Source organism: Vanellus vanellus, assembly GCF_965231255.1.
Source record: "Vanellus vanellus genome assembly, chromosome: 11".
NCBI lineage: Eukaryota > Metazoa > Chordata > Aves > Charadriiformes > Charadriidae > Vanellus > Vanellus vanellus.
The window spans coordinates 24,317,002-24,585,438 of NC_138916.1; the positions used below are offsets into that span (position 1 = coordinate 24,317,002).

At 52.2% G+C, this 268,437-nt stretch overlaps 4 protein-coding genes across 11 annotated transcripts; 1 reads left to right on the top strand and 3 right to left on the bottom strand.

Annotated features, from left to right (window-relative positions):
- Window positions 1–105,300: 105,300 nt before the first annotated feature.
- On the bottom strand, window positions 105,301–139,350 carry UACA (uveal autoantigen with coiled-coil domains and ankyrin repeats). The gene is made up of 19 exons (XM_082488709.1): window positions 139,284–139,350; window positions 123,678–123,811; window positions 123,089–123,177; window positions 122,825–122,889; window positions 121,818–121,875; window positions 121,238–121,308; window positions 121,025–121,131; window positions 119,889–120,070; window positions 119,393–119,430; window positions 118,063–118,149; window positions 116,795–116,902; window positions 115,705–115,737; window positions 115,113–115,211; window positions 114,874–114,910; window positions 113,897–113,949; window positions 109,730–112,420; window positions 108,952–109,104; window positions 107,925–107,990; window positions 105,301–107,196 (listed from the first exon to the last, which is right to left on the bottom strand). Exons 1-19 carry the CDS (start codon window positions 139,338–139,340, stop codon window positions 107,125–107,127), a joined length of 4,200 nt encoding a protein of 1,399 aa, XP_082344835.1. The 5' UTR covers window positions 139,341–139,350; the 3' UTR covers window positions 105,301–107,124.
- Window positions 139,351–160,937: 21,587 nt separating this feature from the next.
- Window positions 160,938–188,594, bottom strand: MORF4L1 (mortality factor 4 like 1). Of its 7 annotated transcripts, XM_082488526.1 has the most exons (14): window positions 188,474–188,594; window positions 183,538–183,584; window positions 180,271–180,338; window positions 178,391–178,456; window positions 177,883–177,969; window positions 177,074–177,154; window positions 174,363–174,425; window positions 169,037–169,062; window positions 168,336–168,424; window positions 167,932–168,033; window positions 166,181–166,269; window positions 164,730–164,902; window positions 164,302–164,386; window positions 160,938–161,757 (listed from the first exon to the last, which is right to left on the bottom strand). In XM_082488526.1, exons 1-14 carry the CDS (start codon window positions 188,511–188,513, stop codon window positions 161,673–161,675), a joined length of 1,101 nt encoding a protein of 366 aa, XP_082344652.1. In that variant the 5' UTR covers window positions 188,514–188,594; the 3' UTR covers window positions 160,938–161,672. The 7 variants fall into 7 exon arrangements, with proteins under 7 accessions (XP_082344652.1, XP_082344653.1, XP_082344656.1 ...); XM_082488527.1 differs by lacking the exon at window positions 174,363–174,425; XM_082488530.1 differs by lacking the exon at window positions 164,302–164,386.
- Window positions 188,595–189,476: 882 nt separating this feature from the next.
- ADAMTS7 (ADAM metallopeptidase with thrombospondin type 1 motif 7) lies at window positions 189,477–242,603 on the top strand (the record flags this gene model as incomplete). The annotated part of the gene is made up of 25 exons (XM_082488970.1): window positions 189,477–189,507; window positions 190,251–190,466; window positions 191,141–191,493; window positions 196,185–196,356; window positions 198,704–198,900; window positions 200,139–200,222; window positions 200,870–200,994; window positions 202,025–202,174; window positions 202,880–203,023; window positions 207,035–207,179; window positions 207,357–207,449; window positions 208,383–208,528; window positions 210,924–211,093; window positions 211,330–211,463; window positions 213,725–213,845; window positions 214,777–215,021; window positions 218,484–218,625; window positions 221,192–221,318; window positions 222,141–222,354; window positions 225,598–227,412; window positions 229,025–229,177; window positions 229,848–230,021; window positions 231,042–231,188; window positions 231,420–231,579; window positions 241,806–242,603. The coding sequence occupies 25 exons, from the start codon at window positions 189,477–189,479 to the stop codon at window positions 241,976–241,978; spliced, it is 5,631 nt and encodes a 1,876-aa protein (XP_082345096.1). The 3' UTR covers window positions 241,979–242,603.
- Window positions 242,604–259,471: 16,868 nt separating this feature from the next.
- On the bottom strand, window positions 259,472–268,333 carry CIAO2A (cytosolic iron-sulfur assembly component 2A). 2 transcript variants are annotated; one of them, XM_082488533.1, is made up of 5 exons: window positions 268,161–268,333; window positions 264,384–264,548; window positions 262,571–262,620; window positions 260,755–260,800; window positions 259,472–259,945 (listed from the first exon to the last, which is right to left on the bottom strand). In XM_082488533.1, exons 1-5 carry the CDS (start codon window positions 268,285–268,287, stop codon window positions 259,848–259,850), a joined length of 486 nt encoding a protein of 161 aa, XP_082344659.1. In that variant the 5' UTR covers window positions 268,288–268,333; the 3' UTR covers window positions 259,472–259,847. The 2 variants fall into 2 exon arrangements, with proteins under 2 accessions (XP_082344659.1, XP_082344660.1); XM_082488534.1 differs by lacking the exon at window positions 262,571–262,620 and having other exon boundaries at window positions 259,818–259,945.
- Window positions 268,334–268,437: the final 104 nt, after the last annotated feature.

Sequence of the window (268,437 nt, forward strand, 5' to 3'; positions counted from 1 at the left end):
CTTCTGCTTCTGCGGGGCCGCCCCTGCCTCGCCAGCACGAAGCACTGCACGCCAGCGCTGCTGGACCCGCGATCGTCTCTCAGGCGACTTGCCCGGTGGCCTCGGGTGCCATCCTGTCTGCAGAACGGTGCTGGAAAACCAAGGCAGGTTAATGACTCTGGCAGTCAGGGAGGACCTAAGGAAGCGTGTGCCGGTCCTCGCTGTTAATGATAATTATTTATGGAGTACCCTGAATTCACCCCGTGTTTTGGAACAGCAGCACGGTGGCCAAATCCAGCCCCTGGTGAGGACTGCGGGAAGCAGAGAGCCATTTCCACCGGCTTTGATGGGAGCTGGACCGCATCCTGCGGCTCTGATGACATCCCCATGAATTTACAGCAAATGTTGCCATTAGAAAAATGATAGCTTCCCAACTTGAAATTACTTACAGACGCATCGGGGGGAAAATTCCCTCTATTTATTCCTTGGTCAGGCAAAAGTGGGGAAAAAAAACCCAAACAACTCTTCCAGCTGAAATCCCCAGCCCACCCGTGGGACCTGCCGCCCCCCACCCGTGGCACCGCAGCTGCGTGGGTGCTCTGTTATTTGCCACCGGGGCACACAGCTGGGCTCGGGGCTGAGCACGCGGCCCGCGAGGCTGGAGGTCAGCGCGGGCTGGTGGCCCTGCTTCGGTCCTGGCACTCTCCGAAGCATCAGGGCTGAGCACGGGGGCAACGGGGTGACATGGGTGCTGGCCGTCCATCTGTCCCTCCCAGGGCTGCAACCGGCTCAAATTCTACAACCAGGAGAAGACCTTTAATAGCAATTATTCCATCGGAGCAATTAATTACTCGGCCTCTTGAGCAGCCAGGCACACCTCACTCCCCTCTCCCCATCTCCCGGCCGGGGCGAGCCGGGCATCCCTCCCGGCATCCCCCTTTTTTGCAGGGAGAAGCCGCAGGGAATCACAGACTGGCCGTGGCGCTGGATGGCGAGAAGGCGGTTTGCCGCCGGTGAAGGCCGGGGACGCGGTTTGCCGGTTCTGCCTGAATTTGCCAGTTCTGCCTGAATTTGCCAGTTCTGCCTGAATTCGCAGCTCTGCGGCCCCTCCTCGGGCCCAGCCGCACCGTCCCCGCTGCATCCTTTAAAATGACGAGTGTGGCTTCACAGGGCAATTTCTCTGGATCTGATGCAAGAGAATTCCCCCCGTCTGAGGCGGCTCTGCAATTTGGGGTATACAAACTGCTCCCCGCGCCGCGGTGCTCTGGAACCATGTGTGGCTCATGCTTCTTTTTTTTTGTTTGTTTGTTTGGGGGTTTTTTGCCTGCCCGTTTAAACAGAGCGGAGACCCGGAGCCATCAATTCCTCCTCCGGGAGCCCGCGGGGAAGGCTCACCGCCCCGGCAGGTGATTTACTTACGAGGATGATTATCACGGGCAGGCACGGATGGGCCGTTTATCCTCAGCCGTGGCTGTGCAGATCGGCTGCTCAGCTCAGCTCGGCTCAGCTCAGTTCGTCTCACTGCCTCAGAGCCTTCAAGGTGCGGCGGAGATCCCCCCGGCCCAGCTAAATCTTGATGACAAACCCTCCCGCGTCCCTGGAGATGCAGCCCCGCAGCGGTGCGGTCCCCCCGCCGCTCCCGGCGAAGCCCCCGGCTCCGGCGGCGGGCAGGGGACCCCGCTCAGCCTCTCCCCTCTGACCTCCCCTGTCTGGAAAAAATAACATGCAGTATTCGAGGAGAGCGAAGGGGAGTAACGCTTTAATCCCCCCCGTGCTGCTCACACGCGGCGTGACAGCGCGTCGGACCGTCTGCACTCCAGAAAGGGTCGTTTTGGTTTTCCCGGAGGTTTTCTCCAGCTGGTGGAAGTTGTGAGAGATGGTGTTGGAAGCATCTCTCAAAAGCCACGGAGGCTGCTTTGGTTTGTGTTTCTTCAGGGAAAGCTGGAGAAGGGTGTTTGTTTTCCCACCGGGCGGCAGAAGCCTTTGCCTCTGCTTGCTCTCCGCTCCCGGAGCTTTCCCAGGATGGCCAAGCCCGCGCTGACTCTGCTGGGAAGACTCCGAGCCCGGCCAGCGGACTCGCTCACGCCTCCTCCGAAGGGAAAGCTCATTATATTGTTGATCCAGGTATCCTTTATCCAGAATCTCGCATTCTTATTAGAGGTGTCAATTAATAAAAAAACAGCAGATCAAAGCACTCCGAAGCATCTCATTTTGGATGGTGCCTCCTCCTCTCCCCGGCCCGGCTTTTGTTCTCGTCCCTTTGAGGTCATCAGCGTCATTATTGCACCAGCACCATCCCGGGGCAAGACGGGCACCAGGAGCGTCCCAGCCTCTCTCTCCACCTGAAGGAGCCCGACACCAGGGCAGGAGGGTGACCTGTTCCCACACACGCTCTGGGAAAAGCAATTCCTTCCTCCAGGCCGGTGAATTTTCCCCTGGGGCAGCCCGGACCGAGCCACCTCTTCCCCCCCCCCCTCGAGGTGCTCGTGCGGAGCGGTGCTGTTAGAACTCCTCTGCGCAGCTCAGAGCGCGGCGAAGCGCCTCGTCCCGCATGGCCGGCTTAACAGCCGCTCCGATAGACTCCGTGTTCGCCCTTGACCGGCAATTAGCCAGCGCTTGGTGTGATGGGCATCTCCTCTGAACTCCTCTGCAGGCTCTTCCAGCTGCTGCTTATTACCGTTTGCGAGCGCAGCTAAAGCAGAGGGCAGCCTGACCCGGGGAAATCGGCAAGCTTTTATTAGCGCTGCAGATAATTACATTTAATAAGGACACTAGCTTTTCCCACACCAGATAGCTGAACCATCAATCTTCCCTTTAATAATAAAACCCTCTCCAACTCATTTACATTCATTGTTCCTTTTGCAACACAACATTACGCACGTTTTATCGCCCCGGGATCTCACGCAGCCGTCTCACGCCGCGTGTCGCAGGCGCTGTTTGCACGGCAGCGTGGCCACGGCCCTCGTGCCGCCATGGGGCTGGCGTCCCCGGCCGAGCACATCCCCGGTCCCCTGCCAGGGGGGGCTCACAGCCCTTTGCCCGGGCACCCACAACCACCGGAGCACACGCGTCTTTCGAAACTTCACGGTAACTTTGTGGACTCCAGAGCAATTACCCACCCGGCGTGAACCCGCACCACGAGGACTGCGGCTTCGTAGATGGGTCTTTACGCGCGGGTGGGGAGGAAGGCTTATGAGCACGTACCAGCCAGAACCGATATGATTTTTAGAACCAGAAGTAAATGCATTTTGTGTGTGCGTGTTGGGAAGCACAGTGTCTCTCAGGAGATAGGAAAAATAATGTATAAATGAATAACAGTGCAGCAAACATTCATCTTCAAAGCTGGAATTGGAGAGTAAAGCTGAGGGTATTATAAATCCTGTTTTGCTGCTACTCTACTGTTATTTGGTTTTGCCAGCTCGCACCAGGACAGATATTTCAGTGCAGTTTTTTCCCTCCCCGGCGCTCCGTGGTGTGCCGGTGCTTCCCGCGCCTGCCACCGAGGGTGGGCAGCGGGTGGGCCGTGGGCCGTGGTGGTGGCAGAGGACACTGCCCTCGCTGGCCTTGAAATGTCTGGAAAACACCCGTCTTCTGGGCGCAGGGGGGGGTGCTGGGCAGGCAGGGGGGCGTCTCCCACCCTTCCCACAGGATGACGAAGAGGGACTCGCACCACGCCGAGGCTCCTAGGGTCTGCTGCAGAGCTTGGTGGGGACTTCGGGTGGCCGTTGCCGCCCCCGTGCAGCTCGAACACAGGAGGACCTGTCGAGATGCCGATTTGTAGCAGAAAAGGGCAATAAAAGGGACTTGAAAGCCGCACCTTTCCTCCCACCCTGCGATCCCATCTGGCCATCCCCGCGTGCCCAGACCATCCTCTCTCTGTCCCCGGGCCAGCAGCCGCGGCCAAGCGGCCGGTGCCAAAGCCAGCACGGGAATGACATCCTTCCTGACGGGATGGCAACGCCAGGCAGCGCCCAGTAGGAGAGGAGCCCAGTACGCTGGTGAGTGACGCTGCTCAGGACCACCCGCGCTGGCCAAGCAGATCCCCCGGCAAGCGCTGCCCGGCTGTGCCCGTCACCTCCCTGCGCCGGCGTGTGCCGCCGTGCCGCTGCGCCCGGGCAGAGCGGGCAGTGGTCCCCGCGGCAGGGCGGCCAGCCCGCCCTGCCTGATCTCTGCCAGGAAGGGGCCCGCAGCCCCCCGCCGCGTTTAGTCTGGGCTCGGGGCTTGTTATCAGCTCAGCCCCATCCCCGGCGGCTCGGCACGCCGCTCCCCACGCACCGCCTCTAATCTTCTTTTATTTGACATCCCTGGGATGAAGCAAGAGGCCATCCATCAGGCACCGGTGTTTAGAGGGAGAGGGGGTCTGCGGGGCCCCGGGTTTAATTAGGAGCCTGAAGCCTGGGCTGGCGGTGGGCAGCTCCTACTCTCTGCACGCACAGAGGAGCCATAGTCCGGCGTTATCAGCTTCCTGTGCCTCGGCATTTAAAAAATTCCCCGTGCTGTAGGTTTATTGCCTGGTTATACTGAAGGGAAGTAGTCAATCCCCTACTTAAGCACCTCGGCTGCGTTGGCAACCAGAACACCCAGCCCTCGCTCCCCAGCCCGCCCCGCAGCTCTCGCGCATCCCACCCTTCTCCCCGCGGGATGAGCGGGAGGGAGAGCCATGGAGGGGGCTGCAGACTTCACGCGTCCGAGGTGCGAAAGCTCGCAGCCGCCTGGCGCTTCCCCCCCGGGCACATCAGGAGGGTTTCCAGCTCGGCTGCGCAGCCCCGCAGCCCCTCGGGCATGGCAGGCGCCAAGCAAAGCCTTTAGCACATTGGGGGGTTGTTTTTGTTGGGGGTTTTTGTGGGTTTGTTTTTTTTTTTTTTCCCCAAAACACTTCTTCCCTAATTTAAACCACCATCTTTCATCTCGGATTTTTTTTTTTTTTCCAGCAGTGCCTGAAAGCTGGGAGCAGAGAGGTCTCTTAATTCTTGGCACATCTGGAAAAGAAGCAGGACCCCCCTCCCGTGCTGCAACTGCCGCTCTGATAGACAGAAAAAAATGCCAACGCCTCTGAGCGCCGCTCAGAAACCAGCAGGACCCGCCGTCGGCCAAAAAATACAGCAAAACAAGACAAGAATATTCGTTTCCAGCCAGCGCAGGGGAGGCTGCAGAGTTGGGAGAGGGTCAGAGCCGGACACCTACATCCCCTCCAGTGGTCCCAGCCTGACGCTGGGCTGGAACCGCGCACCCCACCGAGCTGCTTTTGCTGACTGTGCTGCCCAACTGCCCACCTCCTACACCCAACCCTTCCATCTTGCAACCCAAAGCCACGGATCTCTTCTGTTTTCACGGCAGCGGGGACGCCCCTTTCCTCCCGCCCCGAACATCCCTCCCAAATCACTCGGCGTGGCTGCTCCTGAACCGGCTTTAGCTCTGAGCACCGGCCCTGAGCGCAGGATGAGTTTTAACGCAGCTCAAGCTGCAAAGAGGCGGCCGTCGGGGTGACCGCGTCCCCCCTGCGCCGCGCCGGGCTGCTCAGCGCCGTGTGAGAAAGCGGTGGCGGTGTGAAAACGAAGCGATGAAGAGGTGAGAGCCGGGCTGGCAGCGTGTGCCGTGCCGACCTTGCATAACCGTTATTTATTTCACAAGTCCGAAGATCAGCCCAGGAACCCCCATGGAAGCGGGGCAGAGCGATGCTCGGCTGCTCCAGCTCGGCGGGGAGGAGGGCCGGGGCCGCGGGGGTGGCTGGAGACGCGGGGCCCCGCTCCCGGCACAGCGCAGGGCACGCGTCACACGCCTGCGCCACGGGGGAAAGCATGGATTTTCTGTTGGGAAATGGTTTTTCAGCCTCGTTAGCAAACCGAAGCATCAAAATTAATTCAGATCGAAACTACGCTGAAATTACAGAGGGGGAAAAGAAAAAAAAAAAGTATTCTTTGCTTTCTTGGTTGCATTTCATTGCACGTCCTCGTGCCCAGCCTGGCCGGTCCGTGCTGCGCCCTGCGAGTCCCCTGGCAGGGTCTGATGCTCCCTGGGCCGGGACAAAACCGTCTGCGGCGGGTTGGTAAAATTGCCGAAGCCCCGGCCAGCCAGCCCTGCCCTACCACGGCACCGGTCGGGGGGACACCCCCCTTTCACCAAAACCTCTGCATTAAAGGCCAAATTGCTGCGGGCACCACTGCTGGAAGCCTGGCTGGGGGTGCAGGATCCGAGAGATGGATGCAAGAGCTGAGGACGGGTGCAGATGGATGCAGAAACCCACCACTGGGTGCAGACGGGTGCAGAATCTGAGAGATGGATACAGGAGCTGAGAGATGGGTGCAGGATCCAAGAGATGGATACAGAAGCTGAGAGATAGGTGCAGGAGCCGAGATGGGTGCAGGAGCTGAGTGTGGGTGCAGATGGGTGCAGAAGCCCACCACTGGGTGCAGATGGGTGCAGGAGGCAAGAGATGGGTGCAGGAGCCAAGAGGTGGGTACAGGAGCCAAGAGGTGGGTGCAGGAGCTGAGAGGTGGGTGCAGGAGCTGAGATGGGTACAGGAGCCAAGGGATGGGTGCAGGAGCTGAGTGTGGGTGCAGATGGGTGCAGAAGCCCACCACTGGGTGCAGATGGATGCAGGAGCCGAGAGATGGGTGCAGGAGCCAAGAGACGGGTGCAGGAGCCAAGTGTGGGTGCAGATGGATGCCGAAGCCCACCACGGGGTGCAGACGGGTGCACTTGTCCCCTTGCAAATTGCCCCGCGCCCGAGCCCGCCCCGCTGCATCCACATCTGGCCGCAGGCTGCAGACCCCGGGAAGCGGTGGATCTTTCCACGCAGCACAGCAAATGTCATCGGAGGCGTAAGTATTTCCAGATTGGAAGCTACAGCAGGCGGAATCAGCCTTCCCCTTGTCATGTTTGCAGTCAGGTTTTACATATGGGTATCCACAGCTCTTCTTTTTTTTTTTTTTTCCTCCTCCTAAGACGACGTCCAAAGTAAGTGATTTGCACCATATGTTTCTAACGCTCCTATCGAATACTGTCCTTCAATGAAAATAAGTGCGAGGGAGAGGAGTCATCCGCCCGCTAGCTCGCAGGATGGGGGGGGGGGAAAAGCAGAAATCATCTTGCAATAGCTACTCGGTAAAAAGCCGTCAGAAATCCACGTGCTGGAATTTACTTATTTCTTTGTATCTGCTGTGAGGAATGATAAAATAAAACTTGGCAGAAGCCACCTTTGACACGTGTTATCTCTATAATATCTCGATCCGATAATCCCCACCTAAGCTTTGTGCTTTACACCACTCAGGGACTCGGCTGCGGAAGAGCTCTTTGCCAGCCCGGTTCGTTTCCACCCACCGCACGTGGGCGGTAGGGTTCCTCCTCTACCCCGTAGCCCTTTAGCCACCAGTCCAGAAGTGTTTGTTTAAGAGCCTCTCCCCCCCCCGAGCTCTGCTGACGTTACATTTTCTGCAGTGTAGCAGGCGGCTTTTTTCAAACTTTTTAATTCCGTTCATTAATCATTTAGAGAAATGTGCAATTACTCGAGTCCAATTACAGAAAATGTGCAACTACTTGAGTCCCATTATACGCCTGTACGAAATGCCAAGAACTTGATTAGAGTAAAACCACCGCCAGCCCCATATACTTTAAAAGAAAATATTGTGTGTTATCCTAGCGGGCGAAAAGAAATCACAATTTATTTACGCACAAATGCGTCTAACCCTCGCTGACAATATGGGAAATCTTTCCTACCGGCCGTAACGTGATTTCAGTGTTCCCTTAAGGAAGAGATGTCTCTCCCTTAATTAAAACAATGCCTGAACTCGCTGTAACCTCCTGATTTCGTAGCGGGGATCTGCTCTGATTTTTCCAGAGGGTTTGTAATTACCCCACAAGCCGATGCCTGGCCCGGCGCTGGGCCGCTTGTTTTCCATCAGTGCCTCGAGCCGCCGGTCGGGGCAGGCGGTGAGCGGGGAGGACTCGCGCTTCCCGCTTCCCGCTTCCCAGCCCGGGCGTTCTGCCCTGGAGATGCAACCGGGACCGAGAAACGCCGCGCGGTTCTGCGACGGCTCCTGCGGGAGGCGGCCTCTCTAATCTTGGCAACCAATTGGCTTTATTCGGTAAGCCGTAATTACACGAACTGTCTCCTATGCAAATCATAAACGTCTCAATCGATCAGCGGGAGCAGCCGTCGATGGGGAGGCTGCGCGCGGGGAGCGAGCTGGCGGGAGGATTTCTGCCACATGTGGCTTCTAAACTCCTGTTATTTAGGTCAGCATCTTCTGTGGGCTGTCTGGGGAGCGATAGGCATTACTGCTTATTAGGGATTAAGCCGAGATTTACGGGTCTTTCTTAGCGTGTAGCTGTGTGGACGTGGACGCTCGTACGAGCCCGGCTACCAAAGTCTGAGATTTCCAAGGAGAATCTTGAGCTAAGGGGCTTAGGGAGGTGAATTAATTTCCTGGGACTCCGCAGCTCGTCCAGAATAAAAATCTCTTACAAAAGTCTAATTTTCTTCTTGTTATTCATGATTACAAAATAATAAGATTGTTTAAAAATCCAATAGAATGGATGTCAATATTGGCAGGAGATGTAATTGCGAAGCGCGTGCCAGCCTTCCGTGGCTTTTCTTAATTTTAATTAGGATAAAATTTACTAATCTTACAGGGTTTGCAGAAGTAGGTTTGCCAAGAGGCCATCAATTGATCTGGATGATACCGGCTTCCTTTTAAGAGCCCCTCGCTAACTGCTCTGCAAAGCCCGGGCTTTCAGCTCCTTTCTCAGATCATCTCCGCAGTTTTTTTGGCATGTCAAAAGGCCAGATGTTTTTTATTTGAGAGCAAATTGACACGTTAAATTACATTGTGCAAACAGTAAAGCCAGCCATGAGTAAACAGGCGACGAGGATTCATTGAATTTTATGGGTCGCAATAATGTTTATGTAATTTAACAAATTTATGCTTCGTGTCAGCTTTACCGCAAGAGTTATTCATTCCAAAAGGAAAAACAACTTACATTACAGCCCCCATGTTATTCTGCCTCGGAGCCAATCAAAAGCAAAACAAGCTTTAACATGACAATTGCATAGGGGCATGCGTACGCCTGCACACCATAACACACATCACGCAAGCTAAACATCGTCTGCGGATATCGCTCGATTTGTGGGGTTTTTTTAATTCTAATTTGATTACTTTTCTATCATCCAGCCAGAATGCAAACAATGGGGGAGAATTCTGCCGCGCCAAGTATGGCTCCAGCCTTAGCAATACGCGTCCAGGCTCCGCGCGGTGCTTTCAGAAGGTCATGTTGATTTTTACCATAATGCATTTTCCAGGTCCCTGGGAACCTACAGCAGATTTAGCAGGAATCCTCTATGAATCAGGCTGTCTTCACTCTCCAGTGAAGTGTATACCTAGCCCGAATTGCGCTGGCAATGAACCGTGCATTAATATTACAAACTCTTCTGGCTATTTAAATGCAAAATCACATCAGACTTCGGGGCGAGCGAGCGGAGTGGAGCGGGCTTGCTCTGCGCTGGCAGGGTTTATCACATCACTCTCATTAATGCAGTTTAACACCTTGTGTGCTCCGGGACGCGCAGGGTGGCTCGGCGAAAGGTCGCAGGGCGGCGGAGCAGCCGGCCACGCTCCTGTGGGAGAGAGCCGCCGCGCCGCCGGGGCCGGGACGGCGTGCCACGCTGCCGGCCCGGCGCGGGTTAAAGGAGGGAACTTCTCTTTTTTTAGAGCGATGAGGCATGCTAAGCTAATAAGATCTCTAAACTGGCATCGATAACAAATGGCTTCCCACCAACACACAGCAATTATCGATAGCGGCCGCCGCTGGAGGGGCTGGATGCGGCCAGTCCCTCGCTCAGACGGGAGAGCGCGCGGCGATGTTTGCTGCCGGCTCCACGAGAAGCCCCGGAGAGCAAAGGCGTCTTCCCACACTCGGGGGGTCCAGCCGTGGCCTCGCTGGAGCTCTCCCGGCGGTGATGGCCACCAGGGATGGTCTGCAGCCCCCCGCCTGCCCGCCTGCGGCGCGGCGAGCCGGGGGCTCCGCTGCCCGGGGGCTCCTCTGCGATGGAGCTCCCCCGGGGACGGGGAGTGCTGGGACCAGCCAGGAGGTCCGGGGCCCCAAGCCCGGTCGATGGAGAGACCTCCAGCTCACCCGGCTTGTAACGCCGCCTCGAACACAGCGTGCATAGAGCGAGCCAGCTCTGGGCTGGGAGCAGACCCCACCAGGCAAGGCGGAAAAACCTCCCCAGGGGACTTTTTACCCGACAAAGCATTGACACACTTTTGAACAGAGGCAGGGAAAAGCCCCCTCCAGCTGCCCCCGCACACTCGGGTTTCCCCCATAGCAAGGTGGCGCCTTCGGGCTGCCCCAAAACCCCAAGAGGGGATGCTCCAACCAACCGATTTTGTTGGCTTAAGAAAAAGAAGCACCAACCCCCAAATCGATGTTGTTCGTGATGCGAATTTCTGGTCTGTCTCCGCTGCGTTCAGGGCAGTGGGGACGGTCCCAGCAGCCACCAGCACCGCCTGCGGGACAGGCCCTCGTCGGCAGGGAACGGGGCTGCAACGAATTCCTGTGTCTAAATGGCATTTAACACAGTCTTGAAGGAGATCTGTACACAGGACGTGAAGAGGGAACTAAGGGTTATTGCTGTCAATATAATTAATTTCAAGCTAATTTGAGCATCTGATTAAGTTTAGCATTACCATAAAAACTAAACTGCTATTTAAAACCAGAGAGGCGTTTATTAAATAAGTGCTGGAATGCAACAGAAAGCAAAATGAAGGTAATAAAGTCACTTAAAGTAATAAAATTAAGTGAATGATAGAGATATCCTTTCCTTTACCCTTCCCCGGGATGGAGATCTTCCTTCCTCAGCTGAATTTTCCATACAGACTTCTGAAATTCTTATGGGTCTTTCTAAATCTTCATAGAAACAAAATACATGGGGAAAAAAAAAAAAAAAAAAGGCCAAGAGAGTAATTTTTCTTTGGAAGAGGAGGAGAAAACTCCAAGGAGGAGGGGTAGCTGTTAGCCAAGCACATCACCTTGCTGGAGCTGTGCGCCTGCACAAGGTCACGGGCAGCTCAGCCGGTGGGGAATGTTGCCTGGGGCAGGAGCGGGTTTGGGGAAGGGAAAGCGGGATCCCCCCCCGCAGGCTGCTGGTCTGGGGGGCTTCCTCCATCGCCTCCCTGCATGTAATAAAATATTACTCCTGTTAGACAACTGGTGGTGAAAACCCTACGGGGTTTCTACGGCTGTGCCACAGCCGGCCAAGACAACTTACCCTTCTCCTCTGGGTTCATGTGTCATCCAGAGAAAACACTTATTTACTCTGAAGGCCACAGGAGCCTTAAAATACAAAGCCCGAGATAACACTGATAGGATCACACAGACATCCAAATTAATTTATACCGCTGTCCTAAGCAGAAGTGACTCATTGATAGCAGAGAAGCACTGTCCCTCGGTTAAACGAGGACCTCGGCAGGGACGCCGCGGCGATGGCAGAGGATGAGCCGGTGCCCACTGTCCCCTCTCCATCCCCTGCTCCCGGAGCCCTGGGTACTGCCTTGGAATAGGGATGGCGAAGGAGAACGAAGGAGGCGGTCGGCTGAAATTTCCAAATCTCCTTTATTTCTGGCCAAGGCGGTCCCAAGGGAATGGGGACGTTCTGAGCCAGAGCTCGGGGAGGACGGTGTGAGCAGCCCTGGAAACACAGGGAGGAGAGTGGCCTAGGTGGCTTTGCACCTCTCCAGAGCACGGCCCGGAGTCCGGAGAGCAGGGCAAGGGGACCGGGGGTTTCCTTCTTCACCTGGAGAGGGCCCTGAATGGCAGATGGCAGCTCAATAGCTCAGCAGAGGCGGCTCCTGCGCACCCCGCTTCAACCACAGCACGTGGTTTAGCAGTAACTCGGCACCGTTGGGTTAACGGTTGGACTCGATGATCTTAGAGGTCTCTTCCAACCATAAGGATTCTCTGAGTCTGTGATTCTGATTCGAACCACGTCAAACCCGCAAGAACGTCGGTACACAGGGCAAATCGTGACACCGTGCAAACAGCGGGGCTGAGAGCATCTAGGAACGGCCTCGCGTGCAACGCACCCCCCCGTTCGCATCAAGACATCTTGTACGAGACTTCATCCAAAGCCCGCTAAGTCCATTAAGGCTTTCCCCATTGCTCACAGCAGGTGGTGGGACCCCACTGCCCCTCAGGAGGTTGCCCAGGCTCAAGCTGGTGACCAGACCCAGGGGAGACACACGCCGACACTCACCGTGATTTTATGCAGTTTCAGCAAATATTGAAGCTGAGCCCCAGCTCCTCCCCCCCCCCAAACATCTCCCTTCGGCACCAGGGTTTGCGGGTAACTTCTGTTGCGAGGCTCAGCACAATTCAGTTTATAAAATATAACCGCGGGCTGTTTCCTTAATTGATTTCTTTTGTTTCGTTCTATTCCTCAAAGATTTGTCAACACTAATTTTTATATGCTTAACACTTTGCAAATTCTGGCCAACTTTTTAAAATTAATGAGTTGAGATGGAGATTGAATACCTTCCCTCCCCTACAACTGCAGTGGGGAACTAACACAAGATGATGGTAAGGCATGTTATCAGCATTTAATTTGTAAAATTGGAGTTATTAAAGAGTGAATCTGCCAGCAGCCATTGGCAGATGGATTAACGCTGCTGAATGTTTCTCTTGCTATTATTCTAGATGAGGTCGTCCTGTTTGCATTTCACTAACCAAAAAGCGCCACGTTTCCCGCAATAATGTGATTTCAGCTGAATTCAGAAGATTTGTGGGTTTCCCGGGGTTCAAGACAACAAATCAGCCACAACATTCATAATAAATTCCTGGGAAAAAGTAATTTTTTTTAATACGGCGAACTCCTAAAGGCCGTGCCCTTTAACGACGCGCGGCGTGTCAGCCCGTGATAAAGCATCGGCAGCTAAACCCAACAGAACCGGTGCCAGATCCTCCTAAGAGCCTCCTCCCAGAGAGTACAGCGGTTTGCTGTTAGGAGCATATCATGTGTTTATAAGACTCACTCCGAAAATACATTTTTGAGATAGCTTATATTAAAGTGCAATTACAGGTTAAGTAACAAATTGGCTTGCTGCCTAATATAGGGAAACACACTGTGACAATCAGATAATGCTGGAATTAAACAAGATGGCAACAGCTACTGCAAAAGGAGTTGGAGCGTGGAGCCCGCGGCTGCGAGCGACGCCTTCAGCCCGGGGAAGGCGGACGGGGCTGGTGGGGCTCTGCCGTCACCCGGCCCCTCAGTCTCAAAACAATGAGGACCTTTGAAGCCCTGCGCCGAATAACGCAGTATAATATCCAGAAAAAAGGCTCCTCTCCACCCGTCAAGCCCAAGCTCTTGTGCAGCGGAGAGATCCCGGCTGTCACCAAGGAAACCGGAGATTGCTGGAGCGATCTCCAGCCCCGGCTGCCTGCCGTTCCCTCCAGGGACGGGTGTTTCAGCAGTCGAGTGGCACTCCACCGGCCTCCGATGCCTGCTCCTTCAGACAGGGGCGCCACTCCATCCCCAGCACGCGCGGTAGGACACTTGCGAGAGGCCCCCCTGCAGCAGCTTTCCACCTTCTCGCTGGGAGCCCACTGCCAATTAGTCCCAACACTTCACCCTCTGACTTTGCACACACGGCGATGGGTTTGAAGGAGCTCTTACTGCTCGGGAAGGAGCTCCGAGGGCCATGACGGGGACTTCTGCGCAGAGATGTCTGCCCAGTGCTGCACACAGAGTGCTGGAGAGGGACAGGTGAACATCTCGGTGCCGTGAGGTGGACCTGAGGTTGCTCACACCTTGAGCTCTGCGTCTGCTCTGGTCCCCCCGCACCGAAGGGAACTGGAGAACGTGCAAGGGAAAGGTGGCAACCGTGCACAGCAGCTGCCTTGCCCGGCTTGCACCTGGGCGCAGGCAGGGACGGCAAAGCCATCGGGGTGGTAGAGAGAGCCAACGGGATGGGACAGGACTTCCCCGCCTGGAAAAGAGATGAGGGGAGGGTCACGAAGGAGGTCTCCAAAGCTCTGGATGCATGGAGATGGCAGAGACGAGCAATTAACCCATGGTGGCAAACAGGGACATCTCTCCACCTCATCCTGAAAGATTTAACTCTACTTCTTCGCCCTCATGGTGGAAACTCATAATGGCTGGTGCAGCACAGCCACTGTTCTCCTCCACGGTGCCTCACCTCCTCTTCCTGGAGAAAGACCAGCAAGGCCACCCACCCAAAAATACAGACTCTTACGGGTCCTGCAGTGGCTTTAGCATTACTGAGGACCACCGGGACCACCTAGTTCAGCTCCCGCATTGCACAGGACCTTTACCCAAGGTTCACCCTCGCGGCATGGAAACTCTCCCGTTCCTCGCTGCAAAGGGTGGTTTGAAAAGCTTCCGAGGGGAACGGCTTGAGGAGCCTGCGCAGGCTTGGCTCAGGAGGTTGTCACAGTGCTTCCGTCCCCATCTCCATCAACCTGGCCGCAAAACCACTCCTACGAGGGCGAGTAGGGGCCGGGGGGCTCCGCTCGCTCCTGCCACTGCCAGCAACTCCCCCAAAACTGTGCCGCTCTCGCCTGCGCCATAATTGCATCTCTCCGTTCCCGTTTGGGAAACAACAGGGAAGTTAGCAAAAGCAGAATACTTAAGCACAGCGAGTTCTCAGCGATATAATTCTCTTTAATCTTTTAAGCATTTGACAGTATTTGCTTGAAAGAAGGAGCAACAAGTACATAATTATTGCACTAATTAAGCTGCCAAAACACAAGCATGCTGCAAGAGCACCTTTGAAACAGTGAGCTCTCGATTCATTAGCATCTGCTGTAAGCTTATTAATCACCTAACAGGCAATTAGCAAGCTGTTACTGTTTGAGACTAGTATGTAAATAAATTCTTGGGTTAATTTCTTCCTCTGATAATAAAGAAAACATTATGAAAATTAGCTAAGCGACAATGTAAATGATCTTGACTGTTAATTATATGATGGTGTTACATATGCGGCCGCCGTACACCAGATAAGGGATGCACCTCTCACTTTGCGCACTGTTTTAAAAATAAAATTGTTGACATAGGTAATAGGGAAGCTTTCCGCATTCGAGTCACAGATGTTTGCCTTCAGCTAACCAAAACGCACCGCCGAACCACTGACGCTGCAAAATTAGTCAACGGGCTCTATTTGCAGCACTCGCCAGCGCGGCCGTGCCTTGCGCGGAGCCCTGGCTGCAGCTCTCCGGCGCTGCTGGGGGGCTCGAGCCCTCTGCCCTCCGCCGGCCACGGACCCCCCAAACCATCCCCGGGGGCCCTGCCCCCCGAGCGGCCCTGCCCGGCTGCGCCTGAACTGGTGGCTGCGCGCGGCCATGCGGCAGAGGTGCGGGCAGGCAGAGGTGCGGGCAGAGGTGTGGGCAGGCAGGGGTGCGGGCAGAGGTGCGGGCAGAGGTGAGGGCAGGCAGAGATATGGGCAGGCAGAGGTGCGAGCAGGCAGAGGTGCAGGCAGGCAGATGCGCAGGCAGAGGTGCAGGCAGGCAGAAGTGCAGGAAGGCAGCGGTGTGGGCAGGCAGAGGTGCAGGCAGGCAGATGCGCAGGCAGAGGTGCAGGCAGGCAGAAGTGCAGGCAAGCAGATCTGCAGGCAGTCAGAGGCGCAGGCAGGCAGGGGCACAGGCAGGCAGGCGCGCCGCCGGTGCAGGGATGCAGGATGCAGGATGCCAATGCCCCAGAGCCGTCCCCTCGCCCCGTGCCACCACACAGACCGAACCCCCACGGCCGCAGCGTGCTGTGGGGGTCGGGAAGGACATTTCCCCGCCCATCACCTTCCATCGACAAAACCCTGTTCTGCCATGAGCTTGGCTTTACAGCTTTCTCTCCCCAAAAAAACCTCCCAGCTCCTTTAAGCATGCTCCAGCGAAGCAGAAAACTAATTACAGTGAACTGCGCGCCTGTTCGAGTGAGGAATTACCAGCAGCAGAGGTTACTTAATAATCTTATTAATTTAAACTATTTTATCACCATCTTTTGCCCCATAATTATGCGTACAAAACGCACACAGAATATTTCACAGTTAAAAGCTTGAAACAAAAGATGAAGATTAAGGGCGAGATGAGGCGCTTTCAGGCAGCTCCGGCATCTCTGGGAAGAGGAGTGCCGCAGCCCGTGGGCAGCCCCGGCGCTGGGGCAGTGCCACCCTGGCAGGGCCACCGAGCCTTGGTGGTGGCACGCGTTAAGTCACCGCCGCCGCCCCGCCAGCAGCGCTTTGCCGTTAGCACTTGCCGACGGGGCGATGCCACACGGCCGCTGTGTCCCAGCGCGGCGCGGCGGTGAAGGGCACAGGCGTGCAAACCTGCCGGGGAGGAGGAACGGGGAGAGGAGAGGGCGCAGACAGCCCCAGGGCCGGAGCTCAGCGGTGGGCACCGGCTCGGCGTCTCACCCCACTGCCCCCGCCGCTCTGGCTCTGCTGCACCTATTACTTTTTAGCAAAGTATTTCTTACTCCCTGTGGTTATTTTTTCCTCTGGGAGTTTTGGAGGCAGGCAGGGATTCCTTCCGCCGGGCTGAGCCCCCGCTTGGGGCAGTGCCCACGTTCCCCTGCCAGGTTTGGTCCCACAAACGTCCCAGAGCATTGTCCCCCATCTGCTACCACCGGCCACGAGTGTCCCCTTGGGCAGCCCGCCGGCGTTCCTCCTGCTGTTGGATCCCGGAGGAGAAAAAAATACAATCCAACTGTATTGATTTCTGAGCTTCCTTTAACTTGAAAACAAAAGCCATAAGCAGCCTGGATCCAAATATCATTTTCCATTTCCAGAAGCAAGCACTGGAGCTTTACAACAACCGCATGAAAGCAAGAAGACAAGGAGGGAACGGCTTGTAAATGGCTTTTTAGTACAAACTGTGTTTCAGTTTTATGGGTGATGGCTGGAGATCCCTTTAGAGCGATGTGCTAAGAGGTTATTTTGGATCCAGCTTAGAGACTGCAGCAGTTTGGCCCATTAAAAAGTAAATTTTTCATGTCAAGAAACAATCTCTTGCAGATGGAGCGCTCGTCTGTGAAAAGGGAAAAAAAAAAAATATAACTAGGTCAGGAAAGCGGCGTGTGGCTGAGCGCGCCGGCAGCGCGGCGCTCCGCGGGAGGCTGTCCAGGCGGTGCCGGGACCCTTCCCCGGGCCCCGGCTGCGGAGGGAAGGCGGTTCGGAGTCGCCTTTGGCTGAGACGGGGACTGGCGCGGCCGCCGGACCCCGCTGGCAGCCGCCTCGGCCACGGGGCCCAACCCGCCGCAAGTGCAAACCATTTGTGGTTGTTCAGCCGGAGTCGCATCGAGGTCTCGGTCTCCCCCCAGCAATTTGGCTGGCCGGGCACCGTGGCGGCGTTAGACACCAGATGTTTGTGGAAGGGCCCAGGGACAGATGTGCCTTCAGCCGCCACCGAAACCAAGGAAAGTTGCCGTTTCCCTCCATAAATCTCAGCTTGCCTTGGTTTGATTTGAGCCCAGACAGCGCCTCTCCGGCCGTCTGCTGGTTTTGCTCGGTTTTCCCTTCTGTTCAAACACAGATAGTGGCACGGCTGCTCCCAGCGCGGGCGAGCAGGATGCCGCTGGCATCCCCGCACATCAGCGCATCACCTGCGTTAAAGAGATACAGCCTGTGGCAGCAAATGCTGTTTGCTTTGAATTCACCTTAACTGAAATAACACATTTAAATAAAAAAAAAGCCCTCGTAAACCTGGCATTGTTTCTTACAACCATCGCTACTGAAATGCTAATTCCGGACAAGACCATTGAAGAGCTGTGGCAGTTCTAATCAAAAGCAATTGACAGTTTGAATTAAAAGCAAAACTCAACGCCTGAAACTGTCCACTGAAAATGTGCTAATTACTTTACACTTTTTTTAATGAAAATTCTAGACCTTTTTTTTTTTCCCCAAAAGCCAAAGCTTTCCTTTTGGAAAACCCCTCTCTCTCTCTGTCTCCAGATGAGCCACTGCAGACCCAGCACCTACCAGCTTGCCCCGTCACCTGCAAACAAACCCCTCCGTTGCACTCCCGTTGCCTGCACACTCTTTAATACCACGGCCAAAGGCACCCGGAAAAATCAGAGGGCACCGCAGGGCTGAGCGTGGTGCCGGGGCGCCCGAGCCAGCCCAGCCGAGGATGGGCAGCCCCGGCAGGGCCGCGAGCTCCCGGCCCGACCCGCCGCTGCTGCAAACCAGCATTTTTTTAATTAGACTTGTATTTCTGCAGAGGCGGGAGTCCTGGCCAGGAGAGGTCAGAGCCGCAGGTTCAAGGCGAAACACCGGGCTACAAACCAGGAGGGACTAACGGTGTCGGCATGCTCGTCCCTGCTCATCCCCGAAGGCGGGCTGCCCCTCCAGCCGGATCCCCCCCTTCGGCGTTTGGGAGGAAAAGCAGGGAACCATCTGCCATGAGGTTTCACCAAAACCGCGGTGCGGAGGAGGACCCCGGGGGTCAGTGCTGGGGTTGGCCGCATGCTTGGGTTCCAGCACGGCATCCTTCCTGTCCATGGATGCTCTCCGGGCAGGGATGCAATGAGCTGACCCGCCGCTCCCCAGGGTCCCGTGCACCCCTGTGCTAACAAAACGTCCCCATCTCCCCGGGGATTTTAGTTTTTGAAATAAAATCCTGTTGGTAGCACACTCCAAAAGAAGACCAAAGCCACCAAACAGCCCAGTGGAACACCTCATGTTCCTAATGAAGCCCGGAGTAAAGCTCAGCTGAACGGAGCCACCACCGTCCCGCCTTATATATCAGTCGCACAGGGGAACGTTCCCCATCCAATACAATTTAAAGTTCCTCACGTGCCGAACTTGGATTTCAGAAGCTTTGGGGTTCAGCCAATATAAACCCTGGGCTGAGATGTGGCATTTTGGAAGCCCACACCAATGCTGACCGGCTCCTGCGCTTTTTATACAGGAATTTTTTTGCTATCCACTGTGGTCTTAATTTCAAGCAAGTTTACATGGCACAGCCTCACCACAGCCTGTCCAAGGACTAACGTGACCCCTCCACTCCCCGTGCGCTTGGGTGCCAGCAGGACACTGGGGCCATGGGTGCTGTGGCAGGTCCTGGGAGAGGGAAGAGCCCGCAGGTGGGCACAGGGAGCTCCAGCTCCCGCAGCCCCATCCTGCTCCTTTGGGGCCCCTCCAAAGCTAAAATAAGACTTTGCAGATCTCACTTCATTCCAAAATTGTTCCAGAAATGAACAGAAAATTTCCAACATCATATAAAAAGTTGGAGTTTAATCTTCTGAGGTATTGTCATTACCTATTATTACTATTATCTCGTCTAAGTATAGCTAAATGTGAAGTCAAACTTGCAGTGAAATGTTTTCATTAACCCAAAACGAATTTGAGGGCATTTTCCATTGCAGAAAGCGCCAACATTTGGAGTTGTGTTTTACGGCGCTTTGAACGAGGTTGCTCCATTGCGACGCAACCCTTCGCCTCCCGTCCTGCTCTGACGGGGATTGCTGATGCACAGCTCCTTAACGAGGTTTCCTATGTCCGGAGCGCTCTGCCGGGAAAACGCTGAGGCACCGCATCCCTTTTCACCTTTTTCTTCAGGAGGTAGTCTTGTCTTGGAAATCTCCTTGAGGAAAGTAGATTTTATACGCTCTGAAGTCTCTAAACAACCTATCGTAACCGGTGCAAGAGGGTATCAGAATTACACAATTCACCCCAAATTAAATAGCTGGGTCCCGATGGCCCTGTTAGCACACAGCCTCGTTGACAGCGCTGCGAAGGGTTTAGCCACGGGGCTATTGATCCATTAAATATTTTGCTGCTGAGTCGCAGGAGGGCAGCCAAGCCAAACTGTTTGCCCACTTTGAGGAAGGGATTAGTTTGGAACACATCAACAGGTGAGGAAAATTCCTTTGCTGGCAGCGATAAAACTCGTATCGACTCAGCGTTTGGAGGCCGCGTGTCCCTAACGTCATTTCTGCTGGTGACACCCTCTGCGAGAGGGACGGCGATGCGCAGACGGTGCAAAAGGGAGCCGCGCCGGGGATCGATGGCGGGAAACGGGCCCGGTTACTATTAAAGCTGACCTTGTCCGGAGTCTCTTCCACAGATACAAAGGTCACACCAAAGCAAACAGCTCCCCGATGACTGGAGGTACTCACAGCGCAACCGGGACAGGACGCAAATATCCCCAGGGAACAAATAAACGCCCGCTGACACGGCGGCTGCTGCGGGGTGCGGGGGACCCCCCCGGGGCAGCAGAAGGCAGCCGAGCCCCCAGCCCCCCGCGGCCGGCAGGGATGGAGCGGGGAGCGGGCTGGAGGAGGAGGAAGGGATGGGGGCAGGCTGGAGGCGTTAACCGCGTCAGGGGCCGGAGCGGAGGGATGCTGCACCCTGCGGGGGGGGCGGGGGGGTGGGCTCCTGCGGCGGAGCTCCGGGGAGACGGGGGGGAGAGGGGAGGGGGGCTCGGCCGGTTCGGGCAGCCCCGACCCGCCGCTCTCCGCCGAGGGACTCTCCTACCACCGTGTGGCTGTGACCGGCCGTGCACCCGCTCCGGCGCCCACCCGCGACCCGCCCGCGGGGGACACGGGGGGACAGCGCGCCCCGCTCCGCCCCGCAGGTATCGCCGCCCGGGGGGGCCCCCAAACCCCCACCGAGCGCACAGGCACCGCTCTCCCACCGCTAATCCTCGTCCCACCCACCGCGGAGGAAGGGGCTGCCGTGGGTGGGAAGTTTTCCCGTGGGGTAAAGCGCAGATTCCGGTCGCATCCCGAACCGGCAGCGCCTTCTCTACATGTCTCCGCTCTCGCTGTTACAAACTGCCGCTCCGCTCACGCTTGGCCGCTCCGTGGGACAGAGCCACTCGGGGTGACAAGGGGGTGGCAGCCTGTGCCGTGTCACCTCCGTCGCCTTGCTTCACCGCCTTCCTTCTTTCTGCAAAGCCAGGAGGCAGCAAGCGGAGGGGAATCCTGCCCCAGGCTCCCTGCAGACCCTTATCTCACGGGGCCCTGGGGATGGGGGCCAGACTCCTGTCATTTCGCCAAGCCTCCTCGCAAGACTTCCCTCCCAAAAGAGAAGCACAATGCAGGTCGTGGCCGCAGCCGGTCCCCGCTGAGGTTCCCCACCCGGTCCATGTGATGACAGTTGCATTTTTCCTCTGCGTTGGCCTGATGCTGCCGGAGCCGGCGTCACCCCTCCCCAGCAGCATCCTACGTGCCACCCGGAGAAGGGCCGACCCAGCTCCCGCTCTGCGGGGGTGGATGGGGAGCACTCGGCATTTTTCTCCCAACCTCAACCTCAACCAAAGGACTGCCCAAAATTTTACAGTGTGTCTGATCTGGCTCAACAGCATGATCCAGCCGAGTCCAGAACAAGCCTTTGGGGATGTTTTTCCCTGCAGGACTGACGGGCTTTCTTCCAGCTCTGGGAAAATTTCAGCAATTTCAGGTTAGCTGGATGTTACGTGCCGTTACACATACACGAGCTCACCTTGTCGGCTTTAGAAACCCATCAGTCTTCGGCGAGATAACGAGGACCAGTCTCTGACATCTCTTCCAAGATCTAGCGATATTCCAAGCTGCTCTAAGCTCCAGGTTTGATTTTGCAGGCAGGCAGCTGATGACTTCAAAGGCACCAGTCCTCATCTGTTAGACAATTTCCCCGACTGCCTGAAAGCATCTGCCCTCGCGGGGGAGCGCTGCCCACCCGCCCGGGCTCGGCAGGTTCTTCCCGTCACGGCTGAGCATCGCCCGGGCAGAGACACGGCACAGATCTGGGGCTTTCAAGGAGCTGCCTTTGGGATGAGAGGTCAAGTCAAGGTTTTAGCCACCTTCCCAGGGCTGTTACTCTTACCAGCGGAGGAGGAGGGTTTGCTTTCATTTCCCCGTCCCTGCGGATTTGTGCAGAGGAGAGTCATGCACAAACATTTCGGGGATGAAACTGTCTCTGACTGCTGTGGAAATAAACATTTTTTTCCCAAACCAGAGTGTTTCAACAGGACAACCGGAGCTATTCTGAAGCCCACCCTGGGGCCGGGGAGGGGAGCACGAGGTCCCGCGTGGTCGCGGCTCCCCGGGCAGAGCCCGCAGCAGGTCTCCCCGTGCCACCCCCGATCTCCGTGTGCGCCTTAGCGCAACGCAGAGAAGGAAGAAATACTCTGTCACGGTGACTCCGTGGGGATTTTACCTCGGACGCCCCAAACGGAGCCCAGTTTGCTGACTGAAGCGCGGCACGGAGATGGAGTGCGGGAACACAGATGATGGTACATAACCGGAGAGGGACTGAACGTTTTCAGCAAATTACCTCTGTTATGAGCCCGGCCATAAAAATCACCTCGCAAGTGAATTTCGCTTTTCTCCTCTCCATGCCCAATCAATTAGCACATGAGTAATACCAGGCCCATTAGGGCAAACTGATGCCGGGGGAGTTATGTCATCTGCTATAGAAATGATTGCTTAATATACCACTTGGCTCAAAGGAACTCTAACCCATCGCACCACCCCCTCAAATCGATAGCAACAGTCAAACTATATTGTTTCAAACAAGAATACTGCTGGGTAGCTAAGTAAGCTCAATATCAGCGTTCGTGATCTCAGACACTTACTGGGCTATAAATAATACAGAGGAACAACAAGAACGGAGGGCATTTCTAAGCAGGAGAAAGGGGTGGTTCGAGCCATTACAGGAGGGCAACAAGTGCCGTGCAGCGGGAGCGGGAGGGGAAGAGCTCCGAGCAGGGCTTCCCACGCAACGCCGCGTCCGCCGCCGCTACGTCTCGGCGCCACGAGCCCGGCTGCCGTCCCGGGCTCTGCTCGGGCTGGCAGAGGACGCGGCCAGCGCTCACCCCGCGGAGGAGGGGCAGGATGGGGCGCCGCACGGTTAGCAGACACGCGTGCACACATGTGTCCGGGCGTGCAAGTGCCGGCGTGTGCCGCAAGGAGCGGGCAGAGCAACCTCCCCAGACTCCCGTCGTCCCGGGGGCTGCGGGAAAGTAACCTCTGCTGCGCCGAGAGCCTACCTGATTCCACCCCTCGCGCTGGAAGAGAAGGACACCATTTCCATCGCTTTAAAGTATACTTAATAAACTAGAAAGCAGCAAATAGCAATTAGTAAATCTGGACTCGAGGACGCGGTGTCGTTCTTGGCACTCTCTAGGCAGGCTCTAGCAAAACGCCGCCCCAACTCCTCTTTCCATTACCTCTTCCCATTTCCAGTACGGGTCTTCACCCTCTCGTTGGACGCAGGGGGAAGGACGGGAAGCCCAGAGGAAGCGCTGGGAGCTGGTAGAGGTCGGACCTAAAGCCGGAGCCCACCTGGTGAGCTGCACGCACTGGGGGTCCACCACCAACCGTCCCAGGGCAGCAGGAGACATCGACTGCACCAGAGAGGCATTTCGCTGCGTGTAGAGGAATATCTAAAAGTAGAGGAGGAAAAAGCTCCTCTGCCTCACCCTGGGGATGGGGCTTCACGTTATAAGTGCAGGACAAAGCACTCTTGATATTAGGTCTGCCAGAGGATTTGAATAGGATTGGCCTGGGCTAACAAACTGTGATCAAAGCTAATCTCTGATTAGCTATACTGAGGAGATTTAATTTAGTTTAAAGCCTTACCTGAAATGCAGAACTGGGTATTATTGCATATCTGACTGAGACTGCTGTTGTAAAGCTGAAGTATTTATAGTAGAATTAAAACCTCTCTGAAAGCAATCATCCAAGGAAGCAGCAAAATTGATCGCAGCGCTACTGGTTCCAAACATTCAAAAATCATGAGTCAGTCCCCAAAATGTCACAAGATTTTAAAATGTAATATATTTTGTCTTATTTTTATTTAGTGTGAGGGACTAGTGTTCATTTTTTAAAGCCCTGAAGTTTGAAATCTGACTCTCTTCTAAGGAAATGGAGATTTTCACCTAACATGATTCCAGGAGCTGGAGGTTTAACCAAAGCTCCCGCGAGAGGGGCCGGGGCGGCGGTGGCCCCCCACAGCCCTGGAACCCCACAGGAAAACCCCAGCGGAGGCTGATGCCCTGTGGCACTGCAGAGCGCTGCGCGCAGCTCTGGATTTGATGCCTGCAGTGCGCTTCCAGGTGGTTCTGGGGATCTTCCCGGAGAACCCCAACTCAGGAGAGCGTTTTCCCACATCTCGGAACGCCTTCCCCGGCACAGAGGGCTGGTGCAGAGCTGAGGGCAGCCCCCTGCTCCAGACCAGGCACTTATCCTGCCCCAGCTCCTGCTGGCAGCATCTCATCCCAGGGGGCTCTTCTCCGGGACTCAGCCCATCCCCGAGCTCCCGTCTCGCTCCCGTCCCTCCCTCCGTGCCAGGGCCGAGATGCTGCAGGGATGCACGTGGCAGTATGGCAAGCGGGTCCGGATCTGGCCGCCTTCCCATGCACAGGCTGGGCTGCAGCCAGGGCCGGGGCGGGCTGCTTCCCCCCGCCAGGGTCCCCCTGGTATCCCCAGCTCCTCGCAGGCACTCCGTTCCTCCGCCTCCCTGCCCGCTCCGGCTCCTGAACCGACAGACCTCACCCGTGTCTCCCTCTCTCTTCCCGGCCCTGACATGTTTGTCCGTAGGGCATGAAGAAACGATGCTGACACAGTGGCGAGGAATCCCAGCGGGGAGCGTGCCATCCGATCCGACTGCTGGAGCCCTCGCCTTGACCTTGGCAGGGAGACGGCAGCGCTGACGGCTTCCCGGGCCGGCGCCCCCCCCCGAGACGCGGCTTCCCGAAGAGGACAAGGGTGGGCGACCAGGTTGATCGCCGCGTCGGCTCCCAGACTCCTTTTGCTGCCTGCATCAGATGGAGAGCTGGAGAGGTGCATCAGCAGGCGCCTGCCAGGGCACGGAGGCACCGCAGGCGGTGATGCTACCTGCCCGCCGAGCAGCGCCACGCACAGCGCCGCGGGACACGGTCCTGCTAACCCGTGCCAGCACAAAACCCGTGTAGAGCCGCGTCGGCGCGCACGTCGCTCAGCGGCATCAGCAGCTGCAGCTTTGCCTCGGCTTGTCAATGCGGCTCTCCCCGACAGGGCTGACGGTGCGGCCGCTCTGCCCCGCGCTGCGAGCTCCTGCCTCGCCAGCCGCCAGCCAAAGAGGTTCCTGCCGGGCAGCGTGCTCTCGTAACCAAGCAGGAGTCGCTCCAGTCCGGCACGTGCCCGATTGCCGGCAGCGGCGCCGGAACGGCTTTCCCGCAGCCGGCAGCCTTTGGGGTCAGCCGAAGCACGGCGCCCGCGCACCACGCTGCGTTTGCGGGGAGAGCCGGGGCTCCGCGGGGCGCCCTGCGGCCGCAGCGGCTCCTTCATGCCGCCCGGGGCAGCACGTGGGGCGGGATCCCCGTGCCAGCCATAGCAGAAATTTGGTCTGCAGTAGGCCAGTAGCCCACGGTTTGCTCCCCTGCTGCGTATTTCAGACAGCGAGGGGTTTTCTGGGCCAGCCCGGGCGGGCTGCGGGGGCATCCCGGGGCGCTGGGACGCGGGGAGGGGTGGCACACCCCCGCAAGCATCGTTTCCCTGGGAAATCAGAGTAAAGGGAAAAAATAACCCTAAGCTAACTAATTCCTATTAGAAATGAGCTTCTCTCGCTCTCCTCGTCTCCTGCGAGCGCTCTTGATTAGCTAATAAATGATTAATCGTGCCAAGAAAAGCTGGCTCCTTCGTTTCCTGCTTTCATCCACCGGCTGCCTCCGGGGGATTTCAAATGTCGGGGGCAGATGAAACGGCCTCCCCGGGCCCCCACGCGTCCCTCCCCAGCCGAATGGCCCCGGCGGAGAGGCTGGAGCCCGGCCCTGGTCCAGCCGCGTGCCGCCCGGCCCTCCCTCTGCACCTCCATCGTCTGCCGCGACGCCCGCGGGTGCATCCTCCGCCTCCTCTAAACGCTCTGTAATTTACCCGAGAGGGAACCACCTGCATGGATGGCACAGAAAGCAGCAGGCACGTCTCTGGAATCCGTCGCTCCTGACAAGTACTCTATTTTAATGCTCCTAACAGCAATTTTTATTCTAACGGTATGTGAAGGCACTTAGATTTCTATGCAGTTTTTACTTTTTAATCTCATATACTTCTTGCTGGTGTCAAAGTGTCACCATTTAATAGTCTTACTGGAAAAAAGAGTGTTTCAGATCTTGTTCTGTAGTCCACATTGTGAATACATTAGAGAACCACTGAATGATTTAAGAGGAATTTTTATGCCTCTGAACATGGAGGGAAGGCTAACGTGGGAGCGCACGAGGGGCCCAGCCTCATCACTACCTGCTAAAAAGCTGGGCAGTATTTTCTGCTCCAGGCTCCCCTAAGGCAGCGGGGTTTCGGGAGGGGAAAAGCGCTGCTGGCGCCTTCTCCTCCCCCGAGAAACGCCCAGAGATGCCGCCGCGCGTGGGGCACACCAATTTAACTCTCCCAAGCAATTTTTCCCCCGACGAGTATTTCATTTCACGGGCACTTAACACCGGGAAAGCTGATACCCGGTGCCGGAGGGTACGGTGCAGCGAGGAAAGCACGCTCTGCCAGCGGAGCGAGGCCAGCTACTGCCGGAGTTTCCCCAGGTAGAAGGCAGAGCGCTTCCCGGCGGATAACGGGACGCCCCCGCCAGCGGCGGGCAGGCGCAGGCACGGGATGCCAAGTGTCACCCGTTTGTGGCTGGTGTTGGTGGCACCGCTGCCGGAGCGGGGTCCGGCGATGCCGCTTTTGGTCCCCGCGCCGTTTCGCCCCGCAGCATCCCTGCCCCCGCCGCAGCCTTCACCTCCCGGGTCCCAGGACGGGGGAGGGGGGGCATCTCGGGGTGCTTTAGAAGAGGCTCCCAGGGCACCTCTGGTAATGAGAACAGGAGACGGCAACACGGTTTCTGCGAGATCAAAGCGCTCCCTCCCCAGCCGCACATGCCCTCAGCAATATAATCATCCTGACAACCCCATCAATATGTATTCCAGCTCCACCAATTCCACCCAATTAGTTCACTAATCTCTCCCCGCCCAGGCACCCTGCAACGGCTGGGCGAAGACGCGCACCGCAGCCTGCGCCCCCCCCCCCAGAGCCGGCGGCAGCGCCCGCGCCGGGACCGTGCTCCCACCGCTGCGGGGACAGGGCTGGGGCTGCAGGCAAGCCAGGCACCATCATTACCATTGTTACTGTTGTTATTATTACTATTATTACTACTACCGTTAATATTGCTACTACTATCACTACCAGTAGTAGTACTACTTATTGTTGTTACTGCTATTATTGTTATTTTGGGCATCAGCGACGCTCACTCGCAGCCTGTTTATTCACCTCAGCAGGATTCTGCATGAGACTCGCTGAGGGCTGACTCTGCCTTCGGGGGATTTTCGTATCCGTTCAGGCCTTCCCCGGCGTCTTTCATCCTCTCCCTCCGGACACACCAATAGGGTCCGCAGTCGTTGCCCACTGGCACGGGCCAGACCCGGGCAGCACCAACGGCCGCCCCAGACCAGCGCAGCACCCAGCCGGGGGGTCCCAGAAACCAGTTCCCACGGTGTCCACCGGGGATGTGGGGCTGAACCCCGTGTGCAGGGCAGAGCGTGGGGAGCGGGGACCCCCCGATACCTGCCCGATGGCTGAGCGAGGCTGCCAGCGCCTCACCCGGCGCTTTCCTACCACCGAGGGCTGCGCTTGGGGGAAACGCAGCCCAGACACCGCATCCCACCGCCGGCACCCCGTGGCAGTGGCAGGGGACGGTGTCCCCATCCATCTCCCCTCCAGCATCCCAGGGGACCCCGCGCCGCGCTCGCTCCCCCGCCAAGGCAGCAGCAACTCCCCGTGCTTGTGCGGGGCTCCGTCCTCCTGCTGCTGCCGCCGCCGAGCGAGGGCTGTCGCCCTGGTGTCCGGAGCACTAATTGTGAGAAGAAAAGGGGGGCAGAATAAAGCCCGTCGCTTCGGCCAGGGGATTTACAAGGCGTCGTTTGCTACAGGTTAGCTTTGGCTGCCGTAATGATGCAGCTCCTGAGATTACCTGTCAAGCCTCTGTGAATTTTAAATAAAAGGTAAAAGGGTTTAACTCGAACACGACACCTCTGTGCATACAGAAATAGCTCGGCTCCTGCTTTCCCACCGAGGCAGGTACGCTCCAGACCCGGGATCGACACCGAGCAAAGCTACAAATCAAGGGCCAGACATGATTGCAAACATATTCTGCGCTTTTTCCTTTCTTCTGCTACAAAGGAGACTGGAGGCACACATGGGCTTTGCTTACATCTCATTTCAAACCAAATACACGCGCATAAATAACGCCGCCTGACAGCTCGCAGCCTTTCTGACGGCGCCGCGGAGGAAGACGCCTGATTAGCAGCACTTCTGCAGCGCCTGCCCCCCCGGAGCTGCACGGGGGCGACGGTCCCCCCGGCCGGGCGGGGGGCGGCAGGGGCGAGGGGGCAGCCCGGGCAGGGGGACGGTGCTCCCCGGGGCCTCCCGAGGGCTCTGCTGCCATCGCCCCGGCCCCAAACCAGCCCCGGCCCCCGCGGTGCCTGGCCGCCCTTGCGAAAGGAGGGTGAGGAGCAGCGCGGGCGCCCGGGCGCTTCGGGTCTGGGGAGAGGGATCGCCCCTTTCACTGACACGATGCCGCCTCCGGCAGCTTCCTCCATCCCAAACCCCACTGGGAAATGCTGGCTCTGTGATTTTGACATGCGACACGCAGAAACCTGTACCAATGGGAATCTGCGCCCAAGGACGTGCGCGAGTTTAAAGAAAAGCAAAATACCTTCTAGATCCAGTGAGGGGTGCACAGTTTGCTGCCTGTACCCTTTTCCATCGCCAGAACTTGGCAGTTTCATTGAAAACCAGTGGCATTTTCAAAAAAAGAAAGACCAGGCTGAATATCCTAGTCAAGCGGCACCACGACTAAAGCAGCCCGGCAAACATTTGACAGTGTTATTACATAAAAAAAAAAAAAAAACCAACTGTGATATAAAAACTTCTCAAATCCCCAAGTGAAGTTTGCAGCGCGGAGGAGAAGCGAGCGCAGATCGCAAAGCTGTCGTGGATCACACGGCCGGACCCGCCTTCCGAGGGCAGCTGTCTTTGGGTACGATTTCACCCTTTCCTAAAAGCTGTGGTAACCCCCCCCCCCCCCCATCAAAGTGGTCATCGCCAACAGGCACACAGGGAACACAACGTCCAGTTTGTAGTGTCCTCGATTATTTTTAGAATTTATCTCTTCTTAGCTAGAATGAGTTTAACTTTTTAACAGCAGTGTTTAGAGCCCGCTGAGGTCCTGCCCGCCTAAAGGGGCACCAGCGGCGCCAACACACCGGGGCGGCCGCAGCAGGAGACATTCAGGACCACGGGAACCTCCCGCCACCGGAGCTGCTGCCCTGTAGGGAGGGTTTTCCATACGGAAATTATCCGGAGGTCAGACGTGGCCGCTTCCCAGCGGAGCCAGCACCGCACATCCCTTACAGGGGACAACTTTGGGGTCTGGAGCCGCTCTCTGGAGCAATCGCAAACCACTGCCGGCAGTGCGCCGAGGCAGAGCGAAAGGTTTTTTCCCTCTAAACACACTGCAGGAAACGGATATATTATTTCAGCTGGAGCTGCCCCAAAACTCAGATAACGGCAGCCCGAGGCAAATGCTCAGCCCGCACCCTCCGACTTCGGCAGAAGAGTAATAAAGGCAAAGCAGAGTCCGGCGGTGAATCGCGCCGGCGGCCGCAGCCCGGCTCACACCGACCGGGAGCCTTTGGCAGCCCCGGTCCTCGGGGCAGCGGCTACCGGGTACCGGGGGCTTGGCGTAAGAGCGACTGAGGGGCAACACTCGGCGTCCGCACTGGGAGCTCCGGCAAAGCGGGGGACGGAGCGCGATGGAGCCGGGGGAAGGAGCTGCCAGCCCGGTGCTGCTCTGCGCAGCGATGCTCAGCCCAGGGCGGAGAGGCACATTTGCATTTCCCTGTATTAATGCGGGCATCCAACTGGAAGATGTAGATGTCTTTTTAATGCACCTACGTTTGAAGCCTGAATACATAATCTCTCTGTTACACGTATACTTTACACATATATGGGCATAGAGAAATAGTGATTTATGCAGCGGTATTATATATGCGGAGGCTTGGGATCCCGTTGCACAGTGGGCAACGATTTTGGTCTTCCATAGCTATTTATTTGCGTAGCAGCGACTGCAGATGATTAATAGAGAGCGCTGCGGTCAGGGCGAGCCCACCGCTGAAATACAGCCCCGCTTCCAGAAGCCGCCGCGGCATTAATTATTAACTCCGTACAGGAGATTTGCCACTCTTCCAGCACCAGACGCTAAAATAGTTTCCTACATAAAAGAGCATTAAGCGAAAGCTTGGGTAAAGCCGATCGCTCGGCAAAGCGACGTCCCGCTTTCAAGACCTATTGCTCGGCAGGAAAATTTACAATCCTTTAATTCCATTTACAAGGCGGCAACACAAAAGGGAGTTGGAGACGGAGGCTGGAAGCTGAGAGACCAAAGGGGAAGAATAAAATAAACAGGAGTCCAAGGGAGCCGGGATCAGGCCCCCCCCTCTGAAATTCAGCCGCTCATTAAATTCCAGCCGGGATTAGAGGCAGGAAAGCGCCGGGTAAAGATTTCACTCTGGTACAATGAGAGGTATATTAAGTTATATAGGTTCCATCTTGTCCCTATTCACGACGAACTGTGTTGTATATATCCGAGCAGCTAAGCGTAATTTGCTTATAAATAATTGACTTCTTGGCGATTAAAATCTCTTGAGGGACTCTGGGTTTATTCACAACAAGCCGCCTCGGCCTGCCGTGCAAATTAGGCCTTTCAAACCTGTCTCATCTCCAACAGAAATGTTATGAAGAGTGATTTTTTTATCCCCTGTAATAACCTTCAACTAACCTTTAAACTGAAGTGAATAATTTAAATCTTATTTTCATATCAATGGGGGAGTCAAGCCAAGCAATTATCTTTTATCTGTATACTCTGTCGTCAGAGCAAGGCATAATAAAGTTTTCCCAAGTGGGCAGAGCGAAGCAGCGAGAGGAGGAGAGAGCGGGAGCGCGATGGGATCTGAAGACATTAATGCAACGATGAATTATTCAGTAATGAGTACAAGATCTGCCATAAAAGATCCGCCAGCGCCCGGTGCATGCCACAAATTGCCGGATGGTCGGTGCAATTAGTGCCGGCGCGGGCGCAGCCCTGCCCGGTGGGTGGCCGGCACCTCCCTGCCCGGGGGAGGCTGGACCGAGCACCCCCTCCGGGACGCTGCGGGAAAAAAAAATTAAAAAAAAAGAGGGGAAAAAGGAAAAAAAAACACCAAAACATAAAATCCCCCCCCCAGCAAAGCTGCTGGGGCTGAAATTCCCCACCATGCTCATTAAAATTCTGCCGCGCGCCTTTCTCCCCGACTCCCGTCGGACCGTCTATGATCTTTTTTTTATTAATTCATAAAATATCGCACCCGTGATTGAGGCTGCTGATTACAGGAGCAGACAAACACGAGAGCGGGTGAAATATTGCACGGTTCCTACCCAGCCTCTGCGAGCGAAAACACGGCCGTCATATGAAATATTAATCCCTTCCCGCGGCCAGGGGCGGAGAGGAGCGGGACGGGCGGCCGGCGGCGGCGGAGAGGGGCTGGCGAGCGGTCGGAGAGTGGGGAGAAGCCAGGGAAAGAAGAAAATCATTATTAAACTACTGCACTGAGCGTCCGTGCTAAATTGCCTAAAGACATGCTCCACTTTTCAGGCTTAAAGGTGGCTTTATCCCGCAGGTGCTGCTGCAGCCGTGATTACCCATTTCTGCCCCCCAAGCTCAAGGTTTCCGAATTACCCTGATGTTGTCTGTAAAAGTGATGCCGGCGCCCATCTCCAACCGCACCTCTGCTTCCCGGAGGGATCGACCTCACGTCACAAAACCCGGTGGCAGAAACGTGGAGGGGGACCCTCCCCCCCAGCACCCGCCCCGCCTGCCTGAGCCCCATCCGGCACATCGTCCCCAGCACCCGGCCAACCTCTGCGCTCCAGCGGGGAGGAGGGCTGAGAGGGTTTTCTTCTTTGGTTCTGCCACCCACCGCTGGCGGAGGGCTGGGAAATGACGGGCGACTTGGGAAACCCCCGGCGGGTGAGGGCCCAGGTGCTTGCTGCTCAAAAGAGGGACCGCGGGCAATAAAAAGCGATGTAAGAGAGCGCTGCATTGGACGTCAGGGCAGCTCCGGCACTGAGCGTTAAATATCTTCATGTAATCTTTCCACTTAAACCAATGATTAAACAGATTTAGCAGATGATTAAACAAATAAAGATTAATGAAACGAGCAAAGTAATCAAATCTTGATGGGGGAATAAATGCACGATTCAAAACAATATTAGGACAAATTGTCTAAAACTAATAGTGAATGTGTTGCTTTTGTCTAAACAGCATTTGTTATGTTCTCACTTAGTTGCAATCAAAATATTTGCTCAAGCCAGGATGGATCTGAAAATCTAAAACACTGTGGAGGATTAAAAAAAAAAAAGAATAGCGACTGTTTTGCGGGTTCCCCTCTCCCCCTGGGCCCCCCCTGCCCACCCCGCGGCTGCCCGAGGGGCAGAGCCGGGTACAGCGGGAGCACCTCGGGGTGGCCCCAGGGGACAGCCAGGGATGGGACAGCAGGGCCACGGCCGAGGGGACCCTGCCACGGGCTCCAGCCCAGCAGCCGCTCGTGCCTGTCCCCCTCTGATTAGTTTTATGGGGGCTCGAGGGTTTGCTTTCCTATATGAGCAGCAGCGGTGGATTTTAGAGCTGTAAGTCTTTTTCTTTCATCAATTTTGCATACAGAAAGATGGTGTTTGCTCTAAATACTTTTGTTTTTAAAGCCTCTTAAATTTTTGAAATGAAAATAACAAGGCGGGAGGGGGGGGGGGAGACTTTTCCAGTCAAACTGTCAGAAGGCTGCAGCCGCCAAACAAACATAAACAGAGCTCCACCACCACAGCAGTTAATTAAGAGGGGAAGGAAATGAGGTGCCTAACGTGGGGATAATTGCACATGTTCCTCGGGCTGCGGTACACGCGTACCTGCAGGCGTGGACACGTCTGCACCATGCACACGTATGCACCATGCACACGTCTGCACCATGCACACGTATACACCATGCACACGTATGCACCATGCACACGTATATGCACAATGCACACGTATATGCACAATGCACACGTGGCTGCAGGTTCTCACCGGCACTGGTGCCTGCCGCGACGCTGCCCGGACGCTGTGCTGTGGGCACGGGCATCCCTGCATGGACGTCTGCATTGCCCGGCGTTTGCCATGTCATTCGGATGGTGCTCTTAGAAAAAAAACCACCCCGTTCAGCATTATGGCATAGAGTGGAATGGTTTAACTTACACTCCTAAACACTGCAGACATTGGGGGAAAATGCAAGTCCCTGTTTCCAAAATCAGTGTGATGATGCACTGGGGAGGGCCATGGGGAGTTCATCACGTTCTGGCGTGAGATCAGACCCCTCCCCCCGGGCCAGACCCGCAGCTAAGTGCAGAAGCAGCTTCACGTCGCATCCCTTTGGCCTCGTGCGATGGCGGTGTGCGTCCCCGCTTCTGGGTCCCCCCAGGCTGCCGTCCCCACTGCCCTGCCCTGAGCACGATGGCAAAGGGCTGAAGTGGAAGAAATCCCCTAAACCCGCCGCCCCAGCCTCCTGCGGGGATGCTCGGATCCCCCGGGAGCTGTGGTGCTGCCACTGCTCATCTGCCGCCGCGGGGCCGCTTCTGTCCTTTCGTGGGCTCCTGGTTCTTTGCCGTGGTTTGTATGTCTGTGGATAGGGATCACAAACTCCTTCGGCAGGGGTTTCCCAGGTTTCCGGTCCCGGCTGAGCCTGTGCCTCCACCACCACCGCCACGAAGCCTGCGACACGCCGGGGTGGCAGCCGGGGAGCCGAGACCGCAGCAGCGGCAGCAGTGCGGCAGCCTCCGCTCCTGCCAGGGCTGGCCCATGCAGCGCGCCCGGCTCCTGCGAGCTCGTTAGTGCCGCTGCCGTTAGTGCCAGTGCCCCGCCGGGACGGCATTTGCTGCTGCAAAAAGCCTGAGACTGTCACAGCCATCACACGCGCTCCTGGGACGGCGCTGGAAATGCTGCTGCAATAACGGAGTTTATTATTGCTGTTAACTCGGAAAATAAACATCTCGCGCTACTCCCGACGTTTCCCTTCTCACACCTGACATCAATGGCAACAGCAAAACCACCCGCCACCGACTCAGCCCCCGGTACGAGGGCGCAGGACCCGGCGATGGGACCCGTCCTCTCTGCAGCATCCGAAGGGATGCAGCCGGGCAGCGCCCAGAAGGGACCCGGCTCTCCCAGGCTCCAGCCAAGCCGGCCCCCCACCGTGTGGCGGAATCGTGCTGTCGGGCCAACAGCTCCCAGGGGCTCTCAGCTGCCCCTGTGGCCCCCAAATGAGCCCACGGGTGCGAGCCGCGCTCCAGCCGCTGCCACATGCCGCTCCCTGCCCACCGCCATCGCTGGCCGCCTCCTGAAACACCGCTGGCATCACCATCGTGCTCTGCAGGAACGGCCACCAACGAGCCCAGGTATCTCTTTTCTCCTGTCTTCAGCCGAAAACGAAGTCAAGAGGAGTCAAACGGAGCAGAGAGCTCTTGTTCCACAACCGGACACCTCCGGATCACGCCATACCCTGCCACGAGGTTTCTGTGGCTGAGCCACGAGCTCCTTCGGCAGCGAGCCAGCAAGGCAGATGCCAGAAAACCTCTCAGCGTGGATGGTGGCCGTGATGTTCAGCTTCTACACGTGGAGCAAAGCCCCTTGTCAGTCAGCTGCAAATCTACACTTGACCTACAAACCCCCCTGCAGGGCCCTCTGGCAGAAGGCGCCGGCGCAGGCGGCTGCACGTCGAGCGGGTGGCTGCTGCGCCGTGCCTCGGACGCTGACGGCAGCCCCGACCTTGCCGTGCCGGGAACGAAGAGCTGAAGCCGAAGGGCTGGAGGGGAGGCGGCGGCGGCGGTGGCAGCAGCACGGCTTGCTCCAGCGCAATGCACTGCCCAGCACGTGCCGTGCATGGCATGGCCCAGCCTGCGCGTCCTCCTCCCCCGCAACGCCGCCTACGGCGTGCGGTGAGTCCGCCGCCAGCCAGACCTGCGCCAGCCGCCGCGCCACCGGGGCTTCTCGCTCCCCACGCTGTCCCAAAGTCCTCCTGTCCCTCTGTCCCCCCTTAGCCGGGATGGAGAAACCCCAGGGCAGTCTGCTGGGGGGCACAAGCCGCGGCTCCCGTGGGACATGCCTGCCCCGACCCCTCGCCATCCCCTGCGGCAGGGCGAGGGCAGGACCGGGTGCCGGACGGCATCATTGCAGAGGGGCAGATAACGAGTTTGGCATCCGCGCTGCTCCCTGCAGCCCCCGGCGGAGCCCCCATCCCCGTCCCCCGTGGGCCGGGGGGTCCCCGCAGCCCCCGGTGTGCTCGGCGTGGGTTCAAACCCACATTGACCTTTCCGTTCCGCTGCCGCCGCTGCTCCGCTTCGGCACAAAGCGGAGATTTACATTCAGCAGCTGCAGCGAGAGAATCCAGCGAGTCCATGACATGAATTACAAGTCTCCCTCCCCCAAGGAAAGGCTGGAGCCAGCTCAGCATCCCTCCTCTCTCCCCCAACACCCCCCCCCCCCCCTTTTTTTTTTGGAGACTCATTACTATATTGTGGATATTCTCCACTAAAGGGCATCTCTTTGAATGCATTTGCTTTTTTATTAATGTGTGCTAAGACAAGTCAAGCCTGATTATCATGAAGACAATTGCTGAATTCCCTCCTGGAGAAATCTCATCTAGACTGTGTAGGCGTTTTAATTTCAGAGACCCATTAATTGGCACAATTGCTTAAGCAGCTGCTTTCCGTGTCATTTTAGGACCACTTTATGAAAAACAGAGCTAAAAAAAAAAAAAAAAGAAGAGAGAGAGAGAGAAAAAAAAAGTGTATGACAGGCCAGAGCTTTCTACATGGTAACATAATTAATGCAAGGAGCTTCCTTTGAGCAGCAAAGCAACAAAAAAGCCATCCTGCTACCAAAATACGGGCGCCCTGCTCCGGCTGCACGCGGGGAGCACTCGGCGTCGGCCTGTCCCCGCTGAGCACCCGCGGCCCTTTGGGAACCGCGCTGGGCAAGGTGCTCAGCACCTTGCTGGGACCGTCACGGGCCCCTCGTTATCCCAGCATTTTCTGGGAAAATAAAAGAATAAGCAAAAAAGAGAAGGGAAAGGCATCTGGCAGGAACCAGCCCAACGCGGGTCCCGCCGTGGGCTGCAAACCCGGGGGCTCCGGGCAGCCGCTCGCCGACCCTGCGGATGCCCAGGGAGGCGGAGGGGGCTCGGGGGTCCCTCGCTGCGGCGGTGGCTTCGCCGGCAGCTCGGGGGGTGATGGGGAGGGGTTACGCGGTGGGGAAGAGCACCCACGGCAAGCAGGTTGGCCGATCCGAGGGGCCCCCGAGGGCTCCAAGGGGCTCAGAGGGCTCCGGAAGGCTCCGATGGCCCAGACCCGACTCCATGAGCAAACTCGAAGCTCACCATGAAGCTCTCATCGCATCGGCCCTCCCTGGCAAATCCATCTGCCTGCGGATTTGAGACCCAAATCGAGGTCTCTCCCAGCCCCGAGGGGCCGGGGTGGCACGGGGGCTGCTGGCCAGGCGGGGGGAGGGGCGGGGGGGTCTGGAGAGGGGGTAGAGCTCGGGCACAGCGCTGAGCCCTGGGGGGAACTCAGCCTCCCCCGAGGTCCCTGTCCCCCGGTGCTGTCCGGCACACGCCCTGCGCGGCGCGAAACGCAGCATTGCCGGTGCTGCAGCCGGCACACGCGTGCTTTCCACGGCAGAGCTGAGTTCCCAGAATTAGGTTAATTATTGAATTAATAAAGAACAAATCCTTCACTCCGGGAGAAGTGGCCAGACAGAGTTCTCTGCTAGTCTTTGCTACAGGCAAAAATATACGTTCCCATTTATTAATAAATAAAGCCATATCAATGCCCTAAATTATCAGCGGAATATATTTGCTAACCCAAAGCAATAGTAGGAACAATTACTTATTAATAAAGCAATAGCTAAATCTAATTACATCCCCATCAGATCCTGCAAGTAATAAAACCACAGTTGCCTTCCAGAGCCGAGGGACCTCCTGACCTCAAATCAAAGTTTAAACCATCCATCAGCTTCCAATACATTCACAGCACATCCAGCAATTACCATCACCTCCGCTCCGCTCCCCGGCAGGGGCAGGGGTCACCCCATGCACTGCATGGCTGTAAGCTAGAACAGAGCCTTAGAAATCTCATTATCCTGTTAACCATACATTTATCTGACAAGATAAAAGAGACTAGGTGACCAAGCTATCATTAAAGATTAATAGAAAGTATAAAAAATTCAGCTGCAACCAGCATTACTGTTTAGTGCCTGTGATAGGCCTGACAGGATTATTAATCAGGCAGCCAAAAAGATTTAGGTCTTTGCTCTTGGTTTTTCGTTTTAAGTCCTTAGTTCCCCCCCTCCCCCGCCACAGAAAGCCCAGGTCAGGGAGGACGATGGCTAATTGGTTCTGCGGGGTTTGGACGGTAACGACTCAGACCAATTATAAAATCGCCGGGCGTCGAGGTGACAGCAGCGCGAGGAACCCGCTGCAGCCGGGATGGCCGCGCCGGGGCTGCGGCTGTTTATCGCCGCGGCTCCTCTCTGCACCGGGCTATTAATAAATTGTACAGATCAATGCCGGGATTAATTTTAATAGAGGGCTACAAGGATCGCGCCGGTCCCAGGGTGATTTTCCCCTCATTCTTAATTCCATTTAAGTTTAACATGAAAGATTCCCAGGTAACACCTACACAGGAAGAAACGAGATTTCCCTGTTTTTAAGTCTTAAGTATTCTTTTTATTCTGCTTTGCTTTTTCCCTTTTGATCATAAATCAATGTCCTTCCGCCGCTTTCCCGGGAAGCCGGGCTCGCCGGCAGGCTCTGCAGCGCTGCCCTCCATCTCTCCGCCTGTGAGGAAGAAAAACCAATAAATTAGGAGAGGCGCTTTCTAAAATCCTGTGCGGAGAGGGGGAGCCCAGGCGGCTCGGGGGGGTCCGGGGCACCCCCGCGGCCCCGCTGCCGCTGGCTCGGCGGGCTCCCCGCATCCCGCTCCTGCAGGCGCCCACAGCCCGCTTTGGCTTTGCCTCCAAATGCACGTTTTAAAATAAGGATCATAGAATCATAGAACCATAGTTTAGGCTGGAAAGGACCTCGAAGATCATCGAGTTCCGACCCCCCTGCCCCGGGCAGGGACACCTCCCGCCGGACCCCGTTGCTGCAAACGTCATCGGCCTTTGTCGGAGCACCTCCAGAAACCGTTCGCGTCCTTTTAAAAGCAACTTTTATTTTCTCGCAAGAAAATATTCCAGCGCGAGCTCGGGGTGGTTCAAACCAGCACACGCGCGTCCATCATTTTCCACAAAACCAGAACAAACCAGAGAAATATACTGCGAACAGCAGCTTCCCTGGAGAACCTTTTCCCTTAAAAACCACCGCAAAAAAATAACTTTTCCTCGGAAAAAAAGTGCACACCAAGGCGCGGAGGCCCTGGCTGGGGCGCCGGGCGGTCCTCTCGGTGCGTGGCGTCTCAGCCCTGCTCCCCCGAGCAAAGCCCCGGCCGGCCCCACGCCGCTGCCCCCCCGCCGGCCGCGCTCCCCCCGCTGCTCTGCACCCCGGGAAAGGATCCAAGCAGGAGGCAAACGCCGCAGGTAGACCGGGAGGTGTGGGAGACACAGCCCAGAGACGGCTGGGAAAGCTATCTGCATAACCACCGTGTTTTACATCCCCAGCATCACGTGTAATCCTTTACGAGGAGCATTATCTGCTGCAAAATCACATTTAAAAGCATTTCTCCCCCCCCCTCTTCCCCCCCCCCCCCCCCCGTGAATTACCACGCTCTCAATCAATTCGGTCCACTGTTTGAGATCCTGCAGTTGGGCAATTAATCATCAAACATAATTGAAATTATGCGAAGAACAAACCGGTCCCACGGAGATGCTCAGGGAGGTGGAGGTTTGCTGACAAGGAATGGGGGTGACAGCGACCGGGGTGTACCGGGGGGGGGGGACCTGCCCACCCGCATGGCACGGCGGCGGCCGGCACGCGATGCACGCCAGCTCCGTCAGCTGGGGACCCCCTCGCGTGGACCCGCTGCAGACCAGAGCAAGGTCCTGCGTTTCCAGTGACACAGAAACTCTGCACATCTTCTTCTGCGCCTGTACCAGCCCAGGGAGGGGCTGTACCAGGGAGGGAGGCTCCAGCTCCTGCTGACCCGCCGTCGCTGCGGAGCTGCTGGCCATGCTGCCCAGCCAATTCTGCCCTAGCAAAAAACCCTCCCGCGCTCCCGCAGCCTCCGGAAAAAGGGAAGGAAATCCCTGTGCAGGGGAAAGCCAAATTTTGCCCCAGCGAGAAGCCCACAAAGGTCCCCCGCCAGCTCCATCCCACCTCCCAGGGTACGTGCCCATCGGAGGCTCTCCCGGGTCAGAGATGCGGCGGAGGACAGTGCAGAGAAGAGAAGCCGGGACACGTAGCAGGAGCCGTACCGTGTACCTTACACCCGTTCTCGCTATCAGAGGAAGCGCTGTGGTTGAACAGACTTTTGGCCTGAGCCGTACCGCCGGGTACCCCACTCAAAGTTGCACACAAGGCCGAAAATAATCCAGGGGGATGCCAAGCAGCGCGTCCTGCAGCGCTGCAGTAACGCGAACCGCCACCTGCCTCGGTTTGCGTGGTTCAAAACAAATTTAATAGATGCCTCAACACTTCGCTGCCGCTATTCTGGGGATGGCGTTTGGAGTCGATACTCCGTCTGCTAATTGACAGCTCAGCCTTGTGGTCCCAGACACACGCGCGTTGTCATCTCGCGAAGCTGTGGCTTTCTCTTGCTTATCCGCGGCGGGACAACTGTCACGCTGCCATTGCGCACGTTCCCAGCATCCCCCCGCCTCCCCCCAGCACCCCTGCCCTCTGTGCTGGCCACGTTCCCAGCTCCCCGGGACGGACGCTGGGGGTGTTTCTCACCCAGGCGAGACCGATCTTCTCTGGGAGGGAGCCGGCTCGACGCCGGTGAGACCACTTGCGTGAGGCAGACAACCTTCATCTCCTGCCAGAGACCTCCCCTGACCGCCGGCTCCCACCGCCGGCGCTGGAAGAGCGGCTCCGCCGCGGAGCCTTGGTCGCACGCCCGGGCCGGAGCACACCGGGACCGGCACGGGGAGATTTTCAGGAGTTTTCTGACAGAACGGCTCCTGCAGACTTCACACCGCTTCCTGCCTGCGAGAACAGGCCGGGCAGGCAGACGGGGAAGAGGGCTTCGATTTGCATAAGCTTTTGCAATCAAAAGCCCGAGAAGGTGGCGTCGCCCTTGGAGCCAGGATGCTAAAAAGCCTCTGAGAAGCCCGGTTTTGCATCTGTCCGGGAACTGCCGCGTAGTCGCTGCTGAAACCCAAATTAATCAATCCCAGTCCTGCAGGACGAGTAGGGGAAGCCCGAGCTGGTTAATCCCCACCTGCAGGAAGGTAGCGCTTGGCTTCACGGCATCTTTGAAGCCCGCAAGAGCGAGATAAAAGAGAAATGCTAAAGCTTTGCAAAAGGAGCAGAAGGGGGACGGCAGAGAAGCCGACCACGCGGCCGAGCCGGTGCTTTGCCGGCGTCGCGGTTCGGCAGAGCTCGCATCTTCTGCGCCTTTTTCATGGAAGTGAAACCTCCAGCACGGTGCACGTCCCCCGTGCTACAGCGAGCAAAGACCAAGAGCTGCTCCTAACTCAGAGGCTGCGCATCGACGCGATCGGGTTTGCTCGACCGTTTTGGGCAGAAAGCGGCGAGTCTTTGAAATACCGCTTCAGATTTGTAACGTGGCACGCAGGCGGGCAAAACGCACAGGGGTGTGAAGGGTTCGGCAGAGGGACTTCATCTCACAGAAGAAGAAAAGCAAATCCAGACTGACAGAAAGTTCAATGCATCTCAGAGGGGTCCAAACCACAAGGAAACAGATCGAAATGTCAAACGTTCCCAGGGTTTTGTGGTATCCCTACCCCGAGGGCCGGGTGGACCCTTTGCACAGATGAAAACCAGGTGCAAAAAAGCTGTCGTGAGGTGGGCTTGGGCTACAGGCTCAAAGCTGGTGGGTTTTCAGATGGAGGGTTTTGTCTCGGGGGCATCTAATTCTAAGTAAATTCATGTGACTCTCGCTTAAAATATTCCACCGCATCCCACGCAGCCGGCTTCGCCGTTCATCCCGAGCTGGATGGCAGTACAACGTTGTGGCTGCCATTAACACATCGACATTTACCATACGAGCTCCCCCGGCCCCGCCGTGGGGTTTTGTAGGCGCTGCCGCTCTCCTTGGAGGCGCGATGCATCTGGCAGAAGCTCTTCCTGTGGCGGGCTGGAAATCCATCCCTTTTCTGGGGAGGAAATATCCAAAGTGGAGAGAAGATAAGGTTGAGTTAATTATTTACCAACATTAGCTCATGGAAAGCTTCCCCGGGAGCCCACCGAGACCAGCGCGCTCCCATCTTTTATCTGTTTAGCAGGCTAAGATGGAAGAAAAGGGGGGGGGGGGGGAGAAAAAAAGAGCTTAATGACGGTGTCTGTTGATCATCAACGCGAGAAAAATGAATTGCTTCCCTGAACCTGAAAAATATCAAACTGCATAAATAAATCCATTTAAATTATTAATAAACAAATTTACATTTGGAGCCTGAGCACGAGAATTAATTCCATTTCTTATGCTAAACTGGCCGGTGCGGCTGATGACTCAAGAATTAAATGACACAGAAATGTGGGAAAAATGAAGGTAGGGCGGTTTTGAAAGGAAAAACATACAAAGCGCAAATTCTTGGCCCTAAACAAATCCGGCTTCCAGCAGCTGTAAAGTAAAAGCAACAGGAACACGAAGGGTCTTTGTGTTGGGAGGCGTTTCAGGAACGATGGTCCCTCTCCATCTCGGATGCCAGTGCGTGCCCGGCACATCTGCCGGTGTCTCCGACGGCAGCAGCTCCTCGGAGGACACCTGGGCCAGGACGGTTAGCGCCAGCTAAGGCGCGCTCACAATTATTAAAAATCAAATCTAAGCGAAACCCCAGATTGAAACGTCCTTCCCAGAAAGCGCTGGCTGTCCCCTCCACCCGCTGCCACCCCCCCGCGCCGAAGGGCCCCCGGCCACATCCCCCATGCCTGCCTGTCAAAGGCACTCGTGTGTAACGCCAGCACATCAGCTGCCTGCTCCCAGGGAAATTAATTAGAAAACGCTAGTTTTAGGTAAAATATTCAACTACAGTGGAGGCCGGGCTGAAATCCTCACTGGTTTTTGCCCTTTGTGAGTACTTACACCAGAAACGATGTCATGAAGCGGGCAGTGCCTCGGTGGCTGCCAGGGATGGGAAAGTTTGGGCAGAAATGCCGGGGTTTTGGTGCACTTCCCCATCGCTCGTCAGACTGATGGGGTTTGGACGGTGGCGGCTTTGCGGCTTTGCAGCGCCGAGGCCAGGGCTTGGCTGCACAGCTCCCGGCATCCCAGGCCACGGCAACCCTGTCAGCCCCTTCCTCCCTATCGCAGCCCCCGTGCAGCCAAAGGGCCTGAAAACGTCCCATTCCCCGACCCGCCGTCTCCTTTCCAGACTAAACAACCTCATTTCTTTCCATCTTCCCTCATCGGTCGTGTTGCCCAGACCCCGCTTGCTCTCCCGCTCCCCTGGACCAGCTCCGAGCCGTTCAGCATCCCCGCCGGGATGCGGGACCTGGAGCCGCAGCGGTACCCGAGCGCCGCGCGCGCCCCCAGCCCCTCTGCCGCCCAGCCTCCCCCAGGCTGGCAGGGGACACGGGGACCCGGGGACCCGGGCAGCGTGCCCATGGCTGTGGGCTCCGCTCCCTTCCAGCAGCACCACTGCAAACACACATCCCAGATAGCGCAGCCCTTTTTTTTTTTTTTTTTTTTTCTTGTTTATCCCGCTCTGCTGGGAACTGGCATTTGTGATAGATTGCATATAAAAACCTACTTATAAAACAATCTTTCCCTCAGCTGCCCTTTCGCTGGAGCCTGTCTGCAGTCTCTTCGCCGGGATGCATTGTTACTTCATGTGATGAGACATTCCAGAAAACGAAATAAAATAAAAATAGACATTTGGAGGGGCTTTTGTTTTGCTTTTTCACAGCTCCCCCCCAGTTCGACTCCTGTGAACACACTTGTCGAGTTGATTTGCTCACGCTGCCTCCTAAGCATGTCCTTGCACCCGAGACACTGCTCTTTTACATTCAGCTTCTCAGAATTAGAAGAAAAACTTGGCAAAGCAACAATAGGGGAAAAAAAAAATATGAATAATCTCAGAACAGAAGTTGCATTATGTGATGTGGTTGCCATGTGGTTAAGTCTGAGAGAGGATCATGCGAGCGCATTGTGGGAAAAATGATAACAGGCGAAACAATCCAGAGAAACGCTGAGGGTTTTGTAATAGGAGGTTATAATGCAAACCCAGCGATACCGTGCCGCGGCCCCGTGCCAAGTGATCTGTGAGAATCCGCAGTGGGTGGGAGGGTGAGCCGGGACGGGGAGGACGGGGGTTGTTGTTTGCCCTGCGTTGGGCAGACGGAATTTGGGTACCTTTGGCCACGCGGCTACGGGATGCGGGGGTTTAGGGTGGGGGATGCCCCGCTGCTGGCAGTGCATTTGCTTTGGGTACCAGTTCCAAACCTTCACCGGGGGGAAAACCATCGCACAAAGTCACGGCTTAAAGTACGAGGCAGACCCACAGCAAAACCTTGAGCCATGGGCGGCATCGATGGCTCCGGCACCTCCGGGGCGGCAGCTGGCAGAGCCTCCGGGGCTCCCGGCACAGCTCGTTCACGCTGACTGCAGCAGTCCTTTCCCCGAAAAGCCTGAACACACCCCAAAATCTCACTTTACGTCATCAAACAGATTTCCCTTCCATGGGTCACCCGCCGGAGCCACGGCTGCGTCAGACGTTTCGAGCGCACATCGAAACGGCAGCGACCAGCGAGGGCCGGTGACGGCCATCCCCTGCCCCCGCCACGCTCCCGCCGCGCCGGCCCCGGCCCCTTCCCGGCGTTTGCTCCGTACGAGAAGAGTCACCACCTTCACCGCCATCACAAAGGCATTGGCCACCACAAGTTCCTGACCGAGCTGCAGGAGTTGTCTCCCAGACATCACCTCCAGGGGAAGGGCTGTAGAGAAAAGCCGGATTTCAATTAAATTGGGATTCAGATGGTTTGGGGGAAGCACTTAGGAACTATAAAAAAGCCATATTTTGTTCCCCAGGCTGTATAAGCTGCGCTGGGGAACTGTTATCGGGGCAAAACCAACCCGTCCTCCGCTCACTTTGCATTGTCCTGGTACGAATGTGTGAGCGGGAGGAAAGTCAGCCCGGCCAGCTGCGCTGCGGGAAATGCAGAAAGCACGGGGAAATACGTGCATGAAATAAAGGTAAATCCTGTGAAATTGTATCAGCAATGTGAATTCTGCTCTCTTATTGCAACAGGATTCCGCGGCTGGCTTTTAGCCCGGCCGGTGTAACACTGGTCGGTGCAGCAATACGCGGGATGCGCCCTTTGGGGTGGCAAATCACCGGAGCTGCGATTCGCACGGCTCTCACCCGGCTGTGGTCCTGCCCGCCACAACCTCCTGCCGTGGGCAGGAGGGTGCTGCCGTCCCCCCCCCGGCACCTTGCCAGCCCAGGGCTGAGCAGCATCCTCCTAAATCTCGAAGGCAAGGACTCTGCGGTAAATTAAACATGCCATGAAGAACTGGCAAAGCAGACCGCGCGCTGGCGCCTTGCTTTGTCTCGGAGTAATTTAGCAGGCTTTAATGAGAATTCATTCACATTATGTTGTGAATAGCTGCTTTTATGGGAGACAAGAGGTGATGAACTAGTCGGAGCGGAGATGACTGGCACAGATGCCACTATGCATCACCGCTCCCCGCTCCCCCCGTGCCAGGGCTGCCGCAGCAGCACCCGAGGAAGACTGGTGATGAGCAGAGACGGAGCAGAAGGGAGGGAAAGAGCGGGGACACCTTCTACGGGGACAAACCCAACCTCTGAACCCCCTCAGGCTCGGAGGAAAGGCAACAGGGTTGTTGGGACGTAGCTACAGGGCCAGCCATCCCACCGGGGACCCCGGCACTGCCACGATGCTCCGGGGGCGCGGAGGTGGGCAGGGTCCCCGTGGACCAGCCCCGTATCCCCCCCCGTGGCAGGGATGCCCCCGGCTGCGGCCACGGCCGGGCTCATAGCAGGGAGAAGGCTCCAAAGCACCTCTGCTGCCGCAGCCGCGGGGTGCCGGTGCGGGGGCCGCCGGTGGCACCGTGCCCGCTGCTCTCCACGGGGGGAGGACAGAGCCCCGGGACAGCGCTGCTTCAAGAGTGACTGAATTCATACAATTAGAGACTGATGCGAGGCGGCGGGATCCGAAACCCTAATTTGGCCTGATTAAAGCTTAATGATTCCAGCTTAATGATTAAAGAAATGCCCCAATTTCCCCGTTCCAAACAGCCCTTGCTGCCAAAACTCAGGTGGAGCGGACACGCATGGGGCTGCAGCTTGTAGAGACAACACGGGGAAAAAAAATCAGGATTTCGATGGCTTGGGCCCAGCGAGGAGGATTCATGCAAACAGATGAGCCAGTTAGCTAACGAAAGGGAGAAATTAAAGTGTTTTAATGAGGATTTCAGGATGAATAACAACCTGGCGGACTCCCAAGCAGAAGAGGATTGCTGGGCGCAGTAATTCGAAGGGCAGCAGAGTGCAGGGCTGGCGAGGGCGGGCTGCAGCCCCCGCTCCCCCCGGCCCCCCCGCCGCCCCCAGCCTCCCGCCAGCGCCGCCGCCTGAGCCGCGACGCGGGAAAACGCTCCGGCTCTTTCCAAAAAGCACTTCAGCATCGCGCAAAGGCAGCCTCCCCGGAGAAGCACAGGCAGCAAATAAAACTACCCATCTGCGCTCCGGCTCTGGACCCCATTAAATCGGCGGTCGGCGGGGGGAGAGGGGGCAGCCTCAATCCACACAAGGTGCTCTCTTCATGAAAGCATCTTTTGATTATGTTATTGCAGCTATCAAAATATTGCAGAGTTCAGAGCATTCCTCAGGGATCCCCGAGCTCTTCAAAGACCGGAGGACCACGGCTGGGGAAAAAGAAGCCTTTAATTATGTCGGCTTCCATGCTTGTTTCTGCGGTGGAGTTCCTTAAAAAAAAAAAAAAAAAGAAAGAAAAGAATGGGTTTAATGAGAAGAAACACATATGGCTTCATTGTTCAGACACGGAAAAATAAAGCCGATTTTTTTTTTTTCTTTTTTTGATAGATGTGGAAGTTCCTTTTGGGCCCTCCGGTACCATGCGGGGCGGCGTTCCGAGGCGCTCTGCGGCGCAGCAACTGCGCGCTGTGTGCACCACCTCCAGTCCGGGCAGAGGCTTCTCCTGGAAATCCCAGCCCCGGCCGGCGCTCCCGCCGGTCCCCATCGCTTTCACGTACTTCAGCAGCGTTTTCCTCCTTCCCAGCTACTTCAAACTGTGCAAACCCCCCCGGCAGGACGGTGGGATTTCAGCGGGGTAATCTGCCACAAACCCAGTCATTTGCCTCAGATGTTCATTTGAATTTAAATGTAAAGGCGCATTTTTATCCCCAAACGTAAATAGCAAATAGCAGAGCTGTGTATTGCACGACAGAACGCGTGGGCCATCCCCACGTTTTAAAGAACATATTGAGCATATTCTTCCAATAAATTATCCTATCTAGCAAATTTAATTAATGGGCTAGCGTGCGGTGCAGCCTGCTGAATAAAGTATCTCTATCAGATCTGAAATGCTTTTGGAAGCTTTGAGGACTAATAAAGAGTGTTTTGTTCAAGAACTCACAGGGAACAATTACAAATAATTGCCCAGAAGGGTGTGTGCCTCGTTTAAGTGACTACATATTAAAAATGATGAAGCAGAGTTTAAAAAAAAAAAAAAAAAAAGAAAGTTGTAATTATTTAAGCACGGCGAGAGTGTCTCACTTTGACACTGCCATTCCTGCCCTTCCCCACCTCCCGGTGCTCTGCAGGGCGGGCGGCCTGGATTCTCCTGGGGCTGCTGAAGGAGCGAGGACGTCTCTGCAAGAGCCCAAAGCTGTGCGATAAATCACAGCCACAGCCTGGGGTATAAATTCGGACGTCCTGACGTCCGTCCCGCTGTCCGTCCCGTGCCCGCCCCCCCCGGCCCACGCACCAGCGAAACAGCAAATCTGTGAAGTCCCACCGCAGCTCTGCAAAAGGCAGGAGCGGGCGACGCCAGCCCTCGCTGCAACGGCGCTGACGAGAGAATCGGCTCCGTAGCGCACCGGCCCTACTGCTCTGTGCGCCGGCCGGGCAGCGCTGCAGGGCAAGAGGAGCAGGCTGGTCCCGTTGTTTTCCAGCCCGGCAGTTTCCAACGCGCCGGCTCGCGGCGTGGCCGGGCATCCCGGAGAGAGGGCTGCGCAGCACCTCCGGGGGGGCGCAGGGGCTGCCGCGCTGGGCCACCCCACAGCAGAAACTACTGTGGCTGTGGGGAACTGCTGGAGAGGGCCCAGCAAAGGGCTGCGGAGATGAGGAGGGCACTGGAGCGTCTCTCTGCTGAGGAGGGGCTGAGGGCCGTGGGGCTGTTCAGTCTGGAGAGGAGAAGACTGAGGGGGGTCTCACCAGCGCTTATCAGCCCTCCAAGGGGGGGTGCCGGGGGTGGGAACGGTCTGTTTCCAGCGGTGCCCAGTGACGGGACAGGAGGGAACGGGCACAAAGGTGACCATGGGCAGTCCCATCCCAACCTGAGGAGGGACTTCTCTCCTGTGGGGGCGGCAGAGCACTGGCACAGCTGCCCAGAGAGGGGGGAGTCTCCCCCTCTGGAGCCATTCCAAACCCGCCTGGAGGTGTCCTGTGCCACTGCTGGAGGTGCCCCTGCTCTGGCGGGGGGTGGCACTGGGGGGGCTCCAGAGGGCCCTGCTGGCCCCCACCAGTCTGGGATGCTGGGATGCTGTGAGTGGTGGGAGCAGCCGGAGGCACGTGCCATAGGGAAAAGTAGCTACAGGATTATACACACCAGATCTCACCACGTCAAACCTTTGCCCAATGCTTAACGGAAAAGACAGCAGTACATTAGAGGAGTAACTTTGACTTAAGGTGCATCCTCCCAGTTCATGCCCCGCTCCACCCCAAGTGTTCCTCAGTCACGCTGGAGAGGTTGGAGTTGCGTATGCGCCCCATCCCCTCGCCGTGCGGGGCGGGAGCGCCGAGCATCCCCGGCGCCGGCAGGACAGCCACAGAAGCCGCCTCCTGATCCTCAGCCCCCTCCCCGGGGCTTTGCCCGCCCGATCCCTCACAGATCCCACTGGGATCTACTTTTCCAACCCATAAGACAGCAACAGGCAGGAAAAAGTATTCATGATGGAAAAAACAAAACCACAAACTGAAACAAACCAAGGAAACTCCAGGAAAAGTCACTCACCGGAAATAAAAGAGCTTCTGGAAATGTTTCCCCATCCTTCCTCCCCTGAAGCTATGGAGCGGGACTTTTTCACCCTTTTCCTGAGAATCACGATCTCCAGGCGGTTTGAGCTTCACAGGGGATCACGTTCACTACCAACATACTCCACCTGTGCAAAGACTCACTCTTAAAAAAAAAGAAGAATCCCAAAAAGCATTAAAATCTACCCGAACACGCTGAGTTTTAGACTTTCCCTATTCCACATCATCAAAAAAACCACCCCAAACCCCAGTGCTTTCCGGGCTAAATGCGATCATGCAGTTTTTCAGCTGGAGCTGTGAGCAGAGCGAAAACGGGCAGGGGGTGGTGGATTTCTTTTGCAACACTCCGTATTAATATATACCTTTAAGTAACCCGCCAGCGCCTGTCTTGGTCCTTTCAAACTGTAAGTACGACATCAAGTCAAGTAAAAGAAAAACCTCCTTTAAAATGACTTCTCGTGGTAGAAGGACTTACAAAGAGCAACTTTTTGAAAGGTTATAGCTGCAGCATTGGCATTTTAGCTGCCAATTTCTTTGCCCTCCTTGCTTTACATGACAATAGGACAAAAAATCTTAAACGTACAGCAGTTCCCTTCCCCAGTCAGCAGGACACTGGCACTATAACGCACAAATTAAAGCTCTGGCAATAACGAGCAGCAGAGACGTAGCCACTGATGCCAAAAAAAAAAAAAAAAAGGCACATTTAAAACCACCATAAAGACATAATTTTGCTGTGTTTTCACATGCAAATAATAAGGCAGGAGAGCAGCATCTCTGGCTCAGAGAGCAAAGCAGGGCTCAAAGCGGGCTGAGCCGAGGGCACGGTTGATAAAGTATAGTTAGAGAGAAGCTCAGACTTAGCGCGTGCGCCATCGCCCCGCGGGTCTGGGGCACAGCCCTCGCTGCCCCGGGCTGCCCATGAGCCGCCGCTCCAGCTGCGCTCCCCGGGGAAAGGCTGCATCCCCCCCGGGACAGCCCCGGCGCTGCCGGCACGGCACACGGCGACTGGGCCACGAGGGTGGGTGGCTTTGGTGGGGATGGCGGCATCCCCCCCGTGTTGGGCTGGGGCGGGCTCTCGGACGCGGGCTGACACCCCGACCCGTGCCCACCCCCAGGGCAGCGAGCACCTCTCCGCCGGCTCCCCCCGCACCGCGGCCCCCGGGTCACCCGGGGCTGGGGACAGAGGGGTTTGTCCCCCCTCCGAGCCAGAGAGCGCACCTCTTGCTAAAGCCCGGAGCTGTGACAGCTCGCGGGCCAGGAGATGTTTCCAGGTGGGCTTTTCCCTATCCGTCCACCCCTCCGGAGCACGCTTTCCCCGGCAGCAGGGCAGAGCCGACACGTGCAATGATTCAGGGGCTGCTGAGTCCAAAACACAAGGCCGGTTATAAATCCAGCTGACCTACCAACCAAGGGCAGGGCGGACCAGGGGCCACAGAGAGATGCACTTCCATGGCAGCTCGCATGGATGCGGGAGCGGTCTGCATGGATGCGGGAGCAGCCCGCATGGATGCAGGAGCAGCTCACACGGATGCAGGAGCAGTCCACAAGGATGCAGGAGCAATCTGCATGGATGCAGGAACAGCCCGCATGGATGCAGGAGCATCTCACATGGGTGCAGGAGCAGTCTGCATGGATGCAGGAGCAGCTCACATGGATGCGGGAGCAGTGCACATGGATGCAGGAGCAGCTCACATGGATGCGGGAGCAGTGCACATGGATGCAGGAGCAGCCCGCATGGATGCAGGAGCATCCCACGTGGGTGCAGGAGCAGCCTGCATGGATGCAGGAGCAGTGCACATGGATGCAGGAGCAGTGCACATGGATGCAGGAGCATCCCACGTGGGTGCAGGAGCAGCTCACACGGATGCAGGAGCAGCCCACATGGATGCGGGAGCAGCCCGCACGTTCTCGCCGCAGGGCTCTTTCTTTATAGGAAAGAGCCACTTCAAACCTGCCGGAGCTTTGGGTTACGTACTGCAAAATGCTTAACAACTCCTGCACAAAACAAAAAAGCTCACGTTAATGTTGTGGTAAGAGCCAACGCGGCATCAGGGCCCCCCGCCCTCGATGCTCCTGGCAGGCGCAGGGATGCAGCCGCGGGTCCTGCGTGGCCGGGAGGGGGATTTGCAGGAGTGTGCTGTAGTACCCCGGGACCGAAAACAAACTCCGGCAAGAGGCACGCGGTGCCATGTCCCGTTACTGCCGCTGCAATACGCACGCGGCGTTTCGGCTGCAAACAGCTCGTTTTGATTTCATCGGGCAGGAATGTTGTGAACTTCGGTTTAAAGAACAATTTATGTCTTGCAATTTCTTCTCCTGGTAGAAGCGGCTCAGTTTTCCAAGACTCATTTTTTTCCAAAATAAAATAAGAAGTTAACCGTTGAAAGGAAGTAGCCCGCTGCCGCGTTTGTTTCCCTATTGCGGCGTTTCAGAACTCGGATTAGAAATGGAAAGGGGCACCTTTAAAACTTTAATACCATTTAAATGTTCCAGTCTCACTACTGCACCAGATCGTTCAGTAAAGTAGCTAATTAAAAAATGGCTGCTGTGATGACAGACTAGATTAATAGTTTTTGAAGAGCAGCCAGTGCACCAACTGCTCCTGTAGCCATGATGAAAGCTAATAATGTAGAAAATTCTGCCAATTCTTTTAATTCATGAATATTTAAGCCTGTGAAAAATCTGTCAGATTATAGCACTTTTCTGGTGATTTTCTGCTTAAGTACATTTATGGGCAAATGCCAGTTGCTCAAGAAACTTCAGTGGAATGCGGAGACTTTTTATTGTTTGCATCACCAGAGCCCTTTTCTCTCTCCTTCGGCTGTTTAACCCCCGCCAAGGCTGCAGGAGCCGGGAGAGCCGCCTGCTCCAGGCGGAGGGGCATCCAGCCGGCCACGGTCCCGGCCGCCCCGGGGGGGACGCGGTGCCCCAGCCACCCCCTCGCCCGCACGGCCCCCGGAGTGAGGGAACGGGGTGAAGCGTTGGGGTCCTGCACCAGGATGGGCAGAAACCCACAGATGATTCTCTTTTAGGGATGTCTTCGCTGCAAGAAGAAAATAAATTGCATTTCTTTCTATCGCAGCACAATTCCCCTGGTGTCTCCCGGCCGGGCTCTCCCCAGAGGGCAGGGGCCGGGGGAGCCACAGCCTTTTGTGCTCTCCCCATTAGCCCCGCGTAATTAGACAAAACAGGAGCTGGCAGCGGGACCCGCGAGCGCGGCCGCGGCGGGTCCCGGCAAAGGGGTCGGTGCTGGCACCCGGCCGCGGGCTCGCCTCCCAGCTGGCTCCAGCGAGCCCCAAAACAAGAGACCGTCTGAAGCCACGAGTGGTTTTTTGGCAGCAGATTCCCTGGCAGTTCCGCGGCGCTCTCCTCGCTGGTGGGCTGCGTTCTGCCGCGGTGCCAGGTGACTCATTTTACAGCTATTTAAAAAATAAAAATAAATACGCCTGGTGGAAACATAACCAGCTTCTCCGCTCCTCGAAGGGCTGGAGGCTGACGCTTCCCGCGAGCACGTGGCGCGGGGTTATCCTCGAGACCGCCGCAGAAGGGATGCTCTTTTCCATCGTTTCCAGCGTTTTTCCCACCAAACCTGCCCAGGCTGAACCACAGACCTTGTTCTGCCAGCGGGAACTGGAGCAGAATAAAGCCAGGCAGCCCATTCTCCTCTTTTCCTTCCCCATCCAGAAAGTTCACCTGGGATGCGATGGGGTGTGAGCAGAGCCCTGAGCATCGCAGTGTGCCAGTGAGATGCAGCCACCTGCGGTCCTCCGCTCTCCGTCCCGGATGGTCCCACGGGAGGGGCCGGCAGGGCACGGGCAGCGGGAAGGAGGGCAAGCTGGGGAGGGGGGCAGCTAAAAGGGGGAAAAAAAAAATAATAAAATAAGATATAAATAAAAATAAAATAAGAGATGCTCAGCTGCCCTTAAGTGCTGGATGACATCGTTTCAGAATATTTCAGACTGTGAAACGCAGAGCGACTTTGAAACAAAAATGAGGAAGCTCCACCAAAATTCGGAACGCGTTACCGAAAGCTGAAAACACAGTTTATCACCCCAAGCTGGCTGGCAAACAGAAAGCTCGCCACGGCGCGGCACGCTGGGAAGGCTCACGCTTCCAAACCCCGGCTCCGCATCTCCTCCGTGCTGCCAGATTACATGAGCCCTTTAAAACGTTCCATAAACATCGCTGTGTAATTAAGTGCTTACAGGATTTGCAGGCTCTTTGTTTCACGGTGGGGAATGGCTCCTGTGAAGCTCGCAGAGTTTAGCGGGTCAGACCTTGCGTCCAGGAACAGACGGCCGACCTGGGCCGCGCAAGTTCACCGGCACTCGGGCACCTCGTGCCCCGGCAGGCGAAGCTGCTCCCGGCTCCCTGTCCCGCAGCAGCCGGTAACGCTGCGTTTGCCGCAGCACTCACGGGGCGCTCCGTCCGGGCACCACCCTGAAAATGAGCTTTATGGGCTCAGGGGGGACTTTCGACCTTCAGCGAGGGCCGGGGTTCCGGCCCGGCTGCCGCGGGGATGCACGCAACCGCAGCGGGACGGAGGCGAACCCGGAGCACGGCGGCAAAGCCGACACCCCCCTTCCTCTGCTCGTCACAGACCTTCAGCCACTTACAATGTCACTTCAGCTGAGTAATAAGCAATTATGATTTAATTACTCCAATGCTCTTCAGCAGAATTTTCTGAATAATAATAGTCACTTTTATGGCACCTCATTTATCCTTCCTCCTCTTCGTCGGGATTCATCCTGCACCGCCGCGTGTCTCGGCACCGCCAGACCCGCCGGAGCCGGTCACCTTGCCTCCCACTCCCACCGCTCCTCCATGCCTTCGCTCTTCCCACGTTTGCCGTGGCACGGTGGCGACGGCGGCTTTGCAGCCACACGCGCGCCCGTCCTGGAAACTCGCGGCTCAGAGAGAACGCGACAAGTGCCGCTAATTCATAAATATTTAACACCCAAATCTGCTGCCTCCTGATAGCTTTTTCCAGAGTTTCTATTCTAATACATATTCCACCCCCTTCCCCTCCCCACCGGCCCTCCTCGGGTTTTTTTTTTTTTCCCTTCCTCTTTGCCGGGCACTAATCCAAGTGCTGAGATGACTGTTTCACTTCCCTGCTGTCATCAGTTGTTTTTATCTTATCTGGACCGTGGATGCCAGTCAGCAACCCGCTGCGGTCTTTCCAGTTGAGTCCTGACCTCCGCAATCAGCCTCAAGATGTCCTGTAACAAGCAGATACGGTTACTCAACTTGTCCATCAGCACTTCTGGAAGGGGGAAGAAAAAAAAAAAAAACCCCGAATAAAAAAAAAAAAAAAAAGAAAGAAAAAAAAGAAAATCCCCGCGGAAGACGGAGTTGACAGCTCGGGCTGGGGAGCTGCCGGGAGCACGGCGGCTCCGCACTGGGCAGGCTGCTCGGGGAAGCCGGGCTGGGAATTTCATGTCGAATGGGGTTGGTGGTGGTGCTGGTGCTGCACAAGCCCGGAGGCAGGCGGGGGTTGCCAAGGGGGGGATGCTGGCCCTGCTCCGGGACCCCTGGTCGGTAGGGCACAGCACGGCCCCCGAACCGGGGCGAGGGACACCGCAGGACAAACGTTAGCGTCTCGGGGGGACCGGGAGCAGCCGGAGGATGCTCCGCCGGGGCTGCAGGCTGGCGGGGGGGTCCCGGATGCTCCCCAGCCTGCTCAGGCTGCCCCAGCATGTCTGCTCTGCGGTGGCCACGCTCGCCCAGCTCACCCTGGCCAGACCTCAGCCTGCTGCCCCCGGCTTGCCTGGGCACGGGGGTTACCATCCCCTCCAGCATGGCCCACTGTCAATCAGGTTCCCCCTTTTTCCTCCCAAACTGCTGTTTCATCCCTCCTTTGCTCCGGCTGCCAGGGCAGGGGAGGAAAATTCATCTAGGAGAACAGAAGGACACGGCTGTTTCCCAACCTGGAAGATGCCGGCACCACCTGGACCACGGGGGCCGGGCCGGGCAGACCCCAGCGAGCACAGCAGCAGCGCGGGACGTCCAGCCTGAGCTCCGGCCGGGGGCTCGGGAGGAGTCAGAGAGCAGCTCACGCTCTGCTGCTCTCAACCAGCGAAGGAGCAACGTGCAAAGAGCCACATGGAGCAATGAGCACCACCACCAGTACACCTCCCCGCTCTCCTGCGCCTGTCCTTCTCACCGCACCAGGAATGGGCACCTTGTGCTCCTATGAGGACAGGCTGGGAGAGGTGGGGGGGTCAGCCTGGGGGAGAGAAGGCTCCAGGGAGACCTCAGAGCCCCTTCCATTGCCTAAAGGGGCTCCAGGAGAGCCGGGGAGGGACTTCTTCCAAGGGCACGGAGTGATGGGACGAGGGGGAACGGCTTCAGACTGGAAGAGGGCAGATTGAGATGAGATGTGAGGGAGAAATGTGTCCCCGTGCGGGCGGTGAGCCCCTGGCGCAGGGTGCCCCGAGGAGCTGTGGCTGCCCCATCCCTGGAGGGGTTCAAGGCCGGGTTGGACGGGGCTGGGAGCAGCCTGGGCTGGGGGGAGGGGGCCCTGCCCGGGTCAGGGGGGGGACTGGATGGCCTTCAAGGTCCCTTCCGACCCAAACCATTCTGTGATTCTATGATTTGTTGGACATTTCAATCACTCAGAAAAGGGTTGGGGTTTTGTCCTCCAGACTTGGGACTAAAAAATTTGTTTTCTGGAGCGATCCTGTCTGGACTCCCGGGCAAACTCAACGCCTGTCCTTCTCCCTCGCCCAGACCCCCGGGGCCGAGGCCACTCTTCGCAGGAGGAGCCCCACAGGGCGAGCCAGCCCTGTCCCCGTGCCTCACTCTGCTGAGAGCAGCAGCAATGAGCTCATCGCTCTGACCTAGAGAAGGGCTCCTGCAGGCAGCACGTCCCCAACTGTTTCGGGACACCTTCTTTTTCGGGTTGGACCGGTGCAAGTTGGGCGCCAAAGCTGGGTGTGCCCAAGGGACGCGCACAGCACCACAGAACGGGGACGCTCGCTGGTCATACGCTGAAGACAACCACAGCAGGGGTGGGTGGGAGCAGGGGCTCCTTTCTGCCGTCCCCCGCGGCAGCCGGCAGCGGAGCGAGCACGAGGAGCGGGGGGAGCGCTGGAGGATGCTGCCTCGCTCCCTGCCTCGCCCCGGAGCCAGCGGCTGCATCCAGCCCATCGCCCTGCCCGACTGCCTCCTCCCCTTCCCGACTCACCTCCGGCATCTCGTAGCACCGATTCCCACAGTTAATTTATCAGTTTAATAACGGCGTCATCAAGAAGGGCGAAGCACTGAGGCTAGCACTGAGCCGGCTCAACTTTATATACATATCACCCAGAGTAAAAATGTCATGTAAGATTTACTCAACATGCGTTTTATCAAAGTGCTCAAGCGCTGAAGTAAAAGGGCTTTTAGTTACAGCAGATTGAAGGGGGTGGCATGTGGGGAAGGAGGAGAGAACGGATGGATTTTAGCTCTGCCAGAAGCTCTTGTTGCCTTTGCATCAACATCTTTATTTTCTAAGAGAGGATTTAAGACCTTGTTGTGTATAAACAACCGAGACTAGAGTAACTCGAACGATGAGGAACTGTAAAAGGTTATACTGAAAAATGCTATTAGTCTGCATGAAATAAGATTCTTCCTGGAAACACGACACTGAACATTTAAGGGAGGGGGAGGAATAGCTGTAAAATGGCCATAGAAAAGGGGTTACAAATTAAATATAATAAAAAGAATCCTTTTGAATGAGATCTTAATTTAACCTCAACATCATGACCGTATATTGCAGGAAATTAATCCCTCGGCCCCCAATAAATCCAAAGTATAACACAACCACTTATGGCTCAGCAATGAGCCATTAGTACGGGCTACAGATCCTGCAAAGCCACCAGACCCATTATTTGGGAATGCGCTGAATTACCCACGTCTCATGCAGCTCGTCAGCGCTCCAGGCTGCCCCGTAGCCCGGGCCACGTCGAATACCTGCGCCCCGGCCCCAGGGCTCTGCTGGCTTTGGTGTCCCCCCCCTCCTCTGCCCCATCCCACCCCTGCCGGCACTGGGTTCCCGAGCAAACCCCGTGCTCCTTGCGCGCAGGAACAGCGTGGGAGAGGTCTCGGGGAGGGGGCTCAGCCGGGGTCGGTGCCGGCCCGCGGAGGAAAGCCCCGCGGGGTGGCGGACGCCCCCCGGGCTGGGTTGGCGCTGCTTTCCAAACCAAAGAATGGAGGCTAGAAGTGCAAGAGCAAACTTCCTCCGGAGCCTTGCCCAGCCCCCTCCGCTCCGCCGCACGCGTCGCCAGCTTGGCACCGGGTTCTTCTGCATATGCCCCAAAATGAGGAAAGTAACTTCTAATGAGTCAAGAGTGTAACCTTGCTCTGAGAGCGAACATATGCCACCGCAGCTCCCTTGGCAAAGGCGCTTGGAGCCGGTTGCTGGCGCTTCAGCAAGAGCTCTTCCCATCCAGGCTGCCGACACTTTGGGGCTCTCGATAAGGAACACGTAGACCAGGTGAAGAGCGCTGAAGCTTTGCAAGCTTCAAAGGAGCTGCTGGCAGAGCCTGCGGCGTCCCTGCTTCGTGTCAGAAGCAGCCGGAGGCGCGAGCAGCCAGACTCCTCCTAGAGCAACGTCCCCGCAACGCCTCGGGGATATCGTGGAGCGAGTGGCGATTTGGGTGGTAAAAGGCACCATTACGAACACCAGCCACCCCGCGCGGTTAGACGGGGTGACAGAACCAAGAGCGCACGTGGACGCAGAGAGGGGCAAAGCCCCCAGCGCGGCGGTGGATCTTGAGAGCCCCCACCCTCTGCCCGGCTTTCCTCCCCAGGCAGGAGAAAGCAGCAGCAGCGGGAAGGTGTCCCTCCCGGCGGGCAGCCAGCCACCCCGGGCTTCTTCAGGCTGGAAAATGCCTTTTTGAAAGCTTTTTTGTCAACAGCGTAAGTTTAGGGCGAAAAGCCAACAATACATCTAAAAGCATCCCAGGAAGCGTTGTCGCAGCAAAAAAAAAAAAAAAAAAACAAGGCAAAAGTGCAATTTTTGAAGGGGAATCACAAACTGATGGGCAGGATCCTCCGCCATGGGCTCTCTGCACCCCAGCAAACCCCTTTCACACGGTCGGTGCCACCCACCGCCGGGCTGGCTGACCCGCCGCCGGGCTGGCAGCAGACGGGTGACCACCACGCCGACCACCCTCACGCAGAAAGTTTCCTACATTTACGGTGGGATCTCCTCCTCGTGGCCACACGAGGGGTTTCCCACCTGCAAAAGCTGCCTGCGGTTGGAGCAGGCGCAAGGTGGGAACGAGGGGTGCTCTGCTTTCTCATCGGCCACCGAAGTTCTCATTTATTGCACAGCCGCGCTCCCAAATCGCTCGCGTGGTTCTCGCTGAAGCGGATGCTGTGGGTTTCTTGTCTGAAATAAATTGCGCAACAAACCCAGCCCGGCGTTGAGAAGCATTAGCTAAAGCAAAGCAGCTCTAATAGCGCTGGTCCTGTACCTCCCGCTGGGAGACTTTCAATTGATGGAGTTACAAGAGATGAAATATTCAGTAGGATTAAGAATTTGGAGGAGGTGGAAATCAAAGTGAAAAAGAAAACAAGTAAAAACAGCTTAATCTAGCCTTCTAGCACTAATTGTCATTGGGATTCCGGCTAAAACAAACACAACGAAACGAGCTGCCAATTTGAAAGGGGAAGGAAGAGGGTGAAGACGATTCCCATCGCATCGAAAGCAACCTTTTTATCTCCGCACGGCCGCAGACGGCAGCAGGCAGGGGCCAGGGGGCAGCGGGCGGGCAGGGACCGCCCCGTCCATCCCTCCTGCCCTCGCCGCGGTCCATGCGGGCAGGGTCCGTCCTTCCCACGCGGGTAGCGATGCCTTTAGCAAAGATGCCACCATCAACGCCCCTTCCCCACCAGGGCAGGACGGCGGGGGCGGCGCCCGGGCTCCGCAGCCCCCTGGCACCGCTGGCAGCCCTTGCGCGGGAGGAGCGGAGCCCAACGCGTTGCCCGCCCGCCGGCGGGGCTGCGTCGCAGGAGAGGCAGATTATCGCGGAGCCGAAGCTGAGTTATCCAACACTGCAATTTAAGTTGACAATTACATGGTAACCGCCTTGCACACAAAGAGAGGCTCTGGAAGTATTCCCAGAATACAGAAGTCTGACAGTATCCACCCAATTTGTTGCAACAACAAAGAATACTGGAATATGTCCTTTCATTTGGCAGAGGAGTGTTTTATTTTTTTAGGCTAGGTGGAGAAATTTAGCCTGCTATTTAAGGAGCATGTTGTGCCTTGAGAGTGACAAGCCAAGAGTGTCTCTAGAAAGCCAAACTCAAACACAAATTGCATCCTGCCACCCAAGAAACCAAATTGCACCGAGGAAAGAAATTAGCGGGGCCACATGCGTTGGTAGTGCCTGCGTTTTGAGGCTTGGGAGGATATAACTGGGGGCCTTTTCGAGCTCCCTTATACATTCCCCTCCTCTGCACTAGCTCCAGGAAAAACAGCATCTCAGCAACCATCTTCCTTTTTTTAAACGCTCTCTTCGCGGCAGAGCGGGATCATTTGCAGGTGTCTGCGCCGCTGGAACAGACCCAATGGAGCGGCCGAGGGAACCAGCCTGTTTGACCCTCCCGAGGCGCTCGGCACCCCCCCAGGGCCCCCAGCAGAGGGGTTTCCAGGGTCCCGCTGGGGACCTGGGAGACCCACGACGTGGCCATTCGCTCTGCAAGTGTCAGGAAACCACAGTGTCCAGCTCGTGCCGGGAGACGCGGAGCCAGGGCCGACCGCACAGCAGCGCCCGCGGGAATGCAGATGGAACCACTCATTAACTTTCTCACTTTAGCCTGGTACTTTCATATCAGAATCTCCTACGAAAAAGAAAAGGAAAAAGAAAAAAGAAAAAAGGGAAAAGGGAGAAGGGAGAAGGGAGAAGGGAGAAGGGAAAGGGAAAGGGAAAGGGAAAGGGAAAGGGAAAGGGAAAGGGAAAGGGAAAGGGAAAGGGAAAGAAAAAGAGAAAGAAAAAGAGAAAGAGAAAGAAAAAGAGAAAGAAAAAGAGAAAGAAAAAGAAAAAGAGAAAGAAAAAGAAAAAGAGAAAGAAAAAGAAAAAGAGAAAGAAAAAGAAAAAGAGAAAGAAAAAGAAAAAGAAAAAGAAAAAGAAAAAGAAAAAGAAAAAGAAAAAGAAAAAGAAAAAGAAAAAGAAAAAGAAAAAGAAAAAGAAAAAGAAAAAGAAAAAGAAAAAGAAAAAGAAAAAGAAAAAGAAAAAGAAAAAGAAAAAGAAAAAGAGAAAAAAACAACGCCCAAAACTCTAATGGGAGATATTGTGTGCTAGAAAGTAGGCAGGCTACAAAATAAAGCATTTCAGGAAATGAACCCTGAAAAGTAAAACCAGTGGTCTTTGCCCCCAGGGGACGGCGGCTTTGGGTGTCCCCAGGCCCAGCTCTGCGGGACGGGAGCGATTCCGGGGTCGCCGTGGTTTCCCAGCCCCGTGCCAGCAGCCGAGGGACAGGAGCAGGGCCGCGGGCAGCGTGTGCGGGCCGGGGAAGGAGCACCCGAGCGCCCCGGGTTGCCCTGGTACGAGACAAACGAGGAGGAATACAGAGTGTATACCCCCAGCACGGAGAGCCCTAAGGAGAGCCCCGGCGCTGGCTGCGTGGCACAAAGCAGCGGCGCTCAGCCCCGCGCGCTCCCCGAGCCCCTCGGGCTCTTTCACAGCGCTCTGTCTCAAGGTCAGGGGCACAGGCGTTCCTTGGGATGGGTTGTTGGCTTTTTTTTTGTTGTTTTTTGTCTCGTGGCCTTGCTGCCGGTGGAAATTAGGCAGCTTTCCAGAGCAGAAACCTCACGCCGTCGCCACATTTCTGAACCGGCTCATGGCTGCCACCGTTCCCCAAACCGCTTCCTTCCAGGTTACCGGCAGCCGGTCCCCGGCGGGCGACGCAAGGGCAGGAGCTGTGTGTCCCCGAGCCCGTGCTTCGCTGCCCGCCGGCAGCCCGGGCAAAGGGGGGAGGTTGTGCGCGGTGGGGGACCCGGAGCAGAGCGTGCGAGAGGAGGCGCGAGGTTACGGCTCCACGGGGCACTGCGGGCAGACGTGGAGAAGCCCCAACCCAAACCCACAGCACTCGGCTCAGCGGGAACTTGGTCACATCGGCCCCGGTCCAGCACTGGGGTAACCACAGATCCCACAGCGGCCCCGTTTGCAGCCCGGGCAGAACCAGCCTGGGCGGGCAGCACAGCCCCACGTGGAGGAAGCATCTTTTTGGGGGGGAAACGGGCTTTTACGGCCCTGCAGATCCACCTGGGAAGGTCGGAGGAGCTCGGGGACAGCTGAGCCACCGCAGGTGTCTGACGGCAGCCCTGCCACCTTCCCCTCCAGCTCACGGCGCTGGAGATGCTGATGCCCAGCACAGGGACAGGCGGTGGCCTCGGGGTAGGCAGAGTGTGGCACCGACCTCCTGCACCGCGCCGGCACACTGTGGAGCAGTTTCGGCAGCGAGCTCCGAGCTCGTGAACCCTGCACCGCCATGCTCACGCTCCTCACTTTTCCCTGCGGAGACAAACCCTCAGCTCACACAAACAGGATTTTGGGTGCAGGAGGTGGGTGAGTCCACGGGGCGGCACGGCGCCGGCAGAGGAGCCACAAGCCACGGCCGCCCCAGCCCCAGCCAGCTAGAGACTTGCACTCAAAATTAGTTTCACAAGAGCTCACAGTAGACGGGAAAGCGCAGCACCCTGCCGCATCTGACAGCAAACTGGCAGGTTAGCAAACTGCAGCCCCTCTCTTCCCCTTCCTCCCTGCCCCCCTCCTGCCCCCCTCCTGCCCCGCTCCTGCCCCGCTCCCCGGCTCCAAAAAAGTCCCACCCGGCAGAGACGAAGCCCAAACCCCAACCGCTCCGCCACGGGCACTTTGCGAAGGCTGGAGTTGGAAAATCTGGAGCAGAGAAAGAAAAAAGGGGAAGAACTTGAGGGATGCTCGGAGGAAACAGAGAGCACAGGGGCAGAAGCCCGTGGGTTTGTCTGGGTCGCCGCTGTAGAAACGGCAGTGGGATGAGGGCGTGAACTGCCCGCGATGAGCACATCGCCGGAACCGAGGTGAAAGTCCAGGAAGGGGGACGCAGCACTGCAACGATGGCAAAACCCTCCTCTGAGCGTCACACGTGCCGGGGGAGGCAGGCGAGGGTGCGGCTTTCCCGGGCTGATGCGATGCTGCAGCAAAAGCCGGCGCAGGGCGGGAGTGAAATGAGAAACTTTCACCCTGTTAAACCCCCACCTTTCCCCGTCAGCCCCGCGTTGCCCCGGCACCGCAAGGACACGGGCAGAGCCTGCAGCCACCCGCTGTCCCCGAGTGGCATCGCCGGTGGCTGCTGGCCAGGAGCCAGCCCTGCAGGGGACACGCAGGGCAGGACTTACCCATGTCACCCAGCAGAGGCAGGACCGGGGACCCAGCGGGACATGGGGCTGATTCAGCACCCAAACAAGTTCCTCCAATTACTCAACAGAAACCATTTTTTTTCCGGCGAGCCCTGGAGCACCGGCAGACCAGATCGCCTCCCACGCTGCGGTCCCTGGGGGAGCAGAGCACCCTGTCCCCGTCCCTGCATCCCCCCGAGCTCAGCATCCAGGGGCTGGGAGCAGAGGGGACATCCCCCTGGATGCAGTCCTGAGTGATGTGCTCCAGGCAATCCTGCTTTTAGCTTGGGAGTTGGACTAGATGATCTCTAGAGGTCCCTTCCAACTCTGAAAATTCCGTGATTCCGTAATTGGGACCTGCTGCTCCCGCAGGAGCGACATCGACATGGACCACCTGCACCCCACCGGCAGCCAGGGAGCGGCGGCAGCGAGAGCATCGCTGCCAGCTGCCCGACCACAGAGATTTGTTTTCTTTAGGGAGGATCTCAGCTTGAAGGAGGAAGGGGGGGGGGGGGGGGGGGGAGACATCCCGCCCCCCCCCCCCCCCCCAAAAAAAAAAAAACAGAAAAGAAAAAGAAACCACAGCCACATCCTGCCTTAAACTGTCGCTCGTGATGTGTTGTTTGCTGACGAGGACGCGCGGGGAGCAGCGCTGGGGGCGGGAGCTCTCCTCCACTTGCCAAGTAACACTTCAGCTATGAGTCAATCGGCTGAAGCCGCAAATCCATTTGCTTATGAGCACGAAACCACAGCGACCCATGCTGCTTCTCAGGACCACGCGTGCCACCACCTGCTGCGGAGATGCTCCCTGCCCGGCGGGACACACTGCAGCAACCCCTGAGACCTGACCCTGATGCTCTCCTGGACTGGGATGCTGTGCCCTGTCCGGGGATGGCTGCGAGTGGGGCTGAGCCCTCCCAGCACCATGCTGCATTGCCACAAGCACGCTGAGAGAGGGATGTGGTGCTGGCTGCCATCCGCCCCTTTCCCGCCTTATTTGCCCCACGGCATCCCCGCTGTGCAGCCGGGGCTCCCCGGTCCATCACCCAGCCGCACCGTGGAGCGATGTCGGGAGCACCGGCCGTGGCGGTGGCTCGGGGATCGCACCCACGCTGTGGAGTGGGGCCAGCCCGCGCCCCCGCAGCCCCCACCCGCGCCCCCCGGCAGGGCGCTGCTGCCACCCTCGCAGGGCAGAGCTGGACCCGTCACCCATCGGCGTGGGGCTGGGTGGGGTGGAGGCAGGGACCGGGTAAGTCTGCTGGTATGCAGTGTTTTGAAAGCCCGGTGCTTTTCCCCTGTGGGTTAATAAACCCTCGACGTGGGTGGCTGGTGACTCAGGAGCCCCGTTGCAGAGCGATGCAGGTGCTGCTAGCATGGAGAAATCCAGCAATTAAGCACCGGGAGAGGGAAAGAAAATCCCGAGCAATTAGAGGCTGCAACCCTGAGCCCTCCTGGACCCCGCGGGAGGTGCGGAGTGCCGTGGGAAGGGCACCGGGGGTTCCCCCTCGCTTCCCGCGTGAAACGCTCCTGTGATGGCGAACGGCCACGGCACCGCGTGCCCACCCTGGGCCACCCCTCCTCACCCCTCGGGTGATGCCGCGGGGGGTGAGCGGTGTGGAGGGCTGCGGGGGCATCACGAAATGACTTCCCCAGGAGGGCTGATCGCGGGGGAACCGAACCACTTCACTGCCACGTCCAAACCACGCCTGCTGCAACCAGCTCTCCGCTGCAGGCGGGTTCGGTGGCTTTGCCCCCAGCTCTCGCTCCCAGGAGATCTCCCCGCAGGCAGACGGAGCAGGGCAGCCCTGGAGAGGGTCTGGGTGGCTTTGGGCGGCACACACACCCCGGGTCCAAGCACCAGCACAGCAAAGCATCCCCTAACGAACGCACAGGGAGCTGTGGGAAAGGCCCCGAGACCACACGTGCACCATGCACCCTCCCTCCAGGCTGTGCGAGAAGGGAAAATAAACCCGGGCGCTGCTCGGTGACAGAGCGCCAAGTGCCCCCGCGCACCCCCGGGCACGCACCCGCTCCCTGCCGGCAGCCGGAACGGCACCACCTCCCCGAAACCGGGCCCCGGGTTCACACGGCGCAGCACCTCCTCCCCGCGAGCCGGGGTTACGCTCTGCCGGGCAATTAGGAGGAGAAAAACAATTACGTGGTAGAAAAACATGCGAGAGAAACAGCGAAGCGTGTTTCTGGGGGGAGATGTTATCTGTGAAGCAAAACTGTACTCTCAGGAGCTTTGACAGGTTTTGAATGTCTGACCCTGGCACTGCAGCGCCAGGAGAAACCCCCCCCTGCCGGGCAAAGCCGCATCCCTGCGGGCAGCGATGCCCCCGCCCCCCACCGCCCACTGCAAAACCCCACACTCACCCCCTGCCCCATCTCCTGGGATAAAACCCGGCTGAGCAGCGGCAGGTTCCTGCTGGGGAGGGATGATTTAGAGCCTCGCAGCAGGAACGAACGGCTGGAGAAGCCCCAGAGCCTGCCAGCGTCATGCTCAAAATTCACCCCGATGAAACGGGTCTGAAGCTGTTTACCCGGCCGGGGCTGGTCCCTGCCTGCTCCGGGTCACTACGTCCCTGCCCGCTCCAGCACAGGCAAGGGAAGGACTTGGCTCAGCCCGGTTTATTCCCCACCGGGGCTGTTGCCCTCAGGAGCGCTTGTGAGCGCCAGCGGTGCCCGAGCAGCGCCCAGCAGGACCCGGCAGCCAGCAGGGACCGGGGCAGCACGGGAGCTCCCCGTGCCCCAGCATCCCCCCAAGCCGGGCTGGGAGCGGCGCTGCCCGGGCTCCTCATCCCTGCGGTCAGCCGGGACGGAGCTGCAGGATGAGATGCCAAGAGCAGGAGCGGCCCCGCTCGCCGGGGGCCGGGGCGCTCGCTAACCACCCATGTCTTAAACCAAGGCTGGCAGTGCCCGGGGCGGGCTCCCGCCCCTGTGCAACGCGTGGGTGCGGTGCAGGAGCCCACCCCCAGCCCGGCGGGATGCTGACACTCGGCCTTTCCACCCAAACCCCAGCGACAGCCGAGATCTCTCCACGTAGACCATCAGCAAATGAACCCGTTTCAAACAGGCCACCAACACCTCCAGGGCAGGAATACTCACCGCCCTTTTTTCTTTTTTTTTTTTTTCTTTTTTTATTATTAAAGCAGCCCTGCGCGGAGGTTCTGGGAACAGCCACGTGCGCGTTATCCCTGCGAAGGCTTTCGCTCTTGGCTGCGGGTAATAACCTGTGCCCCGAGTTGGCTCAGCGGGAGCAGCGCCCGCTTCAAAACCGCGGCTGCGCTGGCATCCATCAACCGCCCCGCTGCCCCGAGGAGCGACCCAGCAGCAGCCTCTCCCCTCCCTTCCACCTCCCTTTCTCTGTGTTAACCTTTTTGGCTCCTTTATTAAAGCAACCGAACAGTTTAGAGGGTTGTTTTTTTTTTTTCCTTCCCCCTTCTCCTGTGTGGTTCTGGCTGTAATCTGCCTTGAATATTTGATGTGGAATCCCTTGTGAGAGCGAGAAGTGTTTTTATGGGCGCTGGAGGAAAACTCTTGCAAAGAAGAAGTGGTAATGAGTACCCCTGAGTACCCTCTCGGTTTCACAACTGCCTGTGTTTAAAAATGAGCAGAAATTGGGCAAGTGGTTCTCATCTGGGAGCGGAGCAGCCTCTCGCTCCCAGCAATGCTCTGCCTTCCAGTAGCTCGGTACAGTCGAGCAACACTTGTTTATTCCAATTGAAGCTGACACCAGCAGCAGTCCAGACCAACCAGATGAGCTCATGTGTGTCCTGTTTTATTTCCAACTCAGATTAACAGCATCTCTTTAATTTCTAATGGCCCATTCTGGGATTTGCAGGCAGTGTTCAAACAACGTTAGGGGCTGCGCCTCGGCAAGCCCCTCCGCTCGCGTGTCCCCTCTGCGACCAGCGCTGTGATTTTGCACAGCGCAAGAGCTCTCATCCCAATTACATGGGATGAACTCGCAGGAAGCTTTTCATCACACGCACACACAGGGTTTGGGTTTTTTTCATATCCAGGTCTCTGAATTTAACACGGCAGACACGCTCCCTCTCCTTTTCAAAGGCAAAATATTCCCTTTCATTTCCAGACCCCCGTACATCATAACCCAGGGCAAACCCCACGCAGAGAGCTGCGCAGCGGCGCCGCGGTTCGGCCTCAGAATAAATAGCTTTGAGAAGTCCTGGAGGTACCTCTGCTCGTCTCGAAAGGAGTTTGCCCCCAAAGCAGGCACCTGCGGGGCCCCCGGCCGGGCCGGCCGCGGGACGGGGAGCCGCTGGAGAGCGGGGCTTCGGAGGAGGCTCGGGGCAGGCGAAGCGCTGCGGGTGCTCGTGCCTCCCCGTGCCTCCCGCGCCCCACCGCAGCCCGGCAGGACCGCCTGCCACGCAGCGGGCTCCGTGGTTAAGGGGATCAAACAGAAAACAGGCTCTCGCGTCCTTCCAGAGCCGCGGGCTCCCGCTTCGCCAGGAAACCCGATGAAATCGGCCGGGCAGCGGGTGCTTTCCAAAGCCCCGGCTCATTCGCAAGGGACAACTGCAAACCAGCCGCAAAGTGGGAGTTGAGGCCAACCCGTGGGACGATCGAGGCCTCGCTGGTGTCTGGCCAAAGCCCTCTCCCTGCCCGCGCCGCCTGCGGGAAGAGCTGGAGCCGGGGTGCGGAGCGCGCGGGGCCGAGGCTTCGCACGCACGGCTGGCCCCGGCTCGGCACGAGCGGGGGTCCGTTTCACAGGTCTGATTGGTTTAGCGAGGCTTAACGAGCTGATGGGCAGGGCTGGAGGGGACCCCCGCCGCTGCTCGGGCTTTGCCTCTGGCTCCCCCAGGGAACTTCTCCTCCCTGTGCCACGGGGGGGACCGTACGCAGCCCCTCGCCCACGCAGGACCAACAACCCCGAGGCGGCGGCGGGATTACGTGCCTGTTCCGGACGAAGCACGGCTGCCGCGGGGCAGAGGATGTCTGCAGGCGACCGGCTGGCGGGGAGGAAGCGCCCGCAGCGCCGCGGGGGCTCACCGGGGTGCCCGCAGCTCCCCAGCCCCTGCGCCAGGGCTGCCGCAGCACCGCAGCTCCTGCGAGAGACGCCGCGGGGCGCGGGGTCAGGATTCGGCCCCGGGAGGCTGTAACAAGGCTTTTTTTGTGCAAGAGGTCCTGAGGCACATCCCATGTGAGCACCCCGAGGACAGCCCGGGCTCCCCCATGAACCGGGACGCTGTAGCAACGTGGGAAACGGATTTGGTTTCCCCGTGAGCTTGCTCCATCCCCACACCGCTGCGCTGCGGCAGGATCAGAGAACGCTATTAAAATGGTGTCATGTTACCTATCAATAATAAATGACCAGAATAAATTCACCGCTCTCTGCTTAATAACCCTACCGGATTTCCATTTAAATATCTGCAAAGAAATGGGCCCTTGTTCAATGAGCCTTCCAGACGAACGCGAGTGCCGCATTTGCAGAAAGCCAGCCCGGGAGGACCTAGCCCAACTTTTAATGGGAAAGTGCTTTTCCCCCGCCGCAGGACCAAGCTGCAGCTGAGGGAGGCAGGGAAGCCTGGGACAGGTGAAATAAATTCAGTATCAGTGAGGAGCTCCTGTTCAGGTGCAGCCTGAGCATCTCCACCCTCAACTCCCCATCGGGTATGCGCAGCTGATAACTGCTGCGGATGCTGGTCCCTGGCTCCCGGGGCCAGCACCACCAGCAGGGTTTCGTGCCCAGGGCTACGGCCAACGGAGACGCAACAGAACAACAGCGGAGCTGGTGCTGAGGTGCTCCCTGCTCCCACCGGGCCGTAGCAGAGCTCCCAGGCCAAGGGGTGAAATTAAGCCGCCAAACCCCATTAGACCTGCCCAGCGCAGGGAGCAGCGGCGCTGGGAGAGCACGGCCCACCCTGCTGCACACCAGCGCCCTGGCAACCTCCCTGAGCCCCGCGGCACGCTGCCCTTGGGGACGCTCTGCTCTTTCCCAGGCACGTTCGAGCTCAAATGGCTCTTGGCCGTTGTACTAAAGACGCTACACGTGGCTGTGTGTTTCAGGTGGTGGCTCCTGGAGGGGGACGGAGCACGGCACCCCGATGAGAGGTACGCCTCAGCTGCAGGAGCCGGCCTCGCAGCCTAACAACCCCCTTTTCCACCGCGGCAAAGTGGAATAAAACACGCGGGCCCGCAGCAAACAGCCCTCCTGCAAGCAGCAGCGGGTCTTCGCCCTCCGCCGGTGGCACAACCCACCCTCTCCCCGCCGTCCCCTGCAGAGGGGGTGGCGGGGCAGGACCAGCACAGTCCGCGTACCCCTGTGCAGACGGGGCTGTGGCACATCGCTCCCAGAGACGCACAGAAACGCCTTCGCACCAGAGCCACCGGCCTGAGCAGAGAGCGGCACTGGGCGGGCTGGAGCATCCCCTGGGACATGCCTCGGAGACGCAGCCCCCGGAGACGGTGCAAAGGCCTTCACTTCGGTCCTCCCTGCAGGGGAGGCACGTGCACAGGTCAGCGGAGTTCCTTTTGTTTCAGCACGCACGTAAAGCGAATTCAAAAGGCAGAACAAAAGGCAGAGGGGATCCGGGGCTACGCGGAGCTCACCCAAGGAGAGGAGGAAACGGCGCCGGTGCTTTGAACATCGGCATCACCCACACAGCCGACCTCGTGCACGCCCGAACTGGCGGCTCCGAGGCGCAAGGGGTGCGGCACGTGAGCGCGCCAGGAGGCTCCCTGCCCCCTGCCCTCCCCTGCCGGCCCCGGCTGCCTGCGGCAAACCCAGCGAGAGGCTTCCCGCGGGCATTCCCCGGGTGACCCAACACCCGCGGGAAACGGCGCACTTCAGGCCGAGATTAACCCCAAACAATCAGCCGGGTCGGTGATTTGCAGCGCTCGCTTCTGTCTGACGGAAACCCAGAGCTGGGAGCAACTCTCTGTGCTTGCTACGTGCCTGAGCAACACAAGAGTATTACACTTTCCTCTAGGAGCCTTGTGGTAAGGATGGAGGAGGAGTTGGACTCCCCGGGCGCTCCTCCTGCCATCCCATCTCCTGCTCTTCTGCAGCCCTCTGCCTCCCGCGGGCTTTGCTCTCGTCTTCCCTTCCGCGCACCCACGCAGGGGGCACGGAGGGGCGGCGCTGGACGGGATGGATGCACCGGGGCACGTGCCCTCAGCGAGGGCAGCGAAGGGGCACGTCCCAGCCGCGAGGGGACCGAGCCCGGCGGGCCAGAGGGCCGAGCTTTCCCCTGCCCACCCAGCCCCAGCCCAGAGCTGGCCCCGGCTGGGCGCCGGGCGCCCGCCTCGCTGCACCCTCCGTGCAGACGAGCATGTCAGCGGTGCTGTTGCGTGCATTTTATTTTGCTTTTTAAACATGTCAAAGCAGACTGTTTCCCTCCCGTTGCTCTCAGATGTGGTTGAATTGTTTTCGCCAAAACTTCCCAAATACAAAGTTTCAACCTAAAGCAGACATTGCCCACAGAAAGCTTTCCCCCCAGGCTAACTGCAAAGTTATAAGCAAATAAAACTGGATTTAATAATGGGAAATATTCATCATTCTTGTGCTTAGGCCTCTGAAGTAAAACCACCCTCGTAGAAGACATTCTTCTCCAGTAAAGCAGAGTTTGTGCTGGATGCTCACTGCTTTTTGGACCAAAGCACGTGGAGGACTGGCTTTATTTTCCCTTCATGTGGGCACCATCTCACGGCAGCATTCAAATCTCCTTTCTTTAGTCTTAAAAATCATGGAGGAGCTGCTTTGTCGCAGTCTCTTTTTCAAGAGGTCACCAAGCCAGCCTCCCCCAAAAGCTTCCCAGCACAGCCAGGTCCTCGGGTCTTCCAGCATTTAAAATCCCACCCACCAGTTCTTGGGCACAGAAGGATCCTATTCTATTTTCCAGTCAAAACCAGCAATGGGATGTATAAGGGCGCCTTGGAGCAGCTGCAGGAGGGCGGCGGGAGAGCAGTGGTCTGGGGCAGCAGGGCCGCTGGGCGCCCTCAGCATGGCACACGCGCGAGGGACAGCCCTGGACCCCGCGAACGCACATTGCCTCTACGCAGCAGCATCCTCCGCCTGCTCTCAGCGGCACCACGACACGAGACGTAGTGGGGAAATATCAAAGGCGGCGCAGGCAGAGAGCATCCCTGGCACGTCCAATTTGCCATCTCCCCATCATCGTTTTAATTTGATGTTGGTCCTCAACACCTCAGAGCTCTTTGTTCGTCAGATCCAGAAACTAATTAAACCTGACCGAGGAAGGTTTTCAGATGCTGCGTCTTTTTTATTTTTTTATTGGAAATCATGAGAGAAATACCGTTGAGCGCAAAAATACAATACAGTCTCAGCAGCACTGTAAACGTTGCAAGGAAAGCTTCTCACGACATAGAGTCGTCAGACCTTTACTTAGTGCCCATAATGAAATGGCTCTGAATTACACGGCCTCCTGCATGCACAGCTCCCACGAGAGCGGGGCGCAGCGCCGGAGCCCCGGCGGGCAGGATCAGGCAGCAACATGTGTTTGGAACGGGAGACTCCTGGGTTGGCGTTTTGGATCTGCAGCAATTTGTTACGGGACATTGCGCAAGCTACATCAGGCGTGTGGGTTTGGTTTTTTTTTGGTTTTTTTTTTGTTTTTGTTTTTGTTTTTCCAGAGGGGACAGAAAGCAGCCCCCATCGCCGGCGTGCGGGGAAGGGCAGCCCGAGGCGCGTACATCCCCGCGGAGCCGGCTGGGCTCAGCGCGGCAGAGGTGCTTTCGGGCTGCACCAGCAGCCACCCATCCCCGCGCCCCTCCGCGCCACCCAGGCACAGAGGCGGGGGGTTATTTGGGGTCTCAGGGCTGGAGATCTTCGCCGGCACGTGAGGCTTACTGAGGGGGTTGGAAAGAGGAAGAATAAGCAGGAGGACAGAAGTCCACTTCAATCGAGTGCAGTGTAGATAGCTCTCTCCCGGGGTGTAAGAAGGGGGAGGTTTAGATTGGAAATTAGGAAAAATTTCTGCACTGAAAGGGCTGTCAAGCACTGGCACAGGCGGCCCAGGGCAGTGGCGGAGTCGCCATCCCTGGAGGTGTTCAAAAGCCGGGCAGAGGTGGCGCTGAGGGACGTGGGTTAGTGACAGTTCGGCAGTGCTGGGGTAACGGTTGGACTTGATGATCTTAAGGGTCCCTTCCAACCATAACGATTCTATGATTCTACGGTTCTAAGGGAGGAAAACCAACAACGCTCCAGGTTATTTCTCTCTCCCGGGGATCCGGAGCAACAGACAGGACCACAGCAAGCTGAAACAGCGCTGCCCACACCATGTTCATTCCAAGTTTGGGACTGAAACAGCACTTTGCCTCATCCACATCCAACCCCCACCTCTTCGCCCTGCGCCCCCGGGCCACGCAGCGGTGAGACCAGGGGAGCGACTGCCTGATCCGCTGGAGGTGACACTGGGTGCCCCCCTTACAGACCCGGCTGGGGAGGGGACATGGAAGGTGCAAGGTTCAGCCGTGATGGCACATCCCCGCCAACTGTGCCAAATAGCCAGCGCTTGCCAAGAGCCCTCTGAAGACACCCAGAGAAGTGACACCCCTGGGCTCCTTTCAGCCCAAAACCAACACACGGGGCGAGAAGACCTCAGCCTGACACGGGGACAATCTCCTACTGCTTCATCTGAGAGCTCGGCCATGCCCACCTGTGGGCAAAAGGAGGAGCAGGTCTCTGGCTGAGAAAGGACAGAGAACACCCGCCGTTCCGGCTGGCAGACACAGTTTGTCTCAGTCTTTCCCAACCGCATCCGCCAGGCGCTCGTGCTCTGCCGTTGGTGCCTGGGGGAAGGTCGTGCTCTGTAACCTGCCATCAAGGTACCTCCCCAAGCCGGGGAATTTATTATTCTCACTGATAAGCCACGATCCCTTAAAGGCACTTCCCTGTATCCTTCCATCTTACGCAGCTCTCCCCCGCCAGCCTGGGAGGTGCTGTTAGATGCTGCCTCTGGTTTAAATGGAGGATCACACAGCGCGGGTGAAAACGCAGCTATTTGGAAGTGGCAAATCTCCCGTTTCCCCAGGAGCATCTGCAAAGCGCGAGCCTCCAAGCAAAGCTCCTCTTCCCAGCAAAGGAAGAGAAGGAAGAGAGCAATGCTTCAAAAAATCAGAGCTTCCTTTACAGGGATTAAAAAGGAAAAAGATACAAAACATCCCGTGAATCCCCATCTCTCCACGGCAGAGCCACAGAGGCGAGAGCGCGCAGTCGCCTGACACGGGCGACACGGTACGGCACAGTCCTCCATGACCGAAACACCTTCTCCCCGGAGATTTGAGGCCAATTCATTTCCATACTGGAGACAGAGATCATTTGTCAGCTTTAAGAGGGACAACGCCGTCTCCCCGCTGTCAAGCCGCGGCAAAGGCCGACAGCTTCATCTGCACAGCGAGCATCGCTTTGCCTTTGCTGGAAGCGCTCGCCGCGTCCTCACGCCGGCGGGCAGCGACGGAGGTGTCGACCCCGCGGGGCCTGGGGGGGACCGGCAGCTTTCCCCAGCGTGCCGCAAGGAAGGGGCTGTGGGGCTGGAGGTGGGGGAAGGGGCTGAGGGAGGGGGACGAGCTGGCGAGGGGGGGCTGGAGCACACCCAGCACCCAGCCTGGCCCTATGTAAGGGATAACGCACGTGACAGCGAGGTCCTGTGGGTGCTGGGGACCCCGGTGCCTCGTTATGTCCAGGGCAACTGCAGGGACGGGTAAGGCAGAGAGGAGTCATCCGCCTGGCACCGCCAGAAACTACCGCCGCCACGGTTCCGATGCTCGGGGGGGGCGGGGGGAGTTAGGAGGGAGGATCGCAGACTCCCCTCTGCTCCTTACCGATGTCGCACGCTAGGCGACCCGCCGCAACACAACACCCAGGCCCCGAACCCCAGAGCCCGTGAGAACCGGCTCCCCCCTATCAGAGTTATTCAGCTGAAGGACTGGGCAAACGCACACAAAGAAAGAAAATATTTGTAGAAATCAAGAAATCAGGCCTGTGAATAATGTATCAATCAATAATCTTTTCTTTCCGACTCAACAAGTACCATTCAAAGTGCTCAGAAAAAAGTGATTCATCTCTGATGTTATCGTTAAAATCCACACCGATTTGTTTTTAATAGACACCAAGCGCTCTGATGAAGCTCATCAGGAATAAAGTCTTTAAAAAACTAATATTTCTCTCTAAAGAGTAAGCTCATCTATTATACTTTAAGCCTAGAAAAAAAAAAAAAAATTAAAAAAATCAGAAAGCTTTCTGCATCTCTGCCAAAGCAGCTCCCGGAGCGGCTCGGAGCAGGGCTCCCCCGCGCCAGGACGCCGCGCTCCACTCGCAGCGCCTCTGCTGCCAACGACGGAGCTCTATGGGGACGGAGTCAGGCGCAGGGCCCGGGGGACCACGCAGGTATCCGCCGGGTGAAAGCACAGTGGAGGCAGTAGGCATGAAGAACTCAATTAACCGCCCATATGTACCCTGCGCATCCGTGGCTGGTGTTTAATTTAATCGCAGAGAGAGCAATAAACCTTCCTGGCCTCAAAACACATTCGTTCGGTGCTCGTCACAGTCAGCCTCGCCAGCCTGACCGCTGTCCGGGTGAAAAACAGGAGGGGAAACCAGCAAAACCCAGAGATGAATATGAGGAACGCCGCTCCCTGGCAGACACCTCTTGTGCGTCACCAGCTGGCAGCTGCCCCCGTGCCCGCCCAGCCCGGGCAGCCTCCGGCTCCCAGTCTGCGCCTTGTGGGACCTCCCCAGCTCTGGGCACCCGGCGGTGTCAGGGCTGAGAGGGAGAAAGGTGCCCCTTTGTGGTGGCCAAGAGCCCTCAGTCGCACTCACCCGCTCCGCTGGTGGCCGGGGTCTCCACCGCACACTGCAGATGTCTTCTCTGCACCGCTCACAACACCGCCCATCAGCACCCAGGGGCTCGCGGGCGCTGAGATGCACCAAGCAAATGAGCAAATCAGCAGCAGCAAATGATGATGATTCAGGCTGAGAGAGTTGGGGGGTTTCATCCTGGAGAAGAAAAGGCTCTGCAGAGACCTCAGAGCCCCTTCCAGTCCCCAAAGGGGCTCCAGGAGAGCCGGGGAGGGACTTTTTCCAAGGGCACGGAGTGACAGGAGGAGGGGGAATGGCTTCAGACTGGAAGAGGGCAGACTGAGATGAGATGTGAGGAAGAAATGTGTCCCCGTGCGGGCGGTGAGCCCCTGGCGCAGGGTGCCCCGAGGAGCTGTGGCTGCCCCATCCCTGGAGGGGTTCAAGGCCGGGTTGGACGGGGCTGGGAGCAGCCTGGGCTGGGGGGAGGGGGCCCTGCCCGGGGCAGGGGGGGGACTGGGTGGTCTTCAAGGTCCCTTCCAACCTAAACCATTCCATGATTCTATGAGAGTGGGAAATCACTACGTCATTGTCTGGGCACTATGTCCGGGTTGAAGACTGCTCATCAACATCAGACGAGTTTGTAATTAAAAAGCAAAATGATTTGGGAAGAACTGAGGTTAAGGTGATGCTAAGGTGACTTGCAGAAAGGATACCAATGCCTCTATTAAAGGTCTACAACATACCTAGAACAAACACATCCACCCCTGGAGAACGGGGTGGGATGCCGCGATACTCAGCACCGGGACCAGTTTGCCGTGAACAGGATCCTCCACCATCCCGATGACAGGAGCAGAAATGCACCGAGTGTCAGGGGAACAGCAAAGAAAGGTCCCCGAGCACCAAAACAGAAGTTGCTGCCGCTTGTTTCCCAACACCACGTGCAGGACTAGGAGATAAGTAGAGATATTACTCACTCATGAGCAAGGCTGAGACAGCTGAAGGGCTTCCCACGTCCTGCTCCACAACTTTGCCTGGGAAAAGAAGGCAGGGGAGAAGCCAGCACCCTTTGTCACACCGCTCACCTCCAGGTCACTAACTGGGAAACACAAAAACACTCACACCCGATGAACGTGCTCCGGCGCTTCCCCCGCTTTGCGCACCCCTGCCAGGTCCTCCGCGGCGCAGCCTGCGGCTCTGCAACGGGCAGAGGGGGCCCCGCCGCGCTGCCCACCCCGGGTCCCCTGCCCAAACCTCCGCCAACCCCAGCCCGCCCAGAGACAGCCAGCCCAGAGGGCTCTGGGCCACCAGAGGAGGAGAGCACTGTGCCACCCATCCTGCTCCCCTGCAGAAACCCACGGGAGGCTTAACCAAGCATCTCCTGGCAGTGTCTGGGGGGCAGGCGGTGACAGACGGCTTTGTGCCCGTGCCCGGGAGACCTTGCCTGGCCCAGCTCCCATCTGGGGGCTGCCACACGGCGAGGGGGCTTCTGCGAGCTCTGCGGGCTGCACGCCAGCGCCGCTGGCCCGGCTGGCGCGGCGGCAGCGGAGCATTGCTCCTGCAAGTGCATCTCATGGAAGCGCGCACAGTGCTGAGCACCGGCGCAGGTCGGCACAGCTTGACACGGCATGGCACGGCACGGCACGACCAAGAAGGGCCAGAGTCTGGGAGCCAGGCCCTCGAGAAGGCGGCGTTGCAGAAAGCCCTTCTTTAACCTCGTCTGGGATCCCGGCGGCATCTGCCAGCAGAGCAGCTCGCCTGTGTGTGCGCACAAGGAGGGGACGTGGGGGCAGCAGCCGCATTTTCGGGCGGCAATCTGGATGGTTGCGCTCTTCCCTTCCCCCCCCCCACACCGCACCGGCAGCACCAAATGCTAATGCACATGCCAAAACCCTGTAAAATGCACGCTGAATTCTGGGGAATTAGTAAATTTCCATTTCAATTCAAATACAAATTAAACTCAAAGTTGTCATCAAAGAAAAGGAGAAGATGAGGATCAAAGTGATGCAACACTCTGGGAAAGGAAAAGATTAAAGAAAGTAAATTGAACAAGATTTTAAAGAGATATTAAAAGGTGTTAATGCAAGCTAATGCAGCTAATGAAGAGAAAGGGAGGCTATTCAATTAACATTTGCAGCAAGGAGAGGAGAGCTTTCTACACCTCCGCTATAACATCAAAGGGTGGATGCTACCTCTTATTAAAAGGGAACATAGAATATTTAAAAGGCAGAATAGATTAAAATAGATTTCAGATAATTATGTCTACCTCCATAATGGCAACAGTTTATCATTATATTCCAAAAACAAATCTAATAATATGTGCCACATACTGCGGTTAGAAACATTCTTTGAAGTGTTTCAGAAAAGCAGCAATTAAACTAAAGTACAGACGGGTCTGTGGTTTCTCTGGGCAATGGGAAACTTGAAATGTCCAGCCGGAGCTGGGAACTTCGCCCTTGGCCCCAGCTCGCCCTCCTGGCCTCCCCCAGCCGAAACGCCGGGCTGCGGCCGGGCGCAGGCGAGGATGCTCCGCACGAGAGGCGCGAGCTGCCGTGTCCCCCGCGGAGCGGAGGCTGGGCGAGCCCCGCTGCGTTCTTAATACGAGCTGACGGTGGCATGCTGGCAGCCGGCGCGAGCGCGCGCTCGCAGGGACCATCAAGTGAAATTAAGAGACGTGTGCTATAGCCAAAAGGACCGACTGCTCAGCTTCAACCTTTGATCAGCGCCCCCCGCGCCCCTCCCGGGGCCGAGCGCTCGCCCTGACGCTGTCACAGCAACGCCGCCTCCGTCCTCCGAGCTTGGGGAAGGAGGGGGGAGAAAACCCCGCTGAAAATGCAAACAGGCAGGCGAAGCAGCCTGACAACCCACAAGAGCAAAACGACGAGCCAAAAGCCTCCTTCTAATGGCCCCTCAAGGGTTTCGGTCCCGCTGGCAGCGAGGATGCGCCGCACGCCGGCACACCGTCGCGCCTGCCAGCCGGCTCCGCCGCAGAGCCCGGCGCTCCCACACGGTGGGGTTCTGTGTGCACGGGAGATGTTGTTTGTTCGGTTTTGAGCAATAATTAAAAACAATTTTAGTATTTGCAAACACCTCAAAACCAAACAACAAAGACCAAGTGCGATGCTATCTCCCCGGCTGGCAGTGGATGCTCTGCGGACGGATGTGCCTTTACCAGCAGGGACTGCTCGCAGAGCTCGGCGCCGCCACAGGGATTTTATTGCCACAAAACAAAAACAGGAAAAGATGCAGAAAACCTGTGTCTTGGGAAGAGCAGAGGGCTGCGATGCTCCCACCGCATCGGGCAGCACCGAAGCGCCCAGAGCCCAGCACAAGCGCAGCCAGGGCAGGGCTGGAAAGCACCCGTGGGAAACGGGGCTTTTCTGCACGGGCAGCGTTTGTTAGCTCCAAACTGGGATCTCATTGAGAGGCTACAAGCGTGTTTCTGTACAGAAGATGGGCCCTGAATGGCCAAAGTCCCTTGTCCCCATGCCATTTCTCAGGGCCAGATCCGTTCTTGCTTTGCCCCGGCAGCCCCGCACTGCCGCAGAGCCGCCCGTCCCTCCAGCACGCTCCCGCAGCGGAGATGCTACCAAGGCAGAAGCAAACACCAAATTATTTTTCTTTCTGGTTAAGGGGGAAAAACCAGACACTGCGTTAACCCCGAGGCAAGATGTCTGAGAATGAGCATCGATGTATTTTTAATTCCCTCCCGAGAGGCGCAGCACCGTCCCTGGCTCCTGGGAGCCGGCGGGCTGCCTGCTTACATATCCCCGGGTGCAGAGAAGCCAAAACCACCCGAACCGGCCAGATGCGCGGTGATACTGGGCAGCAGTCTGTCTGCTGGCGCTGGGGGAGCAGCCCCCCGCCAGCACTACGGCTGCAGAAGAGCATCGCCCGCACAAAGGCATTAAACATAAGGGAGTGAGATCTGACACCGCTGCGACGAACCAGCTCGTGCTGGTCGACATTAGCACGGCCCGTCCTTCCCTGTACCCGGAGCAGCCCGGTCCCGACCCTGCCAGAGGTACACGCAGCTCCCAGTGCTGCAGGAGACCCCCTGCCCCTAGAGCACCTCTTCCCTCTCCTGTCCTTGAACATTTCCAGTTCGTCAGTCTCGCCGCCGAGATGATCTGCTTTGTCAAAATCTCTTTTAGCCCTCTTGGGTAACGCTCCTGTCCTGCAGTTCCTGCCTGACTTTGAGCTGCCTCCATCCAACAGGGAGGAGGAAGAGGCAGAGTTGTGGTCCAGACTCGGTCGGGACACCGTGGACCACCAGGGCACGGACCACCACGCTGTCCCCACGCCAGGCAGCGCTTCGGGCTGCTCCTGCGTCTGCCTCTCCTCTCCCTCCCCTGCAAGGGGCAGCCTGGGGAGGCGGCCAAAGGGAAGGACCTTCCCCAGCCCTCCCCATCCTCATGGTGCTGCTCCGAGCCCCGGCAGTGAGGGATCGCTCCCGCCCTGCCATGGGCTCCATCCTGCCTGCCAGCACCGCTCCGCTCGCAGGAGGTGTCACTCCCCATCTCATCCCTCTCCCTCGCCCTTCCCGGGACCTGCTCCCACATGTCACAGCCGCTCAGCTACGGACATGTCCCCGGAGCAAGAGCAAATTGTGCCCTTGTGCCACGGGAGCGTGACGGGATTCGGAAACCTCACCACTAACAGGGCTCAGGTGATGTAGGCGGGAAACCCTCTTCAGTGTGTTTTATTTTCTGTTCCTTTTTCCCTGGGAATGGCCACAAAGCCCGTCCGAAGCCCTGCGGGAGGGGTGTCTCATGGCTGCACAAGCGGGTGCTCCCGCAGATGGGGCTCTGCAGCAAAGCCAGCGTTTACTTTGCAGTAATTGAGCGTTTCCTTGAAACAGAATTAGTGAAACCCACAGGTTTCGGGATGGACGGCTCAGCCGGATGAGCAGGGGAAAGGCAGGATCTCTCCATCTAAGCGAGGGCATATAAAACACACTGAATTAGCAGAGCTCATTATTTCAAGTGCCAGAGGATTTCGTTGAGATGCAGCAGCTTAATAGCACGGCATTAGCCTGGTGACCCGCTCACCTCCGCCGAAGGAGTGCTCAATCCACTCCTTCTCCGCCATTAGGAGCCGCCGGAGCGGGTCTGGTTAATGCCACACCTGAGGACGCCCCTGCCCGCCCCTCGCTAACCAGCACAGCCTCTTCAAACCCCCAGCACGGAACAACCTCTCGCCCCTGTTTGGAGAAAAACCCCGGTTTGGGGGATTCTTTCACTGGCAAATGTCAGCTCTGATGAAACATTTAAATTTTCCCATGGGAGATGTCTAAACAAAACATTAACATTTTGACTTAAAATGTCATTTCACTCTGGCTCCTCAATTAAAAACAAAATGACATTTCAAGTCAAAACGTCGATTCGAAACGGATTTTTTTTTTTTTGTTTTACTTTAGAAACCAAAATTGTATTTCAAGTAAGAGAGACAAGAGGCTGGTTCAGGAGCACCGCAGTCTCCCAGGTTAGCTGAGCAAACTCCCCAGGAAACTCGAATCCTGTGAACAACCAGGTTTAAGAAGGGTTTTTTCACTTTAAAAATTTCTGCCAGGAAGATGCTGGTTCCCGAGCTAACTCGCATCATGCCGTGAAGATGACGGAAAGCCCACCGGGCCACGTTGGGGGGGGGGCAGGAGCATCCCCATGTGCACCAGGCGAAGCTCTCCGCCCCACTGGAGGCGCGGGCCGTCCCGCAGGGAGGCAGGCAGCGCGTGCCCAAAGGGTGCTGCGCGCCGCAGTCCCCCGCGCTGCCCACCCAGCACACGGCTCTGCCCGTTTTCACCCCTGAGCTGCTGCAGACCACGGGCATCCTTGGCTCGCGGTCCAGGCCTTTGCTTGGCACTTAACACCGTGATCACGGGCAGATTTTTCCTCCGGTAGAAAGAGAGTCGAACAAAAATTCCCTGAGCAATTTACTGGAGGAATTTGACATCCTTCCCTTGCCCGTTTTGTTCTATATATATAAAATATTATTTTACTCACTACAAAAATACTTTGAAACCGATTTATCCTACAAAAATACTTTGAAACCGATTTATCCTGAAGCGTTAACAAGGCCTTTTTCTTCCAGCTGCAAAAACATCTCAGAGCAGGTTCAGCTCTTCCCCCCCCAAGGGCCGTGGCATTGCTGCGCGGTACCTCGTGGCAAATATATAAAGCAAGAGGAAGATTGCGGGCTGCGTTACAGCGTCAGAGGGAGTATCCTTTGCTGTAATTTAAATACCGAATAAGCAGTTGCCAGAACAAGTAACTATACGTTAGAACCTGGTGAAATGTTCACAATAAACTTAAAACCACAGAAAATCCTCCTGGTTTTGGCCCTCAGTCCAGACTCCGCTCTCAGGTTATATCCACCGTGGGGTGCGCAGGGGACGGGTTGCGAGGGAACTCAGCCGGCTGGTTTCGCCGTCGGGTGAAAACGGTGAGAAATTCCACTTCGTGGAGCTTTCACGCGACGTGCAGTCACTGCAGCCACGTTTGCCGGGGGCTTCGGGCTTGCCGGAAAGAGGCAGAGCCGCGGCCGTGATCCCGCTCCCACGCAGCGGCGCTGCCGCTTTCCCCGGCGCAGCGAGGACCGGCCCCAAGGCACGGCCCGGGGCAGCCGTAGGGAATGAGAGGGGTGGGTGGAAGGATGGGCTTTGGGAGCACCTCTGGCTCTTGCTGGGCCCCAATTTTGGCCTATCTAGAGCTTTTGGATGAAAGAACGCATCGACACATAAAAACATGAAGTTGTAGCACACACAACCTGTGGATGGTAAGAAGGTACCTACCGCCTTCTGCTCTCCCAGAAGCTGACCCAGATGGCTGCTCTGGCCCTCATGGTCTTACTGGACTGAGGTCCCTGGATATGACAACTGAGGAACACTTGGCCTGTGCATCCCAAGACGGAGGAGACATGAGCTATTCAACACACGGAAGACTCAGATGTGGTGGGAATATCAGGTAACGGACATCTTGGTGCCCAGGGACGCTGCTGGCAGAAACACACGTGCCAACCAGACTTTATGGTCCTCCAGGGTTAGATCACACATGAACGAGGGAATGTAATTTCAGATGTGGATGCTCGCAGGAATAGTAAAGCAGCATTTAGGTGCCAAGGTCATTTTGAGATGGAGCGTACGTGGCTCCAAACAAGATCAGAGCTCTACTGTGGATACACACAGACATGCTTTTGCTCCAAGAAGATTACTTATAAGGCGAGGCTGGCACAAGAGCAGAAAGAGTGGCCTAGGGTTGTGGAGAAATTTGCTCAAGGCCACACCAAACCAGTGCCAGAGCGGAGAACGGCGTCCAGGTCTCCAGCTCCCACCCCAGGCCCTCGACAAGCAAACCACATCCAAGGGCTTCCCGAAGACACAGCCAAACCAAACCACAGACTTGGGCAGCGCTCGCGTCTCGGTTCGTCTGAAGCAAACAAAAAGATGGTGGAAGTAAAACCCATCCTTTCCCTTCGGTCCTTCCTAAACCTTTCTGCCAAGGAGATACACCAGCAAAGCCGAGCCCAGAAGAAGGGAGCACGGGCTCAAGCACTCTGCCATGCACCAGTCGCTGCCTCTGACACCTCTGGAGGCTGACGGCACCCAATGTCCTGCTTCCCCATCATATCTTCTGCACTGATCCAACCCAGCTCCAGCCCACGGTCCCGCATCCCCAGGGCAGCCTGCCTGCTCGCAACGGCAGCTCTTGGAGCCTGGAGTTCCCGTCCCTCCAGACAAGGCAGCCCACGGACAGCACAGGCTGCCGGCTTCACCCAGCATCTCCTCCACCGCTCCTCTCCACCACCACGGGCGCTGGCAGCGAGCAGCGTCGCAGATTTCCTGCCATTACACCGTGTTCCTTCCCCGCGCAGCGAAGGAACTGTCGCTTTGCTCTAATTAGCCAATTAGGTCCCTAATTAGCTGATGTAATTACTCCGAGGAAGTGATTTCATTTAAGAAAAACCTCACTCCCGAAAGCAGACGGAGCCAGCCCGTCATCAGCAGGAACGGCCGGTGGCGGCGGGCAGCAGCGCGGGGAGGGTGCGCGGGCTGCACCGGCTGCCTGCCGTGGCCGGCGGAAGCGGCTCAGCGGCGCGCGGGGAACAAACAAAGCGTCATCCCCGCAGCCGGAGCGGAGTCAGTGCCGGGCGCGCTTCGAACCCACAAAGATCGCTTTCCCATCAACAATTTGTTCTGCAGAAAGAGATCAGATAATCCAATCAGCACAGCTCCATCTGTCGAAAGGATGGGGGGGGGTGGCAAAAAAAATAATACTTATTTACATTTTTTCCCTCTCTTGATGTAACTTCTAGATCTAATCAGCACCAAGCTGTGCTTTAATTGGGAATATATAGCAGACGTGCATTTCTCTACAGCTCATTTGTTTCTTGAGCACAAAAAATCATCAGCCAAGTGGGCAAGGTGGCACCCAGCATCCTCCTACCTGGCCTGGGACGCGTCCTCCCGCTCCTGATGGGAGCTGGGGACAACCCAGGGACAGCCGAGTCCCTGCACGGCTCCTTCCCGCGCCTCTCAGAAGCCAGAAGATGGGGGTGAGATGCTGGAAGGGACTGGGTGGGATGAATGCCTAGGGGGCTCGCGGCGAGCTGCGCAGCAGCAGCTCAGGAGGAGATGGCGTTGCCGTGACTTTGAAGCTCAGATGAGCCCCACGTTTCGACTCGGCCTCTGCGCACCCCATGGCAGGCGAAGGAGCCCCAGAGCGAAGCATTCTCCCCGGAACAAGAAAAGCTATTTCTGTGTGACGACGGGAATAGCTGCTCTCCGCCAAATGCGAGTCGACAAGCGCAGTATCTCCGCCAGCCCTCCAGCAGCTTTAGCTGTAAAAGTCTATGCAGATATCGTGACCTTTTAAGAAGGCACAGATCTGAGAGGTTTAAATAGCGCGGCCACAAAGACTCCCAGGCAGAGCCTCTGCCAGACAACTCAGATACAACGCACTGGCAGAAACAATTTCCAGGTCAGCAGAGATGAAGGAAGAAGAGTGACCCTCCAGCGGGAGGTGGATGGAGCGCGGCTGAGCCAAGAGCCCCCCAACCTCGGGCAGATGGCACTGGAGGTGCCGCCGCCGGGAAGCAGCGTGTGGAGTAGTGCCAGTCCAGGTTGTCAGTGTGGCACAAACCGGCACAAGATAATTTGCTACCGACAGTTTTGAGCTGCAAATTAGCAGCCAAAAGCTGTTAAGTGCTTGCATTCATCCCCAGTAATCAGAAAGGGATTTCGGAGAAGGGGCTGAGACACCCAGTCTGCTCCCCAAAGCTTCACATTGAGCCCAGACGATCATGCATGTATGCAAGTCAGGTCATTAGAGGACATCGATGCTTGCGCTCCTCCTTTCCCACAGCCCTGCTGGTGGCTAAGCTTGAAAAATCCCCAAGATGGGCAAACGCTAACACACTAAACTGCGGTTTATGTCACCTAGAGCATTTTGCAAAGTCCCAGTGATCTGCAAATAATTAAAAGAGAAAGCAATCAATCTTGTTGTTCAAAACAGTGATTAGCCTGGGAGAACCCCGCATTGTAATTCTGTGAGCACCCAGGGGGAAGATGCTGCATGCATAATGAGAGCTGCTAGTCCTCACAAGTTCAAGGACCACAGGGTGTTCTCCGGTTGTGATGGGAATTTCCTATTCCTCTCCCAGGCTGTGTCATCCTGTGTCTCACAAGCACTTTGCCAAAGGAACAGAGAAACAGCTTTGCTGCTGTCAGGCACAGCCGGGCCCCCGCTGCCATGAGTACCAGTGCACTTGTACGTGGCCTTTTCCAAGGGCATGACCCGCCTGCGATGCAGAGCCTGAGACGCAGGAGGTGCGATGGCCAGAGCGCCTCCAGGCAGGCGACTGCTAAAAGCTGTCCACGGTGCAGCGAGGGGCAGAGGCCGGGAGAAGGTTCCACCCGGACGGGGGTGACTGGCAATGGAAGTCCTTCCTGCCCCGTTTCAGAGGGGCATGCAGAGACGGAGTGCCTTGTTCGCACCCGGGCTGAGAGGAGCACGCGTCCCCTGCATCCCACCTGCTGGAGCGCTCTCCCGCAGGGCTTGCAGGATATTCGGGGACTGCAGATTAAAGCTGTGTCCTGCCTTCACCCCGCCGCACGTGACCGAAATGAAGCGTGCAGAGCAGCACAGACAGAGTTGAGGGCAGAGACCAACCACCAGCGCCCACTCCATCTCTTCGAGGGCCTGGGTCCAAGAGCCTTCCTCCAGCCACAGCCGCTGCTCGCGCAGCCCAGCAGATCCACGCACAAACGCAACTCCACTTCTCCCCGATTACTCTGGGCGAAGAAGAGAAAGAAAAACCCCTCCGCAACCAGGAGAGATCAGCATACGCACATATGTAGGTCTGCGTAGCACTTCCTACCCACCTTCTGTTGTGCATTTGGATGTCAGACTCCGCATCTGTGGCTAAAGCAACCCACAGTGATTTAGAAGTGATTGCGCAGCATTCTGTACGGGGTTAGGTGGAGATTTCTGTTTTGTGTATCATTACGGCGAGCAGCAGCGGTTTCCCAGGCTCGGATGTAGCCTTACCACAAGGCGAAGAGGAAATTGCAATTATTTGTTGATGGTTTTTCAAAGCCCTCATCCAAGCACAACACAGGCAGCTCCCCTGAACCCATCACCAGGCAGCCTATAGACTTCCCAAACGCTACCGACAGTACCTCCTTGTCTCTGCTCCACCACGGACCTGCTTCTCTCTAGCACAAGGGAACACCCCCGCCAGGCCAGTGCGCAGTGCGGCTATGGGAAGACTTGGCTCGGAGAAAAAAAAAAAAAGTAATATTTCAAAACCAAACATAAAACCAAATAAAAAGGGAAAAAAGCAGAAAAGTTTTCCCTCGGGCCCCCCCTCCCCTCTCCAGCCCAGCGGCACTGTGACAGTCAGGAGGCACCAGCCTGCGGAAAGGACTTCCCAGAGGGCATGAAGTTTTCTGTGCCCAGAGCCGAACGCCACAGAAGTCATAGGGAATTCCCACGAGCTTTCCTAGAGCAGCACCAGGCCTCTCCTCTGTCCCCAGCGCCCCACTGTGCTGCCCCCGGCACAGGGCACCGGACACTATAGGAGCACAACAATAATTGCATTGAACTTGGAACCGGGTCTCAACGCTTCCATGTCCCCGCAGGACTTTCCTCACACACCGAAGCATTTGCTGCTGCCAGAGTGTCCCTGTTCGGGCAGGAAAGACGGAGCAAGCAGGCAGCACGGCACAGGCAGGGCTATCTTGGGCACGACAGAGAGTCTCCCCACAATAGGTTCTTTTTCTGTCTGCTCCACAAGAGGACAATGAGCTACAAGAGATCTTTACCCAGAAGAAATTTTACCTCCTGAATGTCAAGGTACCACACCTGGAGCAGATAAGGGGTTTGGTGTGCTGATGTTCAACACAGCCCACATGGCCTCTAGAAGGACCTGCTGATTGTTCAGCCCGGAGAAGAGAAGGCTCTGGGGAGACCTCAGAGCCCCTTCCAGTGCCTAAAGGGGCTCCAGGAGAGCCGGGGAGGGACTTTTTCCAAGGGCCGAGGGGGAATGGCTTCAGACTGGAAGAGGGCAGATTGAGATGAGATGTGAGGAAGAAATGTGTCCCCGTGCGGGCGGTGAGCCCCCGGCGCAGGGTGCCCCGAGGAGCTGTGGCTGCCCCATCCCTGGAGGGGTTCAAGGCCGGGTTGGACGGGGCTGGGAGCAGCCTGGGCTGGGGGGAGGGGGCCCTGCCCGGGGCAGGGGGGGGCACTGGGTGGTCTTCAAGGTCCCTTCCAACCCAAACCATTCTGTGATTCCATGATCGTTTACAGCCAGCCCTGAAGGTAACACAAAGAGAAGACTGTTGAAGCTGACCATTTAACACAGGCAAACCAAGAACACGCGAGTTTTCACTGGAAAAATCAGTGAAACCCAGCAGCCCACCACGTGCACGGGGCTGTTAACGCGGGCCCACGCAGCACCAGACCCAGCAGGCGACGCAGGAGGCAGCTCTACGGCGGCAGAGTTCCCAATTAGTGGAGATGTTGAGTCAGGTCCAGCTCCACCAGGGAGCTGTGGCCCAAGCACAGGGCTCCTCGGCCTCCTTCGCCCTGACAGGCCCTGTGGCAGCCCCGAAGCTGGGCTGCGGACGTAGGGTGCAGGCACTGGTTATCGCACGCAGCTGCCTTCAGGGAGCATCACTAACATCTCCCAAAAGCCAGGCCCCGCTGCGGCGGCACCGCGCAAACGCTCCCGGCCAGGGCGGGCGCCCGCTGCCTTGCATGAAATGCACGGAGGGATTTGCATGTGCGGCTGAAACTTGTGGGAGCGGCGCTGGTATTTCGCACCAGGCGATGAGAGGGGCCGTCCAAGCAAGGAGGGCTCAGTCGCAATTAGGAAGACAATTTTCTGTAATGTTTTTATTGGGAGGGTTTCACATGCCAATGGTCTCCAGAGGCAGAATTCATGCCTGAGAGGTTTTGCTTCTCAGCCCATCCTTTTGTGTGATACTTCGCTTAAGCTGTATCTGAAAGAATCAGCCTCTCTTATTATCAAAGCCACAAACCATCTGGTTCCACTTTCCTGGGGAAAGGGAATGAGTGGAAATCTGGTTTCACTTGGGTTTTCCTTCCCTGGGTTATGGTTTGCTCTATGTTTAATGTTGTTACTGCAATATGATATTTGGGCAGTGGGTGGCCTGTTTCCCCCATTTGAAACTAATTTACAGCTTTGTCTGGCAAAATTGTTGCTTCCAATCAATTAGCACTGACACAGAAATTAAACCATCCTGGGGTCTCGACACATAAGGAAGCAGGTCCTCATTTGTTGGAAGAAATTCTCTATTCAGTGGGGAATCTGGTGGCTCACCCTTCCTCCGTGCCAGGCTGGATTTTTTATTTTTAAAGATCCAGGCTGCATTTTTAAAAGAGGTTTCGTAGGCAAGATTGCGATCCATCACGGATGCTATTCTTGTTTTACAGCCACGACCTTGTTAAGGAGATGGACAAACAAGCCAGAAATGGAACATTAATAAATAAAGCCTGAATCCATCAAAACATCCACCGCTGCCTCAATCATTTCTTCTCCGAAAACACAACAGAGAGTTCCCCAGCACTGTCCTCTCCCCCCTTTCCTACCAGCCTGCTCAAAGGACCCGCTCCCTTCCCGTCAGGCACCACGCACGCTTCGGTTCCTTTCTGATGCCTTCAGCTTGGAGTGACCTGCCGATGGTGCAATGGGATTCACCACCCAGAACTCCCCTGGGACCGCCATCTTCCTCCCCTTCTTCTGACACATTTTAGAAACAAATCCCCAGAAACGCAGGTGACACGAGGGGCGGAGAACACTTCATGTCACAAGTGCTGAGCCAGAGCCCAAGCTCGTCTGAAGAGCACCCGCGGAAAGCTTAGCTTGCTTCAAAGGCAGCAATCTCTGCCACAGAGAGTTTTGGCTCTAGAAACTGAGAACGGAGAGTCCCTGGAGAACAAACACTGCCCTGGGACAGAGGCAAGGCTGCACGGCACACCTGGCAGCGATGGGATTTGGGCTCACAGCTGGGAAGCAACACGACTCACTTAGTGCGGCAATGCCCTCCTACCAACAGCATCTGGTCTAACCTGCAGTCAGAAACCCAGCGCTCGCTTTTGATGTACCCTACGGGATCCACCAGCACTGGATATCAACAATGAGCTTCAACCCAAAGCCAGACTCCAAAGCTCCATGCAGGGGTTCAGCCACAGACGCAGGAGCCGAGCAGGAAGGCCGAGCGCCTGCAAGCCTGGGAAATCCATGGGTTTGCTCTTCGCTCCCCGGGCAGGGGGTACAGCCCGAGGTCCTGGCTTACACACGGTACAGAACCGGGCTGAGGTTAGCCTTGGCAGAGGACAGGGGACCCTGGGCACACTCGCTTTCTCACATCACCTCTACAAGTACTATGACCCTCTCCGCTTTGCCTCCCCTCCTGCATGTGGTCAGACCGCTCCTTGAACAGCCCCATCCCAATCTGAGGCAGAGAGCTACAGAGAGCTGATATTTAGAGCCAGGTCAGGAGCTCACGTCCTGGTCAGGCACATCTCTGGTCAAAGCCAAAGCCATCTAAGCAAAGGAGAGCCCCCCAGGTGTGCTGCTCAGCCCAGCCAGTGCTGCTGGGACATGGACAGCGTGCCGGCAGCCTCCGTGCAGGGGGCAGCACAACATGCAGGGAGCTCTGGGAGACCCCCCTGCAGTGCTGCCTCCAGCTCTGGAGCCCCCAACAGAGGGGAGACATGGAGCTGTTGGAGCGGGGCCAGAGGAGGCCCCGGAGATGCTGGGAGGGCTGGAGCCCCTCTGCTGGGAGGACAGGCTGGGAGAGGTGGGGGGGTCAGCCCGGAGAAGAGAAGGCTCCAGAGACCTCAGAGCCCCTTCCAGTGCCTAAAGGGGCTCCAGGAGAGCCGGGGGGGGGAGGGGGGGGAACTCTGGATCAGGGAGGGGAGCCATGGGATGAGGGGGAAAGGTTTTACACTGGAAGAGGGCAGATTGAGATGAGATGTGAGGAAGAAATGTGTCCCCGTGCGGGCGGTGAGCCCCTGGCGCAGGGTGCCCCGAGGAGCTGTGGCTGCCCCATCCCTGGAGGGGTTCAAGGCCGGGTTGGACGGGGCCGGGAGCAGCCTGGGCTGGGGGGAGGGGACCCTGCCCGGGGCAGGGGTGGCACTAGATGGTCTTCAAGGTCCCTTCCAACCCAAACCATTCTGTGATTCCATGATCACCCTGCCTTCACCATGGAACGGGCCAGACCTGCTGCAGACCACGCGGCCAGGGCTACCTTTCTGCTGCAGCTGGGAGAGGGCACCAGCCACCATTTGCTGCAGCCCTCCCCAGCGGCAGTGCACACTGTCAGGGCATTGGGTGGTGGAGGAAAACTTGGCCCCAAGTGCTTGGCTGAACAGCAGCCGTGACTTGAGCCGTTTGCTCCTCCGAGCCCTCAGCCTTCCCTGCGTGCAGGCCGGCACATGAGCCTGTGGAGCGCCGCTTTGAGATGCTGCCATATGGCACGAGCACTGCACAGACAACTCCTGCAAGAGCTCAGCAGCAGCATCTCCTTCCCCAGCCCCAGCAGCTGCCCAGAACTGGAGTTTCTAACCCCTCCTCGAGCATTTGGACCCTCAGCAGCGCTGCAGGAGCGGGGATTGTTTAGAACAAGCAAACAAAACAAAACAAAAAAATCCTAACCTCTCTCCCAACAGGAAGAAAAATATTTTTTAAAGTATCAAAGTTTTTACAGCTGGTGAGAGGCAGCGATGGGGAAGGCTGGAGGGCGGCCCTGGCCAGCAAACTCTAGCCAAAGTAAGAGCATGGGAGAGTACCGAACCAGAGAGGAAGAAAGGAGATGAAGAAGCTGCGATAAAAATGAGATAGCTGAGAGTCTGGTGCCCATGGAGAAGGGCACCGGAGCCTCGTAGCTGAAGATGCACCAGCTATAGCTGGGAAAATTCCCTGGCTTTGAAGACCAGGTCTTCCTGGAGACAAACAGCTCTAATCCACACTCCTGAGTAATTCTCTCTTTGGCAACACATCATACCAGCATTGATTCAAACCTCAGGGCAGCTGTACTGGCTTTAATCTAGGTTTTATTTTTGTAAACTACAGTTTCAAGGAGAATGCTCGCAAAGTGGATCTGGGGATGGGTGGCAGGGAGCAGAGCCAGAATCACTAATGTCTGCAGTGGAAACACTTGAGCTTCTTCAAGTACAGGGACCAAATGTGAAAAGCTTTGATCCTAAAAAAGCTAACAGCCCTGTCAGAGAGAAAAGGGGTCAACCTCTTCCACTTCTGCTAGGGCAGCTCCCTCTGCTGTCTTTGCTCACCAGCTGTTACCCAAAGGCACAGGTCAGTTCCAGATGGGCTCACAGCAGTATTTCATCAACATGTGGTCATTAGTCTCCTCTGTAAAGTTATCACCTATGAAGAAACTAGTCTCCACAGAAACCAAACTTGAAAAGGCAAATGCCAGCCATGCTACCCCATTCGGCAACCAGCTGGATTGTCCTCAGAAAATAAATTATGTCCACAGGCAGAGCCAGACAAGAGTCAGTCCCTGTCTCTCACCAACATCCCCTTCACACGGGGCCTGCTCACAGCAAGCCTTCCGCAGAGGAACCGGCATGGCGGACACATGGGGCACGGCAGGAGCACTGCCAACAAACGTGTTTTGACTAAGAAAGCCAAGTCCACAGAGGCTGGTGAGGCACTACCCATGACCAGTTCACCCAGTGCCGCATACAGCGGCCATTTGGTCGCAGCTTCCTCCAAGGACGCTGCTCCTGGACACCAGCAGGAAGAGGCCCCAGTCTTGAGGGACACGGCAGGACCTCTCACCTCCCTTCACAAGAGGAAGACGCATCCCAACTCCACACAGTCAATGCTTCCCTGAGAAATTGTGCCTGGCTGAGCAGGTCCAGTCGGTTCCAGTGTGAACAGAGCTCTTACGCCAGGCTTGTGCCAGAAGCAGACAGCCCCTGCAGCAAGAGGGACCAGGGATTTCTTGTATTAGAACCTGTAGTTGACCCCCAATTCTTACCAACTACAAGTGCTTTTAACAGGGAAACAAACAGTCAATCTGACATCTTTGGAAATTAAGAGATCAAGTATTTCAGCCTTGTGATAGCTGTGAACCATGGCAGATATACTGCTGCTCTCCAGACAGCCTTGTTTTCTCAATGAAAGAATAATTCAATAGCCTGCCCGACTAGCCTTAGCTTTTTTTTTTTTTTTTTTAAAAACTGTGTTAAATGCTCTCAGATTGAGTAGTGAATGAAAACGTCTTCAAGGATATTCAGAACCAGGGGAGATGCTCATGGAACAGCGGAAACAGCAGAGCGGATGGATCAGGGAGCTGGCGTGCAACCCCTGGCACACGAGGCTAGTGGGGGATGAGCACCTCCTTTAGATATTCTCCTCCATGGGGCTGGTGGGGAGCAAGCCTTGCTGCTCCCTTTGCATCCACCCCCTTCCACCGCACAGACAGGGGCCGGGACCCAACTGCTGCTAGAACAGATACAATGCAGAAAAATTATGAAGCCATAAAGAATTTTTTTTTATACAAAGTTGGGGACCTTTTTGACATCTTAAGTCTTGTTTTCGATGCTTCACCTGCTTCAGGGGGATGTTCTCGACCACCTAAAGCAGCAGGGCATAGAACAGCTTTCCCTGAACTTGGCAACGCTCTTGGTGCAGATTTTTTTTCCTCAGTTTCCCCATCCACCCCGGCATCACCCATCCACCCCGGCATCACCCATCCACCCCGGCATCACCCATCCACCCCGGCATCACCCATCCACCCCGGCATCACCCATCCACCCCGGCAGCGGCCCCGGGGCCGCCGCAGCCCCGTCGGCTCTCGGCCGCGGCTCTGGCACCACCTGGAGGCCGCAGCGCCGCCAAAACAAGGGCGGAGCGGAGGGGGACTGTGGGGCACAGGGACGCTCCAAACGGGGCCTTTCGCCAGAGCACAGCCCGCGGGTGCCAACCCGCAGCCCCCGGGAGCGCGGCCGTCCGCGGGGGAAGAGCCTCTGCCATTAACGTGAGAACGGCTCCATTGAGATCATTCCGGGAAGTGAAAGAAGACGAGTGAGAGTATCTCTGGGAAGGGCACTGTGGTGCTTAGAGAAGTCAGCGGAGAGCTCCCGCCGCATTAGCCAGCCCCGATTTCCATTACATCCAATGTTTCACAAACGCCGAGTGTTCACCCTCCCCGGCCCCTGGGAGACAGCGATGCTTTTACCGTCTGCACACAGATGGAAAGCTGAAGCTGAGAGATTTGGGGACACAACCAGCAAGTCCAAATATTCTCTCCGCTTACCACGCAAAAGTCCTTTGCGACAGGAGAACCAGGGCTGCCCACGCAGATCTTGCCGATTGGGCAAGTCAACATTTTCAAAGCTTACACGCCTGCGGTGACTTCTCAGAGCCCGATGGGACGGTGGATGTGATCCCACATGCTCCTGGGCGCACACCCAGCTCTCACCAGGGTTCAGTGGAAGTGCTCACAGGCCAAAGCGAGCCCATGACAGCATTAATAAGTCAGGGCTGAAAGACGCCCCAACGAGGTTCAATCAGCACCTGGAGGAAAGACCGTACCAATGTACAAAGCCTGAATTCCCCAAATCAAGTCCACCCCTTGATACTGCTCTCTATTCTCCCATCAAAACTGCAAGTGAAGTGACTGAGTGTTCACACGCACAGGAAGAAAGCGTTTTGGGGAGTGCACGGCCACTATAACCCTCCCTTTGATCTGTCTGCCAGCTGCACGCCCCCCGGGCAGCTCCTGGACCCGAGCGTGGCACCGCGGCCCAGGCAGCCCCAGGCTCCCCTTGGCCCCACAGCTTCACCTGCTCCACGGCCGGCACAGGCTTCAGCCCCTCAAACGAGGAGGGGACGAGCTTTCCAGTGCTGGGTGGAAGCACGTGTCCCTCCCGGCACGAGCCCCCGTTTCACTTGCGCTGTCGCCTGTTGCAGCCCCTGCCGACAAACCACTTCCCAGCAGTGACGGGGTTTTGGCTGGAGCCAGGGGAGTTTATTTCTCATTCTTTGGAGAAGGAAACAGCTGTGATGGTTATAGGGAAGGAATCACGGTGAAAAGCAACCACTGGCACGGGGGATGAAGAATTCAGGAGGTCAGAAGTGCTCGAAACCCCCGGATTGCTGAGACGGGCGCAGCAAGGCCGGTCTGACCCAGGGCACCGCACTCCTCGCCCACCTTGCACCAGCACTGGAATGGCCTCAGGATTTCCCCCTCTACTGGAGAGCCCGGCTCCGCCGGCACCCAGCCAAACCCGCCATGGCAGGCAGGTTTTCCACAGCAGCTGGAGCGGGCGTCAGTCCACGCTCCCACAGCGGCGCTTGGGTGGGAGGGAGCGAGGGGAATTCTTCACCCCGCTCGTGGGCACGGCGGGGGCTCGTGCGACGGCTCGCTGCCAGCCCAACCGCACCTCCCAGGAGGTGAAAAACAAACAAGCTGACGTGTTCCCGAAGAGCTTTTGGCTCTGCTTTTATCGTGGAATTTGCTGAAGATTTAACATTTCTAGTTCTGCTTTTCTGAACGCCTGTAAGTGTTTCCTCAAGTATCTACTCAGCATAGCTCAGCACTGAGGAAACGCCGCGTTTCAGAGCCGCCCCGGCCCGGCCCGCTCAGCCCTCCCAGGTCCCCGTCACACCCATTAGCTTCAGCAGCATTTAAGTCATTATTCTGATACTGGATACCAACCTTAGAAGAGGCACAGCCCAAGCACGGAAACAGAAAAAGCCTTCATTCCACTGACTTTATCATCGAAGAGATTTCCAACGTAACATTCCCAGCACGATGAGAAATGCCACAGGATGGCATATTTCCTCCCTGAAGATTTTGCAAAATACACTATCTTTTTTTTTTTTTTTTTCCCCCTGTAGCAAAATCAAAGCCAGACTCAGCATCAAATGATTAAAGGTTAACTAAGACTTCAAACAAGTATCATACGATGGGTCATTCTCCTAAGAATTATGGAACATAAACTAGGCTTCAGTTTTAATATCTGCATTTAATTATGGCCGTGTCTGAAGGCGATGAGCAGAAAAACACAAGCTTTGTTACAGATGTGCAATTCGCTCTGGAAAATCTTCGGAAAGAAAAATATTGCTGCACCTGTTAGGTGCAAAATGCTAATCATTTCTCAGCACTACAGGGAAAGCATCCCGAGTTTAGGCTGAAATGAAATGAGAATTGTTTTAAAATAAGCAGAAGATTCCACTAAAATACACTGCCTTCTTATTCTGTGGGAAACAAGGGCCGCTGGCTTAGGGTGTGAGAATGCAAACACGAAACAGGCTGGAAGGAAACGCTGCAAAGCGTCCTGCGCTGCACTCGGGTTTCTCCTCGAGAAACTTGGCCTCTAGAAAACCCGAGGAACTAACAGAGCGGAGAGCAACACACCCCGCACTGGAAACCAGCATCTGCTTCCAGGCACATCTTTTCACGCTCCTCTCCATCCCTCGCTGAAGTCTAATCACAGCAGCCTTTTAATTAAAAGAGGTGGCTCAACTCACCTTTTTCCTATTGATCTGGAGTCAACAAGAAACCATAAACCAAGAAATTAAAATAATAATTTATAGCCTTTGGCCTGGCTGCCTGCGAGCTCTGTTTGCCATATTGTACACAATGGTTTCCTGCCTCTGCCAGTATATAAACTCCATACAAGAGCTCCAAAAAGGGGGAAAAAAGAAAAAAAGAAACCCCCCACACACAACCCTATAAGGCTTCCTCTAGAAACCAGCTCTGAGGATGGTTTTCAGCTCCCCCTTTGTCTGATCTGGGGCCAATCCTTGGTTCCAATCATAACAGCAAACAGAAAAGATGAAAGGCCAAACTCGGTTTCTTCCCCGCCTGAGCCAGGTGTACAGCTGGCACCCGCCGCCCGCGGGAACGTGTTCCAGTGAAGACATGTTAAAGCAATAAAAGGAAAATGAGTAACATGTGGCTAAAAACATCTATTCATTTCACTTATTTTCTATAAATGAATTTTCCCAGGGCAGTGTTTTGGGGTTTCTTTTTAACAGCGTTCAGTTCCAGAGGCATGACGGGGGTTCCAAGAGAGCGTGCTCCCTCCGAGAGGGCTGAAACGCCGGCGAGCATGGCTCTTAGAAACTAATAGCCTATTATTTACAATCGTGAGTGGCTCAAATAGCTGATTTAAAACCTTCGAATGACAAAAATTCCTCTGAGGCAAGATGCCAAAGTTGAGCAAACAATTTGTACGGTATGTTAAGTGTAGGGGGAAGCCATAGCGCTTGTAATGAAGCCACGTCTTGTGTTTCCAATCAGGGGCGGGCAGGATGAATGCGTTATGGCAAGCTACCGAGCGCAACAACAAACCGCGGGGGGGTGGGCGGAAAGAAGGGGGAAGCAAGGTTGGATTAAAATATTCTTTTCTGTGGCTTGTTGAACAACATGACGTAGTTATTCCTCGGTATGGAGAGGATGGGTGCTCGCACAGAGCACGGAGCCATCTGCTGCTCATCAGATTCCAAAGCAGATTACAGAATGCGGGTGTTTTGGTTATTTAAAGACATAAAAACTAAAAAAAAATCACTTACATTTCTATTGCCCAGCCTATACAGCAAAACCCACAAGTGACAGCATGAGAAGTACTGAGGTCAGGGCAGCTCCCACGTGACACTTCAGAGCAAGTTTCAAAGAGCAGTTGATGTGATGGAGACAAATGGGAAAGTGGAACAGGACCAGGCTGAGCATCCCCCCTCCCCACCAGCGCTGCGAGGTTGCCCCGGGAACAATGGGTTCTGGTCTGCTGATCCTACAAAGGACAGTGGCGAGTCTCGGCTGCACTTCCAGAAGGCACCTGATGCTATACGCCATGGAACTACTTCCCTTTGATGGAAAGGGCAGCGTGAAGAACCCAAAGAGGGGAGAGCAGGGAGCAGGCATGAAAGTGGCTGTATCACACTGCTCCCAGCACACACTGGAGTCCTTCACAGACCAGTCTGAGGATCAACAGGAGTTAGCAGGTTGTTTAGTGCATGCTCAAGGCACTGAGATGACGTTGAGTCACTGCCAGTGCCCAGGGAGAACAAAGTTTCACGTGTCCGGCAGAGCCTCGCCACCCAAAGAGCATTGGAGGACTGTTCAGAGGAACAGAGACAGAGAGGCAGTAAGCACTGGGAACGCAGAACAGCGTCTGTGCTGAAGGACAACATCGGTGCGAGACCAAAACAGGTACAGAGCTGGCCATGAACCACCTCAGGCCACAAGCAACGAGCACCAGAGCCACGCAAGCAGCGAAGGCTTAGTGGAACAAGCTCTTCCCGAGAGCAGTGGCCAAAGGCATCTGACCTGCTCCTGCCCAAATGAGATGACATTGCCAGGCGTGCTGGAATCCAACCCCAGCAGGAGCCTGCACAACACACTTGCACTGGCGAAGGCGCTCGGAACTGCTCGTGCAAAGTGCCTCTCTCATAAGCTCTCCCTGCACAGGCAGAGTTACCCGCGTGAAACATTCAAATGAAAACAGCACACGGAACCGGGCCCGGGAGGCTTAATCAGAGCTTTATGGAGTCTATTGAACAGAACTGGAGCCTTCAGCATCAAGATCCTCCCAGCAGCATTTGCAGGGTCAGTGGGAGTCCAAACCCCAGTGTCAGGGAATGTGTCACAGCACACACAGCTCGGCTGTTACGTACGTCCAAATGTTAAAAACCACGAGTAATCCCAAAGCAGCAGGTTTCTCATAGGGCCGAGCAGCTCTGCTTCTGCCGAGTCAGTGTACAACTACCCCTTATTTTTCAATGAAATCCAATCATATCAGGACAGGACAAACTACCTTTAAATTAGAATTAATTGCAATGTCTTCCCCTAAGCAGAAGTATTCAGAAGTGCTTCTTTCCCTAAATTACTTAGTTATGGAAATTCTCATTTTAAGGTAAGTTTTAGAATTAGTTATTTCTTTTAAAATAATGCATCTCCCGCTTACGTTCCACCTCTTTCTCTTCATGCCACCCAACACTTCCACAGTGAACATGGGAAGCTTTGAAGAAGTGCCCCCACAGATACTCAGAGAAGAAATGTCTCTTCACAATACCTTTTGACCAGCCGTACAGAACATGCCACATAGCAGGCGTTTTTCTTCCTGCATAAATGCTTCTGCCTGACAGCATTCACTTCCTGTTCATTCATCCTGGATGCTGGTAAGAGTCAGGATAGCTGCCACCTCGTTATTCGTCTGATACTCATATTAGGCGATGCTTATAGCACTTGAAAACACCCGGCTCTTTTCAGAAGCTTCTAAGCTGGGAAACCACCCGCACAGCCAGACCTGTGCTAGTCTGAGCTTTCCCTGGCCTCCAATTAACAACAGAAATATTTTTCCTTCCCACTTCTGCAGACAGTATTAACATACACTTTCCAGGTTTGTTTCGATGGCACAGTAGTTTGGGCTACCATATTAGATTAGGGGCTCAGCAGCAGCCCAGGCTGCAGAAATCCACCAGTTTGAGCATTAACCTGTTCCATGCCCAGGCTGGCACAGGGAGAGCCGCCGGGCAGGGTGCTGTGCAGTTCGATACCCATCAATCCGCTGGTATCGAGCCTCGGGGGATTCCACACACTGCCACAAGACTACATGCCACACATTGGCCCACCCAAGAATTTAAAGCTCGCTCTCTTACTGTCCAGCTCTGGACTATTTGTGGAGTTCCTTTTTTTTCCTCCTATGCCCCTAAAGCACGCTCCCAGGATTTCAGGATGATTAAGATGGTCACATATGTATTTTGTCCTGACAAGGCAAGCCAGCTGACATAGGTAACGGTATACCTTCTCGTAGCCCAAGGAAAGTCCATCCACAGCATTTTTAACCTCACCTGCGCATCTCTATTTCAACAGAAATAGAAAAGCGTCTCATACCTGCGATGGGAATACACCAGATAAGCACATTCCTGGGTAAGTGCTTTGTGCCAAGGTAGGGCCAGAATCCTCTCGCCAGTTTTCCCTCCCCCATAACACTTGTTATACATTTTATGACTTGCCATATCAGTGCAGAGTGAACACTGTCAATTAGGAAAGTCAGCTGGCACAAAACAACTCAGAGCCACAGGGCAGAGCATCATCTCTGCCAGAGCCTACAGGCAGCAGCTCTGTAAGTACACTGCAATTAAATGCATTTGAAACTACCAGGGGAAAGTATGCATCTTTTGGAGACAAATCTGATAGGAACCTTGACATGACAAGCAAGATGCCTTCTCTCCCCTAACAGCTCAGCAGTCACTTGCCAAAATAGCAGTTTTGCCAGTCTACAGCCCCTTCTGGTTCTGTATCTCATCTAGCAGACTGTCCAGCCTCCCCCCCCCCCCCCCCATCCCCAGTCCCAAAGGGATGCTGAGAAAGCTGCCATTAGCAACAGAAAGTCTAATCTGAATAACCATGTGGCGAAACCCAGGCCTCCATCCGAGAAAATGTCATCTCCAAATCTCACCCGGCTTCAACAAGAGAATAGGAATAAAACCAGCTTGCAACACAACAGCCAGGGATGAACCGTACTAGAGACCCTCTTCTAAGTGTTTTAATCACTTTTCAGCTCTGAGGGGTCTGATACAGGACGAAAACATGCTGTAAGCACGTAGCCCAGAAGTGCTGATCCAGTATAAACTCCCTGAGCCAGTTCAAACACATTCCTGAAGTGTTGGCACGTCAACTTTGTCCCGGCAGGCTCTGCGCCAGATCAGGTAACCTCTGTCCTCAGCCCAGCTTGATCTGATTGCAGAGACGAGGTTATGCCAGAGCAGGTACCATCTGTTATCCCACAGCTGGCACAGAAACCACAGAGCCAGCACGAGCTCGGGACTGCCTGTTCCAGCTCGTCTGACAAATATGATGACAGGATCATGCTTGAGGTAGACAAATTTGTACTGCCAGGTGATCTGATGGCACACAGGCACATTGTTAATGATCACTAACCCAGTCGGAAACACTTGGAGCACAGCCCACGGTGCAAAGCTATTGCTGCGAGTTCTGCCCCATCCCAAGAGACATCAATAACAAGCTTGAACATCACCAAATGGTGGACCTCTCCGCTACAGACCAAGGAGGCTAAGAGCATGCTTAGATTTAAAAGGTAGGAAGACAAAGAAAAGCAGATCAGGTTGCCCTGACCAGAACGATGCTTCCTTCCCTCCCAGGCTAGCAAAGGGACAACTGCCAAGAGCGGCTCTGAAGAGACTTTTCCTTGCTTGCTCTTGGCCAAGCGTGTGACCACGCACCCTGCACGCCGCAGCAGCCAGCGCTACCTGCCACCAGAACTCAGGTCCTGGGGTGCAGCAAAGCCTTTTGCAAGGGAGTAATTGCAGTGTCCTTACTACTGTGGCTGCCTGAGCAAGCTGGCATAGATTAAAAACAAACACCTCCTAAGCAGACACCCACATCACTGGGGTGGGGTTTTTTTATTCAGTTTTGCCTTTTTTTTTTTATAAGGTCAACTCAATTAGAATGAATAAAAATACCCTTAAAAAACCCAGCAGACAGCCAGTGTCAGTGTTTTCAAAGGCACAAGAGCACTTTAGAAGCAGATTGGTTTATTTGTTCCATGTAATTTACTTTAAAATGGGTCCCTGGATTCCCCATCAATTGCATTTGAGATACTGCAAAGGTGACCCTGGGAAGTTTTTAAATCACGTGCTCTATCAGATGCCACACGCAAGCCCTCAGCCAGCCAGGGTTTGGTGTGGGATCAGGGGCACGGGGGCTGTGCTGCCGTGTGTGGTGGGGACATTTAAATAAACTCACTTTGGCTTTCCAAGGTCGCATTTCGGGCAAGGACAACAGGAAACGTCTGCAGAGAGCCTTGACTGTTTAAGATTCAGAGGAAGCAGCTATGAAGTGGAACAAGACAGACACGTGCAATCTGATGCTGGTGATCTGTTGAAGCACCAATAATTTTAAAGCTCTACATCCCCCCTTCCTTTATCACCAAAGTTCTTAGCTCTACAACAGCTCATGAGAATAAGTAGATTAAATACTCTCCTAACATTTGCAGAGAATTTAACACTCAACTGAAGATCTCCCATGCAACGTCCCATCCCTGTCCTCTCCCATACCCCTCCAGCCTGGAGCACTGTAACATCCCCTCAACAGGGGCACGTGAGCAGCGCACGGCACTCCTGTCAGGACTGAGCCATGGCATGGAGCACCTCCTCTGTCACGTGGAAAAGTGGTCACTGATGTCCCAATGCAGCCCTCTCAGGATGGCAAGCTTTGGTCAACTACAGCTGAAGTCTTTTCCCAACAGCACCTTCCATAGCAAAATTTAAAACTCGGACACAAAGAAACAAGGAGGTGAAAGCTCTTTTGTCCTGCTGCAGATAGAAAGCTCTCTCAGCCATCGAGGCCCTTCTGGAGGTTGCGGCAGCTCCCGCAGTCACCCTGCCCCTGCCTCTCAGAGGCGGGCAGGCGATCTGCTCCCACGCCAGAGAACCAGGAGCACCACAGGGAAATGCGGTAGGTCCGAGCAGCAAGTCCTCATCCTTTCAATTGGCACAAATCTTTAAACAGAGTGCAGCAAAGTATTCCTCCTTCCTTAAGGACCCTCTTGGAGGGGAGAGCAGTTGTCTGCTCTTCCCATCAGCAAGAAGTGGGTACACAGTGGGAAACACTGGGGGAACAACTGGGGAAAGAAGTGGGAACAACCAGGGAATTGAGAGCCCCCTCCTATGCCCAGGGGACCTGTACCATCCTCCCTCAGCTCTTTTAACAACCTCATTCAGAAGAGAGAAAAATAGAGGACTGCCAGGATTCTTCAAAGCTGCCCAAATTAATGTATTTTTGTACTTCCCTCACTCTCCCCAGGTAAACCTGAAGCCCTGGGAGAACCCTGTTACCCTTTTTTCAGACCCTGCTCTCCCTCCACCCTGACCTCCTGCAAGTTTTTGCTTTTTACCAAATAATTCCCTTTTATCACCGTGTGTCACTACTTAAATGCCCACTGATTTTCTTTACCTTTTAGCAACAGTAGGATGTGAGAGACTTAACTGCCCGAGGCTGGGAGGAGATTGCTGGAAGAGGGTTACCATGTTTCTGCCTCAGATTTCTTGTATAAAAATATGCATGAACACCAGAGGTCCCATGTTTTCCGAGTGCATCACTCCCACTCCTTGTATGTGTGGAAGGTATCAACACAGCACCTCCAGAAAAACCTCCAACAGCTTGAGAGTGTCAGACTTAAGAGCTGAGATGCGTACACAGAGTTGTATTTTATTCAGATTTATAGGAATTTGACAACTCTGTCGAGCTTCAGACCAGAGCAAGCTGCCAACAGTCCAGGATTTCTAAAAGGAGACAAAGTCATTTTCTCCTAGGCAGAATACAACATGAATCTCACCATCTGAAAATCCAGGCCCTGCTGCAGTCGATGCTGGAATTCTTAGCTCCTGTAAGATCAGCATTTAAAGGTCTTGCACCTATCACCTACGCTTTAAATTTGCACTTCCCCTTGCAAGCCACTGCAAAAAGCTTCAAATCTCCTGTCCCTCCAGCAGCAAGTAATCATAATTCTAGATATATGGTTTCTGTAGGGGCACAGAAGACCAGAAAGCAGCTCCCTCTTTATCAGTACACTTTCTCCCTGCTCTATTTCAAACTGTAATCTGCTCTTCAAATTTCTCACCCATTAGAAGGCACGATAAATGCACACCCTGCTGCAGGAAGCGTTGTAGGCATGGGGCAGTTTGCGCACTGCAGAACTGTCGTTGTTGGAGAGGGGAGCTCTGTGCCTCGTCAGGCAGCACAGCCAGGCAAGAACACAGCTCCAAGTAATTAAGCTTGCCAGCTTTGTGCCTCCACCAAGCACACAGCATGACGCAGACCCATTTTCTAGAGCTGTTTTCAATACGTGTCATACAAGCATTAGAAAGTACTCATGCATATATCATTTCAGCATCCTCCTCTGAGCAGGAGCAGATATTCTGGAGTAATTCTCACTTCAGATTTGAAATATAAAAGGCCAAAGTGCATGTACTTCCCTGTATTACCAAAAGAAATTGAAGACTTATTTCTTCATGTGTTACCAGGTGAAACTCAGCTGAGAACTCCATGTTTTTCCAGCTTTACCACACTAGTAGCAATGTTGCATTTTCTCACTAGACAAGCCCACACCGCGTCCTGCTCCAGGAGATGCAGGCTGCCAACTTCTTAAGCACAACTTGACGGGTCTCTTGCTATCTCCTAACGCTACCACTATGAACAGAAATCAGCATTTTCACAGGTTCGTCTCAGCTGCGATTGCACAGAAGCAGTCAAGAGCAGGAAAGGCCCACTGCCTTTTAATTCATTCCTGAGCTAAAATTAAAACTTTTCAAAACGCGATGTAATTTGCAAGAGTCTACCCACAGACAGCTCTCTCCTTGCTCTCCTTTTCAAGCCTAGAGGGCAATGTTCTCTCTGATTTTAGGCCATGCACTGGTAGCTTTAATATCATACCTCACCACCCATTCTGCTGTTTCCAGTGTATTCCTGTCATAGCTCACCAGCTGGAACATATTCCAGTTTCATAATTTCAAGTCAGGCCCATAAATACTTAATGGGCATTTCTCAATCCATTTCTTTTAAAAACCTGTGCATTATTCTTGCTTTCAGCAAGTATTCCTTTTAAGTCCTTGGCCTCCTACAGACACAAGATGACCCGCGCCAGCTTGGGCCGTTTCCCTGAAGCTTGAGCCATTTTCATATTCTGGCAGGGGTTTTATTCTGGTATCCCACAACCGGCACTTCCCCCTCCCCGGTTTCTATACCTGCTTTTTCCTAGGGAATTTCTCATTGACAGAAACATCTCCCTCACCTCTCCCATCCTTGCTTCCCTCAAAAAATCCTTCACTACTTCTTTCAGAGGAATTTGCAAGCTAGACTGTACCTGCATGGTCACAAGATCACTCTTTTTCATAGCTGTGATGTTTACAGACAACTTTTTTAGGCTAAAGGCACAAGTATTCCCACCCATCAAGCCCCAGAGCTGCTTGAAGACAGTGAGCGACTTGTCCAAGTCTGTTGTGACCAGATCACATTACAACTTGATCTATCCTCATCATCTGTAGGTTTGTCCATTAGTCAGTATCTCCCAAGACCTGAGCTCCAGCAAGTAGTATGGCAAGATGACACCAACTAGAAGAGTCTTTGCATCCAGAATAACTCTTATGCTACACCTGACCCTCAAGATGAGAGGAACCCTTAAAAAGATCCCATCTTCTCTGAAATACCCCCACATTAGATTATAAAACTCTAACTTGATGCCCTGCTAAGAACTTTAAAAGTCTTCTCCGTTGTATTCTAAGAGTATATAAGCAAAACCCCCAACATTTAATGAAGTGTAAAACTAATTATTATGAAATAAAACTAGCTGTTCACAAAGTGGAAAAACATCACATTTTCATGTCCTATTTTCCTTTAAAATGTATTCCCTTCCATCCTCTAGCATACTTTGCAAATGTAAAAATAAATATTCTTCACAGCGGAGTGCTGGCTTGAAGGCTACGAGTCCAACAATAAAAAGCTTCACAATTTAATGGCCCTTAAATACTCAACATCTTTTTCACTTAATGTAAAATCCATCTGATCTAATAGCTGTGACTGAATTACATGTATGTTTTTTTCTATTAGAAGTTAATTTTCTGAGTTGGCAGAGCAATACAAGCATTAGATTAAAAAAGCAGTAATCTCTATAAACTTTACAGGATTCAGAGATATTTCCAAGTCATCTACCCAAAACAACAAAAGAAGTCACCTATTCACTTTAAAAAGTGCTATTACATAATAGGGACATCGTGCCACCAATCAGTTGTAAACTGCATTAGCTTATTAATGTTGCTTTACCGTTTCATGGAACAGATCACAAAATACCTCTTGTGAAGCACCCCTCAAACCTCTTAGAAGCACTTCATTTATATTTGACATTTTTGTGACCTCCCATTTCTTCCTTTCATTTGTCAGTGATGTTTGTCCATGAACACAAATACTGAAAGCTTCCTTCACTAGGCAGGCAATACCTCATGGTTGATTTTACCAAACACACAGATTATCACTGCCACAGGAACTTCACCCATATGCAGACACAGCCCAGATTTAACCTTCACGAGTCAACTGAGCCAAAAACAACCCAAACTTGTATACAGCATTGCCAAGGGACTTGTTCATTCAGTTTGAGCCCAGAGACATCCCTATTTGTACAGCATTTAAACAATCCACACCTATTAAAACTCAAAACTTTAAGCTTACTTTCTTGCATGCTATGATTTTATAGTATCACCAATACCAAGGTAACAAAAGAATCTGAGCTACCACGTATCACATGAAACACTGAATTACAGTGTTTCCAAGGAAATTCAGACTTAGTTTCTCATTTCCATGGCATTCTTTATCTTGCATTTATTTCTAAAGTAGGACTTTCTTCCCAGGTAATTACTTGGAAGTCCTACCTGGACTTTCCTCCCAAGAACAATCCAGCTGTTAAGAACAGTGTTATGCAAAAGGCAAAGCAACCACAATTAAAACTCCACAACAGGCTACAGCCACCAAGCTGGCAAAAGCTCTGTGGTACTGCACCTCCAAAGAGAAGCTACTTTCTGATGCACAACTGAAATGTTACTGCAGAAAACGCACAATAGGGCTTGGTGGGTTTCCCTCCACCTTCCCCCAGCAATTAGCAGCTTCTCAATCATCTCCTTTCTAGTATCGTATTAACGGGAGATACAGAGGAGTATTAAGGAAACATTTTATAAAACAACAAAACCCATAACACCCATACAACTTCCTAATCGCAGCTACCAATTCACATTTCATTGAAAAATGGTAATTTTACTTATTCCTTAAAAAAAAGTATTGCAATGGATGAAGCCAGTAATTATATTCATGCTTCAAGTAACATGACATTGGGTTGAAATTGCAAAAGTGATCTTGAAGTCATTTAATGCAATGAGAAACTTCAGATCTATGCCACTTTAATTCAGCTGCTGGACCAGCAGTTACAACAATCAAGTCTCAACACAATAAGAAACTAAGAAACCTAAAAAGTGTACAACCTCAGCATTTCCAGGTATCTATTCTAGTATGGAGTAAGCAGTGGAATAACAGCAAATATTTTCACCTAGCAGCTCGCTTTTGAAGATGTTTCAAGCTGGTGTTTAAGTGGCATGTTAATCTTCCCCTCCCCTTTAAAACAAAGATGGCAAAAGTAAAATAGCAGAAGAAATTACTTTGTCTACTAAAAAACAAATGAGGATGGAAATATAACTGAAAAAGCTTTTAAATAATTAGCCTCACTCTGCAGAAAAAAAAACATGGCTGGAGATCAAGATACCCTTATACTATACCTGAGAAATATATAAAGCTATCAGAAAGTTATCGGTGAAAAGCACTTTACAACACCCTGACTCAGTAAAGTTGACAGAACAAACCTGCTGGCAGAGGGAAGGTTTAGACATATCAAATCTTGAAACAGTTCTACCTAAGTTCCAGTTCTTCAGGAAAAAAAAAAAAAAAAACCAAACACTCCAATGTATACATAATCTTTTTTTTTCCCCAAGGTCAAACTAGAGATTTACAAGATCCCCAAAGAGAGCTCCTGCTTACTAACTCAGAATACAAGCAACTCTTTCAGAGAGCCAAGGGAGAAACCATTGTTCCAGTCATTGTTTAAATACAGTGAAGTTTCACTTACACTGTTCATACCCTAACAACGTAACAACCTTACTCATTTTCATGTCCCACTGGCTGGACGAGATATCCAAATAACCAAAAATTAAATTAAGCTAATAGTGAAATTGGAGAGACCTTCACTTTCAAGTCACACCAAATGAACAGACTTTGGCAGTGCCGAGAAATTATTCTGCAAGGATTGCTTAGCATGAATCAGGTAGCAGTGTAAGCTATTAAGTGAACATGCTTTCATTAAAAGCAGTAGTAAGACTTCACTGGTTCACCTCCAAGCCTCACAACTGACATAATCGACAGTTTGCCCTGCTTGGTATAGAAGTGGCCAGAGCCAATTTACTCTGAAGAACTAACTGGTAGAAGCTTTGAGTCTCAATCAAGGTCACCAATATTTTACCAACCATAAACTCTGGAAATAGATAGAACCACCCAATAATCCCAGCAGACATCTGAAAAACAAACATGTTACCTGGTATTCAAGAGCATTCAGGCGACTTCAGTATCCTTCACTACCCACTATTTCACCAAACTATTTACATTTCTTTACCTTTTACAGAATTAACCACAACAATAAAAAGAAGAAAACAGTTTATTGATAATGTAATATGGAAGAAATCTAGAAAAACACACATAGAACTCCCTCAATAAGAAAACATACAATATCAAAATATGCCAGAGTTAGTATATCAAAACACATTCGCTCTAATAAGAGTTTCAAGTAATGCAATCATAAAAGAATTTGGCTAAAAAGTAATGTATATATACTGAGATGTTTTCTGTAATAGTCCTCTAAGAAATTAAAGGAAAGCAGCAGTAGATCTGTTTTAACTACAGACATATATTTAGTAAATATATTAAGTGTATTTATATAATAAAAACTGCCCTGCACATTCATCACTATGTCTGTATCCTCCCCTATGTGGCAGTTGTCTCTTCAATGCTACAAGATGACTCTGCCCAAAAAGGAACAAAAAAAAAAAAAAAACAACCAAACATAATACTACTAAAAAGAAAAAAAAAAGACCGAAGCCTGCGAGGTACAGCTTGTTAGGAAGCCCAGTTAACACACAGCAGCTCTGACTTAAGTCATTTTTCAGCAACATGGAAGAGTTTGTCTTTTCTGCATCAGGATGCCAGACCCCTACTTGCTAGTTAGAAGCAAACGCTTTCAATGAAGCCAACTGAAGTTAACACAGCTACAGCTAGCGTTCACACCCTTTGCTCTGTTAAACAGCCACATACATGGCTCTCACACAGACTCATTCTTCAATTACTTCCTTTGAATAGTCCCAAATTTCATGTTTTCTTTCATAAAACTTATTTATGGGAACATCATCCTTCAGATAAAAATGAAGCCCTGTCTTGTTTAATAGGCAGATTCCAAGCAAATAAAAATTCTTGTTTCATTAATCCTTACTATTTGCATCTTTCCCCATAAATAAGATTATAGTACATAATTTACACTTAAGAGGAAAATATCTTAAACTTCCATGAGACAGTGTTTGAAAATCCAATTCCACCTGAATTATCTAGTGTACAGCTTAATGAGCTGCACAGTCTGCACCCATATCAGGCCTAATGAAGAATGAAATTATATAGAAGTAGGACTATTGCATTTAGATCAAAATGCTGCTCTACAAACCATGACACTCCAGTCCCACTACTTTAGCCTACAGTAATCAGTATTATAAAGCATTCATGAAAAATCTTGGGGGAGAGCGGAAGGGGAGACAAACACAGAAGTTAGTGTTTTGATAGAAAACCTGATTTTTAAGTCTTGCAAAAAGCAAAGGCACTACATCTTAAGCTTATATTTAAATAAAGTCTGTAACTTGGCCAGCCAAGTTACGACACATACCTAAATACCTTTCATCTACCTTTGCAGCTGATTTACTAAGCATGTTGTAGTACATCATGATCAGCTTATGTGACAAAATAGCCACTTTCTCTTAATCGTTAAAGGAGATATACAGCTACAATACTTCACCGAGCTCATTTGAACAGTTTATTTTTAACCATACCGTGAGGGTTCAAGTTAGAAGATAAACCGGAGTTTCTGGGTATAGGCCTTGCTTTAGTAAGGGGGTCAATCAGACATTAAAATAATTTAACTACTATGTCATCATTTTGACAGTCAGCTTGTATACCAATTTTAAAAGATGTTCTACATCTTTTATTAATCTAATGAAAGTAGTGTCAGATCTGAAACTTAGTAGCCCTATTTTACTGTTTTACATGAAGAAAATATTTCAGCTTCATAAGTTGTTTCATATTTAGAGATTCCAATTGCAGCTATATTATCATAACTATATAAATCTCATGAAGGTTATCACTACCGTCACCACAGCACTCCTACAAGATGCAGCAGCCGTCAAGAGCAACAGCACTACGCACGTCAGCAAACAAGTCCCTGTCTCATTCGAATGATCTGTAGTAAAGCAGCTTGGACATCTTCATCCATGTGGCCCTAGAGCAAGCAAACACGTAGTTAAAAGAAAACTTAACAATCCCACAAAACATCAACCATCTATCACTAGTGTTAGGAGATTCTTGAAAGTTACCCAAAAGTCTTAACTCACTGCTGTATTTTCACCACTCTCTGGGAAAATCTAGAATATTTTAGGAATCCTGTTGTTTTTTTTTTTCCCCTCACAAGAGAAAGAAGGGTCTGCCTCTCTAACACAGCAGTTTCCTTGATGAAAATGTGATGTGGGAAAAAAAAAAAATAGACCATTCCTATCCTCTGGACTCCACAGCTGCTGCTGTAGCAATGATCCCTCTTTTGCATGCTTAAGTATCTGAAGTCATAAGACTTGAATTAGTTGATCAGCTCTTTGTTCAGTGAGAGCCACTGGATAAGTCTGCATTAAGTTTCCAGCTTCTACTTGACTTCTCTTCAGCGCTACCTGGGATGATGCGGAATTAATAACATGCTCACATCACCAGACACCATCGCCCTTCAAAGCAGGTTATAGACAAATAGTAATAAGATGGCACAATAGGACTACAGCTGTGGTAAGTGTTTGCTTTTTTGTTGGATCAGTCCATTCTAAATTAAAACTCTCAACACGGAAACAGGTACTTGATGCTAGTTTCAAGTTTGAGGTCTTCTGGTGCAGAAGTTTGAAACATGTCTCAAGAATCTCTACGTTGATATGACAAGAGTAAAATAATCTGAACTTGGGAGTATCATACCTGTACAGCACTAAGAAGATGTGTCCGATAAACTGAAACTACCTCTTGATGCTGCCTTTTAGCATCCTATAAAAAGAAGATAGGAAGAGGAGGTGAAGTCATCACATTTTTATCATCCGCTCTTGCCTATTTCCAACTTTGTGGGCTTGGTTTTGTGCACTTAGAGACTAGCCAAAGCAGAATTTCAAGGTTAAAGTTAGCTATATCCCCTCCATTAATCAAGAAAAAAGGCACTGCTTCACTTCTTTTATTGCTTACTTGTAGCAAAATGATTTTGCTGAAAGGCTATCGAGAAGCTGATCTAGTGTGTCAGGCCAGGTGCTAAGATTGAAAACTTGTTTCATCAACAGCATTACCCATTTGTTTGAAACCACCCAATTTAAGAATGCATTGCCTTACAAGGGCCAACTTTGCAAATACTATTAAAGATGTGTCCTACTTCTGTGCAGATTTACAGATAACTAAAGCTATGTATGTGAGCAAAGTTAGTTATGAGCTTTATTGAAGGGGCTACAAATATGTTTGTGCACAAAAATCACAGCACTTACCACAAAGCGTTCCCCTTTACTGTTAGTACTTAATGATAAGCAATACACTTCAGAGTGTTTGCAGACAAGGGAACACAGTCAAATCCATTAAGGACAACCTCACTTTCTTTCAGAGTGAGAAAATACATGACTGGTGTTTTTTGAAAGAAAAATATTAACATGGAACTTGCGTGCAGAAATGGCCTTGGCATGAACTACAGCAGCATATCTCCCGAGCACAAATTTTCCCTAAATTGTGTCTTTCTCATCGGGAAAAGTTCCCAAGTGTTGCAACTCTAACATGCAGAAAGAAGCAGAGAAATTTACAGAGAAGCAAGCAGTCAGGGAAAACAAAAATAATTCATGAATACTCTACTTTTGAAGTCTAAGTCTACAGTCAAGCCCAGTGCTCCAGTGGCCACATACATAATTCCTTGTTTATACAAGAAAATTTAAGCAGTGCTACTGCATTTCAGACAATACCTTGCATGACTACTTACAGCTAGCTGCTCTTGCAGCGTTTTCACTTGGTTCTGGAGCATTTCAACCTGCTGGTTCTGCCTCTTTGAGGGAATCCCAGTGGTGTATGTAAGCTGAGACAAGCCATTAAGAGCTTGTTTTAACCGCTCCACATCATTAAGCAGCTCTGTTATCTTTTAAAAAAGCACAAAAGAACCTCATTTAAGGATGTCTCACCAAAATATAATATTCTTTAACTTTTTTTTAAAGATTGATGAAGATCAGCAAGCATTGAAGGATTTTGTTCTAGATTGCCGTGACACTGGCTAAGGGACTTCAAAGATAAAACACCTCATTTTCATGACATGCTATCACTGGTTCACATGCTGCTTCCTAGCATTGAAATCTGTAAGGTATGGACCCTGGAGGCCAGGCAGCGACAGAAGTGATCTATGCTGTAAAGATATTCTAGGTCTAATTTCCAAAAAGAGCAATGAACCATCAGAAGGCAAGCCTGAGATGCTAAACAAATACAGCTCCAATGGAAGAATGAGCTGACACCCCAAAAGTCTAAAACCCAGCTTGGAAGTTTTAACAGAGTTTAAATACAACATACGATGTTTGAAACATACAAGGAATTAGAAAAACTTAGTATAATGCAAACAAAGCCAGGATTTCATCTTAGCAGATTTGGGCCTGTCCTGGGTCCCTAACGCTCAGTACAGAGTCATACTTGAATATTTCAGTAGCTCTATTTGAAGTCAAGCTAATGCTCCTGCCATTTTCAATTTAGCAGTAAGGGACTATCTGACATCCTACCTTGTTATCCTTGGCTTCTACCTGCTTTGCAGATTCCTGTATTCTCTTCTGCAGGTCAATAATTGTTGTCAATGATTTATCACACCTTTCTTTCTGGTCTTTAATTTCTTGCTCAATACTGCAACTCCGTAACTGAAGCAACTCCTTTTCATCCTTTAAAGAAAGCTCACTCTTTTTAGCCTGCAAAGCCTCCTCACATGCTTCCTCATACTTTTTATTCATATTGGACAAATTTTCAGCTATGCTATCCAGCTGGGCCTCCAGAGTACTTTTCATGGATTTGTATTCTGAAATGTCAATCACTTCTTTGCTCTCCAGGTCTGCTAAAGCTTGTTGAGTAAGCTGAATCTCAGACTGCAGCTTCAAGATTTCCTCATTTTTGACTTGGTTTTCTTCTTCCTTTTCTTTCAAGCTGTTTTTGATGGCTGCAATTTCTTGTTCCAGCATTTCCTTCATTTGTGTATATTCTACCAAAGGTACTGAAGACTTCTTTAGTCCTGACAATTCCTGCTGTAGTTCTTCCACTTTTACTGTTTCTTTGTCATAACATTCCTTCTTACTTCTCAGAGCTTCCTTTAGATCTTCTATAGTGTGACCAAGTGCCTTCTTCAAGGCTTCAATTTGTTCTGCTGAAAGATGCTGAGCCTGCACAGCTATGGGCTGCTCAGTACCCTCCTGCAGCTCATCCTGCTCTTCTTTTTCGCCTGTGTATTTCTGCAGCAAATCTCTCAATTGCTTATTCAACTCCTCCATTTTGCTTGCAAACATTTTTTCCATTTCACGGGATTTTTCAGCAAGGATGTAGTTCTGCTGCAAGTCATTCTGGATGGACAAGACACCATTTTTGAGCTTTTCATTCTCCTGTTTGCACTTCTTGTTTTCCTCCTCACTTTCTCTGCACTTCTGCGTCTGTTCCTGCAACTGTGCTTTTAATTCTTTCACTGTGGCTTCAAAGCTTTGCTCTCTGGCTTCAAAGGAGGCAACTGGGGCATATTTTGACTTAATGCACTCTTGAATTGTGTCAAGTTCCTTCTTTTGGGCTTCAATTTCTGCGTGCAACTGTAAAATTTCTTCTTGACCCCTCTTATATTCAGCCATAATAGCAACATTGTTCTCCTGAAGCTCTTGCAGGCTTTTATTTAAAGTAGTCACTGTAGTTTCATGATCTTTTAAACTTATATACTCAGTTTGTAATTGATTCTGTAAGAGTTTCACCTTATTTTTCAGAGTTCCATTTTCTTCATTTACCCTCATGAATTCTTGCTTTATCTCTTCAGTTTTTCCCTTCAGATCCGACAGCTCCCTATTAGTCTTTTCCAGCGTGTTATTCAAGACTGTTTTAATCTCCTCGTGTGTCGTAGCCAACACATACTGATCCCTGAGAGTCTCTCTTATGACTGCATTTTCAGAGACCAGTTTGCATGCTTTTGCTTGTTCATCATCATACTTTTTCTGCATTTCAGCAAGCTGCTTTTCAAGTTCAGTAACATGAGATTTTAAAGCTTCCACTTCCTTTTTGTGCTGCTCTGGGGACAGGTACACAGCTTGGTAGTGGCCAATATTCTCACTTAAGTTGTTCTTCTCTGCCAGCAACTTTTCAGCTTCTGTTTTGCTTTCATTGTACTTCTTTGTTATTTCAAAAAGCTTTTTGGTCAGGTCACCAACAGCCAGATCATTTGTTTTCTTCAATTCTTCGTGAATTTTTAAAGGCACATTCTGGCTTTTAATTTCAGTTTTTAGCATTTGGATTTGCTGCTTAAGCATCTTATTATCGATCTGCAATCTTTCAAGTTCCTTCTGCAGAGTCTGATTCTTCTGTGAAAATTCAGAAATTGTCTTCCCAAGTTCCACATTTTTTTGCTCAAACCCACTCCTCATTTGTTCATAGTCTTCAGGCTTTACATGCTGGGCAAGCTTAGCTTTCTGACTCTCAGATTCCCTCTTCAAAAGCAGAATTTCTGCCTGCAGTTTTTCATGATCTCCTTCCATCTCTGCTAACTTCCTTGCTTTCTCATTCACCTCGTTTGATAACAAACTCTTCATGTTCTCAAATTTCTCTGAAGGTACAGAGCAGGCTAACTTTGCTGCCGTTTCTTTGAGCTGCCCTTCTAACTCCATGACACTTCTTCCCCTTTTATCTCGCTCCATCTCCAACTTAACAAGTTCCTTCTGCAACCTTTTATTTTCCTCCACTAGCCTTCCTTCATCTCTCTTAAATTCTGCCACCAGCAATTCATTCTGCTTAATCTGGTTCCTTAGTTTTCCCACTTCAGCAGAGGCTCCTTCATACTTCGTTTTCATTTCTTTCAACTGATCCTTCAGCTCCTCTGTTAGCTTACTGTTTCCCGAAGCAGCTTCGTTAGTCAGGTGATCTTTCAGAGCAAGAAAGTGGGTCTGCATTTGCTTAACTTTGCCTTCAGAGTCAAACATTCTTTTCTGCACATCTTTTAAAGCATCTTCCAGTTGTTTTATCTGTCCATCAGATTCCGCTTTGGTTCTTTCACACTCTGATGCCAAAGCTTTGCATTCAGATACCTTGTGAGACAGTTCTCTCTGCAATTTGCTAATTTCTTCTTTTGCTGCACCATAGCAGGTCCTCATGTTGTCAAGTTCTTTCTTTAAAGTTTCCTTCTCTGAACCGGATGACTGGTTAGGCAGGGAGAGCTCCAGGGGTCTCAGCATAGACCTTGACTGAAGATAAATTGGCACAAAAATGGATACACATTCACAAGTTTGACAAGTCATATGACTTGTCATACCCATAACTGTCTTAAACCTATGTTGATATGAGCATAAGATTTGTCTGAGAGATTTTTTTTCTAAGAAACACACTAATCTGTTCTGGCCCATATTACAGAACGTGTGTATTTCAGCTTTTAACAGTAAAAGTCTTGAATATAGATCTACATTACTGTTTTTGCCCAATCATTGCACCCTACCGAGATTAAAGTCCAGGTATAGTATATTCACTTCATTTCCCTTGTTATTCATATTTAATCACTCGGCCACTAGAAGAAATTTTAAGAGAATTACCCCACCCCTCCAGCATGCGAGCATAATTTTAAAAGGAATCAGAACAGAGTATGCCGTGGTTAACAGAACCTTCTCTCTGAAAAGACTGAGGAAAACACACAGTTCTTTACTGTCCGGTAAAGGCTATATCAAGAAACACAGAATAGTTTTGCCGTGCTGTCACATGGTATTCACTACCAGCCATGATGGCTACTCCATGGCACAGGCTTGCTCCAGTGATCCCGTTCACGTTCCAAGGACCAGAAAGCAGCAGGTAGCTGCCAGACATGGCTAGCTTAGAGCCACTTAATTCCTGCTTGGGACATGGTTTGGGTTTTTTTGGTTGGTTGGCTTTTTGTGCCCACATTTTTGGTTTTTTTAAAAAAAAAAGGGGGGGGGGAGCAGAAGAGAAGAGAATTACACAAACTCATCTTAAACTTCAACTAAGAATAAAAAAAAAAAAAAAAAAAAAAGATCCTAAGGCCATTGGGATAACTTTATGTAAAACACAGCAGAAGAGACTGGATTTTTGTGTTACCAGCAGAACATACAAATACATACACCAGTGAAATCTGGCACAAAAGCATAGGATGTACAGATTTATTTCTGGCCATTGCTCGCTTCTGGAAGCATTACAGCTGAAATACTCAAGTGTAAGAACTGTTTGTCAGTTAGGACCAACCCCTATCACATATGACTCGCTCTAAGGGTTTGATAGACCTTGTTTATAACCGAATTGTTGCTTTAAAAGGTAGCTAGCTATCAGCAAACAAAATTGGCAGGAAATTATTGTATAGCTGGCAGGAAAATAGTCTGTTCTGAATCTTAGCTGAATTTAAAGTAGAAAAAAAACTTATGGAGATGAACAAACAATTGTACTTTACACTGACTGTTAACCCGGTCGTCTGTTGATTCAGTTTTAAGAATGCTCATTACAGACCAGACCATTCAGCAACCAACAATTTCACAGCATTTAAAGCAATGTCACAGATGTAACTCTAGAGGGCACCAGCAGTTAAAAATAAACATAGCACAGCCAGTAGTATTGAAAGTGTACTCAGAAGCAATGTTTAATATACATACGCTTCTAAATATATTTAGCTTTCCCAAGTATAACTATCTTAAAATTGTCTCGAGTGGCAAGAAAATTACTACCTGTGACTCCACAGCAAACACTTGTCCTTGTTTAAGTAATAAATCTTCTTTTCCTAGATTTGCAAAGCAAACAGCATTTAGTCTTTGTTTAAAAACAGTAACACATAAATCACAAGAATTACGATTTTCCTTCCTAATGTTATTGTGTTCAATGGGACCGCACTAGGCTGCGGGTTGGTATTTAAGTGCTTGGTATTACAACTCCACCTTACTTAAGTCACAGAGGAAGTCTGGACAAACTCCTCCTAAGTAAAAAATACCCTTACTATGCTACTAAGCTAGATAAATTATTCTGCAAAACCATCATGAAGGCCACCTTGAGCTAGCTGCATGTCTGCACACGAACATACCAGGAAAAAGCATCCCCTTGCACTCTAAATAAACTACCCTTCCCGACAGGCAGCCAAACACCTCTCACCACGGCTCAGGACAGATTAAGTAACATTTTAAATTACACAAGTGTAACACAGGCCTATAACCAAGTTGGATGCAAAAGCTTTAAGTTTCTGGAAATGGAATAATTTCTAATCGAAGTGTAAGCTGAGGTCTTGTGTTTAAAGTCTCTTTCAAACCTGCCTACACTCAGTCCTAAAAGTGACCATGGTTTTCTTGGCATGAGCTAGACATGAGTGTTGTTTAAAATATGAAGAATGGAAAGGGGAAGACTCAGTTTGGAGCGGAGATCTCGATCAGCGTGTTTTTCATGTTTTTAGAAGATGTGGCAGAGTTACAATGCACATTTCCCAAGACCAGTCACTCCTAAGCGAGACTGATCAATAGTGCCCTCCCACTGGGGTACAAACCCAACTGGGGTCAGCTGACTCCCTCCTGAGGTGTGAAGTGTGGACACACACATTATGCTCAGCTATAGGTAAGACCAACAACAGGAAGAGATGACAAGAAAAAACCCCACCCTTTGTCTATGTAGTCTAACACCGCATCATGCCTGGCAAGTTTTAAGAATTAAACATACTTACTATTACCAAAGTTACTTCCAGATCCCACAAAGTCAACCTAAAAGCAAACAGCAAGAAACACAAAAATAAAGCTGAAAACTCATTCTAAATTTTTACTATATGTTAATCTAGGGATTAAAGGGCAGGGAAAGCTTTTACAACAAGGTAACAATTTAAGACTTTCAAGAATTTTAAATTGCTTAAGTTTTTAGTACTGCAAATATCAATTTCTATATTATATTTCAAATCAATTAACGTACTTCATAATATTTGAGTTTAGCTTTGAGAGCTTCAATAGTTCTTAAGCTTTCTTCCTGCTGTTTTTCCTTTGTAGTTAGGATTTTCTTCAACTCATCTTTCTGAAAGAGAAAGAGTGCCAAATAGCCAAAGCCACAAGAATGGCCAGATTGATAAGATCTCAAGCAACTTTTGAAAAAGTTCAGGGAGAGCTTCAACCAAGATCAGCACTGAAAGCATCCCTAAGTTTTTGGTTCTGAAGTTCTTCTGCAACACTGCTCCTCTACAAAAGGAGTCTTGAAGAATAAGCCAAGGGAATATGCACCAACATAATTTGCTATTGTTTAATTTATTCACATTTATTAGTCTTGCATTAAAGTCACTAAAGAGATACTTATCTAAGTCTGCTGTAAAGGTGCCATAGGGATTTACATATATTTGCAGTAACAGAAATGCTGTGCAGCCGTATGAACGGAGTACATATCAGTAGATATTTCATTTAGTATTTATAGGTAGTTTTTCTTATCTCCATAGTTTTTAAATACCATTACTTAAACGCAATAGCCACTTCCCCTGTTTCATAGTTCCATTACACTTTAAGGTGGTATATCGTACCTCATTTTCAAGATCATCTGCAAACATTTGCTCCTGCAAAAATAACAAAAAAAATTCCCCCACGAATCATTTTCAATAGTGTTTAAGGGGCTTATATACAATTCATTAGTTGCCAAGTCTACCCCAGTTCCTAATGCTACATGCTTCTGACTGTTCCCCTTTCATTAACCTCTGGCAAGAGAAATAAACAGAAGTTAGGGATGTTTGACAGAGCAATGTGTCTTGACATGCTTACTAGGAAACTAGAATATCTTTTCTATTATCTAGATCACACACCACTGAGGCAGAAGAGTATAGTTTTTCAGTAGAAGCTTGCTGATTTTGGAAAGTGGGAATTAAGGAGTTTGTTTTATAAAGGCAATGCTTAAGAGGGAAGTTGAGACAAGCCCATGATTCCAAGAAGAAATATTCTTTCTATCCATGTGCTACATTTAGTGGAAGCTGCATACACTTTTAAAATGCACCCCTACAAAAATACAGTGAAGGAATAAATGTGAGCCTCCACAAAGAAAAAAAAAAATCCCGCTTTTATTTTCTTCCTGAATTCTACTGGTCATATTTAGACCTCTAAGAGGAGGGAACTTTTTTTAAAAAAAAAAAACAACACGGTTTTTAAAATTGGAGTGAGAAATTCCCTACTGAAAGCCTTTATTTCTGTTTTTGCCAATTGAAGATTTTTCTGTTTCCACTTACAGTAACAGCTGGAAATAAGTAGTGGCTGCAATAAAGTACTGACACACAACACCTACATTTAGTTGTGCAGATGAAGTTTACTCTCCAAATTACAGCATGCCAGAACACCTCATGGTTCACATTACATTGCAAAATATAGCCATGAGTGTTATCGCTCAAATTTATGAGTATCAGTGAGTGACATTGTAACAGGTCTCCTCACATTTTGAACATTATTACAAGACTAAAGGCTTCTGCAGCAGAAGAAAGTGACAGTGACACATACAGAAATAATTCACAGGAAAGCAGTGAACTCTAATTACACATGCTTTCCTTTCTCCTTCTACCAGCCTTCACTGTCAGCATCGGGTAGTTATTACAGCTTTCAAGTTGGGTTGTTCCAATACTAGAGGTTTACCTCATTCAATTGTAGTTGTAGCCCACTGATTCTATCCAGCAGCATCCTTTGCTCTTCTTGCACTTCTCTCATTCGATCTTTCAAATCTTGATTTTCTAACTCCAATTCCTTAAAAGTAAGTAAAAAATAAAGTTAAAGAAAAACACCACCACACTACGCTCACTTGGGAAAACTAAAGAATCTGAACCAACAATTGTAACGGTCATTAACGCCAAGCCTTGCCTAACACATCCCCTAATGATTTTGTGGCCTTACACCAGGTCTGTTTGGTTCTGAAGGTTTACATAAGCACAAGCTCCAGAGTCTTCAAGCTTTTCAGCTCTAGATAGCTCATTCTCATATAAGTGAACATACAGGTTTTGAAAGTATGAGCAGAGCAAGATTACATTCAATGTTGACAGCACTCAAGAGGCTGCTTATCTGCTGTCTGTTAACATGTAAAAATAACAAATGTTAAAACAGTTCCTGAAACCCAAACACTGCAGCCAAAGGTGTAATGGAAAAGCCTCACCGGCATGAAAAATAGCAACCTTTAAGTGTGCTAACTGCTCCAGCAGCCACAAGAATCGCTCAAGTAACTTAAAAACATGCTTTATTGCTTGCATGTGAGCACTGAACGGATTGATGGTGCCAAGACCTATCACTTTTACATGTTGGATTTATAACTCCTGCCTAATAATCCCTGCCTTAACCGGTAACTACGTTAGCTCAAAGCAGAAAATTTCCATTTAGAGATTTTTATTCTTTTATTACAAAGCATTTCAGAACAAAGGCCTAAATTTTTCAGTGGTTTGTTCCCCGTAGCTTAAAACATCATTTACCTTTTTGAAAACTGTAATGATATAGTAACAAGATAAGAAAATTAACACTAGTTAGTAGAACAGTTATGATACAGGTTGTCTTTAGTAAGACACTTAAACATCTCTCTGGAGAATGTTAAACAACAAAAAAAGTCTTCCTGGTTTGTGACCCAATGATTTTACTGCAGGTGAAAGTAGTAAACAGAAGGTTAAGAGATGGACAGGGTTAACACATGAAGAGACTGGCAACTATGTTACACAAGTTTTTTTCCTGAAAGAGTTTACAGTTTATCTGCATAATTGCCACATTACATTCATGCAATTAAGTTTTAAGTAAACAGCAATATATATGACCTTTCGTAACAGAAATGCTAATGCTTATTTTACAAGCACATCTTGTCTTGTCTTTAGTATGTCTGGTTCATTCTGCACATGGGAACACGCAAGTCAGAAATCCTCCTCGCTTACCTGAGCATTATGTTCTTTCTGATAGAGCTTGACATTCACCTCTTCCTGCGCGTGAAGCCGATTCCACTTTTGTGACATATTAGTAATCTGTTATTGCAACAGTAAAGTATTAATTTATATTCCCGATGCTTTCTGAAGACATCCTTTTCTGGGGACAGAGGGCTGCTCTCAGCCATCATTTCGGCTTCCACTGGGGGGCAATACCACCAACATTCCCGTTCTGACAAATTGCTTCTCAGTAAGAGGTCACTCATGATCTCATCCAGACAGTAAATGGGATGCTTGTCAAAACTCTAATCCTGAATATGCACATCACTGGATATTTTCCCCGATAGAAATAGACACACCATCTGATTACACAGGGAATCTTTGCAGCTACATATGAAGTTAAGAATTCAAGAGTTACCGAACTAATTGTGCATCATGGCACAATCTTAATCACCCTCTCAGTAACGCCAGCGGTATACTGCGTTTCAGTGGTCAGAAGTCAGCAGCTTGCGTTCTACCTCTTTCAAGTTTCATGCATCTCTGATATTACTCTTGTGCTAGGAGTATCTCCAAAGCCTCTCTGAACAGGTTGAATAGATGTTACAATCTTTTCTCAAAGTTAGAGCTGTATTTCAGTATAAAGATGTGGCAGGAAGCCAGTAGGCAGAAAAAAGTACATAAAGTGTTTGACCTGCAGCATACACATGTAGCATAAATCTTAAAGTAACAGGTCTGCTGAGCAGCATCAGGCATTTAGTTAGCATTATGAATCCTGAAATTACAAAGTCTTGAAATATTTCACAATTATTACATTGCCCTCTATCAAATGAGGCACTGATGTTCAGAAAAGAAAATACTACACATTCATCAGTACCTTATGGAAGGAAATTTATAGCACACACCTGTAATCTTTCTGTGATACATACTGAACATTTGAATAAAAAAAAAAAATCTTGCTTAGTCAGTTTTATTCCCACCACCCCACCTGTTTTTAAAGTGTAAGGTGTCCCCACCTTGGGAACATAAAGGTGGGGGACACCTTCACAGAACAACAAGTTTTTGAAGGTGCTGCAGTGACACACAAAAGCCAGCTCCTTGTTCAGCAATAGCTCACCTCCAGCTCTAGACAGCAGAAAGTTTAACAGAAATGAACACTGGCCCCAAACCAGGCTCAAAAATCCATAGTCACTCTGGGCACTGCATTGTAACTCTTTTTTTCACCCCGACAGGAAAATAGAAGGGGATAATGCTACAAAAGAACGAAACTTCACTAAGGCTGTGTGTCCTCTCACACTTTCTTCAGAAACTAGCCATAGGAGACGCGTAGTGTAATAAGCCTTACCTTTTGTTCAGGCTGCCCTTTCTTCATGGAACCTCTCGCTAAAAAAGCACCACAAAAACAGTTAAGTTAAAAATGCATTTCATTCAGACTCATACAACATATTCTGTTTTTTCTATAATGTTTCAGTCTTGGGAGAACATTTCAAGTAAGAGACTCCCTCCTCTCCCCTCCCCCCACCCCCAAATCTGGAAACATTCACAAGTACAAAGTTTTTCTATAAATAAGGCTAAGTAACTCCAATGATCAATACTGCAATGCCAGGTTCAGCAATGTTAATACCTTGAGGCATCAGAGCCTGCATTAACCTTAAAAGCTTTACTAAAAACAAACAGAAACCAAAAGCCTTCTCTCCCCTCCCAAATAGGCAGTTTATCATGTTTTAGTTTAAAGGACTACAGTTGCCCTCCAAAGAACAGTTCCTGAAGACACAGCAGTGGGAAGACACATAATTCAAATGAAGAACAACAGCAAACTGTTATAACCACGTTCCTCATACCTTTGCTGGAATCCTCAACGGCAGCTTTTATTAAAGCCAAAATGTCAATATTGTCACCAATTCTGGCATAGTAAGCACAGTCATGACCAAGGCCATCAGTCAAACTAACATCCGCACCATTTTTGAGCAAAACTTCTACTGCATCCTTGCAGCCGTATTCACAGCCTAACATTAAGGCAGTCCTGAGGATGGGGAGAAAGATTGCATTCAGAGACTCAAGGATCTCACGCTTTAATGGAGCCATCACTTGCAGCAATAACCCTTCATACACTTATGTCTCATCATGGAAACTTGAGTCAAGGAATCTTTCCTCCATCAAGAGAGGAAACTAAGCTTTAAAAAAGTCATTTGGTCAACGTTTAAATATTTGTTAAAAGCAAACAAAAACACTGTAATAGCTATACTTTCATGAAACCCAGTATAAACCCACTGCCTTTGAGAGCACTACTCAGTGTTTTGCAAACTCATGGGACTTTTGGCTTCCCCTCTACTTAGATACAAACATCAATAGACACAACAAACAAAAGACAAAAAGTTTAGCCAAAGTTCAGGCAAGTGCTTGGGAGCCCTGGCAATGCCTTCCAAACACCTGCTGCTTCAGAGCATGCAATGCAAGTACCCATGCTTTGTCCCACAGCAGCCTCACATCCATTGCCCCCCAGGCAGCCATCCTCCAAGAAATAACTGGCCAAAGCAGTAGCTACAAATAGAAAACCCTTCCCCTGACCCCCTTCCATAAATACAGAAAGCAAAATTTTCAAGGCCTTTAGGTCCCTCTGGAGCTCCAATCGGATGTAAGTACTTCTTGACAGAGTACCACTTTTGTCATGACCCATTTTGCATATTGATCCCAAAGGGTGCAAGATGCAGCTTTGTACAGACAAACCCTTAAAAAAGAAACAATTGTTGTTTCACTGCTGGGAGTACCAAGCCTATATGTATTTTAGATGCAAGAACAAGCAATAAGTAAAGGCCAAGCTTATCTGCATTATTGAATTGGCATATGTACTTCTGAACTAAGCCACAGGTCTTTTCCCACCAAATTTAGTACATTTACTCTGTAACCTGAAAGCCAATGGACAGCTTTCTACCCTTAGATGTCAGCAGGCATTCTGACAACACTCTGCATACATTACCTGTTTTGTTTGTCCCTGGCATTAACATCCGCTCCGCGGTCTATCAGAAGCTGACAAACTGTGGGACGACACATCTGAGTGGCCAGCACTAGTGGTGTCCTCCCATCCTGAAGAGAGGAAGGGCAAAAGAAATAAGGAAAGGGAGAGAAAGCAGAGAAAGCACAAGAACTCCAATAGGGTTTGTACAGGAAAGAGCTATAAGCAGCAACTTACTCCGTCTTTTGAATTCACTGAGGCCCCGTGATCACACAGTAGTTGTATGCTAGAGGAACAGTCTGACATAGCTTTCAAGAGAAAAAGAAAGTGCAAGTTATACTGCTGAAAACAGCCTTCATCAAACTCCAAACACCTCCTTGGGCATCTTTGTTTCACAAACATTCATGTAACTAAGTTAAAGCATGACAAGGGTCTATGACTTAGTTCTCACACAATCACCTCAAAAGCACGTGAAGAAAATCAAACACTACTGTTCAAGACACTGCATAGCTTACTCTGGATTGTCTGCATCCTCATTAAAAGTATTGTAACCTATTAACATCATTGCTCTAACACACTGCTCATGACACTTGCTTAAGAATTTACGAGACAATTCAGGGGCATCAGAAGAGACTTTCAGACCTACAACTTCCGCTAAGTCTGTTAACGAGTTTGCTACTGAGGACAAACATCATAACAAAACATTTTCTCCTACTACAGTCACCAAAATTGAGAGTAATATAGCCCATCTGAAAATTAATCTGTTAATTAAATCTAGATTTCATACTACAGTTACCAGAAAAGCAAAACCTGTTACCTGCATCATGAAGAGCAGTTCTTCCTTGAAGATCCACATTCTCCGTTGGACAGTTGTACTGTTAAAATAAGTAACCCCAGTCAATTAGGATACAGACTGGCTCTTTGAAAACATGATATGTTTTGAGGTGTTAATTAAAGCAATAAAAAGGAATTAAAAAAAAAGAAAGTTTGTAGTTCACAAATATAGTGACATACAGGAAAGAAAGAGCTATGGATACACGTACTTTAGTGCTCTAAACACATTGATCAAAAGCTGTAGAATTAGGAATGTGCAAAGAATGCGTGCAATTCAGACGTTTCACAAACACTTTCAAATGTTTGTTCACTATGGCCAAGATTCTTTGCTACTTGTCATTACTCCTTCACTACCAGTACCGCTACAAGTTCTGGCACTCCACAGAAAATGCACCATTTATATCTGCACAGACATGCATCAAGTAAACAGAGGATGAAAAGAACCCATTAAAAGTGTTTTGGTTTTTTTTTTTTTTTTTAAGTCAAATTAGCATGAACTGACCAGGAATAAATTAAGAAAAAAATAAATATCACACAAACCTAAGACAACCCCCCCAATATTGTTTCTTTAATGAAAGATTATGCATATAAATGCTCATCTTTTGAAAACACTACTCTTGAGCAGACCTTTCAGTGTTACTGTTCCTAAATGCAAATATATTCAGAAAAGGAACACCAGTCTTTAAAAGACACTCAACTCCATTTTCTTTAAGAGGTAGAAACCACAGCTTGATTTGATGGTCTATATGTACAGAGGAAGAGATGTTTATTTGGTTTATTGTAGCACTTTTTCAGTGACAACCGCTTATTCAATATGAAAAGGTCTTTTTCCTATGATGGTCTTATTTTTAAAAATGATGTAATTGTTTAAAAAAAAAAAAAAGAGATGAGTGGCATATCCTAGTTTCAAATCAGTATATTTAAAACCACCTTTTTCCTTCTTCACAAGAAGAAAAACCATATCAATAGACAAGTTGTATTTTTCAGTACCTGCAACAGCTTCTGCAAACATAAAGCATGTCCGTATTTTGCAGCTAGGTGCAATGCATTTCTACCTAAAACGAGAAGTCAACATCAATTCAGGATCTAATTTCAGCAACAAGTCACACAGACAATTTTTTTTTTTTTGCTAACCATAGGGAAATCCATCGAAAGGAAGGTGATCTATCCTATGGTTTAGCTTAATCTGACTCCAAAATAAAAGCCAAGCTGAGAACTTCTGCAGGTTGCATTTGGACAGTTGAGGAAGCCTACCTGCAGCATCAGTGGCTGTGATATCAGCTCCATGAATAAGGATGGTGTTCAAGCAATCCAGGTTTCCCTTTGATGCTACAACATGGAATCTAAAAATAGAAAATACCTTGCTTAAGCACAGCTGTTTTATACATAAAAATGGCACTATTAATCAGGAAAGTCAAAGCAAACAGCTGCATACTGAAAGCATTACACAGCACAAATTCAGCTTTGGACAGCGTCCAAATCCAATTAAGAGTTTTAGAGATTTTATTTTAAGGAACAAGATGACTTTTTGAAGAAATAATCATTATTTACCTTGAATCAGCGAGCCAGGTGAAAAACCAACATGCCTTCCATTTCTCTTTAACATTAAAATTTGGCAAGAGCAAGCATTTAAATACTGACCTTCACTCTGAAGTGAAGATTGTTTACAAGAATTTTAAATTCTAGCTACCGGGCATTCCAGTCTAGATGAGGCTAAAGCCTAACATGATGCATTACACAGATTTATATATTAAAAGGTTTTTAGAGCAGCAGCAAGATTTGGGAATTGAGTAACTTCCACTATCTTCCCAAGACCATTATTGTAGTATTGGAAGTTACTTACGCAGATCTCCCTTCCACATCCAGTTTAGTAGGATTGACCCCTTTTTTGGCAAGAATTGATGAAACCTTTTCCACATCGCCCCTTTCAGCTGCTTTCATTAACCTGTCATCATATTTGTTCCAGTCTGTGTTCAGCTATATAAGAGAATTAGAAAAACAAGTGAGCTTATGGTACACCACAGATCTACTAAAGGAACTTCACTAAAAGGCTGAATCATATGCAGCTGGGAGGGATACAACAAAAGATATCTTGGTTTACAGAGTTGTACCTGTTAACGTGTTTAGTTATTTATGTAACACCACTGTCGCATTTCAATCAGGCTGTTAGCATTGAACGTACAGTGCTCTGAGACAGTCTGGTTAAGTCACTTTGGTCCTAAAGGTTTCCTTTAGGATCAAACCTCTGCTTTTCCTCATTCTGCCTTGTTCTGTCTAATAGGACTAAAACAAAAGCCACACACAGTAGTTCCCAATCCTCATTTTCAAATTAAGTTTTCAGACTGTTTCTCATACTAGGTTGCCTTTAGACATCTCCTTCTGGTCCCTCCATTTGCCATGTGAGCCTGCCAAGAGAGCTGTTTTTTCACTGCATCTTGACTTTCTCTTCTTTCATCATGGATACTTCAACCCTGACCAAGAAAATAAGTCTTTCCCCCCACAGTGGCTGATTAACAAACACGACAAACTGCTACACAGGGCTGTGATAAACCAAGAACTTCACACAACGAAGGAAGGGCTAGCATGTGTACTTGTACATATACACACTTTATAAAAGAGCAACTTGTAGCATCTCAAAAGCATCACAGTGTGTCTAGAAGGGGCCTCAGAAGTCATGCAGACAGGGAACCCCACACAAGACCAGCTATAGCTCTACACTGTTGTCACAGCACTCTTAACTCTCAAAAGCTCCAATGAAGGAAGGGGTAGAATGTCCAAGGAGACCTGCAATTCAGTCTTTCATTAATCATATCAGAACATTTTTCCTAATGCCTAGTTATCACATTTTAATCTCTTCACTATGCACATTAACACCCCCCTTTCCTCTGCAGCACCTACATATCTGAAAAGCTCTCTTCAGTTTCATGCCCTTGAGGAAAAGCACATCAACTGTTCTCTCACATCAGCAAGTCAGTTAACTCCATTAATTACATGAAAACTGAGTTTTCTTGTTCATCTTTACTGTAAATCATTTGAATAGTCTTAAATAAAACAATCAAGTGTTTCATTATGATATATATTAAATATCTGTCCATGTCTCAAAACTTAAAAATTAATAAACAAGATGCAACACAAAGCAACAGATAAGTGAGGAATCACAAGTAACGGAGCCCAAAATAGCACTGCTAACAACTTCCAATTCAAGTAATCATCTCCAGTATAAGTTTTTCAGTATTCATAAGAAAATTGTTTCATAAGGCAGTGGGCAGATAAGACAACCGCTACAATTTTCCCCTCTATCAACCCTTATAAGGAAGGTGCCAGAGAACTCAACAGGTGAGACTAAGCTTCAAGAGATATTTGAACAGGATAATTATGAGATGTGATCAACAGCAGACTCCAGTTTTCATGAATTCAGCAGTCAACAACACACAAAATATGTACTAAATTTAGCCATCTCCAAACCCAGTTCACATTTATCAAGAACAGCTGAGCTTCCCAACTTTCAGTAAAGTTACTCTGTTCTTCACATCCAAAGCAGAACAAAAATTGATGAAAAAAACATCGGAAAAGCAAAAAGCAGAGAGCCTATTTTCACCTTATCAACTCATACAACTTGCTTTTCCTCAAAGCATTCCTTCATCTGCTCACAGGGGTGCAGAGCTCCACGTTGCTTCCCACCCCCCATAACCACAAGCTACTGCCGAGAAAAGCATCTCTCTCATCCCCAGCCACTCGCCCTCTGCTTCGTGTGCCTCGGGCCAGGAGCACACTCACCCTGCGGCTGCCCAAGAAGCCGATCCATGAGAAACCATCTACAGAGAGACCTGCCATCAAACCTGCTTGCTGACCTGATCCGCCTGCAGCCAGGTGCCGAGGAAGGGAAGGCACAAACATGCAGCAGGGGACGGCAGCTGAGGAGATACCACAGACCATACCAAACCCTACATGGTACGAAACCAAATGCTGAAATGCTGCAAGTTAACATAGGTACCCCCATGACATCAGTACAGAAATGTACTTACTTATTCAGCTCACTGAATTTGGCCATTCTTAAAAACAGATCTGAACCAGCTCCGTTATGTCCCAAGCAGTTTTCTGATTTTAACATCAAATGGATGCACTAAAAATATGCAAGAGGACAGTTTTTTCTGACTGTGTCAGACTGTTCAAAGGGTCAAAATTCAGCTAAGTGTGATAATTGAAGAGATGAACATGTATTGAGCTGTAGAATAAAGAAATTCAACACTTATAGCTTCAAATTACCTGCAATTACCAAAGTAATGTAGACAGCACAGAACATACAAGTCATTTATAAATAGACCACCATGCATTCACTCTCAGACATTCGTCACCCACCACTTTCTCCTTGTTTACTTCAAATTTAGAATTTCAGGCCACAAGCCAAGCATCCCACCCCAAAACACGGAGCTTGTTCTCTTCCGTTGCATAAAGCATCCTTTCTGAATTGCTTTACACTTTTCAGGAAATTCTGTTCTGTGACAGAAGCCTCACAGCCAAGCTGGACACTGAGGAGTTCATATTCAAGCAGCTTTTGACAGAAGGAAAAGGCTTATAAAGGAGTATTATATTCAAGTCTAACTCTACACAGCAAAGGAATTGACTGATAACGGTGAGACATAAGCAGCCCATAGGTGCACGAAGCTACTTATCACAGTGGATCAGAAGTTCCACGCCTCACTGAATAAAGAACATTAAAACTGGTAAACCTAATAATTTCTAAAATAGAGCAGTCAGAGTAGCTGAAAACATTTTTGTTTCTTGAAGAGAGAAAGCAGCCTATCAATCCCATATGCTTCACATCAGGTTCCTCACAATACACTCCTCCACCTCCCTAAAGCGCCCAACCCACTACCCAAAAGTCTTAGTGGTCTTCACATGAAAGCAAGAAGAACAGCAATAGATAAAACTCAAAGCTATGTAATCTTCACGTTAAAAAAAAAAAAAAAGTAACATTCTATCAAGACAGAACTACCCTCCCCTTAAGATTGTCTTACTAGCAAAGACAAATATTTTTAAAGATTTAATGTACTAAAGTCTGGAAGATCCCCAATGGACACAGGCAGTGCCAATTTGCCAGTTCTCAAAGCGGTGAGAGCCTCAAGCTGCAGCAAGCAAGGTCTCACCTTGCACCAGAGCCAAGGTTTGCAGGTAAAAAGAGGAGATACAAAAAAAGAACAAAACCAAAACCCCACTGCCACCACCCTGCATCTATTATGTTATAGTCATGATTATCTTTATTACCCATTCTCACAATAAACAAGATTACAGTAATCATGAAGTCTTAGAATACCTTAGTACAATACTTGTTAAAAGTGACACGAAGGAATAAAAATAGACAACTAATGAAATTACAACCACTAGTGTTGCCCAGCTAAAGTGCAGTACCAATTTGTCAATTAAAGCATCCATTAGCTTAAAAGCCAAGCCAGCCTGCTTGGCATAATGAAGTCTTGCGTTCACAGCAAAAGCTGCACGCATCGCCAGGGGAGACAGTACTCCTCTGCAGCTTGGCAAAGTTTCCTCTGCTAAGCTAGCTACCTTATAATCCAAGTTTTATGGTTTATTTTTAAATACCTTAGCAACTGTACATGTAGAACATCAAGCTCCGTTCCCTCTAAATTGTTTAGCGTACGACACATTTCACATCCTTAGAGGAAAGCAATCACACCTTGCATGTTTGCCACTGGGTTTGGATTGCTGAGTTTCATACTTGCAGCTTACACCTCCTAGCACAAACCCACTCAAATCCATAGAAAACCTTTCACCAGCTGTTCCTTGCTCTCATTTCATAAATTGAATAACAAGAGCATTGTTTTTTTTTTAAAAAAAATACTATCTTGTTTCCCCCACACACACACCCTTTGATTATAACACTTAAATAAATTGCATCCATTTCCTATGATGTACTAAATCAACTACTGTCACCCAAGCATTTCACATTTAAGGAAAATTCTTCATAGGAAGAATTGTTAAAAACAGATACAACACGCATTAATTAAAAAGAAACTGTTACACAACATTCATCATATTCAAGCCTTTGCATTTTTGCAGTTGTAAACTACTGCCATTGATGTGAAATCTAAGATACCTACTGTGTCTTTAGCTGCACAAGAAAACCAACAAGTCATCGTAGAACTGGCAGCTTCTTGCTGCCAGAAGCAATCAGTTTATCTCACATCAAGTTACGAACCACTGCAGCTCACAAAGCACCAAGCCAGCGTTCAAACAGGCTGCTTCAAGAAATGTATTCTCTCCACCACCCTAAATTCATTTTGCTCCATCCTTCACTTAGCTTGGATCCCCAAGTATATTTTCCCCATCTTCAGGATCATCTTCGGACTTCATAACTCTTAAAAAAAAAAAAAATAATACAGGCTACCCCCAGCCAGCGGCTGCCTGGCCAGCGAAGCCCTGGGTGGGTCTGGCCGCCTGCTCAGCCCGTCCCTCCCCAGCAATCCCCCGAAAACCCTCCCTGAGCTGCTGTTTCTGCACTGTGCCGGACTGCCAGAGCAAGTCAGGCTCACAAGTAAATATTGCCCAGAGCTGAAATATCTTGTAAACAATACGTAGACAGTCTCATCAGCCCAGATCTATTTTCTGATAATCCAGTACTTGATAGCCAAGCGATAGAAAGCAATAGCTATTAATACATTCTCCGCATGCTCAGGCCCTGACTAATGCATTTTAGATTTAATGTTAAGTAAGGAGACAAGCACGCATGAAACTTTACTACAGTGTTGTTATGTTCTGCAGACATGCAAACACTCACTTTAAAATAACAAACACGTTAGTCAAATTAACTGTCCACTGACATTAATGAAGGTCATACTTATCACCACTAATAACACACAAGGACTGAAATACTCACAGGAGTAATTTTTTCCCATTCCACTACACCACAAAGCCAAAACCAGACTCACGATCAGACTTCAGACAGTTACAACCACAGAGCAGATGGAATGCAAGATCCTATTTTGACAGAAATGTAACTGATTTTAAATTAGAAAACACACATGCCTCTGCTTTAAAAAAAAAAAAAAAATCTCCTTTTACAGTGATGAAACCCATTCCGAATAGAACCTGGTTTCGGCTTACTGCTGCTGCCAGTCTGTCTCCCAACATGTTAAATGAGAGGAGTCACAGAGGCTGTCAAAACATTAAATAGACAGCATAATGATTAACAGCAGGGAAGATGTAGACTCTCCTTTCACAAGTTTTAAATTTAAATGGAGATCTCCTGAGTGCCATATTTAGAGGACTAGGTCAACAAGCCAAGCAATGCACTGGTTTGTCCGCAGAAGAGAAACCTGGTGCATAGCCAGAAAAACCACGTACACACACACCCTGGAGGACACACACAAAAGACTGCAAATAACCTAAAAAAGCGATCTTCTCAGGAAAGATATTCTAAAAAAAAAAAAAAAAAAAATCACTCACTTATTCCTATTGGCACAAATTCACCCTTTCTCAGTAACTTCTGAACTATTCCACATCACTGGCTGTGAGCACCCACCCTTTACCTTACAGCACTAATGTGTTTCTCAAAAGAACATTCCAAGACTTCTCTGCAATTAGTGTCCACATGACAAAGCCACTCCAAAAAAGTGAAATGACTATGTCATCTCAAGTTATCTTCTGGCCAGAACCAAGTCTGTCTCCTCGAGCTAAAAATGGTGCTTTTTTTTGGAAAAAAAACACACCCAAAAAACACCCCAACACAATTCACAAGTGACAGCAACAGCAAAAAAAAAACCCAAACATTTAACTGGCACCAGTTTGGTGAGAAACCGTGTAGGTAAGACTATGCCTTCCAGGTGAACAGTCTTGTCCGATTTATTTATCCCATAGGTTTCGCTTGTCTCCATTTTTATCTGCCTGCAAACATTCCTCATGACTCGTGAACTGCACTCATACTGCAGTCCCTTTATGCTGAAGATCCTCCCAAGACAGACTCGACCACAAGATTTAGGATTGCTAAACCACATTCCCCACTCCTGCCCAGCTCAGACGAAGCACAGACAGCAGTTCTCAGGAAACACAGCTTGCGTGGCTCCATCAGGACTGAGCAGCTTCAGTAAACACAGCGCAGCTACAAACTCACCCCGAGTACATTGTTGTCCAAGGCAGCTGAATCTCAGGGCGCTCGGAGGGTAGAAACTAGTGAAGTGTGCTTGTGTTGCATTCTTTCAGTGTAACCGAAGCGTGGAACCCAGTTCAGATTTGGCTTTTCAGAACAAAGACCACCATCAGATACCCCGGCAGTGCAGATCTCTGGAGGTGCTAAATTGCCAAACATACCCCAGATGCCTAGCTAAGGTCAATATTGCCCATTTTCTGTTAACACAGAGCACCTGTTTATCCTAAGCTCAGCCTGCCAGGAATTCTTCCCAACTCCAGGTCTCCAAAGATAAGGGAGCATCCCATCCCCACCATCTGGCTAGGATCAAATGCAGCACTTGTTCTTATCAGCTTGTATCTGGGGCGCTCTCAGTTTAAGGGCTTTACATCAAGCAGATGCGCCAGGTGTCTGCATGCACTCTGTACATCCATCTGGTACTGTAACGCCTTCAGGAGAGGTGCAGAGATACACATACACATCAGCATGTTCAGAAAAAGAACATAAACTGAACAAACACAGAATACTTTTCCAAGAAGTTCTCCTAGCTTTCTCAATCAGCGATTTAAACTTCCTCGGCTAAAGGGACTCTACCTACACACTTAATAGTTCTGAATGAACTGTTCTGTTAACTTACCCAGTTTTTCCTCAAGTCCAGGGAAGCTTTTAGCATCCTCAACACCCTATAGTAAGGGACTCTACAACTTAGCTACACATTGCATGAACAATTACCTACTTCTGTTCTCTCTGAACCCAAACCCCCATATCTCACCAGATATTTAGCAGATCAGAAGTTAATCTACTTTACCTATCTGCAGCCCTCATCTGGTAGATATCTTCGGACCATCACATAACATTACTACATCCTCCTATGCTGTATGCAGCAATACGCACAGCCAGCGCCAATTCAGGCAGCAGATAAAGAATATCACCACTATCGGTTGTTTACTGAGAAGAGTACACTGCATAGTTCAGAGTCAAAGTTTATAGAAGACTCTAAAACTACAGCCTTTGAAAACAAGCCTGTTCATCATCCACCATTATAATTAAGTATTTAAATATGAGAGCAGCAAGAGCGTTAATGACTACCGCTAGAGGTATTTACACTCAGGGCATATTTGGTACCCAGCCTAATTACTCTCACTGTTCTGAGCAAAGGAAGACAAGACATTCCAGTTACTGAAGACAGTAGAAAGGGCACACCGTTGCTGGCAATGAAAGCCAAGGCGTGCCAACAGCAAGGGTAGTTCTGATAGGCTAAAAATAAAAAAAAAAAAAAGTATTTGTACACTGCTGAAAACCTGAGACACAATTACCAAAGTTAATGTTTAAATTTAATTATTGTTGTAGGATATACATTTATCAACAAATAATCATAGCACCATAATTAGGCAATCTGAGCATGAAGCTACTGGGCATCTTCTCCCTCTCAACCAAAAAAAGAAAAGCAGGTAGAGTTCATGACGCCATACACAGTATTACTGCCTGCCCTATCACCCAAGTGTCCCCACCGAGGAACTCGGAGCAAAGTGCTTTATTAGGGATCCCAAGACATAAGAGGAGAGAATAATACTGGGGTTACGGGGACCCAAACAGGATAAATGAAGATCCCAACCCTGAAGGCCTTCGGAAAGCAATCCATAATACACTTTAATCCCAGCAGCTCTTCTGCTGAGATGTTTCTCAACCCAAATATTCTCTGGAGTGAAATCCTAGCAGCTTGAAGGGAACTCAAGACTTTTCAAGCCCACAAGAAGAGATTTCTAGTCACCAGTCTGAGTACAATCAATGAGGTATGACTCCTGTTCGAGAAGGCGCTGACTTTTTTTTTTTTTTTAAAGGAGACTACAGGGCCAGGAACACAAGAAATACTGGTCTTAATATTGCACTGAAAAAAAACTGTGACAAGTTAACTTGTGGCTGAAACAGCACTGCTCAGGAAACTTCCACCTGAACTGGGAATTGCTCATCCACGGTCTCTAAACACTTTTGCCTACATAGCTGCAGAACACCGACTACATAAATACACAGCTTATTTAAATAAAGCATGGACAGTCTTTAGCAGTCATCTAACTCACTTCAGAAGTACCAGTTGCAATTCAAAGCAGTTCTTAAATCTTTCAGCCTGAAAGCTGACATAAACCTGTGAAAGTGAACACAGCTCCTCGTCACTGCTGGGTTAGGCAGATAATCCTATTAATGGAAAAAAACAAAGGGGACGCAGCCTCCTCTAATGCCATTAGCGGGTGACATAAGCATGTAACACACTGAGAGCAAAGAGCTCTGGTAAAACATTGCCATCACCACTTACAGCAAGTGGTCACAAATAAATGAATGGTCCTAAAAATCACCTAGGCAAAAATCACTAGCGTCATACTTTCATGGAAATAGTTAGAAAACTAACACTGCAGTTTCTGAAGTCTGTGAAGACCGTTAGATAGAACGATTCTTGTCAAAGAAGAGACCGAGTATTATTAATTTTATGCCCATCTTTGTCACAGGATATTAATTTTTCCAGTTTAGGTCTCATGCAGTTGTCCTGCAGAGAAAGGTAGACACTCACTGACAAAGAAGAGTTACTTGAAAAATGAACATGTGTCATGTAAGCCGAGCACAGGTGAGAAGGGCAGGCTCGGCACATCTACCAGCCCATGCATTTAATTATCCTGCTCATTCTGCAGAGGTCAGAGTACAGTTGTGATCAAAACTAACGCCTGAACAGACACACCCTGCGATTTTATATGGCACAAAATTATGATTGCTTTTGAAGTAGTTTGATTTATTTAAAAACTGCACAAACTGACAGAGCAAAAGGGTAGGTTAGACTACTGAAACTATTTTTAAAGATACATACCAGGTGTAGCTTCCCCCTATGGTACAGATGCACATCACCTAATACCCACCCATCTTGCAGACTTTGGCTTATTTGCAGTTGCCTAGAAAATACTGCAGATACAACACTTGGGAAAGTATTAGCTCAAACAGGGGGGAAAATGGCATTTTGTATTTTATAAGCATATTTTGCTTATCAGGATATGTCTGTATTCACATACAAATGTTCTAGAGTTCAAAATCATACTGTTTAGTCTACATAAGGCAAAAACAGACACAGCTTGAACACAGGGTTCTTGTTTCACCCAGCAGGTTCCCACACGCAGCATGTTATCACCTCATTTGCTGCAATTTCTCCATCTACAGAAAAGTCATTGAATGCTACAGAGTAGGCAAGGCTTAGTCTAAACAGTGATCAAAAATAACCGCCTTCCTAGGACCACACTGGTTTTGCACTGCTCTCAAAGTGCTCATGTCAAGAATTCATATTAACAGCTGTGCTGTTGCATGGCCTGTTTATATGTAACTGCATCCTGTAATTAATACAGGTAATAGGCTCCTAACAAACAGGTTAAAGCAAAACAAACAGTAACCACCTAAAACCTCATCATAACCATGCCTGTTTTTACCCTATTCTTAAGGCATTTTCCTTCCTACTACAACTTAGCATATCCCATCAAGATCAAATTATCAAGTATCAAGAAAGTATTCAAATCTAGTTCTAGCTACCTATGCGGCATGTCAAAGAGTCCTCTCAAAACCATCTAAGGGCTCTAAATCTGTGTCAAATAGTACATTTCCATCTGCAAGGAGTGACACATCCCTAACAGCATAGCCAGTTTCTTTATCATTTGGCTGGGGTAGGGAGAAAAACCACCAGCATCAACTGCAACAGCAAACAAGATACAGGGGAAATGTCAAAGAACTCTGCGTACTGCTCTTGAAGGATGCAAAGCCTAGTTAAATATATATATATATATATATATATAAATTTTGGTTTTAAACACAACTTCCTCATGTCTCATTGCCAACATACAACTCAAGTGCACTTTATTGATAAAGCATCCTCAAATTCTCAGCCCTGAGATACAGACCAACTGGGACACTAATAAAAGCGATCAGAACTAATTATGCACTGCAAATAAACCAGCATTTTTGCAGCTGCATTGTAAAACAGTCTGTTAAGTACATTTTATGGTAACCAGGACTGGACTTACACACATTAAAGAACATAAGAGCCTTTTACGGCAAGAAGAGCAACACAGCTTTCACCACAAAAATAATGAGATGGGGAGCCCTGGACGCCTCGGTCCTGCTGCAGCCTAGCTTTACCCCCACAAGTGCCCAGGAGAAAGTATTTCCCCTTTAAATGCGGAGAAAGCAGCAGCAAGGTCAGAGTCCAGCTGCCTTTGTCTTCCATTAAAAGCAGCATATCACACGGCCTTCCTCAGGACTCCATGCAACCCATTAGCTTGAAAATACAAAGCTCTCAGGCAAGGACCAATTGATTCGCGTACTTCTATTTATTAATAACAAAGCATCAGAGAATATTAGGGGGTGATGAAACACAACATGACTATTACATTCATCACGCAGGGAAGCAACCTTAAGCACATATGCATGGAGAAGGGAATACCACATTACCGTCTGACTCAATCCTGTTCAGTCACCATTAAGTAATGAAAATAGGGAGACAATATCAGTCTCAGAGGTTATAAGCATTTGCTTGCTAATAAATATTAAAATACTGACAAAGTACTATATAAGTTGTATGTCAGCAAAAGGTCAGGTGAACTTAAAACAGATAACCAAACAGCCTTAGCTGCTTCACAGACATAATATGCAGATAAGGATATTTAACTTGCACACAGGCACTCAGTGCACTTCCAATTTTTTAAATATTTTTAATTGCTACATTCCAAAATGATAAAGCATTGATAAATACTCCTTTTTAAAGAGTCTGAAAATTACAATGCACCTGTAAACAGGCTGCACCACAAAGCTTTTGCTGAACCACAAATTGCCTCTCTTGACTAACCCTGTGTTTCTTCAAGATCAACCACAAACATCACACAAATAAGCACATAATTCTATTTAGCTAAATGCAAATGAATCACAAAGTTGGGGTTTTTCCCCTGAGGAGCACATACATTAGCACAACCTTTAATAAAGCTTCCTGGAACACAAACATACTCTAAAGAATAACCACAGCCAGCCTGGGACTTGACATTTGAATATTCTAGTGTTGCCGATTCTTGGCTACGTTGCCTGAAGATGGCTTTGTAAAGTCACCATAGGTTGCCCACAACAGAGAGGAGGGAGGTAGGAGAGAGGGAAGAGTAACTTTGCTCCGGTCAACAGCAGCAACACGGGAAAAATTCTGCTGATAGGTCATAACATTGTGATCAGCGTGGCGGACAAAAACTGCACAGAGCAGAATGCCATGAAAATCTTGTTCGTTTCTAAACTGATGCGTGCCACCAGCAGCACAAGTTTTCTTTTGCTGAAAAAGTTCACACAGAAGTGATCTTGAATCTTCAGTTAAAATTAGGTTACCAAACATCTGGTTTTTACTTCATTCGGTAAGTTACTAATGTGTACTCTACAGCACACTGGTGCTACAAATCACTTTTAACAAAGTTACTCTGCTGTATCTGTCAAATCTGAACAAGAGGTGGTACCTTCCCTCTCTGCTGCTGACAGGGCAGTAGTAGTTGTTTAATGCTGTGTCGGGTCAACCCACAAAGTTCTACTCCCTACATAGAGTAAAAGTCATCCATTTCACAGAATTGGGCAGTCTCCACAAGAAAAAAAAAAAAAGCATTAACACAACCTTAAACAAATTCAGCTGCCACTAACTACAGAACTTATTCAGATACTAATTTAATAATCACAGATCATCACACCAGGTCAAGTGCTCAGCTGTCTACCTTTGCTTCTTCCACAATGGTTTCCACTAATTATATATGAAGTTCAGTTTCTCTTAATTAAAAAAAAAAAAAAAACACACATCATTTTTCCCAGAGGAGAAAGGACTGATAGAAGTTCTCAGATGGTTTTACATCTGCTTATTCTCATTACTTGCAGGTGCTCCAGGCAGCACTGCTAATTTCTGAAGCGCGTGCGTATCTCACACCAGCTCTGCCTTTGATGTCCTATCTTAGGACACAAACAACTCCAAAGAGATGCAGACCTGCCACTGCTCAGTGACACAGCTTCAGCTGTGCTCAAAGCCCTGCCAGGAATCCCACCTCTCACAGTACATAGCCATCCTCTGGCAAGCAGTCCAGAAGCCCCCTTCCCTGAATTCCAGACCTCTTCACAAAGGACAGAAAGGCTAAAACCCCCACATTAATAAAGATAACACACCTCAAATTTAACAGAACACCTCCACAGCTACTTCCCAAGTGTTAAAGAAATACAAAGGCAACCTGTAGTCCCCCCTCCCTGAGGCCAACAGTTAGCATCTCCCCAGTGAAAGTCGGTTAGCAAAGGTCTGAAATAAAAACTTTGCAGAACAACAAACCAATCTTTTCCCAACCATCTTCTCAAGAAAAAACACACTAGTGAGCACTTCATATTTGCTTCTCGTACATACAGCTAGAGACAGAATATCTATCTTTACTGGAAGAACACATTTCCTAAACACAAACTAGATCACAAACATACACTTATAATATATCAGTATGTATTTTGGAATCTCATAAACACTAGCAGTGCATGCTGCTGCGGTCACCCCAATAGGATTGACTACATTAATTAAAATCTATCTGGTAAATGTTAGTGAATGAGGCATCATCTCTGACTGAAAGTGAGGACCATGCCCTCAAGGCTTCACGCTCCACAGAATCTGGTGTTAAAGTTTCCAGCCTACACCACTGCAAATGACAAGCATTTGTCTCACTATTCAGAGCACAGAAGTTACCAAACAGGCTGCTCAGATTATTTTCCAAACACCATCGACCAGCTGGAGTGGGCAAAACCAGATAATTCCATTTTCAGACACAACATTATGGATAATTGTGGAATTGGTAATAACTATCATTTTTACTTTCTGCTGCTTTTCAGGGCTTCACTCCATCCCGAGACAGGTAATAAAGCCATTTCCAAAAGATCACCATCAGAAGACAGATGGCATGTAACTATTACCTTAACATGAAGGAAAGTTTTCCGAAGCATGATGAAGGGATTAAGTTTCTCTCCACCCCCCAGGAAATAGCACTGGGTGGGAACAGAAGAGAGGGATGAAGTTTCTCAAACAGGCAACTCTTTTACACTCTTTTCAAGCAGGATCTATAAAGCTCACACTGGCAGGATTCCCACCCACTTCCCCTCCTTCCCGGGCAGTTAGAAACAGAGACCCAGCTTTACTCAGCCATCCTCCCCTTCGGCCTCACTATTAACACCCACCCAAGCAGATAAATTCCACCCCCACCCCCCTATAGAAGGTTATAAGTTGGTGTTTGATTAGCCCGTGGAGTGAACATGTAACCAAAATATATAATAAACAGGGGAACTAAGAACATCATGGGTACAAACCCCAGTTTTTAAAGGATCTCAGTGAAAATAATTTCCCTCCCTGTATTTTAGAATAACTTCAGCTCTTAAAAGTGTTAAGATGGCTCAAACCTACTTTGAAAGAAAGGCTTGTTGAGCCTTCACCTGTGGAAGTGAAAAGTCTCCATCTCTATTCAAAAACAAATAGGGATGCTGTGTTTGTTGAAATTTAATTATTGTAGACTTATTTTGAAATAACAAACAGCTCTAAAGTATAGGACGATTAATGAATAGCATAAACCAGTGTCAGCCTACACATGACAAATTATCATAACAAACTCCTGAATCACTCCTTTGCCCAGTGAAGTGTTCAGCATGGCAATGCACTTCTACACAGAGCTGTCATTTTGTCAGATGAGTTCCGTCAGCAGTTTACAAGCCTGAATATCTACATATCTTTCTAATGAGCTATTATTTTCAAGTAACAGCTTCAGATCCAAGACAAATGTGCAGGAGTATTTTAAAGATAGCTAATACCTTAAAAGACAACTGATAAAAGTCAGTGTACAACATTAACTGTCCCTTTTCCGCTATTCCACGTAGCCGGCAGCAAGTTTAGCAAATCAGTGCAGGAAGACAGCAAGAAGCTTTGGAGTACAACTGCTACAGCAGATTCCCAGGGAAGCATTTACTGAATGGTCACAATTAAAGATGATTTACCACACAGCGTCATTTCTCAATATAGCTTTCTTCAGCTACAAAGACCCCTCTCATCAAAAGTCACCTGCAGAGATGAATGAAGGAAAAACGATAACCAATAAAGTCATTTAAAGGCAGTTGACGCTAGCCTAAATTTTGGAAGCTGCAGAGAACAAGACACAGACAGCCGCACCATCACAAAGGTACCTCATTTCCAGAGGCTGCAACTCCCCCAGGCCCAGTATTTCCAGAATGGATGATCAGAAATCACAACTGTGTATAGCCACTAGCCACTCTGAAAGCTTCTTGTCCACTTTCTAAGCAAATCCTCCTTCTGGGCACTGGAATAAACGCTCTGATTTTGCCACAGAAATTACTAACGTTGAACGAGCTCCTGGCAATGCCATGCACACGTATCTCAGCAAGCCCCGGGGCAGGTTGCCAGTCAGAGCTCAGCACTGGCTCCCAGGGCTCTCACCACAAAATAAAGAAAAAGGCGTTAATTTCTGCTGAAAGCAGAACTGAAGGCAGAGGTAACATGCGTTTGCACGCTTGCTTTCCGAGCCGCGGGGCATCAGGGCAGCCTGCAGGAGGGCCTGGGCGCCAGGTGTAGTGCGTATTCTCATCCCGCTTCTCCCCAGGCCAGCGCTCAGAGCTGCCCTCCCTCCGCCACAGCCCCCCCGGGGGCCCTCTGCCTGCCCGGTAAGGCCCTGCACTCAAACCCCCGGGGACCTCCACTCCTCCAGCAGACCCCCAGCGCACTGAAGCCCAGCTCCCCCGAGTGCCAGGGTGCTGCCGCGCCACGTCTGCCCCAGAGACTCTCTCCACCCCCCTCCCCCAGTTCTTCCAGGCTCCCCCAGCAAAGCCTCAGCACTCCAGGGAGCCGGGGGTCCCTGTTCCCGGCCCCCCTGCAACACCCAGCTGCCCGGCCCCTTCTACTCCTCCCACCCCAGACCCCAGCACCCCACAGACCCCCAGCCCCATCCGCTCCCCAGACCCCTCCCTCAGCTCCCCGGCCTGACCCCCCAGCAGAGCCCACCCTCCACCCCAGCCCACCTCCCCACGGAGCTGCATGACCACCGCCCGCCCGCCGAGCTCAGCCCCACCGCTCCAGCTCCAGGTAACCCCAGAGAGCTCAGCTCCCGCAGCACAGCGACCCTCAGCCCCGCCTGCCCTCACAGGAGCCCCCGGGCCCTCAGCCCGCCACCGCAGGCCCCCCGCCCCCGGAGGAGGGGTGAGGGGGCTCTCCCCTCCTCTGCTCCCCGCCCTGCCGGCACCCACCGCGCTGCCCCCGATGACCGCTTCGTGCTTCTTCAGGCGGGACTTGAGGCTCTTCATGGCGCGGCCCCGGGCGGGCGGGCGCGGTACCGACCCCCGCGACGCGCACCCGCCGCCGCCACGGCCGGGACGAGCTGGCCCCCGCCCGCCGCAGCACCCCTAGCCCGCCGCCCCGCCCACCCGGTAATCCCAACCAATCGCCGCCCGCCCGCGCGGGCGCCGCGGCCAATCAGCAGGGAGAACGAGGGGAGGGACTTCCTCGTTTTAAAGGCCGCCTGAGGGGGGGGTGTGGGTGGGAGCGGCGTGGCGGGGGCGGAGTCTTACCCCGTGCGGAGCCGCCCGACCGCCAGGGGGCGCGCCGCGGGCGGGGCAGAGGCACGCGGCAGGCGGTGCGCCGCTCTGGCGCCAGAGCAGCCCCTCAGGGGCACCACAGAGAGGGCGGCAGGGCCTCGCCGTGCTGAGGGTCCCGGGGGCCGGCCGGGCTGCCCCGCCGCCTGTGGCTGTGCCCCCGGAAGACACCGCCTCCATCTCTCCAGGCTTGCCGGGTTGGGGAGTGAGGGCAGAGCTCCCAGGCCTGGTGGCAGGAGGGAGCGGGTGGGAGCCTGGCGCGTGCTTGCCAGGAGCGGAAAATGCAAACCCATTGCTGTCCTTGCAAACATTCTCCCTCTTAATAAAGGAGGCGTTTATTCACGGGAGATCTTACAAGCCGAGTAGAGGCAGCATTTAAAACAATGTAATTAACTCCCTGCTTCTGCGTAAGGAATGTCTGAGGGTGGCAGTTTGCTTGGTTTGGTCGCAGCTTTGTTCAGCCCAAAGTCCATTTAACATCCCGTTTTCATCAAGTTACTCACAGCCCTGTCACACACAATGGCCCAGCACTGGGGAGTTTAAGGTCACGCACGGTTTTGAGACTGTTTAATTACAACCCATGGATTGTGTTTAAAACCTTGCTTATTACAGCTGGATTGGAGCCATTCAATCAATGTATGTCTAATGTAAGCAGAGCTCAAGGTAAATGTCACTGCTTTTTAATCGATTCATGCAAACCACACATTCAAACACTTAGGTTTCTCTCTAGGTCGCCTGTTTAGAGGGAAAGACACCCGGTGGCTTAGAATATATACTGTCGTTTCGTGCACGTCGGTGTCGCTGGGAAATACCAACGTGCTCCAAAATTAAAACCTTCCCCAGAGGAGTCTAACCGCCAGCCTAACCTCATCCAAAAGGGATTAAGTCCAGATTGGAACTCTCCAGAGAAACGATGTTCATGCTCTGAATGCCATTTAACGGTTTCAGGGTTCTCCTCCCTAAAAACCCCTTGCTTTCAGGCAACCTCTCTCCTTTCAGGAGCCACCTCCTTCCCCCTGTGGATGCCTCCACGCTTCCAAGGCGCCGACAGAAACTCCAAAACCAGCTTCTCCTCAGAGGAGAAATAAACCACCTCTCGACACCTCTGTCATTCAGCCAGCCAGCACCCCTCCGGCTCTCAAAGGCCTGTAAGTCCCCTTTGAACCCTGGTTCCCACCACTTCGGCCCGGCATTGCCCTCCTGTCGCCGCCGGCACAGGTAATCTGACCCTGCCTGGCACAAATCACAGTGGCGTGGCGGGTAAAACGACAGCGGCAGCTGGAAGCTGGGGAGATCAGGATTGCCCGGTTATTTTCTACCCACGGTAGTTTCCTTTAGTGGTTTCCTTTAGTTAGCTGAAGGTACCGAATCGAAAAAGCAAATTCCTAGACCGCAGCCAAGCCACAGCACCTCAAAAGGGTGTTTGTGTAAGGACCTGCACAAACATGAGCCAGCAGTGTTCATGTCCACTCAGGAACCCAAGCGCAAAGCTAAGCCCAGCACCAGTCTAACCTGGGGCGGATGAACTGGTTTGAGTTGATCAAATCAGAGCCACTGTTTGCCGAGTTGTAACAGAAAGTAGTTGGTTCATTGAAAATATGGTTTTATTACTGAAAGTTTCAGCTGTAGAAAATATTATCTGACTTTCAGGACCAAGCTAACAGCAGTAGCTTTCTCCTCCTTCCACCAATTTTATGCTGTTTAACAGAAGCTCATTCTGAGACACTCCAGTACAAGGGAAAGCAGAATTTTAAAAATAACTCCGTGCTATCATGTCAGTGCTGAGAAGCTGCCCATAGCAGTTCCAAGTGCTCAACCAGTTCCTGAGCCCTTCCCTGTCCCCAGATCATCGCACACATACATGCGTTTGCACCAACCAGCTGGGTCTCTGCTCTTCACAGGGCTCAGCAGCCGCTGCAGTAAGAGGACGGCATCTCCCTTGGGAACCAGCTTCCTCCTGCTGGAGTCGATCGTGGGTGAAGCTTGTCCCAGTCACACAACGTTTCTCACTAGCCCGCTCTGTGCAGGGTAAAGCGATCAGCCGGAGCGGAGCCTTCCCCTTTTTTCACCCCCGTTGAAGCAGAAAGCTCCCTATCTGAACGCCATCGTTCAGCCCTAGTGACGCATGTGTCAGCACAAGAACAAGATGTTTCACGTTAAATTGCTAGGGACTGACTTGTACATTTGACTGGCATCCAGGCCGTACACGTTCAGGAGGGAACCCAGCTCATCTCACTGCCTCGGCAGCGCATCCTGCAGCTCTCACCTTTGACTCACCCGCCCAAGCCGGGCCATAGCAGTGCAGTCTGGACAGACATCCATGGTCTGACCACTGTGCCAGAACTATTCCCAGATTCTGGACACATCTACTACAGTCTTTTTCTCCAGGCTTCTCACTTTGCTCTCCAAATTAATTCAAGCTGCTGCTGCTAAGATTCTTGGCATGTAGTTCCCACTACATCACCCCTCTCCTCATCCCATCCCCTCTCTGCCTATTAGCTAGATACATCCTCGTTTGTTCTGCAGTACGCTCTCACCATCACTCTGTTACTGGTTCTTGGCTTCCATCGCCTCATTCCCCGCTCGTCTGGCTAGCCTTTCTCCCAGCTCTCTTGTAAGTGAGACAAGCCAATACAAGCCAGTCTGCTCAGCTTGTATTTGCTTTGCGTGGGCACAAAGAGTAAAGCACAACCTGAGGGTGGTTAGATAAGGTCACTTCACTGCTGACAAGCAGAGAGACCACATGGAAATTTGCAGCTCTTGCTGGAGATTTGTTCCACTGCCTCCCCAACACCACATATTTCTTTCTCTGTGACTTTATCCTTCAAACCACAGGCTGCTTTGGGCCAATGACTGACACTGACATAGGGTTTGGTGGGTGCCCATTAGATGTTCCTGCATAAGCAATATTGTGTTCGCGGTAGCCGCTGTCCACGCTCCCTGCTGCCATGGGTGGCCAACCACAGGGACTGTCCAAGTCCTGCCGAGCACGGCAGGGCTGCATGCACCAATACACACTTTGTGCCATTTCAGTAACCGTGGCTAAAATCTGATCTAAACAAGCAGCTTATGTAGCTCCGAAACTATCACACCCTGTATCTGCTCAAATGTTTCATTTTTGTGACAACCTTCGCTTACAGCAGCGCAACAAAGGGTATATTTATTCCAACAACGTTTGTGTGATAAGTACTGAGTTAATGGCACACAAAATTTGCTGGCCGGTCCTCTGACAGGCCTGGGATCTAATTAATCTCTGGCAAGATCCCCTGAAATAGAAGCAGTGTTGGCCTGCACATCTAGCAGTCAAGACAAACTAATTGGAGCCAAGTTGTACAGGAGGAAGGAATAGCTTCACCGTGGTAGAGGGTTTTTCAGAGTTACAGTGCCAAAGTCTGCGTTTCTGCTCTATTAGAAGAGCACAGTTTGCACAATTTTCTTACCCGCAGCCGGAGTTCAAGGAGAAGGATTTGAGTCAAAGTCACCAACTAGCACAGAGCTAGGTGGTCACGCACTCCAGCAAGTGAGGTGATACCGACTTCCTGAGCTTGTGCGCAACAGAGACAACCGAGCAGCGGGTTTCCGTACGGACTGTGACTCCGGGACCTCCACCTACGCTCGGTGACATCTGCCTGCGGCCACGCAGGGAGCTGGCTGGGGAGCAGCCTCCGAGCAAACCACCGCTTGGCAACATCTGTCTCCAAAAAGATGCTCAACGAGCTTTGGTTCTCAGCTATTTTATAAGACAGAAAAGCAGATCAGCCTGAATATGTTACATTTCTCCAGGCGTTTGGCTAATCAATCAGTTTGTAACAGGACTTAAAAATCAAACCCTAACATGACAGAAAGGGAAACACGCTCCTCACTTTCTATTTCTACCCGGGTCATTAGATTACCCAGCCACTTCCTGCGTCACTTGCTGCCCTAATCATCCAGATAAATTCATCCCCGTGCCAGGCACACGCATGGAGGAGGATATAATTTTATCTCCCTTTGCTCTTGAGCCCATGAAGAGTCAGTTTTCACTGCAAGGATACAGCAAGGCCTTGCTCTAGGGTGTCTTACTCCCCGTCTCACGTGCAGGCTCACCGTGGGATGCAGTGCACCGGGCAGAGGCACACTTCTCTGCCCAGTGCCTTTCTGAGCTGGGTCTCGTGCCCACACCATGCACCTCCCGGGAGCAGCCTGCAGCGATGGCCACACAGAACCGGAGCACGTGCGCAGCCACGGGCACGCCAGGCGGGCACCAGCGCCCGGCTGCGCTGCCTGCCGCTGACTCCCACCGTCCCCTACGGCCACTTCTCCCCATCCCTGAGAAGCACCAGCCATGAGCGCGCAAACCTGCCCGCACGTCTCGCTGCCACTGTGCGGGGGATGGGGAAGAGACACGGCCGCAGGTACGAACCAGCAAGCAGCGTCTCTTACAACGCACAGCCCAAGCAATCCAGTGTCCAGGCTTTCGTTTGACTCCTTTCACCCCCATTTTGTTCTGGGTTCCGAGAAAGGGAGAAGGGAGGAAACATGTTTAGACAGAAACCTCCACGCAGCCAGTGTTTACACACTGCTCCTGAACCAGTCTGGCACGATGCCGAGCTTAGGCAGAAACAAAGCGTGTGCCAGCCTCTTGGGAGCCGAATTTGACAAAAGCTCGGCTGCCAACTTGGCTGCTCTCGCTTATTACTAGCGGCTCTTTCCGAACAGTGCCTGGCAGTCACGGGAAGCACTCGGCCCTGCACACGAAGCACAGTGCCCAGACCAAGCGCGAGACCGTGCCTGTCGTGGAGAGCTGCCCGTGCGTAACCAACAGGGCAGCAGTGGGAATGGAAACAGGTGGGATACAACTTTCCAAAGCTGTACGTCAGGTCAGAAGTGGGTGTAGAAACTAGGGCTGCTGCCTACCGCCAAGACAGCCGACAGAACAGGCTGTCCTGTGCATTCATTACTGATTAAAACACACCCCAAAAGAAGATAACACCCCAGAGGAAGGGAATCTGTTTTGGCAGTGGGAGCGGGTAAAGCTCAGGTTGTGGACGAAGACTGAGACAGAACAGCTCCTCAGTTTTTCCCACGCAGGCACGCGCAGGGAATTGGCCAATTTAATTTTCGTGACTGCATAGGACTCTAGTTCCAGTCGTAAGGGGAAGATTTGGAAATACGGCTAGGGAAGATGTAAATGTAAAGGCATCTTTTCTTGGGTCTCCAAGCCTTGCCAAGCACCGCTGCTGCTGAGAGAAAGCAAATACGTTTTCAGAGAAGTGAAATTGTTGTGATGAGGCAGCAGCACTGAGAGACAGCCAGTAAACCTGTGATGGTTTTAGCGCTGTGGTCCACAGTATCTGTGTGACAAATTCTATTAATTAAACAGCGCATTCCAACAAGTGGAAGTGAGCTGAATTTCCAAGTGAAACTAAAGTCTGCGGCGTTCACCTCAGAAAGCTGTGATTGAACTCTGTGTAACACAGACTGTGGTCGTGCCCAAGGTTGTGAATGCTGCGTAGCCAGAATTAGAAGCAGAAGTGGGAGCAAGAAACATACCAAAACCTTCTGACATGCACATATGCATCAGGAAATCGTCACCATTAGATTCTGGTTCCCCACACTGCAAAGAAAAGTGGGTTTTTCTGATGCCTCTGTTTATCAGCAGTAGTAGGCAGGAGCTTCGGTCAGATAATGCAACTCCTGTAAGATAGGAGCTTCTGCCCGGGGGCCTCCCGGGATGCCACGGTACCCTGGGCAAATCTGCAGAGAGTGAAACAGCGAACACTGCGCAATCGGAGAGCCCGGTGCAGCCCCGCAAGGCCCAGTGGATTAGCAAAGCAGTTCAGGAATGGCCGCGGAGGCAGAAAACACGAAACGAGCATCTGGAAACGTGGAGATCCTGAACCCACTCTGTAAGCACTCCCTAACAAGCAACTCGTCTGTGGGCTGGCTTACAGCAGAGAGCCGAAGGCGAACCACAGGGGCTGTGTCATTCTTGCAGGCTCTTAAATTGTGCGGCAGCCGCGGCTGCCTCCGCTCAGAGCGGAGGCAAAGGGAACATCAGTAACCTCCGTGCCTGGACCAGTGCTGCCGGGGCTGGGCCAAGTGAAATATGGCAATGGCAAGACAAAGCCCCATCGCCCCTGGACTGGTTTGGTCACAGAGATAAAGCCTTACCATAAATACAGTAACAGGGAGGACAGACAAATGGAAGGGATAAAGAGAAGTGATAAGGAGACTGAAGGAATGTAAAGATCAAAAGGAACTTAACCAGACCTGAATGCCTTCCTGTGCCTGATAGAACAGACTAGCCAGGGAGTAACTGTGCTCCAGTTTAACAACTGATTCGTTTACAATGAAAGAGAGAGAGAAAAATGCGTCTCTGTGGGAATGTATATTGTGCAAATCCATCTGAACTCCAGCGGAGCTGCAGACGGGTCTTCAGAGAGACAATGCTCTGTCTATGGGGAGCCAGCGCGGTTCAGAGGAAAACATCTCAAAGGGCTGTTTGTCATTAGCACGTCTTTCCCCATCTGCATTGGATGGGTTTTGCTGGCTGCCTACACTGGAAACCAGAGCTCCTAGGCAACACCAGTCACAGTTTCCAAAGCTTTAGCGGTGGAGTCAGTAGCAAAGGGAAAACTCTTCCTGAGCTTCTTATCCTTGTATGCATGGTGTCTGGGGTTGGACCATCAACAGCTCGGAGCCTCGTTTAAGCTCAAATAGATCAACAGTGAAACCAGAGCCTCTTGACCTTCAGTAGCTCCCTCACACCGCGTCTCCTCTTGGGAACTCCTGTCAGCACAGGAGAGATCCTTGATTCATTTTTAGGTTGATGAGGAGCAAAGCAAGCAGGGGCTCAGGTTTGCAACCGTCCAGGCGTGGATTTGCAGTGTAATAATGGCAACCACAGCGACTCCCACAATAGCCCTAAACAGCAGTGTCTCCTGAAGCCAGAGAAACACCACACAGCTCTCCAAGCCTCGCAAAATAGCTTCATTATCTCTGCCATGCTTTGCCTGCTCTCCATCTGGTCTGATCAGCAGGAAACCAGCAGGGTCTGAAATCCTGCCTTCTGCTCAGAGAGCAGCTGAACCTGCAGCAGCAAACACGGGGTGCGCAGGAGAGGCGAGAACGGAGCTGAATCAGAGGAGAAAGGGGAGGCGGGCTGAGGGACGCACGGACCCCCGGGATGACGCAGGGAGAAGAGGAGTGCCTGGGGTGACCTGCCAGGCTGGCACGGGGCTGTCAGCGCGCAGCCCCACTGCCCGGTCCCTGCACCCGCCGGTCTTATGATACTGCAAAATAAACCTTCTGCCTGCATTTGCTGCTCCCTCTTGGATGCTGGCCGATGGTAAACGGGGTGTGAATTTCCAGTGAATGGGATTTGGTTCTGGAAAGGAGCTTTGGCTCGTGCTAGGCAGCAATGTCTACTCAAATCCGGGAGCCAATCTAGCCGTAGAGCAGAAGCCTCGGCCCTTGGAGCAGTCCTGGAAGAAGGCGGCCCACTGTGTCCTAATTCCCCTGTGCCTCCCCACAGCACGTGGGACAAAGCCACCAGGCAGCGAGAGGCTGCCTGAAATACCTGCCCGTTCGGTTCAGCAGCCGCGTAACATGAGCCTGCTCTGTGCTGCGGCGCTGGGACAGCTATTCAAGGATGGGTTTTCTCAAAGTCTTGTCATTTCAAGAGAGAGGAAAAAAAAATACCCATGGGTCAAAGCATCCAAACAGCCTGAGAACTACTCTGAAAGGAGTCCTTTCCTCTGCCTCTTTCACGTGCTTTTGCATGTGCCAAGTGCCAGGGCGCGCGCAAAGCAGACACCAGACACTGTCTCGACAGTCAAGGGCTCCTCCGGCACCGCCGGGATGGAGCGTCTCCTCCAGGAGGGCACGTGCGCCCCCGAGCATCCCACACGGGCTGCTCACTGGCTCTCAAAGAACTCGCTTCCCTGGCCACACGGGCAACTTCTGCTCCTAGGCTTGGTGCCTACATTCAGGGCTTATTTTAGGTGGTGAGACTCCAGCCCTGCTAAATGATGTCAGTCTTCATCTCTCTTAGATTTTGTTATTTGAACATACCTGTTTGCTCAGTTACTCAGGCTGAGTGAGCAATCTGTGTTGTAACGAACTCCATCAACAAAATAACCTCTGTCCTGCTAACAGGGCGGCTTCCACTTTCAAATCCCTCCTCGCGTAGAGCCTGGGAGGCATTCGAGAGTGGTCTCTGCAGCAAGAGCCTCTTAAACACTAAGGTACGCAGCAACGATCCCCCGCGTGTGTGCAGTTGCACGGCACCGCTCCCTCCCCCCCGTCCCCGGCGGGCGCAGGCAGCCTGGCACGGCGGGTGCAAGGGCGGGTAGAAGCACGGGTAAATCCATTTCAGTTCCAGTTTGCTGGACTGGGGGTGAACTCTGCCGTAAAGATTTACCCCACGTCATATTGCACTCCAGAGCAGACAGCTCCACGGCCACGTCCTCCCTGCGTTTCCAGCTCGAAGGAAAACAGGAGGAGCCTGAGTTACTTCAGAGATATTAACTACAAGGACTTGGAAAACAAGGGTCAGGGTGAAGCGAGCAGCGAAAAGCACTGAAACTGGGGACTGAACAGTCTAATACAAAATAATAATAAGCGTTAAAAAATCCAAAGCTGAGGAGATCATGTTCAGACGCAAAGCCTTCCCTTCTGCAAACTCCCGCGCAGCAAGGCAAGCCCCTCCAGCGCCGTGCGCTCTGCAGGGAAATGGGCAGGTCCATACAGATGGGTGCTACCTGCGCGGACGTGGAAGGTTCGTGGCTAAGACTCGTGCCCTGGTTTGCACATTCAGGCCTGGAGAAAAAGCCCAGTGTACTCCCAGAGTGCCGTTAGCCCCCCGGGCTGGCCATGTCTCACCTGGACCCACTCAGTCGCCGCCTCTCCACGGCAGGAGTCTCTGGCGCGCCCAGTGCCACTGGTCGGGCATCAGCAGGGGTGTTGATGTTTAGGCTAATGCTAATAAGCCACTGCTTTAATGTGTCCTCGGCAGAGTGTTCCGGGCTGCCTGCACACATCACTGCGCTGATTTACGGCTCCTGTACATTTAGACATTTTTGTCGTTTGTACTGATGAGGGAAAGAAAATTACTTGTATTTTAAAGAAAAGCTGAAATCCTGGAGCACAAGACCCAAACATTGGGGAAGAGAGCCTGTTGCCAAGCCACCCTAATCCTAGCACTTTCTTCCTCTGTATTTAGCATTCCTGATAATGGAATTTGGGCTACAGCTAATGCTGATTAATGCTGTTAGTTATTTCACGTAATCTTTTATCCAGCTGTGGCAGAGACTAGAAACACGCCATTTATACTCGTTCATCTCTGATTAAGCGTGCTTTCCTAGCTCTCGCCAGCCAAAGCCACTGAGAATGAAAGGCTACTATGTTTAACTGGTCCTAATATGGATCAATTCCTAAATGCAGGAATGGTGTCCTTTCCCTATAAACCTCCGCCTGGATAACAAGATTTTGATTGCAGGCTAATCCTGGGGTGGGAAAGCGGCGGCGGGCGATTGGTGTGAAGCACGGGAGGGAGGCAGAAACGCCGACATGAGCGAGCACTGCGCTTTTTAGTGATGGAGCGCTGGTAACCGCCAGCCCATAAATAATACATCTAATTTTACACCTGCGCTCATTCTTCCGTGCTGGGAATCCAGCGCAGATATACTGCAATCTAAAATTAGAGCATGTTACAGACATGATCTTTAACATGTTAAAAGTAGAAACGTGCCAGTGGAAGCAATGTTCTCACCCCATCGCTCCAGCCTGTTTCCACTGGGGGTTGGCAGAAACATACCAGACGCTGCTTGGGGGCACCTGCAGTGTTTGGTGACATGGCTGGGACAGCGTGGCACAAACGTGGCCCCCGGCAGGACCGTGTACCCTGGCACGGCACTGCGTGCCACGCTGCCTCGGGGCTCTGCCCAGAGCAGCCCCCAACTGCTGCCGAGGGGAAGGGGGTGTTGGGGGGTCAAAGGAAGGGGTCCAGAGAAGGTGCACTGAAGGTCGACCACCGAGACTTTCCGGCACAAGCAGCAGGGAGGAGATGCAGCTTGAGCTCTGTGGACCCTTACACCCACCTGCGATGTCGGCTCTACGGCAGGACCGGCATTTTATTCGCCTTGATGTGCAGGCAGGTGAGGTTACGGCTGCCGCCCAGGTTCAGCTGGGGCAGAGAGACACATCAGAACAAATTATGGGGAAGAGCTGCTGATGTGCAACTCCCATGAGAAAGAACAAACAGGAGAAGCTACTCCCCAGCCGCTCCCAAGGGCTAATTGCTGAGAGCGATGGACCAAGAAGCACGCAAGGAAGGCCCAAGCAAGTAATTATCCCGCCTCGAGAGGAGGATAACCACCTCCATCTGCAGCCGGGTTCAAGCGGAGGCTCGGAGGTTCGCGCGGGTCAGGGCTCCCGACCGGCAGCCCCGTCGCACTGGTTTGGGCGCGGTGGAGGTACCGGCCCTGGGCTGGGCTGGCGGCAGGACCAGGACATCAGGACTGGCAAGGTCTGCCGGCAGCAGGCAGGAGCCCTAGCATTCCTCACTCCTGGGGTCCCCAGGGGTCCCACGCTGCCACTGATGTACTTAGGGCAATCCGGGGGGTAAACAGGGAAATGTGAAAAACCCCTTGAAAATCAGCCCAGCCCAGCCCCTGCCATGCAGCTCTCCTGTTCTGTCCCGGCGTGCCTCGGGTGTCAGCGGGCATCGCAGCCACAGTGCTGGGCAGCCGAGAGCGCCGGGAACCTGCCCTGCAGTGTTACAGGACCCGCGAGCAAAGGGCCGACCCCGTCCCTTAAGCACTGAGCATCTTCACAGCCCCAGAGGGGACGGGGCTCGGCGGCTGAGGACGCCGGTGCGTGGGGAGGTGACCGGGAGCAGAGCTGGAAGAGACTGCAGAGTCCCCGGGTCCCCACCTGTGGAAACCTGCCCTTCCCCACGGTTTAAAGAAACGGGGACGAGAGAGAGAGGAGAGAGAGAGACTGGAGATGCACATCCCGGGGGTGGCAGGGACGTGGCTTGTGGTGCGGCAGCGGCTGGGCCAGAGAGAGGAAAAACCTTGAGCTGCAGCCTGTGGGTCTGCCCTGCCACCAGGTACGCTCCACAGGGAAGCAGCGCTTCGCTCCTTGGATTATTTGTTGTTGGAGCCTCAAAAAATTAGAGAGTGGAGTTTTTTTGCAAGCGGTAACCGTGCAGGCAGGAACTTCAGAGCCCCCTTCTGACCCCTCCAGAGGTGTTTTGAAATAAACATTTTAAAAGGTTTAAATTGGCAGCAGATTTTTCATGAGTTGTTTGTGGGGAAGGGAACGGGATGGAAATCACTAATTACCTGCCACTGATTAAGACGGAGCTCTTCCAGCCACCCCTGCGTGCCAGCTGCCCCGTGGCAGAGCCGCCCGGTGGGACCCGCAGTGGGGTTGGGTCAGGCAGTGCCTGCGGGAACCCTGAGCCATCTCGGTGCCAACTGGGAGACCACCCTCGGGCATGTTTGCCCCAGCCCTGACAGAGCTGGCATTGTTGGGGGGCTGCGGGGCTCGCAGGGATGATGCTCAGCCCGTTTCCATGGAGACCTCAGCAATGAAGATAAGAGATGAGAGAGGGGTGGGAGCTGCATTAGTCGGATTCAGAGAGCTGCGCCCCTGGATAATAAATCCCTCGTTTGTGCAGAAAGGGGATGCCGGGTTTCCACTCTCCACCCAGTTAAAAAACAAAAGCAGTGATTGCAGCAGCAGGAGCATCCGGCTGATAACGCGCCTGCAGCTCCCAGGGCAGCCGCCCCGGCCGCCGAGCCAGCGCACAGCGGGATGCCTCCGGGCTGGTCTCCACCGTGCCGAAGCCGCTCTCCTTTTCCTTCGGGTGTGCACAAGGGCTGTCGCAGGGCCAGGAGCCAAGGCGGATGCACCGCGCCGTCTCCCATGCACAGGCTCCCGGGTTCAGGTGTGGCCATACCTCACCGGAGACCCGCAGACCCTCAGCTGCTGTGCTGGAGACCTGGTAAAGCCACCATGGGGCCAGCACACGAGGAAACCTCAGCAAGAGGACAGCAGGTGGGAACGGGGCCGAGTTTCATCCCAGACACCAGCTCGGCGCTGCAGACGAGCCACAATCATCAGCGCACCGCAGCCTGAGAGGCTCAACAGCGGCGGTAACAACATCCAGCAGTAACAGATGCAACAACAGGAGAAATATTCTCAAAACAGCAGCTTTGCCAGGAGCCGGCCCCAATTAGGGACCAGCTGGTATTTTTGCTCCCAGAGCACCCGCTGGCAGCACATCCTTCCCCGCCGTGCCCCGCTGCCCCGTGCGGCACGGGTGATCCTCACCCGCCTGCACCGCGGCCACCACTGCCCTCCCCCAGGGCTGCGTCCCCGCCAGCCTCTGCCCCGTCCCGCGGGAGCCCCATCCGATGCCCTTCTGGGCGCTGCTCAGCCGGCGGCACGAACCACCTGGGATGCCGTGGAGAGATTTTCAGCCATGAGCAGCCTTCCCACCGAGCTTCTCCAGCCTCACCTCCGCACCCCCGATCCGCCGAGGGCTCTGACGCCGGGGACAGGCGGCTGCGGGCTCTCGGTAACATCAGCCCCGGGTTTGATGTCAGCATCTCCGCCAGCCCCAGGGAGGCCCATGAGGCACCTGCCTCTTCCCTGCCTGCTGCCCCCACTCCTCCCAAAGACATTTCCAGGCAGGAGCAGGGCAAGGCGGAGCGGGCAGGGACCCAAAGCTGCGGTTGCCTGAGGTGTCGCTCCTGGCGAACCCAACACTGGCTGGCAGGAGGGCTGTCGCGCGTGGCGTCTGGGCAGGGACACTCCATTACCCCGTAGCCCCCCAGCCAGTGCCGTCCCCAGCCCGCCCCGGGCCCAGACGCAGCCCCACGGGGACGGCTGAGCAGCTTCTCCCTCTGGTGACACCGCGGGAGGCTCTGAGCGGGCAGGCTGGGTGCATGGCACCATCACCATCCCCGGCTGAGCCCGCCTGGGCAAGGGGGACCGCTGCCGGGAAGACAAACCAGGTCTACACGGCAACAGCACAGGGACCAAAGGCAGAAACCGGTGCTGTTTTGAGGGTGCGACAGCAGCTTGGGGTTTTTTTTTCTGTCTTTTAAGCATCATCTCATTTTTCTGTTGAGGGACTTGGGACTTCCTCAGCCCGGTCGGGGTTCACCAGCTGCAGCTCAGACCCGCGGGGCAGAGGGAGGGCAGCCCCTTCCCCACGCTCCGGCTTCCGACAGGGGAACGTCCCCGAGCCCCCGTGGGTTTGGGTGGACCCTGCCCCGCTCCAGCACGCCCTGGCAAGCGGCTCGGCTCTCCCGGCGGCTGCCTCCTTCCCGGGGCTGGCGACTGAATCCAGCACCCAAAATCCAGGTGGAAAATGGTCCGTGTCAGAGCACGAGGGGGCAGCTGCCCGGATAGGGCCCAAGGTCCAGACAGCGGCGTGCCCGGCACCAAACGTCCCCCGGCCCACACGAAAGCTTTAGGCAGTGTCACATGGCAAACAGACTTTAATGCGGAGGTATGCGCAGGCATGTCTGGGCACCCGGGCGCTTTCGCAACCCGCCCTCGGCAGCTGAACGCCTTTGGGGAGCCCGTGCAGAGCTCTGGGGGTGCCCCTGAGAGCTCCCGTGCACCGGAGTCAGAACAAGGACAAGCTTTCAAGCAGAGCGTGGCCAGCAGGTGGAGGGGGGTCATCCCCCCCTCTGCTCTGCCCCGGGGAGGCCACATCTGGAGCGCTGTGTCCAGTTCGGGGCTCCCCGGGTCAGGAAGGAGAGGGAACTGCTGGAGAGGGCCCAGCAAAGGGCTGCGGAGATGAGGAGGGCACTGGAGCGTCTCTCTGCTGAGGAGGGGCTGAGGGCCGTGGGGCTGTTCAGTCTGGAGAGGAGAAGGCTGAGGGGGGTCTCACCAGCGCTTATCAGCCCTCCAAGGGGGGGTGCCGGGGGTGGGAACGGTCTGTTTCCAGCGGTGCCCAGTGACGGGACAGGAGGGAACGGGCACAAAGGTGACCATGGGCAGTCCCATCCCAACCTGAGGAGGGACTTCTCTCCTGTGGGGGCGGCAGAGCACTGGCACAGCTGCCCAGAGAGGGGGGGAGTCTCCCCCTCTGGAGCCATTCCAAACCCGCCTGGAGGTGTCCTGTGCCACTGCTGGAGGTGCCCCTGCTCTGGCGGGGGGTGGCACTGGGGGGGCTCCGGAGGGCCCTGCCGGCCCCCACCAGTCTGGGGTGCTGGGATTTCACTTCCCAGAGGACAACTGGATGCTGCACGGAGGGAAAACATCGCAGCTTCTCTACTGGTCCAGCACCGCCAGGATTGGGGATTCCCCCCGGGGATGCACGAGGGGCCGAGCGCCTCGCAGCCTTGCGGTGCGCTTGGAGCATCGTCCCTCTGTGCAACGGCAGCAGCGCCGCACGGCGTGGAACGGCGCCTGGTGAAGTTAGGAGGGCCAAGACCTGCAGTTACTCTGCTGTCCCCAACCTTCGCTAGGAGGATGAGGAGTTTCCAGCGAGGCCGTTTTGTAGTGACTGGGGGAGTCGCAGGGAAATAGCAGAGGTCTGGGAGCAGTTAGAAACCCCATTCTGACGTGGCAGGGAGCCACACGCTGGCATTTTGAAAAGGCAGACTTTTGGAGTAAAACATTTTTTTTTTTGTGCAACATTCTCCAAATTTAAAAAACAGGACCAAAAAAACCAACAAACCCCAAACTTCGTAAAGCATTGGTGCCCCCCTGCTCCGTGAGGCCGCGCTTTCCTGCAGCCGCCCCGCGTGGCTCCGGGGATGCGAGGGGACGGAGTGAGTAGGGGAGACAAAAAAGAGAAAGTGAGAAGAAAACCAACAAAGAAGCAAAAGTCGCGCAGCCCTGTATTTCATGTGCAGAATTCGTTCCAGTGCGCCATTTGCCCACAGCCTTTCAAAAACTTCCCGCACTTCCCTGCACAACCCCCAGCAGCGCTGGGAACCATTGATGCGCTGCCCCAGCAAGTCTGCTCTTAAAACCGCTCCCCGGAGGAGCGCTGTGTGGCATCGCGGGGGGACGCGGGGCATCACCCGCGGGAGCCTTTGCTGCCTCTTTCGAAATGAAGGCGCGGGGGGAAGGGGGGCTGATCTCGGCCACCGCTCTCAGGCCGTGACACCCGTGCTTTGACCTCTGGCTTTGACCTCCACAGTCTCCGGGAGGTGTGAAGGAGGGGGTGTGCACGGGCGCTTGCTTTTTCTAGCTCCATTAGCTGTCCTAACGAAGTAATGCCATCCCTCTGCAGCCCCGGGAGGAGGAAGCGTTTCCAGGATGATTTAGCTGCTCCTGAAAGGCTGCTTTAGAGAATAAACTAATTAGCAGGCAGCCTTTGTTTCTGGATTTAGCAACCCTTCAGTGCAAATTAAAGGTGATGAGTCGTGTCGGAGCCCAGCGCTGCACGCGAGCCTCACCATGCCGGGCGAGGAAGAAATGTGTCCCCGTGCGGGCGGTGAGCCCCTGGCGCAGGGTGCCCCGAGGAGCTGTGGCTGCCCCATCCCTGGAGGGGTTCAAGGCCGGGTTGGACGGGGCTGGGAGCAGCCTGGGCTGGGGGGAGGGGGCCCTGCCCGGGGCAGGGGGTGGGAACGAGATGATCTTCAAGGTCCCTCCCAACCCAAACCCTTCTGTGATTCTGTGAATCAAGGGTGATGCAAAACCTCTTGGGAAACAAGTCACGGGCAGTCGGTGCTCACCACAGCAGTTCTGCGATCTTCGGGCGTCCTTCCTCACCCCTCCGCCCCACTGGAGGTCAGCGGAGGAGGTGGTAGAGAAAACCACCCCATCCATTTATCTGCTGTGCTTCAGCTTCCTGCTTTGCTCACTGTAAATCTTTCCTTAAAGGTGCCGACCTTGGCGAAGGGACCGGGGTTTGACTGTGGCTTCTGGGGTGTCCCAGGGCCCCCTCCCTCCCCAGCTGCGGGTGAGCGCCCGCAGACCTCTCGACTCCCTGGGCAGTAACTCCCGTCTTTTCCTTTCTCTGCCTCCTGTGCTACAGAGCTGTCTCCCTCTTTACACAGACATTTAACAGCAACGGGAGGTTTGGGTGGCGCTTTGCAAACGGGTTGGAGAGGAGCAGCCGTCCGGTGCCGCAGCTTTTGGTGTAGTGGGCTTCAGGTTTGCCGAGCAGGGAGCAAAGCCGGGCCTTGCAGAGGGACACGGTGCTCCTCGGAGCATCCGTTCCCCACATGCGCTGTGTCTCCAGGTTCTCAGACCTGGTGTAAGATGCCAAGGGGGATAAAAGAGAAAGGGAATGCCATGGAAACCAACACCTAACGGTGGCACCCAGCAGCAGCCGCTGGAGGGTCCTCGAGGGGAGACACAGGTTCTGGCAGACCCAGACACCCCCTGCTCTCTCCCGGCTCCAGAGCACTGCAGAAATCTGATTTACTCGGCCAGAAGCTGATTACGACACCCAGGAAGGCCACGCAGGCGGCCGCCCCGCGGTGGGGCCAGGACGTCTCAGGGCCATGTTCCCCGGGGGGCACCAGGGGGTCCTTCGGGGTGATGTGCCAGACACTCGGGGAGCGTGCGCCGCAGGTGCTCTGCTCTCCACACCTCTCCACCGTTCAGCTCGCTAATTCCACTTTGTGTTACTAATTAACGGGAGCGAGAAGGGCAAGGCTTTGGCATAATCCCCGCGTGGCATTAGAGTGCGGGTAAAGCCCGCTGAGCGCCCGCACGCAAAAGCCTATTGCAGTTAATAGGGACCCACACGTCGACTTAATGGATTTTGGCTCGAGCCCCGCGGGGGACCTCTTAGCTCTTCTCTCCCCGCTGTAAGCTCCTTATCTCTCGCGGGGCGGCGACACGGGCAGCTCCAGCGCCCCGGCTCCTTCCCGCACAGCCCCGCCGTCCTGCGCAGCTGCAGTGGAGAGAGGCAGCTCTGCCGCACCAGCGGCGCCACATGCGGGGCTACCGCGCAACGCGCCCGCACCAAGCGCGGAGAGACGGTGCCGTTCGGCCCAACGCGCTGCGCCCCGCACATCCCAGAGCACCGCAGACCCGGAGAGGACACCGGGGAAGTGTTTGTGGGGGGAAGCACTCACCTGTAGGGATGCCATGGCGTAGCCTGGGCGACGTCGCAGCAAGCACTCGGCTGCCTCCTCTCCTCTCCTATCCACCCCGTGGAGTCAGCGCCGCCACCGAGGCAGCTGAGCTCGCAAAGGCGGCTCGTCCTGAGGATGGAGGGGAGTTAGGATCTCATTTGACACAAACCGCTGCCACGCTGGGCAGACGTTGAATGGCAGCAGGGAAACAAGGCGAGGATGCACCCAGCCCTCCCGCACCCCACGGCGCAGGAAATCACCCTCAGATTGGAGCAAAGGACGGAAAAAGGCGAAACAATGTGTGGGGCAGGATACGGGGCTGAAGTGCCGGCACTGCCCAGCACCACCTTCCAGCTGCAGAGCCGGGGTCACCCCGAGAGGCAGTCAGTAACCACCACTCCTCAACAACTTCCTAAATAAAATAGTTTCCCATGTGTAAAAGCACCTTCTGCAGGAGGGAACATGGCCAGCTGAGCTCCCCCGGGCTCGGTCACCCCGTGCTGTGTCGGGAGAGAGGCAGGGGCTCTTCCCAGACTGCGCCCCACTCCGGTGCCCCACTCCCAAAAGCCCCCCTTCCAGGCCACCTAGTCTGGGCTCCAGCACTCCCCATCTGAAAACCCTTCGTTTTCTTCTCTACAAGCACTGCCTCAGCTTCTCCGGCGGGTTTCACCCTGTCCGAGGCACACAAAGCTCTGGCCCCGTGAGCGCCCGTGGCCGCCCCGGGGGCTGCCCCAGCCCGAGGGCACCTCTGAGTTCACCATCCGCCTCTCCAGGGACACGAGAACCAGACGGACATAGGGATACTGGCACGGCTTTCCCGTATCTCACTCCAAAGAGACTCCGCTAAGGAGGGAGACGAGCCCCCAGCGCTGGGCTGGCCTCAGACCTGCGAGGTCACTGTGCCTTGGGACAGGTCACACGTGCCCCACAGCACTTGGAGCAGAGGGTGCTTTTATTCGAGCGGGTACGAGGCACATGTTGTAACCCTTCACCTTGAGAGAGACAGAGCCTGTCCTTCAGCAGGGCTTTAACTCCCCACTCAGCATGAAATTGCTGTTTGGAAGCTGATAGTTAACGCCTCGGGCCAGGAGAGCTCTCCCTCCCCTGGAGGAGCTGTGAGGAGCAGAGGCACCGCCGCACCAGGCACGTCCTCTCCCCGGGAGGCCGAGTGCCACAGGAGCAAAACCCGGGGAGCCTTCTGCTCCTGCAGCCAAAACCTCCCTTGCCTGAAACGCTGCGGGACAGGGCTGTGCACTCACAGAATCCCCCAGAGTGGAAAAGACCTGTGAGATCACCCAGTCCAATCACAGCCTCACACCGCCAAGCCCACCACTAAGCCATGGCCCTCAGCACCGTATCTACACGACCCTTAAACCCCTCCGGGGACGGGGACTCCCCCCCTGCCCCGGGTAACGCGTTCCAATGCCCGATGACCCTTTCAGTAAAGAAACTCTTCCTGATATCCAATCTAAACTTCCCCTGGCCCAACTTGGGGCCATTTCCTCTTGTTCTGTCCCGTTACGTGACAGAACAGGTCGACCCCCACCTCTCTGCCCCTTCCTTTCAGGGAGCAAGAAGGTCTCCCCTCAGCCCCCTCTTCTCCAGGCTGAGCACCCCCAGGGCCCTCCGCCACCCCTCACCAGAGGTGTGCTCCAGACCCCTCACCAGCATCTTTGCCCCTCTCTGGACACGCTCCAGTGCCTCAAAGTCCTTCTTGTGGCGAGGGGCCCAAAACTGAACACAATACTCAAGATGTGGCCACACCAGCCCAAACTTCACTGCTGGCCAAGCCCCTGGCCGCCTGCTCGCCCTGCTTCCCCGCACAGCGACCGCACGCGAGGACAGCCAGGAAAGAACTGATAATTCCTCGGAAAGCAGAGCAGGCTCTCTCCGTGCAAGAAGGAAACTCTTGTGACCCTCACTGGGTCACCCCGTGCCCAAGGGGGGCTGCAGGCCAGCACCAGCTCCGGCTCCCTCGACCCCTCGCACTGGCTGTCCTGGGCTCGGTGTCCCCGCAGGCTGCCAGGGAGCTACCCAAGAAATGGCCAAGGGATCATCGGAAGGTCCGGACAGGTCTCGGGTGCAAACGCTGTTCTACAAACATGAGTGCACCAACGGCAAAAGGTTGTTTTTGCTCTTGGGGCATTTTGACAAAGGATAAACGCATTGTTTGGACTCAGAACAGAATCTTGGCTCCTCATCTGGGTAATGGCCATGATAAATAAAGATCAGTAGCTAATTAGCTTCGTGAAGCTGTTTGTTAAGCGCTGCGAAGAGCGCGCGGGGATTGTAACGATACCGGGCAGTACGCAGAGCACACGTCTTCCCATGCAGCTCCAGCACTCCTCCTCCCGCCCGCAGCCCCCTTCACCTGCCCCCGCGCTCCTCCGGACAGGGTTCCTACCCAGGAATTCACCTTCCCAGCGCTGCAGCTCTCCCCCCTGCTGCACTGCCTCTGTTTCCATGGCAACCCCAACTCACATCATTGCTCAATATTGTTCTTTTCCATGAAATGCGAAATCCCTGCTGCTCCTTAAAATAGTTCATGATTATCTGTGCTCCGGGAGACCATCCCTCGACCAGCACCACCCTCCACAAACCAGAACCGATTCCATAAGCGTTTGTGCTTTGGAACAGAAGGGCAGAGGGTGGGACAGAACCTGGCCGGATTCTTGTCCGGGCACCACCTTCCGGACCCACCAAGCGCCCCAGTCTGCTCCCACCGTCGCTGGGCCCAGGGCAGCCCCTTCCCCTCTTCACTTGCAGGGAGCAGCTCTGCAAAGGCTGCACCCCACGGTCAGGGAAATGGGAGGATGTGGGACCCCTCTGAGGGGTGTTCCCCAGTGCCACCAGTGCAGCAGCAGCACCGGAGGGCCCCTCAGCCTCCCGCAGGAAGGGCGCACACTCACACCCACCAGCACCGGAGTGGCCCTTCAGCAGAGCGGCTCTCAGAGCCATGCCTGCTGTGGGTTCCTGCAATAACATCTGTGATTAAAACCTGGTATTTTGCCTAGAAAGAGCAGCTGCCCAGACCACGGCCAAGTCATGCAATGCTTTTAATAGATGTGACTGAAAAACCTCATTCTTCACCCCATACTTGCCCCAAACAGCACTGCCCTCCTGGCAAAAGGGGTGCAGGATGCACATGAGGAGTTTCGCGCAATGGAGCCACTTACGGGGGAACTCCAGGTCCTGTCCCAGGGCCGCAGAATCGAGGTCAGAAAGCCTTTGCCACGCAAAATGAACCCAACCTACTGAATCCGGACCAGTTGACTTCCCTTCTTACCGGGTTGGGGAATTAGTTCCTGCGTGATGAAGTGCATAGGCACACAGTTTACAAACAGAAAGGAGTTACTATAAAATTGCCCTAAATGAGCCATTACAGAAGAGTTTCTCAATAGGCCTAAAGGCAGAAGGAGACTTAGACAAAAGACCCAAAGAGGAGATCGCTTCCAGACAGATTTTAGCCGAGGGGGCTGGAATAATGAGTCTGCAATCTCACGGTGCCCGAGCACAGACCAGCTGCCTTGGGAAACACAGAGGAAGCAAGGAAAAGAAGCAAAAGCTCGACAGGACAGACTTACGCAATAGCATAAGCCACATCTTGTGCAGCTCAGAGTTAATTCCATTAGTGACCTTCCCAGAAAACATGCATAAGCTTGCAGGGAACTTGCAACACCAAGGAGAGAGATGTTTTCCATGGCTTTGACCTCTCTGCATCAGGCAAGTACAACACAGATCTGCCCATGAAAATACCATACACAAGGCACCTTGCAGTGTCAGACCCCCTTTCCCATCAGCCCGAGTTCACATTTCTTGTACAACCATTTCTTTACCACCCACTTCAGCTTTTGCCACAGCTCGTCTTGCGATGGTATTGAGGCAAGAACCCAGAGCGCAGGGAATTTAACAGCTTCCAGAGACATTCAGAAACGCAGCCAGAGCAGTGCACCACACAGCACGCCCCACGCGCCCTCCAGGTTACATTTAAGATGCTACCACACACCTAACACTGAATTAGAATAGGAAAGCCACTGACAGACCCCAGGCAGAGTGTGCTCTCAGGAATCAGGCCTTTAAGAACAAGTCTTTTAAGAATTCTGCAACAAATGTGGTGAAACTGCATTATCGCTACTTACAGGCTATCTAACGATCCTAGAGAGAAAGAATCCACTTCACCCGCTGGAATTGGATGCATGGGCTTTAACTACTACTCCTTAGGATTAAACAGAAACACAGCATCTCCAAGTTAATAGTGCAGAACTTTATACTACACTTAGCTCACACTTGACAGGACACAGTCATAAGGTAGCAACTGACACAAATACAAATATTAGAAACAACATTTGAAATTAAAAAAGTTTATTTGAAGATCTGTAAAACAGCTCTGTCAAAGACCAACATTTCCAAGACACTACGATATGATAATGCATTTTCCTATTGTTAGAATATTAAAAAAAAACAAACAAACAAACCCTCACAGTCCTTCAACTACCTAAAATAAAAGCACACATTTATGGACCAAACATTTTACTTCCAACATCAAGAAAGTAAATGGGTGTGAAAGTCAGACTAATCAATAGCACCAACACGAGGTGATCGCAACCCTCATGGGTCTGAGAGTCTGCGTTTGTCATTACCACGCAATGAAGCGGATTAGTGAAGCAAATCTCAATGTCAACAGACCCACGAGCACTGAAGAGTTCATACAATGAAATATCAGTAACGCATTCTTTTTACATTCCATTAATGCAAACAACACTAGCAAGCCAGAAACACCAAAGAGTTCCCATTAAACTCCAAGCTTCCATTTCAGGACACGACATCTTTAGAACTTGCAAATGCCAGTTCCATTTTAAACACACAACTTTATTCACTTTATGTTTACATAATTTGTGCAATAGAGACATGTGCAATAGAAAGGTGAAGAACAAGATGGAGAAGTAGACAGTATTCCAAGGATCCAATTATCACTTCACTGCAAAGCAGCACAGTATTATACTGCTTTCCGATGATACTCAGGAGGGGCTACTTCATAGTCACTGGCGCTAAACAATGCGGAGGAATTCTTTGCTAAATACCTATGAAAAAAATAAAGAGATTAAATTATCCTCTTGCCTAAAGTCTCTGTTCTTTAGCATCACATGAGTGATTTGTTAGGTGTTTGCCAAGACCATAAAAGGTCCAGGTCTTACATCTGGGTCGAGCCAAGCACAGATCCAGGCTGGGCGGGGAATGGCTGGAGAGCAGCCCTGAGAAGGACCTGGGGGTGCTGATTGACGAAAAGCTCACCGTGTGCCAGCAGTGTGCGATCACAGCCCAGAAGGCCAACCGTATCCTGGGCTGCATCGGAAGTGTGGCCAGCAGGTCAAAGGAGGCAATTCTGCCCCTCTACTCCGCTCTCATGAGACCCCACCTGGAGTACTGCATCCAGCTCTGGAGTCCCCAACAGAAGAAGGACATGGGCCTGCTGGAGCGTGTCCAGAGGAGAGCCACGAGAATGATCTGAGGGCTGGAGCACCTCTCCTATGAGGAGAGGCTGAAAGAGTTGGGGCTGTTCAGCCTGGAGAAGAGAAGGCTCCGGGGAGATCTTATTGCGGCCTTCCAGTGCCTAAAGGGGGCCTACAGGAGAGCTGGGGAGGGACTTTTTACTGGGGCATGTAGCAATAGGACAAGGGGGAATGGCTTTAAACTGGAAGAGGGCAGGTTCAGATTAGACATTAGGAAGAAATTTTTCATTTTGAGGGTGCTGAGGCACTGGAACAGGTTGCCCAGAGAGGTTGTTGATGCCCCATCCCTGGAGGCGTTCAAGGCCAGGCTAGACGTGGCCTTGGGCAACCTGGTCTAGTGGGAGGTGCCTATGGCAGGGGGGTTGGAACTGGATTATCTTCAAGGTCCTTTCCAACCTAAACCATTCTATGATAAAACATGATTTCAAGAGTAGAAAACCAATGTGTATCTACTAAAAAGTCAGTTGTGTAAAGCAATTAAAGATTTGACAGGTCATTAAAAAAAATAAATCCATTCCAAACAAGTTGTCAGGCAACTCTGTCTCCAAGTGAGTACAGGGAGGTTAAATTAACAGGATGAAACAGTTCACATTTGAGGTTCAGTCAGCTGCTGTGCCAAGAATCCATTTACTCCTGATTGTACTCAAAGAGATAGAGACAAGGAGCAGGACACCATGAAGTTCTGTCTGCACAAATACAGAACTGAAATGGCTACCTGAATGATGGCTAGAGCAAATGAGAGATGGGCAACTATGTGCAATAGAGAAGGTAGGCATTATGTGCTGTTACTGCTCATGGAATGGATTCTGGGATTTCTGGTCAATGCACCAGCTTCACATTTCTACCTTTGCAGCCAAAAGCTCCTCAGCACTTGCGTTTCCTTCACACCTACAAAAGGCACCTATGATCATCAACTCAAGACTCTGGAACTGTTCCAGACAAGTCTGCCCTGGAAATCCATTTCTAGCTCTGCTGCAGAGCTGTCTTGGATTTGCTGAGGGTTTTCTTTTAACTTCCAATAGTTTACCCAATCACACGGAGGTGAAACAGCTTAGTGCTTTGTTACCCTGATTACTTACAGATCAGTATTTCCAAAGACTGTCAGTAGACCACTAAAGCCTTCTATGAAAATAGAGAACATTTCTCCTCTCTGTGACATAGTCATAAATGGAAGTTCATGGCTTTAGTACGCTTGACCAAGAAAATCTGCCAGCACAGCAAAAGCTAAAAGCGATGCCAATGCTGCGAGCTCACAGTTTCATACCACGCACCTGGCCCTACACAGATGTATAAACAAACTGATGAAGCGTAATACTAAGTTTCTCCAGTGCAGTACAGATGCATGGAAGCTCTGCTGTCACGCTCACGCATACATATGGAGCAACACAGGTACAACACCTCAGACACTAAACTGAAGTTTCATTCTATTTTAGAATCTCATATTCAGGAAACATTTACAGGTGAACTAAGCAGCAGGTGACTCTGTAGATCCTTGTAGCCATGAGGAAGTATTTCATCACCTGCCTGAAATCAAATATTTGATTTTTTTCCCCCCTCCAAAAATTTTGGATTAGTCTTGTACCATTATTTACGATGGGGGTTTCATCCTAAATATAACACGTCTACAGCACCACAGGCTACTGCAGAGCACTAAAGCTACAATGACAGTTTGTCCCAGAAATAACATCAGTAAAGATCATCAGTTTTTAACATTTGCTCAATTCTTGTTGAGTAACTGTTGTGTACTTTAATAGTTTGCCGTAATTGTCATTTGCTTTTTATAGCAAGTACAAATAAATGTTGAAGCATTTATTTGGAAACAAGTAGCAGACTTGGACAGTTTAAAAGCGCAGACTAATACATATGTAAGCATGTGTCTAACTAGCAACAACCTCAGTATAACTGGAGAGGAGTTAAAACCAGTCTTACTCAGGTTACTGGATAGCAGAGTTCGAGAAAGCTTCACTACAACCTTCAGTGAAGATACCACACACAGACCCAAGATTTTATATACGTATATTATATAAGAACTGTTCACTGAAAATGGGCCCCATTACAATAGCCTGTGCTTACTTTACTTTTTCTTTCTTGCTGAAAGACTTAAAGAGTACTTACTTTAAGAAGTCATGCAAATAGTTTAACAGCAAAGCCAGACTCTTCTCATCAAGAGGAGTGTAAGCAAGCATAGCTCCAATTCGTACTGTTTCAAAAGAAGCAACACTTGTTAGTTATAAATAACAACTTCAACAAGTATTTAAGAACAGTCTAAAACCTCACGGTAGCACATATAAGCAGCCAGGCATCTATTCCAATATATACAAGCTCACCTAAAATAACCAGACTGTTGAAAATCCATTTCCATTCTAAATCCCTGAATGGTTCTGAGCACTTTAGGTACATGGATTAAGGAAAGAATGAAATCATGTTTCATAGTTGCTTGTCAAATTTCTGCAGTTCACGCTCACTGAGGCTCAAGACAGGAAAAGGAAGCATTTGAATACTTTTTTAACTGCTCTTCTTCAGTCTCTAGATGTCATACTCACCAAATAACCTCAGTAGGTGTGGGGCACCATAGACTTGAGACATTGGAGCATCTGGGTGATCTGCTAAGATTTCAGCATATTGGGGCCTCTCAAACTTGTACAGTAGTTGAGTTCCCAGCATAACATTGAAATATTCTTTAATTCCAGCCACAACTTCATTGACTGCATACTCCCTGGTAAACAGAGAAAACACTGCAAGTCTTGTTCTAGTGAGTGGATAGACACAAGATGAGACTTGGCGAGTCCATCAAAATCTGAAAGCTTGTTAAAGATCTTTACAGTTTTTCAGCAAAATCCATCTGGAGACCTTAAAACATACAGCCGCAGGAAGCAATGCATTTCGGGACCTCCATTAAAAGTGGACTGTTCTGAACTCGGTAAGAGTTTAGACAACGCAACACAAGCCTTGCTTTTAGTCATCTACTCAAACAAACTAACTCTGAGAGCAGTCCTTTCAAAGCAACAGTAAGTATTTAGAAGGACACTTACCAAATCTTCTGTTTTCAACCAAAGTTAATCCCAGCTCACACCAGTTTAAAAGTACAATACTACACGTAATCAGACTGAACTCCTTAATGGAAAGGGACAGCCACCCAGTATTTCAGGCAACTGACCCTTTCTAACTAGGCCTCTCAGTGCCATATTCCTGCAGGCCTCCAACTTCACAACTAGCTGGAGAATAACTGTATAGGAATTAGCAGTGACAGTGCCCATCTGATAAGTATAACCCTCACTCCACCCTGCAAACAAATTCAGAACAGACATTAGGACAACTACATAGAAGAATGTTGAAACACCCTGACAAGTCAGTAATATGCCTCCTCTTGAATGGAAGAAAATAACTTCACATTTCTAGTTCCTCTCCCTTTAAAACAGGAAAGCTTTGTTCAAGAACAGAACACACCTTGTTTGTTGTCGGGTTTGGACTGCTGGGGTAATTAAAAATGAGAATCTTCAAACCTATCAACCTCAGAGTAATTAGCTTTGCCTACCTGATTCTTTTAAAATTCATCATCTACCTCCCTGTCCCCCCACCCCTCTACCTCCACAAGAGTCCACCCGTACAGTAACGGTTTGCTCAGCAGCCAGGTAGCTTCTCTGAGAAGTTTGTTCTGCTCATACATAGCAAGCATCACTGAATTTATTCACCCAACAGAGGAAGCCCGAGAGCTAGAACGAAGGGGCAGAGAGCTATTCACTTGGTTTGTATCAGCTTTAGGAAAAGGCTTAGGGAAGGTGGAGGAAGCAGAAGTAATATCCAGAAAGCTGAACCGCATTCTTGAATTACCTCTTCAAAAGACTTCCAAACTCCTCAATCATCTTGGTCTTAGAACATGAAGCTGGACACAAGGCTGGGACATGTTTAACAACCTTACTAAATCTTCCTTGAAATACCAGTCCAACAACAACAGCAAAAGAAGTATTTAAGGTCTCAAGTGACCACTACTTACTTGTTATCAGTATTTCCTCGTGATTTTTTGTAGTTTGCATAATCCTCTAAAATGGAGTCAACATTTTTCTTGGCAGGAAGATAGAAGAGCTACACAAGAAGCAAAAAAACCACAAAAACCAAACAAATACAAGTTGTCTAATCTATGCAAACATTTATATCTGCATGCTAAATTTAAATCAACATACATAACCTATTAATTTTATTCTATAAATGTTAAGATGTTAAGTGTTACTAAAGGAACACCTAACTGTTTCAGTTGTCCACACAAAAAATCCCACCCCATAACAGTGACTACATCCATGTTTCTGTTTAACATTTGTGCTGCTCAACAGCAACCTGATGAACTGCTAAAGTTACCCCAAGAGTCAAGGGTATGCAGTGCACACACATGCCCCTACAGACCTGCCTACACAAGGCCACACAGCAATTACAAAAGCAACGGTGACCATTTTGCCTATTCTTCTGTCTGCTCCTCTTCTTGCATCCACACTTCAACACCTGGCACTACTGTTGCTGCAAAGCAAGTAAGACTGCCAAGCACCTGCTGGGAAGTTTCACTGCCTACACCATCTGAAGAATATTAGAGCTACATCAGAGCTTACAGAATGGAAGACAAATATTCCCAGCCATGATTCACCAAGGATTAACATCCATCTTCAATACCATACACAGATCATCTCTACCCACAGACACTACTTCAGCTGTATGTGGCAAGGCTCAGTAATACAGCAAATTCACACCCTTGGGGAGTTTTTTTTTTTGAGGCATGGGACCCAGTTCACTTATCTGTTTCTTTTCATAAGAGCACTACAGTTTCAGGGGGGAAAAAAAAAAAAACCCAAACACTAATTCTCCAGAATTGGAGTCAATGTACATATAGCAGTGCTTAAGCACCTTTATGGCTGAGGCAAGTTTAAGATTTGTATTCACCAAGAAAAGTCAGCCTTATCCATGTAGGACTTGAGCAAGATTTTTTACGTGTCTGGGATTGCAAGAACAGACAGTACCTTGAAGCAGCAGTAAGCTAGAGCATGCAATTGCAACCTATCATAAAATAACAAAAAGTTTTCAACTGTATTATTTTCTATGCTTCTTGCTAATTTTAGTTGTGGTTTCATACATGAAACGGGTCATGATTCATTAGTAAGTTTATGAAAGTGGTTTTTTATGAAAGTGTTTTATACTTTTAAAATGGCAAGCAAAGTTTAATTTACTGTATCAGGAAGCTTTATACGGATCCAGCCTTGCAGAAGTTAAGAATCACTACCATAAGTGACAGCTTTCTGTCAGAACTGCAGAACAACTTAAGATACTTGCAGAACTTGGCAGCGAGAGACATGTAAACAAGACACAAAGCAGCTCAGGTAAAACAGACTTCACATGTGATGGTCCTACAGACCAATTCTTTACCAACTAAGTGAACTGTTCAAAACATACCAGCAGGCCAAGCATGCATAGTTAACACCACATTTAAAACTTATTTAAGCTTTTTAAATTATTTGCCTTTCTAGCTTATGCTTGATTAGACCAAGTCTATTCTACAAATTTACATACAACTCTGCTGAGCCACAGTCCTACTCACAGGCGTCCTTTGGTTAAAATCCAACTGGAATGCGAACTGTCAAGTAAGCCATCAGGCTGCTGTCAAACTCTACAAGAGATTTCACTACACTGCACTTGAGAGGATACGAAATTCTAGTTTTAGTGTCCTTGCCTATACATGGCCAGATTGTTCTTTTGACAAGTTACCTGCTTTTGCCTGGTAATCAAGTCCCAGTCATCTACCAGCCATGGTTTCAGCTCTTCAGGGATTTTCACTTTTACTTCAACTCTGTTCATAAATGTTTCTTCCTAAAAAGAGTGAAGCCAGACAAATTACTTTCAGACAACTGTCCAAGCTAAGAGGCAGCCATATTTCCCATTTTCACAATTGAAATACACCGCTGAACTGAGGAGTTACTCCAGTAATTCCTGTAGGCTCCACAGGGAACAAGGAAATAGCTTAGTTTTTTCAAGGCCACTTGGGAATCTCAGTTTTGCAAGTTATAACATTTCACACTGCCATACTACTGCAGAACAAAGTACTGCTGTCTGTATTTCTGAGCAAAGCAACCTTCCTGGTTTTATCCTGTGAGAGAATCAGAAATACATACACTTTCAACCGTTGGATCTACTCGAGCCCTCTTCTTCCGAGGAGGCTGAGGCGTCTCACTGGTACTGCTCCCTTCTCCAATTCCTGGAGCTGTACAGAAAAAGGACATTACGCTGCTTAAGAAGCCTGGTAAGTCAGTAAGAAATACCAGTTAAAAAAAAAAAAAAGATTTAGAAGGATTTAAAAGTAAGACTCAGATTTCTCTCAGGCCACCTTTTTACTTGTTTTGGGGGGTTTTGTTTTAAATATTACTTATATTCTGGAAGTTCCACATATCTGTGACAGTTTAAACTGCTATATTTACACTTATCTGAAGATGGCAGTTTCTGCATTAAAAACAAACCAGTATGTCAGTTATCTGTAACATTCTTCTGAAGAATTTTTGGAACCAGCAGCTCAGCTTTGCAGATATGTCACATCTCCTTCTCAATAAGAAAAGGTAAGTCAAGAGCTCCATGGCAATATCACTTTGCTTTTAATTTGCAAGAGGTCAAAAACTTGACAGACTGAAACAAATAGTTTGTGTACAAACTAGGAAAGTATTCATTCCTCCCAACCAAGAGGAAGGGACATCTGAAGTCCAAGAGGAAAAACACAAGGTGATAGTAAGTAAACTTAGTTGAGGCAGATTTCAGGTCTTATTTCAGCTAAGAATTCTTCACTAAGGACATCCACTTATATACAAAAAAAAGACATACTTACTTTTCTGCTTGTTCTTTTTTGTTTTCCTGCAAGAAGAACACAGATTATTGCAAATATAAAGACAGCAGTACTTAAAGAATCGAAAGTAGAAAGACAGAAAAATTGTACGCTAAGTTCAGAACAACGAGGGAACACTCAGTGGCCTATGGCGTATTTAGATAAGAGTACATGAAAAATGTCAGATATGACTTAGCATCACAGTTATGATACAAGATTTTTCATGGAACAGGTTAGACCGCTATTTTGGAGGGGAAATCACTAAACTTAAGCCTACAAAACCCGAGAAGGCATGCCAAGAACACATGAGTATTTAAAAATGGTAGACTGACACTTAGGCAAGTAACTTCTACAGATGTTTCATTCTTTCCAGTTGCTCTTGGAAAACTACACTAGGTTTGTAGTTGTTTTATATCTGTATTTCAGCGAGCACTTAGACACAGAATATGGGACAAGGAAACAGAAGTGCTGAGAATTATCAGATAAGTCTCAGTCAACTGAATTTACTTCCAGTAAAGTATTAAGACCGGCACCGTTTTAACAATACAGCAGTAGAGGGAAGTTTAAACAGCACTATATGCCTGAAGCTGCATGGACTGCCTACAATTCCATCATCAACTTTTAAGTGAGATCACAATTACACTTGCCACTTACTAAACACATTTGGAACAGTACTAAATAGCATTGTCCCTAATATTTATTTTCTCCCAAATGCTTCTCTCAACACTTACTGTTCCTAATTTACACACTTCTCTAAAGTCTCTATCCTTAGCCCTTATTTTTATTCCAAATGAAGAGCTGCACTTCCAAAACTTTTCAAGACACCTGAAATACAATGCTCACAACATGTAAATACTCAGATAGGTCAAGAGTATCAGTGACAAAGTTAAACCATCCTAACAGGTATTTCTTAATATCTGAACTTTGCATATTTACTAACCATTTTCAGAAGTTTTTAATTTAGAGTACTACTAGTCATGTTTCAATTTGCTCACTGCTAGTAGGACTCCAGTTAAACCTCTCAAAAAAAGTACAGATTGTGTGGATAAAACTCTTTACCAGTACAAGATTATTTCCTTGGAAATTCACCACTATCTCAAGTGACTCTTGTATTCGGGCTTTGAACTAGGTTTATCTGGGTCAGGAAGTAGGCAGAGTTTCTAGGAAGGTCTGAAAATAGGAAGAGTAAGGCTTTTTTCAAGTTTCAAGTCACAAACAAGCATTAGGCTTAAACTGTGGGCAGAATAAAGATCATCTCTCCAGGAAGAAGGAAAAAGTGCCAAGTCAAGTTACTGATAATGGACTTGTGTATTGAAGAGAAAGTCTTTTCTTCCAAACCTAGAGTAAACAAGGAAGAACAAGGAGTTCTTTCCAGAATTAAAGTCACAAGATCAAAATAATGTTAAGCATTAGTCTAGAAGCAGAGTCTTAAAAAACTGGAACAGACAGGCAATATAAAGTACTTAAAGAACTACCACAATTAAGACAATAAACCACATCTATGTTACTGAAGCACAAAGTCTAGCATAAACCGTTCTAGGCAGTTGCTTGTGCTCTCCCACCTCATTCCTTATATTTCAAGTCATATGCCTCTGCTTCAAGTCAAAACAGCCATCTGTTTGCAAAGTCTAAAAGACAAATCCGAGTTAGGGAACAAACAGAAAGAGCTAAGGTTAGAGACAAAACATTAGCATTTGGCAGATTTTCAAGACCCTGTACAGCAGACTGTCTGGAATAATACTCTTCACTCCGTGAAGGCAGCCGTGCAAGGTGAAGCGCTGCTCTTTTGTGTAGGAACTAAAGCATACAGTGCAGTCGATATCCAGGAGAAAGATGCAGCATCTGTATCACAGAGGTTACAGAGAGCCCTACTGATAAAAGTTGTAGCCCGAGATGAGCAGCACACCTCAGATAACTAGATTCCATTAATCACACCAAGCAGACTCATTGAAACATACAGCTGAAGAACACCATACGTGCTCCTAATGACAGCAGATAATGCCCTTCTGCAAGGACAAATGGAATGCAGGTCCTGGAGTGACACAAAGACGAAACTTACATAGAATAGGTTAAAACGCATCCTCCTGTGCCACTTCACTTGAATATCACTGCATTATGAACAGCAAGCCCTATACTGCTGTATAGAAGCCGTATAAAAGCTTTTCATTGACTTCTCTTTATACATCAAGTACAGTCCAGCTGCTATTCTTCATTCACATATTTCTCTATTGACAGGCATTTTTCACTGAAAACTGACAGCAAAACTAAAAAGCAGCACAGAAGTTTCTAGAAAGCTTCTGTGGAAAGAGTTTTAATTAAAAAAAAAACTGAACAGAGATGCAAGGTGCCAAAGATCTCACAATTCAAACTTACAGGATGCATCCTTTCAGTCAGACATTACCTCCTCAAAGCAGCAGGGCCAGCAACCAGCTCTGCTAAGAAGCTAACCCAGTCCCCATGGCAGGGTTTTATTTTAGCAGAACAAGAACATGCAGCTATAATGATATTCAAGTATTAGGGATCAAAATGTGAGACTGAATTAGAAAGCCAAAAATAAATGAACTACTGACATAACCATCTGAAACTATGTAGAAACAAGATGATCAGTAGAAAACAAAAAGTATTACCACTTACAGAACGGCTCACAACAATGAAAAGCTGTATCTCAAACGTGACCAACTCAGCAGGAAAATAAGCAGTCCATGCCACAATAGCATAACACTGAACTTCCAATCTCAATATTGAAAACAGGACTGTATTCATGATCAAATGGTGAGACTAAAGAGGATGCCATCAAGTATCTGTCACAGAAGCTTGGGTACCACCTCAAGAAGCCAGCAATCTTTGCACAAGAATTTGTGTTAATGCTCAGAGTTCTAAACTGAAGTGTCTTCTGGGACGTGTCTAGAGAACCGTCAGCAGAAAATAAAAATAGTGTAGCAAATAGAATTCAACACAGACAAATGGTATCAGGAAAAACCCCAAGACTTCGGAAGGTTTACTTACTCCACAACAAGGAGTCCATGACCAGGCAGATATAAATGTGGATAACAACAATTATTTCACTTCCCCCAAATCCACTTGCCTTTTAAAAGGGACTTAGAGGTCTGTTAGAACCTCCCTACAATAGTTGGTTAAGATATGAGCAGCAGGTAGCTACTCATATCTTAGGGTAGCTACCACTTGGTCTCAGGTACTTCAGTTCAAGACATCTGTAAGTGTCAGAAAAAGGAGATAAGGTGCCAGTTAACTGATAAAACAGTTGTAACTAGGCTATATGAAATCATAAGGTCTCTCCTAATACAAGGTGACTAGTAATAAAAAAGTAAATTAAAAGATTCAAGTGCAAAAATACATATATTGGAAAAAAGTATGAAGTCAGCCCCTACTGCTCAAGCAGATTGGTCACTAACTTAGCTGTGAGAAGAAGCGTTCCTATGAAGATTTAGTTAAACCATCAAACATTACTAGCAAAAGGCTAAAAACCAAAGTCAGGATTATATACACGCATGTCTCCTGTGCCTGGTCGGGCAAGCTGACCTTAGAAGGCACACAATAAAACTAGAAGAGGTAAAGAGGACAAAGAATAGTTGGTAGTGCACAACAGCTTCTCTACCAGGAGTAACCAGACAGACAAGGGCATTCTCAAGCTGCCAACCGGGCAGCAAGAAGAGGGTAAATGTGGTAAAGGTATCGCTAGCAACAAAAGGTGAGGCTCAAAGAACTAGTCAATCTTTCCTCAAGACAGGTGAAAAAGACCAAAAAAACAAAGCAGCAGACATTAAAACCAGAAGGAGTCATCCTCTTTCCTCCTCTCTTCAACACAGCACTGAATTAAAATGAGAATGTGCTGCCATAAGATGATGGGGATGCCAGAGGTCCAAATGGTTCAGAAGGTAATAGATGAATGTAAGACAGTCCTACAAAGGGTTATTAAACCCATCATACGCATACAGCCTACAGCTCTAAAGTCCCTTAATTACAGACTGCTAGAAGTGAAAAGGGTATTTAGTATTCTAGACTTGATTATCCCTAAACATATATTACTGGTGACCATCAGACAGCAGAAGAGGTTAGGAAAACGTCTGGCTGGAGCCGATGTAGCCATTCCAGTGTTGTTCCAGCCCTAGACAACTGGCATGTAGGCAGCATTCACATGCTGCTTGACATTCAAAAGACTTGGAGTAGCTTGTGAGAGAGCTACTAGCTGTGCCCAAGATAGAGGATGCCACAAGAGACATGCAGCAGGAGCATATGCTTTTGAGTAATTTGTTCAGATTAAGAATAAGACTTCTATTAGAAGAAAAAAAAAAAACAGTAACTCCCAAGTTGAGATACTGTTTTGAGAGCACCTCTGATGAGACTGCTTGGATATATATAATTTAAAAAAATAGATGCTATTCTCAAATTTGTTATTCAGTGCCCTATTTTCCCCCTCCAGAATGCCCTCAGTTGCCCTTCTTGTTTTCCAAGCACCCATTAACCCCGTTTACTGATTTTTTTGCAAGTTAATCCTATTAGGCTCACAAAAGGTAGCATAAACTCAGAAGCTGGAATTCAGCAGAGCTACATATAAAACAGTCTGGAGAAGCCAGTATCTGTAGTGTTGTATTTAATTTTTGACAACCTGCTATAACCATACAATTTTTTTTTTCTATGATAGCCTCTGGTTATTTATTTTAAGAACAAATGTATACAACCTGCATTTCATGCATATTTCTGTTTCATCAAATACTGCTTACAAATAGTCTCACAAGCTTTTTGAACCATTTGCTGTAGTTTACAGAAACTGTTATTCTGAACAGACTTGAGCCAACAATAAAAAATACAGCACATTAAGGAGCAGGTTCAAATCGGGCATTTCTAACAGCATCTATCATAGCAGCCTCACTCCCCAGCCTTACCAAAGGCAGAGCAGTTTGTTACTGATTTCCATGGAAGCAGAACTCCAGGCTACAGTAAGCATGCAGACCAAGTGTAACCTTCTAGAACTATCCAGTTTCGAAAAAAAAAAAATCTGAAGTCAGTTGTCTTCCACTTCTTTTTAAACAGCGGACACACTGAATGCATTGGACTACTCATATTGTACACTACCCCAACTGAAAAGGTATACATTTCAGAGAAACTAAGAACTGGTAGTCCATACTGGCTTAAAAAAAAGCCCAAACAAATGATATACTGCAGTACTTATTATTGTTAACTGAAGTGCTACCGAAGCTTACATTATTACAACCAAGGACTTTAAGAGTCTCTAGAAGAAATCTATGAAAGCAAGGAGATTTGGATTTCAGGATGAAAATCCTGGTTTGACAATCCATCCTTAACTCACCGCGTCGATATTGTAGGGGTCTCCAAACAGCAAACAGTATGCGCTCCATCTCGTCTGAAAAATCTAGGCACAATGGGGGTTGAGTTAAGGAAAGAATGTCAGACCTAGTGTTTAGCCTTAAAGAGAATCTATTTAAGATTCAAAAATTTACCTTTTTAGCAGCATATTATAGTTTTACTGAACATTCCTGGAGGATAAGTTGTACTTAGATTGTTACTTCCTTTCCATTATTGTTTGGCTATCTGAAGAATAAGTTTTAAAATATAAGTTACCTTTCCCTTTGTTCAATCCTCCAAGAATGCTACAAAAGGTAAATTTTGAGGCCCAAATAGGTTGACAGCATTACCCTCTTAGAATAGTTGCATGATCAGTTTCTCCCCCTCCCCACCATCAGTACTTTGTATCTGAAGTGACCTTAGATTGACAAGAGAACAATCCAGAAGTTGTATTTTGAGATTTTTCAGAAGCTGTCTTGCCTTTAGCTGTAAGCAGGATCTGAGAAGCAGCAGTTTGGTCAATCGGTATCACAACCCTGCATCACTGCTAGGGTAAGTCAAAGTATTTCCTCTCCCTCAACCTCCAAATAGGGAAGAAAAATAGGGAGACTTCATTGGAAGAAGCACAGGTATAATTTAGAAGGATGCATCAGATGCTGGTAATGGCTAGAGACTAGGAGCAAGATCAGTGCAACAAGCGTATGGGACCCTGTTATAACTTTCACAACGCAAGACTGCTGTTCTAATGACAATAGTTTTCCTTCTTCCCCTTTACAGCTCTGAAAACCCACCATCAAGGAATTACTTTTTCCAACCAACATGAAACAGAAGTTTCAGAGAATTAGCTTATTGCCTGTTTTGCTATGCTGGAAACAGCCACCCATGCTCAGGATAGTGATGACAGCAAAAAGCAAAGCCACTCCCTTTCCCCAGCTGGTTTCAACCAGAGTACAGACAGACCTGGTAACATGCTTTCAAGCTTTAGAGTCACACAGAGGCTTAAGGTGAAGTCATTTTTGCTGTGTGGGTCTCCCTTGGATGCAACATTACTAGGTGTGGTTAAGAGGATTAAGCCAACTTTGATTTCAAGCACAGGTTAACATTTAGCACTTCCTCAGCCAGAGAGAACAACTCATCCCACTGCAATCGGTCTGAACTACCAGGATGACTAAAGCTAACAGTATGGGGAACCTAATCCTGAAGTTACTATTGGGATGTTCTCTATAATGCAAATTATAGACATTTTTAATTGAGTCATCACTGCCTGTGTCGAAGTTACAAGTTAAACTATTTCTATTTCCACTGACTAAAATGCAAGACAAGTCAGGTTCAACAACCCCTTAAGCAGCCAAATTAGTAATGGTAAATTTAGATCTCTTAATCAGATTTTAGTGACATACATTAGGAACTGTCTGGTTTGGGCTCTTTTTTACCCCCAAATGAAGACAAACAGGTGACTAGGTCTCTGTCAGAGGCCCGGCCTGAGCTGACAGCGCATACTAAAGCAGTGGTGTTAAAGCACCTCAGAATCTACAGCAACAGACCACAAGGGAGCATGCATGCAGCATTACAGCCAGATCCATCAGACTCCCCCTTCCAGAGACCAAGAGACAATTTACAGCCTTGGCTAGGCTTAGACTAATCCTAAAGCGAAATCTGCATTCAGGATCTACAGGAAAAAAACAAAACAAAACACACACAACAAAAAAGCTACCCAACAAAACACCGTACTCACTACCACTGCACTTCTCCAATCAATGACAGATTTCATAACAAAGTTGCCCATAAATGAGACATGGAATCTGAGGCTGCTGCCAAATGCTCTTCTTAGAAATTGATGTCATTTCAGCAGCTTCCTCATGAAGACTAGAATCATAAATGAAGTTAGGAGTTCAAAATATCACATTAGTAACAACCATCTTCATAGTTAAGTGAATTACTACCCCAAACAGAAGCGTTTCATGGCACATGAGCAAAGCAGTAGAGCTGTACTGACTGTATGAGAATCTAAATGTAACACCATACAAGCTTACTCTGAAAAAGAAAAAGGATGGAATGAATGAAATCTGACAGTTACGTCCTGAAATTTTTTCTAATAAATGTCTGAGCTTGCTTCTGGTCTCTTAAGATGCAAAAACATATTTTAATAGTGTATGGGTTTAGTTTTGTGAAAAACAGCAAAACAAAGACTCTTTAAATGCAGTTTTAACAACTGTACAGTAAGAAGGCAAGGCATTTTAAGGATTTTATTCAAAAGTGTTTGCACAGCTTGGAAGAGCTGTAAAATCCTATATAGAAACCGATTTCACCGAGATATACGAGTCTTACGAGGACTCACCCCTTTTTGAGTGTCAGTTCACTAACTTATGAGGAACAGAGCACAAAACTAGTACAGAGTGTTAGTGTCTACTCAGTATGTGATTCAGTATTAAACACTGCACAATCTAAAAAGGCAGTTTTAATAAGATACTTCAACAAAGGCCTTTTTGATATCACAAAAGTGAAACAACTTTTGTATGGGTTGTCTCAGAAGTAACGTAGTTTAGCCTGTAGAACCATTCTAAGAAAAATACTATTTAAAGATCAATAGTAAAACTGACAAGCAAAAGTTTGGGAGGGTTTTTTGAGTGGAGTTTGGGGGGGGCGAGTTGTTTTGTTTGTTGTGGGTTTTTGGCATTTTTTTTTTTTTTTTTTTGAACATAAAAAGCTTCTTACACTTCAACATTTTTCTGCTGCAGACCAGAAGTCTTCTTGCCTGGAGCAGCACCTCTCATCTTCCCCTCTGCATATTGTTCCCTTTAAAAAGAGGAAATTTGTAAATAAAACTTCAACGGAAAAAGCAGCTTGTTTTCTCTCAAAGGGTAACAGGTTATGCAAAACGTTTAGAGAATGTCTAGTAAACAGCTTTGCAAATCAGTATGTGTCCTCAGCAGGAACAAATTCAACTCAGTATCAGGATTTAAGTTTCTTCATACAACACTTAGCAGTATGAACACCCATTTCCTCCCCCTCCCAGCATCCTTGTTATTCTGAATCATGTGGAAGCAGCGCAGTGCTTCTGAAAAGATATAAAACAACTTCAATAAAAGCACTTTTACTAAAGAAATAGAAGATAAGCATCCATAAAAATCAAAGTATTTGTAGGCATCCTGAAGCTGTCTCAGAAGATCTTACCACTTAACTATTTATTTTAAGGATACTGCACAAGGGTCATTCTTAGCCACCTAATTTCCACATTACAGGACGCACTTGCAGTTAGTCAGGTTGCCTCTCCACTTCATCAACCTACTCTCCCCTAAAACCTCAAGTCACCACTTTAAAACCAAGTAGCAGCTTGCTCTTTCTAAACTGCTAGAGGACAAAGATGAGAACACCTCTGTAAGCCAAAGCATCTCAAGAATAAAGGAACATATGAACACCTCTTTTTTTAAACTCACTAACTTCCCTTGATATTTGGTTGTTGGATTGAAGCTCTATAAAAAAAAAAATATTTACTGACAGGGACTTCTAACAAAAATACTTACTGATTGGCCTTTTGAAGTTCTTTTTGTTTCTGCAAATTGGTATCCACGTATTTGAGCACTCTGCTTTCGGGAACCCATTCATCCCAGCTGAAAAAAAAGAATCAAATGATGATGATTCAAAAACATTACATCATTGCATTCTACATGTAATAGTCAATTAAAAGCTTCACAGAATTTGAGACTGAACTCTGCTTTTGTGTCAAGTCATGGACTGGCACAACTGAAAGCGTAAATTACCAAACACATTCCCCACTGACTGAAGCTGTAACGATTTTTCTAGGGAAGTGTAACCCTCAGTTGTTTCCAAAGAGTTTCCCAAACTTGAAGGATGGGCAATTTAGGAGGGAGGAGACTGTCTTTAATTTAAAAGAATCATCTCAGGAGGAAAAAAAAAATTCTACACTTACTAAATTATGGGACAGCTGCAGCCATAACTATATTATGAAGCAAGTTTCCTTTATCTATTCCAACATTTTATAGGTTAACAAATTCAGCAATAAGATCTTACTGTAAGAAGAAGAGCTCTGATTTCTGTCTGTGAAGGAAACCAAGATGGCATGAATATTTGAAGAATCTGAAGTGAACGATTTAAGAGAACAGGTGTTGGGGAAATTGCCATTACGAGCAAGAATTCCACTTTGACAAAGAGTGGATAATCTGAGCAAACTGACAATTTATTTCAAATAAAACACATTAAAAGTGGCCAAGTTATTCTAAAGTACACAAGTTAAAGCTCTATGTATAAAGAGTTCTGTGTCGTTTTCATTTCATGGCAATAGCTGCCAGTCTTGGAACATGAAGGTGGCAAAACCAATACGACTAGAGGAGTACAAGGTCTTCAAGAGTGTTAACACAAGGCAAGCTTCGCATCCAAAAGTTAGAGGAACACACGTCCAGCTGTACACATTCTAAGACTATGTTTTCAGGATAGTGCTTTGGTCAGATATTTGAGACAGTTATCTTAATCCTGCCTGTACAGCTGCAAGAGACCTTCAAAAGAAGTGCTATATAACTGCGCGGCATATTATACTGTATGATGAAGAAACTTTTTTGGTATCCTAACTTTTGCACAAAAAAAAAATTAAGAAGTCAAGCAATTAGCAAGTAACAAAGGACCATAATTATAGAAACCAAAATTAAGGAGTCATATTGCCCCAGTTGTCTAGATCTTACAGCAACGCAATGCCACTTTTAATGTAGTTAATTGGAAGCTTGAAGGCAAAAAACCTCAAACAGTGCGAGCAAGAAAAGCAGGAGTCACAACATCACTCACAGCACTCTTCAGAGATAAACAAGGAGAGGAAGTGTCAAATTTATGCTGCCTCATTAATATACAGCAGCCACCATAAGAACCAATTATGCTCCCTGTAACTGTCAGTGTTTACAATAAAACATTTATCTGACCATTTGGCAGGGAGGGTGTGCAGATGCATTTTTACAAGCTACATATCAAAATGAGGCCCAGCTTTTAGTCACATCAGTGAGACCAAGATACTAGTGACTAAGAGTCTTCACTCTAGAGTCTACAGCATTGAAATGAAAAAAACAAAACAGGAAAAAGTGCTCTCTGAAAGACTTCTGGAGTCTGAAGACCTGAAGCTTTTAATCACTACGAAAAAACTCCACTTTTCCTAAGTTCAAAACCTAGCAGCAGAACAGAATTCAAATGAAAAAAAAAAGACAAGTACACAAATGGAATAATCTCATGAAAGTATTCACCATTAATGGGCTGAGCGTTTATTTCATGGAGACGCCTCTATTCTTCAGAAATCTCTCACCTCGAATCCTACCATTTTTGCAGAAGGGAAAAGCATCTCTACGTTTACTTTAGCATGAGAGGCAAGAACTGAAATACAGGCCAAACCTGCTCCTGTGAAGGAGTAAAACAGAAAGCCTTTCCCATTCTGAACACAGACTTCACCAAGGCATGCTTCTGTGAATCTTTGTGGCCAAAAGTGGTATAAGAGTAAAGCACACTGTATTTGAGTAGAGAGTTTTCCTCCACCTCAGTAAGGGTTGCCTCTCCAACAAACACATGACAAGGAAGTTTTTGTTCTACATATCTGTGCCAGGGAGGCATTACAGTAACTGTTCTCAAACTTGAACAAACAGAATGCTATAAAGCATTCCCATTAGTCTATTGACACCCTAAGCTAGTTTGTCTATACAACCAAAGCTCTGACAGAAATGGTTAGTTAAGCAATATTTTCTTTGTGTTACTATGAATCATTGGCTTATGTATAAAAATAATTTAGGTCAATTGCAGAAAATCTCCTAACAACATGGACATGGTAGTGCTAGGCCATCAAGCTCACATTCAAACTGACAAAGCCTGCATTTTCCCATCAAGGAAAATTAAATAGTGCTTTCATTTTATGCAATACTTACTTTTTATTCCAACCACTGTAATGGATAAAGTATTTCACTTGCTTGTCCTTTATGGCAACCTTTACACACTGGAACAGAGAAGAAGGTTCGGTCAGTACCACTCAGAACAAAGATCTGAGCGAGTTTTGCTTTTTCAGCTTTCAGAGTTTAAGCATGCAGATATTTCCATGCAAGCAACTGAAATACCAGCAGCTATTTCACAGCAGAAAGTCAGTTCTCTTAACACAAGTTACTGCCTATGTACGGATTTGGAAGGGCTAGGCAAACAAGCGGCTCTGCTCAGCTATCCAAAGGGACACCTTCATCCACAAGAAGGATCAGAAGCCCCTGCGGATGACCAGAAGAGTAAACAAGCAGTCCCTTCGCTACCCCCAGGTTAGCCAAAAGCCATTCACTAGAGAGCTTGTTCACATGCAGGCCCCTACCTCACAGACAGGTAAGCTGGCTGAAGTAGAGGAGTCTTCAAAAGTAAAATAAATAATATGGATCTCTACAGCCACAGAGAGCGCATTATATTCAGTAGGAAGGGTTGCAGTAAGGGCTTTTTCTAGGTTAAGAATGTATACATGAGGTAAATAAAAACAGTTATTTCCATCAAAAGACTGGCTTATGAATACAGTAACTTCCTCATATACTGATATTAAGGTGAGACCATTAAAAGAGGGAACACATACATAGCAAGGTTGCTCCAACCACTCCACAGTATCACGCAAATTCAGAAGTGTCTCTCACAAACTTCTCTGCCTTATAGTTTAGCAGAGCCCTACTCACAGCCTGCAAGACCCTGCCTCAGCTCAGAGGAGTATGTTTAGGTGAGTGGAACAACTGTGCACACTGCCCAATAACAACACAACTTCCTCCTACCCCTGCAGTCTGGCCCGTTAAGACCTCAAGCTACTACATCCATATAAATGGGAAAAAACCCACACACAGCCAGAGACATGCCTCTTCCTGGAAAAAAAAAAAAAAAAAAAAAAGCCCAGAACAGAAACTACATAACGTTAGCTAGTTTAATTATGTGCCCACCACATGTCCCTGAACTTCTTGGCGATACCAAATTAAACCCACCAACTTCAGTGCTTTGTCCAAAAAGTTATCAAGTCTTGTTCTGGAGATGCTAAGATACAGATGCCACTGTACCATTTTAACAGTGAAACAATGAGGATGTTGTAAAACATGAAGCAGCACCCTCGCTCTAGCTTTTAGTCTTTTTAAGGATTTCTCCCATTGAAGTAAAATATTACTCACAGCAGTCACAATTGCTATTTTCTTGCCATGCTAATTGAGTCACCTCTAAGTGTTTGAAAGGACAGAGCCTGCTGCTACACAACATTTTCTCAAGACCACTGTGGTGATCTCAACATGATGTGCCCTCTTCAACTAAAAAAAAAAAATAATTGTCAACATAGAGAGGAACATCATATTTCAGTAATAATTTCCAAAATGCCATATACGGACTTTAACTCAGTCTCACCTAGACTTGGAATTAGGCATAAGGGCATCCTAATCCTGTTTGATAGACTACTGCATCTGTGGCTCATTTTGACGGTCCTGAAGTTAAAGCCAGCCAAACACAGACTGTGTGCTTAAGAAGTGTCTACTTGTTTTGAAGAATATAAGAACTGAGCATGAAGTAAAAGAAGATTCAGATATATTTCTGTACCAAAATATTTTCCTTCCTGCTGGAGATTAGAAGTGTCTTAAGTGAATCTCATTTACCTCTGCATTGTACAGAGATGTACAGTCACTGTTTGCCATAAATTTTCATACTACTCTAACACAAACAAGTGCTTCTGTGAACATCTTGCTATGGAAAGCCAAGGATACAGTCATCAAGAACAAAATAACTTACATATTGAGAATCACAGCAGAAAAATAGATTAAAGGAATGGGAAGAAAGCCAAGGTTATTATTCATTACTACCTACAAAGTACCCTTATAAAATTAAACCCAGTTCCTCCTGCCATTTCAGGAGCCCAGAAGGATCCAGACTCTCAACAGAAATAGCCAGCCAAAAGCTATCTTGCCAACTGGGAAATCCTTTCTAGCAGCAAGCTGGCAGAGCCAGTTCCTGCAACACTCAGTCAACTTTTGCGTAAAGAAGAGGGGCACAGCACAGCACAGAGAAGCACACCGCTGTAGTGGCTCTGGGCTGTTTAATTGACCAGAGTTAAGATTTCTGCCAACAGAAGTTTGTTTCCACAAAAGCAGAAGCCTTGATTACTCTCCTCTCTGGACTAGCACCTGGGCAGGCACTGGCAGAAGACAACACTGAGCATACATTCACAACGAACTTGTCCTCCAGTTCTAGAGCAAGGGAGAGAACAGAGCAGAATCACTAAAGTGAAAATGTTTTAGACAAGCATGTCCCCTGTCAATGCTCTGGACATTATTTTAACATTAGGATGACTGTTTCCTGATAGCATGGAAAGAGATGTCAAGTATTTCTATCTGCCTCCCTACTACTACCTCCCTGAAGTCATCCCATCAGTTAACATTTACTGACACTAAAACCGAATGGACTTAAATCTCTGTTTAAGGTGCCCTAGGAATTTCTGCAAGTCTTCTAATCCACACAGCTACAAAAGCCCTCCCCCCCCCCCCCCCCAATTTCAGAGGAAGTGGAAACAGGCAGTCAAATTAGGAGCTATACCTTCAGTAAAACAGATGGCATGGCAGTGACATCTGCTTAAGGCCCAGAGACAAGCACTTAATGGAAAGTGATGCAGCAGAGTCCTGCCTGAAGCAGTAAGGATACTACTCCAAGTCAAATTTGCAATGCATGGTTTCTGCAGTTAAAAAGCCAGAACTGAGAACGCCAATTCCTTTGTCACTTTAATCCAGCATTATCTTCTGCAGTGTTGTTCCATTTGAAGACCACTGATTGTACTCAGCCACCTACACCTCTGAGGAAGCTCAAACTGCAGCTAACTTACTAGCTCATGCATTAGCACCAGCACCAAGTCCTACAGGCACAAATGCTCTTCAGTGTTCTGGGAACACAGGCATATCGGATGTTCAACACATAAGACAACCCAGCCTTTAGTAGTTTACCAGAATAGCTGCATAGTACCATTGGGGTTTCTGATATTTTTCTATGATATAGAGCTCCAGGATTTAAAACTAATTTCATACGTTATCAGGTTTGCCTTCATTTTAGTTTTCAGTTAATCCTATCTAGTGAGGCACAGCAGGTAAACTAATACAATTCCGTATTTTCTTGGGGAACAGTCAGAACTATTTGCAGCAACAAGCAACCACACATACCTTTGCTTCATAAAGGAGAGGTCCATGAAAACAAAGCACTCGTTCACCTGAAAGAAAATTGCAGATAAACATCTCAGAACACCACCAATGTGCCCTTCCTGTAAAATATATGTCATGAAGTACAACACAGAACGAATCCAGTGTCAACCTAGAAAGAAATTCACAAGCAGATACTGATTTAAGAAGCAAATTCAGTCTTGTAGAAAAAGAGGATCAGTGCTCTGACTATTTAGGCCATGAAGCAAAGATTCCTGAGGACCTCCCTGAAGGGCACTCATGCAAGGACACCTGCATGCAAACCATGTCTAAGCCTGGCCAGAGCTTTGCAGAACGGCTGGTTACTTCAGCAAACAATTGGCACCAAAACGTTTGTTCCTGCCCATACTTCCAGCCACTGCCAATTCAAGTTATAGGCACTCTCGCATCCTGTTGCAAGGCTGGCACAGAGGACTCCTTCAAAAATTTCAGACACAGACACCAAAACACACTGGCTTGATACAAATGGACTACTTCAGCCTAAGTACTCAAGCAGTAAGCAGGTAAAACAGTCTTACTGTAAGGGATTCTTCAGTCTCCACAACATTGCATTTTGATTCAAAGCAGGAAATTAGCTCTGATATCACCTCTGCATATTAAGCTTCTGACACAAATGAAAGCAAGTGTTATTAGTGCTCCTTTTCCTTCAAGAAGTACACCACCTGGTATTTCTGGTTCAATGAAGTCAGGAAGAGAGAGACCCTGACATTGTTTCCCCATCTGACTTGTGGGACAGAAAAACACCAGGCTCGTAAAACAGCAAGAAAAATTGTTCACTTTGTGGTTTTTAAGTAGGAAGAGATTGTTCTTCAGTCTGTTCCCCCCCCCCCCCCCCCTTAATGGGAAGGTCTTATTGTGTGGTTACCTTGTGGGAATTTGAAAATACTTAACACAGGATATCTGAGTGCAGATGTTTCCTTCTTGAAAGCTGCAATACCTCACATTTTCAGTGAGACAAGCTGCATAGTACACTCCAGGGTGTAGCACAAATCCAGTTCTTGCCACTATTTCCAGGACATACAGGACAGAAGAGAGTTGCCACAGTCCACATGTGCGTGAGATGCGGTACACACACACACACGTACTTATTCAGCCTCCAGACTGGGCTGGGAAGGAGGCGCGCAGAAGTGGGCCATCTGATCAGTAACACAACTCTGGTTGCCTTCTTCCTGGGGAACAGCTCAGGAATGACTAGGGTGAGGAAGGAATGGTTCACATGCTAGAGGTTTAAAAATACCCTCCACTGTAAGTCTTATTACTCTTCAAAACCACTTTCTGCATATTCAAGTGATAAATACAGTCAGTGGCACATGGTACCATTAACTTTGACTCTCTTGAATCCTGTACAATTCTGGCTTTATTTGCCTCGTTGCCCCACAGACACAACACAACACTGATGAAACTTTTAACCAGATGGGCTCTAAGCAGACACTCACTCTGCAAACAAAAGTTGAATGCCCCCACATCTCAGGCGTTTTTTTGGTGAGGGGGCAGAGCAGTTCTTGCACCCATTCCCAAAACACACTTCTGTCAGGGTCAGTGCAGTTACACAGTTTATTGGGTGGCTGATGACAAACCACCCAATTTTGCCTGAAGCAGATGAGGGGAGATGTAGACATACCATTTCCCCACCAAGACTGGGAAACAAGCAGATACAGCAACAGCATCTTCAACCAGCACTGCTACTGTCACATTTCATCCAACACATCCAGACTTGAATAAGATTGAATAAGATGCAACTATTAATTTACTACTTCATTCCTACATTGACCAGAAAGAACTGCTCATCTTTTAAGATTTCATTATTATCCATTCTATAGGATCCCATGGTCTCCTTAGAACTGAAGCAAGTATTCACAGTAAAGTCCACAAACAGAAAACTATGTCAGAAATGTAGTTCAACCGGTAGAATGCTTCTATGTATCACAAAAGAAAAAAGGTTTAGAAAGGTTCTCACAGAAGTGCCCATTTCAATACATTCAGTACTTTTATTAAAAAAAAAAAAAGAAAATGTCTTTATAATAAGGGCTAACAATCAGAATTTACATTATTATTCTCATGCATCATAGCGCTCACAAGTGCTACTGGAAAACACATCTCTATTTCAATTACTATGCAAGGTCTTTCTAGGTAAGATGTCCCCAGTTACTAAGAATTATTTTATTTTTAAATACACAGCATGAATCTCAGCTTTGCAGAAAGGCTTCTTCTGTTCTCACGATAACCTAACAGGCTCTTGCTCCTTCCCAGCTGACTGCAGACATGCACAATGCCTCTCCTCTAAACCTACAGACCGTTTTCTCCTACACACTGCCACCACTGCAGCGAAACACCCACACCTATTCCTTATCCCAAAGACAGTATCTGCAGGAGAACAGCTCTTTAGCTGGTAGAAAAAAAAAATAATTAAAAAAAAATAAAAATCGGAACATGGTCTGTTAACACCCCCGAATGCCAATCTACAAGGAGCATTTCTGTTGCATACGAATAGCTGCCATGCTGGCACCTGGCCAGCACGTACTGCTCAAACATCAGTCAGGCTCTGAACAGGCACATCTTCTGGCCTGACCACGCTGTCAAAAAGCTTCACGTGAAGAAAAGCTCCTGGAAGTCAGAATTCAACCACCTACTCTTTCTAGTGTTTTTACATGCAGAGTGTTTAAGGAAACAATAAGTTCTCAATCTGTGGATCCAGGACCTGAAACAACTACCAACGAAGTGTTCCCATCGATGTCAGAGCAGCAGGCTGACCAGCATCTTCGGAACAGACCAGAAAATACAGATGTGTAGATGTGTCATCAGCATTGACAGACAAAAAAAAAAACCAAACAAAACAACACACACACACAAAAAAAAACCCAACCTTTCCTTAAGCAACTCAAAAGTTGAACTTGACATCTGAGACTCTTCACATACTTTGTATTCACTTCAAAAAAAAGTCAGTGTCAAGATGCAGAACACCTGAAGTACCTACAACCCTTAATTCATAGTTGTCCATATGCTGATCTCCTTTCTCATGCCTCCATAAAAACACCAGTCCCTTCATTTTAAGGGGTACTCACACTTCTAGCTTGACATTTAGGTTTTCCTAGCTCTTACAGGTTTTCACAATAAATTCACTCACCCTTTGCTTTGCGAAAAAAGCCAATATGAATAACTTCTAAGTCCACCTACCACTCTTTGATGTACATCTAGCTTGAAAAATCTACAATTAAAATAATTTTCCTGTGTCTGCTGTGAAGGGCCACAATAAAGCATTTAAGTTGTAGCAGGAAGCTTCATTCACAGCGCTTTTCTCCCTTTTAATGTTACAGTTGAGACCACAAACACATTTACATTTGTGGAAAAAAGCCTAAAAATTTTAACTTGTGTACTAAATTTAGGTTGCTTGTATTCCTACAGCTGTAAACAGAATTTCAGCCTGGAATTCTAATTAAGTTTTAGTTTCTGCAGTTCACTTGCTTTTGGATTAATTCCTTATTAATTATTGTAATGTGAGCCATACATTAAAATCCTGATTATTTCTGCAGGTTAATACCGCATTGGTATTAACGCATGGCATGGAATGCTGATGCACGATTGAACACTCTCGACATAAGCACCCATGAAGCACATACAATTACAGTGTTAAGCTACCCAGAATGATCAGCTTCCAGTCATTCTTCTGCAAACGGCACTTTTAAAAATAAATCACAATTGTGTTGGAAGTCTTGCTTAGAAGCTAAAGTGAGGGACAGCTAGAGAGGAAAGGGTGAAATAAGCTTTCGTTTACCATTGTCTAGCATTTCCATTTACCTGTATTAGTATCAACCATTATCTAAAACTAAAATGTATGCAAAATAAGTCTCAGAAAAGGCATAATCCTAACCTTTATTCACCTAAAAATATCTGGTGCTGTTGTAAATATGGATTCCACCACAACCAGCAGCTGTAGTCTAAATACTGCCCCATGACTCCTCCTGCATGATGATCCCTAACTGAGCTCCCTTTCACGGAAAAGTCAGTCATGACCATGTTTCAGACTCAAGAAAATAAAAATCCTGACAGACTTAGGAAATTTCAACAGTTTTATGCCAATGAATGCCCACGTCTGCAAGAAAATGAAACATATTTAGAATAACAGGGGATAGGAAAGCCTTGTGTCTTATTGGTAGGAAAGATGAGGCACAGGAAGAGAGACAAAGACAAGAGGAATTCATATTTTCCACATCTTCTCACACTGTTAGGGCTGAGCAGCAAAAGCTAAAAACCAAATAACCCCCTATGCGGAGGGATCATAAACACTGGAGACCAAACCTGGCCTAGCTGAAGGCCTTACTGAAAGCTTGCCTCAGAGCCACAAGCACTGCAAGATGGAGCACTGTTAACTACGCTCTGCTGTACTACAAAGCGGAGACCTAGCCGGGGGCAGAGGCTGCCTCCAGCGAGGGCCGGCCCGCTGCAGCCCCGACGCAAGAGGGACAGTCGTTGACCTGACAGGAGTCCCCTCCGCGGCCGCCCCGGCCCGCCTGCGCCGCAGATACACCCCCTGGCAGCCTCAGCACACCTCGGGGCTGCCACTCTTCAGACAGGGATTTTATTCCCCCCCACCTCTTTAAAGCGTTTCCTTTGTTTCTTTTTGGCCCACCCACCACCGCAAAGCCAGGGAAAGGAAGGGGTTTAAAGCCAAGCCCTTTCCAGCGAGCGCTGGGAGAAGCGGCAGCGGGAACCCACCGCCGCCCCGCCGGGGCCCGGCCCCCCCCACAGCCCCACCGCCCGCCCCCGACCAGGCCTCTGCTCCCCCACCGCCCCCAGGCCTCGCCTCAGCCCTCACCCCGCCTCAGGCCCCTCTTCCCCCCACCGCCACCCTCGCTCCCCCCACACCCAGGCCGGCCCCCCTCCCCTCACACCCCGCACTCACCCTCCTGGAATTTGGGCTTGGGGTCCTGCTTGGGCGCCATTTATAAGTGACTCTCCCTCCTCCCGCCCCCTCCCCGCGGGGGCCTCACCACCTCCGCCGCATTATGCGCGGCCGAGCCCCAGCCCGCGCCGCGCCGCGCAGGCGCGCTGCCTCCCGCCGCGCCCCCCGCGGCATGCTGGGACATGTAGTCTGCGGCGGGGCGGGAGCGCACCCGCACCCGCTCCGGAAGCACAAAGTATCCGTTTGGTTATCTGTTATTGGCTGCGAGGACCGTGGGGATGCTCCAGTGTGGAGAAAAAAAAAAAAAAAATAAGATAAAAAGAGAAGGGGGAAAAAAGCGATGCGCCCAACGTGGGGCTCGAACCCACGACCCTGGGATTAAGAGTCCCATGCTCTACCGACTGAGCTAGCCGGGCGCCACGCGCAATATCTTGCGTCTATCGTACTCGCAAGCGCCCCCCCGCTCGCGCCCCGCCCGGCCCCCGCTGCGGCCGCTGGGGGTCGCGCTGCCGCAGCTCATTTGCATATTTAACATTATCATTTAATTAAAAAAACCCACATACACCTGCCCCCACCCCTCTCCCCGGGCCGGCAGAAGCGGAGCCGCAGCAGGCGCGACCGCCGCGGGAACGCGGGGCATTGGCAGCGCACCCGGGGCAGGGCCGCCCGCAGCCGTGCCGAGAAAATGCGTTTATTGTCCTTTTCTCCGCGAATTCCGCCCCCTCTGCCCGGGGGGGGGGGGGGGGGGGGGCGGGGGCGCGGAGACGCCGGAGGGGGTCACCCCGTCCCCCTCACCCCGGTTCCCTCGGCCCTCGCTCGCCAGTCCCCTTTCAGCGCTGGCGTAGCGGATGCTCCACACTCGGTTTGCCATTCTTTCACCATTTTTAACCATTTTTCCCTTCTGGCGTTTGCAGAGAGCACGGGGTGGTGTGATGCTGACAAGCAGAGGAGGGGAAGCGGTGTGGAGGCCATACTCCCACAGTAAAACCCCAATGTTATCGAAATGGCATCAAACAATCCAAGCACAAATCCAGGTTGGGCAGAGGAGGCCCCGGAGCTGCTGGGAGGGCTGGAGCCCCTCTGCTGGGAGGACAGGCTGGGAGAGGTGGGGGGGTCAGCCTGGAGAAGAGAAGGCTCCGCGGAGACCTCAGAGCCCCTTCCAGTGCCTAAAGGGGCTCCAGCAGAGCCGGGGAGGGACTTTTTCCAAGGGCACGGAGTGATGGGACGAGGGAGAACGGCTTCAGACTGGAAGAGGGCAGATTGAGATGAGATGTGAGGGAGAAATGTGTCCCCGTGCGGGCGGTGAGCCCCTGGCGCAGGGTGCCCCGAGGAGCTGTGGCTGCCCCATCCCTGGAGGGGTTCAAGGCCGGGTTGGACGGGGCTGGGAGCAGCCTGGGCTGGGGGGAGGGGGCCCTGCCCGGGGCAGGGGTGGCACTGGGTGGTCTTCAAGGTCCCTTTCAACCCAAACCATGCTGTGATTCCACGATCCAAGTTTTGTATTTCCCACCCATTTCACCCTGACGAGAACATTTCAAACAGATGCCCCGAGGGCCGCCCCAGCCGGGACGGCAGCCTCCCCAAAGCGCCGCTTTTCCATTTTCCGCTGGAAATTCGCGCAGCCCCGCGGCGCGGCGGGCGGGGGCGGCGCCGGAGGAAGGGCACAAACGCGGCCGCGGGGGGGCGCCCTCGTCCCGCACCGGCACCGGCACCGGCAGCGGCGGGCGGGCGGGCGCGCGCGCTGCCCGCCCCGGCCCGGCCCTGCCCGCGCCCTCCGCAGGCGCGGAGCTCCGCCCGCTGCGGCCGCCCCGACGGCATGGCCCGCCGCCGCCGCCGCCGCCGCCCGCGCTGAGCCGCGCGCTGCCCGCACCCATGCCGGCCCCGGCCCCGGCCCCGGCCCCGGCCCCGGCCCCGGCCCCGGCCCCGGCCGGCCTCCTGCTCCTCGCCGCCGCGCTGGCCGCGGGCGCGCAGGCGGGCGGAGGGACGGCGGGGACAGGTCCGCGGAGGGGTGGGCGGCGGGTGCGGGGGATGTGCGCGGGGGTGCCGGCGCGGCGCAGCGCAGATGCGCGGGGGGAGCGCGGCGGCCGCCGGAGCCGCCGCCGGGCAGCCCGGTGTCCCCCCGCCGCTGCGGGGCTCGCCCCGCCGCTCCGGCGGGCTGGGAAGGGCCGGGCCCCCGGCTCCCCCTGGGCTCCCCCCCGGGCTCCCCCCGGCCCCTCCGGGCGCTGCGGTGTGCACCCAGCCCGGGGAAGCTCCGGGGCGCTCCGTGCCCGGGGGGTGCTTTGCCCCCAGAGGCGGCTTTCAAACACCGCTTCGAAACTGGGATTGAGGATTTTGCGGGTTGTTTTGGTTTTTGGGCTGGGTTGGATTGGGTGGGTTGGGTGGTGTTTATTCCCTTCCCCCCGCAGCCCCCTCCTCGCCCACCTCATCCCTCCCCACCCTACCCCTGACCCGAACCCTCTCCCAGGGAAAACCCCATCCCTGCCACCTCCTGCCCTTCCCTGCTCCCTGCCGTCCCTCTGGCAGCAGCAGTGGACACCAGTTGCCCGATCCAACTGGTGTTTGGGTACCTGACCCCACTGGGCTGCCCTGGGCGTTCAGCATCCGGCTGAAGGGGTGGGGGAGGAAAGGTGAGGAACGCTGAAGCTAACCACTGAACTCCTTTCTTGCCAGAGCCTGCCCTGCCGTACTCCAGCAGCGACATCGTTCATCCCGTCAAGGTTGACGAGAGCGGCTCATTCCTGTCCTATGATTTGTCCCACCGAGCCCTTCACCGAAGGTCTCCTTCCTCCAGGAGCAAGTTTCTCGCCTTCTATGAACTGCATTACAAAGGACAACCGCTGAAATTCAACCTGAGCCTCAACCACAACCTCCTGGCGCCTGGGTTCGTCAGCGAGAGGCGATACGGGGGGATCGCTAACGCCAAGATCCAGTCTCACGCGTACAACTCCTGCCATATGATCGGGGAGGTGCAGAGCCGGGCGCTGGCGGGAGGGCTGGCCGTGCTCAGCACGTGTGATGGTCTGGTAAGTACGGAGATTTTTAGTCAATAAGGAAATAGCAGAAGCTGTGTGAAATCCTTTTTTTCTGCTGAAAGCAGTAGCAAAACTCCCCCTGCCAGCGGCAGAGTCAGGGTCTCTTCACGTAGGTTTGATGCATCCGTGGATGAGCTGACTGTAAATTTCCCACGGATTCCAGTGGCTTGGGAACTCTCTGGGACTGTGTTTACTTGTTTGTGTCCAAATTCCCAAAGAGAGCAATTCTCATATCGCCTCTGCCTTCTGGTACGTGAACGTGGGATTATGAGAAACACATCTGAAAACGAGGTGTTCGAAGCCGGGGGGGGTTATGGTAACGCAGCTCATGTGCAGTGAAACTTCTTTATGTTTTGTGAACACCTCCCCGGCCTTATTGTGCTGCAAATATTTTCGAAGGCGACGGTGACCTGTAAGAGTGTAAGCTTTGCTGAAAGGCGAAGCGGCTTTCAACCAATAAGACCCTTGTGTCGGTGCTCAGCAAGGCAAACTCAGGACTTCAGCATAAACGTGTGTGTGTGCGTGAGCCGGCATCCAGCTAGCGCGGGTACCACCTCCCCGCAGGGTTTAAAACCTCTTGGGGGTTTGCAGAAGTGGTACCATATGACTTGGAAGCCCCCGTGATGCGCACCCCCCCGTTGCCGAGCAGGGGCGGTGGGATGACAGAGGTGCTGGGGTTCCCCGGAGGCGGTGGGTGTATGGGGGAGGGTTCTCCTTCCCAGGGGCTGACCCCAGGAAAAACCCTCCGCATCCCCAGCATGGGCACGGGGCGGAGGGGGGGACCACCGGCCGTGCTCACCCCTGGGTTTGGAGGGACGATAACTCCATCGGATCATGGCTCTGCTGGCTGCTGCGGGTGGCTTCGCTCGGCCGGGGGCTGCGTTGGCATTTTAATCTTCCCGCGTTTAACTAAAGGCATGTGTGTGTCTGTGCGCCGAGGTAGCCTGGTCGAGCGGGGCGGCTTTTAAATGGAAGGTCTGCAGAGGCCACCCCAGTCACTGCGCTTTGTCTGGAGGCGCAGGGCTGTGCTGCCGGATTTCGGGGAGAGCAGAGGGAGCGCAGCCCACAGGCGTGCGGCGGGGAGCATCGCTGCTGCCTCTCCGACACCTGAACCTGCAAGAAGAGAGCTCAGACCTTCCCTGCCGTGGCTCAGGGCAGGGCAGGAGCTCGGCGCGTCCTGGAAGGTGGTGTTTGCTCGTTTCCTACTAAATTTAACAGCGTGTGAGGGTGTTGGACACCCTGCACTTCACGCGGCAGCCCTGGCTCCGGGGGGATGAAGGCTGCAGAAAATAGCCAGGGCCATCATTCCGGTGAAAAAATAGATAGATGTGCCTGGGAGGAACCCACAAGTTTTTGATTTGTTTTTCTTTGCATGTTTGTGTGAGAGAAACACTGATGGCTGCAGCGTACACAGAAGCAGAAAGTGTCCTGAGTACTCCCGTAAATGTCTGTTTACACATGGAGACACACACACACACACACACCCCCGGTTATATATGATGGTTCTGGGAAGGTTTGCGTGGCCTCGTCCTGCCAGCGAGCTGCAGTCTGCCGTCAGACTGAGAAATCCAGTCCTGCGGTGCGAGTCAGGCAAAAGCGGGCTGCTAATAGCGAATGGGCTGCAGGGTGCTCACCCGGGTCATTTGAAGTACATTCTGGTTAAGAGAATTAAACTTCTCTCTGTGAATTAACCACAGATGGGAGAGCAAAAAAAGAAGTTACTCGTTAAGTAATTTGTCCACATAATGTGTCACCTGAAAACATCCATTTCATAGTGGTGTTCGGTGAACACTAATTAAGGTCTGTAAAGTGTGTTGAAAACGAACAGTATTGTGCAAATGCTATGGATTAGTATTTTTTTTTAAGAAGCAGAAAATATTGTTAGCTCTCAAGAGGCATTAGCACAACGTTGCGAGAGGGTCTGCAGCCCATAAACTGCGAGTGGTGAGCAAAACTCAACTTGAAGTTACTTTAAACCTTCTCTACTCAGTCTTAAAACAGCCACAGCTTTTTGTCAGACCGATACTAAACCACAGAAAACGGCCCTCAGCAGTGTGCTGTGTGGCTCGTAATTATCGTGGAAAGTAAAGTATATTCTGAGCTACTGCTTCATAGAATCACAGAATGGTTTGGGTGGGAAGGGACCTTGAAGACCACCCAGTGCCACCCCTGCCCCGGGCAGGGCCCCCTCCCCCCAGCCCAGGCTGCTCCCGGCCCCGTCCAACCCGGCCTTGAACCCCTCCAGGGATGGGGCAGCCACAGCTCCTCGGGGCACCCTGCGCCAGGGGCTCACCGCCCTCAGAGTAAAGAATTTATTCATAATATCTCATCCAAATCTGCCCTCTTCCAGTGTGAAGCCATTCCCCCTCCTCCTATCCCTCCGTGCCCTTGGAAAAAGTCCCTCCCCGGCTCTCCTGGAGCCCCTTTAGGCACTGGAAGGGGCTCTGAGGTCTCCCCGGAGCCTTCTCTTCCCCGGGCTGAACACCCCCGACTCTCCCAGCCTGTCCTCATACGTGGCATTACTCAAACACCCCTTGTAAGCACAGTCGGTATTACAGGGTGTACGAGGAGCGTACTGCAGGTGTGGGAGAGCACAGAGCTGTAGGCAGGCAGCGCATTACATATCGACTCGTGACGTGGTGGTGCTACCACCTCCTGTGTCAAGCCCAGCCTCGCTGCAGGGAAAGCGCTCTGCCGTCCCCAGTCGTGACGCACGTGCCGCTTGCGGCAGCCTCGCGGGATGAACCGAATCACGTCAGCACCTCAAAGGGCCGAGTTCCCCATTACCATCGTTGGCGCCGCCCCCACTCCAGTATCCATTACTGGTGTAGCACACCACGACTGTACCTCGTTTGACACCCTTGGCCGCCTCCGACATCCCTGTTCCCGTGACCAGCCTCCACCTTTCTTACAGCACTACCGTGAGACGACTCCTGTCAGTGATTTTAACATAAAATAGTGGCGAGAGTTGGGTTCTGCTCTCTCTTGCGTAGTTTTGCCAGTGCAATTTCATCGTCTCTGAGGTTATTTCTTACTCTTGTTGCAGACCGTGGCGAGGGAGCAGGAGACAGGGCGTAGGGGTTCTGGCGCTGCTTACCGGGCTGGACTGGGACCTGCAAGGTGCAGAAAGGTTAACGGGGTGTGTTTTATACAGAGAAAAGCGGACCTTCCCCCGGGGGCTTCTGCAGAACCAGCCGGTGGCAGAGCCTGGCCCCCGCGCAGGGCACCCCGGGCAGAGCTCAGCCGCGGCAGCGGTCTCTGCTCCCTTCCTGGCTCGGAATAACCTGCATCGGGAAACGGAGAAGGAATCCTATCGGTGGCCTCCTTCCCTTCCTCCCCCATCCCCATCCCCATGGTGTTTTCTTCTTGTTATTTCGCATTTGCAAGGAGTTAATTAGGGAGGCAGCCGTTTTCTCCTCCCCGGCAAGAAGCGAGAAAGCAGCAGCTCCGTCCTGTTGTGTCTTGGAAGCGTGGCAACAGCTGGAGAGGCGTGCTTTGTCCCTCTCTCTGTCCCGGCCCTGTCCTGAGGTGTGAAAGTAATAAACGCGTGCGAGCAAAAGCGTGGTAAGCAGAGCTGCGCACGGGCGGGCCCCCAGGGCAGCGTAGGACACCTCAGCCCGCTCCGGGCGCCCTACGGCTGCTCTGCAGCGGCCGAGAGCAGGTGGAGTTGTCTTCGGGCACAAAGGACATTTACAAAACACTCCTCCCGGCAGCACCCTGAGTGGCCGATCGACGCTGCGGACTCCCGCGGGAGCTCCCGTTCCTTGGGGTGAAGCCGCCCACCCAAGGAGCCTCCCACGCGGCTGCGTGGTGGTGCGATGCGGCGTGGAGGCCGGGGAGTCCTGTGCGAGTCCGCACCGAGGTGCCGCAGCTGGGCCAGGTCAGGGGCGTCGTGATTAACCAAAGAAAGTTTCAGGGTGTCATTTCCTGCTAAAGGAGTGATGCCGATAACACATCCTCCCCGTCGCTGCGTGGAGGGGCCGTGCTCCTTGTCCTGGGACTGACTTCCCTGGATTGGAGCTCCTGCCACGATCAAGTGCTGCTGCAGGTTCCTCTTCCCTGGAGGTTTTCTGGTCTGTGACCACGGGAAGCCTGCGGCCCCGCGACTCACGATGGTGGTGCCTGGGCGGTGCAAAAGGCCAGAGGCGACTGGCTGCGTCTGATGAGGAAATCCTTCAGAAAACACCTCCGTTTGCGCAGCACTTGCTCAGAACACCGGTGCTGCGCTATGGTCAAAGCCGCCCTTTGGGCTGTCTCGCTGGAGCATCTCCCGGCAGGTCAGAGAGAGGTGGCACGAGCACAGAGGAGGGAGCGCAGTCTGAGACCGTATGCACGCTTATTCCTGGCGTGCTCCGGTTCTCCGGAGAAGGCGTTCCTCTGCCTCAGCATCGCTGCGGTCCCTGAGCTCCTCACTGCCAGACGCCCCTCGGGTTCACCACCCGTCTCACTTTGTGAGGGGATCTCTTTGGCTTTTTACCTTCTTAATGGTCGGTCCATGCTGGCTTGTGCACTTTTGTCTGGGAGTTCAGAGCTCTAAAATACCCATAAAAACAGTTTCTTTAGAGAACACCTGTTTCTTCCTGGAAGATTTTGCAAACCCTCTCCCATTCCCATGTTCTTCAGTGTGGGTCTGTGCTAGATGCAGATGGCTTCACGGTGACAACTTTGTCTCTCCCTGCCAGAAAGGTGTGTTTCGGCTCATGAACGAGGACTATTTCATCGAACCAGTGTCCGCCAGCTTTCAGGAGGATGGAGCGGCGCAGCCCCACAGGATATACAAGCGCCAGGCGCCCGAGCATGGGGCAGAGCAAGGCAGGAGGCCACCAGCTCCACGGGAACCCTGTGGCGTCCAAGGTATGGTCCCCTTTCTCTCACGCTTTTGCGATGAGCCGGTAGCAGCTGGGTCCTGGGATTCGTATGAAGCACGTGGTGGAAAGATAAAGGGAGCAGGTCCAAGCCTTAGCCCCCGGCGGTGCTGCCGGTGGGTGGGTATCCGATGGCCGGGAGCCGCTCGCTGAGAGACAGCCCGGTGGCCCCAGCGGTGCCCCCATAACCGTCCCCACGGGCGTCTTCATTACAGGAAAGCTCATTCAAATGGCTCGTCGGGAGAGCTGGCTCGCCGAGCGCCGGGCGGTGGGTTTGTGGCATTAATGACCGGAGCCCACAAGTCACAGGAATCACTGCAGAGCACAGGGTTGGGTTGGTTTTTTTCTCCTGCCGATTTTTCTGTGTTTGCTTATGTTTCTCACATGCATGACTCAATGCGTGCCGAACCTCAGGCCTCTCGCTCTCATCTTTTCCTCCTGGCCCCACTGCGAGCGCCCCGGGATGTGGAGACTGAGTCTTTGTTTTGATTTCCTTGCAAACACCGGTTTCTCACCTGCCGGGGCATTGGGCTTTTGGAGTGAAACCCAGTCGCTGCCCCAGGGGTCTCTGCGCTGCGGGACAGAGGGCGCACACCAGCGCCTTCTCCTCTGTCCGGAGCAGATGGGTCAGATATACTTCCAAGCCCAACATTGCCAGTAATGAGGAATTCGGTGCATCCCCGGCAGCTCACGGGTGCTTTATTCCTCATCTGCATCGGTGAAGCTGCATCTTCCAGGCACTGCGCCCTGTTTTGCTATTTCCTAGAGCTCTCTGCTTTTGGAAAATTTGGGGTTTTGTTTGTTTGTTTGTTTTTTTATAATCAGGTTATCTTCAGGCATTTTTCACCTTAATCTAAATTAATTATTTAACCTATGGTAGTAATCATAAGGGCTCCTTCCAGACTTTGATGTCTATTCATTGTAAATGAATTTCACTGGGTGCAATACGGCCCGTGTGTAACGCACGTGAATCTCCGCTGCAGTCTGGGCTCGCGACGTGCACGGGATGTGTATACCCTGGAAAGGAAACCAAAAGTCTGTAGGATTTTAACGACTGCAAGCCTTTCATTTTGTACTGACGTATTGCGGGTTTGCTTTGCAAACCACCACAGGAGCGGCTGGCGTTAGGCTGTTAGGTGTTATTTGGCTGCTGTCAATACCCGGTGCAGCCTGTGTGTACAGCTGGACACGTGTTTAAGAGGGGTCTCAAGGGGAAAATGCCGTGCGAACCTTCCCTGGGATCCCGGGAGCCCTCTGCACCCGTCTTCTCTGCAGTACCTTCACGTCCCGGCTGGAAGCTTAGCAGCGAAGGACACAATGGGAACAAGCTCCAAGGAAGCCGTTGCGATTAAACTGTCAGAGTGGTATTAGCAATTCATCAAATTATCCAGATACTTGGGATTTTTCAGGCTGGGGGATAAAACACTCTTTCACAGCTAAAGTACAGTGTAGTCCACAAAATGTAAAAGTCCATTGTTAACAAAGTAAGGCTGAGCCCTTAGAAACTGGTCATAAAAGCGATTCCCACTGTGTGGGATGTGGTTCGTAAAGCCTTTACCCAGCCTGGGGCTGACCCTGACCTTGATCTTGGAGCAGCGTCACAGGAAGAGTCTCCACATGAGAATTCCCAGTTGCTGGTGTGCGTGAGGAGCATCCGAGCTCTCCTCCGCCTCCTGTCTCTGTGCAGCCCAGTGAATGTTCCCGTTGTTTCTCCTTGGGAAGGAGCAGAGTTCAGTCTCCCTGTGGCCGAGGAAATCTCTGTGTCGTTCTGCAACATCTCGGGCTTGCCCAGGACGCTCATGATCTTCAGGATTTGGCTCGAGACATCAGCCCAGCTTCGGGAGGTTGTCCTGTTGGGGAGCCATCTCCCTCTGCAAAATACAAATTTGTGATGATAATCAGAAATGCTGAGCCGCCGGTATTTCTCGGTGGTACGTGCTCAAGCATCTCTGCAGGGTTGCCTGTAAATTCATAGGTCGATACAAACCCTAATAGCTCTGCTCTTGGATGGTCCGTGTTCCTCGTGGAATATTGCAAACCCTGCTCTAGTCAAAGAAATTACTTCAAATGCTTTATTTTGTATTTTTTTTTTCTATCACGCTAATGTTGCTGTGCAACAGACTGAGGTCACAGTCTTCACCCCCCTGGTAATTTTTTGGAACATAGAGCACAGCAAAATACACGTAGGTCATGGGTCTATGTGTGGGCCTCCTTCTCAACACCAAAAGGTTATTTATTTGAATTAAAAAAAAAAAAAGGACCTTGAAGATATTTTACCAATATTGCAGATGTTTTACAAAAAAAAAAAAGAGTCTTTTCCCACTTTGTTCCCTCAGAATCTCAGGAAAGCCTGGAGAGGTCTGAGAAGCGGAGGGAAAGATGGGAACAGAAGCAGCACAGGAAGAGAAGGATAAAGCAGCGCTCCGTCAGCAAGGAGAAGTGGGTGGAAACGCTGGTGGTGGCAGACACCAAGATGATAGAATACCATGGGAGCGAGAACATAGAGAAGTACGTGCTGACCGTGATGAACATGGTGAGTCCTGGTCCTCTCAATGGCAAAGCCACCGGGTCCCCGGGGACGCGGCTATGAGACATAAAGACCGCTGGGCTTGCCAAGGACTCATCCCTGGTGGGACCTCAGCAAACCTCTCGCCAGACGGGCTGTTCCCGCCCACGCGGTGGCTCTTCTGCATTGCTCAGTGCTCCATCCGCTGCAGGAGGACAGGTCGGTGTCGGCGAGCCCCAGGCCAAAACCTCCCTGCAGCCGGGAGCAGCTCAGTGTGCCGCGGTTTCACCTTCCCCATGGGCTCAAGGGCTGCTCCCTTCTTCCCGCTGTGGGGACGGATAGCGTGGCCTCCTGGGGAGACACCCCGAGGGCAGGGATGCTCCAGGGAAGGGAGGTGGTGGGTGCTGCCCGTGGCTCTCCCCGGGCAGGTCTGCAGGCAGCGTGGGCATGGGGACGCAGCTGAAGCTGAAACCACCCCGAAGCCCGCGCGAGGGCCACCCACGGCCTTCTGCGCGGTAAGGAAACCTCCTTGTAGGAGGAGAGACCTGCGGGGACCTACCTGGGAGCTTTGGCTCAGACTCCCTCCACTCGAGGCTGGGAGTGCGCCGGGGCAGCTGCCGTCGGAGCCAATGTCGGCACTGGCCTGGTTAGCAGGAGAGACGTGAACGGCTTTCCTGGGAAGGTGCCACTGAGGACAGTGAAGGGAAGGAGCACCAGCTTGTGGTGGTCTTCACTAGCAATCTGGGGGGACGTTGCTGGTGGCATAAAACAAGCAGATAAGTCAGTGTGAGTTGGTTTAGTCTGTTCACTCTTCTGCTGCCGCCGGTGGCACCTATGTGCGTTTCAGAAGAGGGCGTTGGTTGATGGCCAGAGAGGGTGGGATTGGGCAGAGGACCTCATGGTAACACCCCTGGGTCCCTGGGGGCTGGCGAAGGCACCCGGAGAGCACAGCCTTCCTTTGAGATGTTAAAGGCAGCTGCAGGGAGTGAAAGCAGAGGTGCTGCCCCGGGCATTTCTGGTTGAGTTTCAGTGTGCTACGCAGATGGTATCAATTTTGAATAGATATCCTCACGCTCCCGAGGCTTTAGTCCAGGTCTGCATCTGCTCTTGTCTTTCATTTTGGGGAATTCCCCGAGATGCTGTCAACAACCTCCAGTAGCTTCCCCTGGAGCTCGTGTTCCCCTGCAGACGTACTTACCGGCAGCGGTGTCGCAGGGCAAAGTCTTTCTTTTGGGCTTTATTTCTTTGCCGTTTGCATGTTGCAGGTGGCGGGTCTGTTCCACCACGCCAGCATCGGGAACCCCATCAACATCGCCATAGTGCGACTCATCCTGCTGGAGGACGAAGAGGTATAGAAAAGAAAGCGCGGTGACTCACCCTGCCCTCCCGGCAGCCAGGCTGGGCCGGGCCGGCAGGCGGCCCCGGGAGCCCGGCAGCTCTCTCTGGGGCTGTTTTCGTGGCTTGGGTGAATTTGCGTGAGATAAAGGCAGATGCCTGTGCCTTGCTTCCTTGTCTTCTACGTGGGCTGCAGCCCTGGTGGAGTCAAGGGAACGGCGTGGTCAGAGGAGCTGCGGGGTCTGATCCTTACAATAATTTAGGATAAGTCAGCATCGCCGCCGGTAGCGGCGGGAGCGAGTCGCTGGCTGTTTGTGGTCCCAGCTGCAGCGGTGGCTCTCAGGGAGCCTGACGCCGCTCCGACGGGCTCCCCATCTGCGGCCTTCTCCGTCAGCCGGGACGGGATATTTTCCCGCAGTGTTTCTTAACCCCCAGTGTCAGATGATCTAATGTTTCGGTTGAATCGCAGATGAAAAGAAGGCAGAAAAGGGCTGTATTCCCGCCCAGCCTACAGCCTATAAACATGGAGCGATTCCATCTGGATGGCAGTTACTCCCAATCTCACTCTGATCTGTCTGAGATCAGACCCCTCCCCACTGCGTCCTAAAACCCAAGCGGATCTGGCAGCAATATGACAGCAGGCTTTTAATTATGTTGGCAGGAGGATCTGAAGATCTCCCACCACGCAGACAACACCTTGAGAAGCTTTTGCAAGTGGCAGAAGAGCATCAACGTTAAAGGAGATTCCCATCCCCTGCATCACGATGTCGCGGTCCTGCTCACAAGGTATTGTGCCCACGTGCAAATTTTATGCTGTAGGTGCTACGGTGGCAGCTAGAAACACGGCTGTGGACGGGGGGCAGCCGGGCAGCCAGAGGAGCGTCTCGGTGGGAGCTGTTGAAATCTCCCTCTCCGCGCCTGAGCCCTCACTGGGCACCTGCGCATAAGATCCGTAACATGAAATCTGAAGATAACCTGGTGCTAACGGCTGGAACTGGTCTCAGATCTCAGGTTTAAGACTGGAGACAGCTCCCAGTTAACTAGCAGTTGTGGTTTCCAAACCAGGTTTTCACCGTGGCCCGATTGCCAAGCCCCAGGACGGCTGGATCCTCCCAGGAGACGTACACGGGGATTAACTCTCCTTTTCCCTTGGAGGCTAATGCTGGGGTTGGCAGAGGAGCCTCTGAGAAGGCCCGTGACCTCCCATGAAGCTCGCAGGAATTCATGCTTCTGGCCAAGTTTATATACCTTGCAGTCAGAACGGGGTTTGATGGTTTCAGGCTGTGCAGCGGCTTGGCTCTTGGCCGTAGCGTGGTGGCTTGTGTGATGATTCACAACCCGCAACAGTTTTATCTTCTGTAGGAAGTTTGCTTTGTAGCAGAAATAAGGCACTTAAGGCCGCGTACTTCAATGGAGTTGTTCTTCCTGGGTGGCTGGAGCCCCTTTGCCCTGGACCGCAGCACCCCTGGGATGCGCTTCCCCAAGCAATGCAGTAATTGCCTGATTATCCCCAGCATCAGCTTTATTTATACAAAGGAGTAAATGTAGCCAGGCTGGCTAGCAGTTCCCATTAATCAGGCTTAATAAGAAGCCGGGGATACCGGGGGAGTAAAGGGGAAAGGAAAGGTCGTAAATCTTTCCGTTGCAGAAAGACGTTGGATGTCTCCATTCTCGCTTCTGTTTGGCCAGTGTCCGTGTCTTCCTCCGTGGGCTGGGACGCGTCCCATGCTCCTTCCCGCGCCTCGCGTTGGGTCCTGCCACTTTCAAACCCCCTCTTTGCTCTGTGTCTGTGTGTTTGTTGTCTCCGTCGCCCAAGGAAGGACATCTGCGCAGCCATGAACAGACCCTGCGAGACCCTGGGTCTGTCCCACGTGGCGGGGATGTGCCAGCCCCACAGGAGCTGCAACATCAACGAGGACACGGGGCTGCCCCTGGCCTTCACCGTGGCCCACGAGCTCGGACACAGGTACCACCGGCTTCCTCCTCCTCTCCTCTGACCTCTGTCCTCTGCGCTGCTCCCTCGGGGCTTGCGAAGGCACGGGTGGAACCTGGGAGAAGATTGCTGAGCGGTTCCTCACTGCTGTGAACCTTCCTCTGCTCCCGGGGAATTCACCCTGCTTTTTGGTTGCCCCAGGTTCAATGAAAATCACGTAATCTAGAGCAACCTGGACAACGTCCTGCGTTTGGACGTTGTCCTGTGTTGCTGATGCTGAAGAGAAGAGGGTTGCCCATCGAGACGTTTTAGAATAGGGTCTGTGACCCTTATAGGGTCAGTGACAGAATTTTACCTGCCCTAATTTCAAGTAAATTTTGACAAGATCACTTCAACCTCACAGTTCGTAATAGATATCTTTGTATGGTAAACCCACACACCTGGTGTGTTTAGTTAACTTGATCTTGTTCAGTAGTCTCATTACTTTTTTCCTGGCTGAGTTTTCAGTAGAAAATCTGAAACAGAAGCATGGGACAGAGTTCGGGGCAGTGTCCCTGGTGTCACTAAAATGTCCCGCATGGCCAGATCCCCCGGTCCTGTTAATGACCGAGTCCCCGCAGAGCCGGGAGGGTTTGCGATGTCCGGCGTCGCGTGTCGTTGTGCTGGAAGGCAGAGAGGCTGCGCGGTTGTAGCGGCGTGCGGCTCACCTCTCCTTTGTGGGGCTGTGCTCTTACACAGTTTTGGGATTCAGCATGATGGAAGCAGCAATGACTGCGAGCCAGTTGGGAAAAGACCTTTCATCATGTCTCCACAGCTCCTGTATGACACGTCCCCACTCACCTGGTCCCGCTGCAGCCGGGAGTACATCACACGATTCCTCGAGTAAGTCCTCCCTTCCTCTTCTTCCTCGCTGGCGGGGTGCTGGGGGTGGCTCGGGGCTGGGGTCTGCGGCCGGGGACGGACCCAGCCGACTGCACGCAGAAGTCGGGGCCCGTGGGGATGCTTTTATCTCGCTCGGCTCTCTCCATCCTTGCTGCGAAGGATGCGGGTTCGAACACAAAAGCAGCGCCAGAGTTTGGGGGGTGGCACAGGGGTTGTGGCTGGAACAAATAAAGCCAGAGCGGTTTTCCTCGAGGCTCTGTGCAGTTTTCTTCGGTGCTGTGCAAGGGGCAGATGATGTTTGCCTGTAGGCAGGAGGCATCACGTGAGCCAAATTCCTCCATGTATTTGTTTATTTTTAGCACCCCCGGCTGATTTTTCAGCCTGTTGTTATTAAGTTCCTAGGAACACGGCCCAGAGATTTACGTTTGTCAGCCAGTGTCTTGCACTGGAGAGACGCTTTCCTCCCTGGCTGCAGGAAAGCAGTGAGCGCAGCGGCAGGAGCGGGGCCGGGGAGAGCTGGGCGAGGGACCGGCAGTCACGCGGCGGGGCGCTGCCTGGGGCTGAGCTCCCATTTCGAAATCCCCGCCTGGAACGTGTGGGCTTGGCCCCCACGCGGGGTGAATTACTGTTGATTTACGGCTTTTGGTGGAATGGAGCTTTCTCATATCTGCAACGTTCTTGGCCCCCTGCTTTTAACCTTCGCTTTTCGATGAAGAATTTCCTGCTCGCAATGACCTCGGGCTGCTACGAGCTGTGACGGGGATGAAACAGAGCAGCTGGATGCTTCTGCGGGGGGGGGCTGTCTCTGGGCTCCCCCCAGAAGGGGCAGCTCTTCCTTAAGAGCGGAGCAGAGCCCGGCAGGCGTCTCTCACCGGCTGCGACATCCCCCAGGCGAGGAGCAGCCCGCTGCCAGCGCAGACATGAGTGCATTATAATACGATGTTGGCAGGAGAACGGGAAGGACTGAGCCAGAAAATGAGACCCTGCTGACCTGGGGTTGCTAGCTGTGCTTGGAACGGACCTCATGTCTTAAAAAAAAAAAAAAAGCACGCTCAGATGATGATTATTATTTTACAAAAGATTATTATTTTACAAACGCTGCCAAATATTTAAGCGTCTGAAAAGACAAAGATGTGAACATCTTTGACAGTGGCACGGCCCCGGTGCTGCTGGTCAGGCCCGGGGTGCAGCCGGGACCGGGCAACCCTCTTGGCGAGGCTGTGGGTCGGGGTCCGCTCAGACAGCCAGGGGCGATGGGAGAGGTCACCCCCCTGCTGTGGCGGTGGTGACCCCCAAGGGAATGAGCATCCCTTGTTCCGGAGAACAAGGGAGGTGGGCGCAGGGCGGGTGGTGATGTTCCTGCAGCGGAGGGACCGCTCTGCTGCCCCCTCCTCTGGACCTGGATGAGCCCTTTTCAGTGTTCTGTGATTTCTCCCTCTGACCCTCGTAAGGTGCTGTAAAGCTCTTTGCTCTCCACCCCTCACCGTGACGTGAGCTCCTTCCCATTCCCAGTCCGGCTGGAGGAACACCTTTGTAAAACAGGGTTGGGTGTCTCATGGGTGATGATGATGGTCTGCACCGCCAGCGCGCGATGGCACGGAGCAGCCTCCCTCCATCTCGGCAGCAGCCTTGGCGCAGCAGCAGGTTGTCTCATCTCCCTTCGGCCTGTTCTCTAGATCAGACAAGCAGGTTTTCAGCCTCTTTGCATGGTGCTGGAGGTCTTCATCCATCCTTCTCCCATGGGCTCCTTCCAGCCAATCCCCACCTTCCCGGAGCCGGGGAACGGCTGGTCTTCTCCAGCCCTGCCTGCTGCATCGCTCCGCTGCCAGCTCTGCCGCATCCCCGCTCTGCGCAGCTGGTTCTTCCCGAGCTCCAGTCCTTGCCTTTGTTTTTATTGAATTCCATCCTGGCGTTTTGGATCCTTCCTCCAATTCCCTGAGAGCTTTTGGAATTTTAATCCCGCTCTCAAATGTATCTGCAGATCTTCCCAGCCTGCTCACATATGGGGATTTAATCATCGTACCATCTACTCCATCATCCAGCTCGTTAACCCACAGACTGGAACAGGCAGACGCAGCGCAGACCCCTGTGTGTTTTTACTGCAGAGTGTGGTTTATTGCATATCCCGCAAAGCCAGAGGGAAACTCACGCCAATTTTTGCTGGCTCGGTAAAGTGTTTTGGCCGATTGAAGAGACCAGTAGGACGACTGTAAAATACTTAATGAAGAAGTAGATTTTGAACATAGCACTGGAAAGCTGACAGCAAATCTAAATCACCCTCCCGTACTGGGACAGAGACCTCTCCCCTAAGCTGGGGCAAGACAGAAAGTGCCTCGAGCGGATCAGAGGGCAGGGAGGGCTGGGACGGTGCTGGGGCGACCTGCGGGGCCCCGTGTGCTGGTGCCTGGACAGGCAGTTGGTGAACTAGCCTAGAAGAGCACCAGCGTCACGCATGCAGCTCATGCGGAGCCCAGTGCTTAAGCCTGGACTTTCCCTGGTAAAGATGTCATTCTTTCCATTTTTAAAGGAAATACTCTCTTAAAGTGTTTTCCACCAGCAGGTAAAGAAAATACCTCTGGAGGTGCGATGCAGTGACCTCACTGTCTGCCTGAAACAGGCTGCACCGTGGTACTGCGTCCGGCCGCCTCAGCTACGCTTAATTCACCCCAGCTCAGTGCTGTGCCGCCCGCGTCGATCCGTCCCTCCGCGCCGGGCCGGCGGAGGCAGGATGCTCCCGCTGTCGGGCACTCGGGAACTGAGACTGTCGAGCCCCCGGGCTGCTGAAAGCGCCCTGTTCGCTGATTTTTCCACGAGGGAAGCTGCTTATAAAAATATATATACGTGGTATTTTAAGGGGCTGTCTCCGGCCAAGCGAGCTGTGTGCAGGTGGCCGGTGTGGACCTCGCTGGGGTGGGAATGGGAGGAGGGGGTGCTGGTTCTGCCGGGGATCGCCCCGTGGCGCTGCCGGCACCCCAGAGCAGGAGCTCTCCCCCGCTGCTGGCCCTTGTTTCTGCATCGCTGCTTTGGGTTAAAAAGGAATCTTGTTTCAAGTTAATTTAGACCCGTTCCCAATCACAACAAGCCGAAGTAATCTAATCTGCTGAGAAACCCTCGCCAGACACTTTGCCTTGCTGGAAACAAGTTTGTTTAAATCAACACTGAAAGCTAAACTGGTGACAATTTCTTGTGTGTTTGCGAAGTATCGTAGCAAAACCACTCAGAGCAGGGAGAGGCGGCCAGCAGCGTCCCTCGCGGCTCCCGCAGCCTGGCTGCCTGCCACAGCAGCCTCCGTGCCTCAGTTTTAATATCTTTTTTTTTTTCCTAAGGATGTCCTGTCCAGCGCAGTTTGAGCGCTGTTTGTAGCGGCAAACATGAGGGCGAGTGTGTTTTGCTGCTGACAATCTCCTTTATTTCTATTAGCAGGGCATTGACACGAGGGTCGCGCTCTCCCTGGAGACGGCTGTGGGGTCAGCGCGATGTAGGAACGCAGGGACAGCATCTCTTGCTCAGCAATGAAATGTTTGTTCAAGGAAACCCTTCACCTTGAATGGCGAAAGCGGTGTCCTGACTGAGCACTGAGCTGATGACCTGGTCACAAAGCTAAAATCCAGGGGATTATTCCCAAGGAAAATTACATTTCTGGCTTTCCGTCACAGGGACCGGGGCATCTCGGGGGGGCAAAGGGGAAGGAGCAAGGCACTGGCCCGGCAGCTGCACGGAGAAGCCGCTGCTGCCTTTGCCCCTTCGCCGTCCCCGTAACCCGCCGTGCCCGGGGGCAGCGGGGCGGCCGCTCTGGGATCGGGCACCCGCCCCGAAAAGCAGGAACCCGCATGTGCCCGCCCGCACGCTGCAGTGCCTGCGGGGCGGGTTGGAGAGCCGGGGTCCTGTCAGCTGGAAACACTAATTGCTTCTCGTCGCGGTGGGACATTAACGAGCTGTTCGGTTCCTCCGTTAGCGGCTGCCGGAGTGTTCGGGGCTGGTGGTGATGCCGCTGTGACCTCTCTCTTTCAGCCGGGGCTGGGGGCTGTGCCTGGATGACCCCCCTGCCCGGGAGGTGCTGGACTACCCCTTGGTGCCCCCGGGCGTCCTCTACGACGTGGGCCACCAGTGCCGGCTGCAGTACGGCCCCTACTCCACCTTCTGTGACGACATGGATGTAAGCCAGGGTCCTCCCCGACGTAACGCGGGCTCGTGGGGCTCTGAAGGGCTCTCTGGAGGCGGGAAGGGGGGGGGGGAGCTTTGCACGGGGCTGTCCTCTCCCTGCGAGTTGAATTTGTGCCAATGGGTTGTCCGGCGTAGTAACCGTGTCCTGTGCCACCCCGTTTTTCTGCAGAGCGTCTGCAACACGCTGTGGTGCACGGTGGGGAACACGTGCCACTCCAAGCTGGACGCTGCCGTGGACGGCACGGCGTGCGGGGAGAACAAGGTAACGGAGAGCCGTCCCCACCGCAGCTGCGGGGACGCCCTGTCCTGCACACGGGACGGGCTCTGGCACACGGGACGGGCTCCGGCACACGGGATGGGCTCACCTCACTGCCCTCCCTCTGGGCAAGCACCCACCGCTGCCGGGGAGGGACTGCCCTCAGGGAACCTGGAAATGCCTTCAGAAGGTGAAACCCGCCGTTAATTCCCATGGCGGGGGAGCACAAGGCTTGTTCTGCTCTCCAGCTGCTGCGGTGGTGGGTGCTCATCTCCGGGATGTGCTCCCCCCTAGGGAAGGCACCTCTCCCCGCTGCGGGGCACGGAGGGTCCGGCAGCACCCGCGGCAGCTCAGCGGGTGCCGCACCGGGCACGGGGTGCGGAGGGGAGCCGCTGTCGGCAGCCGGCTCCAGTCACCCTTGGCCGGGTGACATACCAGAACAGGGTTTTCCTGCTCAAGGTGGCATAAAACTAGAGAGTTATAAAATTATCTGTAGACGTCTCTCCTTGTTAGGTTCATTGTCCCCTCCCAAAGCCCTGGCCCCAACGCACAGGGGCTGACCCCGGGCTCAGCCGATGCTCCCTGCGGAACCTCCCGCCGTGCCTTTGTCCGTGGCTGTGCCTTGATGGCGCTTCCCTCTGGGCTGGGATCGGGCTCTGGATCCCCTTGCGGAGGGGTCTTGGTGGAGGTTTGGGGATGTTGCCTCGGACAAATCCTCAAACAGCCCAACATCTCTGGGTTTCCCATCGCTTAAAGGTGCGCCGGGCTGCGGTGGGGCCCAGCTGACCCCCAGGCACCTCCGTGCGATGGGGCATGGGTTTTCACGGGGTGATACGGGTGCTGGGCTTCACCGCTCCCCGCGGCCGGGCTCCCCGACTCAACGTCAATTATCGCATCCTTAAACCTTGTTTTTTCTTCTTCTGGCCTGTCCCTTTGCAGTGGTGCTTCAACGGCGAGTGCGTGCCGGTGGGTTACCGTCCCGACGCGATCGACGGCGGCTGGGGCTCCTGGAGCTCGTGGGCAGCCTGCTCGCGCAGCTGCGGCGCGGGCGTGCAGAGTGCGGAGAGGCAGTGCAGCAGCCCCACGTAAGCGAGCCCCTGCTCCCCCAGAGCTCCGTCCGGACCCCGTTTGGGAGAGGAACCCAACGCTCCCGTATCGCCCCATAGAGGCGGGGACCGTCACCTGGCCGCTGTGGTCCCGCCGCTGTCTGCATCGCACAGCAAAACCACGCCATTGTGCGGTTATCAGTGGGAACAATGCGCTTTTGAACGCTCGGGGGATCCGTTTCACAGCCTCTGGTGGGGCAGAGTTTGCTGTGTCTCCTTCCAGGGATAATTCGCTCCTGCTCTGCGCGGGCAGAGGGGGGTTGCAGTAGGACTCAAACAAAGGGCAAAGACTCTGTGCTCGTAGATGTGAAACATATCCAGTGTCATTCAACGACAGAAAAGAAAAACAGGCGTTTTTTGAGCCCGATTCAGAGTTTTGAAAAATCCCGTTGCTGTTTATCACCCCTTTGCTTCCCCTGAGCGATTTCTGGTGTGTGCCCGGCTGGGGGCTCTCCCCCCGGGCTGCCAGCGCCGCAGCCAGCGCTGCCTCTCGCCTGGAGGCGTCCGGGCACTGACAGAGGAGCAGCTTCGTCCATCCCAAAGTTTCTGGGCTGACCCACCTGCTCCCCAGATGTCCCCTTCGTCACCAAATCGCTGTTGTGTTGGGTTCAGGCGGAGCCCCCGCCTTGCCCAGGTGTCAGCGCGCCCTGGGACGGGGAGAGAAAAGGGCTTTGTGAGCAATTTGCCAGTGACGGTCGCTTTTCAATGGCTTGATTTGCTCGGAAAGCAGCGGGAGCAGGCTCTCTAATGAGCCCAGATGTGCTTTCTGCCCAGCTTCTTCCTCGGGCGCGTTGTTTTTAGCACATGCCATTGAGCTGTTTAAAGAAGCGCTGTGTAATCTCAGTCCCAGGTCAAGCGCTGGGTTTGTGTTTGACATGAGTTTTGTGGCAGAAGTGCAGTTGTAGTTTATGGAGTGTTTTAAACACAGCTGCGGGCGGGCAGGAGAGCAAGCCCTGGAAAAGCGGGAGAATTTCCCCCGGCAGTTGTTTGCTTTGGCCACTGTAGGTAAATCTGCAGCTTTGCCTTTTGGATGGAGTGAACAAATGTGAGCGCTGGGCAGTCCTCCTCCCGCAGGCATTTCCTCAGGGCAGGGTATGTAAACACAACCCTAAAATAATAATTAACTTTATTCTCTTCGGCGAAGTGTGCCCGGACTTAACTGATCAGGGGAAAAGTAATTTTCGTGAGGTCGTGGGGACATGGGCCGTGGCGAGTGCTGTGACCAGAGGAAAAGGCAAGCGTCAGGAGATGGTGGAAGTACTTTGAGAGTCTGTTGGCATCCGAGAAAAACCTATTGTTGCTTTTAAAGTCCCTTTTGCTTAAAAGAGTCCAGGGCAGCTTTGCTGTTCCCTTGGGCGGTAGAGGAGCAGAGTTGGCAGCACATCCCAGGCAGGATGGAGAGCAGCTCCTCCGGAGCAGCCGCAGAACGGGCACCTGGTGACCTGGCTGGTGGGAGCCCTGGCACCTCGTCAGCCGCGGTACCCGGGATGGTGAAGGAGATGTTTCTAACCCAGGAAGGGTGCCCAGCTGCAGCTGGAGAGATGGGAGGGCTTCAGACATGAACGCTGCCAGTGGCACCTGACTTTAATAACTGCTTTTATGGCATCGTACACTAGACCTATAAAATTGGCCGTATTTCCAACATTAAGGAGAGACTGTCAAGAGGGACAAGACCCAAGATGTAGCCTGAGAGCTGTCACCCAGCAAAAGCTGCCTTCCGTCCATGGTCTCACCCTGCGTGATCCCGTAGCACAGCCCGGCAGCCACAGCAGCAGGGAGCCGGTCCAGGAGGGGCTTGGAGAAGGAGGGTGTGGGGCATGGTTTCCACACATTTCAAAAGCTTGCTCTGCGGAGTGGGGATGCTTCTGGGGGGGATGTTGGGTTCACAGCCCGCTTCCTTCCATGACCACTGCAGCAGAGCAATATGTGGGTTATAACTGGGAGAGCTCCCTGTTGACTCCAGGTAGACTCAGGATTGACCCAACTTCATGAGATCAAACCTTAGCAGCAGGTATGCAACCGCCCTCCCTTAGCTGTGAATAAAAAGGGAGTTTCCCCTTGTGTGCAGTAGGTCTTTATTTGATAGGACAGAGGATAACAGGTTCAAACTGGAAGAGGGCAGATTGAGATGAGATGTGAGGGAGAAATGTGTCCCCGTGCGGGCGGTGAGCCCCTGGCGCAGGGTGCCCCGAGGAGCTGTGGCTGCCCCATCCCTGGAGGGGTTCAAGGCCGGGTTGGACGGGGCTGGGAGCAGCCTGGGCTGGGGGGAGGGGGCCCTGCCCGGGGCAGGGGTGGCACTGGGTGGTCTTCAAGGTCCCTTCCAACCCAAACCATGCTGTGATTCTCTGATTTTGCCTTTTCCTCCCGTGAACAGGCCGAAGTACGGGGGCAGGTACTGCCTGGGGGAGCGGAAGCGGTTCCGGATTTGCAACGTCAAGCCGTGTCCCCTCGACAAGCCCTCCTTCCGCCAGGTCCAGTGCAGCCAGTTCAACCCCATGCTCTACAAAGGGAAACTCTACAGGTGGACACCGGTGCCCAACAACAGTGAGTCGAGGGCAAAGCCCGCTGCCGGGTTTCTGCCCGCAGCCCCAATGAAAAACCGGAACCACAGCCTTGCTAACAGCTTGGGTTTGCTGTCCGCGTCTGTAAGATTTGCCTCGCAGCCTGTTTATGCTGTATTTTAAATTACGGCTGGGCTTGCAGGGTTAATTTATGTTTTCGGAGATGGTTCCGTGGCCCCCAGCTGCTCGGGTTTAGTTTCTGCCTGTTGGGTTCCCCAGTTAACCCCTGCGAGCTGCACTGCCGGCCGGAGGACGAATACTTTGCAGAAAAGCTGCGGGACGCCGTCATCGACGGGACGCCGTGCTACGAGATGAACGCCAGCCGCGACATGTGCATCAACGGCATCTGCAAGGTGGGTCCCGCGCCGGGGCCGCGTGGGGAGGGAGCCCAAGGACCCCCCCTGCTCGGGGAAGTGCAGGTGGGCGCCCAGACCCATCCCTTAGGTGAGCCCCGTCCCCCCTCTCCCACGCACCACGGGGCTGAGCTTACTCGTTTTGTCAGTCACCGCTAAAGCTTTCCTTGTTTCCCTGAGGTGTGCGGTACGGCCCTATCTCAGCTTCTGCTGGCTTCAAGGGAATAGAGCACAACCCCAGCGAAATAAAGGAAGAACAGTTTCACTTGAAAATAAGGTTGGGGATACGACGGGGTGCGCAGGGAGGATGCCCAGCCCGGCCCTGCGTCCCGAGCGCGGCCGGTGCTGGTGGCCGCAGGTCCGACCTGCAGCAGTGGAGATGCTTCCCCCGGCTTGGCAGCCTCTCCCAGTGCTGCCGTTTGTTCTTCTTTTCGCATTGTTGTTTTAATTTCTTGGAAGCTGCCTACAAACGGGCTGTGGCGCGTGGCAGCGTTGCTCTGGCTGCTGGTGGGGGAGGGCATCTCCCAGCACGGGAGGCACAGGAGTCTGGTGGGGATGGTGCAGTCAGTGCTGCGAAGCATCTGGAAGATGCTGGTGTGGCCGTGCCCTGGGTCTTCCAGCTGCCTTCGCTGGCAGTGAGACAGTCCCTTCATCCACACCTCCCCGTTCCCCAGGGAAGCAATCCCGATGTTCAGGAATAAGCGCACACATGACTTCAGATTTCTGTTAAATTAGGGAATGGCCGGCAATCTGAGCTGCCGTGGTACCGGGGTCTGTGGGGCAGATTCCCACCACGGGACGTATCAATGCCACCCTGTGGCAAAGCTGATGGCCACACGTCACCAGGGACTCGCTCAAGCAGGCAGGGACACGGTCGAGGGGTAATGGGCACAAGCTTGAACATAGGAAGTTCCATCTTAACATGAGGAGGAACTTCTTCACTTCGAGGGTGGTGGAGCACTGGCACAGGCTGCCCAGAGAGGTTGTGGAGTCTCCCACTCTGGAGACGTTCAAAACCCGCCTGGACGCTGTCCTGTGCAACCTGTTGTAGGTGCCCCTGCTCTGGCAGGGGGGGTGGACTAGATGATCTCCAGAGGTCCCTTCCAACCCTGACTATTCTGTGATTCTGTGATTCTGTGGTCAGGTCTGGCGTAGTGTTAGATACAGATACTGGCTGAAAGGCTTTTTGGAAAAACACACTTTTTGGAAAAAAGCCTTGGTGGACGGCACAAAGAGCAGCAGGAAAGAGGGAAAATAATCAGTCAATGAGTTTCCTTGCAGCCTCTTATATCAAAACCGTTTGTGGAATCTTCCCCCCTCTCGCTGGCCGTGCTGCCGGCAGCAGGGGCCCGGCGGCAACCGGGGACTCTGAGAAGGTCCCGTTTCCTCCCGTAATAGGCTGTAAGTTACTTCAAGGGCTGTGGCGTGCCGGTGCGCGGGCACAGGCTGGAGGGGGAGCTCAGGGTTGTGATTGTTACTTGGTGCATCCAAGGGTGCGATCCAGCAGCTTGCGGCAGATGACAGCGCGTTTACCCAGAGCTCGCTGCACACAAAATCCTCCTCGCGGCGGAGCCTGCTGCCGGCTGTGGCACCGGCGTTAAACCTGGCTCACTACGGGCTGTCGCAGCAGCTAGAACGGCGCTGCTTCTGCCGCGCGCGTGTGCCGGTGGCCCCTGGGCACCTCCTCGGGCAGCGGAGGCTGAAGGCTCCTCGCTGGCACAGGACCCAGCGGGACCCTTCGGGGTCTCAGCAGCGGATTTTACAGTGCAAAATCACCGTGAGTCTCTCGCTCTGCGCAGGTCGAGCGATGTGGCATGAGGTGTGGAGAGCTTCGGCAGAATATAAAAAAAAGAAATTTTAGGGAAGTGTTTTGAAAGAGGACTAGCAGGGCCAAGGACCAAGGGGCTTTCCCAGCCAGGCTCAGCCCGTAACACGTGCCGACAGGCTCTGCTGCCTGGGAACTTGGGTTGGAAAAGGTAAAAATGAGATGTGGGTTGTGCTCCTCACTGCGTATGAACAGGATGGCAGGACCAGAGGGATACGTTAGAGAAACCCGTGTTGCAGCCGAGGTGTCTGTATCGCCACCCATCCTGCAAAAAGACTCCAGCTCGCCCCGCTCTCCCATCCATGTTCCTTATTTCCCACCGTTTAGGACCGTTGCGTCTCTCCCTCATTCCTGCCGCGCCGGCAGCTGATGGCGTGGTGCGAGGCCGGGGCGGGCAGGGGTGCAGGCGCAGGCGGCTGACGGGGCTGCCTTGCAGAACGTGGGCTGCGACTACGAGATCGACTCCAACGCGGTGGAGGACCGGTGCGGCGTCTGCCACGGGGACGGCTCCACCTGCCACACCGTCAAGAAGACCTTCGAGGACAGCGAGGGGCTGGGTAAGGGCGCTCGGCTCCCTCCCCAAAACACCAGGGGCCCGTGCCGCTCGGAGCCGGGCTCGCTGCTGCTGCTGCTCATTTGCTGTGTGGCCTTTAATCACGACTTGTCGATTTGGATGGGATAAGACCCGAGCGGCAGCATGGGGAGATGTGACGTTGCCGTTCTACTTCTTATGTCTCGGAAGAAAAATATCCCCTTACTGCTCACAAAGAGCCTGAGAACAGATCTGTGCGTGCTGGAGCCGGTTTGGGGAGGTTTAAGGGGATTTTGTGGGTTGACAAGGACATGTTGAAGGGGTGGTAAACGCCTTGCCAGCACCCATGTGGGAGATGTCAGACTGAGAGAGTCGGGGGTGTTCAGCCCAGAGAAGAGAAGGCTCCGGGGAGACCTCAGAGCCCCTTCCAGTGCCTAAAGGGGCTCCAGGAGAGCCGGGGAGGGACTTTTTCCAAGGGCACGGAGGGATAGGAGGAGGGGGAATGGCTTCAGACTGGAAGAGGGCAGATTGAGATGAGATGTGAGGAAGAAATGTGTCCCCGTGCGGGCGGTGAGCCCCTGGCGCAGGGTGCCCCGAGGAGCTGTGGCTGCCCCATCCCTGGAGGGGTTCAAGGCCAGGTTGGACGGGGCTGGGAGCAGCCTGGGCTGGGGGGAGGGGGCCCTGCCCGGGGCAGGGGTGGCACTGGGTAGTCTTCAAGGTCCTTTCCAGCCTAAACTATTCTATGATTCTATGTCATGCTCGGCGATGGGCTCTCCCAGCAGGGAACACAGCTGGGCCCAGTGCCAGGTGGGGTTTGGTACCCACTGGCGCCTCACGGAGGTGTAAGGATTGGCATGATGCTGGCTCCCGAGGGACGCTGGCACCCACCCGAGGGCATGGATCGTCTCTGCCCCATCTTTGACTCCCCCAAGACCAATGCTTGGTTCCATCCCCAGGTTATGTTGATATTGGGATTATCCCGGTGGGAGCACGGGAGATCCGGATTGAAGAAGTTGCAGAAGCTGGGAATTTTCTGGCGCTGCGGAGCGAGGACCCGGAGAAGTATTTCCTCAACGGCGGCTGGACCATCCAGTGGAATGGGGACTACAGGGTGGCAGGGACCACCTTCACCTACAAGAGGACAGGGAACTGGGAGAACCTCACCTCCCCGGGACCCACCGTGGAGCCTGTGTGGATCCAGGTATGGTCCAGGATCTTCTGGTGTTTGGGATGTGTGGCCGGGAGGATGGGGGGGACATTGCCGCTGGATCTCCTGCGTTCCGTGCAGGGCTGATCTGCCGTGGTCCATCACGGCACTTCCCTGCCATCCGAGGGATGGGGCTGCGCATCTCCTCACTGAGTGTGTTTCTCCGGGCCCCAACATCGGGAGCAGCCGAGCATGCACTGCCGGCGCAGGGCACGTTTCCAGCCCGCGCCGCTTCCAGCTGAGCCCCGTCCCCTTTGCAGCATTCCTCGCAATATTTACACAGCAGAGAGAGCATGAGGAGAAAGAGTGCGTTTCCTGAGGCCTTTCCCATATCTTATCGAGAGCAGTGCTTCTGGCAGGGCTGGAGCAGCCGGCGGAGGCGGTGGGAGCTGGGAGCTGTGGCGGTGCCGTGTGCGGTGGCAGAGGGTGGACCACCGGTACCCCTCAGCAGTGCCGCGCTCCCGCCGGTGCCGTGTTCCCCTCCGCACCGCCTGACGCCGTGGTGAGGAGCTCAGACCCCGGGGTCCTGCTCCTTGGTCCAAACCTGGGCGATGCTGCCCGGGGCGCTGCAGGTCAGGCTCAGCTTCCTCGCAAAACCCCTTGAGGCAGAAGGTAAAAATCTGAAAGGAACATTTGAAATCCTCTGAAACAACTAGACATCTCATGTTTTACTCTTTTTTTTTGGTTTTTTTTTTTGCGTGTGGGCGTTTCCATAAAGCTACTTCCCTCCCCAGAATAAGTTGTTAGGGTTCATCAGCCCCCCGAGGCTCTGAGGAGGTGAGCCCCGTTGGGGGTGCCTGGGCTCAGCCGTGGCTCTGCGGGCAGGGGAGGGCAGCTGGGACAATTTTAAAAATTGCATTGCAGCAGTGAGTTTCCAGGATGGCAGAGTTGCAGAGAGGAGGAGAGCATGTGCCCGTTTCTTGCTCTCATCAGAGGTTGCCTCTGTGCAGGGCAGACCCTGGGGGAGCAAATAATGAACTTCAGGGGTTTCTATGTGACCTGTTCAACCTAATGGTCCTTTTACCTCTGAGTTGGCAGGATAGTCTCTGTCTTTGCCCCAAAGTTGTGTCCCCAAGCCTGCGCGGCTGCCCCATGGCTGGTCCTGCTCCGAGCCGCCGGCCGCTGCCCCTGCTCCCCGGGAAGCCCCTTCTCGAATTGACACATCCCGCAAACACTTTTCAGACGAGCCCAACTCGACCGTCACTGATCCCCTCCTCTGCTGCAGCAGCGGCAGCGCTGGGGCTTATCTGGAAACTGCTTTAATTTGCAAACCAGTCCCACTCTATTAATTTTCACCTTGTGTCCACGGAAGAGAGTTGCCCGGGAGATTACTTTTCAGCGTGGCTTTGTATTTCCCTGAGCTTTGCGCAGCTTTGCAGAGGTTCTAACTGTGGGTGGGGAGGGTGGCGGGGGGCAGCGTGGTGCGGGGGGCTCGGGGCCGTCCCTGCCAGGCAGGTCCCTCGGGAGCTGCTCGCTGCTGCTGCCGTGCCTGGCTCTGCGATTCCATCCCCCAGGAACGGCCACCGGAATGGCCAGGAGCATAGGGTACTGCATCTGGGGAGGAATCACCCCACGCAGCGGTACAGGTCGGGGGCTGACCTGCTGGAGAGCAGCTCTGGGGAAAGGGACCTGGGAGTCCTGGGGGCCAACAGGATGCCCACGAGCCAGCAGTGTGCCCTGGTGGCCAAGAGGGCCAATGGCATCCTGAGGGGCATCAAGCAGAGCATGGCCAGCAGGTGGAGGGGGGTCATCCCCCCCTCTGCTCTGCCCCGGGGAGGCCACATCTGGAGCGCTGTGTCCAGTTCGGGGCTCCCCGGGTCAGGAAGGAGAGGGAACTGCTGGAGAGGGCCCAGCAAAGGGCTGCGGAGATGAGGAGGGCACTGGAGCGTCTCTCTGCTGAGGAGGGGCTGAGGGCCGTGGGGCTGTTCAGTCTGGAGAGGAGAAGACTGAGGGGGGTCTCACCAGCGCTTATCAGTCCTCCAAGGGGGGGTGCCGGGGGTGGGAACAGTCTGATTCCAGTGGTGCCCAGTGACGGGACAAGAGGGAACGGGCACAAACGTGACCATGGGCAGTCCCATCCCAACCTGAGGAGGGACTTCTCTCCTGTGCGGGCGGCAGAGCACTGGCACAGCTGCCCAGAGAGGGGGGGAGTCTCCCCCTCTGGAGCCATTCCAAACCCGCCTGGAGGTGTCCTGTGCCACTGCTGGAGGTGCCCCTGCTCTGGCGGGGGGTGGCACTGGGGGAACTCCAGAGGGCCCTGCCAGCCCCCACCAGTCTGGGATGCTGGGATGCTGTGAGTGAGGGACCTGCCAGGTAACGCAAAGCTGTCAGGAGACGCCTGGAGAAGCCACTGAGGATTGTCCCCCAGGCGATGGCACAGGTTGAAATTCCTTGTGGTGCAAAGTGTGTTGTAGAGGTGGTGACCACTGCAGAGGTATGTCCCGGAGACCCCCAGGACCGCCCTGACAGTGGTGGCTCAGCCCGGTGCGCTCTTCCTGAGCATCGGCCCCGCTGCGGCGTCGCGCTGGAGCCCGGCCACGCTGAGCAGCCAAAGTCTGCGCCTTCTGCCTTTCTTTCAGCAGAGGCTCAGGATGAAATGCGAGCGGGATCCTGGGCTCGTCTGCCGCCAAGTGCTGCTGTTAATGGGAACGCTGGCGTGCTCGGCACCCGCAAATCACTTTCTGGGATTCATAACCTAATTAAAACCTCTCGACAAAAATGTTTCAATATTCATGAAGAGGTTTTGGAAAGTTGCCCTCGCTCCTGCCAGAGCTCCAAGAACAACAAAGCTCTGGCAATAATGGGAGCACTTAGGCTAAGAAAAACAAGGTTAAACTCCCAGCCTGTGCCGAGCGCTGGTGCGGGAGGTGGCTCAGTATGCTCCCGACCGGCAGGAGCGCCGTTCCTGCCCGGCGTGTTGCGGACCCCAGGCTGGGCTGGGGCCGGTGGTGGCACACGCAGAACCTCCTCCCCAGCTCCGACTGCGGGGAAGGGGACATCTGCCCGTCCTGGGCACTTCGCCATGCTGAACCTTGAGAAGGTCCTCAGAGGGGGCTGCGTTTGGCAGTTGGACTGGACGGCATTAACAGGGGAATTCTTCCAGGCTCTTCATCAGGGGAGACACAAAACCAAAGTCCTGGTGGTTCTCAGTGCTCTCGCTGTTATTTTTTCTTGTTACCTGACACTTCCACAAGCCCAACACTCTCAGCGGGGGCAGCAGCAGCAGCTCCTCTGCTCCTACACTGCTTCGGCCATTTGCTAACCCCGTTTCCGAAATGATCGTCTGCTGCTGCTGGGGTACAGGCAGTGCAGCCCTGGTACGGAGCTGGATGGACAATGACATCTTATGGCCATGCGAGGCAGGTTGTTATCTCCGGAAAAGCCCCTGGGGTGCAGTGGCCAGCCCCGACTGCTCTGCACTGGCCACCTCCCTGACCGCCTGTTGTCTCCCCACAGCTGCTGTTCCAGGAGACCAACCCCGGCGTGCGGTACCAGTACACCATCCAGCGCCCGGCCGACAGCGAGAACGAGATCGAGCAGGCGGAGTTCCTCTGGCGCTTCGGCTCCTGGACCACGTGCACCGCCACGTGCGGGACCGGTGAGTCCATCTCCTGCGGGACCCCCCGGGCTCGGCCGCCTGCGGTGGAGGAGCGGAGAAGGCAGAGCGTCCCCGTACCGTGGGGATGCCTTAGAAATTTCTGGGTCTTTGGTTTCAGGAGGTCTTGGGGGAGGGGAAAAAAAGCGACATCTGCTAAGGTCACCACCCTCTGATGCCCCCACCGTGCTCACCCGCCGGACCCTGTGCTTTATCAGCATTTTGCTCCTTGCTCGGTGTCCTGTTACTGCACAGGGCGTCGGGGCGATGGAGGGAAAAGAGCTCTAGATAAATCCGGGGGGTGTGGAGGGGCTGGTCCCCCGCCTGGCTGGGCCTCCCCAGGGGATCGTGCCCAGGGTTTTGGGGAGAGCACATGGGAGGGTGCCCGGCGTGGGCAGAGCTCCAGGGTCCTGCACTGCCCCGCGGTGTCAGACACTTGCGTCCCCACCTCCCGTCCCACTGCGCCACCAGCCGTGTGTCTGGGGGACAGCTTTTGGGGCAGCTGATGGAGAGGACAGTCCGGGCGCACTGCGAAGGGGGAGGCTGGGACCAGCGAGTGCTTCCTTGAGAGCAGCTGCCAGTGAAAAAAAGGGATTTCAAGGACACTCATACTTTCTAGGTGGCAGAGAGTGCCAGGAGATGTTTCCTGCCCGTTTCTGGGAGATAGGTGTGGATCCCTGCTTGCGGCAGGAGGGTTGTGGTGCGGCGGGAGCTGGCGAGGTGTTTTCCATACGTTTATGCTGAGAGCTCTTCGCTGTGGGTTTGCGTGGGCCCTGCAGCGCGGGGAGTTGAGGGGACGGGGGCTGAGGGCACTTGCTTTTGTTTAAAAGCAGCTTACCTTTGCAAGGTTTGAGTGCTTGGCTTCCAGAACAGAAGGGAAACACCGGAGCAAATCAGGCAGGAGTCGGGTGAGGATGCTCACCCTGTCCTGCCACAGGCGAGCAGCCGGAGGAGGGCTGAGCCCCTCTCCCCGGGCTGGATGACGGTGTGAGCTGAGACGTGGATTTGGGAGAGCTCAGGCTGAGCCTCTTCTGCAGGATCCAGCCCCGTAAGCTCCCGAGCGCTTGAGCCGGAGCACGGCTCCGCAGCTGCAGCAGGGTCCCATCAGTCTCAGCTGGTGGCAGTGGTTATTATTTACAGCTCTCCCAAGTCACGGGTCAAGTACGTGTTGCAGAAAGGAGGACAAAAGCAGGCAGGGAGGCAGCGTGCTGAGGATGAGGTCATCCTGAAAAATGTCATCCCGTGAGTGCTGCAGACCAGGGGCAGGAGGCTTCGGCGGGTGATTTATCCGTGAGCTGCGGCTGGGGCAGAAGGCTGCCAAAAAAGCTGTGCTGCTGTCAGTGCTGCTGTCAGTTGCCTCCCCAAAAGCCTGAGTGTGTGTGTGTGCATACGTACACACACGTGCCGCGATGGCTGGATGTGGCTCTGGGCGGTGGTGCTAGGACGGTGCCCCCCCCGGGCTGCAGCATCTCCACCGTTTGCTGTCCTGTGCTCCTCCGTGTGGCTTCAGCAGCCCCAAATGCATCCCATCAGGCAGCTGATGATCTCTGTCATCTCGCTGTTGACTATAAAAGCTGTAGCATAGTAAAGGTTTTACTCCAGCGATTTCTGCTCAGCAGCTCACCCAGCTATGCCCCTTTGACCAAAGGACGCGGCCAGAGGCCACCAGGACCGAGCTGGGGTCGCTGCAGAAATCTGAGTGGGAGCCAGCAGAAAGGTGCAGATGTTCCTGCTTTTAACCCATCTTGTCCCCGTGTCCCTCTTGGAACAGAGACAAAGCATCAGGAGGGTGGGCAGAGACATCCCATGGAGTTTGTGAGGTTGAAGCAAGCCAGCTCTCTGAGTTTGGGGTCTGCCGACGGTTCTGGACACGGTTGTCCTCACCTTGCCTTCTGTGTAAACTCTTGCCATTCCTTAGGTATTTCCTGACATCCCTAAGCCCCGTAAGAACAGGTATAATCTGGCAGCTTTTTTCTAAGGGAGAAAAATATTTGTCAACCCTTTCTGTGCTCTGTTTTTAGTTTTCTGCGTGAGCAGCCCTGGACTTGGTCTCAGGGCAGGAGCTGAGGTTTGCCTTGCGCTGGACAGACAGACACCATGTCCCACCAGCCCCAGGGAGAGGCTTTGGTTGTGGTCTGCTGCTTTGTAATGCCCGGGAGCCCATGTCCTGACCGGACCGGTGTTGCTTCCGTCCATTCATCCACCCGTCCATCCCTCCCTCCCTCCCTCCCCAGGTGTCCCTGCTTTGCAGCTGCCTATCCAGGGTCATTTTCCAGCCCAGCTGAGCTCCGTAGGTCTCACCACACACGTGTCGGATTGACACCAGGTGTCCAGCTCTGCTTTTCCCACCCAGGTGCACTGGGAGAACTGGGGCCATTGGGCTCCGTGAGGGCATGAGTACCTCAGCAGACGCGGGCTCTTGACTTCCAGTTTCAGTGGTGGTTTCATTTTGTTTCCCGTTTTTGGTGGCTCAAGCTTAGCTGAGGGCCTCCTCCCGCCTGCTGGCAGAGGGTGCTCGGTGGTTCGGTGCGATTTCCGTCTGGAGCCAAGCCCTCGCCTGTGTCCGCAGGGGTGCAGCGGCAGATCGTGCACTGTGTGGAGAAGCTGGCCGGCATCGTGGAGGAGCGGTACTGCGATGCACTCACCCGCCCCGACGATCAGCAGAGGACGTGCAGCGAGGAGCCCTGTCCCGCCAGGTCTGCTGGTTTTGCCCTTCGCCCCCCCTCACCAAAGCTTTAATCTCCAAACTGCCCTGAGGGATGACCAGGGTTGGGGGGACCTCGGTCACTGCCGTGCTCAGATTGCGCCAGGATGTGCGCAGCTATCTGCACCCCTGGTTTTGCACCTCTCCTTTCCCTCGTGCTTGAGAATGGGTCCCAGACCCTGCGCTGGTCCATGGAAACAAATCCCAGTGGTGGCCTGGCCACTGCACTGTGTTACTTGTCCACAGACCACGAGCTGCACGGGAAGGCACCGTGCTGGCAGGGCCGGGAGCCCCGAGAGTCACAGAATCGTAGAATTGTCTGGGTTGGAAGGGACCCTTAAGATCGTCAAGTCCAACTGTTACCCCAGCACTGCCAAACCCACCACTAACCCACGTCCCTCAGCACCACCTCTGCCCGGCTTTTGAACACCTCCAGGGATGGCGACTCCGCCACTTCCCCAGGCAGCCTGTGCCAGTGCTTGACAGCCCTTTCGGTGAAGAGCTTTTTCCTAATCTCCAGTCCCTCTCTGCCTCTGAGCAAATAACCGTCCCTGGCACAACGCAGGGACTGATCCACTCCTGACCCTCAATCCAGGGCTGAAACACAACCCGCAGCTGGGATCCTAACTCCCCCGGGCCCCGCTGATCATTGCAGGCCACCGAAGCCCACGTGCGTCCCGTGTCCATCTCCTGGCCCCAAACCCCTCCGGGCTGGCGCTGGCTAAAACCAACCGCCCCACAGTGCTCGGCCTGGTGGGCCACGGGCCAGGGCCCGGCTCAGAGCTGAGACATTTCTCCTTCCACGTTTCCCCAGGTGGTGGGTCGGCGAGTGGCAGAAATGCTCGGCCACCTGCGGCCACTCGGGGCTGATGAAGAGGACAGTACTCTGCATCCAGAGCGTGGGGCTGGACGAGCAGAGGGCCTTGCAGCACGCGGACTGCCAGCACCTCTCCAAGCCAGACGCCACGGCGCCCTGTCACCGGGAGGTCCCCTGTCCCTCCCAGTGGGCTGTGGGGAACTGGTCTGAGGTGAGGAGGGTCGGGGAGGTCCCGCAAAGCTGGCGGGAGCTGGGGACAGAGTGCCCCCAGGACGTCCTCAGCCTGCCCGAGGGCGATGGGCATACTCCTGCTTGCAGGGAAAAGTCATGGATGTTTTTCTGTGGGCTCACGTTGGAACACCAGCTCGGACGGATGGGGACTTTGTGGCACAGGGAGGTCTCAGAGTGAGGAAGGAGCACCGAGCTGTTTGACTCTGCCCATCCTCTCTGAAGGATGCTCCGTGCTTGATTGCAAGGAGGGAACAAACAAGAGGGTTTCAACCCTTCAGTGTATTTTCCAGCACCGCGAGCCTTCCCCTTTGTTTTGGCAGAAGCCTTAAAGATAATTCCTGCCTGCTGAGGCAAAGCGTCAGGGGCGAGCTGGGGTCTGGGTGCCGCTGGCCCGTGCGTGCTGGCCGGTGGGCATCTGCTTCCCGGCAGCGTGACCCGGCGTGGGGCGAAGCTGCCCCATCTCTGCTGCGGGGGGGGGGCAGAGACCGAGACCCCCTCAGCGATGCTCCCGGGGAATGCGGGAGCCGGCACAAAGTTTTCAATGTTTTTTTTTTTTTAAGAGAAGGAGAGATCAAAAAAAAACCAAACCAAACCCATGTATAAAATGCCATGGTCTGTGGACACCCTGCGTAGCCTTTATTTATTTTCGTATTGCAGTAGATCAGCTTAACCGCAGGTTGAAGGTTTTAACCAGAAAATTATAACTCCTAATTTAAGCCGCGGTTTCAAAAAGTGTTCAGTGTGAAGACAAGTATCGAGAGAGAAATGAGAGAGCCTGGGAACTGGATTGTTGCTAAGAAACGAATGGAATAGAAATGCGAACAGAACATTTGAAGGCTAAATGAGGGCTATTTAGAAATATTTTGCTAGGGGCCCACAGAAGCCACAATTGCAGGGCTGAGAAAGGAGGCGGCAACAGTTCAAAGGAAAATTCCTGCTTTGCCCATGGGTCTGTGCTGTGCACGGAGCCAGCATGAGCCGTCGCAGTCATCCTCTGTGGTGTTGACATCGACGGATCTGTGAGCCCAGGAAAAATGTGCTTGAGATTTTGAGTTGTCTGTAATTTTCCTGCCCTCCTTGCGCTTAAAGCGAGAGCCCTCTTCCTGCTCCATTTCCACCACCACCAGTAAGTAGAGAAATTTGAGGGGCTCAGAAGCTTTCCAGAAACACGGTCCTTCTGTCCAGTGATAATAACAGGGGATTGTTGCGGTTTTTGTGCTTGCAGCCCCTCGGGCAGGGCAGCACCTACGCCTCTCTGGCACTGGCAGCACCGGGGCAGCCCGCGAAGCCGAAGGGGTTATTTGCGGTTTGGATAGCCCAACACAGTGCTTAAACACTGGGACTTGGTGCCTTCAGAAGGACCCTAAAGCAGTGTCCACCTCTGTGGACTTTCCAAAGAAGTGATCGGTGTGCTCGGCAGTGTTATTTGTTGCCCGTTAATACGTGAGGCTCTGCATACGGGTCTATGGGTGTCCCACCGTGCAGCCTGCCGTGATGCCTCCTGCTATCACGTGCTCGATGCTGAACCCTTCTGCAAGCTCCGGGTGTTCCTCCGTGAGGCTCCTAAGAGCCGTCGTTTCTTGTCTGTGTGCCAGAGGCTTTCCTGATAACCGAGCCTGGGCGAATAAGTCCCCTCCTTCCCCCTGCAAGAGTTGAGGTACCTGGAATTTATCTCCCGGATGGAGCAGGAGGCATTTGCTGAGAAAATTTAGCTTAAGGCACACATGGTGGGAGCTGACCTCTGTTTTCCCTCCTTTGGCAGTGCCATCCCAGTAGGGAGAAGCAGCTTGCTTACACCCCTCCCGCAGGTGTTAACGTGCAGTAATGTTTTATTTCGGCAACATTGCGTAGCGGGTGGAAATGCCCAGCGGTGGCCATGTGATGTTGTGGACTGTCACTCCTGCCGGGCACAGTCGTCAGGGGCCCTTCTGCTCCTACCCAGTATTGCCCAGGAGATGCGGAGCTGGGGAGGCTCTGGCCAGCGTGGCACAGCGTGGCACGGGGGCCCCGGCTCCTGGGAGGAGATGTCCCGTGGGGTGGGCACCCACCCGGGAGCCCACCAGGACCAGCACGGGGAGCGGGGCGAGTCCCAACGAGGCACCTGGCCCTCGTAAGGACTGAGCAAAGATGAGAAGAGCTCAAACCACAGGAGTATATGTTGTCTGAGGAGCACATCTCCCGGCCAGCCCAGCCCAGCCCAGCCCAGCCCAGCCCAGCCCAGCCCAGCCCAGCCCAGCAGCTCTGCCTGCCCACCTTAACCTCTTAACTTCTACGTGCTGGGGGCTGTGCATCAAACCCTCGCCTCAGCCCGGCCGTTTTCATCCAAACACCAGAAATCCCCTCTGTTGGGTTTGTTTGCCTTGTTGACCATTTGTTCGTGTTGGCTGGGTTGTGGAAGGCACTTTGATGTACGTGACTAATGCTCTGTGCATCTGTCACCACAAACTGCAGCGGCCCGTGGCTCGTGCAGCCCACATGTGATGTTAGTAGGGCTGTGATTTACTTACCCAGCAGAAAATGTTGCTGTCCTTCTTGCCAGCTTGTGGGTTTCTTTTGTACTGAACCATCTCAAAGAGACCATTATGGTGGAGGAGGGGGTGTCCTCAACAAAGCTGTTTATTGACCCTTGCTTTTTCCCTACTGCGACAACACCCATGTTATTATCCCCTGCTTCAAAAAATTCTCTTCTAGAAGAAGAGATGCAATTCATGGCGATAGGTCGGAGAAAAGACCTATTAGATCATCTTACCCACTGCCCTTCACAATGTCCATCTCCTGGGAAAATTGTTTCTGGCTGGAGTGCGGGTCAAGGATCACCCTGAGCAAAGTACCCTGCAATACCAACCCTGCCCTGGGACGTCTCTAATGGGGAGACGGCCCCAGCGGCAGATTTGGCCAGTAACAGCACTGCTTACCAGTGTGACAGGTACCCCCTGCTCCTTGCTTCTGGTACAGGGGACCCCATGCCCCAGCTGGGACTGGCACAGGAGACGTCTCGGGACCCAGTGGGAGGTGGGAGAATGGCAGAGTGACGTGGAGCCCCTTCTCCCTGTACCCAGAGCATCACGGTGCATGGGACAGCTGAGCACCCACTTCAGTATCTTGGAGGGGAGCGCCGGCGAGGGGCATGGGTCGCAGTGCCGCCCCTTCCCCGCTCCTGCTGCTACACCCTGCATCGCCCGTGCTCCTGTCCCTCATGTTTGCATCTCTCTTCTTTTCCCAGTGCTCCGCGACGTGTGGAAACGGGACACAGAGGCGCCCTGTTTACTGCAGCAACAGCACTGGAGCCGCCTGTGACCCTGCAGAAAGACCCAGCTCGGAAACTATTTGCTCCTTGCCGCAGTGCCAGAAGAACTTAGACAATGCCAACATGGACTGGTCTGGCAGCGGGTCCTCCAGCAGAGAGATATTTAATGAAATCCATTACATCCCCAGCAGCAACGTTCCTAAATTTAACCCCTTAATTCCAAATATTCCGGAGTCCAATGATGTCAATATCATCACTGAGGAGGACTTCTCAGCCAGAAAGGGAAATGTCTTTGTTGACGATTTTTACTATGATTATAATTTTATCAACTTCCATGAGGATCTGTCTTACTATCCCTTCACGGAGAAGGAGACCAAAGGCGAGGAGCCTAAGCCAGAGCTGAGCATCAACGATGTGGAGGGGTCCCATGAGATGCCCACTGATGTCCTGCACACTGCCAAGCCGGGAGGAGGAGCAAGTGAGGACCATCTGGTGACCAGCGAAGCAGACACTTCTGCTCCTGTGCATGGTGAAGGAGAGACGGAGCCTGGGGGTTTAGCCGTGAATGACCTCCTGAGTGTGGTCCCTGAGGATGCAGGGACAGCCGCTCCCAAATACGCCATCCCTGATTTTGTGGATGAGAAGGAGGATGCAACGCTTGTGCCCCAGTCCGAGAACCACCCACCCACCTTGAGTTGGGACTCTGCAACCAGCCACGACCACCCACCCCTGGATGAGCCCTGGGGAGCCGTGCCAACGAGGACCGCTCCTGGGCAGGATGCTCCAGCCCATGGCCCCGCTCCCTGGGCTCCTTACCCGGCCGATCCCTCCCCACCACTGCCGGCTGGCAGGGGCAGCGCTGGCACAGACCCGTCCGACAGCCTGGGAGAGCCAGGGAGCAGCAGCGAGGGGCGTGTGAGCACGGAGGGGCCGGGTAATGCCAGCAGTGAGGAGCACGACGTGGCCGGCTCTGCGGGGAGAGGCCATGAAGACTCAAGGGACATGGGTCTTGTCATCACTGGTGATGCTAACGGCGCTGCCCCCGAGGGCAAGGAGCAGGAAGGGTGGGCAGAAATGCCAGAGGGGATGGTGGGCACACACGCAGCGCCCGTGGCTGACGAGCAAGCCCATGGGACAGAGAGCGAAGATCTTTCCTTCCCCACCCCTCAGGGACCGGGGCGGGAGATGAGAAGGAGAGCTGGCAGCACCCATCCCGCTGCGAGTCCCTATCCCACGGGTGCTGATAGGGGCCCTGGGGGGCAGGCAGGGCACCAGCCAGAGCTCCACACCCCCACGTCCCTGACCTCCGTCCCCTTGGTGGCCACTACAGCCTTCCCAACAGCAGCGTCCTTGCCCCCCGCCGTGCCCGGGCCAGCCACCCAGCTCACCTCCAGCAGCCTCCCCGAGCAGGATGCCCTGGCGCCAGCCGTGCCCACAGCCCCGGCTCACAGCCCTCCCATGCGCACAGCGGGAGCCTTGTCCTCCGAGTCCCCCCCGGCGTGGTGGGCCTGGGGGGTGTCCCTCCACCCAGAGCCAGCGTCGCCCCACATGCAGCAGACCTCCCGCCGGTCCCTGGTCAGCAGCGCCGTGCCAGGGGAGCACTTGCCATGGGCAACCCCAGGGACATTTGCTTTCAGTGATGGGGAGCACGAGTTATCCCGGCCCACCCCCGCCCCGCCGCCGCTCTGGGAGGAGGACGAGAGGGAGAAAGAGGAGACTTTGCTTCCGCTATCCACCACCGCATCCGCAGCCACTGGGATGCCCAGCTGGGAGGTCGGAAACTGGAGCGAGGTAAGTGTCGAGTCCCATTAAAAGCGTGACGTGGCCGGTACGGAGGTGAGAGACCTGTCCCTCTCCTGGCTGGTCTGTGGGACACTGCAGAATTGCAAAAATGCAAAAAATGTGCATGGCTCACACGCGCTCCGACTGCCGCTCCGTCCTGTCCCACTCCCTTGGGCACCAGCCGTGGTGGCACCTCGCTCCCCACCTCAGTCCCTGCCCGCTCTGGAGGGGCAGGCAAGCACAGAGCCCCCGCGCCGGGGCCGAGCAGTGGGGGAGACCCCCTGGCCCAGGAGCAAACTCCTGCCAGTGTGTAGGAGAGGGTATCTTAAAATATACCACGAAAAGACACGAATTTGAACATGAAGAGTGAGGCGCACCAAGGCGGCAAATCACTCAAAGGAAAGGGCTGTGCTGAGCGCGGCAAATGGGGGATTATCAGCAATTATCAGCTGTGGTCTTGCTGCCCAGCTCTCCCGGGGCTGCTCTCTGCATCGCGTTTGCAGTGACGGACAAAGGGCTGCTGCAATGCGCGGTAACGGGCTTTTATCAGAAAGCACCAAAATAACAAGCCTTCGGGGTGGTGGCGCACCGGAGACTGAGCGCTGGGGGAGGCTTTTAAGAAGGTTCACAAAGGACCCAATAATGGTCAGGACAATACTTAATATCAGCAAAAAAACAGTCCCACATGTGGGTTTTGTAAAAGGGCACTGAACGTGGCTTGAGCCGGGGCGTTGGAGGGAGCTCTGCCGCAGGGAGGGGGCTGGTGGCAGTGCTGTGACACAGGGGCACACGGGTGTGTTTTGAAAGCCCGGCAAAGGCTTTTAAGATGGAAAGGCTGCTACAAAATAAATCAGATCGGTTTGGACAGGGAGGGGCGGATCCGAAAGAGGAGGTGGAGGCACTGTTTTCCAGGTGGGGGGAAACCTTTATGGGAGCTTTGAACACAGAGAGAGCAAGAGCCAGGCAGCGCCTGGGAAAGAAGGGCATGAAATAGAGCTTTATGAGACAGCAGTCAAATGGTTGAAGCCATTAGTGCTAATTAATGGACATCTAGCAACAAAAAAGCTAAAGCCACCCCCAGCCGCAGAGATCCCCGGTGCTGTCCTGTTTCCCACTGAGCTGCGGGCGGCCGTGGCGCTGGTGTGGGGCGATGGCCATCACTGCTGGGGTCCAGGGTCGTGGCGTGAGAGTCCTTCTGGAAGCCAAAAGCTGAACAGGGAGAGAAAGGACAGTCCCAGCCAGACCAGAAACAACTGAAATGGGTGATGGAGCAGGGTTTTGCGCCATCTTCCCCCAAACCAAGGGCTGCGTGATGTGGGACTGGATAGAGGAGCCTCTCGCTATGGGGCTGGGTCCCCTGCCAGGCAGTGCTGGGCACAGCCTCCGGCAAAGCTCCTCTCTCCACGTCATCCTGCAGCTCTGCCTCCACACGCCCGGGTTTTACTGGCAGCCCTCCCGATGCCCACGCCGGGGGCGATGAGCCCAGTCCCCACAGACCTTTCTGCTGGACCGCCGGGCTCCATCCTTGGCCAGAGCCACGGGGCATCAGGGGCGTGATGGTGCAGCCCCGCTGGGGCCGGCGGGAGCGCAGAGGAGCAGGCGTCTGCCTGGTGTGTTGCAGTGCTCGGCCACCTGCGGCGTGGGCGCGATCTGGAGGACGGTGCGCTGCAGCACCGGCAGCGACGAGGGCTGCACCGCGGCCAACAAACCCGTCCCTGCTCGGAGGTGTTCCCTGAGACCGTGTTCGTCGTGGCGCGTGGGGAACTGGAGTAAGGTAAACAGGCGTGCGGCCGGTGGGGAGGGTGCCGAAAAATCCACAGAAGAACGAAGGCGTGCGGTGCCTGCCCTCGGCTGGAGCGGTGCCTGCCCTCGGCACGTGCTCTCGCCCCATGGCTCGTGGAGGCAGAGGGTAAAAACTTGCACTTGCCACAGGGTTTGAGCTACTCCATCCCACAATAATCTTCATTTTTCCTGCTCTTGGGCTGGTTCAAAAGCCAGGAATTTGCAAAAGCTAAATGAAGAGCAGTTTGAAGGTCCAAATATTGGAATATTGGAAATATAATGAATATTGGAAAACATTCTCGCCGAGCTGCACTAGCAGGCGGTGTCTGCAGTTGGGTTGGGGGAATTCAGTAGGTCCGATGGTGGTGCACGACCCCCTTGCTGTGGGTGGGTGCCGTTTCTTGGCTGTGCGTATGGGAGGTCATCAGGGGTAAGACCAGACTTCGTTGCAGTTACAGCTGGAAGCCGATTGCTTTCAAAGGGACACTAACGATAGGTTCTGAGCCGCACAGACTTTCCTCTATGTTGGACTAGAGACAGAGGTGAAAAGAGGTTGAGTGTCAACTCAATCCAACCCCAGGCAGAGCGTGTCGCCAGGGTCACCTCCCTCTGCCGGAGCGGTTCCCCTGTTCCCCTGCCGTGATGCTCCTGTTGTTTCCCAGTGCTCCAGGAGCTGTGGTGGGGGGATGAAGGTTCGGGACGTGCATTGCATCGACACCAGAGACCAGAGGCTCCTACGGCCCTTCCACTGCCAGGCTGTCCTCTACAAACCGCCGGCACAGCTCCCCTGCCAGAGCGCGCCATGCCTGGACTGGTACACGTCCTCCTGGAGAGAGGTAGGGGCTGCTGGGGTTGGGGGGGGAGGCTGCATTGAGGGGGGGCAGCACTTGACCCCCCCGAGCATCACAGCGGGGCTCCGCTCCTGCCTGGGCGCGGGCAGCGTGCCTGTGAGGGGGTGCTTCACACCCACAGTTATTTTTCCTGTCTCTCCTCGGAAGCACGTTCAGCCAACGCTTGGCATTTGCTTGCCCAGAGCCAATGCTCAGTAGCCGGGCAAGTGCAAGGCCAGGGGGGCTGAGCTGCCAGCAGCGATGTGCTTCGCTTGAACCCCCCTCCATCGCTGCTGGCAGGGGGGCAGCGGGCTCAGCCTGCCTCGTCGCACGCCTGCAAAGTTTAAGCAGTTGCTCACGGTGTGTCTGCTGGATGCTCCGGCCTCTGGGAACCTCCCGGCCGCGTTCAAGCACCAAGAGGGGAACCAGCAGCTCATGGCGGGGCGGCTGCAAAGCGAGCGCTCCGCCTGGGAAGCAGGTTTTGCCTGCGCTTATGTATTTGTAGGGTGGGTTTGCAGCATACTTCCTTAACACGCCTTAAGATGAGGAGGGCACTGGAGCGTCTCTCTGCTGAGGAGGGGCTGAGGGCCGTGGGGCTGTTCAGTCTGGAGAGGAGAAGGCTGAGGGGGGTCTCACCAGCGCTTATCAGTCCTCCAAGGGGGGGTGCCGGGGGTGGGAACGGTCTGTTTCCAGCGGTGCCCAGTGACGGGACAAGAGGGAACGGGCACAACCGTGACCATGGGCAGTTCCATCCCAACCTGAGGAGGGACTTCTCTCCTGTGCGGGCGGCAGAGCACTGACACAGCTGCCCAGAGAGGGGGGGAGTCTCCCCCTCTGGAGCCATTCCAAACCCGCCTGGAGGTGTCCTGTGCCACTGCTGGAGGTGCCCCTGCTCTGGCGGGGGGTGGCACTGGGGGGGCTCCAGAGGGCCCTGCCGGCCCCCACCAGTCTGGGATGCTGTGACCAATGCATGGAGCATGTCTGCCTTCCACTGGCTTCCCCTTTCGATGTTTTGTGTCTCGGCAGTGCTCGGAGGCGTGCGGCGGCGGGGAGCAGGAGCAGCTGGTGACATGCCCGGAGCTGGGCCGCTGCCAGGAGACATTACGGCCCAACACCACCCGTCCCTGCAACACCCACCCCTGCACCACATGGGTGGTGGGCTCCTGGGGAGAGGTGAGCAGGCGCGGGCGGGAGCGCGCCGCTCCTCTCGACGGGGCTTCTGCGCCGCATGCAAAGAACGAGGGGGGAAACCCCCAACCCTCAAAACCAAACTGGGGGTTACTGCCATAAAAACCTCCCGGGATCGGGTGCTGCCGGTGTGGGGTGGTATTGGGGGGGCGGCTGTGCGGGGGGCGTGGGGATGGGTACCCCCCTGGGGCTGACGGGGCTGCCCCGCTCCCGCAGTGCACGGCTCCCTGCGGCGGGGGCATCCAGCGGCGCCAGGTCAAGTGCATCAACACCAAGACGGGGCTGGCCGAGGAGGACAGCAGCCTCTGCGACCACGAGCCCTGGCCCGAGAGCACCCAGAAGTGCAACCCACAGGACTGCGAGAGCTCCGAGTCAGGTAAGTGACTGTCCCGCCCGCCCGGAAAGCTGAACGTTTTCTTTTCAGTGTGGTTGTGCTCCCCAAGAGCCTGCGTGCGCTGTTATTTGAGGACATGGCAAGAATTGTTGAGATTGGTGTGAAAACCGGCCAGGCTCTCCGTTAAGGAGTATTACCTGGGGAGTGAGCAGCTCCTCCATCACCAGTTTTCTGGAGGAGCGATGCATCGCCCTCCATCGCATCCTCTGCTGTGGCTGGAGACACTTTCCCGCCATACAGCACCAGTGAAACTCAGGCGTGCACAGTCTTCACGCTCGCTGCGGGTCGTGCAGCGGCGTGACGGGGCACAGCACGGTGTCACTTGGCGTGCTGTGTGCTCGGGAGGTTTAAATGGCACCGTGGTGGTGGGCATTGGGTGGGCGTGCAGCGCCTGGGTGGTCTGCTTGCTCTCTTCGAAGCCGCGCCGTGAAACGAAGTAAAGGCCGTGTAAGAACATGACCCGTTTCTGGGTGCGGTAACTGGAGATGTTTTTTCTAGCTGAGTTTAGACTCATTCTTTATTTTCCTTCTCCCCACCTTTCACTTCTCGGTCCCCCCGGATAGTCTGGAGGAGAGCGCCAGCAATAACTGGCCGTGCTGAAAGATGAGCTACACTCAATTAATTTTCCCGGGGCAGGTCGTGCCCTGCGCTCTCCCAGCTGGCCGCCGGCGTGACGCCGTCCTGCTCCCGGGAAGGGACCCCGGGAAGGGCCGTGCAGCCGCGCTGGCGCAGCAGTGCCCGGGGTGGGACGTGCTGGGCGCCGGGGCGAGCCGGGGGTCCGGGTGTGGGGAAGGGCAATGGGCACATGGCGCTGGTGGTGCTGCCAAACTGGGGACTGGTGCCGGCTGCAGCGAGGGGAGGGATGAGGGAGGAAGGAAAACCAGTCAGCCCGCTAAAAAGCAATGTACCCGTGGGAAGATGGAGGGGGAGTTTTATGCAAGAGTTGTGTAAGTCTAGCTTGGCTAATCGATAATTAAGTGGGAATGTTATAGCCGGCTATAAATATCCAGAGTGTTCAGCTCTCGAGGGGCCGAGTGTGCTTTCTTACTGGCACCAACGTGAGCTGGGATGCGCTTGTCGGAGGCAGCAGCGTCACCCAGCGAAGGGACCACCGGCACCTGCCTGAGTGCCCACGCGGGGGGTGGCCTGGGGCGCAGGGACCTGGTTCAGAAGCGACGTGCAATTCAGAAAAAGGAAGCCAGAAGGAAATGTCAAGCGATTAAGCTCTCTGACCGCCAGAAAGCTGTTTAGTGATAAAGTCCTGGAACACAAACCTTTTGAAACAAGCCAGGGCTCACCACGAGAAAGTCAGATAAAAGACCAGCCCTCCAGCATCTTTGGCTATGTCCGAGGAAATGCTCCAGCGAGTCAGTCCCGTTTGAACCTGAGCCGTGCAGACCCCCTGCCAGCTTCGCTTACCTGCTCCGGCTGCAGCCGCCGTGCTCTGCCGTGCCGCCGGCCCTCGCTTGGCTTCTCTCATCTTCACTTGGAGAGGTACGTCCCACTGCACCGGGCAGGTCCCCGTAAGCCAGAAATCTGTGGGCTGCGAGGGTTAACAGCACTTCAAAGGAAAAGCAATATAATGAGGGGGTTAGATGCCATTGATATTAGCATGTTAATCATTAATCAACCTTATCTTTTTAATGCGTCTGGGGAAAAAAAAAAAAGCTTTCTGTCTGCCCAGAAAGAACCGTTAGACCCTCAGGAGGTTTACTGGACACGGGAAGGGCTGGGAGCTGGAGCAGGGCAGGAGGGCAGCGGGCGGCCTGTGCCCAGGGGGCAGGAGCCGGCCCGTGGGCTGCCCCACACCTCCGGGCAGGTCCCTCTGCAGCCAGGGACACCGTTCTCATCCTTCCAGCTATTTGTATTTGTCCTGTATCCAGCCACGTTCCTCCTGAAACCTATGCTGGAGAGGGCAGAAGCGTTGGCTTTGATTGACTGGGCTTTGGAGGCTGGGACCACTGGCCGTTGGGATGCTTTTAGTCATTAAATCCCTCCTTTTCGACGGCTGCGTGACCCTCCTGCATTTGTAAGCCTGTTCCACATTTAGGAACTAATTAGTCAGGCTTGTTGAAGAAATGATGTGCGGTTCCGGCTATTTTTGTGAAGGGAAAATTTCCGTGCCGGGCTTGGTGATGAGAGCCGTGGAGCCACACGGCGTAGCCAAGGTTCTACCAGAATAACCACTTAGATGTGTAGGAAGCGCACAAATAAATGTTAAAATCCTGGATTAAAAATGACATAAATGCTCCTGCCCTAGCCCAGGGCAGGAAACGCCTCTTGGAAATACAAACATTTCCTGCCAAGCCATGAAGAGGAACAAAACTTTCACATGGCAGGAAATCCCAGATGTGTAAATCCACAGGCAGAGGCTCCCAGAAAAGGCATGAACGTAAACTCCAGCCCTTTCCTGTGTTTCAAAGGATCTTTACTGCACAAGATTAATGCAAGCTGGAGTGATTCATGTGTTTATGTTAGAAGCACGAGGAGCCTCTATCTCCTTTGAGATGAAGTGCACGGATAGCAGCGAAACCGTGCATTTGTTTTTGTGAGCAATCGTGTTCTCACTCGGACACAAAAAATGCAAATAACCCCAGTAGAGTTTAAATGTTAAAACCATTATCAGATGAATTTTTAACAGAGATGGAGCGGATCAAACGTAAACAAACATCTCACCGGCAATCAGCTCTCTTCAATTAAAGGAGGTCAGAACTAATTAGAAGCAGAATCCTGTTCTGTTGCCAGGTTGTAAACTAATTGATGATTACACAGAGGTTCTTTTTAAATGTGCCTGTGGTTTTACAGCTGCATCCAGCTGTGAGCGGAGAAGATAAGGTTGGCTGTGTCCTTAGATGGCTCCTGGGGAGCGTCGGGGCCCGTCGGGCACACGGATGCCTCCATGCGATGCCCCCCCAAGGCTGGGGACGTTTATCTCACTCCACGCCAAGACAAGGAACTCAAACAAATGCGACTCCAGTGCAGGAAAATCCGCACGAGGGCTGAGAGCCACTGCCCTCGCCCGTGCTAGCGGCGGCTGGGAACGCCCTGCAGGTCCTTGCTGGCATCCAGGGGGTGAGGAGAACATCCTGACAGCGCGGCCTGGGCAATATGAGCGGGAACAGCTCTGCTGGACCTGGGGCAGGGCTGCCGGGGAGATAAGAGCAGCCTCTGGCTCGGGGAAGCCTGTTGCTCTCTCATCCCCACCCGTGCCTTGCTCCGACGCCGACCAGCGCTCTCACACCCACATCGGCCACTCCTGTTACCGGATCATTTCTTGTAACTCAGAAAGCTGGAAAAAAACCCAAACCCTCACAGCGTGTTTATTTCTGTGTTTAAGTATTACACTTTGGCTTATGGCCGCTTTGGAAAGGTGCTGAGCAGCAGGTCCCGTGTGAGAGCTCAGGGAGACCCGCTCCGCTTTGTCTGTCAGGTCAAACAGTTTTAAAACCCAACAGCAGCAATTGCTTTATGTGGGAGGAGGATGCTGATGGGCGAACCGGGCAGAGGTCGCCCCGCTGCTGCGAATGCAGGGGCTGCGCCTGCGCGGTGGCTTCTGGCCGGACCTCATCCGTGATGGGTGGAACAACCCTGTTCAGGACCGAACGCGTGCAGCCCACGGGGCGCTCCTCGTGGTAAATGTCATCAAATTAATAATTTTCCTCGTGCCTGTTTCTCTGGATCCGACACTGGGTGAGTCTGCAAGTCCCCCAAATTCAGACCGAGCAGATGCCGAGCAGGTGAGGGGTCTGGTTCTTCGCTCCAGCCACGGCGCTTCAGCAGATACTGCTGTTCCCCACAAGTCTCTCAGGCTTTAAATACCAGCGAGGGAAAGGAATTAAGGTAAAGCGTTCAGCTGGCCCGAGAACAAGTATGTGTAAGCTGGCCGTGGACGCAGTTTGTTCGGGAACGAGACAAAGGTTTCCCACCAGCGGGAAGGGATGGAGTGGGATGGAGTTCAGCCCTGTGTCCCGGCAGCAGCCAGCATGGGGGGCCGTCTTCGGCGGAGCTGTGAGAGGTTCGATGCCGCGGGGGGGACCGAGGGGCGAAGCCCCCCCTGCACCAGGGGGGTGCTGGGGCGAATCCCAGACACCCGGAGCCCTCTTCAGCCGCTGCCGTTTGCGGTGCTCCGGGCTCATTATCCAGGGTCTGGCTGTATTTCTAGTTGCCTCAAGATTAATTGGCAATTAAATGTTATATTCCTTCTTGCTTTGAGTAGGGAAATGAAATTATTCATGGTTCTGCATGTAGCTGCATTTGTCCGCAAGGGACACGTACTAGAAATAATTGCGGCAGATTCCAATTTTCTCTGTCATTTGAGCATGTTAGTCTGTATCCAAGTGGAAAGAGAGGGACGTGCTGCTGAGCGAGTCGTTAAGTGCCCTTTGTTTACTGTTAATTAACAACAGCTGTCAATGAGAAATGGGTGCTTGGGAAAGGATTCCCCGTTTTTATTAAATGTAGGAGAAATGAAAGTTACGCGGTTTAGGCTCACGGGGAAGCAGGCTTTGAGTGACACGGGCTGGCAGAGGCTGTTGGGGCGTCCCCACATCGGCCCTTCCTACTGCGCGGGTTGGTGCAGCTGCAGGTCCGAGCAGTAACGGTGCTGTGCAGGTCCCCTGGAACGCGCCCCCGCGCCACACACCCCGGCCCACCCGCGCCGTGTCTGCACAGCGGGTGGGCACAGCCTGGGGCCTGTGAAAACCTGGGCAATGGGAGAAAAAAACATCCTAAACATCAGGCAGATGGGGCAGGAAAGGTACATTTCCTCACCCCAACAAGAACAGTAGGGTTTCCTTATAGCAGAGCTGCACGCTTTTTGTGTAAATGACCTTGGTTTGACCAGCAGTTGGAGAGGCTTCTCCTCCAGTAGTGGGAGATGTTCCTCCTCCAGCGGTGGGAGATGTTCCTCCTCCAGCGGTGGGAGATGCTTCTCCTTTAATGGGGGGGAGATGATGCTTCTCCAGTGGTGGGAGATGCTTCTTCAACGAGGGAAGATGCTTCTTCTCCAATGGTGGGAGATGCTCTTCCTCCAGCGGTGGGAGATGCTTCTGCTCCCACCTTCTTGGCAACCGCTGAGTAGATTTAAGTTTTAGAAAGCATAAATCGCAATGGACCTCAGTGTCCAGTGCAAGCAATTCAGAGGGTACAAGAATCTGCTGCTCATCTGCCTTGGGTGCAGGCGCGTGAGCACGGGGCACCCTGTGCAGGCACCCAAGGGACCCGGCGCTGCAGCCTGGGCCCCTCTGCCAGGAGCCTCTTGCCAACACCTCCGATAACAGCCTGGCCGGGAGGAGGCAAACCTTAATGCCAACAACAAGATATTAACCCGTACTTAACTGTTTTGAAAACTCTCCAGAATACATCAAAGGCATATTTTTCCCTGCAGAAGAAAGACCTTCAGCAGAGAGGATAGTGGCCTTGGCCTGGAAGTGCTAAAAATGGGGAAAGCAAGGACGAAAATGGAGACGTGGCGCTTTACCCGTGGCTGGAGGAACGACTGCGCTCAGCCACGCAGGAATGCCGGCGGTCACGCTCTGGGGGTCCTGCCGGGATTCGGTTTCCCTCGGTCTTGAAATAGAGAAGGGCTCAGCACTGCTGCCAAGCACCGTTACCCTGCCTAATTTCATCTTAAAAAAAGGCAGAAGAAGGAACGACTCCGTAGACGTGACATGGCTGTCTGCTCAGGCCCCATTGCTCCGCGCGGTGTTGGCTGTGGGAAGCTCTGGACACAGCGTGTTCAAAGCGGTTTGGGATTTTGGAGAGGAGGCCGGGGGTCACGCTCAGCCCCTCGCTTCGGCAGAGCGGGCTCTTCCTCCCCCTCCCTGCACTCAGGAGAAGGAAGGGGAAGGCAACGCAGGGCGTAGGGAAAGTCTCGGCTCTGCCGCAGCGGAATCAGAATTTCTTGCTGTGGGATGCAGAGACTCCAAAAAATGGATAATGCCTCTGAAACCCTTAGAGCGCACCAGCGTTTTCCTCCCTCTGGTGTGTAATCCCCAGGCTGGATGCTCGGGGGGTGTCGACGGGAGTTCCATGGCAGCGCTGGGGCTGAGCGAGACATGCCGGGAGCAGCAGGGAGGGCCAACCCCCCCAAACTGGCGGGGTTTTGTGCTTTTCTCCCAGTTTTCCAAGCTGCGGCCGTGTCAGTGGCTGCCTGTGCCGGCAGCCCTGGCAGCGGGGCACGGATGGCACGCGTGCTGACCAGCCACCCCGGCTCCGGTGCTGCCTGCGGTGAAATGTGCTGCCCTGGCCGGTGCTCGTGCCCAGGGGAGCGCAGCGCGTGCCCCGGCGCGGGAGCCTGGGATAATACTTGTTGAATTCGGCACCGGCTCTGAGAGCATCCCCAAGGCCGGAGGTCAGCTGCGTAATTCGCCGGTTCTGCTAGCTCAGCTCTAAGCTCAACCTTTCCTTGTTTTTATAAAACCTGTTCCAGGAAGTTTGTTTTTCCCCGAGCATAAAAGTAAACGCTTAGGTCTGTATGGCAGAAGCTTTAAATGAAATTTAAAGTGACTTCCACGCCAACTTAAGAAAACAACCAAAAATAAGTGGGGGGTTTCAGTTTCTAATGTGCTGACTTAGCCTGGATTTTAAAAGCTCTGCTTTAAGCTATTTCTTTAGACTAAAACTTGGCGCAGACTTGAACACTGGAGCGTATGTTCAAATGAAGTGTTAGGATTATATTAAAAAAAAAACGTTAAGGGAAAAAAATAACAGTAAAAGCATTAAATGAAAATTGGGTCAATTCTGTAGGGACCCTCTGTGAAGAGCTGAAAAATTAAGTGCTCATTACAGCTTGCCTTGCCCAAGACCAAATTCCAGGGAGGAATCATGAGCTCAGCCAAGATTTCCAGACCTGAGCTTGACCCCGCACACATCCACGCTGAGGCGGTACGGCCGAGCGGAGCACAGCCCCATCTGGAAAAACTGACGAGCGCTCAACAACTCCCATTGACTTCATGTTATGAAGACGCGTTGGGGACGCGGGGTGCCGCTGCGGGGTCTGCTGGCAGGTCGGTGTGTGGTACAGCAGTGCCTCCACCAAGGCTGGGGGCTCCTCTCCACCCTCCGCTAAGCCCACCCCAGTTGCTTTTCGGCTCATACCTTTGCTGATAATGTGCGTACAAAGAGAAATAACTTCTGGCAGGAGACTCGTGGCCTTATTTATGCCCATGTGCGGCTCTGTGTACCGCAGGCAGAGGGATTTCCGTGCCAGCGCTCGGGGTGCCGACCCGTTGGAAAGGGATCGGAAAAGAGCTCAACCACCACCTCTGGTCCTGGAAAGCGGCTTTCCGGGGGGGGCTCCAGAAGCCTAGCCTTCGCAGCTCTTTCGAGGGAAGGCAGGAGGCAGCTTGGTCGCGATCCATAAACAGCTTTCTAGGAAGGCCCTTGTGATAAGCAGAGGGCTCGTGAACAGAGACGAGCCCAGCAAGGCACGGCGCCGGCGGGCTAAAAATACCGAGGTGCTCGGCGGGGGTCTGCCTCAGCATGGCATCCCCCAGGAGCGTCGCCCCGGGACTGACCCTCCGAAACACCGGTGACGTTCCCCTCCATCCATGCAGTATTTTTAACTGAGTTCTTCTAAACACAGGGGAGTTTTTACTGCGGTTATGCTTGCTCCGTGCAACGCAGTGAATAATTACCCCCCTGGAGCACACCCGCCCTGTCCGTGCCTGCCGGGAGCTGTCGCCGTGTTCCCCGTCTCTCCTACTCGGTGTCGCTTCCAAAACCAGCCACGCAAAACACCGCAAGTTTATAAATCCCGTGGGAAGCACCGGTCAGGCAGTTGGGGGTTACCAGCGGTTGTGCCCCAGTGAAGAGTGAATGATGACCGAATCCTGCTGGAGAGGCGAGATGGCAGAGATGGGTGTGCTGAGCCGGCGCTGGGCGCCAGCGTGTTCTAAGGCACGGCTCAGCTGGTGCGCCCCGGTTTTGCCGTCGCCCCAGTTTTGCCGTTGCCAGCCATTGGGGGCAGGAGGGGCGGTTCTCCAGGCTGACATAGCCTCAGGCTTTTCTCTCTCATCAGACACCCCAGAGGTGTTTCAGGATCCCTGCTTGAGGCACCCCTGTCCTGCAGCACGTGCAAACGGGAATACGTGTATTCATTCGTGTGCTCGAACGTCCGGGTGCAAAAGGGCTCTGAGGGTTCAGGGGATGCCGTGCGGAGCCACAGGGATGCTCCCAGGGAATACCATCCCTGAGACCCTGATGGAGCATCTCATGAGTAAACTGACCCCTGTACCCGACGGGCTCTGGTGCTGTCGCACGCTGTGGCTGCTCCCACGGCAGGTTTGGGACGTGCACCGCTCCCAGCGCATCCCTCTCTGGGCTTCACAGCTATTCCTCACCCGCTCTGCTCAGCCAGCAGGAAAAACCCACATTATCCCCCAGCACCCAGGGGTTGGACCGAACCCCCAGCCTGGGAGTGTGATGTGGGGCTGGGATGTGGCGCTCGGTCCCGGTCCGTCGGCAGCCGCTGGAGCCGGCAGTGGCAGCAGCTTCTGTGTTAAACGCTTTCTTCAGGGCACAGAGACACTATTGCCGGGCAGAAATAGCTGTTGCTCCAGAGGAAGAGAGGAAATACCTCTACTGAAATAGAAAATTAATTTTAGACCAGTATAGTGACCTCTTTACTGATGGGCTGGCGGGGGGTGAGGGCTGTGACAGAAATCCCAAACGGGGGGAAAAGTCTCTGCTCTGCGTCTGCTGCGTCCTTCGCATTAACTGCTGCGGGTCGGCTCATCCGCGTGGGAATGGGGGCAGCAGCCTTTCCCTGAGCAAAGCCTTTTGTTCGCAGAGGGGAGATGGCGAGGGCAATGGTCAGCAAGAGCTCTCCCGGCTCAGTCCTGGTGTTCGGCAGCAGCAAAGTGTCCTGAGAAAGAGAAAAGCCCTTTTTCTTGTGCCGTTTCTGTGTCTGCTCAGTGCGGTCCCGGGCGGAGGGTGCTCAGGGAGAGGCGGTGCAGGGGGAACCGGGGGGTGTTGGCCCCACGCATCTGCCCCGAGGAGCATCAACTCTGCCCTTTTTCAGAGAAGAGCTGTCATTTATTTTAATCTCTTGTACGAGAGGTAGAATTAGCCAGAGTTCATGTAATCTAACCGAGTCTTACACAATGGGTGAGATGCTGGAGGCTCAATGGGGCGCGTGCACGTTTTGACATAAAGTAGAAAGCAGAAAAGGAGGAATTTAAAATGAAAGCAAATCACCTATACATGCTTATAAACAATGCATATTTGGTGACGGGTCTCCACCGCTGTAACAAAGCCGCGCCACCGCCTGTTCGAGTCTGGTCAGGCTGGCGATGGAGCTGGGAGCTGCTGGGGCCGATTTCTGCGGCCTCTGCCGCTGACACGGGGGAGGGCTGTCCCCCCCCCCTGCCGCGTCCGACGCCATCCCGCAGGACACACAGCACCGTGGTTCGCGTGCGGTGGCGGGTGTGGGGGCGTTTCGGGGCGGTGGGACGTACTGCCCTATCGCACCCCAGGGACAAGGTCTCTTTGGGGCAGTGCTCGCGGCCCCCCGCGCTGCGAGCCCAAGCGCTGGACCGGACGCCCCGACGTGGCGCTCCCGGCCCTGGAGAGGGGTTTGTGATTTCCAGACTGTTTGCAGAGAGGAAACAGTTTCTGCAAACAGTTTGCTCAGCCTGCCAGTGACTCAGCCGGGGTGGCCAGGCTGCGACCCGCGGCTACCGCGGCCGCTGCTCAGCTGGCCCGGGCGCTGCCCCCACTGCAGGGCCAGGTGCTGGGGCTGGAGCAGCGGTTCCCAAAACAAAGCCCGTCCTCGAAGCAGCGCCGATGTTGTTTTGAGGTCTGCGAGACACCTGCAGGAAGCGAACCAGATGATGCGGGTTCTCGAAATAATCAAAACACAACGGAAACTAAAATGAATTATTGCCTGCTGGCATTGCGGGGGAGGTCTGGGACTGGGAGGAGACGTCGATGCGGGGAGGTTTGTCGCCTCTCCCAGGCCACCAGCACAGACCCTCCTCCCCCGTATGGTTTCTCTACCCTGGGAAGATGCCGCAGAACTGTAGACAGCAGCAGAGGCAATTAGCAATAACGAGGATGCTCGGTACCCAGGTGAGGGTGGGCTCTGGACATGCTGAGGTCTGTCTTTGTCTGTGCCAACCACACGCCAACGTTTGCACCAAGCGCCTGATAACCTCGCCGGCAGTGCCGGCACTAACGCTGTCCCTGCCCTCTCGCCTCCCCTCCAGGCTTCGTCTGTGAGCGCGACCACTTGAGGTTCGGCTTCTGCCAGACCCTGCGGCTCCTGGGAAGGTGCCATCTCCCGACGGTCCACCTCCAGTGCTGCCGAAGCTGCCGCCAGCACGGGCACCGCGCGGCACCCGACCGGGACCGCGGGGACGAGCGGGCCTCCAGGAGGTGACAGGACCGTCCCCGAGGGCGAGAAGCGCCAGGACTCGCGGCAGCTCCCGGAGCGGCGTGGCGGCGGAGGAGGGAGCTGTGTCACAGCCAGGACTTGCGGCTCTGCCTCGTCCCACGGCAGTGCCGGACGGCGCTGCCTGCGAGCCGCGTGGTGCTCTTTCAAAACACGGGGAAGGCTTGATTTCTTTTATTTGTGCTACACTATAACGGTGCTCAAACCATCAGTCTGAAAAATAAGGTCTGGCGTGGGCTGGGTGTGCAGGTCCCGCTGGTCCCTCGGGAGGTGCCGGGGCAGCCGGGGCCCTCCATCGGGGTCACGCTGCCACTGGGCGACCAGCGGGGAAACATTTTGGGGAAGGGAAACTGAAAGCAGCAATAATTCGGGGGAGACCTCCCAGAAATGCTTATGGTGCTATCATTTGATGTTTTCAGCCTCTTGATGGTGTTGGCAGGCCAGCACAAAACTCTTGACTTTTATTATTATTTTTATATATATGAAGTGAGCATCTAGCATTCCACCAGTACAGCCGACCATTTGGGTTAGGGTTTTTTTTTTTCATTAAGGGACTTGATGCTGGCAACCCATTTCTGTAATTTTCATTAAAATGTTTACACACTGAAGCTAAATAGCCGTAATTTAAGAAACGGAGACAGGGCGGAGGAATAAGGTATCAGCTTCAGGTACCCCCAGGAGTCCAGGGCTCGCAGTGTGCGTGAAGGCTCCGTACCTTCCTCCTCCCCACCGCTGGCTTTCGCTGCCGAAGCCATTGCCCAGATCACTCTGGAGCAGAGGGGATGCTCAGGGACACCAAGGCACGAGTGAAAAGACACATTGGTTTTGGAGTCCAACAGCGCATCCCCTCGTATGTATTGGTGAAGGAGGGGGAAAGCTGCTCTGGCCCCGGTGGTGAGCGGCACATCCCCTTCGCTGCATCCTTCCTCCTGAGCAGCAAAGTACTTACACGCCTGGATTTCGGTATGCAGTTACAGCGTAGCAGTTTAATGGTTGGTTAAGGTGTTTTTCTGTGTTCTTACAAGCTAAAAACCTTTTCCCTGCTTATCTAGATTCACCTCTGTTAAGGTTAGCTGATTCTTTTAACTAGAATATCCAATATTGTATGAGGAGCAGCACTTGGCCGGCACAGCCCTTACCGCCCGTCCGGGGGTGTCGTATGTTAATCCCTCCCTGTCTTAGGGAGGATTTGCTGTTAGGTTGGTCCCCGCAGGAGAGTCAGGAGCATTTAGGTAGGAATTTCTTTCCATATTACTCTTCAGGCTATGGAAGAAACCCAAAAACTGGGAGACCGTGAAGGCAACCCTCGGCGCACTGAGCAGGGAAAGGCTGGAGCCAGCGTTGGCCGCGCATGCAACGCGGTCACACAGCGCAGGCTGCGCTCCTCCCTCCCCTGTGCTGTCGGGAGCGACTTCAGTCCCGGAGCGGGGGAAATTCCTGCGTGCCATTCGTATGTAAAACACAAGCCGTGACTTCACCGTTTGTGTTTTGTTCCTTTCCAACGTGGTGTAAATTTTTATGTTCCCGGCGCCTGTGTTCGGTCCTGTTTTCCTTCTCACCGGCACCACCTGTGCCATGCTTTCCTCACGCTCCCAGGGTGCGCTAAGGGATAGCCGCTAAGTGTGGCGGGGTTTCATGGCTATGGCTCGTGAGCGTGTTAAATTAAACAGTTACTGAAGGAAATGGCAGGGGTTCATATCTTCTCTTCCCCCGGGGGAATTTCGAGGGATTTCTCACTGAAAATGCAGTTAAGTGGAGACGGTTTGGTATGGGCGCCCGCGGGGGTGCGATTGCTCTCTTAGCTGCAGCAGGAAGGGGCACTCGGTTGGCATCTGCAAATCACCTACAGCTGCTGTTCGCAAGAGGGATGGGGGTGATTAGATCGCGGTGGGTGTCGATGGGGTAAGCGCCGGCAGCCCGCTGGTGCCTGGCAGATCGGACGGCTTCAGCCCCTGCCGGGTGTTGATGCCCACACCGGTTTCGCAGTTCGTTTCGGCGCTGACCCAACCTGGCGAGCCTCTCCTGCGGCCCCTGTCCACACGCGGGGTCACATACATGGCCGGGACCGGGGCATGGGGCAATCCCTCTGGCGGGAGACCTGGCCAAACCCGCTGCACCGTGTTGGGTACGCAGCGGTGTTGGGAACACCGAGGAGCGATCGCAGCTGAGGGGAAGACCGTAACGGCAGCTGCTGTTTTGTAAATGCTTCGGCCCAGCCAAACACAACCCTTGGGGAATAAGCTGCTGAAAGAGGCCCTAAATCAAAGGCACTGAGCTCCTGCAAGAGCTCTGTGCACCGTGTGCTGCTTGGCAAGCAGGTTTTCTTGTTAGCCCGGCATTGTTTCATGCGCCCTGGGGTGGAGCCGGTTCCTGAGCATCCCCAGCTGGCACAGCCGCGGTTGCGGGAAGGGATTCCCGGCCAGAGATCGATGCCCAGCACCGCCTTCGAGTGCCTGCGACCCCAACCGGGTTGGGTCTCTGTGGCACAGGGAACCGCAGCAGCCAGGGAAAACCTTTCTGTTTCAATCCAAAAACCTCTCTGTTTCCAGAAGGGTCAACCCTGACACGTCCGAAGCGTCAGTGTTGCAGAGCAGAGGCGGGCGTCCCGGTTCCGCAGTGACTTTCAGCTGTCACAACACAGCGGCGGGGTCGGGGCATCCTTCTGGGAAGGGCTGAGCGGAGCCGGTTCCCAAGCACTGGGACCGGGAGCAGCAGGAGTTAATGTAAACCAAAAGCGTGGCCAGCCCCCGAGCCCAACGGCTCCCAAACTGCAGAGATTCCTGGTGGGCACTGGGGCTGGAGAAGTTTGCATCGTGGTGTGGGAACCTCTACTGGAAGGGCATTTCATCTAATTTTTAGCCACATAATCAGCCAGGCCTCCTACAAGCACATAAATGGCATTTTAAGTAATAATCACGCACCCCTTGCTGAAACACCTGCAATATATTCTTTCAATGAGATACCTGCAGCTCAGAAAATGGACTGCAACTCTAAATGAAAAACTGCGGAACTGGTGCCGTTCTGACCCTGGTGCTGCCATTGCTGGCTCTGACGTGGCTAACGGCAGCGCCTGCTTTGAGCCCCGGGGACGCAGGAGGACGCGCGTGCAGAGCTCCTCAGCTCCCCGCAGCAAAGCCAGACCCGTCCCGGGAGCAGGTCTGGATCTTGCTCAGCTTTGTTAACGTCTGTGTGTTCACTCGCTCCTTGTCACCAAGGAACTAACTACAAATGCCCTTTTTTTTTTCTTCTTTTAAAGAGGCTTTTCTTAATGTGTCAACACAAGAAGGATGTAACTTTTGAAATAACTGCTGCAGTAGCCTGGAAAGGAAAGCGGGAAAGTAACTATGAATCAAAAGATGTTTGAAATAGAAAGATGCTTTTCCCTGGGGTATCTCAGGATGTTTTGTCAGGAAAGCAAGTTTATCCTTTTTGCTGGGTTAATTAGAGCAGAGTATGAAAGGGAAAAGCAAGAATATGACAGCCCCCCACCGCGGAGGTCCCCGAGCTCCACGGCTACTGTCCTTCAGCCAGGGCCCGGCAGAGCAGAAGGAAGGCCCCCACCGCCGGCTTCCCTGCTGGTGATGCACCGGTCACGCCGAGAACACGCGTGCGTTTGAGCGGAGACCCCGGCAGAGCCCCCCAAAGAGCCCTGGCTATGGCCAGCGCAGACAGAAGAAAAGCCCTGGATCATGCTTTTCTTTGGAGATACAGGATGCTGGTGACCAGGATGCGTTCACTTTGTCATTCTAAGATACTTTTGGTTCATTACTTCAGAAAGACCCCATTGAAGACCAGTGCAGCAGAACTCGCATGCTTCATTTGGCACAGAGTAAAGGGGGGGATTCCCGCTCATTGTGAAGCGCAGCAATGGGGGGGTCGAAGTCCCTCTGACCTTTGGCCGCTCGGTTTTACTTGGCCCATTTGAAAAACATTTGGTTTCTCCGCTAAGCTGTCAGAGACTACAGGGAATTTTGTTCTTGCAGCCTGGTCGCCTCCCAGCACTGGCTGGACGTCTGCACTGGGGTAATGGGAGCTGTGGGCTGGTTTTTAAGGCAGGAATGCACATTTATACAAATCTAGGCAAGCTTAATCACAACAGCAACTGATACCAGAGCTGTATCTCCTCTTTCAAATGAGTTGTTCTTAAAATTTTTTGCCATGGAAGACTTTTTTTGGGTGCGTGGCATAGACTGTGCCTTCCTCTGCAGGCGGCTCAGGCTGGCTGAGACCTGCTGGCCCCTGTCTCTGCACATACCCCTATAGAGACACATATATACACATGTATAGGTGTACATTCAGCAAGCCCCCGCTGCTCGGATAGGGAATTGGGGAAGCGCCTGTATGGTGGAAGGAGTCGGCTCGAGCAGCTGGGGGGTCCCTGGGCTCCCACGATGCTGGAGGGGTGACCAGGGGCTGCAGCCGAAAAAGAGCAGAAATCACCGGGACGTTGAGGACGGAGGAAGAAACTAAGTGCTTTGGGCAACACCGAGCGATACCACCCACAGCACAGAGCGGCTGTTCATCCTGTGCTCAGGGGCTTTCCAGCCCCAGTCTGCCTGGGAGTCATCCAGCTGATTTCTCAGTAAGAATAATTCCTTTTATTTGATAAAAGACAGACATAGAATTTATTTTTATGTTTAAGAGCATTTTCAGGGAAATAAGTGGCTCGACCCGCAGCAGAAGGCAGATAATTTACTGCCATCCTGCGCCTCCCGCTTTGGCCTTTGCACGCGAACGCCTCTCGCCTCTCCGCATCCGCGGCCCCTCTGCACTGCTGACCCAGGAAAAGTCTCTAAATGCACTTTCCCCATGAGCAAAGTCTTTGGTAAGTGTTTGACTGTGCTGGAGCTGGAAAGCAACTGTCCCTTCCCGTTCATATGGCTTCATCCCCAGGGACTTGGGAAGGGAGAGGCAGGAGGGACCCAGACGGATCACGCGTCCCCCAGCAGCCGTGGCTTTTTGGCCAAAAGTTGCGAAGTTCTGCCTTGAAATGGTTCCCATGGGATTGGCGACTCCCGGCGCAGGTACTACCGGCGGTCCGGGACTCAAGTGCTCTGTAAGTGCCCGAGGAAGACCTGAGAGCATCCTTCCGCAGGGATCTCCAGGCTGGCTATTGATCCGCGGGTGGCCGCCTTCTGTGCTACCTTCAAACCCAAAACCCAGAGCAGAAGTGTTTCAGCAGCTCTTGAAGGAGGGAAGAGCTCAGGGGAAGGGGACGACAAAATTCTGAATAATGGGGGAAGTCTAAAAAGATAAAACCCAACACAACCCAAATGTAGAGAGTTAAAAAGAGAAATTCAGGCAAATCAAGCTTCCCAGCGACTAGAAACCGCCTTTCCAAAAATTTCCCAAGAGGTTGCAATCAGCTTCTAGATTTTAGATTTACCCTTTCCGCCTGCTCCCGAAGCAGCCCAATGCCCAAGCCGCCGTGCAGGTCGGGCTGAGCTGCGTTCGTACCCAACCGCAGACGTGGTCCAGCCGAGCCTCCTTCGCCTGCTCCTTTCCCCGGCCCCGTAGGCGCAGCACCAAGCTCTGACACACACTCCGAAGTAGTTTTTTCCTATATTTTCCACAGAGGAAACAGAACAAACAATATATTTTTAAAAGAGGATTACAGCTAAGTTTCCTGACGTCTATTGTAATCTCCAGCTGGCAATTACCGAACGGGGAAAGAATTGCTCACAGGTTTCTCTTGCCGTTTTTTGGACTAACCGATGATAAATCCACAGAAGGCGGATTTGGAACAAGGGAAAACCCTCACGTTGTGCAGGCTTCATTCTCGAGAACCTGTTGGTGAAGCTAATTTTAAAAATAATCTGATTCTGGGGCCAATCAACCCTAAAGTGCAGGTTTCAGCGGCTCTGCTCAGGTGTGGTTTGGTAGCCGGAGGCTGTTTGAGCATTTCGGGGTGCAGAGGGGCTACTGGGGGCTCAGACCAAACCAGAAGATAATTTAAGTCTAGTGCAAATAAAGGGTGAACTAACCCCCTTAGCCAGGCCACTTGCTCCTTCACCGTAATATTGAAACCCGGTCAGTTGTCTATTTTCATTACAGAAACACGGTTTCAGTGGAAGACCTTTCCTCCCCCTTCTTGCCTGCAGCTGTGGCTCCCGTTCAAACCATCCTGACATCCACAAAACTGAACTTCTGAAGGACTTTGCCTGTTTTTTTTTCTTTTCAAGACCAATTGTAAATATAAAACCTCCCTGAAATATTTTCTTTTTCTCTGTGGGCTTTCGGTTTGTGCTTTTATTTATAAACATCCGATTTTGCTACAGGTCAGCCATGCAAACCATTGACAAGAAGGCACGGTTGGCTGCCCGTGCTCAGGGTCCTCTCCCACCTCCGTCCAGTGTCTTCTTAAAAGCCTTTCCTTACCCCCACCTGATCACAGGTAGGATTAAATTGGCCATGTGCGCACGGCGTCCCTCGGGGGCGCGGATCCAGCCCGGTTCCTGGAGGCAGGTGGCAGGCGTGATTGAAGAAAAAGTTTTGCGACACGTGAGAGCTCCCTTTTAGCGGGCGATGAAGAATGCGGGAAAGCACTGGGCTCGGATCCAGCGGGAAAATTGTGAAGAAGGCTTGTGACTATAAAAGGAGACCGAGGCCAGTGGTCTTAAACCAGGGGAAGACGAGAGGAGGGTGGTCTGGGGCTGCCCTGCAGCCCCAGAGTCGGCGCCGTTACTCGCCCCCGTGGTTTGGGCCGCCTGGGCAAGGCTTGTCCCCGTGTGGTGACGGTGGGACAGGGGACGGGAGGGGTTTGGAAAGGTAAGCGCCAAGCAGAGCTATCAGATGTAACTAAAATAATGAGGCCTTCTAAAAGAAGCTGAGCCCAAGGCCTTGTCCATCAGCGCAGCGTAGTCGGAGGAAGCAGCTCACAGATGTTCATGGGTGGGAACTTGTGCTGAGCGCAGCCAGCTCCACCACGGAGCAGGCCCCAGGCGAGGGAAGACCTGGAAAACCAAATGAGACGTGGACCAGCTGAAACAGAAGGTCTGGGGACACGCCGACAAGCCAGGTGGCTTCAGCCTGGGCGGCGGGGAGAGGCTGCAAGGGCACAGCAGGCGCTCGATGGTGGCATCGGCATTGCCAACGATGGGAAGAGGTGTTGGGCACTCCCCAGCCCCACAGCCACCACCGGGCTGTCATTGGCGGGGACTGGGTAGGGCTGTCCTGCTGGGTTTCTTTTTCCAGGGGAAAGGAAGGAATTGTTGAGTGACTGGGAGATGGGCGACCAGGAGATGGGCGACCGGCAGCAGCATCCGGGCCACCAGCAGCAGGACGGCGCTCACAAACACTTTGAGACTCCTCCTGGTTGCAGCGCCGCAGGGGAAGCAGTGCAGGGAAGGCGTTAGGGCAGCACCCTGTAGCTCATGCTTTGCTGTTGCTTCTATTTATTCATCGGGACCTCCCGAATGCCGCTCTGAGAGGAGCCAGAGGCTTTCGGCTTCAGGTTAGAAACCAGACCTTGTGCCTTCCCTGGTCACCTCCAGTCGTTTCCAGAGCCGGAGACAGGAAGGAACTGCGTGCTCGTTCGTTGGGAAGCAGCAGGCATTTTATGGAGGAAGTTGTTTGCGTCTCTTACTAACAATAACACTTAAAACGCTTCCGCATCTCAAGCCGCAGTTGGGTCACCCTGTCAGAGCACCTGTGTGTTGCAGGCCCTCAAATCTCACCCGAGTGCTTCTGCCCCCACCAGATGACCTCAGCTGGAGTATGTTAATCCCCAAAGAGCCAGAGGGGTCATCAGTCCTTCACCAGCCGCAATGACCGGTGAGGGATGCAGTCATGCCGGTGACTGAGCATGCGAGGGGGCAGCGATGTCCAGACGGACCAGGAATAGCTCACAACATCCATCCATGCCTCTTCAGCTACAAATAACAGATGGGTTTCTTTTCTTTTGTTCTTAAAACCTCCAGGCCTTGTGCTACACAGAAAGTTTACACAAGCACAGCCTCGAGGGTGGAAAGGCAAAGGCAGGGCAGCAAGAAAAGGATTCAAAGAATGTAGCTGGTTTATCTTTTTTTTTTTTCGGCTTTTATACGGCGGCCGATCGCCGTCAGCTGCTTGGGGTGTCGCGCTCAGGCAGGGGAACGGCCATGCTCCCACCGCCGCGAGGTGCCGAAGCCCGGCACCGCCAACCAGTGCTCCGGCCGGTGATGGCCATGCCGGGGCTGCGCGCTGCAGGCAGCCCGTCGGCACAGCGACATTCCCAGCGGGAAGTGAAGCAGCAGAAAACGGGAGGAGGAAGGCAAAGGGAGAGAAACGAGCTGCCTCGTCCCTTGGCTGCGTAGCTGGTAGCACGGCACGGCATGCTTTGCCCACCCAGAGCAGTCACTTTTGTCAAGAAATCAGGGAAAGCAGTTTCACACGCGTGTCGAAGGAGGGGAAAGGGAGCGGGAGGACTCGCGCAGCCCAAGCCAGGGCTGACAGAGCCACCGCGCGCCTCCCCGGGACCCTCAGCTGCTGACCTGCGTTTGCGCTTTACCGAAAGCTCAGCAGGGCTGGATGTAAATATTTAGAAATACCTATATGCTAAAAATAGATCTACCTCTATATGCAACTGCTCTGTTGCCATCTGTAGTGACTAACAGCTACGCTCCCCCGTGAAGCGTTGCAGGGAAGCCCCTCGCTGGGTTTGCACAGCCCCGCGGCCACCAAGGCGGGGGCGAGACCTCCCGGGCGTGGGCAGCGAGAGAGGGGCACACGGACCCCTTACCCCACGGCTTCCACCGCGCTTGCGGTGATCTGGGATTGGAGACGTGATTTCAAATCTGTTACGTCCTGCCTGGGAAACCAGAAGCTGCTGTAAGCCCCTTCGCATGCAACGGGCGCCGGGCAAAGGGGCAAAGGGGCCATTCCGGCTCTTTGGAGAGGAGCCGGAGATGGGGAATGGCGGCCCCCGTGCCCGTGCTGCAGTTCGGGCGGGAGCTAGAGCCGGGCTGGGGACGGTCCCCTCCTGCTGGCAGTGATCCGACCGGGATGAAGGTGCCACGCTGGCATCCACCCCGGCTGAGCTCCCCTCAGCTCCACACGTGGTGGTGGTGGGCTGCTGGGCTCTCTCCTTCCTTTCGCATCCCTGCAGACACTTCCCAAATTCCCTCTGAGCCTCTGGAGAGGTTTAACCCCAGGAGCCCCCAGTCCCGCCATCAAACGTAGCTCCACTGCGATGGACACCAGTGAGGAGGGCCAAAATCCTACAGGAGCCATGGCAGCTCAGGCGGGACACTGCCACCCTCAGCTCCTCCGCTTCCCAGCTTGTCCACAGCTTCTCCAACAAAGAGCCGGCCGGCTCTCCGAGGACACGGGTCACCAGCCCGGTGGCAGCGGGGCAGCCCGGCTGGGGACGGGCAGAGCCTGCGGACCCGGACAAGCGGCGGGAGCCCAGGGCAGGGATGCTCCTCACCCGGCAGACAATTACTTGTTCGTGACGTCGCTCTGTGGCTTGCTGGTGCCCTCTGCAGTTGTTTCTCCTTATTGTAAATGCAAAATATTAATAGTATGAAGGGATAATTTCATTACTTGATGACAGCAAGTGAGGACAGGTGACACGTGCCCGTCTTCCCGGGTTGGGAGAAACATCATATGGTTCCCGCGCACCTAAAATCCCACCCGATGTGACACTCCTTGACCTGTTCCTCCACCCACAGACAGCCGCTGTGACCCGCTCGCTGGCGGTTTCTCTGCCACCACGCAGTACAGCCTCACTGACACGGTGACCCCGAAACCCTGTGGCAGCAGCAACGGGGATGAACAAGCTCCCAACCCCAATTTAATAGGGAATTCCCGAAAAGTGCAGCGGCTCTGGAGCCGCCTTCTGGGCTGCGGGAGCTCAGCCCTGGGGAGCCACCTCCCAGTGTCATCCATCCCCCCCAGTGGTGACCCATTCCCCGAGGAACTGGGACTGCTCCTGGTTTCAGAGACCTGCGTTTGAGGTCAGGTCCATTCCTGCATCGCCACTCTGAAGAGGAAGGTCAGCCTCCGTGCCCCCGCGCAAAGCCCTCCGCGCTAACGATCTCAACGCACTGCAGAAACAGGGAAAGTCCCCCCATGGTCATCAAAGCATCCCATTCCCTCTCCACCAAAGGTGGGGACGCCGTCCTCTGGGGGTTTTGCAGAAGGTCCATTTGCTCCACCTTACCTCAGTGTGGGTCACCTTTGCTCCCAGTGAGGCCGCACAAAGATGTAAAAGGCAGAATGAGGCTATTGTAGCAAAGAACGATTAACTTCATTCAATTTTCCAAAGGAGTTTGTTTTCTATACTTCTTTTTAAAACATCCAATCTAGAATAGGAGCTTCCTGTAGGGTTTGGGGGTTTTAAGTAGACCTCTCAGAAGAACAGCGGAACCCCCCGAATCCTGACGACCCGCAGTGGTGCAACCCGAGGCTGCACACTCCATGGGGCAATGCAGCCCAGAAGAGGAGCTGCGTATCTCACGGCCACGGCACTTCACAAAACCTCATTGCTCCCAGCAGATATCTTCATTCTGAAAGGAAAACATCAGCCCCCTCGCTGGAAAGTAAAAAAAAAAAGAAAAGAAAATCAAGTTCCAGGAAAAGAGCCGCCAGCTAACGCGAGCTGGCGCTGGCAGGTTCATCTGCCACATCCCCGGAGGGTATTTGTCCGCCTGCCGTGACCTCTTCAGAGCAGCAGCGGTGCGAGGCAGGAGGTGTGACGCCGCTGTGCCCACGCAGCCACACACACTTGTTCCTTCCCTCACCTTCCAGAAAGTCAGAGGAGCTGCCCGGGCAGCGACACACCATCCCTGCCCAGAGCGTTTTTTTCTCCTGTGAGAGACAGGAGTGGAAGGAGGTGCCTTAAACCCAGCTCTAAGTTAAACAACAGGTTCGTTTTTCCTGAATTGCTATTTTCTGACCCAGGATTAGGATGTGGGTACAGTCCTTCCAGGTCCGACAGGCACAGGGGCGACCCCCGCCTGCACCCTCTCGGATCCTCTCTGTATGGGGTTTTCTCGCTTTCGGGCCCTGCAAATTCATTCCTTAAGCAAATTCATTCCTTAAGCAAACGCTTCCCAAGGCCTCGGTTGGAATAACTCACTGCTGCGTCCTCTGCCGGCACCAGCAGCTCTTGCTCACGTGCCTCGCTCGAGACGGCCGTCCCTGCTGCCTCCCGGCCGGGCACAGGCGCACGTTCAGCAGCCCGGGTCTGTGCTGGCGAGCGGGGAAAGCCCCGGGGCACGCAGCAAAGCCGGTCCCCAAAATTACACTATACGGTCGAAATCACGTTTTGCCGCAGCTACCTTTGCTGGCCTGGTCAGAGCTCAGCCGTACGGTGTTTCTAGAAACCTGCAGCTTTTGACCACCTGTCAAGCCAAACATAAGCCGGAAAAATCCATTTTAGCCATTTCAGTAATCTGAAATGACCCGCGCCTCTCAAGGAGCCAAACCAGCGCAGAAGTTTGGCTTCTCACTTTATCCGGGTGTCACTAACACCAACAAACTCCTTTGCGTAACGCTTCAAAACCCACAGGTTCCTCAGTGCTGAAGCCCCCTCCGGGCAGCAGTTCGGTCCTCCTGCAGAAGTCAAGTTCTTTTTACAAACAATCAGCTCCAAGCTCCATCAGCGACCGCGCCTGAGCAGGAGTAGCGATTGCAGCTCAACCACGAGCTGGTTCCCGCTTTCACGCCAAACTCTCGGAACCCAAATCCATCCCTCGGGGAAGCTGCAGCGCTCCACCAGACCGCGGGGCAAAGAGCCTGCGGGGCCGGCGGCTTCGGGGCATCCGAAGGAGCTGAAACCAGCACTGCCGTTGGAGAAACAACGCTTTGAAGTTCCATATTGGCATTTAAAAATATTTTAGCCATGTCTGGCCCGCTGCCGTTAGCAGCGCGGGGGCTCCCGAGGGGCTCCAAGCGCCCGTGCAGAGACAGAGCAGCGAAGAGCCACCCGCTGCCCGCAGCCGCCTCCGCGCATCTCACCCTCAGCCGCCTCACCACAGCCCAGGAGCTGTGCATTTAGGTTAAAGGTTATCTGAAACGGGTCTGAGGCTCTGCAAGCACGACTTGGAGCGTTTTTGTATTGGATCGGGAAACGGGATAAGATAACCCTCTCGGGATTAAATTTTCAAGAGAAATAAACTGAATCACTGCCATTTCCCTCCCCCAGAAAAGCCTTTGCCTTTCCCCAGGGGATTTCGGGTCTTTCTCATGGTGTTTTGAAGGATACACTTACATTTAAATGGGAACAGAGCTCGTGTCATTTGAGCAGAAATTACCCTCCCGGAGCCGGCTGGGTTTCGCGGGAGGTTTTGCTCGCGGTCAATATGCTTCAAGCACACCAGGGGCACCGGGAACGCTGCAACGCGAACCGCGTGGGTTCGGGCAGCGCCCTCCCTCCCGCACACCCGCTTGCACCCCTCGGGAACCAGTTCAGCAGAAGCTTCCTTCGGCACGTAATGCTCAAATGAAAACTGATCCATCAAACAGCTGTCCCTGGACCACGGCAAAATTAAGGACGGAATAGGAAAAGCAGTTGCACCTTTCGGAGCTGCCATCAGTCCCTTCCCAGAAAGTCAGCAGGGACAGCCTCCACCTCGAGCAACGCCCTCACGGCTCTCCCGTCCGGGCCGAGACACCGCTTCCCTCCGTCATGTCATCGAGCACTCAAGGGACTGGTCGGGGATCTGCTGCTGATTTTGCGGGGAAGTCCTGAGATGGATCTTTACAGACATCGGCGCGATGACCCGGGTCAAAACTGGGATGGGGTGGGATTGTGTGGGGTGGGATGGGGTGGGGTGGGGTGGGGTGGGATGGGATGGGGTGGGGTGGGATGGGGTGGGGTAGGGTTGGGATGGGGATGGGGATGGGGTGGGGTGGGATGGGGTGGGGTGGGGTGGGATGGGATGGGATGGGATGGGATGGGATGGGATGGGATGGGGTGGGATGCAGCCCCTGTGCCCGCCGCACATGCAGACAGCTGCGTGCAGTGCTGCTCTCCTGCCCCACGCCAAGCTCCCCGCGAGGAGGCGTCAGGGCTCGTCCGCAGCCGGAGGATCGGAGGATCAGGTCCCACGGCGCGTTGCGAGGAGCGCGCAGCCCCAGCCGGGGGGAAGGGAGAGGGGCTGCCCCGCCGCACGGGCACACTGGTGATACAGAAGCACAATTCAGTGCTGGTGGGGAAGTGCAAAACCTCTCCTCATCCTCCCGCTGCGGGTAAAAGCATTGCTTTAGAGGTATTCCCCTCCCGGAACTATTCTCTGGGGGCAGCGGGGGACGCGGGCAGCCCCCGATTCTTTGCGATTACAGCTCTCCGCTAATGTCAGGGTAGAGCGGCTGAAACCGTTGCCTCTCTCCTTCCTTTCACGAGTCCTGACAAGCGGCGTCTCTCCTTCCACCGCAAAGGCGGGGGGACATACGTGCCTGACATAAGGAACACTTAATCAAAACAATATTCTCTCATTTTTCTCTTGACGCTCTCTATGTGGGAGTAGATCCATCAGAAAGAAGCTGCAACAGCTCATGGAAATGTCACAAACATGCTGCATTGTGCTACAAAAATATTAACTTCCTTGCTTTTTTTTTTTTCTTAAATTGTTATCAAGTGGAAAAGAAAATCCATTCGGTTTATAGGCCTACTACAGCAGGACATTATTTCACTATTCTGTCAATTTTAAATGGCATCCTCGTACAGCGCTGAACGAAGTATTTTCATGAAAATCCACCCAGGACAAGAAATATTCTCATCTAATAAATACTAACTGAGGCAAACAGTTATGTTTACATTTCTTATCCGCATAATGTTTTAAAATAATGCTTTAAAATACCAGAAAGAAAAAAAAAAAAAAAAAGGCTTGGTTAGAATGACTACTCAAAATTGTCTTGTCAATCACCAGCACTTTGATGCAAGTAGCTTTGCCCCAGAGATTTCTCCAAACCCCCGCGAAGAGCGGAGGTAGGAGACCCTCACACCCAAACAACTCCCAACACCAGAGGCATTTCACTTTTATACTGGAAATGCACTTCTGGGGTACAGCTTACCCCTGCCGCACGCTGAACCAGACAGGACCGCTCTAAAATGTGGGTGATGCAAACCCAGATCTGTCTTTAAACTCAGTATTCCTGAATGCCTCTCTCGCTACAAACCTCTCGGAGGGTTTAGGGGTTTTCTTCTGTGCTGAAGTCCCACACCTGGAAACCGACCTCTCCCGCCTCCTTCCCGGAGCAGCGCCATGAAAGGTCACACCTGGGAGTCTCGGTAGGGCAGGAGACAAAGAGAAAAAAGGCACCTAAGCGCTGTTTGGGGATGTCTGGTGGTAGCAAATAAGTTTTCTCAAGGGATGAAAGTTTCCTGAGAAAGTTTCTGCTTAAAGGCAAAAAATGTAAAGCGTGGACTGGGAAGATAAAGAGGGACAACTCCGCGGGACGACTCCCCGCTCCCCAACGGCAGCTCTCAACCACCGCAACCTGCAACTCCGATAAAGAAAACTATCTTTGCGCCCATATATTTACATCTTGGACCATTATCAAACACCCCCAAAAAGCAAAGACAAACAGCAAATAATAACAGCGTGTGCGCTGTGGACACCCTCCCCTCGCCAGCAGCCCCAGTGCTCCCAGTCAGCCCCTGCGCCGGCACCGCGCCGCGACTTAGCACACGGCACTGGCGGCTGCTGCGCGCCCTAGGCTTCCCTTCGAGGCAAAAAGAACTGATTTTAAGCAATGAAAAAGGGAAAATAAAAAGAATGAACATGAGTAGGGTTTTTTTTGAAAGCTCCCAAACACAGAGAGTGGGTCCAGAAGGGGCCACAAAAACAATCCACGGGCTGGAGCATCCCTACGACGGAGAAAGGCTGAGAGCGCTGGGGCTGCTCTGCCTGGAGAGAGGGCTCCAGGGAGACCTCCGAGCCCCTTCCAGTGCCTAAAGGGGCTCCAGGAGAGCCGGGGAGGGACTTTTTCCAAGGGCACAGAGTGATGGGATGAGGGGGAATGGCTTCAGACTGGAAGAGGGCAGATTGAGATGAGATGTGAGGGAGAAATGTGTCCCCGTGCGGGCGGTGAGCCCCTGGCGCAGGGTGCCCCGAGGAGCTGTGGCTGCCCCATCCCTGGAGGGGTTCAGGGCCGGGTTGGACGGGGCTGGGAGCAGCCTGGGCTGGGGGGAGGGGGCCCTGCCCGGGGCAGGGGGGGACTGGGGGGGCTTCAAGGTCCCTTCCCACCCAAACCATTCTGTGATCTTTCCTAAACACTCCCCCTCGTGGGAGAACACTTCCAAAACACTTCTAGCTCTGCTCATTTCTTTCTCTCCAGAAATCAGTAATAGTTAAAAAATGCTTTGCTTTTGTATTTCTCCTTTTGAAAAGGAAAAAAAAAAAAACAGATCGCTTCTAGTTAATAGAAGCAAAGTCAGTTTAGATTTAATTTTAAAATGGAAACAGAGACTCTTCTATATGCAGTATTTTTCTCTTTTAAACTGACTTGGTGCAGATTGCAGACATTGCCTTGAAGCCCTTTTGGATACGACACGTGACAGTGAGTCTCATGGAGCAATAAACAGACCCAGAAGTTGCAAGGAACAGCACAAGCGTCACATCCTGGGTTAGCAATTCACAAATTTTTGGAAGAAGAGTTGTATTAGAAGTGCTGGGCTGATGAGGACGACAAGTAACTACACAGAATAAATCCTTTATATTGAACTGAACTGCTAATTGCATTTACTGAAACCACCATTTGCAACACTTACCATCTAACTAGCTTATTACAGAGTAAAGAGTGGGGAAGAAAAACATTACTCTTGTTCCATACTTCTGTTTTAATGGCACGGCACAGCAAAACTGGGAACCTTATCATAGGAACACCTCTCCAACTGCTTTTCATAGAAAATAAACTATTTTACAGAAGTAGTTAACCATTTAATGAGTCTTCCCAGCTGAAAATAAACACCAACCCACCCACAGAAACCAAGAGAAAACCTTGCAAAATGCATCTTTCGGGACACTTCATGACAGATCACTCCAGCAGGAGTCTAAATACACAGATTTTAGGTTTTGCCTGAAGTAGGATTTAAAAAAAAAAAAGTCTGTGGGTTCTTTATTTATTTTGGAAACAGTACCAAGTTCTTAGTTTCCCATGCAAACACCAAGTAGCTATTTCCCTTCACATTCTGCTGAACACCTGAGGTAGCGGACACAGCAATAAGCTTATGTCTAATTACACTTTACAGAAGCATCTGGAGAAAGTGCTGCCTAAGGCCATACGTACTTCCCCCAAGATAAATTCAGGGTGAGCAATGAGGGCACGAAGGCTTTTGAAAATTAAGTAAAATTTAATTGAAGCTGAGTAACTAGTTAAGAAAGTAATTTTCCACACGCACACTAGAACTGACAGTTCTTCAGATGTGCAGTAACCTACGGAAAAAAGGGGATTCTCTCCCCCCCCCCCTCCCTTTTTTTTTTTTTGAGATAACTTTGGCACTGAACACAGGGAGATTACGAGCTCTTGTTGGCACAGCTGTGACAAGTGTCAATATACTGTTTTTACAAAGGGCAAAAAGTTCCCCCGCTGTTTATAACGCGTAGCCGAGCTGGAGTCCATTCAATCCTTTCGTGCCTCCAGGAAAGCTTTATGGGGCTTAGGATTAAAATGGATACAAATCCCTGAAATCTCAACAGATGTTTGCACTGAACTCCAAGGATTCCTCCCCGTTTCACCAAATACAAGCCCACGAGAGTAATCACTGCTTGATGGAGGAACGTCTCCCTAAATGCCCCATGAACCACTGTGGGGATAAGGACACCACCCCCGGGGACACCCGAACAGCTTCTCAGGTGCCACGGGGCAGGAGATGGGTGGCAGCAGCCTCTCCCCCTGCGCATACATTGACCACCGAGGTCACCGAGGCACGGCAGATACTGAGCATCACTTCCACTGGGAGAAGGACAGCCGAGCGAGAAATACCTGCCAAATTCTTCAGGGAAAGGCAAATCCACAGTCAAATCCACAGCTGCCACAGAAACTAACCCGAGGGAACTTCTCCAGTGAGCAAACACGCGGGAGCTGGCAACACTACGGATGCTCCGGATAAGATTAGTGAGGGGGCAGCACAAAGAGAGAGGACAGCGGGAACCATGGGCACGAAGGGCTGGGGGATTCTCTCACCTTCCACGCTGCAGGTGAGCCATAAGGAAAAGCAGGGTCAAGGTGGCAAGATCTTGTCCGCAGGAACACTTTACCCCCAGGATAATTATAAAGCAAAGCCTGCAGAATCGGAAACATGTACTTACAGAGAAAAAAAGCAAAGATTTAGCAGGAATAGTGTCCCAGTAAAAAAAAAATATTAAAAAAAAAAAAATCTATTTTGCTCTAGTCCAGTCCCTTGGTTCTGAATTCTTTTTCTGCATTTATTTCAGCTTTAGTGTGTTTGTCAACAACAAAGCTGAATGAAATGTTTCCTTCTCTAACAGAAATCCAAAGCTAAGCTTAAAGAAAAAAGAAAATAAGAAAGTGTCTGAACTCTGAAAGCAGCACTTCAGTACAAGAATCTGTTTTATTTTTACAGTGCAGTGATTGAAACAATGTAGAAATTTAACTTGCAAAACTGAATTTATATCACAATGTCTATCAGAAGGCAATACATATGTGTTGTTTTGTTTTTAATCATAAAATATTTCTCTGGACACCAGAAATTACAAACTTTTAACACTATACACCACTTTATTTTAGAGACTAATTCATCATAATTTAAATCTATCTTATAAACAATTTCTTTTAAAAAACATATGGAAGATAAAAAGAACTCAAGTATTAAACTCAAGGCCTTGATTATTATTATTTTCTTTTCTCTTTTAAACAAAGATAGTTTAAGAAATTTATCAAAATGATAACTCTGTGGGTATTATAGCTCCTAGTCAGGCTCTGTAACACACTGCTCCACGATTTCACGCAAGTTTGGATTCTCCATCGCAGCTGCTACTCTCTCTTTGTCATTGATTTGCTTGTTGACTGCAAAACATCACATGAAAAGTAAGGTCAGAAGCAGTTTTCAGTGGTACTTTACACATACTGCATCAGCGACGTGACAAAGGCAGATATCAGACTGCAGTGATGATTTTCCAAACCTAGCGAGTGCCCAGCTCAAAGACTGAGAAAATACTGCTATACAGTAACAGTACATAGTGACAGCTTTCTTTTAATCAGAAACCAAGCATTTTTGTGACTTTTCTAGCTTAGGAAAAGAATATAAGAATGACATCTTAAAATCAAGTGTGAAATTCATGACAAATCAGTAGTCCAAGTTCTCCAGGTTCCATTACCAGGCATTTAAAGAAAAGAACTGTTTTTTCCCATACAAAGATATCTAATGCTGAAGAATAAAAAGCCTGGGACATTGCCCAGACAAAGGCTTTAACAGCTGTTTAAGACAGTGATTTGCCATAGCTTTGAAAGAATTTCAATGATGTCCCATAAATTTTATTTTAAACATGGACTGAGAAACATATATTTTTGTTACGATGGTGTTAAGATAGCGAGATCAACCAGCCAGGAAGTTCTTCATGTTAATTATTCAGCAGCACAGCAGCAACTTCTTTTGTTATAAACACAACTCAACACCCACAAGAACTGTGGGGTTGGTTTGTTTAAAAAAAAAAACCACAACCCAACAACAAGCAGCACACGTTCACAGTACCAATGCTTTTGAAACAGCCTCAACTACATGTTTCATTTTAAAGCTTTACCAACATATTCATTTCTGAAAAGGACTTCTCAAAAGACCACAGCCACAGTCTCACTCATTCATAAGCTCTACTTACTGTCTTCTTCAGTGGAATGTGTACCTTCAGATATGTAGATTTCCAGCTAGAGGAGAGATCGGGAATGTTAGATGCATACATTAACAGTTAAATATTTCTATTAAGGGAAGAAAAAAATTGTGCAATACACATACAACGCATGTAATTCACACTTTTAAAACCGTTCACAAACAACAAAAATCAATGACGAGCTGATCTTAGACTTCACTGCAACACAATCACAAGGCAATCTCCTCCCCCATTTCCGAGAGGGCCCAGTCATCTTTCTTCAAAATTGTGGAGGCATTCATTCCTCAGTAACATCAACTGCTCTCGTGACAAAGTAATTGCAGTTAGGCTACTGGAAAAAGAGCGGAGAATTGGCACTACTTTCCCAACAAGTTCTCTGCAGGCCACAAATCAGGAACAATTTGTTTAAAAGCCACCAGAATTGCAAGTGCCACTTTCACAAGCTATGAGCTTCCTTGGGAAGAGATTCCTAATAAGGTACTCCTAATAAATTTTGCTCAATGAGGAGAAACACAACTATTCTATTTGAAAATGGTAGCGTAATGCAATATCCATCTCCTGCACGGGAACAGACTATAAGACTAGAATCTAACCAGACCTAAATCACATTTAACAGGCCTGGGAAAAACAACAACCCCACACACACGCTAAACTGCAGGGAGATCTCATAAAACTGATGTACCAAAGGAAAACCAAGTAAACAAATCCTATGCCTTTTATCTTCTCTCACTGAAGCTAAACCTATTTGTTACCATGCGTCCAGCACAGCAAATCCCTGTCTACCTAATTTTCTAGAAATACAAGTCTCACTTTACACTGTTTAACTGGAAAGATGAAGCTAGCAACTAGAAAAACAAAATAACCACAGCAAAAAAATCAATAACAGAAATCCTAAACTAATGAATTTATAATTTAAATTATTTCAGGCAGGTTTCTAAAGGTCTATAAAAGTCTATGTTTGTCATTAAGGGTCCGCTCTTAGTTCCTGGCAGGACCAAAACAGTTTTAAGGATATATTAACCCCTCGTTTCCTATATAGTTTCTTACACTCCAGCAGCACAGCAAGGGCTGGCCCCCGCTAGGGACAGTCTATCGACCAGGTCAGGCCCCTGTCCCATCTATGCAAGAGTTCCTAAGACACAGGTCGTAAAGAGATTCCCTCAACGCAGTTCCAGTTTTGAATTCTGCAGTTCTTCTAAACTCTAATGAATCTGTTCTGAAGGTTTCCTTCCTAGATGATGCCTACATAAAGTAGTGGAACTCTCCTTAACCGGTTTCTAGCTGGAAACAGGGTAGTTCTCTTGCTTTCAGGGCTCACTCACAGAGTGTTGGTCCACTGGAGAGAAGTCTCAGATATCTCAAATGGTACAGCAGAGTCAGTAACTATTAATATTTTACATTTATGATACTTAGGTATATTGAAATATTGCAGAAGGCCAAATTTGTTTTCACCAAGGCAAAAGTATGACTTGGATTCTTTGTAACATTGGATGTGAAAACACCCTCTCGTCCACCAAGCAAGAACCCAAATGACAGCTGGTGAGGAAATCCCGTGAAACACAGTGTATTTCAGAACTGCAGCAATAAGTGGTCTTTAGTAAAGCAAAGGAAGAACCACAGCTATTCACAGATCCCTTCAGGTGCTACACTGCACTGCAACACTCCCTCCGTAGGCAAATAACAAGCTTTAAGACCCCAGCCCTAATCACAGCTTGCAAATTACTTGATCCTGCAGAATCTGCTCTTTTAAAGAGAACTTGGCATACATTCATGCCGTTTAAAGCAAGTTCTAGAACAGATACTTTACCTTATGTCTAAAAGGCAAACATCTCTGAAGTTTTATTCTTAAACAAAGGCCTGTTTAAACAAAAGAGAGAAGAGATTTTCTTGTAAAATTCAAGGTTTGAGGTGCATTTTCAGAGAACCCACATTTAACAATCAAAAAACACCAGCATAATCGACAACCTTCTCCTTCTGTATTCTGAGCAGCACAAGCCAGAGGAGACTAAATAACTTGTGGTTTGGCCCTTTGGACGTAGCTTCTCAGTTAAGCTCACACCTGCCTTACAGGCTTAGGAGGTCTCTGGTCTCTAAACACCTCCTGGAAACACTGAATACAGACAAAGTTCTCCATTTCCATCTTTCTTCTATATTTTTGACAGAGCTTCCCGGCTCTCACTGTGGCTGCACCTGTACTGAGAAGAACGCTTGGTTTGTTTTCTAATCCAGCGTAAATTGCTTGAAGACCACAAGCCTCCAACAACTCAGGGACAATTCAAGCTCATAATGTCACTATTTAACACCTAACGTACCGACGGAGCAGAGGAGTGCTGTGGTCCACCTTTGGGAGCGAGACCCAAGTTTGGGGACACCCCTGCCACGAGCCCATCACAGTTTCCCCACAAGGCCTGCCTTTGCGATGAGCTACGCACGGACAAAGCCATACCGCAGCCCCAGTCTGTCCTCAGGCTGAGCCGGTGGTAACAGCAACAGAAAATACTCCCAGAAAGAACTACCAGCTTAGAGTACTCTGTACAGATAAGGAATTCTGGGAAAAAAACAAAAACAAAACCAAAAAACCAACACAACGTGTTTACTGCCTACGTTCTTACATGTACTACCCAACTATTTAAAACAGTTACCATAACCCTTCCCTGTAACAGTGTGAGGAACTGTGCTTCAGGGGTCACACAACACCGATAACAACCCCGCCATCAACCAGACATCAAAGACCTGACTGACATTTAAGTGCTGAGAATGTGATTTGCACAAAATTTAAGATTTGACACGTACATCACCGATCCTCAGGTCTGAGCCTTAACCCACTCACACCCCTAACAGGGTCAAACTGCAAATAAATTATTACTCTTTGGCATGCTAATGCTTTACTACCTATAATTTACTTTTTACATAAAGCTGCAAAAGTTTATTTGGGCATAAATCCATGTACTTCATTGAACTAAAGACTTATTTTCCCTTAAATATTTAAAATAGACTTAGAAATCTTAGTATTGATATATAATGGTAAGAGTTGCTAACCTTGGTACGTTTAAACAAACCATTTCAGAGATCTCAGATGTGGCTTTTCAGATTTGCTCTCGCCACAAATAATAAGGAAGAAAAAAAGCAAAATAAGCCAGTGTACATTCTCATTCAACTTAATTTCAAACTCCTAATGGTCCAGATTGGTTTTTTTTTGTAACCTTGGATTGCACGTGGGATTCTTTGTACATGTGTGGCAACGGAGAACAGCCCATAAGGTAAGGGAAAGATAAGAGAAACAATCATAAAGTTTTAACATATTTTTTTTCATTTCATACCTGACAAGTTTTCAATTTAACTTTACTAAAATAATTTGGAGAATATAAAGAAGGAATTCCGTATCACTTCCCAGTAGATTTTTGAGAGCCTGTCTTTGAAGAGTTTCCCTAACTCGATAAAAATAGATGGATGTCCCCAGGTTTTGTCTGTTTGCATCGCGAGTAGGGTTCTTAAGATGAAATTCCTGGTCAAACTGCTGGCAAAGCAATACTGAACTTTAACAAAGATTGATGTTATTCAGACAACTTAAAATTAACTTTACGCTCATTGTTACAGATTTAACGAGACAGAAATCTTACCGATGAGAGTAGCCAAAGAGCAATGAGGTACTGTTGGTGTAAACCTGATGATAACCAGATACTCATCTTCACCTATCTCTTGCACTTCAACACAGCTTTCTGTTACCACTTCCAGTTCTTCTAAAGTATTAGGTTTCTCCGGGTCTCGGATAGTACGGATTATATCTAAAAGAGAAGACAAGTGACCAACAATAAAGTAGCTTTCCTGAATTTAATAAAAGGTACTTTTATTGGAAACCATCTTCCCAGCATTGTTCGTTTTGCTCCTCTTCAGAAAAGACAGAGCTGTAAATATCAGTGATACGTTATCTCGTCGGTGGCTTCAGAACTGGGCAAATTGAGGCATTTGTTGCTCACTGTGCACATATTTTTCACATTCCAGTTCTAAACTTGCTATTATTTTTACAATCCCATTATAATAAATAGAAATCAAAACATGCCTATTAAAGGATATGTATTACCTTCAGAGCTACAGGTCATATAGTATTAGCCTATCTAAAAGATACACATAGAGACAGGATTTCAGAGGGGTTTGCTGGCCTTTCAGGTTTTTCAAAATCTAACTTAACAGGACAAGTCAGATTTCCTTCTCATGTTCTCTCCACTTCCCAGCCTGGGCCTCACAGGTAAGATTTCTGAAGCCATCTTAGGGAAAGCCAGTACAAAAATGATGCGCTAATTCATATTTATCTATATCAGCAGTGACTTCCTCAGCTTGTAAAATGTGGGGATCAACTAGGTTTAATATACCAGTATAGAAAAAGACAAGCAGCATTGCCTTTATAGAAGCAATGTGTTCTGGATTAGCTTAATTCTGTTTCATCGTACAATGAAACAGAAGTACATTTATTGTTGCTTTTCCATAGAGCAAAAGGTTTTAAAGTAATATTCAAAAGCTACAATATTTGATTACAGGACACCAAAAAATAATGCACAAGGGAGTATATGAATTCAGTAAATTACTTAAGAGCCCGAAAAAATAAGTCTCTGCGTTTCAGTGTGTTTGCCGAGTAATGTAGCATAGAAGGAAAGGCCGTGAGATCTGTAGCCTATTCACATCTGTGCCGTGTACACAGCATAGCTTGAAGAGACACTGATTTTGACAGTGGAATCCAAACCTAGGAAGTTCCCAGCTGTCACCTCTCACTCGCTTCTGCCTTGTATACAGTTGTTTCCCCCTTGGAAGTACAGGTACGATCATTTCTGGTACAAAAAAGTTAACTAAAGGGATAAAGGTTAAGATCAGTTTAAAAAACAGGTGAAAAAAAAAAGAAAGGGAAGATATTTTTAGCTAGGTGAAGTGATTTTCTTTTTAGTCTCACCCTACCGATAGCTCTACTACAGTAGCCAACTGTATTGCGAAAGCAAAATGACACCAGCCTTCAGGATGGCAAATCACTTCAGTCTATATCTTCAGGTACAGACAGACCCACCCAGCTCGCAACTGGGGAGCTGCAAAGCTGCTTTCAGTGTGTTCCTGCCGTGACGCTGACGGGCCCAGCCTCTCAGCAGGGATCACGGCGTAGCACAACTCGGCACTAATACTGCTATATTATTTCCAGGCAGGAAGGAAGCAGAAAGCCATCGGGCAGGAAGGGTAGTTCATGGCTGTCTGGACTCCATCCATGCAGGCATACCCTAAAGTCTCTGACCTGTGAGGGAGGAAAAGACTTTTATTTGTACAGTTGTACAAGCTTTCACTCCTGGTGCTCACCTCACCTTCTCCGAAGCTCTCACCCTCCTGCAAGGGCTACTCAAATTGCTCTCAAAACCTAGGTAACCCTTTCAGCAGGGCTGGGAAGCACTTGCTGTCCAAAGTAAGGTGTCATTACTCGTACCACAAAACAAAATTTGGGATGAATGAGAGAACTGAGCCTCATTCCCTAATTTCCAGGGAAGCAGATAATTGCTCAAACCATTCTGAAGCCCACAGCCTGTTCCTCTGTCCAAATCATAAGGATGCGATGCTGCTGAACTGCAAACTTCAAAGGCACAGTAGATGCCACAATGTTATCTGTTCCAAGTTCGCAAAGAATTTATAACCGTCCCCTCAATTACATTAAGGATCATGATGGTAAAAAGCAAACAAGCTGTCTAGCTTTATTAGAATGTTTTCGAGCAAATAGATTAGTAACCTCATTTGTCAGATGGCTAAAAGGTATTTTTACCTTTTTTCCATTGTTCTGCCTCTAGTATCGCTTTTTGCTTGAAGTTTTAGACAACTACATAAGTCTAACCAAACAAACATCCCAATGAAAACAGAAAGACTACTTAAAGAAAAAGTTTTTGATCCTGCAACATCTAACCCCACTTGATTTTAAGCAGGGGAATTCTCACTGGAATGACTTGTGGTGTTTTATCCGTAAGAACAGAATAGTTCAGCCGGAAGAGCCCTACAATGATCATCTAGTCCAACTGAAATTAGTTCATATATACATACAACAGAATTATCTTCAGATACACATTTCCTTGTACTTTCTGACACATTTCTTCCTCTATTTTTAAATTTTATCCTCTTTCTATGTGAAAAGGCCCACATAAAGAAGAAATTAGTTACGTCATCAAGCAGTGAGAGGAACACTAAAGTTGATTTAGTTCAGCAGTACTTCATGGACGTCTCTGGTCTTTTAAATCTAAATTTTATACAGATTCTTTAGTTCTGCAAAGATCCTGCGCAAGCATAACCCTACAGATGAACTGACATCAACAGGACTACTTCCATGCCCAAGGTTCATAACCTAAGTTACTACTTAGAAGCACTAATGTTTTAAAGTGCCTATACTTAAACATCACTCAAGTTTTAAAATTGAGTTTGTTTTACTTGTTTCCTCTTTTATTCTTTTTAGATGAAACTGTACAGTGCTGCACAAAATCCTCACGCTACTCCCGACTGCCTACAAAATAACAGCGCCTTGAAGCTTGACAATGTTTTGGGAATCCTCTACGACCCTGCGTGCAGCATTTCCAGAGGTGGAAACTCCCCAGATTTTACAAACCCCTCAGTCATTCAGTAACAGAAATCTCCCTTTTGCTGGACTACCCGGCTGACCTTTCTGGAATGACTTGCCTTTCCAGGTGTGTCCAGCTCCTCTCCCGCCTAAGGTGAGGAAACACGGAGGTAACTCCCCCGGCGCAGGGACTGGGCGAGCCCAGCAGCGCTCCAGCCCTTTCCCACCCGCTGGGAGCTGGGAAGCGGCAGCAGCACCCACCACTCAAGCGGTGCATTGAGACAGTTGTCTCCACACGCTCCTTGCTCAGGTTCCGAAGTGACTATGGCACATACTCCATCCCAAGGTCACCGCCATCCACCCCACCTCCCGGCGCAGCCCGGGGCCGGCGGTGCGGCGGGGGAAAGCCAGCGGGTCCCCGAGGCAGCCCTCGCCCTTCCCTCGGCGCCTCCGGGGCTCTCCAGCACCCCGGGGGCGACACCTCCCCGCCCCGCGTCCCCGGCAGCGATTCCAATGCTCGAGGAAGCCAAACGCACCTCCTTCCCGCCCCACGGCGAGAGCCGCCACCTTCACTCCGGCCCCTCAGGGCCCCCACACGCTCAGCCCCAGCTCTCGCCCCCCCCCCCCCCCCCCCCCAAGGCCTGGCCTCCCCCCACCTCACACCCCCCAAGGGCACCGCACCAACGGCCCCAGGGCCCCTCACGTCCCCCGCCCACGGCCCCTCGCAGACCCCAGCCCCATACTCCCTCACAACCCCGCCCCACAGCCCCTCACCCCAGGCCTCCCCGAGGGACGACCCTTGAACCCCCAACAGCCCCACGACAGTCACCGTAAACCTCGAGCGCCTTGTCCTGCTCCATGGCCTGGTTCCGGGGGGCATGGCAGCCCCTACGCAGCCCGGAGTACCACAGCACCCTGCTCAGCGTGTGCGACAGCAGCCCCAACACCAGCGACATCCTCCCGCTCCGCCATGGGAGAACGCGAAACGGACCCTCCCGGCCACCGTCCGCCACCGCCTCCAGTGGGAACTTCCTTGAGGGGGCGTGGCCAAGGGGGTGGAAGCTCCGCCCAGAGGCGGGGACACATAGCCTTGATGCCCGGGTGGG

Bases quoted from the DNA above. Each gene is read 5' to 3' on its own strand.
- MORF4L1 (XM_082488526.1), bottom strand. From the start codon at position 188,513: ATGGCGCCCAAGCAGGACCCCAAGCCCAAATTCCAGGAGG. The intron at 178,457-180,270 runs GTAAGTATTGCA...CGTTCACTTCAG, and splicing joins TACAGTGGTTGGAATAAAAA to ATTCTTCAAATATTCATGCC. The intron at 166,270-167,931 runs GTAACTTGTCAA...CTTCTTGTGTAG, and splicing joins TGATTACCAGGCAAAAGCAG to CTCTTCTATCTTCCTGCCAA.
- UACA (XM_082488709.1), bottom strand. From the start codon at position 139,340: ATGAAGAGCCTCAAGTCCCGCCTGAAGAAGCACGAAGCGGTCATCGGG. The intron at 115,212-115,704 runs GTACGATATACC...TTTCTCTTTCAG, and splicing joins CAGATGATCTTGAAAATGAG to AAAGATGAGTTGAAGAAAAT. The intron at 114,911-115,112 runs GTACGTTAATTG...GTTTGCTTTTAG, and splicing joins CTAAACTCAAATATTATGAA to GTTGACTTTGTGGGATCTGG.
- CIAO2A (XM_082488533.1), bottom strand. From the start codon at position 268,287: ATGTCGCTGGTGTTGGGGCTGCTGTCGCACACGCTGAGCAGGGTGCTG. The intron at 260,801-262,570 runs GTAAAGTATCTG...TCTCTCCTCTAG, and splicing joins GTTTGCCTTTTAGACATAAG to CTGGAAATCTACATATCTGA. The intron at 259,946-260,754 runs GTAAGTAGAGCT...GATGTTTTGCAG, and splicing joins ACATTCCACTGAAGAAGACA to TCAACAAGCAAATCAATGAC.